The sequence below is a fragment of the Pipistrellus kuhlii genome, unplaced genomic scaffold, assembly GCF_014108245.1.
Source record: "Pipistrellus kuhlii isolate mPipKuh1 unplaced genomic scaffold, mPipKuh1.p scaffold_m20_p_10, whole genome shotgun sequence".
Classification (NCBI taxonomy): Eukaryota; Metazoa; Chordata; class Mammalia; order Chiroptera; family Vespertilionidae; genus Pipistrellus; species Pipistrellus kuhlii.
The window spans coordinates 41,592,473-41,826,958 of NW_023425405.1; the positions used below are offsets into that span (position 1 = coordinate 41,592,473).

At 37.5% G+C, this 234,486-nt stretch overlaps 3 protein-coding genes across 31 annotated transcripts; 1 reads left to right on the top strand and 2 right to left on the bottom strand.

The window, feature by feature from the left end:
• Positions 1–8,548: 8,548 nt before the first annotated feature.
• ADAM22 (ADAM metallopeptidase domain 22) lies at positions 8,549–174,366 on the bottom strand. Of its 19 annotated transcripts, none has more exons than XM_045578463.1 (33): positions 173,949–174,366; positions 173,315–173,472; positions 137,975–138,051; positions 99,988–100,054; positions 81,259–81,341; positions 74,530–74,593; positions 72,483–72,552; positions 70,704–70,774; positions 67,535–67,609; positions 65,762–65,833; positions 64,813–64,979; positions 63,311–63,395; positions 62,217–62,307; positions 60,759–60,810; positions 58,427–58,526; positions 56,025–56,096; positions 55,720–55,812; positions 51,502–51,582; positions 48,606–48,656; positions 48,304–48,367; positions 46,358–46,463; positions 43,955–44,074; positions 41,035–41,203; positions 37,785–37,899; positions 36,441–36,531; positions 32,600–32,617; positions 26,123–26,317; positions 23,355–23,455; positions 22,905–22,971; positions 20,543–20,653; positions 18,200–18,286; positions 12,561–12,684; positions 8,549–8,733 (listed from the first exon to the last, which is right to left on the bottom strand). In XM_045578463.1, exons 1-33 carry the CDS (start codon positions 174,031–174,033, stop codon positions 8,713–8,715), a joined length of 3,003 nt encoding a protein of 1,000 aa, XP_045434419.1. In that variant the 5' UTR covers positions 174,034–174,366; the 3' UTR covers positions 8,549–8,712. The 19 variants fall into 19 exon arrangements, with proteins under 19 accessions (XP_045434419.1, XP_036285404.1, XP_036285402.1 ...); XM_036429511.2 differs by lacking the exon at positions 18,200–18,286 and adding an exon at positions 16,869–16,898 and having other exon boundaries at positions 173,315–173,475; positions 173,949–174,365; XM_036429509.2 differs by having other exon boundaries at positions 173,315–173,475; positions 173,949–174,365.
• Positions 174,367–180,041: 5,675 nt separating this feature from the next.
• Positions 180,042–205,528, bottom strand: DBF4 (DBF4 zinc finger). 5 transcript variants are annotated; one of them, XM_036429526.2, is made up of 12 exons: positions 205,198–205,528; positions 203,635–203,839; positions 196,015–196,194; positions 194,661–194,711; positions 194,116–194,185; positions 193,898–193,974; positions 192,384–192,420; positions 190,090–190,135; positions 187,170–187,298; positions 186,392–186,506; positions 182,593–182,717; positions 180,042–181,167 (listed from the first exon to the last, which is right to left on the bottom strand). In XM_036429526.2, exons 8-12 carry the CDS (start codon positions 190,095–190,097, stop codon positions 180,195–180,197), a joined length of 1,350 nt encoding a protein of 449 aa, XP_036285419.1. In that variant the 5' UTR covers positions 190,098–190,135; positions 192,384–192,420; positions 193,898–193,974; positions 194,116–194,185; positions 194,661–194,711; positions 196,015–196,194; positions 203,635–203,839; positions 205,198–205,528; the 3' UTR covers positions 180,042–180,194. The 5 variants fall into 5 exon arrangements, with proteins under 5 accessions (XP_036285419.1, XP_036285417.1, XP_036285416.1 ...); XM_036429524.1 differs by having other exon boundaries at positions 190,090–190,132; positions 203,635–203,807; positions 205,198–205,525; XM_036429523.1 differs by having other exon boundaries at positions 203,635–203,807; positions 205,198–205,524.
• SLC25A40 (solute carrier family 25 member 40) lies at positions 196,815–232,259 on the top strand. Of its 7 annotated transcripts, none has more exons than XM_045578476.1 (13): positions 196,815–196,825; positions 210,541–210,606; positions 212,446–212,566; positions 214,616–214,675; positions 215,972–216,025; positions 216,152–216,258; positions 219,022–219,089; positions 220,828–220,952; positions 221,520–221,693; positions 224,468–224,577; positions 227,489–227,570; positions 230,534–230,614; positions 230,998–232,259. In XM_045578476.1, the coding sequence occupies exons 3-13, from the start codon at positions 212,470–212,472 to the stop codon at positions 231,108–231,110; spliced, it is 1,071 nt and encodes a 356-aa protein (XP_045434432.1). In that variant the 5' UTR covers positions 196,815–196,825; positions 210,541–210,606; positions 212,446–212,469; the 3' UTR covers positions 231,111–232,259. The 7 variants fall into 7 exon arrangements, with proteins under 7 accessions (XP_045434432.1, XP_045434430.1, XP_045434434.1 ...); XM_045578474.1 differs by lacking the exon at positions 196,815–196,825 and adding an exon at positions 205,847–205,870; XM_045578475.1 differs by lacking the exon at positions 196,815–196,825 and adding an exon at positions 205,918–205,981 and having other exon boundaries at positions 230,998–231,127.
• The last annotated feature ends 2,227 nt before the right edge of the window (positions 232,260–234,486 follow it).

Consider the following 234,486-nt stretch of genomic DNA (forward strand, 5'->3'; position numbering starts at 1 on the left):
TAATTTTGCAGATTTGTGCTTCAAGAGGTGCCATGTGTTAGGAAATACACCCTTTTCCAGTGCTTCCATGGGATGTGGCTCCCGGAGGCCTGGTGCCTCTCTGGGGACGGCTGGCACCGACAGCACACGGCAGGACAGCACACGGCAGTCTTACCGCACTGCTCACCGCGCTCACTCCCCTGGAGCCACAGTGGAGGTCCCCTCCCCTTGGGCATGAAGTTCCAGGTGGCACCTTCAGTCACAGGTGGCATGTGAGCTCCAACCTCTGCTCTTTCTGAACTAGACTGTTTTCACTCAGCTGACCGTGTCACTGTTTCAGTGCTCATCTGAATGAACTATTATATATGTCTAAACAAATACAAGAAATGGAGCTCAAAAAAAAAAAGAAAAAAGAAATGGAGCTCTATGTAATCACCGTTTTGTGTTGTGTGTGTGTGTGTGTTTGTTTTTTACTTATAATACATGTACAAGCCCTTAACCCATTTTTCTCACATACTTTTTTTTTAATATGTTTTATTGATTTCTTACAGAGAGGGATAGAGAGTCAGAAACATCGATGAGAGAATCATTGATCAGCTGCCTCCTGCACAACCCCCAATAGGGATGTGCCCGCAACCAAGGTACATGCCCTTGACCGGAATCGAACCCGAGACCTTTCAGTCTGCAGGCCAACGCTCTATCCCCTGAGCCAAACCAGCCTCAACACATATTACTTTTTTTCCTCAGCAGACTAAAAGCTAAAGGCAAGGGAAGTGTAAGTTCCAGAGTAAAGACTAGGGGGTGGGCCCAGCCAGTGTGACTCAGGGGATGAGCATTGACCTATATGAACCAGGAGGTTATGGTTTGATTCCCAGTCAGGGCACATGTCCGGGGTTGCAGGCTTGATCCCCAGTGGGGGGCATGCAGGAGGCAGCCAATCAATGATTCTCTCTCAATTGATGTTTCTCCCTTTCCCTCTGAAATCAATAATGTGTGGTGTGTGTATGTGTATAATGTATATATAAAAGATTTTATATATATATATATATATATATATATATATATATATATATATATATATATAGTGTGTATGTATAAGACTGGTGGGTGAAATGGCTGCTTGGGAGAAGAAGCGGCAGGTGGGTCTATGAACTCATGAACTTAAACAGCCTTCTGAGGCCCATGCTTAGAGCCTAACACAGGTGAGCTTGTTAAATAGCCCACTGCCTGGGCTCTGGGTCAGGATACAGGACCTGGATCCCTGTTAGGGTCAGGGAGAAAGTGCAAAAAGATGAGGCAAAGCAGGTGCGTAGATGGAGGGGGCTCTGCCTGCTGCCCAGCTAAGGAAATCATCCAACAGACAGCACACAGGCTCTCCTGAAGGACCACTGCGAATCTTAGCATGCTGACGGCCCTGTTAGGACAGCGCAGAACAGAAAAGAACACCCCTTGCCCATACCCCCACAAGGCTTCTGAAAGACAGACGGTGGCCAGGAGGAAAACAGGACTGAAGGGAGTTATGCATCAAAAGAACATTGATCTTTCATTGAAAGTCACTTTATTGATGTTACAAGGAGACTAACAGAGAAAACCGTGGTCTCTTATTAGCTTCAGAAGTGAAGACTAGTCAAATTGTGCAGGTGATTTGAACCTCAAGTTACAATGACCTTTAAAAACAGCAAGGTTTTGTTCACATACAATGTGAGAGCAACCTTAGCACTGGAACAGCCATAAATCAAATCACGCTTGCTCAGGAAAGCAGTTGCCATACACATTTCAGTCGGTGTTTGCCAAAACTCAATAGTTTTTAAATAGCCTAAGGACCTGAAGTGCAGAGAGGCAGAGAGGATAGAATGTTAAAACGAAGCCCATCTAAGTATATACACGATCACCTGCTTACCGAAAGTGAAACCGGCTATTAGCACAAAGTGGCGTCCACTGTGGAAGGGACATCATCCCTTGAAGACGACAGATGCGGAAAACACTAGCACAGACCTACCCCGGCTAACAGATAAACCGCTATGTTTCGGTAGAACAGTTTCTAAGAGAAGGTGAGCTGGGTGGAAGTCTCTTTCCGCAGGTTGAAAAAGCAGAGCATGCTCACTTATCGCGAACAAACCTACCATTAAGCACTTTTGAAGGTGGTGTAAAAAAAAAAAAAAAAAGTGTTCCATATAAAACAAAGTTTTTGGGTCCTTTTTACCCACTAAAAAGACTCTGGAATCACAGTTTGATTTCTGTACTGGATTGTGGGGTTTTTCCTCAGGCAGTGATACGTGTAATTTAGCAAAACCTCTTGGGTTATGACGGAGTACATGTATTCATACCAGCTCTGTCTGTGTCGTGTTACCTGGTATAGCTTAGCACCGCTGTGTTTAAAGATTTGGAGCTGTTTTCATTATTTTAGAGCTTGACCATCAAAACACAAACCCACACCTGAAACTATATATATATAGGCTAAGCCCAAAAGTATAAGTACATTAGTATTATAGGTGTGTCTTTTTAGCTTGAGAGAAAAATGCCCTTTTCTTCACAAACTGGAAATTTTGATGATTTTTAAGTGCATCATCTTAACAAGATTGTTAGTTTCATTGTATGCCTTTTTTTTTTTTTGTAAAAACAAAACAACACAACACACATTTTCCCTGGTTATAGCTTTAAGGAGACCTAAAAACACATGATGATGCCCTTGAGCAAAGCCTTGCCAGCCTTGACGCACCTCCAGGTGAAATAGGTTCTGTGAACGATGCAGCGGGCAGCAGTACCTGGCCCATGACGGGCTGGCCCATGAAGTATTCAAAGCCAACTGACAACGTAGAGCACGCAGCCCCTCTCCTACCTCACCCCAAGTGGCCATCCTGTGCCCACCTGCCGGGTTAGCTCCTGAGCGGACCTCCATTCTGCTCCTTCGCCAGCACCCCAAGACTGGCTGCTTATCTCCTCTCCATCCCGAAACACTGCACCCCATGCCCCGGTGCCCTGGGGAGAAGATGAAAGGTGCCTCTGCCCCCTATTCTACATCCCTCTGCTTCTCCCAAGTGCCAATGTGGGCCAAAAAAAAAAAAAGGGACTTACCTCCGTGACAGTGCAAGTTCCCAGTCAGGAGAAAAGGGCCGACAGCTACTGGGCAGGGAGCATCTCTCAGACCCTACAGCGAGGATGCTTACTGTCTGTAGGGCTCTGGATATAAAGGATATAAATACTAGGCAGGTTTTTGTTTTGTTCTAATGTGTTTTCTACTTATAAGCCAAATCAGAAGATGCTCCATTTTGGGGACTCTGACAAGGCAATGAGTAAGGGTGAACAGAAATAGTACGGCCTGCTGTCTGAGGTCCCGCTGTGTCGGTCCGCTCTGCCTCTGCAGGTGCTGGGAAAGCTCCTCTGGCTGTTAAAGGCACCTGGCCACAGAGCATATGCTGAGCATGCGTCTGCGCCTCCCAGCAGGTGTGGCTGCTTCCCCCTCCCCCCCCCCCAGAGAGAGAGAGAGAGAGAGAGAGAGAGAGAGAGAGAGAGAGAGAGCACGTGCAGGATGGGCAGCTGCCTTTCAGCCCATTTTCACAAGAGCAGGCTGGCCACCTCGCACTCCCATACACAGGGAAGCTATTTCTCAAAAGTCCTTCCCTCTCCCCCTGCATCCACGTCCAGAGCAGTCTTACCAAGTCAGAAAGTGTCTTGGGGGCGGGGGACCTGAGCTCCAAATTGAGCCAGATTCTCTAGGGATATTTGCTGCTTATATATTTTAAGTTCCTAGAATGAGAATGTGAGATTCAGCTTGATTCCATTTAGGGGGGAAAAAAGCGTGTGGGTGACGGATTTAGAGGAAAATAGAAGTGAAAGGAGAAAAGATCATGAGGAGCATAAAAAGCAGACATGTTGCCAGTGTGGCCGTCAGAGGGTGTCATGGAAAATCCATGCCAACTTACCAACCTGTAGGCTGGCACTGACATGTGCTGCCCACAGGCGTCCAGGCAGCAGGCGGCAGTGGGGTCCTATCAGGCTGTGGCAGCAGCTGTCCTCCCTCCCTGCACCCTGCACCCCCTCACTCACTGCCGCGCTGTGCGCCAAGTCCGCACACTCCTCCATGTGCTCCCAAGAGCTCCTCTTTCCTTTAAGAAAATTAAGTGAAATAAAAGCATCTTCTCTTTCAGTTAGAATTTATTATTATGGTTAATAACAAGGAACTATTTAAAGTGCTAAATATATGTTAAAACAGAACTACATGACAGCAAAGAAGAAGAAGAGGAGGAGGAGGAGGAGGAGGAGGAGGAGGAGGAGGAAGAAGAAGAAGAAGAAGAAGAAGAAGAAGAAGAAGAAGAAGAAGAAGAAGAAGAGGAGGAGGAAGAATGGATGACATAAATAAATGAACAGACTTGATTTTGAAACACTGAAATACTGTTATTTCCTTTGGCCCATAGATAACTATAGGTAACAAAGCAAAGGGCAACATCTAACAAGATAAGAAGTAAAGTAGTCCCAAGAGATCTGGGGACATGGACATAATTAAGTTATGCAAATCTACAAGGGAATCAATGAGAGAGAGAGGGAGAGGGAGAGGGAGAGAGAGAGAGAGAGAAGGAGAGAATGACTTCCTTCTCTGGAAGTGAGAAAATTATCTAATTATATCTTTTAGAAAGTTTATCAATCTTATGTTCAGAAATCTATGCTGGTCTGACCTTATATATAAACACAATGTTAAACACTTAAAAAAAATAAAAAATAAAAAAATAAAAAAAAAAAAGCACAGGGAAAGTTGAACTGTATTATCACTTAATAGCACTTTTTATCAAAATATGGTTTACATTTTAACCTTACATTTACTTTATTAGTCAACTTTCAATTTTTTTTAAGGACTAGCACTGATTTTTTTATATATACTGTATAAAAAAAATACAGCAGCTATAGCAAATGGGAAGCCTTCATTAGGCTGCTCTGTCTGAGCTAATTCCTTTCACAGACTAGGAACCTGGGGGCCCCGTTCTGGCTGGAGAAAGCCGGGGAGGATGCACTTCCTGTCGTAGGAGAGAGTGGCTGGACACAGAGACCAGTTATTCTGAGCCGGCGGCTCCTTCAGGGCTCCCTGTGACCCCACGCCTCCCTTGCTGACACTCTTAGTGGAGAGATTTAAACATGAAGTGTGATATGTTTCTTTAAACATACCACACTGTAATGACTATGGATTAAGTGGAATATCCCAGGCAGCAGGGCAGTCCATCTGAAGTCTTACCTATGCACAGAACTTTGGAAAGAGGAAAAAGGCATACAATGGAACACACAGGCCAGATAACTGCTCTTCTCTGCTTAGCATCACAGGCAGGCCCTATAACTGACTGGGGGAGGGAGATACAGATATTAGTTACAGGATACAAAGGGCTATGGTGGCCTCCAAATCCTTCAAAATATATATTTAAAAAAATAATGCTGTGTTTGTGTTTAGTGTCATGGGTCCATTCTCCCTGCCTCTGTGGATGAAAAGCCATAGGTATTTAGACTGAATACCTCTAGAACACCAACCATGAGTGCACATATAGGTACTTCTCGAAATTACCCACTGAGATTGCAAACTTGCCACAGAATCTTGCAAATGGCTGTAAGGATATTTAAACATTCTTAGATAGAGTACAATAGATACTGACAAGACAACATTAAAACCACTATAAAACCATAATCTCTCTGCAAATAAACAAAACACTTTCATTCAGTTCCATATGAAGGTTATGACCACAGATGACGATAATCTACATATATACTTCTGGAGCAGGGCTGGGGAATGTCCGGCCCGGGTCGTATAAAGCCCCAGAAATCATTTGGCCCGGCCCTGCCAAGGGAATAGGAGTGAGTTAATTAAATGTTTGACCAAATACAGCAGGCTAGTTTTTAACTTGATAATTTTGTGCGACCCTTCGAATAATGTTATAAATATCCAAATGGCCCTTGGCAGAAAAAGTTCCCCACCCCTGCTCTAGAGCAACCATGTTGCCCACAAGGCACATCATAACAATTTTCACTTAAAATAAAAATTTTCATGTAAAAACAAATTGAGAGGTCAGGAAAGAGGGGGGGGGGGAGATCTGTTGATTACATAGCTATCCATTCGCGATTCTTTCAAATTAGGGCCTATGTGACTGCAAGTAGGAAGCATATATACACAAGGTATCTTACATTCAAATCTATAAACTCTTTTATAGTCAAAATAAACCTTATACATTAGCATTTTATACACTCAATACCAGAAAACATCCAGTGCACATTAAAGTGATCTGGGTCAAAAGCCATTTCATTTGCTGTAACTTTCAATCTATCTGCCCTCCTGCCCTTGGCTTGCACTAGGTGGCAAGGTCACCCAACACTCACCCAACCCTCAGTCTGATGGAGCGCTGTTGTTATTGTTGTTGTTTGTAGTCTTGACAGTTATATCCCTTCCTGGCATGAAAAATGCTGTTTATGCTTTATCATTTTGGATAAATTGATTCTTCAAATATTTTCAAAGACTTGCAGAAAAGAGGTCCATTAGGAGACATAAAGACACAGTAAAACACACAGCCTTCTCACTCGGCCCTTCCATCTGGGGATCCCAGATGACCACCAAGGAAATGACAGGGATTTTGCCCATGAATCCCCCTGGGAGAGATCAGCCTCAGAAGATATTGCTGCAATCTCGCCTGCAGATTCCATTCCTCTCAAGAGAAAGAAGAGAACATGAAGGATTCAGGAGTACTCGTCACCGTCACCGCAGAGCCTGTGTTGGATCCCATCAACTTCTGAGCTTGAATGGGGAGTGTCCTTGGGGACGTTTTATTCAGAATGATGAGCCGCATGGTGGCCGAGTCAAGTTCTGCTTGTAAAGAAGGGGCTTCAATAGGTTTCTCCCTTTTACGTGAATTAAAAAAAATAACACAGAGTTCAAAACATCAGGTTCTTTCCCTGCCAGCTGTCTTCACAGTCACTACACACCTGTGGCTTTAGATTTTTTTAACCCTTTGTGGCCTGGTGAGTCTTCCCAGCCCACCTGGTAGAGATTTTCATATCCTCGCTTCCAAGTCAGTGCAGAGTGACCTGCTGGGACTCCCACTGATGATAAATGTCCTTAGTACGCAGTGAAAAAGTTTTTTTTGTTTGTTTGTTTGTTTGTTTTCAGCAAAACAAATCATTTATTTCACAGATAAAGGTGGCCGCAAAATTTTGATAAAGAACAAAACTTTAGGCCACCAGGGTTTAGAGTAGCAATTTTCAACTGGTGTGCCTCAAGAATTTTTAAAATATGCAATACCTGACTATTTAGTCAGGGGCACTGACCTCTTTTGTCTTAGAGTGTCAAATTGAAAAAAAAAAAAAAAATAGACAACAGCCAACACAACAATAGCCATCTAGTGTGAATGAATCAAAATTATATCTTTTTTTTTTTTTTTTTTTTTTTTTTTTTGTCAGATCGGCAAGAAATAGTTTTTGGTGTGCAGCATAATTTCCGTGATTAGTTTATGGGTGCCACGAGATTAAAAGGGTTGAAAATCACTGGGTTGGAGTATTCACAAATTGGGAACCACCAATGCAGCAGCAGCCTGTGGTCTCAGGCATCTCGGATGCACTGGCTAAGTCTCAGCAGGATGTACTTCTGTGGAGCTCACAGGCCTCTGGAGGGAGACTAGCACAATGTGCTCCTGTGCTGAAATATAGCCGCCAGGCAGCCACTGTAGCCCCTAGGAGAACAGTGAGCAGGCGGGGGGGTGGTGGGGGGGGACCCCCAGGGAGCAGCCACGGCATGGAGGGCCTGTAGGCCGGACAGTGGCACTACTGGATGGTGCCCCTGCAAGCGATGGAGGTCATGGGTTTGGCTGGGCGTGTGTCCTCCTGGTCAACTGAAGACCCAATAAACCTGCCTCTGGACTATGCACAGTTTAAAGGGATGTCACATGTCTTGGACAAATACCAATTATGGAGTCACATGTACAGCACTGACCACTACTATATTTACAGCATCACCTGCTTCTACTCTTTCAAGATCATCTGATAGATAACAATGATGTGACCATGACTGACGGTTTTGAGGCATTTGGCAAAATACACTGTGTGGAACAGCTGCTTTTTTAATTTTAAAAATGTTGACATATGTACAATTGTCCTCGTATGCTGATATAAATATGAAAAATAAAATAAAAATAAAAAAACACAAACAACCTAAAAATACATGTTTAAAGTTAGCATATGGGATATTGGCCTCTCAAAGCTTTAAAGTCCTGCAGAAAAATCCTATGTGCCTTAGCCCTGCATGCTAGTGTCTATTATGGGATGTTGTTTCCTTAAATGTGGAAAACAATAAACCGAAGCAACATGCACACAGCATCACTGTCTACATAACAAGGATGGGCCTCAGAACGCCAAGTTCTGAATCCACTATTGTCCCCTTGGAGAACTTGCTGCATTTGGGTTGTGTGAGCTAGTTTTAGCGATACTTCTACATATATCTGTCATGCGGAGTGTCCATTAGTATACCAGGACCTTTACTGTTCCATGTTATAGTGTAACATGTCAGTAGTTCTTTTCAAGGTTCAGTTAAATCCTAAACCCATGGCAAAACAAAAACGGTATCCAGATGTGACTCGGCTTCTCCGTTGTGGCCTCTCCAGGGGGTTTGTGTCGTCTGGAGAGCAGATAGATTTGCAGTGATTCCGTGAGGCTGGGTGTCTATAAAAGTTGAAGTAAACAGTTTCGATGTGTGTCACATGTAAACAGTTGATCTTAAATGGATGTCTCCCAGAGCTGCACAACAGAGAAAAGCAAATTGCACACCGTGAAGGCAGGAAGCAGACGTATTCTGAGCTACAAAGGTGAGAAGGATTTGGTGACTCCACCCATCCTCATGTGATGGTGGACACACACGCTAATGTGTAATTTAAGCAGTCTAATAGATGGATAAAATAAACATTGATTTTTAGCTCTCTTTTACCTCTAAACCTATATCTTATCCTTTTTAACAACCGTCATCTTTTAGTACAAAATGATTCCTCTCATCCTCATGTAACTCAAAGTTCTGAATGAATTTAAGATTGTCTCAAGTAAAATGCTTTAAAATATTGTTTCTTTAAACTACACCCTTCTTTCCTTGAGATTCTAAAACAGCCAGCTAGAGCAGTGGCTCTCAGTCCACCTGCACAGCTCAGTGGCCTGGGGACATTTTTGAAATCCCACTGCCTGGACAATGCTCCAAACCAGTCTCTCTGAGTGGCACTCAGGCCTCAGTGGACTTTCAAAGCCCTCAGACAATCCCATGTATAGCCAACACTGAGTACTGACCTCAGGGAAGTATGATTCCACCACCACCCACTTCAAAATCACTGCCATGGGCCTATGACCAAATTATAACCCTCCAATCCCATCTCTGCCTCCTAGAACAGTGTCTTCTCCTGGGAGCTGACATATCAGAGTACAATGATGCATCCAGGGCAAGACATCAAAGCCGTAATTCCCTCGCCTCTTTGCTCTCCTTGCCTCTGCCATCAGCTCTGTATATTGGCCCTGTTCATATCTAATTTATATGATGTTCAGTAATTGCCTTAATGGACTGGAAACAACTTTGGCATGATTAAATATGAATGCAACTCAGCTCAACAGAAAAGGAAAGCCAATTAAAAAAATATATCTAGCTGATAAATTATGTTTCCAGACAATATGATTTGGGTATAATTATTATAAATATGAACAAAGAAAGCCTAAGGATGACTTAGGTTGCATCCAATATCCACTTCTACTGGAAATCTGGGGCATATAACTAATGAGTTTCTGGGAGTGAAAACAAAGAAATAACTAAAGAACTAAATGGATATTTCTATATAGGTTCCCTTGATATGTTCTCTGGAACCTTCATGGGTTCTTATGCTGATGCCCAGGTTGGCTATCCCACAGAATTGTGGTACAGCCTCCAGTGTTATTGACCTCATGTCATCCTTAGGTGTCCTTCTTACTTAAAAAGACAGCCATCTCCTCACATTTTGTAAACCAAATCTCTCAACTGTGAGGATCATTGTGGGGGGCGGGGGAGGGGATATGTGTTGGAGGAGAGAAGTAACAATGAATGGCTTGCAGGAGTTTGAGGGAAGGAAGATCTGGATTGATGCTCACAGGCTGGCCTGGAGTAGTAAAGAGTTCAGGCTTCAGTGAGTCCAGTTTCCTCACAAATGGTTAGAAAGATTAAAAAATAATCGAACCGGCTCACTTGGCTCAGTGATTGAGTATAGACCTGTGAACCAGGAGGTCACGGTTCAATCCCCAGTCATGGCACATGCCAGGTTGCAAGCTCGATTCCCAGTGTGGGACATGTAGAAGGCTGCCAGTCAATGATTCTCTCTCATCATTGATGTTTCTACCTTCCTCTTCCCCTCCCTTCCTCTCTGAAGTCAATTAAAAATATATTTTAAAAAATAAATAAAAAATAAGTGACAGCTTGCCAAAAAAAGAGAAGAACAAAGAAATGACACTGGGAACACCTGAAGGCCACAATGACCCCTGTCAGGACAAAGAAGCTAAAAATTGCCAAGCCATCCCTTTTAGGACAATGCGTGACCGTGGCCATGTCCGTGTCACTGTAACAGAGGGGTTGCTGATAGAAAGATCTGCTGGTTTGATTCGCCACAGCCCACAAAAACAGCCCAGAGACAGAGGCTGCCTATTCTGCAGGACCCTGTCATATGCTCATGTGGATGGTCCACAGTGGACAGAACCAGCCAGGCCTTCCGCACAACTGTGCCAGAGGCTACAGTCTTTACTGTTTCCCCATGCTGCCAAGGAAGGGGCCATGGTCAGCCATGTCTTCTGGGGATTGGTCATTCTCAGGAATTCCCCTGCAGGAAAGTTTCCAAAACCCTACACCCTGGTATAACACCCCAACTAGAAAGAGCAAAAGCAGCAATGAAGATAATTTATCAGGGGAGAGATACTTCGGCAATTCCCCGGGGAGGGAAGGATTGATATTGCCTTAAATTTCATAACCACATACACATATCATGAAAAGCTGAATGCTTATCAAGTCCTTTTTTAAGGCCTGAAAGTTGAATACTGGGAATCTGAGTTATTTATATTTTTAATTATTTACATATATATTGATTTCAGAGAGGAAGGGAGAGGGAGAGAAGAGAGAGAGAGAGAGAGACAGCAACGAAGAGAAAGATTTTCTGATGCCCAGGCATGTGCCCTTACCAGGAATGGAACTGTGATGCTCAACTACTGATCCATGCCAGTCAGACATGTCTGAGTTCTCTTCTTCCTTTTCATCTTTTATCATCTCCCATATTAATATGTAAAGATAATTTTTATACAGTTAACAAAGCACCATTGGTTGTTTTAAAGTCTTTTTTTTATCATAGTAATCAGCTTATAATGTGTTTTCTTACTGACTTTGAGTTGAGGGAGTTAAAATTTGAATGATCAATATTTACCTTGAACTCCATAATCTCAATTCAGGATCAAAGAATTTCTGAAATGTCTTTTAAAACCACAGAGCCTAGGAACCCAGGACACACTAGCAGATAAATCTGCCAGGGTTTTAAAGATTTATCTTATTTTACTTTTTTTTGCTAAATTGTCTCTGAGAAGGTCAACATTACAATGTAACTGACCACAACAGAACCTGGGCATCAATTAAGGTAATTATTCTTCAATAATATTTGTCACTTAAGCCTTGAAGGGCTGGTCTGCTTCTCTAAACTTCACTGTAGCTTACTTTTCACATAATGGCTCTGTTTTGGGAACCATTGATCTAATCTGTAAGACTGATTAGAATCATGCTTAAAATGTAAAAGAGGATTTAGGATGTAAGTGAAATATCTGATGAACCATATATTTATAAAAATAATCAACTGTATATTTTTAAATCTGGCCTTTTGTTGTTAATCCTCATACAAGGATATTTCTCTATTGACTTTTAGAGAAAGTGAAAGGGAGAGGGAGAGACAAAGAGAGAGAAACATCAATGTGAGAGAGACACATTGATTGGTTGCCTCCCACACACACCCTGACCAAGGCACATGTCCTTGACTGGAATTGAGCCTACTACACTTCAGTCTATGGGCTGATGCTCTTTTCACTGAGCCAAACCAGGCAGGGCTAAATCTGGCTTTTTAAAACATAATAGGTTGCTAAATTTCACCATACCTATTGTCTATTCTAAATATTACAAATTTGGAAGTCTCCTTTCTTTGCTGCCAAATTCTACTCCCATGTCCAAGACATTGATCTGATTTACTGCTTCTAAAATCCTATTGGGTGTTATTAGCAAGAAAAAGGCCTGAGTAAGCAAACTGGGCTCTCTGGCAGGTTTAATATACTAGCTACACTGAATAATAAGATGCAAGTATATAGCAACAAATCGTTAATATATATATACTAAGCATTTGTAGAATTCATCAATACGGTAATTAACATAATTTGCAAATGTAGATCTGAGCCTCAATGCCCCAAGAATCCTCTATTTTTCAAACTTAGGTTTTTGCTTTTGCTTATGAACAAAGAATAAAGAGCTCTTTTAAAAGATGGACTCACGGATAAACAGTAATGACCGATGACATGAGTGAATGGAAGAAGTTCTCACATACCCTGGCACTTTGTCGGTTCACTTTCTTCTCCTCGTCAGGAAGTGGAGGCATTGGGTAGGGGTATTTTCTGCTGGAGGCAATAGACCCAGTTGATGAAGAAGGAGACTTGGCAGGAGACAAAGTCCTGAGACGTTGGAGAACACATGAAATAAATATTATGGGATGGCCTAACATCTTTCTCAACTATCTGAAAAGTGGGTTCAGAACAAACCCTCTGATTTCTACTTTCATAGGCCACTACTGCAGGGGTTAGCTACTGGGAGACATTGTCATTCACAACACTGGAATGCTGGCATTTGTATCTTCCTAATCTCATAACGGCAATGGACTGTTTTAATGTTAGTATATAGAATCATACTTTCAACTAGAAAGCCAGGAATGAAGTGTCCTATAGAATAAAAAGTTAAAATGGTGAAGGGATAAAATTATTCTAAGAGCTCATAATGGCAAATTACGTATATAACATCTCAATAGTCTGCCTTATTTTTACCACATAATGTAAAAAAACACACATATTTTTAGCAGTTATTCCAATTCTATTTTTAAGGCCCCCAAATACAATTGGCTACATTTATTAGTTGCTAAGTCACACACCAGTGAAACTCATGCATTCAGAGGCCAATGTTAGTTTTGAAAGAACAAAGGCAAATACAGTGATTTTAATAGTAAATTAGTAAACATGCAAGCAGTAAGGAGTGCAGAGTTCCAGCCAAACAAAGAGTCTGATGAGAACATACAAAAATGGTCTGATTAGTCTCTCCAATCAGCATGTCTGCAGGGGAGGATTCTAGGCCATAGATGTGGATCCTGATAACTCATGTAGGGGCACTTGGTGTGTCAATAAGGTGGCTCTGCTGTGACTGGGATTTTACTAAAACTAAAAAACAACACAGTGACAAGACCCTTTTCTATTTGAATAGCATGTGTTCTCTCCATCATGGAGAAGCTCCAAATGAAAGACATGTATAAGCTCTTGGCATTTTATGCTGTTGATTGTGCACGTGTGGTGGTAATATTTGTGACTAAACTGAGCACACTGGAAGAGCCCATAGTTGCCATCTTATCTTTAAAGTTAATAAAACAAAACAAAAAAACAGCTAAGAGTGGAAAGTGTCAACTCATATCAGTAGAAGATAGATGTGATGATTTAGCAGTAGCTATCTATTCATAAATGTCACCACTACACATCCATGCCTCCTCAGTTCCTGGTGCAAAGTGGTATTGACCTACACAACTGAATGGCTTCACTGCTGCATGAGAGCTCAGCACTGGTTTCTGAAGACTGCACCTCATCTGCATCCTGAGTGACTGGCTCCGCCAGGGAGCAGTGGGTGGGGTAATACTGGCTAGGGGAGGACCTGCAGCCTATACTGAATCCAACGGCATCAAGATGTCTTTCTTCCTCCCTTAAATTTTAGTTCCTTTCTATTCATTCTCATTTGCTCTGGTTCTGTCATGGTTTTCAAATCAGTTCCTATTTCATGGACACTGAATGAAAGCTACTATTTTAAAATAATTTTCCCCTGCAAACCCTGAATGTTCTCGCTCAATTTTAAGAATCAAGCGTGATTCAGATTGCTTTTAATCTGGAACTCCTAATGTTCCTTCTGTTTTTGAGAAATGTCCAGGATCACTCCTTAGTGTGGCTTAGACTATTTTGAATGATTTTTCTTGGGTCAATGCTCTCCACTGTGGAGCACGTGGGCAGAATGAAAAATGTTAGTACTTCAAATCCTCTAAAGTACTATTAAAGCAATGCACTACAATATATTTTTCTAATTTGGAAATTAATTATTTTTAAAACAAGACTATGTTCTTTAGTAAACAAATTCAATATATGTGGAATAAGGACAAGCTTTTGTATTTAAATACAACTTTCCAAAACAAGGGACATTAACCTCTGTGCAGATTTTTAGCCTAATCACCACTGAGAGGATATCCCAGTTCAAGAAAGCTAGTCAGATACACAAACAACTCAATCTCAGTGACTTTAGGGGATCATGCAGGACAAGTTTAACTTGCTGCAGCATATGTGTCCATAACATGAACCATGAGCATATAGCTTCAAAGCCATGCCAGCCATTCCCTGGGCCACAGGTGGAAAAGACCAGCTTTGTACAAATGCGTGGCCATTCCAATGAGGACTGCTGACAGCCAGTCTTCCCCTCAAATACCTTTCCATGACCAAAACCAATTATGACTTAAAACAAAAGAGCAGCATTCTCTAGAACACCAAAGAAACTGCACATAAACACCCAGAACCCCAAAGAAACTGCACATAAACATCCAGGCTAACCTGAGGGGAGAGAAGCAGGACAGTTCGGGTTGGGGGAGGGGCATGGGGTCCTGGAGGCTGGGTGGAATGTGAGAGCATAAAGGGGACAATCTCGGGAAGATGGAGAGCCCAGAGCAGGAGTAAGAGTAGAGAACAGGGCAGGGGGAATCAGTTTAGGGAAAACAAAAACGAACTTGACATTTCTTCCAAGCCACCTCTAGGCTCTGTTCTGACCCTGGCTACTTGCCCAGTGGTTTCAATCGCTTCCACTGGAACCCAGGCATGGGCCCAGCTTATTCGCTGACAAAGTAATCTTTGGACAAATGCTATCCATTAACATCGCTGCGTTTTTTAAAACCATCATAGCCATCGTGGGTGCCATTTAGAATTACACAGTGAAGTGTGTCTGTGTGCCAATGCATTGTGGTATGTCTTAGGGCTGCATCCGATCTCTTGGGCCTGCCTTTAGGAGATATGCCTGTAAGGCCAACCTCAGTTCAGCTCTGTCCCCCAGCACAGGTACACACAAGGGACACAGGGCCACCGCTTGGCTGCGCTCCACATGCAAATTTAATAGTAGCCTAATCCTAAAGGATTTATCAAGTATCCTAAGATAAGATGTCAATGCCCACCCTGTTACTTTTAAGTAGTTGCAGTGAAATGGAAAGGGAATAGGTTTAGGAGTCAGAGCCAGGCTCATAATTCTGGTTCTAAAACTGGCTGTTTTACCTTGAGTTACTCTTTGTGCCTCAGTTTCCTCCACCCATAGAAAGGGAATAAGAATACCTACATCTCATGATGTTGTGGGAAATAAAAGCATGCAATCTATAGCAGTTACTAAGTTCATTTTCAGAGTTACAGCATTTTCCATGAGATCATGGGAGTGGACTCAAAATCCGGTGATGAAGTGAGTCATCCATCCGCTAATACCCAAGAGTAAGGATACCTCCTAGGGGCTCGTAAAGCCCTGTCACCCATGGAACTACCTCCAGGATCTAGGTGTGAAGAGGTCATCCTCTTGCCGTGACCCACCCGCTCCTTCCTAAAGTCCCGGATGTATGCCAGGACAACCTGATCAGCCAGTCACTTGAGCACTAGGGAAGGGAGCACAGCTGAGGCACTCTGATCATTCAACGTCTTCTGGCATTTGCTTTGCTCTTTGTGTGGTCATGTGGATACTATACGTTAAAGAGCTGGCTGTAGTTAGACCAGTTCCCTGCATTCACTAAGTCCTCATTGCATTTTGGTAATGATGCCAGAAACCTCACACCACACAGGGGTAATTAATAAGGTGACCTTTGCCCTCATTGGTGGTTGTGACAGGAAAAGTGGTCCTGAGTGACCTGGCAGCCTAGGAAGCAAACCTGAGCTTAAGAGTAGGGTTGGCAAAGAGCATCAGCCAAGGCATGGATGCACTGGGGGCCTATGATGTGAGGCATGGCTTGGATGGAGAGTGGATGAAATTCTTTCTTTTGTGTTAAAATCCTTGTGTGTATCTCAATTATTCACCACTTCCACCGAAAGTCTGTACTGATTTTCAAGTCTGACCAGTATTACCCTTAACAAAGCAAACAAAAATTAATTCTTAATATGACTATCCGCTGTGAAAACTCCCATCTCATATTGTCAGAGGCGGTAAAGGAGCCCCTAAAATTGCCCTTGCAGCTTTGCACATGCAACCGGAAGTGCTACAGCCTCTCCCCATCCAACTTGCATCTAGTCATGCAGCTTCTGGGCAGACCTGGGTGTTGATTGGAAGAAATGTGAACTCTTCTCTGGGAGCCACATACACTGCTCAGTTCACCCAGGGCAGGGGAATCAACTCTTCCGGGGTACCATTTCATAAATTGCTGCTGCAAAATGCCAAGTTCACTTAGGCATATCAGCCCTAGCCCACATGGGACCAAAGGTGTTCTCTTTGGGTGCCGTGACTGATACAAATTACAATCTGCCCACAAGCCTGAGGAAGACAGAAAGGAGAGATGGGATTGCAGGGGAGCCAAGATTCCAAATAACATTCTGAACCATCTTACCTGTCTTCCTGACGCTGGCCATCTTGGGAGCTATGGGTGAGGGTGGGATGTTGGAATGTGAGTGTATGCGTACGAGATTCAGTGGGGAAGTGGGATAAGCAGAGGGGCGGGGCAAGAGGGAAAGGTGGGGTATAAAAGCAGGACATATTTCTGTGAGCAGGCAGGGATTATGCTTTCCAAGGGGCATATGCAAATGTATGGCTCAAATTCAAATGCAGGTAGGTCTAATCATTTTCTCAAACTATACGTGTCTAAACTAAATGGTACACAGGAAGAGAAAGTCCACCTTATATGGGTGCTGAGAGTTAGATACACATATATATTTTGATATCTGTTAAATGCTGACCCAAGTCACGGCAATAAATAATCAAAAGCTTATAGTTAAGTTGTATTCAGCAGAGGTAGTAGCAGTTCAGCCTATTTTCTTCTTTATATTAATTGCCACAAAGTAATCAGATTTAAAGTGGACATTTGTCTTTAGGGAATCACTCTGATATTATAAAGAATGAAAAAAATGCCATTGAGAGCTCTTGGAAATTCTTTGAGTTGCGGTGAATTTAGTAAATGTGCTAGTTTCTAAAATGTACAGATGCTGTGCCTGCTTGTTTGTGAAGCAAGAACATGTTGCAGATATGCTTCCTATTCTATTTGAAGTGTCAAACACAGTATTTTTATTGGAATAAAAAATCCCTTATCTTTGATGGGAATCTGTAAAGCACTTATCAGCACAGCCCTTCTCTGGTAGCAACTGGCTATACTGAACAAATACAACCTAAACTCATCCCACACACTCTCATATGGCCAATACTCTCTTAATAATTTTCAAGATGCAGCTGATCATTGCTTTTACTCGAAGTAAAATGTCACCAATTGTATTTAGTTCCTTTTTGTATCTTTCCTCAAGTTTTTTGTATGCACTATGCACTCTTAAGATGGTAAGTAGGAAAAATGCACTATGGGATAAGTGAATTCTAGAAATTAAATTGCTCAGGTTAATAATAGTGCTTCTTTATTAGTGGAAAGGATGTTTCATGCCCAGAGAACACTACATAGCATAAAATGAAAAGAAAGCTATTAGAAAGCTCGAGATGGTAATAGGGACATGCACTAGGTGGCAACCCTTTCAAATGGCTTCATTTGAAACATTCAGAAAAGAGCCAGACTTGCTCATGAATCCCAAAACAAGAGGTCAAGAGGCAGCAAAGAAACAAGGACCCTCTCCACCTCTGGGGACTTGTATTGGGAGATATAAGATGGAGAGCCAGTCACACTACAGTGTTTGTATGTGCTGGGAGAATTTGAAAAGGATATAAAATTAATTTATAAAATACCTAAAGTATGGTCCTTCAGTGTTTTTATTCACATCTTCTACCCACTTAGCTACATTATAGTCTCTTTTGAACCATGGGCTTAAATACCTGCAGAAAGCAATGGAAGGAACAAAGAAAGCAGAACAAGATAGAAAAATCTGAAAACACACAGCACAAGCTTAGCAAGGATGTTCTTCACCCTCCAAATGCAAGTGACCATGGCAAATCAACCAGGATGGATGTTGGGTGGTTATGAGGCAGTCTGTACAATCACATGAGCATAAGCTCGGCTACCACAGGGCTCATGGCATTCTAGAATGGATTCACATTTCAGGAGAGCCTTTCCAGTGGTTTTCCAAAGTGACTCAAAAGCTCTTTCGATCAGAGATCACAGCGCTGTGAGCAATCCCATTCACTCACCTCCAAAGTGGCAATTTCCAGGCCACCTCTCATGGAGCTCCTTGGTTTTCCAATGGTAATGGCCCTTTCTGAGGACCCTGAGGGCTGCCATTCCAGCCTGGTGTTTGGGCATATCATCCCAAGAACCATGAGAAGGAGCCAAGTTCTCTTTCCAAGATGAAAGGAAAGACTTTAAAGGGCCTCTGTCTTTCTCCTAACAGCAGATCCCAAGCTGGAATTAATTAACTAACAAGAAAGGCGCTCCAATCAGCTCTAGAAGGACCAGAAAAGGTCTCACTCTTCTGATTCTGGAGTCCCAACACACATTCATCGTGGTCCCCACAGGCCTCCATGACCTCGAGGCTGGGTTTGGTACTGGAGGTGCAGCTGTCACGGTCCTTCCTCGTCCGCTTGCACTCCAGACTAAAGTGTTCATTTTCCATTATGAAATGGCCCTCACAGGGTACCTTCTGAGTGTGTGAGCACCATGGGAGTGATTGACAGCGGATAATAACTGCCGAAGTTGTCATTTCCCAGGTGGATCTGGCAAAGTCTCCATCAGAATTAACCCCAAAGGAAAATCTTAAAGGTATCAAAATTGGGAGGGCAAGTTTTGTTTTCTTTTCAGTTTTATTTTTTACCCTGGGGAGGGGTTGGGAACAGGGAGGGGCAAGCAAAAGCATGTTACCTTAGAACTTGCCCTCTTAAAATAGATCTAAATTCAACAAATTCAGTCTTGGACAAATTTGGAGATTTTACTGAGTTTTCACATTTTAAAAAGTACCTTCTAGAAACACACTAGGCAATGAAAATCAAGCTCTGTAAAACTTTTAAGGTTATTTAGAAACAAACCAGGGGAAATGATAAAATATATATTTTTTGTGGTTCCAGTTTGCTTCTTTTCTCCATATTTAGTTTTAGTTCATAAATACATTTTAAGCATTTAAATGCAAATACATTTAAGTCAAGACTCTATTTCATAGTTACATAAATAAATTAGATTATTTTTTTCCATAGCCATTTCCCTTGTTTTTGGCTATTCCCAAAGTATGCTATAAAACAGTTCATGAAGTTCCCTCCTTAGAGAAGGGCTTTATATGCTTATACGATCATTTTTTTTTGCTAAGATTCTAAGCCAAACCCTTGATTCTGGAACAACTCACACTCATTTTGCCTTTAGCAACAATCATTGCCAACTTGTGCTTTTCACAGAGATAGCCATTGAAACTTGCATAGAGATTTCCACGGAGACTCCGAACAAAAAAGAAAAATAACCAAAAAGCAAGTGCAGCCACAGATGAGGACTGGTGAATGCGAGGGCCTGGGGAACACTGTGGGAAAGCCCATGCAGCGCTTGTTATCAGGTGACACGAAGCCACACAGCAAACTGGGTCGCCCACAGGCAGGTGGCCACATCCAAGAGACATGTGCTCCTTTCACTGACAATCTTAGACGCTCAGAGGACCGGTACCATGGCTACTCCATGAAACCTGCAGCCACGCGGCTTCACTTGCCCCTGATGGGCCTTTTCCTTCTTCTAAGGGAGCATCTCCGATGGGTGTGACCACTGGAGAGAGCTCTCCGTTGTTGCTCCTTCCGGGAAGCTGCTGTGAACCTGTCATCACAGCGGCCTTCCTAAGCCTTCCTAATACTCTAGGTCGTGATGGCTGGAGTGTTGGGGTTTTATCAAACTGCTCTAAACCTGCCTATGTGGCTTGACTTGGCTTGTAGCGCAACATGCAAAAAATAAAATAAAAATGCATTAGACAGGAGAGGAGAGCCGCCATGTGTGCTCTCCAGGAGAGAGAGGCAGAGGAAAACTAGCTGGTGCCGGCTGGACCAGGACCACTTCTGAGCAGATGCCAGGGGTCAGCCAGAGACTAAACGACCCTGTTCTCAGCCAAGGAATGAACTTGGAGGGGGATTAAGTGGCAGCCCAGAATGAAGGGGCAGGCGGAGACTGACCTGTGATCCAGACTCCCTGTCTGGGGGCTGTCAGAGCCCCCGGGGCTTATGCCTTGGGATGGGACTGTCTGGGCGAGGGAGTGCCCCGGCTCAGGTGCTTGGGGCTCCCTCCTGTAAAAACACAATATATAATACAAAGTCTAAGCCCAAAACTTGTTTAACATCACGTACAACAGTGAGGAAGATGCAAAAGCTATCAGGGGGGAAACAATACATTAAACGAGGATATCTTGTGTTGTTAATTAGCAGAGTATGCATTGGTAGTGCATGTTTTCATTCATGGCCCAATGTTCCATCATCCTTTGGGATGATGAGATACTAAAAGGAATGTTGAAATAATACTTCTTAGTTTAAAAAAAAATTAAAAAGATGTATTTTTTCCATGGTCATTCTGCTGCTCATATGGTCACACAAATGATGTTGTTATATCAGAGGCAAATGGGATTATTTAAAAAATATGGAAAGTATTAAAAAAAAACTACTCAACATAATTCTTGATATGCTACATATTAGTATTCCTTCTAAGAAAAAATATTTTTGCAGTATACTGGCTGTACAATAAGGTGTGTGGTCAGCTTCACAGACTTGGCTCCTTTTTAGGTAACATGAGACACGTAACCCAAATCTGAAAAGTCTAAAAAATCTGAGGGAATCCTTTATATTTCTTCTTCATAAAGATAATTCCATTATGATCTTTTATTAAATATTTTATAACTGAATTATCTCACAGGCAAGATTGCTCAAGGGCAAGCTAGCAGTACAGTATTTATCATATGATGCGAGTGGGAATTTTACAGAAAAAATTGTAAAAATAAGTGATCACTTTAAAAAACACTGTTATGAATCTTGCTCAATACCAAGTATTCTTTGGGTTTTAAACTCATAGTTTTAACATAATGTTGGATCTTTTTTTCTTAGTCACTTGAGTTTTCAAAGCATCGTTATATGAGATATTGTTAGAAAACTAAACAGTAGGAAGTTCTGAAGAACATTTTGCAATTTTATCTATACTTCTGTGAGCCACTGGGATCAGTTAAGGAGCTCTTTACCAGCTGACCTCATGCAAAATAAATCAAACAACATTCCAAGAAGAGTTTATCCACAATGAGTCCTAAAGCATCCAAGCACTTTGGGATGTAGAAGATAAACTCTAACAGATTAGTTATTTATGATGGAGTTCTATGATGCCATTCTGGACCATGCAATGGTATCACTTGAACCTATCTATTGTTTCTATGGTAAAATATCCTCTAGTAAACTTTGACAAGCCACTTACAAGACAATACTATCAGCAGGAAGGTCCGAATTTCAGGGCAATGTTATTGTCCTGGACTAAAAAAGGCAGGGTATACGATGGAAAAGCTAATATAAGTTTCTGAGAAGCAGTTAACCAATGCCTGCTATTCAGTTTTTTAAAAATATTGAAGTCATAAAGAAGCAACAGAGATCCTGGGAGGAATAACTAGCACTGAACTGAGATATTAGTAAAAAAAAAAAAAAAAAAAAAAAAAAGTTTTAAATGGATAAAAAACAGCAACATGGTTTATTAAAACCAGGTGGCAAGATCAAAAGCAGAGCCAGGATGTGTTTAATTCCATGGGGCTTAGGGAAGCTTAGTTTTGCTTGTGCTTTATTCAGTGGAAAAACAAGCAAACACACACACACAAAAAATCTGTTTAACTCATTATGAATGACTTAGATGTAACTTCAGATCCCATTCCCAGTTTGAAAAAAAAAAAAAATGTGGCTATTCTTCAAAATGGATAGTGTTGCCTTTGGTGGCAATGATTCCGTTAAAGAGCAAGTTTGGGTAAATGCCCTTATACATGTCCCGGGAAGAAAAAGTGTGAAAGGGAAAGGAATCCCATTCGTCTGAGAGAATGCTTAGAGAGCAGCCAGGAAGCCTGGGAGAGGCGGCATTCGTCACCCAGTGAGCAGTGTCATGCTCTAGGACGGTGGGGAGTTCCCCGATGCTTCTAGCCTGTGTGACTATTGGGGAGAGGAAGGGTGACCCGTCTGAAATGGTTAGACCCCCAGGGGATGAGAAGAAAGGAATGTTATCAAAATTCCCTTCAAATGCAACCAAGACACCGCAAAGGCAGGGAACGAAGAAAAAGCCTGCAGCGAGGGCCAGGCCCCACACTGTCTGTGAGTATTGCTTTGGGCACTGTTGCGGAGATGCCTACGTGAGAGAGAAAAGCCATGGTTAATTTTAAAGTGGCAAGAAAAAAGGGATTGAAGAGACAAAACCCAGACCAGAGGCCTGGTTTTCGGTTCTCTGCCGAGCTGGTGAATTAACGTTCCACACTAACTGCACGGGACCTTGGGTGACAGCCCTTTTCCAGGAGATGTGCAGACTTACTCAGTGGAGTTAGACCGAGGTCTAAATCTTTTGCCTCTGATTTTCTTTCTGTTGCCTCCCACATTACCTAAAAAAAAAAAAAAAAAAAAAAAAAAAGAAAAAAGAAAAAGATAGTTCACAGCTGGATTTGAATACAAATAATAAAAAAAACCACCAGATGTTTAACTATAATATATTGTATTTCAAGTGTCATTTACCATCAGCATCGCCCAGAGCACAGGGCTTTACAACTCTGGTCAACCGTCCCAAGGTGTCTAGTGCACCAGTGCTTTCAAATCCTCCCATTTCCAATCCAAGAAAAAAAAGGAACTGAACTTGTAATCAATGCCCTTTCTCTACCAGGAGAAGAGCTAAAGAGCTTACAAGAAAGAACAAGTCTTTACAACCAGGAGCCACAGAAGATAGAATGTGGGTGAGGTGGACAGATGGGTTCAGAATGCCACCCTGTACCTTGCCAAGAGTTACTTCGAGGTCGCCCATTCTCACAGATGTCTGAAATATGCTTTGTGTCTGGGATCCTTTCACTCCAAGAATGAGAGAGTCCATTTGACCTGAAATTGAAAGTGGGTATGTGTTGTGCAAAAATATAATCAAATGAATGTTTAGAAATCATTAAGCAAAACTTCTTGCTTTAAATCAAGAAAGAAAAAAAATCTAAAATGAAAGAATGAATAGAACATGAACATCTTCATGAAAAAGGCAAAAATTACACAACATTCAACTTAAGAAAAGTCAAATACAATGGAACCCCATTACAACAGTTTATCGCTGAAAAGCATCAGGATACAATGCAAGTCAATTACATTCCCCAGACCACAAGCACTACGTAGAGCAAATTCACTACATATTTCGGTTATACTACCCAAAGTAGCAGAGTTGTAATGGGGTCCCACCATAGATGTTTCTTAATTGTAAAGCAATGGTTTCCATTCAAATATTATGAGAACATGGACTTCCAAGAGATTTCATTAAGATTTGTTCTATTTAACCTGGCTAGACTTTATCAGAGTAATAATTAATTAAAAAAAAACACACAATAAAATTATTTTCTGAGAATTGGCATTTTCTCCACATATATGGCACCCTAACATGTAGTTAACTGTCCAATGAGTGTTAACTGCCCAATAAGTGAGCTGAGTCATATGTTTGTAGTGGGAGTAGCTCTCACAAAGCCCATGCACCATGAAGCCCTCTGCTATTTAAATGAATTGTCTACAAGAAGCAAAATGTCCACACCTACCTTGAACCACACAAGAAAAGTATTTTAACAAACTACACATACTTAGAAGTCACATCATCTGATACTATTTTTAACTGCTTAAAAGTCATAACCCCGTGAGATTTTGCTAAAATCTGGGAATGATTCAAGTCAATACTTCAAACCCTTCTTGGGCTACCGTAGAAAATACTTAAAATCTTCTCCACATGGTATTTCAGTAAATGCTAATAATGCCTATTTTATAAGGAACTTTCTTCCAATGAATAAAAATAAATCGATACAATTATTATATATGAATTTCCTAGACTAGAACTTTTTCAACATCATTTGCTGATTAAGAATGATGCCCCTTTTGTACAGGACAATAGAAATTCTACTGGGATCCATTGATTTCTCCACTTACTTACCATATTATTTACTTTAACATTAAATATTTGACTGAGGAAAAAAAGTTTACATGCTAAGAGAATTTAAGTAAATCTTATTCTCTTACTCAGAGAGCCCACAATAAATTAAAAGAATAAATATTTAACATCCTTCTGTAAAATTGTACTTGTGAAAAAAAACAACAGTATTTTTACTTCTGTTTTAAGCTGTGCTATCTTAGTAAAAAAAAAAAAACCCTTTGATGCTTAAGGTAGTTGCACACAAGGTGGAGTTCCCCGATCTCCCCAATGGCTTCGACTGTCCTTCCCGATTATTTATAAAGAGTGAAATCCACTGCAGACCTTTTACAGATGATTCACTCTCTTTAGAACTCCAGGAGAGATCATGCTTCTTTTCAATAAACTAGCAATTTACCTCTCAATCTACAAAGATACTACTATGCCCAAAGTAATAATCGGGGCTATCAATCTTTTTTTTTCTTTCTATATATTATACCCCTACAAACAATTTAAAAAAATCTCCACAGGAAGATTTTAACGTCTTTCATTGAACGTCTTCTTTCCTAAAACATCCCACCTACCGTATTTTTCGGACCATAAGACGCACTTTTTTCCCCCCCAGAAGTGGGGGGGGGGGAGGGGAAGTCCCTGCGTCTTATGGTCCAAATATAGCCTACACATATACTTTAAAAAAAAAAGTTTTTTTACTTGCCCAGCTCTGTGTGGTCTCTGTGTGCTTGCCCGGCTCTAAAATGGTTCTAAATGCTGCTGTTTACTTTACAGGGTTGATTACATGTGTTTATGACTGTGATGTTGGGTTTTAATGCACATAAAATATTTTAGGACACTTTGTTTCAGAATCTTTTTTTCTTCATTTCCCTTCTCTAAAAACTGGTGCGTTTTATGGTCCGGAGCGTCTTATGGTCCGAAAAATACGGTATTTACTTTTGCTATCAGTGTATTTTATTAAGCATTTATAAAGCATGCAGAATTCTAAATGATATCATACACCTTACATTCCTGAAGCAAAAATATAGCATCAAAGTTTAAGACATATAAAAAAATATTTTTACCCCATCCATAATATTAAAGGACTTAAAGCATTAAATATACTTAAATTTAACTGGCAACCAAGCTCTAAGTCATAAAGTCTAGAAATAATCATTCCAGACATAAAAGGCAAAATCATAATATTCAAATATATGATTCACAGAGAAGCGATCTTTTTTTTTTTTCACAGCAAGCTTAGCTTTTATATATTTACAATTAAAAATAATAGTCAACACAGCATTCATATTACCAACTTATTTTAACAGCTGCTTTATTGAAGCATGACAGTAACCTTTTTCTTTGACTACCAAACATGACATAATGCTCACCATTTAAAATACAGTAGAATACTAAGTATCATTTCTTAAGCCCTATAAAGAGCAAGGCTGAAAAGCTGTAGGGTTTTTATGTAGATTTAACATTATTTGTTTTGTTTGGATTTCTGGTCTGATTTGTTAAACAAGTGGTTCTGAGCATATGGCATTTTGAATCAGAGTAATCAAAGAACAAAGGATACTATATATTTCTTTAACATTCAAGAAAGAAGGAAGAAGTAATCAAACCTGCTGCAAAATAATGAAATGTTCTGACTAATGGAATAATGTGTGATGGAACAGGTAGAAATCTGAAAATGCGACAGAAAAGCAGACCTCTTCTTAGAACTAGATGCTGAGTTTGTGCTGACTCCGGGAGGAATGTCGCTATAAAAAGAGTCGCCATCTCCAGGCTTTTTTACATAATCTCCCTGGGGCAACTGTCTAAGGCATAATAAACATTTCAGAGTCAGAAAACAAGACACACACACATGAACACAGACATATACAAATATTATTTCAGGGGGGAAAAGAGGGAGGGATAATGATCTACATGAGTCAAATCCATAACAACACACGAGATTATTCATACATGTGAAAAGTTCAAGTCCTAGAGATCAGAAATGCAGTCGCTGAAGCCTTTACAGCCTGAATGAATAATGTATTGTATTAGGGGGAAAATATAGAAAGATGAAGTTTTTTATTCTCAATTCGCTATAGTTGGGGTGTTTGCTGCAGCTTTTGTCTTAAAAAAAAAAAAAAAAAATGGTGCCAAAGGAGCCCTGTTGGACAGACAGTCCTTGCCTGGATAAGGCATCCTTGTGTTTTTCACTGTGGTGAATAAACTACTCATGATTTCTAAACATTATATAAAGTACTCTTGATTGGTCTTAAAAAAAAAAACAGATGGATTTCTAAGCTATATTCTATAACATAATACAAATAAACTCTTATTCAAGGTCTCTGCTCGATTTGGAACTTCACTGTTGATTGCACAAAAATATGAAGAAGTTGAAAAAGATTCAAAGGTGAGTCAAACATATTTCTATAACTGCACAGTAGAATAGGTAAAGGCAGATAATTTAGCAAGAGGAAAAAAGGGTTGAAAAGTAACCGAATCTTGATGAAATGACGGAAGGATAATTGTAGGTGGTTGTGGGTGACCTCGGTTCTCTATCTCCACTGTAGGAGTGCAGCAGGGGGAAATCTGCCGATTCCTTTTACTTCCTCTGTCTGAAGGGTAGGGTAAAAAACTTTAGATCAGACTACCTAATCAGCTCCCTTCTTCAGCAGTTAATCTAATCATTTGCCAGTGCCTGGCCCACGAGCAGCCAACTGAATAAAACACTTGATTCAGTTCCATTCAGTACTATGGTTGGAGGGCATGAACTAGTGTTGGATGGAGAATTTCAAACAGAGCTGTTCTGAAAAAGGTCTCTAACAATGCTGCACATTTGCTAACTCCTTTTCTCATTTGGTTATTCCTTAGTTGCCATGCTAGTCATGATTACTTGCTGATGCTAAATTCTATCTAAAATATACCACTTTCAGATGTTTGCTTCCTTATGCAAACACTGTTTCAAATGTTTGAAGTACTTGGTCATTCACTCTTCTGAAGTACCAAATATCCTCACTCATATTATTTCAATCCTATATATGTATTCATACATCTCTACAAATCTAAAGATTTCCTGACATAAAATAGATAGGTTAATTTGTGAAATTAAATCTACTCCTCCCTTTGAAAGAAAGACTTCCTCATTAAATTTATAAGACTAATTTTATCTATAATTCTTTGATACATAATCCTGCAAAATATTTTTAACCCTTTAAGTGACTTCAGGTCATAACTGTAATCTTCCTGTTTCCTAGTACATTATAAAACATTAATTTTATTGAAAATATAATACAATTCTTCCACATTTATAGTGTTAATAACATAAGACAAATAATACATCTTCTTATGCAAGAGATCTTTAATTTCTGCAATTATGTTTTCTTTCTTGCTATGCATCAGTAAAATTGTCTATCAATATTTGAAAAATTCTCTCAATAAAATCAAAGTTCTCTATGTTGCCCTTTGAATCATATTAATATTTATAAAGGAATTCCAGAGACTATCCCCTCAACATCACATTTCCAATAATAATCTTTATCCTTAACAACTTATATTTGTCATTATTACCTTTAATGATAATCTTTATTCAAATTAAATAAAGACAAGTTCCAACTACACTTGACCTCTCCCATTAATTCCTCCCAATTACCTTCTTCTGGCATTTAGGCATTACAGGCCTCCTTAGCTGATAGCACAGGAGTAAATGGATTACCTCCAGCAATGGATGGGACCCTGGTTTTATTTTTTTAACTGAACATGTTTTACTACTCCTTCAATAATTTCTGTGCAGTACATACTCTTATTTTGCAGTGTACAAACATCTTACAGGCTAACCATATCGTAAACTGTGCTTTTCAGTCAAAGTGTTGGAAGGGAGTGTAAGTTCAATGAATTTCTGGGACAGCTTGTTTTTCCACCCCAGGCAGGTCACATTCTTAGCTATTTCAAAATACAGAAACTACTTTGCATTCTTAAAATTCCCTTAGTAATATATGTAACTTTCTTCACATAGTAAATACATAAACATATTAATGATTATTAATTTTGTTAAAGAACTCAAGCATAAAATTGAACACCTTTCACAGTCTAGAAATGGACCCTTTTTAAATATCCATTATATATTATAACAAATCTACATCTTCTTGTTTAGCCTTTAGTGAAGATAGAGAATATTAGGTCCCCGTGATCAAGAAAATAACATTCATCATTTGTTAAATGACCAACTTAATGATCTCTTTAAATTAAATTTATTTTTCTAGACTTTGTGCTTTATTCCTAAATTTTGGTGCTTTCATAGAATTTTTTAATCTATTGTAGCAATGACTTGAATATCACCTTAGGTGGCCTGACCAGTGCTAAGTTTCATAATAGGAAAAGTACATCATATTTACCATGTCATATGTAAATATATTAGACATGTGAATGAATTTTTAAAATAAATAATGACCAAAAGAAAACAAAAGCTTATTTAAGTAAGTTAGTTTTACTCAAAAAAGAATTGTGATGGAAGTCTGATCTTTCCTAAAAGTGTCCATTGAACCATAGTATTTAATTTAATAATTCTTGCACCTTTTCAAAATGAGGATACAATGAAAAAATGTTTTAATTAAATCTTAACCTTAATCCTGAAGAGGCATTTTTCTAGTGCTTTGTCAGTGTCTGGACTGATTGTCATTGAAATGATTACTTTACTATTTCTAAAAATATTGTGTAATGTGTCCCATGTCACACTGACAGATATGTGACTATCATTGAAATAATAATATAAAAACAAACCAAGAAAGACAAAAAAAAAAAGAAAAAAAAAAGAAGGGAGGTTTCCAAGCAAAAAACAGAGTGGCTAAAATAGGTGAAAATAGGTGAGAGAGAAAAGAAATGGGGAAGGGCACTTCTGCTGAAGGCATAGATCAGTAACACATAATCTAATTGTTCATTCTATTTCGCCTCAATCATAATGATGTGTGTTCATTTCAGACAAAGAAAGATAATATTTAAGCTGAATATAGATGTCTTATAAATCCAAGTTTAACTGATGTTTTTCTATTCTATTGTTATTTGCAAACCTGCTTGAAAACTGAAACTCAAACTTATAATTCTTGTTATAAAGTGTGCAGCTGCTAAGTCCTAAAGCCATTATGCTAAAATATATGCAATAGCATCAGCTGAAAAAATCATGGAGGCCTTCTTCCAAGAAGACTTTAAAGAAGAGGACCAACCAATAGACATCCTTCTAACTACAGGATGTATAAGAACTCTCCCTGGCTCCGAGGCTCCATGGTTCTACCCTTCACAAGATGACCTGGCAGGTTTCAAAGTGATGTCATTCGTGTATTCCACTCTGCCCCAGAATGGAGCTTTTATATTCCATTAAGCCATTTGTAGACAAAAAGGGGGGTGAAAAATAGGCTTGTTTCTTATCTTTTCGTCAGACCTGCAATTAAACCTATCATAAATTCCTTCCTATAACGAAAACCATGAGGGCATGTTCTCAGAGGAAAAACTTATTAGGTAACTTTACAGGATTATTTGTCTGGCTTCTCCAATATTTTGAAAGTTATGCCCAATTTGGCATTTCTGAGCCATTATGTAATTAATATAAATCTGATAACTGGCTACCTATTTAATATAGTCTTGCATTTAGTGTCAAACAAACTTTTATGTTCATCCATTCTTTCGCCAGCTTAACCAATATGTACAGGGCTTGCTTTTGTCGATGAGTGCCACCTTCCTCTCTAAGAACCACATCTGCTCGTTCATTTGGAGATCAGAGTAACACAAAGTCTTCAGAGACCACATACCAGTTACTTCCCTTACCACAATGCTTTACAGATGACAAAGAACTCTATCTGCTTTGAGAGTTGAGGAAAGTTTAAGTGATTTCCCAAACCACATACTAGCAAGTAGGTGTCTGATTCCTTGTCAATTGGTCCTCTTACCATGGAACCTCAAAGAAAAACTCGATTTAAAGGCAAGGACAACTCAAAATTCTTATTTTTACTTCCTGGTAACCTTTGTAACTGGGCACATCTTTATTTGAATATCTGAAGGTATTTTTACAAGACTGTAAATTTCTTAATGCATGCCTTTGTCCATTGGCCTTTCCACTTTCTCTATCATCACTTAACATGTATTCTCAAAAAGAGAAATCCTTCAGAAGGTATTTATACATTCACGGCTTCCTGATCTAAAATCCATTCTGCTAGTCCTACACTGTGAGAATTCTTGTACAAACCCGAGAATCATTAGCTAAGGACAAGGGTAAAAATAAGTAAAGGTTGTGTTAAAACAAATCAAAATGTAAAAAATAAATATCTACTTAAGATGTTATTTAAATCTAGTTTAAAACATAAACTAGATTCCAAAAGAGGAGCCAGATTGAGAAAATGATGATCATCAGAAAATAATGATCAGACTACTAACAGACATGAAATCATACCAAGTACACAGAGTCTTAGTGTAAACATCTCCTTAACTACACCTATGCATATATTGAGTGACAATAAGACTGGTGCAGCTTTACATATTCTTTTTTTTTCTTTTTTCTTTTTTGTATTGTGGACAACTCCCTTATTCTAAACAGTGCCCTGGTGAGAACACATCTCAGAGCACTTTACTTTCCCTTTTATATAGTCAGCAATATTAAATCACATTATAGCTTTAGCTCCTATGGCAATGAAGTTGAATCATCAATTTCATCAATTTTTTATCTAGTTAGCCTAATTCTGTTTTTCCCTGAAGAAAGCCACTAAACTTAGCTTTCTGATATAATGATCAACTTCTACTCAACAGAAAGTTTAAATGGCTCCAGCTCTCCTCTGGTGTTTCAACACACAAGAGGTTTAAAACATGGCACAGATAAATCTAATTGTTTTTAAATTTTAATGTAATTTATTAAATTAATACAATTTCATTTTTGCCTGTTTTACTTTTTACATTCACAAGGAGTTAGTCACTCCAGGGAAAGGTCAATTTTATTTTTTTTTCTAATACCGATGTTAACTGACCAGGATCTCAGCAGGTACCCTGTGGGCACCATTTGTTTATGGAGACTGTAGATACTTATGGCTAAATCTTACGGAAATTTTGAATTGCAACATGGAAGGAAAGAGAAGGTAAAGTTGACAATTTTCACTTGTGAAAAAATGGAAGCTGTGGTTGGGCCTGAAGAAGTCCTGCCATGTTTATTACATCTTATTCCTAATCAGCGACAAGCATTTAATAGAACACTAGGAAAAGCTAAGGAAGTAGTGATCTGCAAAGATACCTTGAGTACAAAACTAGTAACTCTGATGTAAAGACCTGCTGGGGCTTTTGATTTCCAGGATATTTCATTTTGTATCAATAGCTAACAGCATCAGTACTTTTTAAAATGAAAAAGGTGAACTCAATATGGGCTCATTTAGATTTATTTAAAAAATAAATTCTTACAGAACTATAGAAATGCTTTGTATCCCTTTTCATGGTGTACGTTAAACATAGATTTTAAGGTTATGGATGAATGGGGTGCCTGACTATGGGCTTTTTTATTTAAAAAAAAAAGTACACTAGACAATCAGATTTCTTTAACTACCTGTACAATTATCTATTCAGTAAAATATTATTTTCTTATGCAGGCTCATCACGTGATGAGGACATTCTCCAGATCACAACACTGTGCCCATAGGAATTGTATCACTTGTGAGCAGAAGTTACTGATATAACAACAGTAACAAATAAACAATAAATCCCCTCCAAAATATGAGGCAATAATAGTGTTATAAACATGAAGGAAAGCTAATTAATGTAAACGGTGACACCTTAACATAGAGGACACTTGTTTTAAAAGGAAAAAAAAATCAATTTCCCCATAGATTACTTTAAAAGTTACACAAATAATTGTAATATTGCTGGATGAAAAAAACATTAAAATTAAATAATATTTTAAAATTAATACATTTCACAGCACCATTATTAAAATTACCATTTTAAGGTCATGAAAAATCAAGATTAGTGTATGACTACTACAGCATAAAAAAAGTAAACCTGACTTATAATTGCATGTATGAATTCCAAAGATGTGAATAGGATTTAAAACTTTCAGTTGTATGTTGATTATTCTCATCACATACCTCTGTTCTCGATAGTTTCTTTTCATGGGCAAGTAGAGGGGGGGAAAAAAAGAATTAATTACCTACAAAAGTACATTAAGAGAGAGCATTAAACATAAAGGCTCTAGCATTCACTGAAAGGTCTCCACTATAGGAGGCTGACTAGCAGAGTTAAAACAGGGAATCCAAAGTCACAAAAACACACATTTCACTTATCTTTAGGAGAAGAGACACCAAAGGATTAATGACAACATTTCCAAGTAACTATTTTTAGGGCATAAAAACTACAGCTATTAAAGAGTAACTTTTCTCAATATCTATTGCATCATATTAAACACTATATTTAGTAAGTTCTAAAGTCAACCCTGTTTCAAATAGAGGTTGACTTTATATTGCTTTAAATAATAAAATTAAGTAATCAAGTTACTTATATATATTGTTTTAAAAATATAAAAATCATAATCCATCCCTTTTTAGATACAATATATACCCAAACTAAAACTATACCTAAGGATTTAAAGTAGGAGAAGATAAGTGGACATTAGGACATTTTATTTCATCATGTGTGATAAATTAGAGTGAGTTAATTTCCAGCTATTATGGGCCTCCTAAGTTATTACCACTTACTCACAAGCTTCACATTAGAAATACTGTGTTCAAAGTTTAGTCTCCGGTATTTTACATGGTCATTTACTACAATAAAATTATATGTTTTAAAATAAACCAATCTGGGGGGAGGGAGGGAGTGTTCTAGGGGATGTGGTATTGAGGCACCAGTGACTTTAAACTCAAAAGAGTTAATTTATAATTTTCTATCATTACCTAATTAGGTGTTAATATTTTGAGGACAAGTTAGAAAAGTCAGCCAATTGAATAGTGGGCTCTTTCCTCCACGGTCAAAATAATGTTTCCTCATGGATTTTGTCTGGAGCACCGTTAGCTCCAATCTATTCTGGGTGGCCAATAAGTATCTCGTTTAATAATGAGCTAATGAGGTTAAAAATGCCAATTAGTTACTTATTTTTCATTCCTGAAACCATTAGATGGGGGGAAATATAAGCCCTGAATCTTTTTTTTCAACATATTTTACTTTTTTCTCTCTCTCAATCTGATTACTTGAGTGGTCCCGCAGTTTCCAATGAGTATTCCTTATTTCCTAGTCTGCTATTTCCCAACTCACTCTAAGGCTTGACTAAGGGGTAGAAAGTTTAATTGGTAGGATTAATGAGAAAATAAATGAGCTCTCCGGACTTAAATCCATTTTTTGAATTTGAAATAGAATATGTGGAATATCATATTAATAAAATTAATTTCTGTATTGACATTTTCTACATTCTCATTCTATTTTTAAACATATTATTTATAAGTTTAACATTAAAATTTTCATCACTTAGGTTCAAATTATTTATGAAGACGATACTGCAGTACAGAAAAAATAATTGTCTTTTTCCTTAATGAATCTGCAAAGTACATATATTTAGAAATAAAAACTATGACACTTCAAAAATTTTCATAAAATAAGAAATGATATACAGAAAAAAGTACTTTTAATTCTAATCATTAAAATAAATAAGCACAGGTCATCTCATTAGCAATAGAAGATGTTTAGGATTTCATATTTTCTGAAAGGTTATTTTTTCCAAGATTCTACAAATGAAATATTGTCCTGGCTGGTGTGGCTCACTTGATTGGAATGCCATCCCTTATACCAAAAAGTGACAGGTTTGATTTCTGGTCAGGGCACATACCCAGGTTGTGGGTTTGATCTCTAGTTGGGGCATGAGTGGGAGGCAACTGATCAATGTTTGTCTTTCACATCAATAAAATGTTTCTCTCTCTCTCAGAATTTTAAGAATGCATTAAAAATGAAATAACAATTTGCATCAGTAGGTGGCAGAAAATCGCACAATACAGAACTAACAATTTTGCTTCCCCTTTCACATGGAAATGAAACCACTGAGCTACTTTAAAACAACATTTGTGATGGCAATTACTACATAAGTCTTGCATCAGGCAAGTCAAGGATATTGTGTAGCTCCAAGATGGAGTTAATTCACCTGAGGTGTGAGGGGAGATCAAACAATATGTAGAAAAGCTTTCCTTTTGGGCTATCACTTTATAACTCCAAATGGTATGCTAAAATCAGCCCATGCAAGTATAATAATACAATACACCTAAGGCCCTGCACATCAAAGAGGCCCAGAGAGAGGTGTTGAGCATCTATGAGCTGGTACAGAGTGAGACATTCATTTAATCAGGCAAACCATTACTACTACTATGCTGTGCTCTCCTTGCTTGTATGCTAAATGCTACTATGCTCTATGTGTGATGTTAATAATGCCTTTGTCAAATGGCTTTCTGTGTTTTAATGCTTGCAGCAAACAAACTGACCACTCCCTCGTTTCAGTCAAAGAACCCCCTTCAGGGTTCAGACCTCACCATAAGCAGCGGTCTCATACACTTTTAAAGGTATTCCCTTAGATTCAACTGGTTTAAGATCATGTCAGGTGCTAATAATAACAGCAAACAATTACACAGTGCCTAGTCTATTGAAAGCTTTGGAGGAATTTTAAAGTCTGAAACATTCTAATTCCCAACTCTTCATTGAACTAAGTTTGGTCTATGAGGGGGGAAGTGCTATAGAGTAAGGTAATGTGCAGAGAGCCTAGCAAAAGTCACAGGACTCACAAATGGAGAAACTCTAGGGCTGGGAGCTGATATAGCATCAGAATCAGCACAACTATGAGCTTTACGTTGAAATATTAAAGAGACCTTCAGGTTCACCTTTGTTTAAGTTTTAATTTATTAACATTAAATAAGTTATTTGAATATTAAGGACAGTTTTCACATCATAAGATTGAAGTATTTAAGTAAATGGAACATATTTAACATGTAAATGTTTGGAATATTTGAAGCCATTTACTTAGCTAAATGCTTAAGGGGATCTGAGTTTTCAAAAATTATATGGCATAACTTTTAAAAATTTATAAATTGAACCCCCCAAAAATTGCAAGGTGAACTTTGACGCATAGGAAGGAATTGGGCTTTTAAAAGCTACAACTTAAAAGTTGAATTTCAATTTTAACAAACACCTCTAAGCAGTCTTTTCTTCACACACAAACACCCACATATTTAACAAATGATGCTTCCTTTACACTGGCTGTGCAGATGAAGAGGTTTTGCCCTCCGCCCCAGGCACAGTCATCACATGCACCAGGTACCAGATCTGTGGCTACCGCTCTTGCTGCTGTCTATGACTGTTATTATTAAAGCACTGTGCTCTCTAATTGACAAGCTTGCCTAAATTTCTGGATATGGTTTAAATCAAGAGAGAGTCTGTGCCACTCAAAGAGTAAACCAATACAGCCTCTGTGTAAGATACAATTTAGACTGATTTTACTTCACATAATGGGTTTTTTTTTAAGATATATTTTTACTGATTTCAGAGAGGGAGAGATATAGAAACATCAATGATGAGAGAGAATCACTGGTGGTCTGCCTCCTCCTGCATGCCCCCCATCCCTGAGGATTGAGCCCAAAACTCAGGCATGTGTCCTGACTGGAAATTGAACAGGGACCTCCTGGTTCATAGGTCAATGCTCAACCACTGAACCACACCAGCCGGGCTCACATCATGGTTTTAAGACAATATTCAGTACTTTTAGAACAGATGGGAAATATCTCAAACTCTAAAAACAAACAACGATAAATTATTATCACCTCGAATCATGTGAGGTACAATAATTGATTGAATATTGAGCCCAATTTTCACTGACACAAAACTTTACAGGTGTTTAATTCCCTTGAACAAAATGTTTTAAAGTGTATTTTGATAGTTAAAATACTGAGATATTTCACTTACTTATAACCCCATGCAGTCATTCCTAATATGAGGGCCAACACTAAAATGGTGCCAGCAATTATGCCTATTATGATATTGGTACCAGCAACACCTGGAGAGAAAAAAGGAACAATAAAAATCAATCTCTGGGATTGAAATTTTGATATAAAATTCTTTCAGGAATTTATTCTCCACATTTGCAATCCTCACACCAACAACATTATTTTAAGATATTTTTAATAAGTAGATATTTTTTAACGGGAAGAAAAATCAACCATAACTTAGCAATATGCATCAATATTGTGTATGTTCTAATTCTTGCCCTGATTATTTCTACATAATGGTGTGACTTTTGACAAGTAACTTAAGTTTATGGCCCTGAATAGCAGCACCTCCGCATAAACTTCTGGAACAAGCTCCAGACCACCATTGCTAAGACTACAGATAGCAAAATCCTTTTTTTTTTTTCTTTTCTTTTTTTTTTTCCAATCCTCACTTGAGAATAATTTTACATTGATTTCTAGAGAGAGTGGAAGGGAGGGGGGAGAGACCCAAGAGAGAAAAAACATCAATGTGAGAGAGACAGGTCAATTGGTTGCCTCTGGAACTGCAGACCAGGGCGGGGGGATGGAGCCTGCAACCCAAGTACATGCCCTTGACCGGAATCAAACCCAAGACCTTTCAGTCCCTGGGCCAGTACTCTGTGCACTGAGTCAAACTGGCGAGGGTATATACCAAACTCCTAATTATTCTAAACTTTATGAGTAGAGTCATATTGGCTAAGATTTTTAACCTATCTGTGTGGTCAGAATGAACCTTTTTTTTTCCCCCTCATCCTTTGGAGATCAACTTGTTTCAGGATTTGAGCATTCTTTAATCCATTTGGGCCACTCTAGCTTTTAGAACTGCACCTGTTATTTCTGACCCATATCCATAAGCCCTTTCTAAACACTCGGGGCAACATTACTAGTTCTAGAATTACACACCGTTCAGGCTATAGAACTGATGTTGAAGACAAAAGAGAATTTATAAAAATATAAAATTATTCTTTTAAATTCAGAAATTAAGTATGACTACTTTCTTAATTTAAAAAAAAATGCTAAGGTTTGTTGTCATCCCCAAATAAGTACTGCACAAAACTTGTAAAAGAAATCTCAGTCTGAATACTAAATTCAATATTACATAACATTACAAGTTAATGGAAATGATCAGTTTCACAGTGTGGGCCTCACTGCATATTATAACTCATTATTGTCTGAATTTAATTGATATTTGAGTGATAACAATAATCCAAATGAAACTATCTGAAGCACAGTGTTCTTCCTTGTGTATAAAGGCTATGTAACGGTACCAAGTTCAACTTACCGTTGCCAGACAGAGTTATACCAGCCTTTTCATCATCGTTGAGAGGGAAGTACGTGCTGCAGTCAGCACCGGTCCAGTGCATGTTACACACACACTTCAACTCATTACTGCAAACCTGAAATCCAAAATCAATCCAGAGGGAAAGTCAGCTCTCTGGTGCAGAGGCACGAAAAATAAGCATTAATTTCTAATTATTATATGCCTAGAATTTGATGGGACTGAAAAATTATCAGTACTTCCTTCCTAATGCTAATTACTTATTCCTTACCCACGTACCTAAAAAATATTTTCAAGAGATCAATGGTTGACCCAAAGGGAATAATACATTTTAACAGAGAAATAAATGTCTATGTCTAAAAACATCAGTGAAGTTCTTGTTCTGAATTTCATCCACTTAATTTTATAAAAGGGAGATTTTAAAAACTAAGCAGAAATAAAATTATTGTCCAATTATCCAGTACAAAGGTCTCTTTCTTCCAAAGAATCTTTATAATTAAACTATTCATCTTTTAGGAAGCAGGTAAGATCAAGAGAAGCCTGACAAAGAAGCCTGAGGCTTTGCAGTGGTCTGGGAGGGAAGCTTTACAAAGCCATAACCTTGGCACCTCAACGCACACTGCAGAGACGAGCTCCCTCAAGGTCATGGAAAACAAGAGCTCCCTCAAACTACATTTTAAAAATTTATCAGATAATCTGTCTGCATTCACATATCCAGGAGACCAAACCTATACCTAGATCTTACAATTCAAAGCCACTTCTAATGGAGTGGGAGGCCGGGGAGAATTCGGTTGGGTTGGAGATCAGAGTTCTTCACTGGGTAGCTGTCTTTTGTCTGATCTAATTTGTCAGAGGATGACATTCATCCACATTGAAACGTAACTGTCAGATATGATTAACAGCCCTGGCCAGTTTAGCTCAGTGGTTAGAGTGTCAGTCTGCAGATTGAAGGGTTGTGTGTTCGATCTCCAGCCTTGGTCCAGGCTTGTGAGGGAGGCAACCAATCGATGTGTCTCTCTCATGTTGATGTTTCTCTCTCTATCCCTCCCCACTTTCTTTCTCCCTTCCACTCTGTCTGAAAATCAATGGGAAAAATATCCTCAGGGGAATATTAAAAAAATATATATGATTAACAAAATGCATATCTCAAATAAATGTCTGAAGATTAACAAATATGCAAGAAGAAAAAGCTTTAGGCTTAGAGTCAGAAAGCCCGAGTTTGATTCCTCATTTCATCACCATCTTTTATTTTTTCTGGTTTAAAAGAACTTTTTTACTGCCCAGATCGTTTCTCCTTGTGTCTTATTTCCCACTCCCTTCACCCCATTTCCTTTTTTTATTAGCTATAAATTTAAGCTTAGGGAAGCTTGCCTTTGTCTTATTAAAAAAACCAAACAAACAAACAAACAAAAAACAACAACAACAAAACAAAGCTTTTATATCATTTGCTAACCTGATCTTGTTTTAAGAGAGAGATGATAGTTATCTTGCAAGACTAAAATTTATATCATGAACGATGCAAATCTAAGTCTGGTGGTACTAAAAGTCTAGGTGAATAAAGTATGGTAATTCATTAGCATGAATGACCAAGAAAAATGTGGGGTTTTTTTTCTTTTCCACTGTCCATCCAAAATGTATTTCCCCTAGCATCCTCTTTTTAAGGAAAGGAGACTTAGCAGAGCCCTTAAAAGAAACAAAGCTATTTAATATACTAAGTAAGCCTTCTCTGTTCTCCTGTGCAATAAGAATTCCTATCCAATGGAAAAGAGCAAGTCCTTCCTAAGGAAATTCTTGGCATATCCCTGGGGACATGCATGGAATGACGAGGGCTGCAGGCTCACAATTCCAGGACAGAGATACTATCCATCAACCAGCTAATACACCAGTTCAAGCAGTGAATCTTGAATGAGGGTAAGAAGGAAATCACAGCATATGCCGAAAGAAAAAGAACCAGAAACGGTTTCGTTAGTATAGGGGTTCCTGACTAAAAAAATGACAAAATGTAACCAATAATAGAGCATGCTTCTTTAACCTATAAACATTTCTGTAGATACATGACCGAAAGAACAGAATTTAGTATTTTAAACAGGCCACTCTTTCTATGTGTCGGTGAAAAACGTTTTCCTAAATTCTGTTTTTATGTCTAGGCCAGTGGTCAGCAAACTCATTAGTCAAAAGAGCCAAATATCAACAGGACAATGATTGAAATTTCTTTTGAGAGCCAAATTTTTTTTTAAACTTAAACTTCTTCTAATGCCACTTCTTCAAAATAGACTCACCCAGGCCATGGCATTTTGTGGAAGAGCCACACTCAAGGGGCCAAAGAGCCACATGTGTGTGGCTACAGTTACTTATGGTCTGTCTTAATCAGCCAGTGCCTGGGCCTCAACAGTTGTTAAATATTGTGGCCACTGCCCTGCTTTTTACTCCTTTCTAATACCACTATAGTTTGTTGAAATTTGTCTCTTCGATCACTTGCAGAAAACTGGCATACTAATGGCCCACTACACGAAATTCATGCATGGGGGGTGGGGGTGTCCTTCAGCCCAGCCTGCACACTCTCTCGGGGGATGTCCCGGGATCAGACCTAAACCGGCAGTCGGACATCCCTCTTGCAATCCGGGACCACTGGCTCCTAATCGTTCACCTGCCTGCCTGCCTGACCACCCCTAACCACTCTACCTGCCAGCCTGCTTGCCCCCAACTGTCCCCTGACAGCCTGATCGCCCTCAACTGCCCCCCTTGCCAGCCTGCTTGCCCCTAACTGTCCTCCCCATGCTGGCCTGATCGCCCCCAATTTCCCCCACTGCTGGCCTGATAACCCACAACTTCCCTCCCCTCATGGCCTGATTGCCTCTAACTACCTCTGCCTAGGCCCCACCACCATGGCTTTGTCTGGAAGGATATTCGGAAGGTCTCCTGGAAGCTCTCCCAGTCTAATTAGCATATTACCATTTTATTAGTATAGATGAGATCACACTAACATAATGGGAAAGTATTTGGTTAGGAAGTTATACTGTTTCTTATTTCTAGGCTTTTGCAGAGGACACGACAGAAATATTCAAATGACTATGACAAAACAACTGTATACATATTTGCTTAGAAACATGGACAAAATAACTGTTTACATATCTGCTTATAAACATGGACAAGCATGGTTTGTATTATTACAGAAACAAGCAGTTTAGGGTCATATCTATTTCTGATACAAAAGAAATGAGTAATTCCCCATGGCAAGGCACTGAATACTCACTCCGTTTCCTGAACAAACAATGCCTTCTTTATTGCTTAAGCAAGTACTAAAGTTGAAGGAGGCCACAGGGAGACACCTGTGTTCTAAGCACATCATTTGGGGACCACACGGTGTCCCATCTTCCACATAGCCAAGATCTACATCTTCTTCAAGCTTAACGTGCCCACCACTGAAAATAAATAGAGAGAAAAAAATGGATTCCATTCATTCACATTCATTTTGGGAATATGCATAACACTAAAAAAGTAGGCAATGTCACTTCCTCTATTTTCTATTTATTATCTAATTAAAAAATGGTAACGTAAGTTTTCTGATAAACAGAGAAAGCAATTTAATCTTTTGATCTAACTCTTTTCAGAGATACTAATATATTTTAGAATTTCAATATAATTATTATTATAATAGTGCTTGGATTTAAATAGCTTTATCATTTGACCTGGGATATCATGTACAAGTCAAATAAGCTATTATTACTAGTAATTGATTTGATAAGTCTGTAGTTTTAAGATTTCAAACACATTTTGAACAAAATAAGAATTGACTTTAGTTTACATTTCCCAAAATGATTGCTATAATTACAAATTACATTTGAGAATGGCTTAACTATTTGTTGTACATTCACTATAGCAAGCCTGCATGTAATGTAGGAACTTAAAAAATAAATAATAGATATTGAAAATGTATGTTCATAATCAACTTATCCATATGGTACCATGTCAAGAGCTCCATTATTTTTATTCATTTTTATGAAAATTATACATGTATAGAATTTGAAGAGTCAAATAGATAACTTAGTTCTTTATTAGTAAATGTCAAAATCTCCATGAAAGATGCATCTAAACATCTAAACATCACTTCATCTTCCTGTGGACTCTCTTCTGGAGTTCCCATCTGGACTCCCTTCGCGCCTGTCTGATCTGGCTGTCCTCTGCACCTGGTGCACAGCTGTGCCTCTTGGATTTCCTGTCACCATTCACCTCAAGGTGTGGATCTTGATTCCTAAATTCCCTGCCTTTCTCTTTCTTAGCTAACTCCTTCATTTTGGTGCAGAACAATCTCCAGTAGCTTCCTGAGAAAAGATTTAAGGAAGTAAATTTGGGGGGAACTTGCATATCTAAAAGTGTCATTTTCTATCCTCATCTCTGACTGATATTTTGTCTGGGTACAAAACTCTAGTTTGGGAGACATTTTCTCCATTGTCTTCTGGCTCCCAGGGCTCCTGTTTATAGATCCCAATGCCTGATCATTTTTTCCCCCTCCTTTCTGGAAACACTGGGAAAAAATTCAATGTTCTGAAATTTCATGATCATTATGTTTAAATGTACCTCTAATTTCACTTATTGTACTGGGCACCTGGTGAGCCCATCAATAAAGAAATTCAAGTTCATCAGCTCTAGACAATACTCTTGAGTTACTCATTGACCCTGTTCTCTCTGCAGTTTTCTCTATTATTTCTTTATTATTTCAATCTTAATTTGATGAGCTCTTTTATATGTTAATGTCTTTCCCTCTTTTGCCCTATTTTCTGGATAAAAAAATTTCAACTACTGAGTTTAATCGTATTTTTAACTTTCAATACATTTTCCTTCTCTGAATGTTCTTCATTTTGGAAAATAACACTATTCTTGTTTTATGATATGTATACCTTATCACTCCTAAAAATTGATGGGTGGTTTTTCTAGTTGGTTGTTTTCATCTCTTTATTTTTCTTCACGTTAGATGCTTTCTTCCTGTAGCTGATAATCAGCTCATATTTGCGGTGTGGGAATAGACAGATGTTTGGAAATTTCAGGGCTTTCTGAGTGAACATCAGTGAGACTGGACCACTTCATACAACCTTGATATCAATATTGTCTGTTATTCTTCAATCTGGACACCTTCTATTTTACTTTCTCGGGATATAAAGCTCAAATCTTTCCTGGGAGGATGAGCAATACCCACTGTAGCTGAGTCAGGAAGTAATTTGTAGTGTTTCTTTAATAAATTATATTTTAGCCTCCCTTCCCTGTCCCTTAATCCTTTATTCCCTCTTCCACAGTAAATGACATTGCACTTTTTTTAGTTTAGTTTTTTGAGAACTGGCTGTATATATTGGCTTAGTTCTCAAATTAGCTTTCTTAATTTTGATACTCATTTGTCACATCCATTTGCTTTCCACATTCCAAGATGTTGTTGCTATCGTCACCTCTCCCTTTCTCTGCCTCCCTGTGAATATATGAATTTAAAAAAAACCACTGAAATGACTGAGTGTCATTTTAGTGGAATCTCAGGAGAGAAAAAAAAGAACATACATATGATTTCACCCCAAAATTCACATTCTTTTTCCTTCACAAGAATAAAATGCAAATTCTTTTATGTATGACTCTGACTCCCTATAACATGCCACTGGATATGCTAAAACACTTTTTTAATATTTAGTAAGTGAATGAATGACCTTTGGATGACTATTCTTTTGGAATACAGCTCTAATTCTTATCTTCTTTTTGCTCTTTTCTGTCCCAATCTACTCAATTATCTCTATGGGTGAGATTCTTTTTTTGGTTTAACATAAGCCAAAATGTGTGTGTGTGTGTGTGTGTGTGTGTGTGTGCAATGATTGCTATATTTACAAATTACATTTGAGAATGGCTTAACTATTGTACATTCACCATAGCAAGCCTGTAATGTAATGTAGGAACTTAAAAAATAAATAATGGATATTGAAAATGTATGTTCATAATCAATTTATCCATATGGTACCATGTCAATAGCTCCATTATTTTTATTCATTTTCATGAAAATTATACTTTCATAGAGTTTGAAGAGTCAAATAGATAACTTAGTTCTGTATTAATAAATGTCAAAATCTACTAATTTATTAATCCTGAACTTCATTCTCAGAAGATGACTAATGTTCTCATGGATGGTCAGTGATATTTACCTGCAGTTTAATGTTCTTCCCTGCTGCACAACTAAAGTAGATGTGATTTCACCATCAAGTTCTCCAAGCCGTGGGATATTGCCAATATTGGTACACAAGAGGTAGCCACAAAGCACATCCCTGTGTTAAAAGAGTACCAAGTATTTACTTTACAACCATGTGCAGTGAGAACAATAATCTTATCTCACTTTAGCATTTATTTTTTATCAACTATATATTTGTTCATGTCACAAGAAAAATAAAATAAGCCCAAACTAGTTTATTCCAGACTTAAAACATGTCCCCTCTGATTTAGAAAAATCTGAAACTCTTATTGGTGCACCAACATCTCAACTACTCTCTAGCTTTTTTTTTACTATCCACTAGTTCAAATGTTAATAGAAAGGAAATTACCCACCAAAAAGACTTCTTTTATGTATGACTCTGACTCCCTATAACATGCCACTGGATATGCTAAAACACTTTTTTAATATTTAGTAAGTGAATGAATGACCTTTGGATGATTATTCTTTTGGAATACAGCTCTTTCTTTAGCTTGTTGCCCCATAATTAAAAAAGGAATTACATATGTGTGCGTGCACATACACACACACACACACACAGACACACACACTCACACATACACTTTATAGTTCTGGACAACTTAGGCTCAATGTATTTCCCTACTTCTCCAATATCACATCAATTCTAATTTAACTTCTAAAATATTTTCTCTAGTGTTAAATACTATCTTACATGATCTCTGTACCTAGCACATTTTAATTATTAATGTAGATAATGATAAACCATATTCTAATCAGAATCTTGTAAAGACAAATTAGTAGGCCTTCAAGAGCACATATGAAAATATTAGGATTTATCAGATAGACAAAAGGGAAAAATTAGGACTTGTATCATTCACCAACATAAGAAAAAATGTATTGATTCATTTCTAAAAAATAATGTTTAAACATTATAGCATTTTTAAAATGCCTGTCATAAATAAAAATGCTTAACACAGGAAAAGATAGTCAACATTTTTTAGTGTCCTTTCTGTGTATGTAGCTTATGAAGTACTTTAGGATATATAAAGAAATTAGACATGATTTTTATCCTGAAGGAAATTAGATGCTGGATGAAAAAAGAAATCACATACATAAACAACTATGGACCAAAGAGTTGGGGACAAGGGCCATAAGAACAGTACAAAGGGCTGTGGGAATTCTGAGGAAAAGGGGGAAATTATTTATTTCTAAATGAAATCCAGAAATAATTTATAGAGAAAGTATTGCCCCAGCAGATCGCTGAAGAATGGATAAATTTCTGACTCGTCATGAAGGGGGTATAAAGAGTGCTTTCCAGGGGAATGACTAGTACAGGCACAGGCACAGAGTTCATACAACATAGTGCACATATTATATAGGTGAAAGGCATGCTAGGCTCTGGAAGAGTGGAGAAGGAAACACACACAAAATGGGGGCAAATTGTGGAGGAGGTACAATGCCAAGCTAAGGTTCCATTGTGTTTTTAAGCAAAATAGTATGACCTTCTCCAAAGTACTTACAATAGCGTTCTGAAATCAGACTGCCTGAATTCTGCTGCTATTACATCTTCATTATAAGATCATAGTCAAATTAGTAAACTATGCCTCAGTTTCCTCTTCCATAAAATGGGCAGAACTGACATAAAGACCAAATGGCATAGCTCATGTAAAGCATAATACAGTGTGTAGTACACAGTGCGCACTCAATCCACGTTGGATATTGTTCTTACTAGTAATTAGCTATGTGGAATCAGTGAAATTTGAACAAAGAGTTGACATGGTCAAAATGAGTCGGGAGAGTATCCTGAGGGCAGCCTGTTAGAGTCTGCTGGCATTAAAAAACCTGTTTAGAGGCCTTTATAATAGCTGAAGAGTTAGTGCAGGTCTTAGTGGGATATTTAATGCAATAGGAATAGAAATGAAAGGATGGATTAAAAACAAATGGTGGGGGAGCAAAAGGGAAGAATGGACATGACGTGCATTTGGACAATGTGCCAGAGGGAAGGTGCAGTCCAGGATCATTCTGAGGCTTCTAATTAGAGGACAGTGAGATATTAAGACCTTTGGGAAATCAGAGCCAGTTAAGTGAGTATGTATTCTGGTGGCTTTATTTTTATATTTTTCTTTTGAGATGCTGGCAGGTGTCTTCCAGGTGAGAAAGTCCTGAGGCAGCTGTAAGCATGACTGAGGCCTTTGGAGAGAGGTGAGCATACGTGTTAAGATGTGGGAGCCTTCTGCAGAGATGATGCTGGAACAGTCAGAGGAGATGAGAGGCAGCACACTGCTCCGTGGGATGCAGAAAACAGAAAAGTCCTGCTGGCTTAGAAAGTAATGTGTGTCATTAGCTGAGGGAGAAACCTGGGGTGACTTGTGCTCCTCACCGTTTGTTGCACTGTATCCATGTGTCTTTGTCTTTCCCACAGTTGCCCTTCTCAGTCCCTTCAATGTTCAGTTTCTCATAGCAGTATTTGTCTGATGCCATCACCTCTGAAGCAGAACAGAATTTTCTATCAGTGGTAGATACAACATGCGAGCTGCTCGAAGTGTTTGCAGGGAAATACCATTTAGGGACTCCTTCACTACCATGCTATCAGTTCTAAAAGTGTGCCCAGGGTTCACAAGAGTTTTTCCTTCCCTTAGACATCTACGGCTCACGTACTAGTACATTTTTCATGACAGCTCATTTGAAATTTGGAAAACAAATCTATTATCTCTTTGATAGGTTTCAGCTATAGGTTCCAAGAACAACACTCCTCAGAATTTGTCCAATAATTAGGGAAAGATGCTACCAAATGGTTCTTTGAATAAATAACCCAAACTTCAACCTCAGGGCCAAATATAAAGCATAAATTGCTCACTCAATAACTTTTATTAATCATAAAGACAATTTTATTAAAATAATTATGCACTAAAATTAAAAAGTCAAGAAACAGTGGTATAGTTTCTACCTTGTTTGCTAATTATCAACAGTTATCCAAAAAACACACTTCAAAAAACACACAACTTCTAGGTGGTTGAGCATCAATCCATGAACCAGGAGGTCATGGTTCAATTTCCAGTCAGGGCATATGCCCAGGTTGCAGGCTCAATCCCTGGTAGGGGATAGCCAATTAATGATTCTATCTCACAATTCATCTTTCTTTCTCTCTCTCTCTCTCTCTCTCTCTCTCTCTCTCTCTCTCTCTTTCTCTCTCTCTCTCTCTCTCTTCATTTCTTCTTTCTCTCTCAGAAATTATATATATATATATATATATACACTTCATTCTGCTTTTAGAAAAATTTGAATTCATGCCAAATCTCTGAGAGTTAAATCACAAAGTTTTCCAATAATTAGATCAAATGACTTTTGCAAACTGATCAAAAGATGAGTGTTGGTTTATATTATAAAAAAAGTAATAATAATTATGTTGATACTTTCTTTTCCTACGTTTTGCTGTCAGCTACTGGTTATTCTCAAGAGGAGGAAACAAAACTCTTCGTTCAGAGTACAAACCTGTATGATTAAAATTTCCCCCATCCCAATGTTTCTCTAATTATTCAGAAGAGAACATACACTTCCTCTTCCAAAGGGATTGTAGCCAGTTTGTGACAATTAAGGGTTATCATTTTCTTTAATGATCATTGTCTTTTGAAAGACTCTAAGTAAAACAACAATAAAAAAAACTACTTCCAAAGGGGCAGATAATAGTTCTGAAAAAAAATACATTTAAATATATTTTAAATATAAATATATAATTTCAGTAATATATTTTATATATAACTGTTGTATAATTCCCTATGAAAATTTGACAAACTTTACTAGAAAAGGGAATAACATTAAAATTTCTCTCTGATATAGCAGAGCTTCTTCAGCAGGTCACCAATAAGTAGAAAATCCAGCTGGAGTTCAAGAAAGAGAGTTGAGGGAGAAAAAAACAACTTGAGCAAAAATGCTCCAGTTCCAATGCCACAGTTCCCTAGCCAGGGTCCGTGTCCATCCCATATGGCTGCACAGGTTTTGCTTAAGGACACTCAGCTGTGGAGAGTGTACATAAAGCCAAAACCAACGTTTGTCCTGTTCTCTGAACTGCACACCTGGCACAGACCACCTGCCTGGCAGCGAAGGCACCATCTGTCTCATCTGAAGGCACTGCCAGTTACCCAAGATGTGTAGGGCTGGTCTTCTCAGAAGTGCCCTTCTCTAATTTCCACAAAAGTGCCCCTGCTGAGATGGGTGGTGGTTTGAAGGCTCCATCGCTCTGCAAGTGGTTGAAAATGTACTTCCTGCTCACATGACCCGTGGCCTGGTACCACACGTGGAAATGATAGGGCCACACTGTTTACTTACTTTGCCCCCAGATGTACTTGCATTGTCTATCCCTGGTTTTGCATCTTCCTCCAAAGCAAATCCCCTAAAATGGAAAAGCATACCTGTGAGCCATGCCATGTCTGCTAATGTCAGGTAACTGAAAAGCTAAGTCTGACCAGGAGAACTAGTCAAAGGGTATTATAAAGGCTTTTCATCTTCAGAATTTATTATGAAACATTTAAATTAAAGTTCCTATCTTGATAAGATTTCAGCACTTGTTTCATGCTGGTATACACACACAAAAAAATTTTTTTTAATTAGGTAACAATGAACTAACCTACCTGAACACCATCACATGAATATCCATCCATTTTATGAATATTTGGGGCACACTGGGAAAAGAAAACAGAACTATGAACCAAATGTGCAACAAAATATCGGGATGAGCTAATCCCTTTAATGCGTTCACTTTAAAAATAAAGTAGGAGAATACATTTGCTGATTTAAAATATTTGAGAGGGGGGAAAAAAAGAAGAAGAAGAAGAAGAAGAAGAAGAAGAAGCAAAAGGAAATACAACAACTGGTTCACCTTCCCCTAAAAACTCCGACCCATCAGCGGCAAACAATGGACAGCCTGGCAGCAAACAGAAAGAAATGACAGCAAGGCCTCAGCTAATGCTAATATGTAAGAGTATCTTACTCTATACAGATACCCTATTCCTCAAAAAGAGTAAGAGAAGAGCATGAAACAAAAGCAAGGAGGATGTCAGGATGGATGGAGCACTAACTCTGTTTCTTCATTCTGTGAGAAGCAGCATAGCCCTTCCACCCAAAATGACTCTCAGGCAGAACTCCGAGTTGCACATGTTAGAAAAACACATGCTTTATAGCGCCTCCTTATACCTTGTAGTAAGTACAGAAAACGCCAAAGCATTCTTATGGAATTTTTAAATTTATGATACATTTTTTTCTATCATTATAGTCATTATATACTCATTTGAGAAAAGTTAACATAATGTAAAAATGCAAAATTAGAGTGAAAGACAAAAGTTTCTCAAATCCCCACCCCTCAAAGGCAGCTATGTGTTACATTTTGTTACAGGTTTTCCTCTACCTTTTTCTACAAGTTTTGATATTTTTTAAAACATAGGTATAATGAAAGTATAGATGTTTTATATTCTGCTTCTTTCCTTTACCTACGAATTTCCTCCTCATCATAAACTTTTTGTATTTTTAATAACTATAATTCATTGCATGGAGCTAACATCCTGTAACCAATGTACTCATTGGCTTGATAGGCTCTGTGATTTGAAGAGAAATGTATAATGAAACCAATTTTAGCACAGGGTAACTTAAATAAACAAGAGTTTACATCCCTGTGGCATCTCATCAATGTTGTATAATAAAATAGCTTTGAACAAAACACCATTATCCCAGGACCTGCTCTGTCTCCAATTTAAGCTGTTACAATTAATGCAACAGGAATATCTTTGTACATCCACCATTTCATTGTACCCTCATCACCACTGTTAGCTTCGAAACCCAATGCTAATTAAATAAGAAAGGAAAATACTTTTACATGAAAAATCTTTAGTCTTTTAGGATGACTACCTTTAAAAATAAAGCATTTTTAATGGTTAAGGTAGATGTACCACATAAAAACAAAGAGGAAGAACCAGGAACAAGGGTCATGTGAGCGGGAATTAAATTTTCAACCACTGAATCCCTCTTTTCTAGAGGAAAAAATATAAAGGCAGTCCTAGCTTCACATAGCTCCAACAACACAATTTCGGGTATCACAGTATTGTTGAAGAAGACTAGTACCCCAACAACACAGTTCCAATATAGGTTCCCATAATATATTGATGGTGAGTAACTGCATAAAGCACAAGCTTTTACTGCTAGCTCTTCAGTTGAGTGGTCACTAGATAAACAGTGGTCACTAGTGGTCATTAGGTGAATGACCTAATTTGTCACTCTTTCAAAGCCTCTCAGTGGCTGGTCACTTGCCATCTGTATATTTAGTTCACAGACAGACAACAAGGTGTGTAGTTGCGCTGCCACTCTGTCTTTGGGAGATAGCATGTGGCATGCTATCAAAATTGGGTAATCCAAAGAGGAAACTAGCCAACAAAGACAAAAATGCAGACAAAGAAAGAAAGGAAGAAAGGAAGAAAGGAAGAAAAGTGAAGACATGAAGCAAAATTCTAAGCAAAAGTAAATGTTGTTATAGAAAAAAATCACTGACTATGGGAATGTTGATAGTGCTATTTGGCAAAAAAAACTTCACATTGACATCTTTACAGCTCTTGGAGATAGTTCACGACATTGAAAGTTCAAAGGATAAAATGCTGAAAGCTGATTCAAACTTTAAAAGGACTATGGAAAAGATATTCCTAAGGTTAACAAGAAGGTGGCATTACTCCTGATAAGTTTTTTACAAAGAAATAAAATACTGCCTGGCCAGTGTTGCACAGTGGTTGAGCATTGACCTATGAACCAGGAGGTCACGCTTCGATTCCCAGTCAGGGCATGTGCCCAATTACAGGCCCAATCCCCAGTAGTAGGTGTGCAGGAGGCAGCCGATCGATGTTTCTCGCTTATCATTGATGTTTCTACTTATCTCCCTCTCTCCCTGTGAAACCTGGGATCCTAGCCAAAGTTCAACTTCCCCATCTTCTCTATTTACAACTAAATAATATGAAATTTAAGAGCAGCTGTTAGTGACTGAGGTGATGCAAACTGTCTGGGGAAAACAAGAGTCAAGACAAAGCAACAGGCTCCTTCAGAACCCAGTGCTCTGTGGGTCTCTGGCCTTAGCTGGTTTTCTGCTTCATAGAGTTGAAGAGAGTCTGGTTGTTCCCTCCTTCACTAAAGACAAAAAGATAATGAATTTTATTCTCCACTTAAAACAAAAACAAAAAATAGTTATTTCCTCCTTCACTAAATAGATAAAACTCCAATGAATTTTACTCTCTACTTAAAACAAAAAAAAGGCATGCATGCAATCTTGGCTTTGTTCAATGTGAAGACAAAATTACGCTGAACATCTGCTCAAGCTTTGATGACTGAAATTTGAATTCCTGAAAAACAAATAAAAGTAGAGTAAGAACTTATATGAGAGAGAGAGAGAGAGAGACAAGCATCTTGTCCATTTCCATGTCATCTGGAGGTCAGTACACTGAAGACATGCCTACTTTTTCCCATCGGGCGTTGAGTGATTATTCTGTAAATTACCTGGCTTGAGTTTCCTGAGCATGATTCACGAATATCACAATCATTTACTGCTTCTCGGCACACAGTCCCCATAGGCTGAAACTAAAATGAACAAAAACCAATGTGTAAAACTGCTGAGGAAAAATTTCTGAGTATCCTCTTTAAAAAAGCAAAATGAAGATTTGGGGGATAGGGATATCTTAAACTACTATAACATGGTAGTCTGTGAAAAACTGAATAAAATGTTAATCTGGAACTTTCCTGAGAGTTTTTTTGTGTATGGAGTGACTTGCACAGTCATCACACATAATCCCTGAATATCGTGGTCAAACAGGGCCGTGCTTGATGATGCATCCTTTGAGACAAAGAAGTCAGTCAATTTCTAGGAATTCTTCCTTCCAAAAGGCTTTTGTATTTACACTCTACCCTTCATTCTTACTGGCGCATTGAGCACATTACTCTTTTTTACCTTTTCTGCCAAGAATTTGAAGGTTACATTTTTGGGCTCAATTGCAAAAATTTGATTTTCTGGCAAAGCTATTTCTTCCCGGTCTCTCCTTTCCCTTCTTTCCTGCCTAATTTTTAAATAAATTTATTGTATAACTTGGTCTTTTATTCTTTTCTAATGTTTCTATGATGTGTACCCATGGATGGGAGAGGTTTGTTTTTGTTATTTTGTTTTTTGGTCTGTTTTCAACCATCTCAAATATTTCTAGTACCAATAAATGTTTAAGCTCATCAGATTTATAAATTGCAAAAGACTATTCATTTTTAATAAAACAGAGATAGATAGCACTTTCATCTTTCCCCTTTGCTCTTCAATCCCACTTACTTTCCTTCTCCAAAATGTTCATATTTGGGGCTGGATCTTTCTCTGCTTTGATTTCTACTCATAGAAAGACACACTTTATTCTTCAAGCAAGTGTGCGCATACATACATATACACCACACACACACACACACACACACACACACACACACACCCCTTTCATCTTCCTCCCTTGCTCACAACCCTCCAGACAATTGAGTTTCCTGTTGTTTGTAGAACATGAACAGCACATTGTCAACTCTAATCAACATTTCAACAGATACTTTTTAGAAGATCCAAAACAAAAAAATTGTTCATTCATTCATTCATTCATTCATCCATTCAAGTATTTACTAGCTACTTAAAATGTGCCAGGCACTGGGCACCTAATGGAGAACAAAACACAAGAATCCTGCTTGCAAGAAACTGTTCTAATGGAGCAAAATAGGCTATACAGACAAGGAAATAAACAGAATAATTTCATCTCATATGCTCTGGCTCTCTTCCTCCTTAGAATTGGGGCACACCAGTTTTAGAACATCTGGGGTAGAAATAGAAGCAGATTTAAGGTAGAGTTTATATGAGAGTGGAACTGTTCAAGGACTGCCAGAGGTTTCTGAGAGAAAGCAAAGTGAAGGAGGGCCTGTGCTAAGTGCTGGGGTACAGCGGTAAATGTATCACCCCAAACCCCTGCCTCCTAGGAGTTACACTGAGAGAAGAAAAATAATACGTAAGCAGGATTTTACAGCAGAGGTCCACCAGCTATGGCTTGAGGGCAAAATGTGGTTGGACACTTGTGGGTGTTTTTTCTTTGGTTTGCTTTTATTTTTCATTGCTGACAGTATTACAGATGTCCCCCATTCCCCAGCCCTTGCCCCCATCACCAGATTCCCACTCACCCTAGGCTATGCATATATACATATAAAGTTTTTGGTTAGTCTCTTCCCCTCCTCTCCACCCTCCTTTCTTCTAAGATCTGTCAGTCTGTTCCATGTATCTATGCCTCTGGGCCTATTTTGCTCATCAATTTATTTTGTTCATTAGGTTCCAGATAAAGTGAGATGGCATTTGTTTTTCTTTGTCTGGCTTATTTAACTTAGCATCATAATTTCTAGGTCCATCCATGCTGTCTCAAAGGGTAAGAAATCCTTCTTTTTAGGGAGATCTGGGGTAGATAAGAGATCAACCGAAGGACTTGTATACATGTATATAAGTACAACCAATGGACACAAAACTCTGGGGAGGGAGGGCATGTCAGGGAGGGGGAGGGGGCAATGGTATATATACACAGATAATAATTTAATAAAAAAATAAAAGAAATCCTTCTTTTTACAGCTGTATAGTATCCCCTGGAGTAAATGTACCACAGCTTTTTAATTCACTCATCTACTAACAGGCACTTGGCCACTTGTTTTTCTAAATAAAGTTTTATTGGAACACAGCCATGCCCATGGGTTTTTGTATTTTTGATGGCTGCTTTCAAAGGCAGAAGTAATTGACATTGATAGCTATGACAGACAAAAGCCATCAGGCCCTTTACAGAAAGTGTTTGCCAACTCTGACTTATATGCACATTATTATAAACACATGTAGAAAAGAATAAAAATACACTCAGTTTCTCATCTTGTTCTTCTATTTCCCCTCCTCCATTCACTATCTTGCTTCAGCTCCTTCAGGAGCCCAGGGTAGGGATGAGAGTGGGGATGGGGGGGTGGGGTTTGAGAAATTAGCTAAAAGGACCTTACTTGACTGGTACTTCTCTGTGGGATAATTTACATACCACTTTATTGTATGCATTTTATCATTTTTCTCTTGTTCTTTGAACTGATTACATCACAAAAAGCCGAAGTCCATAAATCAAAGAAAAATAGCCTAATTAAAGGCACTTTATGGGTGGGCAGACTTAAAAATACTGAGAATAAAAATAAGGGATTGGGGATTCCCTGTTATGGCCGTTGGAAAAGCTGACAGAATCAACAGTTGAGGCAGCCAAAAATAAAAGAACGTCTGTTTCACACTTGGTTTCATTTCCTCTTTTAGAGCGTTCTCTCAGAGATCTCTGCCAGTGCCTCACTTGTCTCACAGACTGCCGGAGACACGGTGGAAATGGGAAAACAGCAGGAATCGCTGCCAGCAGATCTGGGAAGTAACTGCACACAGATTCACTGCCAGCTGAGTGAGCCTCCGCAGGTTATTTCTCTTCCTTGAGACTGGGATTGGGAAGTGGAAAAAAAGTCTGGATAGTAACCCCTATCAGAAAAGTGTGGTTGTGAGCATTTTCTAAGCATCTAGGCCAGGGGCGGATTTGCCCCGACGGGGACATTTGGCAGTCTCGGGGACATTTTGGTTGTCACCACTGGGAGGGATTGTGCCTACATCTGGTGAGCATAAGTCAGGGAAGCTGCTAAATATTCTACAATAAAGACTCCCCTTGCAACAAAAAATTATCCAGCCAAAAATGTCAATAGTGCCAGCGTTGAGAATCCAGATATAAGATGATATACATTAAAATCCTTAGAACTATCTTCGGCACTCAGTAGATAATTGATTCATATTCCACCCTCTCTTAACTCTAATTAGACTAATCAGCAAATAGTAAGTATCTGCTAAGCATATTTATTCATTCAACAAATATTTACTAAGAACCTGTACCAATTACTGTGTAAGTCCCTGGCTCTGCCTCCATAAGATGTACCGAATGAAAAACATATTCAACCTCAGAAATAATGTAGAGTATTGTACCAGACTTCCTATGTAAAGAGAAAAACAAAACAAAACACACAATAGATTTCTTTGGAAAAGGTCAGCCTCAAAAAACTGTTAGTCTTGATGGAAAGGCTTAAGTATTTGGAGACGCGTATGAAGATGCTGGTGGGAGGGTGAAAACAGACACGTGTTTCAAGGTGCATTTTAAAATCTCTTGCACAAAACATGTAAAATGTTATCATGTCTAAAGTCTTCCTTTTGCTCTTTCAACAGCAAATGCAAGAGCTATACCAAACTGAGCTGTGAGAAAAGAAAGGTCAACTGAACTGAACATCCACTTGGCTTTACAAGAAAGGGAAAACAGCATTCAAAGATTTAACACCTGTTTTTACTTAATGTGCATAGTCCTCAGGGAGGCGATCTAGTGAGAGGACAAATTCTGGGAACTATAAAGATTGAGGCCCGAGCTCCCTGACTTACTTGGTTTAAGATGGGCAAACTATTTAACCACACAAGCCTCAATGTTCTCATCTGTTAAATGGGAATAAAAAATAGTCACTACACCTCACTAGATTTTGTGAGGATCCTGTAAAGCATTTGACACTTAGTCACTTAATATGTGTTAGATACAACTGTTGTTATTAGATTATATTAACCTCACCTTAACAGTGTAATCAAATATGTCCTCTTTTTCATCAATTGGTTATGAAACAACATTTACTTACCTTGCACTTTTTACAACAAAGACCATCACTGCATTGAGAGTCTTGAGTCAAGGTGCATTTCTTACAACACTCTGCTCCTTCGAGGACACATTCCTAAGGAATATTATAATTTGCATAATGTCAGAAATGGGGTAACTTTCCTGAAAGGACCAACATATTTTCTAAAACACATGAACAACCTCATAATAATAATCTTCCTTCCATAAATCTTATAAAACTTCCAGGCATAACCCCTGCTCTGTATGTTTATCTCAGAATGACCCTGAATAACCTAACAAAGGTCATCAAAACACCCCGAGACTTACTGCCGGCGTCCCACAGTCACACTCCTCTCCAGTTTCAATGAAGCCATTACCACACTCAGGAGGATCGAGAAGCTGTGGGATGAAAACCAAAAAGAGAATTAAAATAGAGACAAATCAATGATTTCAAAGACTTTTTGAGACCGTAAGTGCCACACCCAAGCCTCTGGCATATCTGCCAGTTATTCCAAAATATATTTTTTATTTTCCTAAACAGAAAGCATGACTTCCTATAACTTTAGGTCTGGGAAACTTTGAAGAGAAGGGTCTAATATTGTTTCCATGTCAGATGTAATGATATTTACATGTAGAATATACATACCAAGTAGGGTCTGATAAATGCCATCAAAATAAAATATGATCTAGCCATTGACCAAAACCAAGCCAGAGTGACTCCTAAAATTTCATTTCCTTCAAATAGGAAGCAAGGGATTCAAATCTTGGCTCAGCTATGTATCTTGGGCAAACAGTTTGCCATCTCTGAGCCCAAGAGTTTTAGTATTTAAAACTGGAATGATATCAACTGTCCATCTATATCACAAATTGCTGTGAGGATCAAATTCAAGTACCTGTGAAAAGCTCTTTATTAACTATTTTTCTTGTGTAACAGAAAGTTATTTCATTGACAATAAGGAAAACATCACAAAATAACAAATCTACTAATTTTTAATACAAAATATCACTCCTCCTATTAATATAGTCTTGCAGAGAACAGCAATGATAATTTCCCCCAGAAACAGAAACAGTTTTTGGACTGTACAAGAGTATATTTTATGACTGTTTAATTTTTAACTCTCCATCAATATATCTTTTGACTATAATTTATCTTATGATTACAGGTAAAATTAGTAAATGTAGTAGCTATGTTTTAAATATATAATATCCATTCAAAAATTAATCAAAGTCTACATTTTCCAGAATGGCAGTGAATACACACCTATCAACACACACACAAACTTTCTTTCTTTTTTTAAAAAAATATATTTTATTGATTTTTTTTACAGAGAGGAAGGGAGAGAGAGAGAGAGAGCTAGAAACATCGATGAGAGAGAAACATCGACCAGCTGCCTCTTGCACACCCCCTACTGGGGATGTGCCTGCAACCAATGTACATGCCTTTGACCGGAATAGAACCTGGGACCTTTCAGTCCAAAAACCGAATACCACTAAGCCAAACCGGTTTAGGTCACACACACTTTCTTAAAACCAACTAGAGGGAAGAAGCAAAACCAAGTAAAGAAAGCAAGAACAACAAAAACAACAACAAACAAAAAAACAAAATCCCCACCTAATTTCAAATACTCTCTCCTCTCCAACAAAAGAATCAACTCATCTATCAATTTCACTTCCAGTTGAAAGAAATCATAATCAATGAGACAGTTTTGGAAGCCAAAACAAAAACTTATCTAGGTGAAAAGCACTCTTATTTTCTTCCTCTGGGTTCAGAATAACCAGTAATTTTGGTAAAAAGACTTGAACTATTTTTCCTTTCTAGCAGTAAGGATTTTGTTCAATTATCACTTCTGGAACTTTCGGTGCTCACATCATTTTGCTGCCATGTGATACATTTCCTAAATGTCACCAGAGTGGCAGAGAATGAAACCAGGTAAATGACTCTCAAGGCAGTGGTTCACAGCAGCATGTCACAGTAGACGTAACTAACAAGGACAGTGTTCTCCTTTAATGTGTGGCCTTCCAAGGGCAGGAGGAAGACCTGCTTTCAGGCAGTCAGTGATCAAAGGACATTCCACACCTTGCAAAAGCCTCTGACACAGTCTACACACAGAAAGATTTTTCTCCTTCTCTTCTTTAAGCAAACTTGGTTTTCATATTGAAAAGTTGCAATTTTAATCATACTGCTTATTCTTTTTTTTTTTTAAACAAGAGTGCGACCAAAGTACATGCCCTTGACCGGAATCGAACCCGGGACCTTTCAGTCCTCAGGCCAATGTTCTATCCACTGAGCTAAACCGGTTTCAGCCATACTGCTTATTCTGAAAGGCAATGGCAAGGAATGATGAAGGTAGCTATGCCCCCTCCCCTTTCTACCAGGATGCGTTGTAATTAGGTATCCAGAGAGGGGAAATCAAGAAAAACGAAATGAAAACATTTTTGTAAGTTATCCCTGAATCATCATGTGGCCGTATAAATAGAAAATGTAAAATTTTCAGGAAGCAAACATTCTTATTTCTACCTGCTTTCTATTCCTATCAGAAAAGCCCCAAATGCTCAAGATTAAAGCTGGCTTTGAAAATGCAAATACTTAGCAAATTTAGAATGCGGTACATATTCAATATGCACAAGCCAAGTTGAAAAGCTCTCCTTTATAACACCAAATGGCTCAAAAATGTGTGTTTATCATACTTCAGAAAGATTAATAACTAATAACCGATCACACTTATTACCTTAGAAGGTTTGTTGAAAAGGCAGGCTCCACCTCCACTGTTCAGGAAGTCATGGTACTCTTCAACATTACACTGGGTAAACTTCTTAGGAAGATAGTAACTATAGGACAGAAGAAAATTAACAGCTGGATACAATTCTTGCCTCCCTTGTCTGTATATTAGTGTTAAAACTGAACATAGTTAAAATTATACATTTTCTCAAAAGTGAAAAATAAATTCCACTTATGTACAATATTTGCACTCAAGTCCCTAAAGGTTTTATTCCATTGGTATAGTTCCAAATTCTTCATTTGGTGACCAATGGTGATGATGGGTTGTTCATTATTTGCATGCATATTCAAAGGAAACACACACACACACACACACACACACAAACACACACACACACACTTGTAATTTGCATTAAAAAGAGGAATGATTTATTTCATAATAAGTCATTCCTAAAAATTACTATTGGGCTGGAACCCAAACTGCAAAGCAGTCTATAAAACAACTGACCCATCATCTACAAATGTGTCAAGGTCATGAGAGTCAAAGAAAGGCAGGAACTGTTCCAGACTGAAGGAGGCTAAAGAGACACAAAAACCTGATGCCTGATTTTGAACCGTTCCTACAACGACATTCTGAAGCACAGAGCCAGTGCTGAATGAGGGCTGAGAAGGAGATGATTTATTTCTGTAATGTGTTTCTGTAGGAGGGTGTCCTTATTGGTAGAAATGCACACTAAGTTGTTGGCAGTGATGGGGCACCAAGTTAGCAATTTATGATTCAAGGACAAAAAGGTTTTGTTACTATTCTTCCAACTTTTCAAGTTTCAGATGATTTCAAAAGAATGTATACAAATAAAGTATCAGAGGGCCAATAGAAAAAGAAATAAATATAGAGCAATTTGGCAATGTGTGTTAAGAATCTTCAAAATGAGAAATATTCTCAAATCTAATAGTTCTAATTTTAAAAAAAAAATTTTTGAGGAGATAATTAGCTATGTGTTCAAATATGTCTGAACTCAGATATTTACGGTGGCACAGTTTACAGTAGCAAATAACATGAAAATAACCAAAATGTTCAACAGTTAAAAAACAATAACCTGTTAATAAAATAGAATACCATATAGTTATTAATAATCATGGTGTTCAAGAACAAAAACTCAGAAAAAAATGTTGATTATATAATGTTAAGTAAAAAAAAAATGAATAGTTATATATTCAACAGGACCCAAATTTTATAAAAGAACAATAAAAATAAATATTAAAAAATACTGGATTTAAACATTATTTTAAGCATTATTTTAATATTGTTTTTGTAACATTAACCATGGCATTTAATTATGTAGTCAGTATTTAATTTTTAAAATCTGGATAGTAGTTTATGAGTGTTCACTCTTTCATTCCTTTTATCTTATTTAATTATGATAGAAGTGTGGATTTTGGGCAGAGGGAGCCCTGAAGCTAAGTATCTGGAATGCTACTGAAGTAAGAGCACAAGATGATGAAAGTTTAAAAGTGTATCTGTAGGGGAGGCGGAAGAGATTAGACAAAGACCTTATATGCATGTATGCAATACCTGTGGACACAGACAATAGAGTGGCGAGGGCCTGGGGTGGGGTGGGATTCGGGTGGAGGGGAACTATGTGAGGAAAAAAGAGAGGCATCTGTAATAATCTCAACAATAAAGATTCATTTTTTTTTAAAGTATGGGGTAGTGATAAGCTTGGCACGAAAGAAATGATTGTAGAATTTAGAAAGAATAAAAGATTAATGCCTGACAGTGTTTGACAGGTGGGACACAGTAAAAATAAAAACTTTCCTAGGGAGAGCAATTGTGCACAACTCCTCCCACGCCTTGTTTAGTGAGGCACCTTTGGTAGCTTGAAATCAGCCATTGTAGCGTCTACACCACAGGTTCTACTTATGATGGGAGGCTGCTGGGAATCTGAGAAGCGACAAATCTGGGCTTTCTTTCTTGTTTTTGTTTTTGAGAGTCAGCTTACCAGCACAGTCCTGTTTATAACCCACTGAATTAGAACTGAAGAAGATAAGAGGAATGGGAATTAGCATGTAAGCCATGAAGAACAAAGTTGTTCCTCTTTTCCAGCCTAGATTCAAGGTCAAAAACATCTTTTCTGGATTAATTGACATCGATTGTTTTCATAAATAAGATACTCGTTTGTGAAAATATTTTACATAACAAAGCCACCAAGAAAATCTACTGATTCTCTCTGAAATGCCTGTGGTGAGGGTCCCTGTGCTGTTATTGGGTGTCATATTCCTAGGAAGACAGCAGCACAGCAGGGAAAGGAAAAGTGAGGTATTTCCAAGCAGAAGTGGCTCACCCAGTGTCTCCCATTATGCATCCAGACCAGGTGTCCTCACATGTACACTCACCTAAGAGAAGATGAATACACATGCCTTATTACAAAGTCAAAAAGGTGCATTTGAGTTGTTCCTATCTTAAAAAGTATATCTTCACTTTATTCCTAATATAATTTTTAAAAAGTAATACCTGCTTTCTAATTTTCCTTATACTTATAGTTTCTATGCAATGAATAATCACAAAAATCTACCCTGACCCTGTCAAGTTTACATAATTCTTACTAAAATTAAATCTTTTGATAGTTTATCAAGAGGCCATGTTTTTAAAGAATTCACTGAAAACAAAATACAATGAAATAGTGACACACCACTCCAGGATCTTAGTGTCACAGGCCTTTATAAGAATCCTTACAATTTCCTGTTTATTATTAAAAGCCTCTGTACCAAGGCCGCTGGTAGAAGGCAGTATGATACATTGGTTAAGCAGAAGGCTTCAGAACCAGAAATATTCAGGTTCTAAAGCTGGGCTTGCCATTTAACTTAATCTTGAGACATTAGCCTTTTATGATCTAGTCACATCTATAAAATGGGACTAATAATACATAGCTTGCATGAATATCTAGATTCTAGATTCTAGAGTAGGGGGCCAAAATCTAAAATCAATCAGAGAAGGGGCCAAAATCTAAAATCCAGCCTAAATCGAGGGCCGAATAGTTTACTGAACAGTCATAAACTGTCATTGTGATGGAAACGCAGCGGAGTGCAGTGATGACAGCGCGGTGCGGGCCACATTGCAAGGCCTGGCGGGACGGATTTGGCCCGCGGGCCTTGTGTTTGACACATGTGTTCTAGAGGATTAAATGAATATCTATATGTAGGTAATACTGGCATTCAATTACCTGTCATATAGTTGGAATTCCACAAATTATAATAGTTATTAATATAAGCAATTATATTTATACTGTGTTATTAAAAATAAAATAAGCATGGTTATAATCAATGTACTCATAATACAAAGTGAAGTACCTTGGTAAAATATACTAGTATTCCGAATAGATGCTAAACATAGCATATTTTACTAGATCCATATTTACTAAACCCTTTATCAGTCAGGCAAATTCTCTATAGCCATATTAAGATATGTTTTAAGTAAACCATAATAAAACAGTATGCCTTAAACCTATATGCCTAAGATGTTTTATTAAAACAATTAAAATTATTTTGTCCTTTTAATGTTAATTTCAAACACTATGACATAACTTTAAATGGTCATAACACATGGAGAAATTTTCATTGGTAATACACATATAATGGTGTATTACTTTAAAAAAAAACATTTTGTTTTGTGCCGTAACTGTTTATCTTATGTAATCATCCAAACTCTTTTGATCAAGCAACTGAATTAAAGAATCTCATTCTCCAAAATATTTCACAGTCTATTTTAAATATAATTAAACCACATGTGTACTTCAACTTACCACTTGCTAACTTTCTTTTGTCTGAGATAATGCCAATATTATTGGCTAATGACTGGGCAAGTGTAACTGCCATTAAGTCAGTTTTCCCAAACTGAAAAAAACAAAAGTAAAATACATGTAAATGCAAATTGTTTTTATTTAAGATGGGCCAGAGAACAGTCACAATGTAATTGAAAATAAGTAACCTCTAAGTGTTTTATTTGGCACAGGTTAAACACATATTAGCCAAGACTGAACTACTGGGCATTTGGGGAAAAGTAGTAAGAAATAAATCCATATTTGATTAAGCTTTATAGACTAGAAATCAGGGAATCACCAACTTATCAGTTTGGAAACTTAAATCTAATTCTGAATCCAAATTTCACCAGTGACATGTTGAAAATGTAATACTTACATATGATTAGTCATTTGGATAATAATAATAATAAATGAGTAAATTATCTATAACTTTTCATCTGTGTATGTCCACTTGTACTCCTGAAATTTCCACAAACTAAACAGAACATGGCTTCTGAAAACAAATGCTAAAAAACAGGATGTGGTGATGATCTTTGGCCAAAGAAAACTTAAGAAGATCTAGAGGTATTTTTTTCAATATACAGTCTCCCAAGGATTCAAGTATTTCCTTTCAGATCACTTCCATCAGGTTTAGTGCCTTAGGGGAAGAAGGAACCCTTTGAAAAGCCTGGTCTATTTTTTTCTCCAAAAATTTGCCAACTATCAAAGAAGGGAGAAAATTTCCAACTGGGTTTTTGTAGTAAGCTGAACAATTCAGAGAATTCCTCAATTCTTTGGAAAAATCAAAGTGATAAACAAGTCTTTATTGTTCATGAAGGTAAAAGTAAATATTTTCACTAAATAATCTGTAAATAGTTAAATCTGGAAATTATTCTAAGTACATCATGAACAGAATTATCAGATATTATTTTATTATTCCTTATTCTTCCTTCTGGTCATTTATAGTAATTACACAAGTATTAATAAAACAACCTAACATGTAGCGAATGTGAACTACTGGGAACTTATCTCTTAAATATTAGGAAGACATTTTCAGCCATCATACCACTTTGTACTGTACAGATGTTCACACCTACTTCATTCACGCCTCCTCCTTTCAGCAACGAGCAAATCCCACCAATATAAGCTGCCCCGCTCCGGCTACTCTCAAATTGACTTCCCCTTTCAGAAAAGGAAATGAAAAATACTTACTGCTCGCAGTTCAAATATCATAACACCTCACATTATTAATTTATCACTCTTATTTTCTCAATGCACATAAAATTTGTATACTACATGTTCCTGAAGCAAGGAAGGAATATGAAAATTATTTATACACATAACCAAAGAGAAAGTTTCTAGGGGATGTTTCCCCATATAATCACTATCTTCAAGAAAACTCTACTTATTAAAAAAGAATTAGTAATATGATGTACTACAAGAAGGATACGAAATCACTACTGTGCTATTTCTGCCAAAAATGCCCCACAAAGAGGGGAGTTCTATAAAATAATTGGCCTATACTCTTTAAAAGTATTAAGTTCAAAATAAACAAAGAAAGGCTGAGGAAATCTTACAGATTAAAGACTAAATAGACAGTTAACACAATGTGTGTTTTGTGTTAGATCCTGAATTTGAGACAGGAGAGAATTAGCTATAAAAGACATTATTGAGACGATAGGTAAAATTTGAATATAGTCCATAGGTTAAATAATATCTTACTGGTATACCAATGCTAAATTATCTGGTTTTAATAATTTACTATAGTGATATAAGAAAATGCCTTGAGGATTAAGTAGTAAATGTCCAGTAAGTAAAGGTCTCTAAGTTACTCTCAAATGGCTCAGGAAAAAAAAAAATTGATAGATGGATGAAACAAAGAAAAAGGGGTAAGAAGGATGAAAGGAAAGAAATAATAAATAGCAAAACGTAAACAATTAATGAATCTGGATGAAAGGCAAAAAGTTTTTCCTTACAACTTTCCTCTAAGTTTGAAATTATATATATAAAAAAAGTTAACCCCCAAATATAATCTTTTACTTCCATTTATAACTTTCTTCAACAAAAGCTCTGACTTCAAATGATAGGTTTTTAAAATGCTATTATATATGTGTGTGTGTGTGTGTGTGTGTGTGTGTGTGTATATATATATATATATATGTATATATATATATATATATATCTTGCTATTACATCAAATATAAATGTTACAAAAAAAACCTTTAAGAGTGAGATAAACTAAGATAAACTCTGGAAATACTAAGATCTCATCTTAAATCAAAAATAAAGTTAACAGAGTTGTTTTTAATAAGTTAAAATATACTCTATATAAACATTAACAGTACTTCTACTTAATAAATGCTTTTGTTAAATCTCTTGAAAATTTAAATGAAATATATATAAGAAAATAACTCAAAATTAAAGCTCTTACATTTTCATGCTAATTTTATACAATTTATACTTTAAAACTTCTTCCAAATGTATCTTCCCTATCAAATCCTAACTGCATTATGCAGTACAAAGGATACATCTGTCACAGGTCACAGGGCATTCAACATGAAACCAGAAAAAGTAATAAATCATCACAAAAGTTACGTACGAAAAAAGGTGAACTGCATCACTTTTCTCTTTGATAAAATCCCTCCTGTATTTCATAAACTCACGTAGGGTGATCAATGGATTTTCAGATATGGCAAACTTGTTGTCAGCTGCCCAGGTTTCCATGGCAACCAATACTATCCTTGTCTTAAGTTGGTCTTTGTATATCTAGTATATAACAAAATGAACACACCAGCTATACATATGGTAAAATCAAATGTTTTATGAACAGGACAATAATTCCTACTTAAGGAAATACCTTGAGTTTTAATTAATGTAGGAAATGTCATTATTTTTAAGGGAGAGAGTTATTTTTCTAATTGACATGCATTTCCCTTCAGTAACAGGGAATCAATTATTTAGCAAGTTACACTCAAAGAATAGCACTAGTTAGAAACAAAAGATCATATTTTGAAAAATACTTGTGCCCTTATTCAAGGCTCTCCCAGAGTCTACCTTCTGGCACCTAAACAAAGCATCCCTGCATTCCTGAGTTCCCCTAATAGAAATGGAACAATGAAGACTCTCCAAGGAAATCATCTCTACACATGCCAACTGTCCCTGACTACAGTCATAGAGAAGGTACAGGCACTGTCTTGTCAGGGGAAGATTTGGAAAGTAGATACAGGAGGATTATTTGATTGCATAATTCCCACAGTGTCAGGCACCCTTTGCAAAAAAGCAAATCTTATACTGCTTTTCCACTGGTGGAAGTACAGGATGAGTATCTTTGTTAGGGCCTATGACCCAACCTTTTCCTTTCCCAAGTGAAAAATATAGGAAGGAATATCAGGCATAAACCTGTGGGTAACTGTGGCCCCTTCCTTTTATCATCTTCCCAGCCATATAGCAAAGTTGATAAAGTCACTGCATGGTTCCCAGGGATTTGGGAGGCAGACACCTTAGCTAAAGTGTAACTTAGAGTGGTGAAAATGTAGATCGATACTTACTAAATCCGCCATGTTCACCACAGATTTTGCGTAAGTATTGGTATGTACAACGGAAAGCCGATGTTTTTTGAACTGGAAGCAAAAGGAAACAAGTGAACAGCTTTCAAAGTCATGAGCAAATAATCAAATCAACAAAGAAAACACAGTGTAATTGAAAGATCTCTATGATTTTCTGTAAAAATTATATATATATATATATATATATATATATATATATATATATATATATATATGGATTGAGACCTAGTCCTTTACAGGCTATCCTCTGAGAAAAGGCTTTTGAAAGTTGGAGGCCTCATCTGTGGTATGAAGGAGAAAAGTACTCATTCCATCTACTCCACAAATTTATTTATATCAAGAGATTATTATTCAAAATAATTAAAACATATGTTATCTATGAATTGCAAGACATGCTAAATAAGTAGCATCAAAGTCAGAAAAAGTGAATGTGAATACTGCTAAAAGTATAAAAATGTATGAATTCTGTAAGACTTATTCAGTCAGGAGAAGAAAGCCCTAAAGGTTACAAAGAGGTAGCTTATAAGCAAGATGTGAATCACATATATCTTTTGTTTGGCCCCAAGCCTGTTTTAAAAATCAGAAAATACCATGTGAAACCTGATTTCTGGCTTCACTTTAAATGAGCATCCCTACATGGTAAAAACTGGTACCTGCTGAAAAGCAGCTGCTCCCACTGGACCAGCCACATGACCTTCCTTTCTTCACCACAGGCCTCAGTTCTCCCTATTGTTTAAGACCGGACTCACTTTATCTGCGTTTTCTGCACAAAGATGTCTATAGACATGTGAATTTGTGATGTTCCAAAATACCTGAAATTAAGTTTTTGCAACTTATTCTTGTTTTCTAAAGATCTTAGGAAACAGTAAAATGCACTGAATTTGAAAACGCAGAAAGGTAAAACTTAGTTTTAACCTTAGCAAGAAAGAAGCACTCAATCTGGATGGTATAATTAGTAAAAAGAATTAAAATTGATATTATTTGTTTAATCATATGTAAATAAATTACATTTTCCCATCAAATCATTCAAAGTAAATCCAAATGTACTTTCACGTGAAATTAAGTAAAGTTAAGCAATGTGCACCATTGAACACTCTTAGTGCAATGCCCTAGTTATGCAGTATAAGACTAGACTATGACTATAACCATATGACTGCTACATGCCCATGAACTGAATCAATACAGGAACTGAATATAACAACATAACAGACTCCACAAAATTGAGTTTTGCTAGATTCTTATCCTAAAAATCTTTATTACTTCTCCATATAAGCTTTTCCGTAAGTTTTATTGCACAGCAAGACAGAAATAGAAATGTTGCTTCTATTTCACTAGGATAAACTTGAACTAAAAGTTTGAAAACTTAAGTTTCACATTATTGGTGTCTCACCAGTAGAACTTTTCTTTCTTTTCTTTCTTTTTTTTTTTTTTTTTTTTTTTAAATCTTCCCATTTTAGTAACAGGAAATATTTGCCCCTATATTAGTCAAGGTGGAATTGACATTAGTCAAGACAGAGTTGACATTATGAGCCCCAGAAATATTTTTGAAACTTCACAAAATACTGTTAGTTCCTTTCACCTAAGGGTGTTTCCTTCTTATAGGTTGTTGCTGGGTAACAAATATATCTGGTTACACAAAGACCTTGTCCAGGTTAATACTTTATGGACCTCTTTATTGTAAAAATATTCCTGCACTGACCAGTTTTATCCAAGGTACGGACAAGAGCAAACAACAAGAAATTCAGCAAATCCTACCATGAGATGATCGTTCACAATCATCAGCTCAATATATTTGGTTTCCTCCTCTACATTCCGAGGATGGCGATGGAGCTGCAACACAGTAAAGGAAATGGCACCTAAATAGGCCCTCTGAACTTGGCTGTGAAAAACTAAAAAATATGTTATACATTAGATACTCAGACCTTATTCATCTTACAGCTGAAAATGTGTACCTTTTCACCAACCTCTCCCTATTTTCCCACCTTAGACCCTGGCAACCACTTTTCTATTCTCTGTTTTTATGAGTTTGACTTTTTTGTTGTTGTTTTTTAGATTCCATTTATAAATGACACTGTGCATTTTTGTATTTTGTGTTTAAGGCTGAATAATGTTCTATTGTTCATATGCCACGTTTTCTTGATCCATTTATCCATTGAGGGGACACTCACATTAAAAATACTGCCTTGTATAACACATTTGCTAAGAAAGTAGAACTTCAGTGTTCTTATTCCCTAAAATAGGTAAATAAGTGAGGTGACAGATGTGTAAACTTCATGGGGAAAATGTTTTCACAACATACACTTAAATATCTTACAATGTTGTCAACTATACCTCAATAAAACTGAAAACTTTTAAATAAGAGAAACTAAAAAATATGGGAGAAGTAAACAAAGTAGTTTCCCCCTTTTATTCATTGAGCATTTATTTTTTTATTTTCTTCAATTAACTTACTTTTTGAGGAAGTAATACATTTACATGGTTCAACAATTAAAGAATTATAAACAAGTAGAGGGTGAAAGTCTTGCTCTGACCTCTGTCCCCCATTTACCCAATTTTTATCCTTCCCCAACAGTGGGTACAGCAGTTACTGGTTTCTTCCATAAATATGTATGCATATAAAATCAAAGGATATACAGCTCATTTTGTACTTCCATTCATTTCATTCTCAGACTATTTTCATTTAACAGTATACCTCAGAAATTGTAATAAAACGGTTTAGTTTGAGCTCCTGAGAATCTCTGAGAGGTCTACTGGGAGTGAGATGATTGACACTGGTATTCTTTAATCTCCAAATCTGGGCTTGAGACATGTTCCTTCCTCTGGCAGGGTGAGAAGATCCCCCAAATGACACAGGAACTTTGTTAGGATAGTTTTGAGAGTTCCCAGGTTTGGGCTATGCCCTGCCACTACATCTGTCTGTTCAACAACAAATTTTCTCCACCTTCAAAATCACGATCAGAGAATGCTACTAGCAAGAGCCACTAAGGCAGCCATATCCCTTTGTCCTCCACAGTTAGGCTATAACACAATCTTTAACAAGATATGCAAAATTAACTTTTTCCTTTGCACCATGCTTTGATAAACAGTTTTTTCAATACAATCTTTTTGCTCACTTGCCCAAGGGCCATTTGGGTGATGAGGGTATACAATCAAACCTAAGTTGATAATGAATGTGCTTTGAATACTGCCTTTAAAGAAAACTAAAACATTCCTGCCATATGGATTTTGTTTCATTGCTAACACACTCCCAAACTTTAACAATTCCTCCCCGCCCCCCCCAAAAAAATCCCTTGTAATATGTTCATAGAGAATAACAGACATAATTTGGGGTTTGGAAACCAAAAAGTAACATAAACTGCATCCAATCACAAGAGTCTCTTTAAAAATTGGTGTTTTTAGGATGCTAGTCTCTCCATTTTTAACTGTGGAGGAGACTGAGTCTTATAAATTAATACAGTAGATTCACAAGTTTTGACATTTCCTGAAGGTCAAAATGTTGCCAATATTGGCCACACAAGTTTTAAAACATTTCATCTCCCTAGGTCCACACAGTTCTCAGAAAGAGAAATCAAGAGTTTGTCTGCTTAGCATACGACTGGATGTTGCAAATGTTTATGAAAAACATAAAGAATTATGTCAACAGAAAATCATCCTATTCTCTCATTTATTAACTCAAGAAAACAATTCCTGTTTTCAATTAAATCCTGATGGCAATTACTTTTGTCTATGTAATTGGACCTCAATATATATTCATATTCACAAAATATATAAAGTTCAGAGTAGTAATTCATAGAACACAAAGACTTCTGAAAGGCAGTGTATTAAGCCTATGTGGCTATCAGAACTTCTCTGAGACCAGACTTTCTAGGTAAGAATCCCAGATCCACCACTGGGTAACCCAATATATCCTTGGGCAAGTTATTTTAGCCTCCTATGCTGAAATGTCCTTATCAGTAAAATGGAGATAATAAGAATACCTTCCTCATAAGATTGTTACTAGGATTACATGTGTTCATACAATTAAAATTCTTAGAACAGGGCCAGGCACATGGGAAGTACTCAATACAATTTAGCAATTACTATTCACTTTAGAAATCTGTCTGTAAACATGTTTTATTTCACAGAGATTAAACACATTTTAAAAAGAAAATACCTGTTTCCTTCAACTGTTTGATCTTACTTGAGATCTAGTTCTCTCACCCTGTCTTTTTATGCCACACACATACTATCACACCAACCACCACTGCAATGGTGAGGATTGCTTACTTCTGATGGCCTGAGTTCTTATTTTGTCTGAACCATTTATCAGCCCCATAATTCTGCACAAGTCATTTTTACATTAAAAAAACTATTATTTTTTTTTCCTGGATAAGAGTAATAATAGTACTTACTTCATGTGGTTAAAGCATTGTACAACAGTTGTTATTTTTATTACTAAGTCCAAGATCCATTGCACATCCATAAAGTAGACATCCTAATTTTATATTCCAGACTCCAAAGTAACTCAAGTGTGACAATAGCATTTGTGGCTTCAAAACCTGATGGACTCACTCAGGAGGGGTTATCTTTAAAAGGATAAATATGAGGATATGCACCAGACAGGCAGATTCCAGGATATGCATAGGAGGTGGCACATAGCAGGTAAGGAAAAAGGCCTGTGTTAGAAAGAAGCTGAGATGGGGCCCCATAATCCATCTACACGACAAATAATCACATTATCACCACTGTCCTGAGTCCTTTCTGAGTCTATGAAAACATATAGCCACACCTCTACTGCTGGTGACAGATCCATCATGCTTACTGCTTACCACACTCTGACAAATGTCTTAATAACATCCTCTCACAGAGACTTACTGTACAGTCAATTGACTGGCAGTTGCCAAGTGTTTGTAAAGCATAATGATATATACCTGTGAATACATACCTGCCTTTTGGTCCTTTTAGGTCTTGGCTTCAAAATAAATTTTGGTGGAGTGATATTTACTTGTTGGAACGCTAAAAGGAAATAAAAACAAATTAAGTTAAACTTATTGAAAATCTACCTTTATTTCATACAAGGCAAAGTTTTACTAGCCCTTCCTAGTAAAAATTATCTAATTATACTTTTTAATACTTGTAATTATTAATAAGTAGTTGTAAATTTTATAAGATAGAATGTTGCACTTAATGATAATATAGAACATTAATCAAAACAATTGTGTTCGTATCGATACTGAATAAATACATTATGAATGAATATAATTTTTAAAAATCTCAAATATTATTCCTGTTCTAATTTATCTCAAAGTTAATTACATTCTTTATTGGGAACCTTCTAAATAGCCAACTTAACCTATATACATATTTACTAATGACCTTCATTACAGATTGACACTCCAAGTGTTGGTGAAGAAGTGTTGATGAAGCAGTTAGGACTCTCGTATATGAAAGTATAAAATTGATCAAAAAGTAAAACAAAGAAAGAAAAGACACTAGTCCTAAGCAATGAGCCATGTAAAACAAAAGGTTCTATCATCAAACAAGTGTGGAGAACACCTGATCATAGTCTGTCTCTAGGAAATGCATAAAAAGACAAAGGTGCTGATAATTCATAGCCCAGTGAAACTATATTTAATTACAAATCAATAAGTTTACTTTTGAGTTTATTTCACAAAAATTGCAGTTTTGACATTTATTTCTAAATTTTCTCTAAGTTATCATAGTAAATCTAAGCGTCTTGAAGATAAATAACACTCTTAAAATGGATGGCGCCAACACTAAGAAGAAAAGAAAACCAGAAACTAATTAAGACAGACCTGAGTTTTCAAAGAATATGTTCAAAACTCATTTTTAATAACAGCAAAACTGCCAGGTTACTTCCAAAATTTCTTTTGGAAATAAGCCCTCAAAAAGTCTTTTTTTTTTTTTTTTTTAATTACAAGATTGTATCATGTCACGCCTACAATAAAGTCTTGGGAGGGAGGGGGTTTTATCACTTTAAATATTAATTAATGTTGGTTACTTCCAGTAATATCTATTAGATTGTGGCTTTATTCTCAGTCAGCTAGTCATGAATAATTTTCTTCCCATTAGAGGAATTATAAAAGTTACATAAGGTAGCTGTATGGAATAAAACAATTATATGCTCATTTGCAGATTTTTCAAAATAGTGAATTCTATAAAACAGGACCTTATATATCCTATTAAGATTTGGATGCAACTCTTAAATCAACATCTATAAATAAATGGACCTATAAACATACATGAGAAGGAAAGACTAATTTCACAAATAGCACATGAAACAAAAATGTTAATCTAAAATAGTTCTTCCTTAAAATGCTGGGGCATAGAGAGATGAGGATAACAACAAATGGGAAAACAATTAAGAGTTCATCCCTATGTTTACAACACAGTATTTTACCAAGAGTGAATGTTTATATATGTTACCTATGCAGACCGATTTCTGATCTAACATCTTATAGTACCTTACTTGGAATCTTATGATTTTAAAAAGTTTTCCTTCAATGTGTTTGAGTTACATCTTTCCAAATTCAGCCACTGTCAGCATGAGGTCAGTCTTCATTTTATTCTCCTTCTTGATGCACTTGACTTTCTCTCTAAAACTATGAGCAATTGTGTGCTAACAATATTCCAGCTATAGATGAACTCTACAGCATTACAATAAATTATTAAAGTTTTTTTTTAAGTCATAAAAATTTCATACCAGAGGGGAGATCATCCAAAGGAAATTCAAAGAGTCTGGATTTGTAAACTGAGTGAAAATGGAAATCCTCCTGAAATAACACAGAGAGTAGAGATTAAGCATGTACTTCCAGATTCCTCGGGCAATCAGAGCTGGAGGAGCTGGAACCCTTAAGACAACCGTAACTTGAGTACATAGATGCCTGGGTTTAGAGTGGTGATAAGCCATTGCACAAGAGCTCACACACTCCGTTTTCTCCTGCACCCGAGCGACATCCTTTTAGAAGCAAAATGCCTTCACAAACAGAGAAGCCATTTGGAAAATAAATGAATGGGCCTATCCCCCCAAGGAGAAGCAAGGCATTGGGGAAAGTGGGTTAACGTTTTTTATGACTGGTTTCTTTCCATGATTCCCTGCCTCCCTTTTAGAGTCACAGAGCTTTGCTAGGCAAAGAATGCTGAGCTAACACGCTTGCTTGTATTAGGGAGCATGTGACTGGTACAGCAGATGCCCAAACAGACCTTGCTCCAAAATTCAAGTGTCATGCAAAGTTCTGTGAAAAGCCAACCAATAAAAAGCCATATTTTGTCTAAGAAAAATTAATGAGCATTCAAATAACTTTATCTGACTTCATTCAATTACTAACATGATAAGAACTACCATAAATATAGTTTTATGATATTAAAAGAAGAATGTCACAATATAACCTTTTTATTTATTTATTTATTTATTTATTTATTTATTACTATATTTTATTGATTTTTAAACAGGGAGGAAGAGAGAGGGATAGAGAGTTAGAAACATCGATGAGAGAGAATCATCGATCAGCTGCCTCTTGCACACCCGCTACTAGGGATGTGCCCGCAACCAAGGTACATGCCCTTGACCGGAATGGAACCTGGGACCTTTCAGTCCGCAGGCTGATGCTCTATCCACTGAGCCAAACCGGTTTCGGCAACAATATAACCTTTTTTTAAAAAATCACACTGGTCAAGCAAAGTGACAGGAGACCAGGCAGTGGAGACAAGAAAATAACATACAATACAGATAGTTTCCCAAACAAGATTATGAAGAGCAAAACAATGTGTTTCTTAAAAGTATTTGCCTCTCTAAGTGCTTGACCAATGTTCCATGATACAAGGAAGAATATTTGTGTGTACAGAGCTAGAATGGAAGTGGATTATGTTTCTCTCTAGTCTATAACATTAACTCAATCATTTTCTAATTTGTGAGAAAACTTAGATTTCTTTAAACTTCATCATCACTGGGCTTTGAAGATAATGAGCAATAGAGAAAAATCTCAAATCTAGAAAAGAAAGGGAGGGTGGAAAATCACGAATCTGGCTTTGATCTGTTATAGAATAAATGTTTGTCTCCCTCTACCCCTCACCAATCCATATTTGAAGTCTTAACTCCAAATGTGATTGCATTGGGAGACAGGGCCTGTGAGGAAATGATAATGAAATGAAGTTGTAAGAGTGGGGCTCTTCTTCAATAGGCGGGCTCCTCTTCCATATATGAAGAGAAAGGAACACCAGAGCTCTCTCTTTTTCTCTGTGTCTTGAGGTCATAGCAAGCAGGCATCTGTCTGCAACCAGAAGACAGAGCCCTCAACCAAGACACTGACCCTGCTGACACCTTGATCTCGAACTTCCAGTCACCAAATCGGTGAGAAAATAAATGTCTGTGGTTTAAGCCACCCAGTATTTTGTGATGACATCCTGAGCAGAATAGGACAGATCATCATAGCACATTGTGGAGGAGAGAGAAATGGGAGCTTCAGAATACCGTTGAAGGAAAGGATTTTCAGTTTAAAGGAGAGACAGATTTTTTAAGAAGAAAAAGAAGAAGAAAAACCACTTGTGGTTTTGACATATTCAATATTTATTTTAAATATATAAATAAAATATAAAATTTAAATGAAACATAAAACTTAAATAGATAGATAGATAGATAGATAGATAGATAGACATTTATTTAAATAAAATAAAGCAGAGAGGAGAAAAAGAGGAAGAACAAAAGCTCCCAACATCAACTTTCACGTTTGCCATAACAGAGGAGCACTTACTGGGGAGGTGACATTTTCCTCTGGCTCAATGAGATAGGTGTGGTTCCCATCATAGAACATCCCACTGTCAAGAACAAGAAAATAATGAGTCATGGCTACCAACTCCTGTCTCGGAACAAAATCATTTTAAAATCGGCAGCAGCTAGAGGACCAATTTACTTCTCAACACCACTTCCCAGCCCTACTTATCACTACCATCACATCACATACCCCCCTCCACACACACACACACACACACACACACACACACACACACACTGCTGAGAGGGGAAGGCCCCTCTGTCTGATTCCCCACAAGCAGCAGTGTCTCCTCAACTAGACTCTTCCCCAGGCTCATAATGACCATTCTCTAATTGTGTTCCATTATTCTGCTCTCCAACATATAATTCTAAAACTTTAAAGTGCCAGTAAATATGCAAAACTTTCAGGACCTTCCTCATATTTCTGAATGGGGGCCCAGGAAGCTGTATTTTAGACAAGCCCATGTGAGGCTGATGCAGGTTACCAGGGACTCTATTCAGAACTACCTACCTACCACACACATGGAAGATGCTATAGTGACAAGAGGTGACACCTTTCAACAACTTACCACAAACCAAATATACTCACTTACTACTCTTTTCCAAAAAATGTATGAGGGAGGCACAGTGACTATCCTAATTTACAAGTAAGGAAGCCAAAGCCCAAAGAGACAAAGTAACTTGCACAAATGACTTAACCAATGAGAGTCTAGGCAGGAATAGAGCTCAGGCAGACTGGTTCCTGAGCTGCTTACCCACCTTCATTACCATTCACTCACTGAACAAACATTTAGAAAGTACATGCAATGCACTGCTCTAGGTGCTGAGGACACAGTAATGAACAAAACAGACCCCTCCCCTGCCCTCATGGTGCTCAGGTGCAGTCTAGGGAAGACAGAAAAGATACATAATCACAACTACATATATGTGACAAATTCTAAGGAGCAAAATAAAGCAGGTTAAGGGCAATAACACCCATAGGAATGAAAAATGCCAGATGATTGGAGATAGAAACCAGAGACAGAAGATGGGAATTTACGCAGAGAGTCAGAGCAAGGCTTCACAGAGAAGATGCATTTAAGCACTGGCCCAAAAGAAGTGACAGGGTGAGCCATAAGGATATCTGTGCTGATGGCACTTCAGAACCAAGCCCTAAGCTAAAAGGATCTTGGCATGTTCCGGAATACGGAGGATAGAGAGTGGCTGGCATAGACTAGGTGAGGTCTGTAAAATGAAGTCCGAGGGTTAGGTAGGCCCTTGGGGCCTCGGCTTTCACTCTGAGAGAGATGAGGAACCACTGCAGGGTTCTCAGCAAAGGGGAAACACAATCTCCCCTTCAATTTCCAAATAACTGCTCCCAAAGCTGTGCAACATTAATCTTCAGGACGGCAAGGAGAGAAAATGGGGAAAGCATCACAATGACCCAGGTGAAAGAAATGGTAGCTTACATCATGGTGGTAATAATGCAAATAGTAAGGATTAGACAGATTCTGGCTATTTTTCCAAATGGGATTTGTTCAGAATTTCAGATGAAGTATGGAGGAGAGAGTCATGTGAGTGAGGACAGAGAGAGTCATGTGAGTGAGGACACCAAGGTTTTGACTTGAGCAACTAGGAAAAGTGGAATTGACAATAAGGTGAAAAAAAGCGGTCGGAAGCACAGAGTGGGTTGGCAACAAGGAAGGAAGCAGGATGCAGGGAGCAAGGGGCAAATCTAGGGTTCAGTGTTGGACTTCTTAGACTGGAGATGGCTACAAGCCAATTGAGAAATCAGGAGGAGGGTATTTTAAGCTGCAGATGGCTGTAACTCCCACTCAGGCCCTGAGAATCACTCCCTTTAGTGGAACATGGTCCTTCCACTGAGATCAGGCCCCTTATGAGCTGAAGGAAGGCTCATGTTACTCAGGCATCTCACAGGGGTGAAGCTGTCATCGTGTGCAGTCATTTTTTCAGTGTAATGACTGCAAGACATCCACTCTGTGAAACAGGGAACGGTATTTGTCTCTCATTGATGGCTTAGGGAAACGGGCCCTGCCACTATCCAGCTTCTTTCATTCCTGCCTTAACGTCTTCCACATGTCCTCCGCTCGCACAGATCCTCAGAACTGCTGTTCTCACATCTGCAAGGTTTTCAAACAAGAGTGCCCTTTCTTAATTTCGATGACATTGTATTTGGAATTTAAAGTTAAACAGATGCCATTTGTAATAAATATACTACTGGCCATATAGGCCTAAGGAATCAGTGGGGGTGAGCCTTTTTGAAACAGTAGAACAAATATGGCCGGATCCATGGAGAAAGTTACATAAAGACATTCTCTTTACCGAAGTTCACATGGCCATACTGATTACGTTGTTTTGCTTAACTAGTACTGGTGTTATTTCCTCTTGCATTAGGTTAACATCAATGTGAAAGCCAATTATTTTTTACTGAGTTTAAACATCATGATGCACAGTGTAAGATATTGACACCATCAATATCTGCAAGATTCTGTTTCCCTATATTACAATATGCTATCATTAAAAGTTCTTTAACCATCAAAAGGCATATGTGTTTTTATTTGCTTTGAGGCTTGGTAACTTTCTATTATATTTATATACATGTCAACAATACAGTACATGTTTGATAAAAATCTGCAACTGAGTCATTATGAGACAACAGAACAAAAATTTTGAAAGGCTGCATCAATTTTTTTAAAGAAAACAGCCATTCTGACAAATTGCCACAAGAGGGCAATAAACTTATATCTCAGTCCACTCTTAAGCTACCCATATCGTGTTTCCCTGAAAATAAGACATCCTCCGAAAATAAGACCTACTTACAGGTTTCCTTCTGAGTGAAATATAAGGCATCCCCCGAAAATAAGGCCCCCCCAGGCTAAACATGAGAGATTTGGTCCACTGATTCTGAAAGAAATGAAGTCACAAGAAATTCACCAGGAAATTCAGGAATTGAATTGTTATGATGATGTTCCAGAAGATGCTGACATGATTGTCATTGAATAAATGAGTAAATTCTTGATACTGTAGGATTCACAGTTTGTCTGATTTGTGTTGACAACTACCATACTACCGTACCGTATACAGGTAATAAATTTTCTTTATTTTCATTTAACAATAAATGTATACTGTATTCTTCTTCATGGAAAAATAAGACATCCCCTGAAAATAAGACCTAGCGCATCTTTGGGAGCAAAAATTAATATAAGACACTGTCTTATTTTCGGGGAAACAGGGTAGTTACAGGATTTTTTTTTTTTCTTAATGCAAATCCCTTTAATAAAGTATACCAGTGGCAACTTTATTTTAAAATAAGTATACTGTTAAAAACATACAAAAGCATTGCTATAATTATTAAGAAAGATTTGAGACTGCTGTTCCCTCTGCAGAATTGCTATACACAGATGCAAAATGACCAAAGGCCGATGTAATGCTAAATCTTAAGTAAGTGGCATGGCCATCCTGTGCCACAATCTCTTCATTTTGAAGCTGCCCCTCTGTGTGTACTGGATCTCTTTCAATCCACTGCTCAAAACTGTCTGGCTCCTTAGATGTGCTCTTTTCAATTCGCAAAGTCAGTACTAACATTGTAAGTAAACAAAACATATAAAGTATTAATTCTCGAACTGATTCTTAGTCATTGTTCCTACATTCCTTTTATCCTCTGAGACTGTCAGGATTTGGTGGAAATGCATGAAGAACTGGGATTAGGAACACCATTTTCTGAAAATCATTGATTCTTTTTTCTATATGTCCCGATGGTGAAATGCAATTTTGTGTCACTATAATTTTACAAATGTTTGCAAACATACAACACAGGTTTGGAGCCTTTTTGAATTTGGTATCATCCAGATTTTTTTGTATATTGGTACTAATAATAGTAATAGTATTAGTAGTCTTGGTCATAAATCTTTTCTTTTTTTTAATGTATTACAAATAGTAGTAAATATGTTTCCTTTTATCCCCATTGACCGCCCTCCAGTCACCCCCACCCCCTGGCGCATGCCCTCATCCTCCTAGTGTCTGTGTCCATTGGTTATGCTTATATGCATGCATACAACATCTAACATATCAGGACCAAATTATTACCCATTAGTCCTTTGAATTTGGAAAAAAAAAAAGTGCTGTTGCAGGTTCTTTATGTAAAAAACATGAATCTGGCCAAAACCGTTTTGGCTCAGTGGATGGCACGAAGTAACTAAGTTTTACTTATAGGTAAAACAATGGAAGTAGACTCTGAGTCCTGCGCCTGATCTAGTCACAAAAAAAGTCCTTCAAGTTACTTTTTCATCCTCCTTCAAATGACTGTGTAGGCTTAGAGAAAGCTATTGGTCTTCGTTTGTCAGCTCTCTCAGAGCCCTCAGGAGGCGGTAATACCTACTTTCTGGTTTTTACAGTATTTGTGCCCATTTGGAAAACCGGAAGGCAAACTGGAATAAGAACGAGGCATGACGTTTACAAGGTGACTTTGGGTTGAGATTTTAAGAGAAACAGAAAGGGAAAAGACTTATTTTTTATATCTTGCTCCTACAACACCCATTTGCTGTCACAAGTGCCAAAAGGCCGGCGTACTAATCCAAGCTGACAGCTGTACTCATCTTGGGATCAGTCCAATTTTACTGCTAAAGGCAACTTCAATATATCTTCTTCCAGATAAGAAAACCCAAGCTCACGTTAGACATGCATTCATGTTTGTAAATGTCTTTTTAACTAAAGAATTTATTTAAAATAAGGGAAGCCAAAACTGGTTTGGCTCAGTGGATAAAGTGTCGGCCTGAGGACTGAAAGGTCCCAGGTTCGATTCCGGTCAAGGGCATGTACCTTGGTTGTGGGCACATCCCCAGTAGGGGGTGTGTAGGAGGCAGCTGATCGATGTTTCTCTCTCATCGATGTTTCTAACTCTATTCCTCTCTCTTCTTCTTTGTGAAAAATCAATAAAATATATGTTAAAATAAAATAAAATAAGGGAAATTGTCTTTTAGGAGAAAGAATAAGCAAAGAGAAGTCCACCATGCTGTAGGGCATGGGGCCCCTTTTCTCTGGCTGTGTAACTGATCCTCCCCGCTCCTTTCTGCCTCTCACATACCCACTGCAGAGCCGGACTGAGGCAGACTAACCACAGTTTCCGGACTTTCCCATTAGATCTCTTTCCTTACCTTTTTACGACCTGTCAATCCAACCCCTCTCTTGGAAGATTCTATCAAACCCTGTTAAGGGGCCTACTCCACCTTCCTCAGAGACATTTCTCAGGAGCCCTCATTCTTTTTTTCTTTTATGAAAGATTTACCTCAGGCAAGCAGCCCTCCCAGTCTGCCTGAGCCACTGCTTGGGAGCCACTTTTTTATCATCTTTTTTTTTTTTTTTAATATATTTTCATTGATTTCAGAGAGGGGGGGGAAAAGGAGAGTGAGAGAGAAAGACATCAATGATAAGAGAGAATCATCTATTGGCTGCCTCCTGCAGGCCCCCTACTGGGGACTAAATATAATACAGCCCACAACCTGGACATATACCCTGACCAGGAATCCAACCATGACCTCCTGGTTCATAGGTCCACACTCAACCACTGAGCCACACGGGCCAGGTAAGATCCCTCATTCTCTATTGCTCACTCTAAGCTTGCATCTTTCTCAGGTTTTTTTGTTTTGTTTTGTTTTGTTTTGTTTTTTTACTTTCTCTCAAAGAAACAAATCTACCTATCATATTCCATAGTAGGATGCTGAGCTACAATTAGCTTTCCCCTTAGACTGAGCTTTTGGGTGGCCAGCCTCATGTCCTAATAGCCTTATTATTCCTCAATAACTGCTAGTCAGGCGAAAAAGCTAAATCCCTAACTTGATAACAGACAGGAAGTATTTTAAAGTTATCAAACAAATATTTAACAAAACTGAATTAAAGTGCTGGCTTTTTCTGTGCTCCCCCTACCCCACCCCCACCCCCCAAAAAATAAACAAGTCAGAAGGAACTGAGATGATTTAGCTTAGATAAAATGCTGCTGAATGACACTGTGGCTTTGTAAAGAGTTACAAACAAATGACAGATGGCCACCTGTGCACCACCATCACCGACAGGACAGAGGAAGTAGATGTATTCCCATGCGAATCATTGGCAGACATTCTTTGATAATGAGCTTTATGAGAAATGAAGCAAGGCCCCGAGGAAGGATGAACTCCGATCCTTAGAGATTTCTAACAACAGGCAGAGCCTCCCACCGGTGTGCAGAGGGAGGTGGGATTTTAGCTGGAACAAAACAAAGCTGAAACACGTGCGCTCTTGAGGTCGCTTGCAGCCTTTCCTCTTTGCTCGAGGAGTCGAGAGTTCCCATCTACTGAAATGTCTATTATTCTACAAAAATATAAAAACTGACACCAAAGAGAAGCGAAAGCAGAGCCGGTACCCAGAGTCGAAACATCCACAGAAACAGAGACCAAAATTACCCAAACCGCTTGTGGCTCAACTTGGACGAAACTAGAAAAATGCTTCAAACATCTCTGTAAGGTATCATATTATAATTCCAAAGCCCCAGGTTTCTGCAACTCTAATTTTAAAATACGTTTAGCTTATAGACCACAGAAGAGAAAAGATCAGATCCGTCCCTGATTTCAAACGATTTCTTCACATGAAATAGGGATTTTTATTACAGTGCCTTAAATAATAAAGAAAACAAGTGATTGAACGCATGAGGAGCACGCACAGGAATTTGGACACTTACTGAAGTCCATGGCATGTTGACAATGCCACGAATGAGGTGGGGTTTCCTCGGATCTGGCCCTGGTAGTAGCAGTGCTCTCCTCCCTGGAAGACAGAAACAGGGGATGTGAGCCTGTGCCAGCACAAGGAGAGTCCGCCATCCCTGCACAGGTTTCTGCCATGCTGCGCTCCCATGGTTAAGGCTCTGCTCAAGATTTCATTATGCACATCAGTGTCGTCACACTATTTCTATCCAAATTAGTCACAAACGCTCCCAGTGAGCTGACTCCAAATGTGATGATCAAAGGAACAAGAAGCAGATACTGCCGAAACTGGTTTGGCTCAGTGGATAGAGTGTCAGCCTGCAGACTGAGGGGTCCCGGGTTTGATTCCGGACAAGGGCATGTGCCTTGGTTTCGGGCACATCCCCAGTGGGGGGTGTGCAGGAGGCAGCTGATCGATGTTTCTCTCTTAGATGCTTCTAACACTCTATCCCTCTCCCTTCCTCTCTGTAATAAATCAATAAAAATATTTTTAAAAAGCAGATACTAAAATACACTTGTGGCTCTTGCACCAGAATAAGTTAATCATCTATTTCCCCCATCCTGAGAAACTCAACCAGCAGCAGCAGCAGCAAGTGAACACTTTCACATAAAGCTCAGTAAAAAGGCATATAAATCATTTGAGAATCACTAAATTAAACTGACGGAGGAGGATGCCTAATTTTACATTGTTTCTATCAAGATTTGACAAGTTTATACTATTCTTTTCTCCAACCAGAAATAGCTCTGCTGGTAAGCAGTCTAGGGTAGGGTTTTAAAATGGAGCAGCTTCTTCTAGCAGCCAGTTACAGGAACTAACTGCCACGGAGAGACTCATTTCCTCGGATGAAATGTTCCTGGAAAACCTCACAGGGTAAATCCTCTGCCAGCTCTGGGTGGTGCCTCAGTTTGTAAATACTTGCTCATTGTGTGGTCGAGGGCCCATTGGGAATGCACATGGATGACCTTTAATTATCATCAGCTGAACTCAAGGCCTAGGACCTTGACTTACCCAGGTCTTGATATGCTAAATCCCAGGAATGAGGGAATGGATAGGACCTGGGCACACCCAAAACTTCTTTGACCTTAACCCGCGCCCCCCCCCCCCCTTTGGAAATAAATAAATGCTCTGTGTTGTCTGTTGAGTGTCTCTCCATCAGAGTGGCAGTCCCCCACCTGGGTCCCAGCTTAAATCTATTTCTGTGTCTTGGTCTCTCTTTTTTTTCCTTTAATTTCTTAATCCTCAGCTCCTCCACTCAGGAACCTGTCGTTTTCCGTGCGGGCCACGGAAAACAGAGAACCAGCCCCCCACAAATCGGTAGCATTGACATCCCTGGGAGCTTGTGAGAAATGCAGACTCTCAGGCCCACTCCTGCTCTACTGTATCACCATCGGCATGCTAACAAGGTCCCTATGTGGCTGATTCATATTTACATTCAAGTCTGAGAAGCGTTGCTTTAAATGACCATTCCTATCATCCCACTCATCTCCTGTTTCTCCCGAAGCTGTAAACTTTTAATTAAACTGACCCGTTGAGACATGAAAGACTGAAAAAGGGCAGATTAATAGAATGGGTGGTTTAAAGAAGCAAATGTTACCTATTTCCCAGTCTGGCTTAAGGGCTAACCCCACTTAAACTATTCCGTGCTGGACAAGTGGAGGGGAGAGGACAGGAAGACATGATATCACAAGGTTAAAGACATTTTCTTCTCTGGAATTCCAAAGCAGGGAGCCTGGCCTGCGACTCCTGCTCCTGCTGAGATAATACCACAGGACAGAGTGAATTTCAGTGATGATGAGAGGATAGAGAGCAAATAAAATGATTCACCCTGCAATCCCTGACCCTGGGACACCCCAATTCCCAAGGAAGCCATTGAGCATGATGGACCAGGATTGTGGTTGGATTTGATGGAGGATAAAATAGGGAGGTACTTAACATGTGGGTCTGACAGGGGTGGAACTCAGAAGGCCACAGATGTCAGGATAGAAACAAACCTGGGCACTGACTTCCTAGGTAGGGTTGGTTTGGCGTAGCTATTAACAGTGTGAGCTGTGTAATCTCAAACAAATGACAGGACCTGCCGGTGTCATCTGTCAAACAGTAATACCCATATAGGGTTGTTCAGATGTTTAAAGAGCTAATAATCATAAGATACTTACAATAATGGCTTGTTACTCGGTACACACTCAATAAAGGTTTGCTGCTATTGGTGTCAGCTATTGTCCTAGTCAATTTACATACACAATCACTTTGAATGCTCACATCAATCCTACAATATTGTTATCTCTAGTCTCTTGGGAAGTTGCTAAGTAGGGATGCAAACTTTGGGTAAACCTGTGAATTCAAGGCCAGAGTCATTGTCTCTACACTACTGATGAGTGGGACATAAAACCTGTGGGTTATGTAGTGTAAATCTAAGCTTTCCTTTATACTGATTCTTTTAAAATTTATTTTTTGAGTGAGGCTGGGGATAAATTTAATAGAATTATAAACATCTTCTGTTGGGGCTGCTGTACTAAGAATTGTCCATAGGATCAGATTCTAATGGAATGAGAGGTGTTTATGTTTCAAAAAAAAAACACCAAAAAAACCCTTCATTTTCAGGACACATCTGATTGGATCAGAAATTAACACTCTAGCTATCTATTAGCCAAACATAAAAGGCCTACCTACCATCAACAAGGTGAACTGAACAGAGACTCTTATCTAAAAGGGTAGGTCTAACACTAACAGTAAATATGAAGATGGCAGAAACAAAGAGAAGTAGAAAAAAAGAAGATAATCACAGAATTATGTATCAGATTAGGGAACAATGGAAGTTGACAAGTCACTGTATGTGGGGAGGCAAAGACATGTAAGAAATGTTTTATAAATCACAAAAGTTTTCCTTAAAATACCAACCCTGGAAACATGTTATAGTAAATCAGAAAAGGGATGAAAAATTCATGTTTTAAAACCATATTCCGTTATCTTAGGGTTACATAGATGATTAGATCATGGAAAACCATCTTTCACTAATTTCTGGTTATGAAAAACAGGAGTCAATCCAAAAACAGCATATGCTCAGGACCCATCTGCCCAAAAGCCTAACGCTGCACATGAAGTGAAGAGATCAATATGGTTGCTTCATTATCAAATGTTTCCATGACACTTGAAAAGAGGCATAAACATCAAGGGGGTGGGGGGAGGGACATCTCCTCAATTTGGGCCATTATATTACCACTTTTGAGGCTCTCTTATATAGGTAATTTGTAGTCTATGTAATTTTTTTAAACAACGGTGGAAATTAATTTTTGTGTTGTGATCTTTTTCAGGGATCATTCACCATAAGTCGATAATTATTTAAATTAAGAATGAAAGTAATGGAGCTGTTCCCCCACACACACTTTAACATGCCTAAGAATTTTTTAGTGCAAAATAAAGGCTTTAATGTTAAAAGGCTTCTTTAATTATATAAATATATTTAAAAGTTATTAAAATAAATTTAATATTCTTTTATTTTTTTTAAATTATCCATTATTCAGAAAACAGTAAATACTTATAGGGAAAAAAAATCTAAGGATTCAGGAGGTATGTGGTACAGAAGAATTAAAAATATCCCCTTCATACACACTGCCCAGGCTGCACTTGCTTCCTTAAAGGGAAACATTTATTTTTTTTAAATATATTTTATTGATTTTTTAAGGGAGTAAGAGAGAGGGATAGAGAGTTAGAAACATCGATGAGAGAGAATCATCAATCAGCTGCCTCTTGCACACCCCCTACTGGGGATGTGCCCACAACCAAGGTACATGTCCTTGACCGGAATCGAACCCAGGACCTTTCAGTCCTCAGGCTGACACTCTATCCACTGAGCCAAACCAGTTTTGGCTAAAGGTAAACATTTTAGACAGATTTTGTGCATGGTCAGGAATAGTCTGTGCACATTTAAGTAAATGTGTATTAAACATAAATACACAGATATCCTCTTCAGAGCACAGATAGATATACACTATGCACACTGTTCTGCCACTTCATTTTTTTTTTCCTCAAGGTAATCTTGACATCTTTCTATAGAGATACCTCATTTTTTTTTCAGTGATGACATAATATTTCATTACAGGAGTGAACAATAGTTCATTTAAACAATTCTGTCTAATGGAAATTTAGATTATCTTTTTTTTTGCTGTCATAAACAATACTGCAACAAACTTGTTTTTGTGCACTTCCATCAGCTTATAGTGGGTAGATTTCTAGATGTGGGCCTGGTAGGTCAAAGAATATGTGCATTGAACATTTTAATAGGTATTTTAAGGGGCAAGTATAATTATATTTCTTTGCACTTACCTCTGTTTTTAAAAAAATGTACAAATGAAAATAATAAGCTGTATTTTATTAAAAATCATATATTTCTTTTGAAAAAATAGAGAGGGAGGAGGAGAGAGAACTAGAAATATCAATGCTGAGAGAGAATCACTGATTAGCTGCTTCTTGCATCCCCCACACTGGGATTGATCCTACAACACAGGCGTGTGCCCTGACCAGAAATTGAACCATGACCTCCTGGTTCATAGGTTGACACTCAACCACTGAGCCACACCAGCTAGACAAAAGTTGACTATTTCTATAGATAATTATTTAAGCCAAGGCTTATTGATTATAACGGTTCTCCATATTTTCACATGACTTTCTTGAGGAACCAATGCTTTATGCTAGTAGGTATTACATATCATAATCTAAGATAGGTGCTATAGAAAAAGAGAAAGCCAGCACATCCTCATAGAATTCCGCTCTTTATCTCACTGCCAGTCACAGCTTTTTCCTTACTGTCTCTCTTGTTCCAGAAATAAATCTATTGTCCTTGAAACGTTCTTCATACTTCTTGATTTAATAACATCATTATAACAGTACCAATGTTTATTTTTAGCTAATTAGATAATTCCCCACCTCTATAAAAATGAACCATATGATAATTCATATGTCTATTGGTTTCTTTCCCCAGTGGACAAAAAGCATTTTTTAATTTGCCCAGATGATTCCAATATGCTGCCATGATTCAGAAGCTACACACCTTTGCAGGAACGTAAGCCCTGCTCCTGAATTCTATTGCACACTTGATTCCTCCCAAACGTGTGCACTGCTCAGACTTATGTTATGGCTGTGTGACTAGAGTCTGTTCTACCAGGTGCTTGCCTATAGTAACCTCTGCCCAGTTTCCTCTTAAGTGGCACTGACACGAGGGAATTTCCTCTTCTTACCCTTCCTTTTCCCTCCTAGCAACGAGAAAAGGCTTACTCAGGCATTACTGAGTCAGCAAACTCCGAGTCTCTGAAGGGCCAGTTGCATCAAGGAAATTCCTTGGAAAAGCTAACTCTTATGTTGGAGAGGATCCACAAACCCGCCTTGGTTAAAATCCATAACCTGGGATTATACAGAATCAGACTCGATTCATTAAAGGGACATAGGCCAAATATCTGCTCAGGTACAAAGTGTAAGGGTCTTTGACTCTAAGCAAAGTAAAAAAGGAAAACGATATCATTTCATTTTACAGTAAATTAAATAAATCTGTCCCAGGGTGGTTCCTAAATGCCAGTAATCTGTGTATCTATTGTAGAATAATGCATGTCAAAAGTCTTTACCAATTAATGCCAAAATGAGAAAAACAAGTATAATGGAGTCAACTTTTCATAAAGCTAAATGTATTTAATTTTGCATAACTTCCTTTGTTTTGAGATTAGTTCCTTCTTTTTGATTATTAAAATTATTAGATCTTTTAATAGATTTTCTATTTTGAAATAATTTTAGATTGACAGAAAAGTTGCAAAAATTAGGAGATTTGCTAACAGTGAGTCTCATTCCCACATTTCCATATTCCTGCAGGACAAAAATCAGCTGAAAGATGAATAAGGCACACACTGCCAGTTTTATCACCGCTAGCCTGTCTCTCATTTGTACTCCTGTTGATGCCTTTGTATATTCATGTTTGCCACCCATTTCAGGCTTTAAGTATTCAAGCAGCATCCAAATTATCAGCTCAGCAACTTCTAAAGCTATGTGGTCATTGAAATCTCTGCACTATGTTAATATTCACTGGTAAACATTAGGATCTTATGTTACAGCCATTGATCAAAAACATTTTAAAAATTAAAAGGAGACAAACCTAACTGACAAAAAGAATACTTCCATTTAAAAGGTATTGTATATAGTTCCTCCTGAGGAGAAAAAAAAAAAAAAAAGAATATTATTGTATTATTGTAGCAAAAGTTTCCACGGAAAGGAAAAAAGGGACACAGACCTAGAAAGGCACTGAATATAAATAAAAATGATTAAGAGTTGGTCTCATTAGGAGACGGGGAAGTCCACAGAAAATAAGGGCCATAATTTTCTTATGAACTCTGGGAAAAAAAAAAAAAAAAAAAAAAAAAAAAAAAAAAAAAAAAAAAGGAAGCCCAGCGAGCTTAGAGCTTAAAATCTATTTTTATTGTTGTGCAGGAGTCTTTTCTTACACTGATTTCCCCAGGGTAATGTCAGCTGTGCAAAACAGTCTAAAACCTGTGAGAGGTCCCAGGAGTTACACTCCCAGGTACCCTCACTGAACAGTTATTAAGGTCTTTGGAGACGCAATGCATTTCCAGAAAATTCGGACTTACTCCCTCTCCTCTTGTGTGTAGGCTCAAGCACCTCCAACACTCCATGTTTTTACGTTAGTTACAATAACCTCGAAATTCTTTCTGTATTCGTTTCCTAGGACTGACAGCAAATTACCAAGAACTGTGTGGCTTTAAACAACAGAAATTTGTTCTCACAGTTTTGGAAGCTAGAAATCTGAAATCAAGGTGTTGGCGGAGCCATGTTCCCTCTGAAGGCTCTGAGGAAGAAGGCTTCCTTCCTCTTCCTAACTTTCAGGGGTTGCCCACAATCCTGGTGCTCCTTGACTTGCACAGGCATCCTCCAAGCTCTGCTTCTATCTTCACCTGCTGCTCTCCCTGTGTGCCCGTCTCTGCGTCTCTAACTTTCTCTGTTATAAGGACACCAGTCATTGGATGAGAGCCCACCCAATCCTCTTATCTTGATTACATAAAAAAAAAAAAAAAAAAAGCATTATTTGCAAAAAAAATAAAAAGTCACATTCATGGGTACCAGGGGCCATGACTTTTGAGGGACACTATTCAACGTAGTACAACTTCTCATCTCTTTGAATGTGACCAAGTGAATTTCTAGATTCATAATCCAAGGATTTTGCCTCTTAAGAAGCTTAGCCCAGTGGAACAAACTAGAAGCATCTACCACAGCATATGCATCTAGTAAGATTAACCTACATCTTAATCATCCCGAGCAGGCCATTCTATTAATAGTCTCCCAAAGCTTCCTTTAAAATAAAAACTACTGTCTTTACACAAATAATATGGTAAATCTGACCTTCAATTCTATTAGTAAGTCAAACAGAGCTTCCCAATTGTTTGTTTTTAACCAGAGAACAGGCAAGAGAAATTGTTTTTCAGCTGTCAGATAATCATTACGGACCCACTAATACAACCATCTCTTATCACACTACTAAAAAATTTTAGGTTCCCACAAAATGCTCCTCAGCAACAAATTACTGTAATGCAGAGAGGGTACTTAGCAGGTTCTCCGAGATGCAGCTCTAATTTGGGAGAATGGAAAAATCAATGCGGACCACGTACAGAGGCGATATAATTACAAACTCATGAAATTATAACTCTTTCCAGGAAACCACTTCATAGTTGCATCTTTTGCAAATAATAGAAGTTTAAATGTATAGTTTTATATACATTTTTTAGCATAAGCGATGCATGTTACCTAAAACCTTATTCTGTCATTGATGCCTAACTACAGTTGACCAGAAGACAGTTACACAAAAAGAAAGCGTATTTGGCATCACTAATATAAAGAAAGAAAAAGATTTTTGTTCCATCTGAAAAGAAAATTTGGTTGTTTACTTTCCCTCTTTTTTTTTTTTTTTTTAAGAAAATGTAAACTATATGAGGATGTGAGGTAAGGGAAAAAAAGAACATGTTTTGTGTGTTGTGTTTTGTTTCCACTTTTTTCTTTTTTACTCCCATTGTATCATCCTCCCACCCACTCTTACTTATTCTCTGGTGTTGATTACTTATTCTTATTTTTTTAGTGGCCACTTTTTTATCAGAAAAATAAAAACTTCTTATAAATGAATAGTAAGATAATATTAGTTTGGGAAAACACCAAGGGAATAATTTGTTGGTGGGGGAGGGGAGAGGGTTGGTGATTTGGTTTTCATTTTTGTTCGTTTTGGGTGTGTGTTTTTTTCTTCAAACCAGTTTTGAACTTATTAAAAACAACACTTTTACAACTTTCAGTTCAGTCATAATACTCCAACAGTTCACTCTGAATTTCAAAAAAAAATTTGTAACGGTAGATTTGTATAAGACATTATATGATGAAAACATTCATTCTATAATTAGAATTAAAATAGGAACTCTAGTCTATTATAAAATAGTTAATTGATTCTATAGATAGAAACACCATTAGTGCTCCTTTGAATTAAAGAAAAAAAAATTATAGCTGAACATGTCTTTTTAAGTTTATAGATAACATCTTGAATATTAACAGATGAAATACTTTAGATACTGAAGTGGAAAAAAAAATCTTACACTATAAAGAAAATAAAGAGGACCTTCTTATTCAAATCGGTTACTATCAGAGCTCAGAAACAGAACTCATGCTGACACCAGCTGTCACTTTTCATGTTTCCTTACTCCCAGCACTGAGACACCTGACCTGCATAATCCAGTAATGGGCCAAGCTACAGAGTTAAGACCGCTTGTAATCAACAATGCCATTAAGGCTGCTGATGCATTTTACATGATGATGGACCTAGAGCAACCTTGCTTCAGTCCCAAGGGGAAGCGAGATTTACTTAATCCCCAAAGAATGCCCCCCCCCCTCCAATAATGCAAAGAGAATTAAATCATGAAATCTGAGCCATGGCTGAAACCACACTGATTGCAAGATGGGAGAAGAGCATATGTCTGCACAAGCCTGCCAGAGGGAAATGCACACACTGCCCAGCTCATCAAAAAGATAAATAGAGGACTAGTCGTGGATAAAAAGTAAAGAAGTTATGAGACAGACTTGGGATAGCCGTTACATGTGAGGGGAAAAAACAAACATCTTATCAGTTCATTAGATGTGTGTAGCTCTTTTATTATTGGTGAGGATGGAGTGTGTTGGGGAAGGGCGGGGGATGGGTATGCTTTGGCAGGGATTCAAGTATCTCCTAGTCTTTTGGCAGGATGGTGATATGTTTCAGCATAAGTTACTCTTGTCCATAAAACTTCACATTTCCTCCAGATGCAGATACATTTACACACAGGCATACGATAGGCATAAGAGCTGGGCCATGTGTTCGCCATGTGCAAGACCGCAACGCATTCCCAATGGTTACAGCCCAGAAGTCATGGCCATCCCTATACTGAGCAATACTCAGTTTAACTTCTATGGAGAACAAAGAAGGACTAAAAATAACCCCCAAGAAAAAAAGAGGGATGGGGGGAAAGTGGGCTTCCTTAGAAAATATTTTGTTTTCTTCAGAGTAATGGAAATATTATATTTAGAATAACCGAAACAATTGCATCTTCAACTGAACCAAACAATTGCATCTTCAACTCGTGGCTTACTAAAACAACTGCTAACAAAGATGCAACTGCAAATGGTAGACTGAAGTGCTGTAACTTAAATATTTATGTTTTAACTCCTTTGGTATTATGATATTTGTTTCTGAAAGAGAGTAGTCTATCATGGACAATAACATGAACTCTGGCACCAGACTGCCTGGCCTCAAATTCTTGGGCAAGTTAGTTAAACTTTATGTGTTCAGTTCCCTCATCTGCAAAATAAGAGCAACAGTGGTATTGCTGAAGAACTAAGACTTCACATATGTGAAGCATTAAACTAGTGCTCAGCACACAGTAAGCACCATATATGTGTTTGCTATTTCTCCAACTGCTGCTAGTGTCTCTTAACTCTTATTCTTCAGTGCAGTCACCAGTATTAACCCCATCAGGATATCAATATGATTCGATATAACCCATAATGGCAAAATCATCTCCTTTGGGGGCAAAGTAATCATTTATTGGTAAAAAGACAAAATTTTGAGAATATAAATCAAAAGTACAGCAAGTCATTATAGTTTTTAATTCTGTTAAGCTGGAGACTGCATTATCTGAAGAGAATGTGCCACTACCAGCTTTAAGGAAGGAAAATTAGTAAGAAGCTAAGTCTTCTAAGTGACTGGCATTGAGCCACTGGCAGCAGTTACCGGCCCCTAAGGTAAGAGTTAGTCCCAGTGCCTGAGTTGACAGATAGCAAATGGAAGTGTAGTCTTTCTACAACACGGTAACATATGGTAATTAATTGTCAATCAAGGAAAGCAGCTCACTGTGACTCACATACGCCAACCATCAAAATATGTGGGTTTTCCAGCTATGAATATAAACTTAACCCTCACCAGAGGATGTTTATTGATTTTTAGAGAGAAAAGGAGGGAGGGAAAGAAAGAGAGAAATGGCAGTCAGTTGCCTCCTGTATGTTCTCCAACCAGGGATAGAACCTGCGATGCTCCAACCAACCGGCCACCCAGCTGGGGTCTTTCCAGCTATACTTTTGTTTGGGATTTAAAATAAAGTGTGTATGTGAAAATATCATGTTTCTTGCACTAGTAACAGAGAAAATTAATGAGTCCTCCTCCTGATATAATTCACTATTTATAAATAAAAGTATTTACAAATGGGCATCAGCTCAAACCCACAAGCCCCAGAGGACAGGTTTCCCGCGCTGGCTCAATCTGCAGTTACGGAATCATCTCTAGCTCAGAAGATCCTGGAACCCAATCCCTTCAGCACCCCTGAAATTCAATTCAATGACTTCTTATTAAATTATTAGAAGAGTAACCTCACTTAACTTTTTAGAAAGTCTAGGTCTTATTCCTGAAGAATCCTGAGGCTTAAAAACTAATTTATGTTGGCACTTAGGAACTAAGGAAGTAATTAAATATAGTGAAACTGAAAACCAGGTTAGCTATCCCTAATAACTAAATAATTGCATATATGGGGAAGATACTAATCAATAGTTTTAAATCCTTCTAATTTACTATTTGTCAGACTGACGTCAAGTCGTGGCTAAACTGTTTTTCTGAAAACAAACTTAAAAAGACCTCTCTTCAGGCTATCTAACTTTATTAGGTTTTTTAATTAGTGTGAAAAAGGCGCCGCGTCCACAGCTAAGACGTCTGAACCATTCCCCTCTGGCAAGGAGAACCTGGTGAGGCACCTGCACCCCGACCTGACCCGCCGAGGCCCCTGTGCCTGAAGGTCTCCTCCTTGTGCCCCAGAGGTGCTGCTCCCAGTGTAGGTTCGGTGGTGAGAGTCCTTAACCCGAATCTCCCAGACAGGGCAGTGAAAAGAGTATAGATACAGATCTAAAAATAAGGAAAAGTGCTGCCCTGACTGGTTTGGCTCAGTGGATAGAGCTTCAGCCTGCAGACTGAAGGGTCCCAAATTCAATTCCTGGCAAGGACATGTACCTTGGTTGCAGACACATCCCCAGCGCGGGGTGTGCAGGAGGCAGCTGATTGATGTTTCTCTCTCATCGATGTTTCTAACTCTATCCCTCTCCCTTCCTCTCTGTAAAAAAAAATAAAATAAAATAAAATAAAAATCAATAAGCTATATTTAAAAAAATAATATAAGGGAAAGTTGCATCTGCCAAACAAACATTCCTAGCATCACTTCATGAACTGTTTGTGATCATTTTAATCAATTCTATTTATACATACTCCGTTAAAGAATCTGTGCAAAATAGAGAGCAAATCCCACTTCAGGTTATAGTAAATGAAGTGTACTTAATTAAAGCTGTTTGGTTGTTTTTTTTTTTAAAGTCTCAGTTACCATGGCAGCAGGAGACCCTGAAGGGTCTTTATTGGCAATCTTCCCATCTGCAGGCCTCCCGATGCAGATCACTGAGTTTCTTTACTGGATAGAGGCCTCCCTCTCTCCACAGAGCCAAAAAAAAAAAAAAAAAAAAGGCCTGGAACTTCTATTTCAAATTAAGAGTGATAAAACTAAGAGCTTAGGTAACAAGGTCTATAAATAGATCCTTTTAAAAAAAATCGTTTCTAAAAACATCTTTCCAGGCCATGTGACTTAATTACTGTCTAGGTGACAAAGTATTATTCCCTTATCCAAGAGCCTGTGGAAGAACTGCTGTAGTGAGAATTCATGATAGAAAGCATGTTTCTCAGATGTGAAGGAAAGTGGTAAATAAGAAAGGCATTTTGGAAGAGAAATGCTGCTGCTAAGTTGTTCTAAAAAGGAAAGTAAGACTTTTAAAAGCCTTTGGATAGACTACTTGGCTACGGTGTCTGTTGCTTAACATTTCTTCTCAAAGATAGCCTTAAAATATAACCTAAAAGCTATTTGAAAAACACATGCAAGTCGTCGCTTCTGAAGATTCATCACTGATGCAGTGGTATAGATGGCTCGGTACTAACTCATGCAGCAAAATTTACTGCACACCAAGGCCTGGTTTTTCTTTTCTTCTTAATCACTTACCTTTCCTGCTTCTATAGAAAGCACCAAGATTCTATTCTGGATGGTAATGCACTTTTGAGAATCAATAAGGAAACTTGATATCCAGGATAAGCAAACTCAGATTAACCCCTTTGTTCATCGTTTCTACTGCAATAAACACATATAATGACGCTCTGGCAGCTTAATGGCTATGTTTGTGCTCTCTGTGGCAAAAAAGGAAACAGTTGAAGCATTTATATACTGTTCAGTCATATGCAATGAACTCAAGAAAAATTTATGTCTCCTAAAAGGATATTTTCACTAACCAACAAAGAAGAGATGGAAGAAAGAGAATGCAGACACTAAACTACAGGGTGAGGAGAAAGTAATTTATAGTTGTATGTGAAACAGGGTTGATTCTTGTATGATTATTTATTAATTATTGTATTATTTTCTATATGAAAACTGTAGTCCTACTTTTGCCACACCCTGGATAGCCTACATTTTAAATAAACTAAATTCTGTGACTAATGACAAAGAACATTTTTTACTTATGAAAGAAAAACACATTTTATAGTACCAGACAATTATCTGTGGGTGTTTTCTTTTTCCAAACAAAACATCTTAAAAGATACTGTATCTTAAGCAACATTATTTCTTTAACACATTGTGCATCTTTTAAAGCCTTCAACTGTTGAGAATTGTGCCCTTCCTGGAGAAACCTAGAAAAGGGGGCATGAGAAAGCTTGAACACAATTCAAGATTGCAGGCAATTTTCTATGAATGCTATTCAGGCTTAAAGGAGCCTCCAAGTACGCATGCGGCAGGGAGGTAGGTTTATGCTGTCCTAGCAGTCCACATACTCAACATCCTCTAAGTGATTTCTTACAGCTGTCCTCTGCCAGTATGTTTTTCCTGTCAGTTACACATTCATTGGGTAAGCCAAAAAAGGCTGAGGCAGGATAAAGAAGGAAGCTCTTTTTTTTTTTTTTTTTTTTTTTTTTTTAAGAAAGAAGAGATGAGTTGGAAACAAAAGTGAGAGCAAACGAAACATGGAGACTCTGCTTGTGTCACAGACACCTCCTGGGAGATGGGACTATGTTAAGCTAGAAATCGTGCAGGGAGCTCCACCCCTGGGGAAGGGCGATGGATGCGAACAGCAGGAGAAAAACTCAGGCTTTTTCCTTGCTTCTATAGCAACTTCCTGACACACTGTCTCCAGAGGGACAGTGGCCATTTCGGTTTGCCTATAAAATATTTTAATGAAAATTACCCCACCATGCCATCAGAGTAAAAGGCTCCCGAGAGTCACAGCCACCTCTTCCACCCCTCAGCAGACACTGTGCTCCTGACACCTGCTCTCCAGCACAGCCTCTCTGCAATGCCGTTATCTGATTCCAGGCTTCACCCTTGACCCACGGCCCTTCGCTCTCTTATCCATATTCTTAATGCCACTGTGGGCAGAATTAAGACTTTGAGACAATGATAGTTGAGTACACTCAATTCAATTATGTGATGGGCAGTAACCAGTTAATTGCCAGTAAAAAGTCGATAATGTATAACGGGTGTCTCTGTACACACCCATCCTTACAATTAGGATCCTGATCCGAGGACCAGTAAAGAGTGCTCACTTACAGTAGTTTAGAAATCATTTGAGCTAATAAAAAAGACACTCGGCAGCTATTACTTTAGATTATTATAACAAGACATCATATAATTTAATCAAAAGAAATGGTTAGGGTGGGTGCGGGCCAGAAGGAACCAATTGGGGAAAAGAGGATGGGGTTCCCTGTAATACTTTCAACAATAAATAATTGAAAAATTGAAGAGAAGAAAAAAGATATGGTTAATGATATTGGTAACTGGACATGATCTTTCAGTGGTAATGAATATGATAAATCATATCTCTACCAGGATGTTTATTTTTACTTTGATCTCCAGGAAATCTTCCCCTTCTACCATCTATACATACAGAATTTCAAATTCCTCTCATAGTGTTCTAAAACTCCTACCATGTTTATTTTCCTGAGATGTGAAAAATAAAACAGGGTTTGTACTGAAATATGTCTGCACCATTTTTTCCCAAAGTAACATTACAGAAAACTTACCCAAGTGCATAACTAAATTTGTAAGAAATAACTAGAGGGTCTTTAAGTAGATCACCATTTCAGTGTAAGGATTAAACTCTAACGGAGTAATTGTTAGGTACCTCCAGAATAAATATGTATGTAATAGGTCTAAACAAAATTTATTTCAATTTTTATGCCCACCCGCTTTTGTATAGCATAGAATATATGGTAGATAACATGGTATAAGAGTCAGTGTGGGAGTTACATAACCTAGATTCAAATTGAAGCTTGACCATTCATTATATTTATTTTCAACAAGTAACCTTTCTATGCTTCAGTTTCCTGTAAAGTTGGGTAATACATAGTCTGTTTTCAGGGTTGAATATATATAAATGTGTATGCCTATCACATCATGAGCAATATATTTAGCAATTACTGTTAGTATTATAATATTAATTAAATAGAGCTGTAGAAACTTAACCAGAATACTGGCAGCTTTCAGCTTCAACACACAAAAAAGCTGGCAAACAACATGGTTTAGAGTAGTTAGTTGCTAGTTATCAATTCCAGTTTCTTTTATCTTAAGAATTCCGAGCCACAGTTTCCACAATTGAAATAAAAATATTTTATTCCTAATAAAATATTTTATTCTGATTAGTTGAGGCTTTATGTTTAAGTAAAAGTTCATCAAACACACAAAATTTCTCCCTAAACGGTCAAATTTCGAATTTAATTTTTAAATAAATTGGAAATAAATGTATGTGAAAGATGAGATTAATATTTCATGTATATGTGGAATTAATGAACACAATAAACAAAATAAAAACAGATAAACAGACTCAGATATAGAGAACAGACTGACAGCTGTCAGAAGGGAGGGGGTTGGGGGCTGGGTGATAAAGGTGAAGGATTTAAGAAAACAAAACAAAATTCATAGACACAGCCCAGCTGGTGTGGCTCATGAATTGGGCATCAGCTCATGCATCAAAAGATCACTGGTTCCATTCCCAGTCAGGGCACATGCCTGGAGTTATGGACTGGATCCCCAGTAGGGGTCATGTAGAAGGCAGCCAATGGATGTTTCTCTCTTTCTCTCATATTCTCGTTTCTATCTCTCTCTTCTTCTCCTTTCCTCTTTACCTGAAAATCTATAAAAATATACTTTAAAAAAAAAAAAACCTCAGTGACACAGACAACAGTATGGTGATTTTCAGAGGGAAAGGGGGTTGGGGGCAGATAGAAGAGGGTAAAGGGGTGGAAGAAAAACTACCATCAACAATGTACAGAATGGCTTGGAGATCATACAAGTCATTATATTAAGGGGGGAAAATCACTAAAATGTATTTCATTTTACTGTAAATAGAAAATAGCCACCGACAGCAAAATCCAGATTGTGAGAAACTAACTGCATCAGATAAACAATCTGGTTTCTTCAACAAATAAATTTTAAGGGAAGATTTAAAAATAAAGATAAGGGAAAATCAAAGATTCAAAGAGACTTTTTAAAACTTATTTTTTTAAATAAAACTAAAAAGGGAAAACTAAACTACAGGATACATGGTTGAGTGATAAAACTATGACAAAAATAAGGAAATGGTAACCATAAAAGTCAGGGAGGTGTTTACAGTCTTACAAGAAGAGGAGGGAGGGGCCTGGGTTCGGGAAGCAGCACATGGAATTACTGACCAAGCTCTAATTCTTGAACTGGATAGAAGTTATAGGGTGTTCCCCTTTAGTAATTTCTGTGTCAGCATTGTATTTCACAATAAAAAGACGATTTAAAAAATAAAATTGCAGTCTAAAAGAGTCACCAATGCAGCTATTATGTACTTCTATACAGATATACTTTTGTTCTCACACTCATACTCACATCCTTGAAACAAATACATTGCACCTGAATTTTCACAAATAAAGATTCCATGACACCTGAGCAGGGATATTTACTAGACTGGTTTTTAGCCATTGTTTAAATCTGACCTGACAATGATGTTGATTTCAATTTGCATCCTCAAGATAAATATGACTTTGTGCCTATTGACAAAAAAAGATATCCCATAGAGTTTTTCTTTGATCTCTTACATCCTTTCATTTACTTCAGCTCCAAGAGAAAAGCCAGTTAAAAAAATAATAAATCCGCCGAGACCGGTTTGGCTCAATGGATAGAGCGTCGGCTTGGGGACTGAAGGGTCCCGGGTTCGATTCCGGTCAAGGGCATGTACCTTGGTTGCGGGCATATCCCCAGCAGGGGGTGTGCAAGAGGCAGCTGATCGATGACTCTCTCATCGATGTTTCTAGCTCTCTATCTCTCTCCCTTCCTCTCTGTACAAAATCAATAAAATATTCACACAAAAAAAAGAGGCAAATATTTTAAAAAAATAAATGATAAATCCAAAGGTGTTAAGGGCTGAATTGCATTCCCCTAGAAGTCATGTATTGACATCCTAACCTCCAGTACATCAGATTGTAACCATATCTGAAGATAGTCTTTAAAGGATTAATTAAGTTAAAATGAGGTCTTTGGGTGGGCCCTAATCCCTCCCATAGGACTGGTATCCTTTGAAGAAGAAGAAATTGGGGCACAGGTACACACAGAGGGAAGACCATGTGAAGACACAGGGAGAAGACAGCAAAGGAGAGAAGAAACCAACCCTGTTGACACTTTGATCTTGGACTTCTAGCCTTCAGAACTGTGAGGAAATAAAATTCTGTTGTTTAAGCCACCCTGTCTATGGCATTTGGTTATGGCAGCCTTCTAAACTAATATAGAGGGTAAAAGAGTAGCTGAAACAAAACAATAAAACAACCTACAATTTTACAAATTTTTGATTCATAGTGTCTAGTGAAAAGAAAAGCTTAATTGTGTCATTAGTAAAGAAAGGAAAATTAAGCAATTCCATGTAAAAAGCTAAGTACAAAGGGCAAGACACCAGGGAACCAACAGGAGAGTAACTGGCTACTGACTGAATTGATGCACAATATTTAGCACTTTCAATGTAGTTCGTGGAGCTTTGGTCAGTGTGGCTCAGTGGTCAGATCACCAGCCTGCCCACTAAAGGGTCCTGGGTTACAGGTTTCAAGCATATGCAGGAGACAGCCAATCAATATCTCACTTCAAAATCTGTTTCTCCTCCCCTCCCCTCCTCCCTTCCACTATCTCTAAAAATTATATTTTCTGATTTCAAATATAATCAGAAAAAGAAAGCAAATATATATAAATAGCAATATTATTATGACAAGGCAGAATAGGTAGTCTGAACACTGTTCAAAAGAAAATAGACAATTAGCTAAAACTTTCTATACTAAACATTGAGCCTAAAGCAACCCTTTGGTGGAATTTAGTCTCATATGCCCTAGATTTATCAGTACCCTGGAAAAAAACAACATACATTTTTATGCCTATAATTGGAGAAGGCTTTTTTATTTGTGTGGAATCTTTTCAGAACATACATGACAAAAAGTAGGATCTTGAGATTACTGTTTCCCTGGGACTTCCCCATAGATCTAACAAGTTTATCATTTTACCAGGGGAAGTCATTCCCAACGAAATAAAAAGCCACGTATACCCTGACCCAAGATTTCACCTCTTGGTTCTCAGTGCTAACCTTAAAAGCAAATTTCAGAAATTATTTTCTGTAACATCATAAAAAAGAACCTCTTGCAGCAATATTAATTCTATAAAACATACCTCCAATGATTCCCACAGTGTACTTATAATTCTTTTTCTAATAACTAAAGGTTTTATTTTATTTTCAGAAGTAATTGGTAATACACTTTCTTGATAAAAAAAATTTTTTTTAAAGATTTTTAACTTATTTTCAGAGAGAGAAGATGAAAGAGAGAGAAACATCCACCAGCTTCCTCCTGCAGGTAACCAACTAGAATTGAGCCCAAAACCCGGACAAGCACCCTGACCAACAATCAACCAGCAACTTTTCTGTGCATGGAACAACACCCATGCTAGGGCTTGATAAAGTTCTTTGTTATAAAACCCCCAAAGCGATACATTAGAAGTATCACTGAAAGTATTAAAATGGTAATCAGTACTCAAGAGATTCTGAACAAATTTTCCCAAGAGGGAGATAAAATTTTACTTACTTTAACTTCCACCGTCTTTCCTCCATGTTCAATGTGTCTCTCTATGTATTCAGAGGACAGCAAATCACTGCAACAAAAAAAGGAAGGATGGTTAAAGAGGACTAGAAAAGGTAAAGCATTTGAAAATCAAGTATACCCATACCAGCTTTAATAATTCATTAACTCCTATTTTAAAACAAAAATAACACTCTCTCTCTCTCTCTCTCTCTCTCTCTCTCTCTCTCTCTCTCTCTCTCTCTCTCTCTCACACACACACACACACACACACACACACACACACCAGCTTAGTATTTCTAAAGAGTTATGAAGATGAACTGACTATACCACCTGTCACCTCCTTGCTTAGCTGAGTTGATTCCATTGATCTTTTTTATTTTTTTAATATATTTTATTGAATTTATACAGAGAGGAAGAGAGAGGGATAGCGTTAGAAACACCGATGAGAGATAGTCATCGATCAGCTGCCTCTTGCACACCCCCTACTGGGGATGTGCCCGCAACCAAGGTATGTGCCCTTGACTGGAATCAAACCTGGGACCTTTCAGTCAGCAGGCTGACGCTTTATCCACTGAGCCAAACCGGTTTTGGCTGATTCCACTGATCTTATTGAGAAGTTCTGGGAAACTACCAAAAGCACACCATTATTATAACCACACCTTATTTTTACCTTTTGCTTTAGCTTTTTATCAAACATTTTTAACTTGCTACCATCCCTCACCATCTCTTTATGTGTTATGTGTTATATTTTACCTGACAAAACATTAGTTTCCAACACAAAAAAGGGGGGGAGGGGCAAAAAATGCTAAAAGAACTGAATAGAAACATACCATTAGCAATAAAATAATTCTATTTTGAAATCTACTAAACAACAGCCTTTTCATAGAATATTAAGCTATTTGCATAATCTTAAATACACTTCTCCTTACTTCCATGTATGTGGGAAAATGTCCCACATACACATACTTTAATGGAAGTATCTCAAGACACAATTTACACACAAAAAAAGTATTAAAGTCTATTATTTTTAAAGCACTAAAATAGAAATAAAATTAACATTAATAGAAATAATACAAGAAGCTATACATTTCTGAGAACCCTGGGCCTGGGGATACCTACTAAGAAAGGCTCCTGGTGGCAAACTGAGCTCAAATTTAAAAGCAGAGCCTTGCAGGCAAGTCTAAAAACAGGGCTCTCTCGTTCAAACCGCACTGAACAGCCTGCCTGCACTATGTTCCTGCCATCTGAGCCAGGCCTTATAAAGCAGTTCCTGGAATCCTATTTCAACCAATGAAATTGAGACTGCCCTGGTCCAAACAGAACTATAAGGCTATATCCTCATTAGCATCTTCAGCAACCTATCAGAGTGGCTCCATTCTGATCAATCCAGACAGCACCTTTTGGACCAGGGGTCCTCAAACTTTTTAAAGTGGGGGCCAGATCACGGTCCCTCAGAGAGCTGGAGGGCCGGACTATATGAACTACTAATTCCTACTGTAACACCTCGGCTGCGGTCACTGCCCAAAAAACCTGGCGGGCAGGATCAGACTCCTCTGCGGGCCGCATGTGGCCCGCGGGCCGTAGTTTGAAGACGCCTGTTTTGGACCAATCAAAGTGTGAGGATTTGGAGTCCTCATTTGCATGAGGACAGACTAATCAGAAACCGGGGCAGGGACTTCTCTCTGTATAAGTCAGCACCCCTCTGACTCAGGCAGAGCACTTTCCCTTTTCACCAAAGACTGAAAACTGGATTGAAGCACCTAAGACAAAACACCAAAGACTTTTCACCAGACCAGAAAGGAACAGAGCAACTGGAGCAGAGCAGGCAGAGCGGAAGTGCCTAGACCAAGAGGGTCCTTGCTGAGGACCGCCTCACCCCAGGGCTGCCTCACCTTGTCTCACAGCCCTGCTGTTGCACAGCTGTGCTATTTCATAATTGAGCTGTGTGCACTGAATAAAGTTTCCTTTCTCACCACATCTAAACTGGGGATTCCTGCTGGTGTTGAATTGATGCCAACCATCAGTTGATATTCTAAATCTACTCTATGAATAAACATTCAGCCAACTAGGAACATTTTTTTCACAGTGTTCTGAAGGTCACCCAGCCAAAATTGTCCCAATTATAAAATAAAGTAACAAGTGCATTTATGAGCACACAGTCTTTCCATGATAAGCACCACTCTTACAGTTGTTTGAAATGTAAATAACAAAATGATCAAATGAGAGTCATATCAACACAGGCACCATAATTAGTTTCTACAGTATATGATTCTCGCATAACCATTTGGGGAAACTATAATTATTGTCTAAGTCCTTGTTTCATTTGTCTTTGGAATACATTTTCCTATTGACTTTTTAAGGAGGAACCAGCGAGGATGCTCTAAGCTGCAAGTTGCAGAAAACAGAACTAAATATGGCTCAGACCATCAGGACATTAAATCTTATTTCTTATTAGAAATTTCAGGACAGGTGTACGGTGAGTTTGCTTTTATAAATCTTCAAGTCTGTTAAATGAATAAATTTGAAGGTTATAATAATGTAGGCAAACACTCTTAAGATATTTATATATAGAGAAGTAGCTAGTAAGCAAAATTTCGTTAGATTGAGTAAGTTGCATTGGCTGTATAAAATATAAGTAAATCATGTATGTTTTACACACTGATAGAAAGGTATTTAATATTCATGATGCACCCAGTTAATAAATGTTTATGATATAATAAGTATACAAAAGACACTAAATAGCCAGGATACAAATTCAATCACCTATCGATATTAGTGACATCCAGGGTTCAGGATTCCTCACCGTCTGCACCAATGACATTTAGGTCAGATCATTCTTTGTCTTGGGAGCACCTTGGGCACTGCACAGTGTGCATTCCCACCAACAGCACACAAAGGCTGCCTTTTCTCCTTACCCTTTCCAACATTTATTGTCAATTTATTGATGATAGCCATTCTGACAGGTGTGAAGTGACATATCATTGTGGTTTTAAGCTGCATCTCTCTGATGATTAGTGATGTTGAGCATTTTTTCATATGTCTATTGGCTATCAGTAGGTCCTCTTTGAAGAAGTATCTATTCAGATCTTTTGTCCAATTTTAACTGGATTATTTTTCTTCCTGATGTTGAGCTGTATAAGATCTTTATATATTTTGGAAAGTAACACCTTTTCAGATGTATCATTAAAAAATATGTTCTTCCAATCCATGGGTTCCCTGTGCATTTTTTTTATGGTTTAATTTTGCTGTGCAGAAGCTTTTTAGTTTGATGTAGTTCCATGTGTTTATGTTTTTAGAAGTATAGGTGTTATTTCTTCTTTGAATGTTTGGTAAAATTTGCCTATGAACAAGGGCCTATGAAGCCTTGGGGTTTAGAACTGTTTGTTTTCTGGGAGGTTTTTTTGTTTTGTTTTGTTTTGTGTGTGGTTTTTTTGTTTTGTTTTGTTTTTGTTTTTGTTTGTTTCGTTTCTGTCTCAATTTCATTAGTTGTTATCAATCTATTCAGTGTTTCTGATTCTTCCTGATTCAGTTTTGGAAAATTGAATATTTCTAGGAATTTGTCCATTTCTCCCACATTGTCTAATTTGTTGGCATATAGCTATTCATAGTAATTTATAATCCTTTGTATTTCTGTGATATCCATTGTTACTTCTCTTTCATTTCTGATTTTATTTATTTGGGTTCTCTCTTTTTCTTGATGAGGCTGTTTAAATGTCTGTCAATCTTATTTATATTTTCAAAGAACCAGCTCTTGGTTTTATTGATCTTTTGTATTGCTTTTTTAGTGTCTATGTCATTTATTCTCTGAAACAAAATCATTTAAAAAAAAGACAAAATACCTCTCAACAACATGCTCATATTTTCCATTCCTAGGAATAGGTGAGCATAGAAAGGGCACTTGATACAATTGAACTTCAAGTCTTATTATGAAAACAAGAAAATATAAGGAACAGATCAGAAGGCAAAGTATTATTGAGAGTCTCAGTAAGCGGAACTGACAGTAGGCACATAGAATGCACAAAAGGAAAAGAGCTCTAAGAAGTAGAACAGTCAAGTCAGGGTTCTCAAAGGCTATCAGACTTCATTCTTAGACAGCAGGTAGAATGGAAAGGCAGAGGAGGACATTTCAACTGAGAAGAATTACAAAAGCAGACTTGTAGCAGAGGAAAACCTACAAGTGGCTCCAGAGGTAGTGAAAAGATAAGCCTATTTAGAGTTGAGGGTTCAAGTTGAAGAAATAGTACTAACAGCTAGTATTTATGGAGGCCTGAGTGCCAGGCACTGTGCTAGGTGCTTTAAATGCATTAGTAGCTCACTAAAGTATACAGACAACTGATGAGGTAGGTATACATAGGATTCCTCTTGGTAGGCAAGGAAAGGGAAGTGTGGCAAGGTCAAGTGGAAAGCCCAAAGTTCCCCAGCTGGTTAATGAGAGCACCAGATTCATTCCCAGGTAGGTCTCATTCCCGAGTCCATGATTTGAACAACCACATCCCTCTTTTAATAGAAAAGCATAAAAAGCGACTGCTGGGGATTTTATCATAGCCAAAGTACATGAAAGGACTATTCAAGATGAAAGTCCTATTAAAAATAACCTAACTGCAGTAGGTAGAGATGATTAGCAGAGAAGATTCATGATAAAAAATGTATCTATTACATGAGTTAGAATGAATTTTGCCAACCCAGGATAGATTTGTGAAAAGTGCCACATATTCATTTATCTGTGTGTGATCATTATGAGAAATTTAATAGAGTAGAGAACATAGAAACTCATGAGCATTCTAAAAAAGCCATCATCATCATAATCACAGATGACATGTAAACCTATTACCCCTAATCCAAAAAGGAATTGCTTCTACGTTTATTTTAAATTACTTTCTTCAAATAATGGAATTAGCACTAGCATAACTAAGAATGAAACTGCAGTTTAAAATCTGAGAGTTATAAAAGGCAACAATATGACTACAATTTTGCAAAGCATTTAAAATATTTATTTTTTAATAGACTGCATATTGTTTAGCTTCCCTATTTAATTTCAAAAAGAAATACTTCTCTTTGGATTTAATGCAGGCCATATTGTAGCAACGAGAACAGTCTATTTGATTTCTGTAATACACATGCATAAAAATAGATGAAGAGAAGTATCTCTGATGCTGACGATGGAAATTATTTTCCCTGGGCTCTCTTGTACTTCTAAATGGTATGCATGCAGATGAAAAACTCTCCAAAATTTCCACCCACATATGGACATGTGTGGCTATGCATGGATGGAGCTGAAATGCTCTTTTTAAAAGTATTTTGCTGGTACCTTTATTCAACTTTTTCATTGATTCAAATAGGAAACAAATGTATATTTATAAGTGCATGTTTTTAATAATACGGAATGCTATAAACTCTACCATGAAAAGTAGCTAATATCCATCTTTCAGATAAGAAATGGCACTCTTGTTTGAAACTGAAGATTTGAAATACACAGTATTCAGCTACCATCAAGCATTCAGAGGAGAAAAAACAGGTAAGCTACTTGAAAAGTGACCTTTGTGCAGAGAATTGAATGTCATCCACCTTCTTACTACTGGTAGCAACAAATTTCTCCTTCCATGGCTGTGGTATAGGCTATTAATATCCTCAAAACTATATCTGGTTCACCCAGGAAATGGGGGAGGGGGGGAAATTGATGAATGAACAAGATAATTAGGTCCTAAAGCACATCAAACACTTTGAGATTGAGTTAGAAACACATTTCAGAGGCACTCAAGAATAAGACATTATGTTGTGGATTTATGTCTATTACCAAGGCTCTCTTAATGGAGGCAAAATGTCAGCCTGACTGAAACAAGTTCAAGACAGACTTGAATTAGAAGATGAATGCAATTACTGACTGAGCCATGAATGTTTTTTTTTTTTCCTCCTAAGAGAAATGCTAGGTCAATCAAGAGAAAGGAAGACTGAGTGTATATGTGGATAGAGATAAGCACATTAATTTCCAATTCCATTTTAAACTCCCTGGAATCAAGTACAAAGCTAGAGGGTCTAAAGCATAGTAATCTATAAATATGTGTATAAAGAATGTTTCCATATAGTGAATGTCTTGGTTCCAAATTAAACACACAAAACAGTTGTCTTCAAGAGTCAGTATTTAATTTCAAATCAGCTAAATATCATATCAACATAAAACACTGATTTAAAAATAAAACCAAAATTTACTTCTTCCTTTTTTCCCCTACAAAATGTTCCAGCTAATATATTTGTAAAAATCATGTAAATCTTTAAATCTCAGCCTCTGTAAAATAGAATAAGATCAAATATCTACCTTTCTTATATCTTATGGAATAAATAGCCTAAAATTAGTAATGAACTCTGCTTTATGCCAAATGTATGAAAAACAGTGATTCCCTAAAGAGATACTTTTTATAAGAGATACCTTCTTTTGAGATTGGAAAAAAAATGGTTTAGACAATAGAGCAAAGAATACAAAATAGATATGACTTAAAGAAAAAGCTCAATTTAGTCACACTAGCAGAATGCAATTAACAAACCTCTATATTTATATAGAAACAGGTGCTATTTATAAGTACATTGTAGGAAACCAGAGCAGAAACACTGTTTTCTTTTATTCAAATAAGAAATCTACCTTTTTTCTTTTCTCAACAGATTTCTTCCTAAGAAAAATAATATTTCAACTGTGGTTTTGCTCATACACATACACACAAAGCAACTTAGAAGAAATGCTGTTCCTCCAAAGGACAGAGGGTGAAATAGGATGAAAGCCATAATGTGATTATTCACCAGAAGCAATTATCCTTATCTGGGATGACAGCTGAAGCAAGTCACCTCACATTGCCCCTTACCTGGACTAGCTTAGTGCGGGGCGGGGCGGGGGGGGGGGGGGGGGGGGGGGGAAGGCACCACCATATATAATTGTATAGAACTTTATAACAAAGAATAAAGGCAAAGAGTACTATTAATACTTGTATCTCTCAATAAAAATATAGTAGTTCTCAAAAGAATCTTAAATTTCGCATTGAAATATAGTTGCATTGTGGGAACTGTTTACCAAAAAGCATCAAAGACAGATTTAAGATGCAACTAGTGGAGTGGAAGGTAGATAAGTATATAACAAAACATTTTCTAGGTATGTTGTAAAATATATATCGATAAATAGAATTAGTAAACTTCTCATAAAGACACTCTATTGACATTTTTAAACTTGTCATTGATACCACTTATGCTAGTAGAACCACCTTTGACTAATTAATGCTGGCACTCATTACCATACTTGCTCTCATCTACCTGTGATTAAGCAGCATTCAAAGATTCAAAGATGGTCCCCTTGATTCCCACTGGATGGTATATGCACCCTGCATAAGTACTTTCCCAAGTGTGGGTTGGTCTGTGAATATGATGGGGTAGCATTCCCACGATTTTGTTAAGGTATATGGAAAAAGGGATTTTGCAGATATAATTGAGGTCCCCTATCAGCTGACTTAGAGTTAATGAAAAGGGAGAGAATATGGAGTAGGCCTGACTTAAGCAGGTGAGCCCGAAAGCAGGTCAGGAAGCAGGAGCAGAATTTCATCTGTGGGCCTGGAAAAGCGACAGCCATGCAGTGCCTACAAAAGGGACCCTATGTGTCAATGACTTGAGGATGACCCTGAGTTGCTTAGAGAGATCAATGTAGAGAGCAGCCAGAGAAGACACATGGAATGAGGGCACTGGCAGAATCCTGTTTTCAGTACTGATTTCTTAATCCATGTGCTTGGAATGAGGAACAAATAGGACCTTGACTCACCCAGGCCTTGATATGCTAAATCTTGTACCAAAAAATAAGGAGCTTAACCCAGATTTTGATGAATAGGATCTGGACACACCCGAAACTCCTTTTGACCTTAAACTCCCCTTTGGAAGCCAATAAATATGCTGTGTTGTCTGTGGTGAATGTGACTGTCTCTCCATCAGAGAGATGGCACCCACCTAGTCCCAGCTTCATGAATCTATTTCTGCCTCTTGTCTCTTTCTTTCTCTAATTTCTTAATCCCCAGCTCCACCCCTGAGGAACCTGTCGTTTTTCCATGTGGGACATGGAAAAAGGAGAAACACCACAGATCTATAGACAACAGCTAGCAAGAACACAGGCACCTCAGTCATATAGCCAATTCTGAATTCTGCCATTGACCTGAATGACCTTGAAAGACAAGCTTGAGCCTCAAATGCAATCCCCTCCCCAGCCAGCACCTCTATTTCCCCCTGAGCAGAGGACCCACTCAGCTAGTCTGAAAATGACCTCCTGATACATAGAAACAATGAGAAAACCAATGTATGTTGTTTCAAGCCACTAAGTTTGTGGCAATTCATTACACAGCAATAGAAAACTAGTCCTAACCAAAATTCTCATTTTCTCTTTACCCTATCATCTGCAACAGATTATTTAATAGGCCTGACTGTCTGAGGAAGCAGATATGTGAAAATCTGGAAAAAGACCTGTACAAGGGAAAAGATGGTGAGCTTAGTAATGAACATAGTGATCCTGAACTGATTATAGAAAGCCTGGTCACTCCACAAATACACACTCATAACATTTTAAACTTGTACTCGATTGATGCCACTTAAGTTAGTAGTATCTGTCCTCTCTCATGAGGTGTAGGGAGAAACCTCATGAGAGAGGACAGGGTTAGAAAATATACACAGAAATAGATTTGAGCTATGACAGTAACAGGGAGAACAAAAAAAGACACTGACTCAAAATCCTATCCTTTTATCAGATAGGATTATCACAAGTATAATCCTATCTTATAAAAGAGTAATATGCAGATTGACAATTAATCCAATTAAGCCAATTTAGAGAAGGATGTGATATTAAAAAGATAAGAGGAAAGGAAAGATAAATAGTATTTCTAAATGAGTTTTAAAGATGAGAGTATTAACCTTTTTCAACCTTTCCAAATACTTAAAGAGAAGCCAAGGATAAAAAATAAAAAATAAAAGTTTTTTAAATTTGAAGACAAGTATGTTGCTGGTAATGTGCCTGACAGCAGATTCAGTAAAATAACACTGGCAGAAACCAGACAGTGAGAAAATGAGAAAGTGGTTCATTATTTGTCCTTTTTTAAAGATAGGTAACAAGTACCAAATAATAATCATCACTGCCCACTCTAAAAATGAAAATACACATACACAAAAAGAATTAAAAAAAAAACAACTTTCAATTATAATGCTATTATATATTCTAGTCCTGAATTTGTCAATATTTTGAAAGATGTGGGAACAAAATCAGATTCAGATTACAACTATCTTATGGGAATTATTTGTTCTCTAATTTAGAATTCCTCCTCACAAACTTGACTATGACTACCATCATCTGCAGATCCATGGCTTTAGGGAAAAAATTGAAACTGTCCAGGGGGATTAAGAAACGAAGGTTTGCAATTACTGTGTAGAATAACAAATATGTATTTTTCTGCTTATGTGACGTTTTAGGAGCTTGCTTATAAATAAAAGCTGCAGTATAAGTTTTCATCCAGGGATTTTATAGTTTTTAAGGCAATGACTATGTCTGACAACCATAAGCCAACATGTTCTGAAATTAATACTATATGTTAAATTTTTTGACAGAAGGAACTAATTTTTTAATCCTACATCAAAATAACCTAATTGATCATGGAACTTTCCCCTTCATAGTCTGTATTCTCGCCCACAAAAAGATGAAAGATACTTCTTTCTCCATGGACATAGAGAATGCTAAAAGTCATACTTGCCAGGGATTGAGTTAGATCCTTGGGAAACAAAAAGAAATACAAAATGTTATGTGATTTCCCAAGAGATACAATTAGGGGGCTCACAACTCCTAAACATTTTCAAATTAGCTGAGATTAATCACTATGTCCAAGTTCATGGGATGTATAAAACTGCTAGTGAAGTACAAGGCGCAGAATTAACCCATTGCCTTTTGTTTTCTGAACTGTTCAATAGACATTTAAGACTACTATAAATATTGGCACAAGGTTTCTCACGGAAAGTCTTAAGGCGATAGCCTGTACACTGAGTGGCCAGATTATTATGATCTCTGAACGCATAATAATCCGGCCACTCAATATGTGTGTGTGTGTGTGTGTGAATATATATATAAATGTTATTTCCTTTGCAAATTATGGAATATTGGCAAATTAGATCTTTTGTAGCAAAACTGGATGTGCAATATATGGAAATGTTTATGGCAAATGTTAAATGCAATGGGCAAAATATATATTCTAACTATGACCATGATATAAAATATGAGCATTCCCAATCGGAAAAATAAAACAAGAAGGAAATGAAGAAGGAAAAGCCAGTTGTTTTCTTTGGATGCTAAGATTTTATTAGGGAGATTTGTTTTTTCTTTTTACTTGTTATTGTTGCCATAAATTCTAGACAATCTTTTACAAAATAATCCTTTTAAAATGAGTGACTAAATAAGGAAAAAATTTCACTTTATCCCTATTTACTTTTCATTGCTTAGGTTGGGAAAAGGGATGAGATAAAATAGTTATGAAAATCAAAAGAAACTATGAATGGGCTCAATTTATCCAGAGATTTATACATCAAGAGAAACAGATACAGTATTGGCTATTCTAAGGACCTGCTAAAGTAAGGAACCTTTCTCACAGCCTTAGTCTGTGGCTGGCTGATTGTACTGTTAGTGTATTGTTAATATATCACAAGTATAATCCTATCTAATAAAAGAGTAATATGCAGATTGACAATTAATCCAATACACAAGATGGCTGCCCCCAGGTGGTCAAAGATCTTGCCCCCATGTGAACACAAGATGGCCACCACAAGATGGCCAGCAGGGGATGGGAGGGCTGTTGGGAGGAACAAGGCCTGCAAGGGACAGCAGTTGGGGGCAATCAAGCCTGCAGGGAAGGGCAGTTGGGGAGGGCAGTTAGTCTGGCAGAAGAGGGAAGTTGGGAGTGACTGGGCCTGCAGGAAAGGGCAGTTGTGGGGGGGGGGGGGGGGAGACCCAGGCCTGCAGGGGAGGGCAGTTAGGCATTAATCAGGCTGGCAGGGGAGTGGTTAGGGGGTGATCAGGCTGGTAGGCAGAAGCCATTAGGGGCAATCAGGAAGGCAGGCAGGCAAGCAGTTGGGAGCCAGCAGTCCTAGATTGTGAGAGGAATGTCCAACTGCCCGTTTTAGGCCTGATCCCACTGGACATCCCTCGAGGTCTGAGGGACAACCCCCGCCCGTGTGCATGAATTTCATGCACTTGGCCACTAATTCTTAATACATTATAATAGGTATGGTGTAACATGAATTGCTACATTGAAAGTGTGATTACTAAAAATATTTTGTATCTTTATTCCTTTTAGTTTCTGTACCTAGTCCCAATTAGAATGCTGCACAGAAAAAGAAGTATAATTTTTCCCACCAAAGAATCAAAAAAATAAAGACATTTACCCTAAAAGATTTCTGAACATTGGGAGGGGCAAAAAACCTAGTAGAATTATAACACTTGATTCCATTCATTATCAATTCCCAAAAGAAAAAAGGGTAAATACCCATGCAAGTAATTATTTCCAAATTTGCCAGAAGCATAAAAATACTGTGCTACTTATTTTTCATTTGCATGCATATTTAATTTTACCAGCTAGTAGGCAACTTACAAGCCTTCTACAACAATAAAGATAATGTGATTATATTTAAGTATTATCTACTTGGCAGTCTTGTATAGAAAGACCAAGAATATGTGGAGATCAAACAGATCTATCAATATATTTTTCCAGACATTCTGTCTGTGCTTTTATAGTCAAAATAGAACAAGCAGGTTAACTCTTAGCTTATAAAACTCAGAGTATGGCATTCTAGTTATGCGTTTCAAAGCAGTATTTTCTGACACAGGTATATACTAACTCATTGTTCTGGACATGTACTGGTTACATCAGCCCAGCAAACTTATCCCCTTACTCCGGTAATAGTACCATTCCATTCATTTGGGAAATTGCTTCACTATTCAATGAATGGACTGTTAATCATGGGATAAGCTGCTAGTAGTATGATTTGATTCAATAATTGAACATGTGACCAAGCAAGACCAATCAAATTCTTTCCCTTGGATTTTTATATATTCTTAAGTGAAGAAAGAAAAAGTTTCTTCCTATGTGGTTTTCTGGCTAGAATATTATAAGTCTGGATCTTTCTATAACTATTAGAGGCCCGTTACATGAAAATTCATGCACTGGAGAGGGGGTCCCACAGCCTGGCCTGCCCCCTCTCACAGTCTGGAAACCCTCAGGGGAAGGAGGTGACCCGGCAATCAGGGGAAGGTGATGCCCCCATCACACCTCTGCTGCTGCCACTGCCGGCAGCGCAAGCCTCAGCCAGCCCTGGTTACCTCAGCCTCGGGTGGCCCTAGGCAGCTGAGAAGCTGCCATCTGAGGTTTGTCTGTTCCTTGGGCTGTCCCTGAGTGGCTGGGGCACTGAGGGGGCTAGGGGACTATAGAGGCAAGCGTGCGGAGCAACTGGGCCTGCCTGAGACCTTGACACATGCCTGCCATCCCAGTGGGGCTGAGAGGACTGGGCGCTGCCATTTTGTGGCTGTGGGCGCCACCAACTTTGAGGACGGGACAGTCAATTAGCACATTCCCTCCTTATTGGCTGTGGGCACCACCATCTTTGCGATGGTGTGAGGATCAATTAGCATATTCCCTCTTCATTAGATAGGACAGTGCTGTTCTCAGCATGAAGAACACACATATTAAGAGAGAATGACACTGACACAGACAGAGAAGAACCAATAAATTAAAAGGTGAATGTAGCCATGCCTGAGCCAGTTTAACCCACAAATATAATTCTTATAAATAAATATAAATTCCTTGCTTTGTTTAAGATATTTAGGTTTTGGACTCTTGTAACCAGAGTCCTAAGAAAAAGAAAGTAAAATGAATGGAAGAGTTGACTCATTTATTTCAGTCTAACAATATTTTTTACCGAGCAACTATGCTCCACTAATAGTTTCAGTCATTTCCTTGCCCCTGTGCCTTATGGAAGGGAAAAGATCCTTTTTTGAGAAAAAGTAAATGCTACTAGGAAATCATACCATGAACTCATTCAGTGATTTTTTAAAAATATTAAACTAGATTTTTTTTTCTCTCAGGAGAGTCTTTGGCCAAAGGAGAGAGTACATAAAGTTGAAATCCAAAATATGACAACCATTCACATAAAAGAACAATAATTTTATGACAAAAATATTTCATCATAAATGTACTTAGTTTTATTTATAAACTCTACCTACGAGTATACAGAAAATCAATGACAATTTTCACACAATAGAATATGCTATAAAATTTCTGAACAATTTTGCACAGAAAAAAAATGCTAAGCAACTTTTTCATTGATCCAAATCCTTTTTATCACTTAAGCAAAACATTTTTCTCTTAATTATATCCAAGTGAAACATTCTCATTGAACATAAATCATCTGACTAGCTGGCCATAGTGGGATTTCTTGACCACGTTCCCACTATTTTCTATTTCAAGGGTCATTTAGGACATATTAACCCATAACACTAGAGAATTTTAGTTTGCAAGTTACTGAGAGCATTTGAATTTCACTTGGTCCAGGCTGCTGAACCCTAAGAATGCAGAGGTCACATTAAAATCATGTAATGAGGAGAAATTCCAAATGCATCAAACTTCCTGTAGATAAGTGTGTTTAGTCTTTTATGACACAAAGACCTCTATGAGGATTTGATGGAAGCCACGGCCTTCTTCTCCTAAAAAATTTCAAAGGTTAAATGCCATTTCCGGGGTTCCTCAAATTCGGCATCCATCCATGGAGAGCAAGTTGGGAAACCATGTTTTAGAGCTATTGAAAAGTCCACTTCAGAAAAAAAAAAGTCTATAATCACTTGTCGGAAAAGAAGCAATATATTTTTACATGGTTTCTTTCTGAGCCAGATCACTAACAGGAAACATAAGGCAATAATGCAAAAACCTAACCCATTAGCAGTTTTAAGGCCAAAATGAATGAAACAAAGCACCCAGAATTCAGGAACAGGATATGCGTCATAGTATCTTAAGTGACCCTCAGCAAAACTTTGGCACATATTGGCAAATCCTTCTAAGCAACAAGTGTTGCTTCAGGCAAATTTTAAAATCTGTGAAAATAATTCCTACCCTCAGTTTACTCTGACAGGATTTAAGATGTCAGGAAGGTCCTGGTAAACGGTTGCTTTCACATTGAGGAACTGGGTGCCAGGGCAGGAGAGAGACTTCTCCTGTGTTACTTTTTGTGCTAGGCATCTTCCATTGGCTTCTTGAGATCCATTTGCCACCCTGCTTGTGCCCCAGGAGGTTGGCCTGTCTGGTTAGCATCAACGGGTTTCCTGATCTCTGGCTTCTGGCTGGGTTGGACATTGGAAAGCAGAATAGATCCGTGGGACAGGAATGAGGATGGAGTGCTTATTCCTGGCTTTCTCACTCTCGCTCCCTGGAATTGGCTGTCTCTGTACAGGCGATGAGGGCTTCTCTCAAGGGCTGACAGCTGTACAATGGGACCAGCTCCCTTAGTTCTAGTACCCACTCTCTTCTCTCCTTCCCAACTGGGCTGACACTCACAGTGTGGCTCCTCCATCCTAGTTCCCTTACTTCCATGCTTTCATAAATAGTTTCATTTACAAATAAATAGGAATAATCCTATTTGGATTGCCATCTCTTCTCCACTGGGTCCCTGACTGATTCACTATTTTTCACATTTTAAATGATATACCATGTGAATACAAAATAAATAAATTTAAAAAATTTTTTAAATATAAGTTCTCTTGAGTGAATACATCTGCAGGGCTTGGTAACTACCTGGGCCTATTGCATTGGGAAGCAGTGGAAAGAGTCAAAGACTTAACATAAACTTACCTGGTAAGATTTCAACAGTCCTGCCAAGGTAGACGGGGATAGTGAAGGAGGCCGTGAGACCAAGGGCAACACAACTTGGAGGAAACAAACAAGGACAACAGTTTGCTCTGCCCTTCCAACGACAGCCTGAAAGTGCAATCACAAACCCATGCACGGGGCAGACATGAACCCTCCTTTAAGAGTGGAGATGCATTGTGGGGGATAGCAGCCTCCTATGAAATGTTACATGTGGTTATGGCACCAGCTTCCCTCTTCCTAGCACACCATGGGCAGAGCAGAGGCATTTAAAAACCTACTGTGTCAGGCTTTAGCCAGCCAATCCCAACTTTTCACATTGACAATTAGAGCGCACATCATGGGTAATACTTAATGCCTGCTCATTAACACCACACCAATGAGCATGAGAATGCAGAAAGTCCTGAGGGTAACAGACAAACAGTTTCTGATTAATCATTAGTATTCCCCAGAAAAAATTTACTATCCATGTAAGAAATGGCTTTTACTTTTCTTCACGAACTCTTATAAATGCTCAGGAACTTAACATTTAGTCCATTTTCACCAGTAATATGGAGGATGGCACAATACTAAAGTTTTTAATCTTTTTTAAGAACAAAATACATTGAAAAGTAAATTCTGTCTTAAGAATTTCAAAACCAGTATGCTAACATTTAAAAAAGGGCTAACTCAATGATACATTGCTTGAAAGCATTTTTTACCATATAAATATGGAATGCAAGCTAATTAGTTTTTATAGTTTAGTAGTTTACACATTTTGTATTGATTTCAGAAAAGAAAATTATTAGGCATGATATAATACAATATTATATCATTATATATATTTTGATATTAGAACTAAGCACAATCTTTTATTTTTTATTATTTATTTTAAAATATATATTTTTTATTTATTTTTACAGAGAGGAAGGGAGAGGGATAGAGAGTTAGAAACATTAATGAGAGAGAAACATTGATCAGCTGCCTCTTGCACACCCCCTACTGGAGATATGTCTACAGCCAAGGTACATGACCTTGACCGAAATCAAACCTGAGACTCTTCAGTCTGGAGGCCTACGCTCTATCCACTGAGCCAAACAGATTAGGGTCTAAGCACAATCTTTTAGAATCAACAACCTCAAGGGCTTATAAGCTACCTACCAAAAGAAATGTGCACTGATACTACTTTTATCCATAACTTTATGTAAATATTATTATGTCCAATCATTTCTTGCAAAAGTAATTATGCAATTTGCTTTCTAAGATTACTATGTAAGAATCAGAGATATTTGTTGCTAAGAAGCCATTGTTCACGACTAAGAAACCATTTAAATAGGATTTGACCTTCAGGGATTTTCATGTTCCAAGTTTGTGTGCCTGCAACAGGGAAACAGGAAGTGAACATGCCACTGGGAGTCTTAAAGGGTGAATTCAATTGGAAAAATCTTTCTTTGGAAAGAGTGCTTTCTTCCTTTACAATGTGCCTTATTGTCAATGCATGCTGCAAAAAGACAATGCTTTCTATTTCTACCCAATTATATAACTTATTTTATTATATTTGAGTTCTCTATTTTTTATGCAACAGTACTGTTTTTCTTCTCTACTTAGTGTGAACATGCTAATTGGGTAGAATAGACTAGTGATGGGGGGAAAAATCTAAATTACTTAATATAATATAATGTAATGTCCCTATTACAGAATAAAAGGTCCCTCACAGAAGAGTTCTAATAATGACACTGCCCTATAATGGATCTCAACAATGCTTTAAGGAAGAACAGCCATAGAAAAAGAGACTGTGGCATGCAGGACAAACTGAAACAACAGGAAAAATGGTGGTTTCTGGGAGATACTGTGTGGATATTTTACTCTCAGAGGATGTAAGGGAGGCATAACCAGTTCTTTCATGGCCACCTGACATAGGTAGTCTACATATGAATTAGCACACAAATAAACATGTGTTATTTCTCAGGTCATTTTCAATAACATGGGATATTATATCCACCCTGGGCAACAGGTCTTTATTAAATAAAGGGTCAAGTTTGGAGATTTGAATCAGGAGAGAACCTAATAAAAATATAATTGGTTTACTCGCCGAAACCTGTTTGGCTGAGTGGATAGAGCAAAGGCCTGCAGACTGAAGGGTTCCAGGTTAGATTCCGGTCAAGAGCATGTACCTTGGTTGCGGGCACATCCCCAGTAGGGGGTGTGCAAGAGGCAGCTGATCGAGGATTCTCTCTCATCGATGTTTCTAACTCTCTGTCCCTCTCTCTTCCTCTTTGTAAAAAAATCAATAATATATATATATATATTTTTTTTTTTTAAATGGTTACCTCTAAGAAGGGAGGAGTTGGAAACTAGGTGGAGGAAACAGAGATGGAAGTGAAACTTCTTTGAGTATATACTTTACATATTTTATATAGTTTTTAACATGATATACCTTATATATTTCATAGAATAAATTATTTTTTAATTACACCCAGTTGGTAGTGTAATTAAACAGAGAAAATAAATATTTAAAGTGAATTCTGAAAAATAGTAATTTGACTGTATTTCCTTAATGAAAAATATTCTAAGACCCAATGCAAAGTAGTCTTCAACTATCACTCAGCAATTTTTATGGTTAGCAGGAAGTAATTATGTTACTGTCAAGAACTATGAATTTTGTTAAAAGAAAAAAATGCATATTATAATGTAATTTAATATGTAAGGTCATATGTACCTATTGATAATTCTAAATTTAAAATAATTCACGATTTTTAAATCTGTCCCCTAAAAGAGCCTAGAACAATACCCCAATAGTAATAAAATACATCTAGGTCCTAGATTTCAGTCTCTAGAGCCATTTCCCATTTCTCAAGGAGGAGTTAACTTACTGTTTTGTCTTGTTTGTATTAATATCATTCATGAAAGCTGTAACCTTTGTTAGGTACAACCCAATCCCATGACAATAGATAGAAAGACAGAAATACAACTAAGAAATATTACATACCTCAACAAAAATCAAGAAGCTTTAGGAAAATGACTATAAGTTGCATAAGGATCACTTAGAAGCTGTTTAAAATACAGATGTCTAAGTCCCTTCCCCCAGCAAGTCTGTGGGACTTGTGGAATGGGACTCCGGTAGCATTTTTAACAATCATCCCAGCTAATTCTGATGAAAACAATCTGAGAACATACTTTGAAAAAGAAACAGCTTTAGACAAAAGGATAATAGAACATTTTCCAGTTCTATCATTCCTTCTACATTTATTACATATGAGGAAAAAGCAAGAAAGAGCTGAAAATCGCCGCCTCATGGGAAAGGAAAAATATACAACTATTAAATTTATCTCAATATGTACATATATGAGTATATAACCTTGATCAAAAATAAAAACTCAAGGAGGAAACATAATAAATGACTGCTCCACCTCACAAATTTCACTAGCATGAAATGAAGCACAGATTTTTAGATTAGTAATAAAGGAAAACACATGAGACTATTAAGCTTCATCATTTGCTGAAGAAAAATCCAAGCTGCAAGGCTTCAGAAATCAAACTTTCAGTATTTCCTGGCTTTGCTTAGCTTTGGTAAGAAGGTATTTAAGATGAAACGTGATGGTTAGAGGTCTGGTTCCATTTCCTCCTCCAGTTTCATTGGTGCGGCGTTTTTATTTGATCCAGCATATTCCTTTTACCACTTAGCTTCTCTTAACCTCTTTTCTGAAACCAAATGCTTGCAGCTAGGCATGCCTATGATGATTGATTCCAAATGTACAAGGAAGAGCATCAGGAATGGTGGAGACAGCCTAGTTCCATGGACAGAGCCAGAATCCACAGTTCCTTTGCTATTATATGGCATAATATGAGGGAATTACGTAGGCATTTTACTACTCTCTTTCAAACTCTTTAAAAGCACAAGATTTGTTTACTTCAGAGTTAATGAATGTTCATTAAATGCTTCCCGATGTCTCTGTCTGCTCAGGCTGCTATAACAAAATAGACTGGGGTGGCTTAGACAAACATCTATTCCTCACAGTTTGGGAGGCTGGCAATTCCGAGATCAAGGCGCCTGCAGATTTAGTGTCTGGTGAGTATCACTCTTCTTAGCTTGCAGGTGGTGGCCTTCTTGATGCATCTTTACATGGCAGACAGAGAAAGAGCTCTGGACTAGTCTCTTCTTGTGAGGGCACCGATCCCTTCACAAGAGCTCATTATTTCATATCAACCTAATTACCCACCAAATGCCACATCTCTTAATATCATTACATTGGGGGTTACAGCTTCAACCTATGCATTATAAGGGGACACATTCCATTCATAACACCAATCCACAGATAACATCTACGGGGGCTCAAATCAACCAACATTAACCTCTAACTGCTTCTGGGATGGTTCTTAAAGTTCTTTTGATCTCCAGATGAAAGATACATTCAGTACCCATAATCCATTTCTTTTTAATCAAATCTTTGTACTGTATATAGAATGAGAAAAAGAAAGGGTCAGAGTGCATGCTGAACTATTAGATAAGGTTTCTACCCTATACCAATGATCACTGCATAGACCAGAGCATATTTAGTCACAGCTCTCTATGGAAATCACCTGGGAAGGTCTACAAACCTGACGATTCCCAGATCCTCCCACCAGGTCTACTGAATCTGAATCTCTGTGGGTGGAACTTGGCTTGGAAATCATTTCTCCACCGCCCCCCAAGTGATTCTGCTATAGTCACTCTGAGAACTGGCATTTGGAGATCACTAGACACCAGATATCTCAATAGAAGAATGACTTGGAAAACCTAAATAACTTAAAGCAGGGAATGTATTTTTACTTATAGGAATTATATTTGTGGGATTGAACTGACTTCAGGCATGGCTACATCCATTGTCTTTATATGTGTGTGTAATCATTTGATAAAACAGTCATAGTTAAAGCACTTTAACACCCCATTCATATCAATGGATAGATCTTCTAGTCAGAAAATAACAAGGAAACAGCAGCCTTATAACACAGTAGACTGATGGATTTAATTGATATTTTTAGAGCATTTCACCCCAGTCTTTCCAAGTGTGTATGAAACATTTTCCAGGAGAGACCACATGTTAGTCACACACATGTCAGGACACAAAACAAGTCTCAATAAATTTAAAAAGCATCTTTTCCAAGTACAACAGTATCAAACTAGAAATCAATTACCAAAAAAATAAAAACCCCTGGAAAATACACAAACTCATGTAGGCTACATAAAATGCTACTTAAACAATGAATGGGTTAACAATGAGATGAAGGGAGAAATCAAAAGATTTGAAACAAAAATTAAAACGCAACAACCCAAAATCTATGGGACACAGCAAGAGGAATAGTGAATACTAAGAGTGAAATCCATAGCAATTATGGCCTACCTCACTCAAGAAACAAGAAAAATCTCCAATATTCAATCTAACCTTACACCTAAAGGAACTAGAAAAAGAATAACAAAGCCCAAAGTGAGTAGAAGGAAGGAAATAATAAAAAATCAGAACAGAAATAAACAAAATAAGAGTCTAAAAATCAATACAAAAGATCAATGAGCTGAAACCGGTTTGGCTCAATGGATAGAGCATCGGCTTGGGGACTGAAGGGTCCCGGGTTCAATTCCGGTCAAGGGCATGTACCTTGGTTGCGGGCATATCCCCACTAGGGGGTGTGCAAGAGGCAGCTGATTGATGACTCTCTCTCATCGATGTTTCTAACTCTCTATCTCTCTCTCTTCCTCTCTGTACAAAAACAATAAAATATATTTTTTTTAAAAATAAATGAAACAAGAACTAGTTCTTTGAAAAGATAAACATAATTGTCAAACCTTTAAAAAGACTCATCAAGAAAATGAGAGGACCCTAATAAATAAACTCAGAAATGAAAGAGAACAACTGACACTATAGAAATGCAAAAGATTGTAAGAAAATATCAACAACTACATGCCAACAAATTAGAAAATCTGTATGAAATGGATTAATTCTTAGAATCATCAAATCTTTTTTAAAACTGAATCAGGAAAAATCAGAAAATCTGGATAGACAGATTACAATTAATGAAATTGAAGCCATATCCTGACTGGGTAGCTCAGTTGGTTGGAGTATTGTCCTTAATAGGCCAAGGTTTTAGGTTAGATTCTGGGTAAGAGCACATAAAGAATGAACCAATGCACACATGAATGAGTGAAACAACAAATCCAGGATATTAAACTAAGTTAAACAAGTCAACTAAAGAAAGAAAAATACCATATGATTTCACTTATATGGATAATCTAAAGGACAAAATAAATTAACACACAAAACAGAAATAGACTCATAGATACAGATAACAGACTGATGGTTTTCAGATGGGAGGGAGTTGGGGGCCTGTATAAAAAAAAGTGAAACGATTAAGAAGTACAAATTGTCACAGAGATGTAAATTATAACATAGGAAATATAGTCAATAATATTGTAATAACTATGTATGGTACCAGGTGATACTGTAAATTATACAAATGTTTAACCACTATGCTGTATACCTGAAACTAACATAAAATAACATTGAATGTCAATTGTAATCTATATATATATATAAACCTAAGTGACCATTCAACCATTTGACCAGTAGCTATGACATGCACTGACTACTGGGGAGCTGACACTCTGACCAGTAGGTTAGCTTGCTGATGGGGTCTGGCCAATCAGGACTGGGATAGACTGGTCAGACATGCCCTGGAGCCTTCCCATGGTCCCTCCGCAGTCAGCCAACCTCCCATGGTCCCTCCCGAGCCCCAATCAGCCCCAATCTGGACTGGGGAGAGGGGCCAGACATGCCCTGGAGCCCTCCCGCAGTACCTTTCTAGCCACTAATTGTGCACTAATGGAGTCCTGGATTGTAAGAGGGCACAGGCCAGACTGAGGGACCCCACTGGTGCACAAATCCTTGCACTGGGCCTCTAAATAAATAAAAATAAAGTAGGCGCATCACCCAAAATTGACCAGAGTCATTCCCAAACATGTTTTCAAATAGAAGCTACAAAAGAAGTTCTGCCTCTTACCACAGAACCCCACACTGCCTGCAATTAATTTTTAAGGGGGGAAAAAAGGCAATTTTCAAGAGTAGAGAATGAAATTAAAATAAAGAAACAGAAATGGAAAAAGAAGGAAACAGATAACTATATATATAATGGGCCTGGTTGGTGCAGTTCAGTGGTTGAGTGCCCACCTATGTACCAGGAGATCATGTGGTTCAATTCCCTATTGGGACACATGTCTAGATTGCTGGCTTGATCCCACTAGAGCACATGTGTCAAACACAAGGCCCGCGGGCCAAATCCGTCCCGCCAGGCCTTGCAATGTGGCCCGCACGGCGCTGTCATCACTGCACTCCGCTGCGTTTCCATCACAATGACAGTTTATGACTGTTCAGTAAACCATTCGGCCCGCGATTTAGGCTGGATTTTAGATTTTGGCCCCTTCTCTGATTGAGTTCGACACCCCTACGACTAGAGGGTATTTAGAAGGCAGCTGATAGAGGAGTCTCTCTCATCATTGATATTTCTATCTTTCTCTCCCTCTCCCTTCCTCTCTGAAATCAATAAAAAAATATTTTTAAAAACTAGCCTGCAACATTTGGTGAAACAGTTAATAAACTCACTCCTAATGCTTTGGTAGGTCCAGACCAAATTATTTCACAGGTTGTTCCCCATCCCTGCAAATGATTTGTTCCCCGTGAAGTATGGCCAGAGAGAGGTCTACCCTGAACCTAAGAACATAAGCAAAGTCCTCTCACATAGGGATGTGCCCTATGATGCCGGACAGTGACAAATATGAGTCGTAAAGGTGAACGTTTTGAAATAAAAGCTAGTCTGTGGGGAAACTTTCTAGTCACCAATTAAAATTGTAAGCAGAGGATTCTTTCCACTGATGCCTAGTCGAAATTTAAAGTGCTCACATGTAAAAAATGTATTAAATATAATTGCACTATGCACTATATAATTTTTTTCTCATAAAAATTTGAATGTACCATTTTTAAGTGAATTTGAAAAGACAATTCAATAAAACTGGAGAAAATTATGATGCCTGATTTGGATACATCAAAAGGGCACATTCTGTTGTCATTTTTACATTTATTAAACAGCTAAAAGAAAATTCAGATAAAAACTAATGGAATCTGAAACAAATGTAACAAGAAACAGTCATATAACCAATTGACAGTATTTTGACATTGAAAAGCAAATGTTATAAATTTTTTCCAGATTGTACCAAAAGCAGCAATTCATCAAAAAGAAATAAAAATAATGAACAGGCAGTTGAGTTGTTTTTAAAAAAAATCTGATTATGAAGAAGAGTTAATCATAAAAATCATACTAAAAACGATTCAAATTTCTTACTGATTTGACATGAAATACTGACATCAGTGAAGATAATGCAAAACTCATAGTATGTCACTAAATGAGGACACTGATGACAAGCCATTTAGCGAAGCTCAGTCATTCAGTGTATTTCAGATTTGTCAATGTCCCCCAAAAACTTGAAATGCCATAAAATAATATAACTTATTATGATACCCTGTTTCCCTGAAAATAAGACAGTGTCTTATATTAATTTTTTCTCCCAAAGTTGCGCTAGGTCTTATTTTCAGGGAATGTCTTATCTTTCCATGCGCTAGGTCTTATTTTCGGAGGTGTCTTATTTTCGGAGAAACACGGGTAGGTTGTCCCAAATTTGATTTAAAAATCCCCCAAATTTATCAGGCATTATTAACAGCAAAATAAAAAACTGGAAAAAAAATTTTCTATCAATAGCTGAAAATAAATTTCAATCAAATTTCATACTGCTGGTAAGACTGAATTATCTCCCTATTCTCTCTATAGAAAATAATATTTCACATTAAGAGGGGTAATTAGAAAGTATGCAACCACAACATGTTGGTAAAAATAAAGTATTAAAGCAGTGACTCCCAAACTTTATTTGACACAAACATCTCTAAAATCCTGATGCGTCCCTCCTTCCCCCACAACATATAATTCTTATTATTCAAAAAGTGAGCTCCTATTCACATGGAGGAAGCCTAAAAGGCCATTAACTTGGTTTAAACAAGCTTCTAAAGAAAATGGCAAGAGGAAGAAGAAAAAATATAAAAATTATGATCAACAAATACATATATATCAACAAGTAAATCTAAATATCAAGTGAATTAAAAATCTGAGGAACAGAATAAACTGGTGAATATAATAGAATCAGGGGCAAAGAAAGGGAGTGGATTGATAATTATCAGGGGGAAAAGGGTGTGGGGGGTGCAGGAAGAAACTATTAAAACCGTACACCTATGGATGAGGACAATGGCAGGGGGGTGGGGGTAAGGGCAGAGAGTGGGGTGGGAACTGGGTGAAAGGGAGTTATGGGGGGTGGGGAGAAAGGAGAAACAACTGTAATAATCTGAGCAATAAAGATTTATTTAAAAAAAGAAAGAAAGAAAATGGCACCCATGAAAGAGAAAAATAAAAAGGACAGTTGAAGTACTGAGAAAGAAATCACTAAGAAATTATAAAAAAATAATAATAATAATATTAAGTGATATGAAAAAATAGCAAATAAAGTTTCAAAACATATAATAGAGAACTGAAATGCATAAATATATCACAATATAAACTTATGTGCAGTATATGAGGCCCTTAGAAATGCAAAAAAAATTCACTGTTAGTAACTCATTCTTGAATTGCCCCCCTTAAAAATCAAATTGCTTCCCACCCCCTTACCCCCCGCCCAAGCATGAGGCATGTGCCCCATGTTAGGAACCACTGTATTAGAGAGATGTGTCAGGGAATTCGTTAACATTTTTGTATTACTTTTCTGGATTTTGTGATGTTTCTTATATTTGTTAGCTTCTTTAAATGTATAGTATAATATCTTTTTTATTCTATATGAATATCAATATTCATAACTAAACTTTGTATTTATAATTTTGAATGTTATTCTTAAAAAGGACTATCAAAATTGTATAACTTTCACGTCTTACAGAATCTGTGTCCAATGATGGACTCTTACTAATAAGCTCACATTAGTCAAATATAGTTAATGTGCCTGATTGATCCCTTTTCCCATATCCCTCAGCACCTGTGTATAATAGGCACTCACTGGATTCTATGAGCTCACATCCAGCCAACCCTAAACCAAGATCTGAGCCTCTCACTCAATAACCTGATACAAACCTCCAAAAATAAGTTGGGTCTGGAAATAGTAATTATCTAGAGTTTCTACCACCCCTGTCATGCCCAGAGAGCTCCCTGCCTTCCCAGGTCCTGACATCCAGAAGGTGGCAGCCTTGTATCCAATAAGTGAAGGAGCTCCTCCTTACAGTAAATCTCCTACAAATCCTTATGGTCAGTCATCAGCAACTTGCAGCTAACATCAAATCGTCATTCAATCCGAGCCCACCTTTCACAATCCCTACAGCCTTGAATCGTACACTCGTGGTTAACGGTTTTTAATTGGAGATGGGAATGATCCACCCAAATCTGGATTTGCCACCAGAGTGGTCTCTTCCACTCTGACATTTCCCCAGAACATGCTGATTTGTTTCCTTTAGTTCAGAACCAGATGCACAAAACCTGGCAACCAACTCTGGCAACCTCCTATCCTTTTAGCATATAAATTTAATGGGAAGTGAATGGGTGCAATAATCATTTTATAGTAGAGTAGCATAAAATCCCCATGTTCAGTGTTGGATTATCCAAAAGTCCAACTATGCAGATGCATAGGGCTCCAGTAAACAAGACAAAAAAGAGAAAATAATTTTGACTAATGGTTCAACATACTTTTCAAAAGCATCAAACCTGTTCATCTGAGAGGCAGAATATGCATTAGTACCAGGCACAAAGTAAACGGTAAGTGCTTTCATTACTAAGAAAATTAGAACTTTGGGGGATTTCCTTACATTATATTATGACTTAGCGTTATTTTATTTTGAATTATACTTGACAAGGCCAACATCCTTTCTTCAGTGCCTCGGGCCTCAAAATTCAATAATTTGACCTCGGTCTTACCTTGTGCCTTTAATCCCCTAACTGTGGTCCAGAAGATGTTAATAGGCATTTCCACACACACACACATAAAAAAAATTAATACACGATGGAGAGAGTTTGAAAAATGCTTTTTACCGCAGGGCTTCTCAGTGCCTTTAACATGTGTGTATTTGTCACCAAAGTGACAGACCAGCAGGTACCAAGTTGAAAAAGCAATCCAGGTCTCCGGGGCATGAGAAGGCCCCTCAGAGCAGATGACACAGCAGCCTTCCAGAAAGAGAAGTCTGCTTCTCTGGCCTTCATATCCCCAACACAGACCAGCTGCCAAACTTTCTTCTTAAATGGTCAATCCCAGGCCTTGTGTGTGCCTGTCCACCAAGTGCAAGCAACACTAAAGACCCCACACTTCCCAAGTGCTTCCTGGAGACAGGAACAAGGGCAGTTTCTCGGGTGCCACACACTCACCCACGTAGGATCCGAGGAGGCGGACGGGTGCAGAGCATTGCCCGAGTGTCTCTGACCGCAGGAACTTTTCTTTAGGAACACTGGGAACCATCTCCAGAAACACCAGTGCCCTTAAACAGTGACAGGTTTGTCCAAGGTTTTTGAAAATGCTTGTCTATTGACTCGGTTTCCTTTTCTTAAAGATCAAGGTTTCGCTACTTTAAACAAGAGTTCTCTACTTTTGATGACTATAATGTCTTCTACTCACCCCCCAAACTTGAAATAGCCCAATACTTTACAACATCTTATTTAATTCTGGCAAGCAACTTTTTTGGAAACATTCAAAAGTGGCTTAGTGGTTGAAGGTCGACATATGAACCAGGAAGTTACAGTTCAATTCCCAGTCAGGGCACATACCGGGATTGTGGGCTCCATCCCCAGTAGGGAGCATGCAGGAGGCAGCTGATCGATGATTCCCTCTCATCACTGATGTTTCTATCTCTCTTTCCCTCTTCCTTCCTCTCTAAAACCAATAAAAACATTTTTTTTCAAAGTGATCTCAGGATATGCCTAATCTGAGGAAAGAACACAAATGAAGTCCCATCAACTAGGTATTTCCTAAGAAGTCACACCATCACCAGCCCACTTGATTCCCAGATAAAGCCTCATCTTTAATATTGAGTTGTTGTTTAAATAATTGTAATAAGTTGCAGTTGTGATAACTGAGCAAGTTACTTAACTTCTCTAAGCTTGAGTTTCCCCATCTGTAAAAGAGAATTATCATGAGGCTTAAATGAGAAGTTGAAAATAAAATTTCTGGAACAAAGAAGGCCATTTTTAATTCTCAATTTCTTTCCTGGGTTATAGCCACTTAACTTTCTGTCTTTCTAAGTCTCTTTTAAGTTTGTTTATCCCAAGATTCCCTGTTTTCCATAGGGACAACCTTTTGCAGCTGTCTGCTTTTCCCAAACAATATTTTATTAGTTTTCGTAATTTTCCCTACTTCAATTCTTTTCATTCTGACCCCACTTAGTCACTGAAAATTAGACTCATTTCATAATTTGTGCGCTACTTTTTTGGCAATAACATGTACATTTCTAACTGAAGATTCCAGTGCTTCACAAATTACATCCTTTTCTTATTCCAACCAGGAACAAAGTTTTCCTAATCCTATTATTCCTTTGGACTGAATTCAGCCTCTTTAAATATGAAACAGTCTCAGAACATGGTCCACTAGTACTGCAGTCAGCATCACTAGGTATGATGATTCTCTTTCAAGTTGCATATAGAAGAGAATTCCACCTCACCCAGATTGAGGCATTTATCTGTCCTCAATGCATTTCTGCTCCTTTTCCTGTCTGGTTTATTAAAGAAAATTTCCCTTTAAAATGTGGATTTCTTGGTTTTTATGAGTGCCCATTTAACTATTTTTTAACGTTTGAGCCATTAAATGTTCTCTTGTTCAGTGGGCAACTGTCCTTGTGGCAAGGAATTTCGACTTTGGTAAAAGTGTGCCCTGAAACCCTTTGGGAAACCCCCTCCCCACAGTCAGCTCCTGTGGTTCAGGAGGGATCAATTCCACACCCAGCAACAGGGGAAGGTCCGGATCAGTCTCAGCCAATGGCCATGTCACAGTCCCTGATTATGGTACTTGGTTCAGGGATGGGCATGGGATCCAATCTAAGTTGGTGGAAGACAATGAGACTCACTGACGCAAAGGGAGGCAGTCTTCCCCCCCCCCCCCCTAAACTGAACTTGAGGCACACCACCTGTTGTGGCCAGAGATGCACAATGAGTTAGAAAACAAAGATGAAGAGCTAAGAGTGAGCAACAGTCCCGAGTCTGAAAACTAGGATTGCCTCCTGATTTAGCCATGAGCCAATAAATCCCTTTTCCCTTGCTGATTTACAAATGAAAGACTGCAACTGATACACATCATATTTGATCACACTGCAAAGTTTATAATATTAGCTTTTCACAACAACTTCTTACCAGGTCAAGCAGAGCACGAACATTCATCGTTTCTTTTTAAAGTAAAAGAAACTGACCTCCAGAGAGATTATACAGCAAGGCCAGGGTCACATAATTAGGAAGTTACACACCTCCAGCTCAAACCTGAGATTTCTGAGTGCCTGCTCTGCCATCATTTTTACTTTTCTACAAGCACAGAAACTTCCAATGTGCTGTTTCTACTTATCTCACATTGTTAGTGCTTCACCCAAGTGCTCAACTGTTGATAATTAAGAGAATTACAGACATTGTAAGGCTCCATGGCACATGTGTCAAACACAAGGCTCCATGGCACATGTGTCAAACACAAGGCCTTGCAATGTGGCCCGCACCGTGCTGTCATCACTGCACTCCGCTGCGTTTCCATCACAATGACAGTTTATGACTGTTCAGTAAACCATTCGGCCCGCGATTTAGGCTGGATTTTAGATTTTGGCCCCTTCTCTGATTGAGTTTGACACCCCTACTCCATGGGGAGCAATAAGGAAATGATCACTGTTAGTTTGGCCTTGAAAATGCAGTTATTGTCAGCACATATTATGCCACACACCAATTGTAGCATTAAAGATCAAAATCTTATCTCCTTCTACCCTCTTTCCTCAGGTTTTGGAGTGAGCGGCAGACTCCAGATACAAACACAAGCCTATAAAATCAGGAAATCAGAGGGCCTTGATGGCACCTTCTCTAAAGAGACAGTAAGCCCTACCTGGTTTTGCTCAGTGGATAGAACGTCATCGATATGAGGACTGTAGGGTCCCAGGTTTGTAAAGGCAGCCAATCAATGATTCTCACTCATCATTGATGTTTCTATCTCTCCCTTCCTCTCTAAAAATTAATGAAAATATTTTTTAAATAAAAAGACAATAATACACTAGCTTTCTAATCAAAAAGAGATTATTTATTCCTAAATATCTTGTCCTTTGAATTTCCAGTGTCTTTGAATTTTCAGTGTCTATCTTCGACTACAGCTTATATATTATTTTCTTGCATGTTTCTGTATCTTCTGGCTGAAAGATCAGCAGATACCAGAGCAAGTGCCTTCTTTGGATGATATCACATACACTCTAACCAATCTCAATTCTTCTGAGCCACAATTATAGAAGCAATTCTAAGATAATATCAACTTAATGCCTGACTTGGAATTTTGTCTATAAAACAAAAACAAATAATAAACAACCAAAAGAGATAGACAGCAACCTTCCTTGAGACCAGGGTAAAAATAAAATCTAGTTTTTGTTTTCTCAACTTCCTAACTTCCCAACATATCACTTAATTAAATTGTGTTTATTCCTATTGAGAGAAATATGAATTTTCCTATGCTTCTGTATAAATGGCCAAACATTCAAATAATCATATTCAGTGTCGTCATCTCTCTCAAACCTTCATTTATAAAGTTATTTTTGTTAAGGAATCCATGTTATATAAAATGAAACTTTGTTGAATCATAAAGTTGTTCCCTCAAAGCCAAGGTTTTTAAAATTATATCATACTAAATCATGAATAACTAGAATGTTTTCTTTGTGAATATAAAAATAGGGACACAATAAAGATATTAAAAAAATCTTTAGTCTTCATTTCACATTTACTTTCCAAAACTATGCGCAATCCTGAATATCAACGTCTGTTTAGTTGGGGATTTTTTTAATCCCCTGTGACAATCATAAAACGGAAAACAATAAGATCACCTTAGTAGCAATTTGGAAGCAATTCCTACTCAGACACTGACTATAGCTGTGTTTCTCAAGTCTTAGTTAAAATACTTCTCTGAAGACTACACTGTGATTTGCCGTTCTAATTGATGCATATTTTTATATCTCTGTACAGTTGCTTTCTGTCAACACTTTACTACGTAGAGAAAATAGACACCAAAACAGTGGGGAGGAACTTAAGCAGATATCAGCAGGATAGCTGTGTAAAGCAACGTTTCAATACCAGGAAAATGCATTATTATTGTCAGCATTTAAGAATGTCTGGCTAAGTTGATAAACTGTATCAATTTTGAGAGATGGTAATTTAAGGAAATTAGTTTTTATAAAGATATCCAAGAATGAAATGTTCAATTGAGACTTTGTTTTTATGATTTAACCAATAGAGAAAAAAAAAAAGATCGTAAAATAATGAATATTTTGAATACCATATAACTGATAGTCTAAATACAAATTAATTCTGGTAACAAGTCAAGCATCGTAAATTGTCCCTGTAAAATGTCTTAATTCATTCCAAAAGCACTTGTAAATCTATAATTATCTATAATAATAAAAGTGTAATATGCTAATTAGACCAGGTGTCCTTCCAGACAACCTTGTGGAGGAAGCCAGGGCTGCGAGGGAAGCCTGGGTCCCAGGTGCCAGAGGGAAGCGGGGCGAGCAGCTGGGGGTTGGAAGGCCTACTCTTTCACAAATTTCATCCATCGGGCCTCTAGTTTATTATAAACAACTCTCTTAACAGGGTGGGACAGGATACTAGAACTTCAATCCCAGATCTACTTCCAAATAGATGTTCCTTTGATGAATAGGGAAACAGACTTTGAAGTCAGAACCAAGGTCAAATTTCACTTCCACATTGACTAGCTATGTGATTCTGAGCAAGTTACTCAGTCTCCCTAATCTTTGTATTCTAGCAACTATAAAATGGAAAAATTATCTACACAGGTTGTAAGATTAAACTACAGGCATACATGTGCCATGTGACCATGTGTAAAATGAAATAGCATAGTGTTTGATGTTATCTTTCAGACTTTCCCTTCTTATCTGTAACACTGATGCCTCTTTCTGCATCTTTAACATAATAAATCTATCTTGAAAGTCCCTTGAAGTTCTCTAAGTGTGAATCTAGATAACATATAATATCCCTTTTCTCAAGTAGTGAGTGTTACACATGTACCATTTCACAGTATTTATAAATATAAATATTTTTAAAAAATATTTTACCAGTAACATTTTATAACACATTTAAAAATCTCTTTAACAACACTGAGGCCAGCTGTGTTTTGTACTTAAGACACTTTTAATTTTTAATTTTAGAAAGGTAAAAAGTACATATTTCATACTAGCAGCTCAGTGCACAAATTCATGCACCTTAAAAGGAACTGTGGACTGTGAGGTTGTGGTGGGCACAGAGGCGGGTCTCAGCCCATCCTCCGAGCCCCCACCCAGCCCTTTCCACCAAAGTCCCCGGTCCTCAGTCTGCCACCACTCCCACACGCTGATGGCACTGGCTCCACTCACACCTACTGACAGCATGGAGTGATTGGGAACAGCACTAGCAGTGGATGAGAGCAGCAGCTGCTGCCCTGATTACCCCTCAGGAGAAGGGGGATATAGAGAAGCCCTCAGGGGTGATCGGGGCCAGTAGCTGCCCCTTGCACCTACTGATAGTGCTGAGTGGGTGCCAGCAGCAGGTGGGAGCAGCCTTTCTCTCCTATTATGTTGGAAAGTCATGGCAACTATTAATTCTAAAATCCCAAATAACATGGTGTCATGGGCATACCCCTATATTGCAAAATAAACTCACAGGGACTAAGAGGATCATTCACAATTTCCCAGCTCTAAAATACACCACCTTAGATCAGAGCAAGCCATACCGGGCCCAGTAGGAAGACTTCTTCAACCTAATTTGTAATAGCCAGGCATGTTTAGAAAAAATAAACAACAAAGCAAGCCATATTTATCAATAGGACTTATCCAGAAGACATTATCTTTATTACAAGTAAGAACAGTTATTAATTACTGACCATTAAACAAAACGAGTTCCTATGTAAGAGGATGTATGGCTTATAGGTACAAGGTTGGGCACCGAGTATATCATGATCATATGAAGATATTGGCAGGAGGTGAATGCCAGAGGGGGGGGGGGAAAACATTCGATCAATGGTTCTCAAACAGAGAACAGAGATCAGAATCACCCAGAGGGCTTGTTAAAACACACTTTCCTGGGCTCCTCCCCATCGGAAGTTCTTATTCCGCAGGTCTGGGTAAGAACCTTGAATGTTTGTTTCTAAGTTCTTAGATGAGATCAAGTCTGTTGGTCCAGGTACCATGCTGGAAACGACACACTAACCCAGGTAGGTTATAGAACTTCCCAGTTTATTGTACTATACAGTCAGAGTTGAGATCACTGGGCTAGGAAAACCGTTAATGAGGAAGAGATTAGTATAGATACCAACTTTATGGGACTAACCTACCACAAAAGGTAAGATGCGCTTGGGAGGGTGGGCTTGCAGGCTAGTTTATGGACATCAAAGAAGAGCCCTTCTGGGCACTACCCAGTAGCAATCAATGGTGTACATGCAGGAAAACCCTAAGCCTCTCCACTCAGGCACTGTGATTCCCACGACCATTTTTGCAGAGGGAGGAATGAATCCACATCTGTTGTTTCTCTAAATGCCTCTGGAATTCATATCCATAACCATGTGTTACTAGTTAACTAAGTGGCCTTTTAAAAACCACTGCCAGAGGTCTGTTTCAAAGCCACTTCACTACTTCAGCTTTGAAGAATATCTATTCACATAAAATTTTAATTAGGGAGTTTGTGCAATTGTGCACTTTAAATGCAAGGTGCATAGCAAAGTGAGAAGTGGGATTTTCTGTGATCTCTATTCAGCTTTGTTGCTGGTTACAATCTGAGCCACAAGCTTTATAAGATGAATCAAGGTGGAACCAAAATGGAAAAAAAAAAAAGTAAAGATATGAATTAGATCCACATCAAATCAGATTCAGAGAGATAGAAAGTAACGGGGGAAGGGGATTACTCAAGTGACAACAGGATACCTGATCTACACAGATGAAGTTTGGCTGAAGAATGACAATCAACCATTTTCACCATGGAATTGACTTCAATGAATATAAAACTATTCAAATAATTTAAAAAAGATTTTTAGTATGTTGTTTATTTCAGAAAACTCAGAAACATTCATTACTAAAACTGTTTGATTTTGTTCTTTTCCTAAGTGCTCGATTGTTTTGAATTCTCGGTGGGGTCTGGTATAAATCTGGGTTCACAGGCTCCAAGCATGCTTTCAGTAGAGCTGGTTCTGTGCATATCACGCATTTGGTGCCGTGAAATGTAAGAGACATCACAGCGCTCAAAAGCCTTTCTGTCTTCCTAGCTGGCCTGCAATACCCACCTTTTAGAGTCAGTCCATTGTGTCACCCCAAAGAGGCAGGAATACCTCTGAAAATGACATGCATGGACTAAGAAGGGGACGAGACCCAGCCAACACTTCATCCTGGAATAGGTTTATTAGAAAACAGATGACAAACAGGACCAAGGATGCTGTGACATTCTATTTACCTCACTTCAAACAGAGCATTAAGTAAATGAGACCCTTCCAGACCTAACCTCCAATCCCAGTTGAATTCACACCACCTTTTACCCACTGTGATTCTTACTTTTCTTGCAAATACAAGAGTTACAGTGCAAAGCAAGCAAGAGGTAACGAAAAGGCAAATGGTTCTAAATGAGAGAAGACAAGACTGAACTTGCCCATTTGAACTGATTTGGGGGTTTCCTTGTCTGACCTTGCTCCTACCCCTCTACGTGCCCTGCCCCCTGCCATCACTACACCCCCTCCCATTCTGCACGGGCAACCCCACCTGCTGACAGCTTCGTGTTTAAGTCCCTAGCAGTCTTCCCCACCTACCACTGTGAAATAGGGGGAAAAGGAGGATCATAACTGAAAGAAATTATTTTTGTTGTTATTGGAGTAAGAAGATAAGAGGGAGAGGGTCTGTAAAATACAGTCAAAATCTAGGCATAGAATCAGCTCAGATCTGAAACTATATCACAGAATCAATTCCAAAAAAAAACAAACAAAAAAAACAGGTTATAAAAGATAGGTTCTTTCTTCTTATTATGTTTCTTATCCTGTCACAACCAACTGCAGTCCATGTGGAGCACTTGCTTCTTTGTGGAGTGTGTGTGTGTGTGTGTGTGTGTGTGTGTATGTGTGTCCCCATATGTGTGGTTTGTTTTTCTCAAGCCACTTGTTGTAAAAGAATCAAGAGTGCCCTGGTTAGTTTTCTCAGTGGTTAGAGCATCAGCCTGAGGGTCATGACTTTGATTCCCAGTCAAGAGCATGTACCTCAGTTGGGAGTTTGATCCGTTTCCTTCACATCAGTATTTCTCTCCCCATTCCTCCCTTCCTTCCAGTTTGTTTGAAAATCAATGTAAAAAATATCTTCCAGTGAAGATTTAGGAAGAAAAAAAAAAGAATCAAGAAGTAATGAATGAATTTTTTCAATATTTATGAATTCTTTCAGGCTGTTTAATTACCCACTTCGTAACGAAAATAAGAAAGATTGCAGGGTAAGACTTGGTTTACATTGCTCAAATAATATAGCTAAGAGTTTTTATTGAGCCTTTTCATTCTGAGAAATGCTTCACAATAAAATAGAATACCAGATGCTGACCTCTGGAAAGGTCCAGTGTGGCCTCAGGACCAGTGTGACCAGGCCAGGCCATATGTTTGGTTTTATTAATATATCTGTCCTAAAGGGTGAAATTTTATGACTGTGTGACCCCGTGAAGGAACTAAAAATTATTTTCTACCCTTCGTAATCTTGACAAAATAGGAACTGGCTGTGCTTTTCATTTTTAGCCATTCCATATTGTTTATCTGCCTCCTGTAGAAGTTGCAATCCAAACGTTGAACTCTTGAGCAATTTGGTTAAAATCTTGTTTACTGAACATTCAAAAGGAATATTATGTAATGACACCTTCCTTTGTACTCCAATCTAAAAATGCATATTATTGGATCTATTCTGCAAATGGACTCCAGCTAGATAAACTTAATTTGTCTCCAGTTTAAAACTTAACAAATAAACAAACAAAACCTCTACCTGTTCCACAGCCCTAAAATTGCTTTATGAGAAAAAAATCTTTAAAGAGCATATTCAATTTTTCATCTTTCTATTCCTTAATCAACACAACCACAAGATAATATATAAACTGAAACCATGAAATAGACATTCCCAAAATAAAGAGAAAAAAATAAACTTTGTATTAAATCATTTGGGCTCTCATAGCATAAAAAAAATTAGCTAACTGCCATCTGTGTTAAATATAGATGCCCAAAATCACTTTGTATATTTCTCATTCCTTTTATGCTATTATTTTATCCTTTGTACCTCTTGTCATTTTAAATTCTCATTGCCATAAGAAAATGCCCAACAGAGGTTTTTGCAAATATCTCAAAAGAAATTCAGGTGCACCCCTAGTATTCTATTTCATGCTCTGATACATATGGGTCATATGTATTTCTCCTTCAGAACAGAACAGAACATTTTGGGGCTCAGATTTCTCCAAAGGAAGTAAGGCAGGTTGGGCAGAATGAACATGAATACTGAAAGTCAAGGTGTTACAAATGTCAGAAACCATGGTGGGGGCTAGCCACAGAACAGTGATTTAAAGGAGGGGTGGGAAAGAACCATTGAAATAGAAGCCTCGAAACCTGACTTTTAAGTTTTTAAAGGCTAGGCCCAAACATTTATTACTTTCTTTTTGTTGTTGTTGTTGCTTCACTCTTTTCTGACAGCCGCCATAAAAAAAACAACCACCAATAAACAAGGGGGATAATTAAATACAGGATATTAATGGGTCATATGAAGATGCTAGTAGTCAATTTTTTTGCCCTGCAAAAATGACAACATCATACTGTTGCCAGAAAAGGGATGTGGCCCTGAGTGGGTCTGCCTAAGGCCGGCCTATAGTGAGTAGGGAAGATTTCACAACATGAGTCCCGGAGATTTTGAGAAGATGTTTATTAAAGCTGGGGACAGTGGAACAAGGAAAGGCCTAGGACAGAAGAAACTACAGGAGACAGCCAAGGCAGGGATGCTTTGGCTCCCTAAAAGTGTTTAGGAAAGAAATGAGCCCAGCACGGTTGCTTTGGCTCACTGAGACGTCAGAGAAAAGGGGCCTTGAGCGCAGGTCCAGGAAGTGAGCCCAGGATGATGTTTTAATGAGCATAGGAGAAATACAATTTATGTTACTTTTTTTCTGACTACTAAAATATATTACAAATATATTTTCCACTGATCTGAACAACAAAAAAAAAGGTATATTTGTAATTCATTCACACCAATGGCTATTGTTGTGTTAGCTGTTGTCAATATTTATGTTACATTTTAAATATATACATTATTAAAGAAGAAATAACTCCCATTATTGGATCATCCAAATAGTCCATTTCCATCTATCACCATACTTTTTCATATTCAAATTGTTGGTGAACTACCAAAATGTGGGGAGAGAGGAGAATTACTCACAAAATGTACCTTTTGAGACAGCTTAATGCCTAAGTAAATTAATGCATGGCATAAACATCAACACAGCAAAAATGGTATTACCACAAACTTGTACATAAATTCCATAACAAATAGGACACTAGTAAGATTAATTATTAATTGAACATTGAACATGGACTGAAATGACTGACCTAGCTCAGTAATCTAACAGTTCCTATGTGCCTGTTCTCCAAAAGGACTCTCAACCAACACTTTCCAACAGAACTTGCTGCAACGAAGGAAATGTCCCAACTTGTCCAGTAAGATAACCAGCAACCACACATGGCTAATGAGCATTGGGAATGTGGCGAATGCAACAAAAAAACAGAATCTCAAATTTTATTTAAAGAATTAATTTATATTTAATAGCCACCAGAGGCTAGTGGCTACTTATCCAGATATCACAGCTCTAAGTCCTGCCTCTTATGTCATTTTTATAGTCTTTCATTCACCTGGTTTCCCAATGTAGGCAATTTAGGCTTTAGTTCTCACCCTAGATCTACATTTCTGTCCTTCTGGCCTCAGATTTTCTTCCTGAGCTGTTGTATAGGTAGCTGATTTCAGCAAAGCCACTGGCCACTGCTGCTCAGCTCACCAACACTGGCTGGCAGAGCACTGGTTTCTTTCCACTTGCCCATGATGAGAAGTGGGATACAAATGCTTTTTCTAAAAAAGTGAACAGACAATCAAAAGTCCTGTAAGACTTATTAGACTTACCCAAAGGGAAGAGATTAAATCCAGTGATTTAACAAAAGCCACTTTTGAACCTAAAATTCTGTTATTCCAAACCATAAATTCCAGGCAGACAGACAAATGACAATTTCCAAAATTATATGATACTTATCAAATAATCCCAGTACCCTAAACTTCACAGAAATCAACTCCCAAATCAAAGTATCCCAAAGGCATAATTAAGAATAACAGACACATCCAATCCTATGAGTCGCTGAGCAGAAGGGTAGCTTTCTCTTAAGAAGAAAATTTCATGCTAAAAGTATTATTTTCACAAATTTTTGTAATTCATAGAAACTTAGGTCACACGTATTTTTATGCAAAATAGTGGAGTACATCTTGCCCTCCATATTTCATTCTCAAACTTATTCTGACTTCAATTTCAAAATGTATATCCATTTCCTGTGACTTGCCAGACTTTATACTTATAATAGGTATCATATTAATAGATATAATAGATAACATATTAATAGATATAACAGATATTATATTAATAGATATACTAGTTTTAAATGTAGAATTTAACTGATATAGGAAGATGAAGTAAAATACAATAAGAAAGCAAAACTTTACAGAAGGATAAGAAGGTAGATACAATGGGTATCGGACAAAAGTGAGTGCAGCGTAACGAAGACTTACTGGTTTAGCACGACATCAAGAATAAATGATGTTCCAAAGGCATCGACCTGGAAGCTTGCCTGGTCAACATGAGCCAACTGCAATGTTGAAAAGATAAAAGGTGTTTATTACTCAGCCTAGCAAACAGACGATGAGCATTTCTTATGTTCACTTAAAAACAGTATATGGTATCATTAATTTAGAAAAATAATTCAACATGGACATTAAATAAAAACAAGGTAAAATGTGCACCTTCTTAGAAGCCAAGCATCACCAGTCCCGAGTAAAGTACCACCTAACCAAGGAGGGCCAGTGCCCTCCCTTTCCGCCTTATCTCAAGTAGCTATGCATTTCATGTCCAAGAAGACAGAACTTTCTTCAGTTTATTCTATATTAAATGACTGGCTCCTTGCACATTAAAAAAAAAAATAAAGCAAAATATGTTCAAGAGTAAGACAATATGGTGAGTATGATCTAAAAATACTTTTCAGCCGAAACCGGTTTGGCTCAGTGGGTACAGCATCGGCCTGCAGACTGAACGGTCCCAGGTTCGATTCCGGTCAGGGGCATATACATTGGTTGTGGGCACATCCCCAGTAGGGGGTGTGCAAGAGGCAGCTGATTGATGATTCTCTTTCATCGATGTTTCTAACTCTCTATCCCTCTCTCTTCCTCTCTGTAAAAAAATCAATAAAATATATATTTTTTAAAATAAAAATACTTTTCATCCTGTCACAAATACAAACTTTAAAAATATCTCAGTTCTAATTATCGGGGGGTTGTGGGGGTGCATTATCCAGAGAAATAAATAAATAAATAAATAAATAAATAAATAAATAAAATTCTTTCCATTCTAATTAACCAAACAATTTCATAGAGGTTTCCATATCTTCCTAAGAGCAGAACTACTGCAAAGACTGCCTATCAAAATTTTCTTGGAAAAATGAAATCATTAGAAATAGTGAAACCACAGCATTCTTAGAATTCCCAGAGAAAATCACAAGGGATTCTAAACATTATAGAGTTACCAAGAACATAATATCAACATGTGCATTACCTGAAAAAAGGGAGGGAGCAAAACTGCTCCTTCTGTTTGACTCTCCAAATACTAAGAACACCTATATCTTAGTAGGACTGTGAATTTTTGAATTTTTTATTTGCATGCTTCTATAGTATCCAAAATTCCTAAAATAAACATGTATAATTCCTGCAGTGAGAAAAAGCAAACACTGTTTTAGAGATAAAAACCATCTGAGCAACTGCACTCATGTGGCGCATGAAACAGATGGTGAGCCAGTGCATCTCAGGGAGGAACGTCCCAGGATTCTGTGGGGCATACAGGGCACCTGACCCACCTCTGGGACTGTCACACACAGTAAGCTAAGGCATTAGGTACAAGGAGAGCACTTTATGATAATAAAGTCTTTTGGACCTTGAGAGCTTGTTTGGAGGTTCTAGCAGGGGAGCGCAGCTACTCGTATACCCTTGACCGAAGACTGGTCCTCTCCTCTTGGGGGAAAGTCGTCCTCTTCGACCAAGTGCACAGCTTCGGGAGGGACGCACATGGATCGGTGAGGGAGGAGGAGGACACCCGCCTAGCCAGCCAGATCAGCCGAATCAACCCTGGCAATCAATGGGGTGACAGATGTCACAGCCAGATCGCCCTCACATCCAATAAAGTCTTTTGGAAAGAAATGATAACTCTTCTGTTTCAAATTATTTAAAAGTAGTGGGGGTGGATCAATGCAATAGCTCCATTTCAAACATATTCCAATCCTCATGAAACCCCAAGGAGGAAGAACTATCTGGTTACCTTTTAGCCTCATTAACTTCATTAACCCTTTATTCTTCCTAATAACACTGAGCTATCATCGAACTCTCACCTCTTTTTTATTTTTATGGCCATTCTTGGAGCCACACCGTATTCTTTATTTCCACATCTGCCACAGATCATACCTTCCTCTCTCTTTTTAAAATTAACTTCTTACCAAAATCCCAAATGTAAGCCCCAGATTTTCTACTATATAAAATACAAATCTCTCCCTGGATATCCAGATCTTCCACAATCACCTCCCCCACCCCAGATATAATGGCATCCAAGTTCCCAAGAATCCACCTACACCTCCTTCACTCTGTTCTTTTTTCTGCTCTTTGATTCCACAAGCAAGGTATGTTCCAACTTTTTATGTGACTTTCACTCATCACGTCCGCTGAGTGCTTTTCTGAACCAGACCCTGAGGTAGTGATCTCTGCCAATGTCATTTCCCGAAAGGCCCTCTCCATCCTTCAAGACTTAGATCAAGTTCCTTCTTGTATTAGTCTGCCAAGGGCTACCATAACAGAGGACCATAGACTAGGAGGCTTACACATCACAGACTAGAAAGGCTTACTTACTCAGAGTTCTGGAGGCTGTGATACCTGGTTATTATTCAACGGAAAAGGAGGAGAGGAAATACTAGGTATAGGCATTTGTACAGCTTTGTCAAAAAGCTGCGTTTAACACTCTCCAAATCTGTTCCCCACTGATGGATGGGGGTAGGGAATGGACAAAGGCAGTTTAGACGCATGCCCAGTGAGGTCTGAGTGATGTGAGAAGCTGCCTGTCTGTTCATCAAAACACCTGAAAGCCAGTCAGTGGCCAAGATGGGTATGATCATGGCTAGAGTGCAAAACCTGAGTATTTAAACTTCCAAATAAGGGAATTTTCTCCCTCCCTCCCTCCCTCCCTCCCTCCCTCTCTCTCTCTCTCCTCTCTCTCTCTCTCTCTCTCTCTCTCTCTCTCTCTCTCTCTCTCTCTCTCTCTCTCTCTCTCTCTCTCTCTCTCACTGGGTTCCTGACTCCCCGGTGGCAGGAGGGTGGGCTCCCTTATGTCCACATGGCACAGGGCCATGCTGGACTCCACACATGGACTAATAGACTTAGCTTGGATGCTGAGCCACATCCGCTGCAACATGGAACAGGAGCTCTGGATCCTGGCCTTGTTTCTGGCTCTGCTGGAACCCCAGCTGCACCTTTCCCAAGACTGGCTTAAGGGGCAGGAGACTTTAAGGGAACCTGAGAAATGTCTCCAGGCAAATAAAGTCCATCTCACTAAAACCTCACTCCCACAAGTGACCGGGAAGTTTAATTCTCTGGTCACAGCTAGAAGTCCAAGGTCAAAGTGTTGTCCTGAGGGACCTCTCCTTGGCTTGCAGACAGCTACCTTCCAACTGTGTCCTCACGTGACCTTTTCTCTATGTGTGTACACTCCTGGCATATCTATCTATTATTCTCTCTCTCTCTCCTCTCAGAGTGTGTGTGTGTGTGTGCGTGTGTGTGTGTGTGTGTGTGTGTGTGTGTGTGTGTGTGTAAGGGCACCAGTTGCATTGGATTAGGGCCCACACTTGTGACCCGAGGAAAAGGCTGCATGCCAAAGAATGCTGTAAGCCTCTAGAAACTGGATAAAGCAGAGAACCCTTCTCTCCTAGAGCTTCTGGAAGGAGCACAGCCCTGCCAAGACTTTCATCTTAGCCCTTAAGATCCATTTGGGACTTTTGATCTCCAGACCTTTAAGACAATTATTTTTTTGTTGGTTTATTGACAGCATGTTTAACTACTACTTGCCCTTAAGTACCTCTTTAAAAGCTCCATCTCCATATGCAGTCACCTTAGAGGTCAGGGCTTTGACATAGACATTTTGGAAGGGATACAGTTCAGCCCAACCACAAAATCATCCCAATGTCTTCCCGCCTCCTTCTCCCCTCCTCCTCAGTACCGCTCAGTTTGATAACAGGGCCTCGGTGCTGGCCAGCATCAGGTATTCAATAGGTATTTCCTGACTAATTGATTTGAGTGTTTCCTTTATCAATCGCCTGGATAGACAAATGAACAACACTTGAACAGCTATAAATTACTTGCATATAAAATGCAGTCCTTCCATCAGGGTTGGTCTTAATGCCACGTCAATGGATAATGCCTTCCCTTTTGTACGAAAGCTCTTTGAGTTTCCTGGAGTGATAACTATCTTGTTTTGGGAATAGACCGAGCAAAGCGCTGCTTACCAGAATTGATGTCTCAATTAAAATGAACCTCTAGCTCTCTCCTCCATTTTTTATCTGAATTTATTATAGTGAACAGGGTAGAGGCCACATGTTATTCATCAGGGTATCATGATTACAACTTGAATCAGGGTACCATTACCAATTTTTTCCCAGGAAGATTTCTACTGTTTGCATTCATTCTGTCTAATTCTTATATTTTCTTATGTTACATCTGGCATTTTATTTTATTGATTTCACCCATGCATATCCTAAGGAGAAATCCATTACTAAACTCAAAAGAAAATCTATTGACAGCAAGTTTAACTGCTGTTTAGTAAAAAAAATTTTACATTATTGATAGGAATAGGAAAAGGAATATAGTTTTCATGTAAAAAAAAAAAAAAAAAAGGCTTCCTTAGACAGTATTCAGATTGATTCAGCCAACAAACATATTTACTACTTTAGGTTATCTGAAATAATAAATTAAATAGAATTACCCGGAATTCATGCGGTACTAACAATCTAGCTTATTATTCAACACTACTGAAGTGAGCCAGATGGCCATCAGAAAGTCCATCTTAGACCATGTCTTTTTAATGTAAGGGGGAAAAAATGAAGGTTTGAGAAGATAGAACTAGTATAATATCAGGATTTTCCTTTGGGGATGGGTGCCTAACATATACAAAGAAAAATTCTAGTATTTATTAGCTTTAACTTGAAGATTAAAAGCTAAATGTCTCTCAAAAATATTGGAAAAATATAAATTGAAATGCAGTCTTTCAAATTACTACATAGGCATGATTTGTTATTTTAAAACTATTCATCAAACACTTTAGTATCATATAATCATATTGAGAGAACCCCTAGAACTCATATGATACAACATCCTTATCTTACAAATAAGGAACCCGAGGGAGTGTGGGCCAATGTCCTCCCAAGGTCACACTCCTTGGGAGCAGAGCAGGCATTTTGCCTCCTGGCAGGCCTTTTCTCACGCTTCATCCTTGCTTCTATTCTGCAGCTCAAAGATGCTTGCAGATTTCATGAAAATGCATTTTTAAAGCACATAAAAAATTAAACAATGAAAAACAATCTTTAGAACTCTTTTCATTAAGAAAAAAAATCAATAATGTCTCCACAACTGACACATGTTCTAAGGCCAATTTAATTACCACCTTAGAATGACAAATTATGGTTTTAAAAAAATAAATGCAAATCCATTTTTAAAGGGGAAAAAATGCATATTTATGGTAAAATGTTTATGTATTTATATGTTTTAAGGATTTAGACAGGCAGTGAGACTGATATTTATAAAAGCCGTAAAACAAAAGATTGAGGGGGAGGGGGGAAGATGCAAAAGTACAAAATAACCAGATGGCAAACAAACTTAATAACTCAATATAATTGCATAAGGATAAATTTTAATTTCAAATTTCAAAAATGAATCATAGAACTTTAGGACCAGAAGAATCTGATATGATCTCCAGATTGAGGCCTGTTTATTATTCATGGCAATAGCTGGAATCTAACTGTGAAGTTAATATAAGCCCCCTGCTCCTTATGTATTTTGCTTCTTGGCAGCTGGTCTTTTTCTCCCATGTCTTCTAGAACTAATCAGCTGGGGCCAACCTACCTACCACACAGAGCAAATACAAGTGAACTTTTCAAAACTACCCTATTCACAACCACTTTTTAAAGCAAAATTAACACTAAAAGTTTCATGGTAGAGTCAGAACTTTGACACAAAGGTAAGGTAATTTGGTTTTTAATTAAGCCCAATTTAAATAATGAACCAATGTATACCAGTGGGTGGGAGTATTGCCAGTCAAATGGTATTGTGCAGCATAGTAACTGGGAAAATAATGAACATTATTAAAAAGAAGTCTGTAATGGGAAAGTTACAGAATCTTTAGCTATTCTGCATTTTAAATGCTTTTTTACCATGTGATTACTTCAACTCAGATTTTTATTTTATTTTGTTTTTTAATCCTCACCAAGGATATTTTTTCATTGATTTTTAGAGAGAGTGGAAGGGAAAGGGAGAGAGAGAAAGAAAGATCAATGCAAGAAAGACACATTGATTGGTTGTCTCCCACACTCCTCCAAACAGGGCCAAGGATCAAGCCTGCAAATAACGTATGTGCCCTTGACCTGAATCCTTCAGTCTGAGGGCCACTGCTCTATCCACTGAGCCAATCTGGTCAAGGCTACTTCAACTTCCTTGTTTAAAAAAAAAAAAAAATACAGGTATAATTCCTGATGTCCAATTAAAAAATAATATACCAATAAAGACTAATATATATTATCCCTCTTTTTCTACATCAGAAAAGGCAAGGCCAATTGAGAAATCAACATAACCTCACTATAATTACTCCACGGCCTTTTATAAACTTCTGACCAAAAAGCTCACAGAGAACAATACCACAGATTAAGATTTCCTCATTCTAGAATCACCACATCAGCAAGATAGATTTCCCTGGTCAGTTAGTGAAGATATGGAACTAATTTAATGAATGGAACTATATTAATTACAATGGCATTTGTTAACAGAAGAATCAATCCAATAGTTCTACCTAACATATAAATTAGCGTGATAAATGTAAGAAAATTAGTGTTTCTCTAGTTCTATGTCTATATCTATGACTTTCTGTTAAATATCTCTTCCCTTTCCACCTGGTCAATTCAATCATGCCTATAGTTTTCATAAGATGTATCATATATTGCATTAATTTATACATTATCTTTAACCAAACTATTCATAAAATCCAACCTTCTGCACTTAGTACCATAAGAATGAAACTGTCTGGCAGCAGGACATTTTAAAATGAAATGAAATAAAACAGAACAAAAAGTCCAGTATTGCCGAAACCAGTTTGGCTCAGTGGTAGAGCATCGGTCTGTGGACTGAAAGGTCCCAGATTCGATTCCGGTCAAGAGCATGTACATTGGTTGTGGGCACATCTCCAGTAGGGGTTGTGCAAGAGGCAGCTGGTCGATGTTTCTCTCTCATCAACGTTTCTAGCTCTTTATCTCTCTCCCTTCCTCACTGTAAAAAATCAATAAAATATATTTTTAAAAACATAAGCACAATCTTTAAAAGTCGGGCAAAGCTGTGTTTGAATTCTGGGTCTGCCATTTATTAATGGAACAAATTAGGGCAAATTGTTTAATATCTCTACACCAAAAGTCCTCATCTGTAAAGGAACAAACATAATAATGCACAGTTTGTAGATTCATTGGCATAACTAAAGTCCAAGTTACAATCTATTCAACTTTTGTGGAGTGCAGTCCATACCTCAGAGGAAATATACCAGGCCCTAGGGATATAAAGAAGTCAAACATGGTCCCTGTACTCAGGAAATTCACCATCAAAAAGGGAAGCTGCTGAACAAAAATGAAGAAAAAGGCACTCCAGGCAAAAGGCCCAACAAAGGCACACAGATGGGAAATGCCCAGCACATCCAGGGAACTGTAAGAAATGCTATATTCCTGAGGCAGAAAGTGTGAGGCATCCACTGTTGGAAAACAGGCTGGAACTACAGATGCCAAATAATTTCTAAGCCAGTGGTTCTCCATCCTGGCTGCACGTTGGACTTGCTCAGGAAGCTTGTTAAGAAATAACAATGCAGCCGAAACAGTGGATAGAGCGTAGGCCTGAGGACTGGAAAGTCCTAGGTTCGATTCTGGTCAAGGGCATGCACCTTGGTTGCGGGCACATTCCCAGTAGGGGGCGTGCAAGAGGCAGCTGATCGATGTATCTCTCTCATTAATGTTTCTAACTCTCTATCCCTCTCTCTTCCTCTCTGTAAAAAATCAATAAAATATATTTAAAAATATATATAGAAGAAGAAGAAAAAAAGAAAAAAAGAAATACCAATGCTTGGGCCCCAAATTCAAAGATTCTGATCCTTTTAGTCTGGGGTTGATCCTGGATATCAATATTTTTTTTAAGAGTTACCCATGTGATTCTGAGAGTGGCCAAGGGTTGAGAACCACTATTATAAAGCAATGTAAGAGATGTCCTCTTTAGCCTGAAAATAACAGGAAATTGGTGGATGAAAAGGCCTTGGAGATCATAGATGTCCAATAACCCAAAACTCCCTTCCTTTAATTTCACAATTTATGACAAAACATGATTAACTATGGAAACCAATATCTACTTACTACGTTCCCACATAGTTCTTGCAAGAAGAGTCTACTATGTTCTTTTGACAATTTTACTGCCTGAGTTTGGATGCTGAGTTCAATCAAATGAATAAAAGTTTTACAAGTTTAAAAAAAAATGTAAAGGAAGGGAAGGGTAAGAGAAAGCCAAAAAGGAGGAAAAGGAATTCCATCTGGTGGCCTCAGATAAATTAAATGAGGCCTCCAGGTTTCCAGAAACATCTCTATAAGCACAATAGACTCTCAACACACTTTTTTTCAAAATAAGGGGAGGAAAGGAGCAATAGATTGAAATTCCCAGGATATTTTTTTTAAAGGGCAACCCATATGAGTCTAACATATAACCAATTCCTATGGAATTCTCCTGTAGTTGAACTAGCTCTCTAATTCAAATTCCAGTGCTTGATATTGACTTTATTTGATGTAAAAAAAAAAAAATTACAATTGATGTAAATATGTTCAGTTGCTGTGGGCATGCCCTTGTTTGGGGATGTATTACTCCAGCACAGAGATTATGTCATGTAACTCTCAGAGCCTAGGAACCCTTGGGTAAAGCCATATGTTACACACACACACACACACACACACACACACACACACACACACGAAGGGCTTTCCTTAAATAAGACGAGCCCTTGAGAGGCATTCCCTGAATTCGCTTCACTGAGTTTCCAGTTCTGATGGTGATGAAAGCCCTTGATTCTGATCCCCTGGTGGTTGAGGGCCCTTCTTCCCAGTGGCCTCCCGCTCCCAAAGCTGAACGCTGATGTTGGCACCAGCTCCGATTTTCTCCCCTCCATTCAGGAAGTCAGGCAGCCTCATTACCTATTTATGCTCCAGCTATCTTCTGATAAATCAGTCTCTCCATCATCTTGGCCATTAACCTTCCATTACTAGGCCTTCCGTTTAAGGACTGAACAAGAAAGCGCTTACTCACAGAATCCTAAATGTCAAAGCCTTTAAGATCTTTAGTAGCCTGAGAACAATACAATATGTAGTCATATTGAGCTGTAATTAAATCTGAATGCAAGGAATCCCAATATTTGGATGCAACAACATCAGCAGACACCATCCCTCAGATGAATCGGCTCTGGGAAATGGCTCCTCTTCCTGAATGCAGGAAAGACTTAGGAGAAAGAGGAGACCTTTTCCTGGCCCCGCAATCGATTTGATACATGATTTAGAGTGAAGTCACTAAAGCTTACTATGGGCTTCCACTTGTTATCCCCTATAGATCCCCTTAAGCTGGAAATAGCATTAAGTAGAGGATGCTATGAGAAAAAGACTTTAAAATTGTCTGTGGTCAAAGGAATATGTAAAATTTTGTTGCAAAGAATAATGTAACTATTGAAAGCTAAATATAGGACAGGTAAAAAAAAAAAGTCGGGTGGGGGGGAGAGTATGCAGTTTAGCTATTACATTCTCAAATGAATAACTACTCATTTCAGCTCTAAATCAAATCATTTTAAAAGCAGGCCTGGAAATCAGGATTGTCTCTGCCAGTCGGGTCAGCTGGGTAATAGTCTCTCCTGGAGGCAACATCAAAAATAGGTCAAGTCCAAAGAATAAAAATAAGAATGGCGTGTTCTTTACATTAAGATTCACTTCACCCAGTTCTGTTATGTCAGTGGATTTTTATTTGATTGCTTAATTTCATCTTCCTTATGTAAGAATTAGAGGCATCTGACAGTTAAGGCTCACTGCCACTGAAGGGCCAACTCCAAGTGTTTGAAGAAAAAAATTTCAAAAATATCACTGAGTAAAACCCCATAATGAACAGTTGGTACATAAGAATTCCATGGAATTTTCTTTGGGAAATAAATTTGCATGGGTAAAAAGGCTTTTTCTCTCCTGGACTAACGACTAAAACTACATAATTCTAAAAGACTTTCTGCTCACACATATACAATACATACACATATGCACATAGATATACAGACACATACATAATAAACTTTAAAAAAGAACCAGATTTGGTATCAGGCTAAGTGAAATAAGCCAGTCAGAGAAAGACAAGTATCACATGATCTCACTCATATATAAAATTTAAGGTACAAAATAAACTGATGAACAAAACAAATCCCAAGACATAAATCCAGAGACATAAGCATGTAACAGACTGTTGAATCTCAGAGGGAAGTTGGGGATGAATGAGTGGGGAGGTGGGAAGAGATCAACCAAAGAACTTGTTTGCACATATACATGCATAACCCATGGACACAGAAAGTAGTGTGGTAAAGGCCTGGGGTTAGGGTGTGTGGTGGAGGGGGTCAATGGGAGGAAAAAAAGAAGATATATGTAATATTTTCAACAATAAAGATTTTTTTAAAAAATAAAAAAGAGCCAGATTCATTCTAACGCAACTTTCTAAAAGTTTTCCAAGAACATAGTCAAACAAAAATCCAAGTAAAATATTGCAAGAGCAAAGCTCCTGATTGAAAGAAAGCAAGGAAGCAAGAAAGAAAGACAGAAAGAAAGACAGAAAGCAGTAAGTCTCTAACATCAAGGATTTTCAAAAAATGTTTTTTCATCTCTAACTTAATAGTCACCTACCAAAGACATTCATAATTGGGACACAAAATGAGAACATTTCGGACACACGAACCCTAGCAAAAATATTTTTTTGTTGTTGTTGTTTTGTTTCCCAAATAGCTAAAATTATAGAAAGAACACACACAAACACCACCACCACCACTATCCTGGAAATCAAAGAGCTGAGATTTGACTAGGTTCAATCATCACGGGAATTCTTTCAGAAATGGTCTCTGTCCATGAAGATCTGGTAATGATGCCCCGTATCGTATCTCACCATAAGTGGTCAAATTCCAAAGCCCTCTGATTGAAACATGCCCACCAGCACTTCCATACACCTGCCCATCCTTAACCCCTTAAGTTCCACTTGAGCCCTCGATTAGGAGCTAGATCTGAGGCTTGCCTCCTTTCTCTGCTGGCGAAAGCCTTTTCTTTTCTCCAAAGCTGATGTAATAGTATTGGTTTCTATGTGTCGGACAACAAGTCCTTGCTTGGTAAGAAACTCTAAAAATTACTCTTACTTACACCTCTATTATTTATTGGTGCTAGTCGTGACTAGCTCCTGCTATAAATAGAACAGTCTTGTCAAACACTTTCCTTAGTAAAGGGAAGTGCTTTTTAAATATATATATATATATATATATATATATATATATATATATATATATAATTATTGATTTTTTACAGAGAGGAAGGGAGAGGAATAGTGAGTTAGAAACATCAATGAGAGAGAGACATCGATCAGCTGCCTCCTGCACACTCCGTACTGGGTATGTGCCCGCAACCAAGGTACATGCTCTTGACTGGAATCGAACGTGGGACCCTTCAGTCCACAGGGCCAACGCTCTATCTACTGAGCAAACTGATTAGAAACAGCTAATGCTTTTTAAAAATGCACTGACTATAAATAAAAGCAGGAACTTCTAAGAGCTATTATTATTAGCTCTTAGAAAAATTCAACAAATCAAGTCACATTATCTATTGTACATCCAATAGCGCTTGCATGTAAATGTGTGTTTGCAGAAGTATGTATACATTTTAGTGGAGAAAGCTTGCTGTAACCTGGAAAGTAACTGCTTCTTTAAACAAGCTAACTCAGTAGGGCTGGTGATTCCAACTTGAAAAAGCCTGAATAGAAGGAATAACTGCAGCCCTAAAACAGGGAGATAGGACACAAGTCATCACTAAAGTGTCTTCTAGACCTGCGACAAGCTAACAGGATCTGGTGATGTAAAGTCAGAATCAAATGTAGACTGTCTCTGAGCCCTGAAATACATCTCCATCCAAGAAAAAACACGCACACAAAAAAACACATAATCATTTCTAATTATTTTTGTGACTTTGTGTCTGAATGTAAAAAGAAAAGAAAATCCTTGGTCCCATCGCTTTTTACTTCACTGGCGTGAACTCAGCTCTTGACAGAAACAACTGCATGTAAAAGGCTGATGGGAAGGATAAGCAAATAGAATCTGTGGCCTCCTCAGGGCAGGGTGGTGGGGCTGGGAGCCACTAGCTAACTTAGAGCCATTCACTCCTCCCTCTGCTTAAACTCTTGGCTTTCACAAAAGAGCATGCATGTGGGGGCACTCAACTGTTCTCAATGTTCCAGACATGACCCAGGTTGCTGTGTTGTTGATGTGTTTTGATATAAAACTGAATAAACTGAACTCTCTTGGTGTTGCCTCAGTATTGCCCACACGTATCTACTGTCCAGAAACACCAGTTACCACTCTGCGAGGCAATGATATAATCCAGTGCGCCACTTCTTTGTCCTAAAGGAACGTTACTCCTTTTTTATGGGGAGCAGTTAAGACTATGAGCAGCCGAAACCGGTTTGGCTCAGTGGATAGAGCGTCTGTCTGTGGACTGAAGGGTCCCGGGTTCGATTCCTGTCAAGGGCATGTACCTTGGTTGTGAGCACATCCCCAGTAGGAGGTGTGCAAGAGGCGGCTGATCGATGATTCTCTCTCATCGGTTTCTAACTCTCTATCCCTTTCTCTTCCTCTCTGTGAAAAATCAATAAAATATATTTTTTAAAAAAAGCTGCAGAGGGTAGTAAGACTCCAGATTCTAGAGCCAAATTTCCTGTTTCAAGTTCTACTCCCATCCCTTCTCAAACAGAATGATCTTGGGCAAGTGGTTAATCTCTCTGTGCCTCAGTTTTCCCATTTAGTAAATGGAACAATCGTACCAACCTCTGAGGATTGCTGGGAAGGCTGAATGCATGTTAAGCAGGCTATTTATTATTGAGCAGCAAAAGTCCGAACATGTGTGAACAGAATTTGGTATTACATCCGGGAGTCAGAATTGTTCTTGCTTACCACTTTCACCTCCGGATGACAATTCCTTTCACTCTCTCTTTGAGGTCTGTACCTCACAGCTACATCACCCTCCAGTCTCAATTCTGCACCAAGGGCCTCTATATTCCCAACACTTAGTACCTTGGTTGGTATAAAGAATGTGCTCATTTACAAATGTGAAACAAACCTGGCAACTCTTATCTCACAATAATATGAACAAATTGTAATTATCCAAAAATTGGAAATAGTTCTCAAGAATATAGCCATAATAAAGGTTGCCTTCTTTGTGAATTCTCTAGTAGTTATAGGCACTATCTTTGTTAGACAGAGAGTATAATCATTACCAGCATATGCATTTCAATTTTTTTCTCCCCCAAAAATTCTAACCTACCACAAATGTGTGGCTCAATATTGAGCATCTACATATGAACCAGGAGGTCACTGTTTGATTCCAGGCCTGGGCACATGCTGGGTTATGGGCTCAATCCCCAGAAAGGGGGCAGCCAATTAATGATTCTTTCTCATAAGTGATGTTTCTCTCCCTCTCTCTCTCTCTCTCTCTCTCTCTCTCTCTCTCTCTCCTGTCCTCTCTGAAATCAATATTTTTTTTAAAAAAGAAAAAATTCTATCCTATGTTCCAGTGCTCACTGTATTCAACCAACATTTGTTAGTGAATTTGATAGTCATTTGACTAAATGACTTAAAATATGCAATATCTATAGGTCAGATGGAAAAGGTTAGAACTTTGACTTTTAGGAACCTCAATGATTCATTTCCCACCAGTGAGGAAATAAACATATACTCAAAACCATTTTGGAAAAAATGATCATTGAGCCTATTTTATAAGCTCTTGAGACAGTTTGTCAACCCCTATTTGAAGTCTGTCCTAATCATCTTATTTTCCGTCTTAAATAGCTAACAGAACTTTCTTAATGCAATGTAGGCCTATTTGCTCCATTTGTGAAACAGGATATGTTCAAAGATGACTTAGAAGTACTCCTTTCATCTGTAAGGCACAGTAACAATGACTTGCTTCTTTGTAAACTTTGTGGCAGGTCAGCACTAAAATTATCCACCAACCACCTAGGATAATGCATCCTGCAGAGTGATCCATAGCCGGGTATGTACTCAACATAAAAGAGAAACACATTTAAGTGCCCAGGAGTAATTCTGTCTTGTCAAGAAGAATCCAGATGCATTACATTGTGCGGAGTTGGTGGGGATGGATAACATTCAGCCATCACAGTGAAAATTTGCACGGTATTCCTTAATGAGATAACACAATCCTTTGAGAACACAGAAGGAAACTGAAAATACTGACAGAGATATGGATAATTCCAAATATCCACCCTTCCCCACTCTCCTGTATAATTTTCAATGATACCTTCTGTCACACATCTTCTTTGGAGTAGTAGCTTTGTTATTCATTCTTCATAAACAAGCTCTACCTTGGGTCAGGCAATTTTGCTGGCTATTCTCCCATCCTGCCATGCTCTTCCTCAGATACCTGCCTGGTTCACTCCCCACTTCTTTCAAGGCTTTTCCCAACGTCACTTTCTCTGTGAAACTTAATGAACCACCCTATTAAACACAACCTATGTGCCCATCCCCTTGTATTCCCAATGACCATTACCAAGCTATATATTTTTTTTCTTTCTTTCCATAGTATTTACAACCTTCTAATATGCTATGCAATTTATCATATATTTTGTTTTTGTCTACCTACTAGAACATAAGCCATGAAGAATTAAATGTGGGGATTTTTTATTCACTCATATATCCTAATGACCCAGGGTAGTGCATTACAAATAGTAGTAAGCCATTAAGAAATATTTTTTGAATGAATTTTTAAAACGTCAATTCACAGCCCAGCCATAGGTCAAGGTTCGATTCCTGGCAGGCACATGCCCAGATTGCAGGCTCCAACCTCAAGAGAGGGAATGCAGGAGCCAGCCAATCTATGATTCCCTCTCATCATTGTTTCTCTCTCTCTCTCTCTCTCTCTCTCTCTCTCTCTCTCTCTCTCTCTCTCTCTCTCTCTCTCCCCCCTCCCTCCCTCCCTCCCTCCCTCCCTCCTTCCCTCCCTCCCTTTCTGAAGTCAATAAAAATATATTAGGTGTACCGGTTAATAATAGTGAATTTTGTAATCAAAGAAAACACAATAATTTCATGAGAAACATCAAAAGTGCTTTATTGCTGAAACCGGTTTGGCTCAGTGGATAGAGCTTCGGCCTACAGACTGAAAGATTCCAGGTTTGATTCTGGTCAAGGGCATGTACCTTGGTTGCGGGCACATCCCCAGTAGGGGGTGTGCAAGAGACAGCTGATCGATGATTCTCTCTCATTGCTGTTTCTAACTCTCTTTCCCTCTCTCTTCCTCTCTGTAAAAAATCAATAAAATGTATTTTTTTAAAGTGCTTTATTCAAAGTAATGTCCATCGCTAGCTACACATTTCCCCATCTTTCAGGTAATTTGTGGATACCGTCCCAATAGAACTTTTCTTGTTTTGAGGCAAACCATTCAGAGACCCAATTTTCCACTTCGTCATATGTTTTGAAGTGCTGCTCAGAAAGTGCATGTGCTATTGGTTGGAATAAGTGGTAATCTGAAGGTGAATATGGCAGGTGGGTTAATGCGTGTATAACTCATTTTGAAGTGTGTGATGGTGCGTTATCATGAAGCAAACTTACTTTGGCCCATTCTGATCGTTTTATAATCAAAGCGTGGTTCAAATGTATTATTTGTTGTTGGTAGAGATCAGTATTAATAGTTTCACCTGGTTTTAGAAGCTCATATTGCACCACACCCTCCTGATCTCACCAAATGCAGAGCAATGTCTTCTTTCCGAAGGTATTTGGCTTGCAGTCGATGTTGAGGGTTGACCTGAATCAACCATGATTTTGTGCATTTTAGATTCTCAAAATAAACCCACTTTTCATCGCCAGTCACAATTCAATGCACAAAAGACTTTATTTCGTGCCATTGAAGCAACATTTTACTGATGACTTTTCGGTTTTCCAGTTGTCTTTTGTTCAGTTGATGTGGCACCCCATTTTCTTTCCTTTAAAATCTTTCCCATTGCTTGTAAACAATTGGAAATAGTTTGCTGAGCAACGTTTAATCTTTCTGCAAGTTGTTTTTGAGTTTGACATGCATCTTCATCCAATAATGCTTGTAACTGTTGGTCTTCAAAGTTTTTTGGTTGACCGGGGTGTTCTCTGTCTTTCACATCAAAATCATCACTTTTAAAGCAGTTAAACCAGCATTCAAAAGTATCTTGATATGGAGCATGTTCGCCATAAGCTTCCTGAATATCCAGCAGCACTTTTCTTCAAAATAATGAATTAAAACTTCCCGCAAATGCTCTTTTTTTTGTATGAAATTCGACATTTTTAAGTGTAAAAATATCTATGATGTTAACACCTTCAGCAAATTTGACATATGAAGTTTGTTGTCAATACAACAAAATAGCATATGTCAAATTGCAGCTATATATCAACATATGCGTTACTCCATCTATTAAAAAAGTGTGCATTGTTAACTTGTACACCTAATATATTTTTTAAAAACTTTAAATGTCAATTCACAACTCAAAGCACAGGAAATAATTCCAACATACACACACACACACACACACACACACACACACACACACACAATGTTAATATCACCAAAAACAGTTATTAAAGCTTCATCTGAAAAATAAAAGAACTAAAGAGAAAATCTTAATTGCAAAACTGGCAAGCTTGAACTTCTTAAGAAAAGGAATAAGCATCAAAGTCCATTAAAATTTTGCAATCTTCTCGGTTCCCTCATTACTCAAAGATAGGATGACAAAACGAGAAATCAAGAACCTTTAGTTCTAGTGAAAACACGCTGCAGAGTACAGGAGCTATAAAAAGGCATGATTAATAGCTCTAGCATAACTAAAATACCCAACTGCACAAGGGCCAGAAGGTGCAGAGACAAGTACAGCTTTTTCAAGTGAATGTGACGATGACACTGACCCAGTGGCTCTACGGAGATGGGCTGTTCTGCAAAGACTGTCCACACAGACACACAGACACCCCACTGACGCCCCAGCAACAATAATATCTGCACTGGGAGCTCCTCTCCTCCTCACACTTTCTGCACTGAGCATCTGATACTAAAATAAAAGCAGACGGATGTCTTCTAACCTAATTATTTCTTGAGGAAGAGAAATAACACAAACAATTAATTTTGGAATAACAGATTTTGGAAAGACTGTTGAAAACTGTTGGAGATTCAGGAACACATGCTTGATTGATTAAGTGTTGAAATATTTATTAAATATGGGAATTCGCTGCAAGAAAAAATGGAAGTTCTTCCGTGGAGCCAAAGGCTAAATCGGAACGCTGGGCCCAGAGCTTTGTCAGGAAGACAGTGAGGAAAGGAACTCATGATCACAGCTAGTTTACAATAGGATCAAAAACAGCAGAATGATAAAAAGTGAAGATCAAAACAGAAAGGGAAAGACAATTAAGCATGATTAAATGTTTTATTAAAAGTTATGCTAAAAACCATGGAATTATACACTTTAAAAGCATGAACTTTATGGCACATAAACCATATCTCAATAAAGCTGTTATAAAAACTGCATTTAAAATCAATATTGTTATACTAAATATATTTAAAATGTAAGGCAACCTTAATTTTCACAGAAGAGGAATGGGCTTGGTTATAATAACTGCTTCCTTCTATAAAATTTGGGGAACCCTTTCTTCCTCAAATGTCTGTTCCTTTAGAATTCTGCATTTTGAAGTTCTTCAGATAAAACATGTTTTGTGTTTTGTTTTTTTTAAAGGAACTAAAATAAGATGTTAAAATAGAACATTTTATCCTCTGATCCAGTTAAAAATATAGATTCTAAACTCAGCCTAGTTTGGGAACTATGAGTCCAACCTTTTACCGAGCTGCCTCTTACCCTCTTGGAAACCCGCTCTCCTTCCTTTCCTCCCTCCACTGCTGGGAGCGGCCCTATTCAGACGACAGACTATGAGGTTTCAGCACATCCAGAGATGTCCCCCATCCCACAGTAAGGGAGCTGCATGGTTACTCATTCCATTTTTTAAAAGTAAATACCACCTGATACCTGAACTAATATGATGAGGTGGGGAGAAGGGGACAAGAATAAGTTTTGATTTGTTAAATTCCTGGAAAGAATACAATGAGAACAAAATTGAAACTCAGAATTAACACCAGAGTCCAAATTGCTCTGCTTCCTGGAACATTTGATGTGAATCATGGCTCTTGTAAAATCAGAGAACTCCAGTGATTTATGTATAGAAAAAATTATACACCAGTTTTATACCAAAAAGTTATAATCATGAAAGCTAAAAAACAAAAAACAAAAGAGCTAACATTCATTGAGCTCTTACTATGCTCAGCTATAAGCTTTGTGTATATTATCTCCTTCAATCCTCACAATAATATCTGAACTGGGTACTAGTCTCTTTTTTTCTCCTCTTTTTTTTTTTTTTACTTTATTTGTATTGTTGACCCTATTACAAATGTCTCTATTTCCCCTCTGGGTACTATTCTTATTGCTATTTAATTGGTATAAAAACTCAGGATTCGAGAAGTTAATTGTGAATCAAGTTCACACAGTTAGCTAGGGGCAAAAGGTGGGCTTTGAATCCATGAAGTCTCATTCCAGGTCTTTTAACTCTTAATCATTATCCTATGATACTTTTTAAAGAAGAATACTGCATCAGGGATTTGATTTACTAAAAATTAAGACATTATAAAACTATAGTAGATTCTAGAATACTAATATAACACACAAACACTCAAAGAATCATGAAGGAAAGGGTTGGAATGAATAACATTATAATCTGTCACAACAAATGATACCAGGGGAATGAATAGGTAAGCCACAACATTTTAAAAAAGCATTTGTAACAGAGATAACTAATAATAGAAAAGGACCTATAACATATTTAAAACTCTTATAAATCAATAAGAAAAAGACAAATATCCCACCAGAAAAATGGGGAAAGTATGTGATGAGGTTATTCCGAGAAGAAATATGGTCCCCAAAGACGCTTTATCTTATTAGTCATCATAAAAATGGAGAGTAAAATAACAAAACACCATTCCACACACGCATTATTGTTAGACATTTAACAGTGTTTAGATTCTAAATGCTGATGAAGGTGACAATGCACAGAAATCCTCATGCATTGCTGGTGGTTATTTTGCTGTACTGTGTGGCAATATATAAAAAAACTGAAAAGATACAAACCCTAAGAGCCAACAATTTCACTTCCAAATACATACCCCACAGAAATACATGTATATATCAATGGCATACACTACTTAGAAGAGAAAAAAAAATTGAAAACAGTCTATAAATATCAATTAAAGAGAAAATAAATAAATGGTAGGTTTATGAAACAGAAATCCAGGTAACAATAAAAAAAGGATGAAGTCAATTATTTTACCTGTATCAACATAAATTTTGATAAGAGATTGAAAAATCAAAGTTGAGAAGTGGCAAAAGGATCTATATGATACCAAATATGTATATTTAAAAAACACACAAACAGTTAAATTGTTTATGGACATATTTATGCAGTAAAAGTATGAAAAGAAAGCCAGGCGAAATGACACCAATTGCAAGGTAATTGCCTCTGGGAAAAGAGGGGAAATGAAAGGAAGAAAAGTATCAACTCAATCTATAAACTAAAAAAAAAAAACTACTAAATTTTGTTGACCTGGATAGTGAGTACAAAAGTGTCTGTCACATTATTCTCTCTACTTTTTTTGTAAACTTAAACTATTTCCAAACATAAACTTTTTACAATTATAAAAAAAAAAAAAAAAAAATTTGTTCACAAGCATCTTTGCATGGTTGATTTTACTGATGCCACATAACAACGAAGGCATGAGTAATACTGCCCTGGCCGGGTGGCTCAGTTGGTTGGAGCATTGTCCTGTACACCAAAAGATTGTGGGCTGACTCCTGGTCAGGACACATACCTAGGGTGAGGGTTCAATCCCAAGTCAGGGTGCATATGGGAGGCAACTGATAGATCCTTCTCTCTCACATCAATGTTCCTTTCTCTGTCTCTCTCTCTCTCCCTTTCTCCCTTCCCCTCTCTCTCTCTCAAATCAATAAAAATATCCTTGGGTGAGTATAAAAAAGGGGAAAGGCCCAGCCTGTGTGGCCCCATGGTTGAGCATCAACCTATGAACCAGAAGGTCACAGGCTGACTTCCAGTCAGAGCACACTTTCAGGTTGCAGGCTCCATCCCCAGTTTGGGGGGAGAGGGGGAGGAGAGAGGGCGTGCAGGAGACAACCAATCAACAATTCCCTCTCATCATTGATGTTTTTATCTCCTTCTCCCTTCCTCTCTGAAATCAATAAAAATATATTGTAAAAAAAAAAAAAAAGGTGGGGTGAGGGGGGATGAGTAATACAAGCAGAAAGATATCTCTAATATTATTGCCAGTAAAAACACAAGAAACAAAAATTAATGGCTGGAAGCTCCAGCAAGCACACATTGACTCAACCTTCTAAAACCTTTTCCCAGAGCTGCTCAAAGGTATTAGGCTCATCTGTCTAGAATCCTATAGGACAGTTTTTAAATATGTAGGTCAGATCATGAACTATTACAAGGCTCTGAAATCACTTGTGTACCCTGGATAGAATTTTTTTAAATATATTTTATTGATTTTTTACAGAGTGGAAGAGAGATGGATAGTCAGAAACATTGATGAGAAACATTGACCAGCTGCTTCCTGCTCACCTCCTACTGGGGATGTGCCCGCAACCAAGGTACATGCCCTTGACCAGAATCAAACCTGGGACCTTTCAGTTCCCAGGATGATGCTCTATCTACTGAGCCAAACCTGTTAGGGCTGGCCAGAACATGACAAAAAGCAGAGTAGAGTGAAAAGCATACTGCTGCATGTATTAAGGATAAAAGTATTGTTTTATGATGACTTGCTTTGATCTTTGGTGTGCATGTTTTCATATGTTCACACAGAAACTTTTGTACAAATATTCATAAGAGTATTATGCATAATTCCCCAAAAGGGGAGAAAATGTTCATAAAAATGAATAGAAAATGGAATATCATTTAGAAATAAAAAGGAATGAAGTAGTAACACATAGTACAACATGAATGAACCATGAGCGCATTATGCTAAATGGAAAAAGCCAGTCACAAAAGAGCAATAGTATAGGACTACTTGTGTATGAAATGTCTAGAAGAGGTAAGTCTATAGGGACAGGAAGTGGATTTGTGGCTGCCTAGGGCTAGGTTTGGGAGTAGGCAGTACGGGAGAGAGTTTGGGGAATGCAAATGAGGTTTCTTTTTTGAGGTGATGGAAATGTTGAAACTTGATTGTGGTGGTGATGATTGTACAGCTGTTTGAATATACTACTCATAAACTGAACTATAGACTCTTGTTAAATAGGTAAATTCTATGATATGCAAATTATATTTCAATAAAGCTCTTTTAAAAACTATATTATGTATAATTAAAATATGGCCCAGCCGACTTGGCTCAGTGGTTGAGCATTGACCTATAAAAAGGAGATCACAGCTCAATTCCTGGTCAAGGGCCTATGCGTGGGTTGTGGGCTCAATCCCAGTAGGCGTATGCAGGAGGCAGCAGATTGAGGATTCTCTCTCATCATTGATGTTTCTATCTCTCTTTCTCCCTCTCCCTTCCCCTCTGAAATGAATAAAAATATTTTTTAAAAATGAATAATTTTATTCCTGAGATTATACTAGGTCAGCTGGAGTCGTGAAAACGTTCATTTATGTGAGCCAGTTACTAGATCTTAACTAGTAAGATGGAATTGCCTTCCACCCCAAGCCCTTAGTTTCTTTTCTGATCTTAAAGCTACTTTCAGATCCTTCATTCACACTAACAGGTATACGCTTCAAAACAGCCCAGAGAGCCATCCTTCCCTGTGGTCTCTACTTATTCTAAAGGGATTGTTCTCTAGGGCTGTTCTTTCTGGTTTCAATTGGATGTGCAGAGCTTTTAGAGGCATAGAGATTTCGTGGAGTTGCAGTTCTGTATGGGTGACATTTACCACCTAAGAAATAAAGACAGCAAAATATTTTATATTAACTTGTTAGCCCCTAAAAGAGTGGTAAACTGGAAAAAAATAAAACATTATTAGACAAGATGTACCTGAACTTGTCTACCAAAAGAGAGAGAGAGAGAGAGAGAGAGAGAGAGAGAGAGAGAGAGAGAGAGAGAGAGAATATCCTTAGTTTAAAACTACAGTTAAAAAAAAAAAAATCAAAACTCCAAGAACAAATAGCAAGGGGACTCCTTGGCTGAACTCCATGTCATATGAGTTCAGATCCATCAAAAATACTGTCGCTCTCCGAGAAGACACACATCATTGTCTTAAAGAAAATACAGCTCTAGGCAACAAATGGCAAAATCTGGTGAATAAAGTCACACACAAAGGTTGAATAGCTTGGATTTATTTTTGTTGGGAGAGACAGGGCTATAAACTGACACGAATGATTTTGTCACTGTGATCAAGGCAGGCAAGAGACAGCAAGGTGGCTTTATGCAGTAGAACGACAGTGTACCAATCACTGTCTGAGTTCCCACCACTTTCTCCAGTGCTCCCTCTCCTTGTCATCATGGCCCTGCCTCTCCTAATAAGCCCTGCCTCAAACCTGAAGCAAGAGAACAGCTATTTCCGTTCAGATGCTCAAGGTGATGGGATTCTCCCAGAGCCTGGGACTACGACAGCCAGGGTAGCTCTGCTAGGCTGGCAAGAATACATGTGGGGAAAGAGGAAGAAAGCGGTCAGAGATAAGGTGCAAATGTGGAAGGAGGCCCATCCTCCTCTCAAGCTCATCTCAACAAAAGATGAGTGATCCAGAGGAAAGAAATACTGTAAGTGTTGAAAATACATCAATAGTATATAAAATCAGTAACATAAATGGTCACAGAACATTTTTTCTGCATCTTTGAGGCAGAAAACTCAAGCAGAGGCAGACCATAAATATTTGCTGAGCATCCACTATGCTTCAGGCACAGTGCTAAGCAGTAAACAGACAATGGTGGCTAGGAATAATAAATGGTCTATCTCCTGGGGAAACCTTCTGTTGACACACCCAAGTTATCAGTGCTTTAATCCCCACCTCCCAACCCACACTAACACACACATAAGTGGGGATGATTTTATGACCGGCCTATGAGGCAAGTTTTACTTTCAATATACCTGTAAAAGTGCCTCATCATTCCTTCATACTGTGTCTGAATCCTGTAGCAACTGGCAATGCATCAGCCTGGAAGACTGTGAGAGGAAGTGACATGCTCAGCAAGGGTGGAGGATGGAGTGAGCACATAATTCAGTGTTTAAATCTAGGGGGTTATGAGCAATGAAACAGGAGAATGATTTTAGAAAGGTGATTAGTCCGGCAGTGAAAAAGAGAAAGAATAGAGACAATTTAAGGGGAACAAAAGAAATAAACAAGAAAAAGAAACACACACACACACATACACACACTCACACACACACACACACACACACACACACACACACACACATGCACACAGGCTTAATGGTAAGTAGTTAAATGCAAAGCTTGTTGAACTATAACACATTTTTCAAATCCCAAAATAAGTTAGGTCCAGCACCATGCAGCAGAGATGGTTCCCAATACTGAATGTAAATAACCTTTCAGGGACTTGTTTTATACTGTAGTTGCTAAGAGAAAAAGAGGCTCTGGACAGAAATAGAGTAGGGTCATAGGGGAAGTGGACAGAACGAGGCTGAATTCCCAGGGAAATGACAAATGGAAAAAAGCAACAGGAAAGTAACATACCTGTACTGAGAGAGGAGGAAAAAGAGAGAGAGAGAGAGAGAGAGAGAGAGAGAGAGAGAGAGAGAGAGAGAGAGAGAGAGAGAGAAAGAAATAATTGACCAGAAAAAAAAAACAAAAAAAAAAAAACCTGATATGACAACAGGGATCTGGGATTATAAGAATGGAACAAGGCTCTATAAGTCATGGCATCAGTGATTCCATTCAGTCAACATAGGTTTGTTGAGCACTTGCTATGTACAGGCTCTGTGTTCAATGCTGGGAATAAAGATGAAGATGCGGATGCATACCTTAACTCAATGTTTTTCTGTCCAATAAATAAACATAAAATAATGTTTACATCCCATCATCCTATAACTGCATACTTCATGATTTCACAATCAGAACATTTAAGAAATGTCCTAACCAGACAAAACAGACTTTAAAACAAAGGTTATAACAAGAGATAAAGAAGGACCCATGATTCCACTTCTAGGTATTTATCTAAAGAAACCTAAAACACTAAATTGAAAAAAATATATGCACCATATGTTGATTGCAGCATCCTATATAATAAAAGCCTAAAATGCTAAATATCTGACCATTCATTCAACCAGTTGCTGTGACGTGCACTAACCACTGGGGAGGCTGGGGGCTGGCCAATCAGCACTGGGTGAGACGGGCCAGTCACGTCCTGAAGCTTTCCCAGGATCCCTCCCCAGCCCTGATTGTGCATCAAGGGGTCCCTCGGCCTGGCCTGTGTCCTCTCGAAATCTGGGACTCTCAGGGGATGTCCACAGGCCAAGGCTGAGGGATCTCGCCAGTGCATGAATCTGTGTTTCGGGCCTCTAGTTATTTATAATAGCCAAGATATGAAAGCAACCTAAGTGATCAATAGATAAATGAGCCTAGCTGGTTTGTTCAGTGGTTAAAACATCAGTCCAAGCGAGTTCAATTCCCTCTCAAAGGCATGTACACGGGTTGCAGGTTCCATCCCAGCCCTGGCTGGGGTACATATGGGAGGCAACCATTCAATGCTCTTACATCAATGTTTCTCTCTAAATATTATATTAGCTTCGAGTGTACAATCCAGTTTACACTGTCTCTCTCACCCCTTCCTCTCTCCCTCCCACTCTCTCTAAAAATCAATGGAAAAAATATTCTCCAATGAGGATTAATAAAAAAAAAACTTTAAACAGATAAATGAATAAAGAAGAAGCAGTATATATATTATACAATGGAACATGACTCAACTATAAAAAGGAATGAAATATTGCCATATGCAACAATGTGGATGGATCTAGAGCAGTGGTTCTCAACCTTTCTAATGCTGTGACCCTTTAACACAGTTCCTCATGTTGTGGTGACCCCCAACCATAAAATTGTTTTTATTCCTACTCATAACTGTAATTTTGCTACTGTTAATGAATCATAATGTAAATATCTGTGTTTTCTGATGGTCACGACCCACAGGTTGAGAACTGCTGCTGTAGAGCCTAAGACCATCGGGAAAAAACAGATATTTACATTATGATTCATAACAGTAGCAAAATTACAGTTATGAAGTAACAACGAAAATAATTTTATGGTTGGGGATCACCACAACATGAGGAACTGTATTAAAGGGTCGTGGCATTAGAAAGGTTGAGAACCACTGATCTAGAGGGTATTGTGCTCAGTGAAATAAGTCAAACAGAGAAAGACAAATACCATATGATTTCACTTATATGTGGAATATAAATAAACAAATAAATAAATAAATAAATAAGCAAGCAGAACAGGAACAGACTTATAGATACTGAGAACATTTTGACAGTTGCCATATGAGAGAGGGGTTAGGGAGATGGGTGAAAAAGGTGAAGGGATGAAGTACAAATTGATAGGGTTTTTTTAGAATAGTAAAGGGGATATAGGGCGTACAGTCAATAATATTGTAAAAACTATGTAAGGTATCAGATAGGCACTAGATTTATCAAGGTAATCACTTTGTAAGTAATATAAATACCCAATCACTGGGTTACATACTCGAAGCTAATATAATATAGTACGTCACTGTAATTGGAAGATTAAAAAATTTTTTTAAAGAAATATTCTAAACAACTCATTAATCGATGACCTCAAGTAGATTTCATATTAAATTGGTTAAGTTATGAATTAATAGTATTTTTTTTCATTAAATATGAGAGAACATTGTCTATACAAGATCATTAAGAACTCTAAGAACATCATGCTAAACTTACCTCAGAAATTAAATTAAATGAGAATTCTCAGTATCTCAGCATCAATATTCTTCTCCATTTTTATTCTAAGTCTGCCTTGGATAGGAAAGTCTAAAACTACTGGCAAAATGTGAGCCCTTGAGGCCTGTCTGGGAAAGCATCATTGATTTCCCATCTTCAAAGAGTTATCTATTGTTCTTTATTTGGGCCAAAAAATACAAAAGGGCAACCACTGCTAAATCCTAAAAATCCCCTGGTACAAAATTAATTTTTAAAAAGAAGAAGAAAAATATTTATTTACCCTTGCTGATAAACATGATTCTGAAAACTTTCTTCAATACAAACAACAAATAGATTGCTGAGCAGGGGAGGGGAGTGGGACAGGTAAAGGATTAAATTTTTTATTCTTTCTCTTTTTAGTTAGAATTGCTGATATTCCTGGATTATGATACTGCATTTTTAAAAATTTTATTTTCAAGATGAAATTACATATAATAGTCTGTGCTGGAGAAAAACAGATTTATATCTTAAAAGCAACTCAAATGATGAAATCAGAAGAAACATCTAGAAGTATAAAATTTGTTTATATATATAAATTTTTATTTTAATGTTTTTGTAATTTTAATTGCAGTTTATATTCAGCTTTACTTTATATTAGTTTCAGGTGGGCAGCACAGTGGTTAGACATTCATTTACTTTATGGTGTTGCCCCCAATACTTCAAATACTCACCTGGCACCATACACAGTTATTAAAATATTATTGACTCTCTATTCCCTATGCTATAATTTACAAGCCTGTGACTATTCTGTAATTACTAACTTATACTTGTTAATCCCTTCAACTTTTTCACCCAGTCCCCAACCTCCCTCCCCTGTGGCAACAAGAAGTATATATATATTTTAAAATACAGCACACTGAACTCTATTTAATTGTGCATAAAATAATTATAATTATCAAATGGGTATATAAAGTCAATATTTTAAAAGATTAAAATTATCCATGCACTTATCTATTTGGAACCCTACCATGTTCCAAAAGGAATGTTGGGTTGTTTATATGAATAATTACAAGATAAAATAAAAATTTTAGGTAAATGAGGGAACTGGAGGGGAGAGAAATTCATTAATTCAATAAGTATTTACCGAACACTGACTCAGTGTTCTAGGCAATGGAGATGTGTTGTGAATAGAGAGACAAGATCACTATTCTCAGAGTTTATACATTCTAGGGATGGCATACTGGAAGAAAGGCAATAAACAAACCAAGTATTAAAAAGAATGTCAAACATTAACAAGTGTTAGAAGACAAGTGGATATACTAAGGAGGGGGTGAGGCGAGACTACTTAGAAAAATGAATAGAGGCAACCTCTCGGAGATTACTTTTCTTTTATCCTGAATGTCTATTTTAATCAAAGTATAATGTGCATATCATAATGTGCACAGATCAGAGACTTCCACAATGGATAAACCTCATGAGTCGGGATATCCCAGATGACTTCTGAGCTGAAGTGAGGAGGATGAGAAGGGCCACGCTAATGAGAGGGACGGGAAGCTGCTCTGAGAACTCACGCTGTGCCTTTCACTTCGCAGGAGGGCACAATCTGCCTCTAAATGTCTGGCATCCAACTCAAAGGGGAAACACAGTTATAGGACAAATCTCTCCCCTCGGTCCTGATGAGGCATCATGTGTGATGTTTTTTAAGAACTTCAGTTAATACTATAACTGGTTACTTGGGAATATTTTGTACAATGTCCTTCAAAATGTCCTTTAGAAAAAGTCTGGTAGATGACCGAAGAGGTCAAGGAAGTGATTGAGAAGATTGATACCAATTCGGATAGCAAACTCTCTTGTACCTACCTCAAATCCAAAGAGACTTAAGAAAAAATAAATAAAAATCTCTTAAATCTGAAGAACACCCAGAGCTCCTCAACCCTGGATACAAATTGGAATCCACTGGGGAGATTTTTAAAAACACCCCCACCCAGGATCTCTGGAGGTGAGGTCAGGACACAATGGAGGAAAAGAAGACAATCCTCCATAACTGGTTTCTTTGAAGTGAATTTCTGGCACATTGAACTCCAACAAACATTCAGAGTGGCGTTACCATCTAGATATGAACACAGATCTCTCCACGTGCTTAAAACGAACACGTGAGATAGCAGCAGACATCAGATCCATTTCCAGACATGAGCAGAACATGTGCTAAACATGGCGCCAACCTGCCTCTGGGGCCCTGGAGCTGCTTGTTTTGTGAAGAGGAGAAAGGTACTTTGTACCTTTTCCTTTGAAGATCATATGATATGGATCCTTCCTTCTTTTAGCATTTGAGGTTTCTATTTATATAAAGTATTTAACTAAAAAGAACATGTGCCGAGACTGGTTTGACTCAATGGATAGAGTGTCGGCTTGGGGACTGAAAGGTCCCGGGTTTGATTCTGGTCAAGAGCATGTACCTTGGTTGCGGGCATATCCCCAGTAGGGGGTGTGCAAGAGGCAGCTGATCGATGACTCTCTCTCATCGATGTTTCTAACTCTCTATCTCTCTCCCTTCCCCTCTGTACAAAATCAATAAAATATATATATAAAAAAATAAAAATAAAAAATATAAAAAGAACATGTGACATTTTGGTGTTGACTGGTGAATACTGAAACCTTTGATTTACAACAGTTCTAATACTCAGTGTACACATCCACTTCCAAACAAACAAAATACACGTCCTCTGAGAGAAGTTCCTCACCTGTTCAATGGTAAGTCTCATTCTACCTTCCATCCTCCTTCCTTAGGGAGCAGCAAGGGAGCTTCCCTGCTGTGTCCCTCAAGCTTCTTCTCTACTACATACGCTTAACAAACATTTTCAAGTACTGAATGAAATAAATAGTTCCAATGGGGCAGATGGAAGAAATCTTTGACCCCAGGGCCACTGAAGGACGGCTAAGAAAATGTCGGTGGTCTCCTACCATCGGCCAGTTTAGCGGGGAGCTGAAGTGCCCGGGTTCAAGTGGCCTCTCAGCCACCTACCAGCTCTGTGATTGTGCAACTGACAAGCATTACCTGTCACATGATTCCTGTGAGGATGCCATGAGTTTATGTACAGCAAGTACTCAGAAAATCATTTGGCACATAAGAAGTAACCGCATAAATTACTGCAGATTAAATATTTTAGTACACACTAGAACATATGATAACACCACTGCATTTATTTCTTTTCCTGAATTCTCTTTCCTTTCTCCTACTCACTCTTCTCCCCTCAAGGTTTCTTCCTCTTCTTCAGCTCTTCCTCCTCCTTGTATTAACATTCTTTTTTCTCTGTGGGGCTTATCCATGGACTTAATGATAAATGTGGACCTATCTGAGCCCCATGGAAGACCTTGTAGGTTCATTCTCCGTGTCATGACAAAAAAGCCAGCCCCAGGCTATGGGCTTTTACGAGGGGATTTAATCATGAAAAACACTTGGCATTCTTTGAAATATAAGAAAGCAAATAAAACTAAAAAAAAAAAAAAAAATTGTATCAACCCCTAAAGTAATTCAGAATTTTCCACGTGTAGCTCTAAAGAACCTATGTAAGACAGGCTCTTTTTGTGCACAGTAAGATCATCAGGCAGAATTTAAAAGATGCCCAAAAGAAATATATACAAATTGGGAACCTCATAAAGTAAAAAACAAGATTTAAGGAAAACGCCTACAATTCTGAATTCCATTTTCTCTAACCTATTTAATTGGTAGGGGAATAGGAATGAACTAAGAAACGTCTCCTTCCTTTTATCAATATCGAGCTACTTAGGTTTAACAAATGCACATTAAGAAAAAACAAGGTTTGTGCTCTCCTGGCAAAATGCTTCTAAGACTGTAATCCTAGGAGCCCTTTTCTGCCAGGGAAGCAGTACTGCAGACAATTTACCATCAAGCTGACTCAGAGCTCCCAAGTGAAACAGCACAATTTAAAGTACAGCTCATCCGTGCTTAGGCATATGTATAAGGCAAATCATAAACAGGGAGCACTCCTACTGCTTGCCATCTTGCTGCCATCTTGCACTTTCCCCACTCATAACTGATTACCCAAACTATGACAAATGGTAGGTCTATGTTCTTGGCACCTGACTGACTACTTGAGAAGCTGCAACACTTTTCAGGGAAAGAGAGAAATAAGTAGCCCATCTATTCGCCAACAACAAAGTCTTCTGACAAAAAGAAATCCTGCTATTTGTGGAGTCAGGCAATTACTGGGTGAAAAACAAATTATTGAACATTTATAGGGTGACCACACAACAAAATAAATCAGCAAGTAACCTTTCTTTGGTGCTACAGAAATCTATCACACGTGGCTAGCAAACAAGGGGTAACCATTAAGGTGTTTAATATTAAAAACAGCAATTTTGTGCCAAAGCTGGTTTGGCTCAGTGGATAAAGCGTTGGCCTGTGGACTGAAAAGTCCCAGGTTCGATTCCAGTCAAGGGCATGTACCTTGGTTGTGGGCACATGCCCAGTAGGGGGTGTGCAGGAGGCAGCTGATAAATGTTTCTCTCTCTCATCAATGTTTTCTAACTCTCTATCCCTCTCCCTTCCTCTCTTAAAAAATTCAATAAAATATACTTTTTTAAAAATAGCAATTTTGTGATTATCAGTATCAAATCATCAGTAAGACTCAGTAGGTGATATCTTGCTCATATGGGTGTCCCATTAAAAATGTGTTCTGTTCTTTTATCTGCAAACATACAATTCATTCAGCACAAATAAACTTCAAGTGAGAAGAAAGACTCTGAGTATTTTGAGTATAATATTATAGTTGAGTGCTACTTTACAAGACTAAAATTACTTCAGACTAGGTAGACAACCTGGAGGAAAGCAAGATTACCCACACCAAATATTGTGTCATTAACTATCATTTCCAGGATTTTATGGCATAATAACGTTTTGGTGTTATCCGAGTTGGGATAAAAATAAAGCATCCATTCAAGTAACTGCCCATGTAATAAAGAAATATTTTGTAATATGGACTCATATCAACAGGATTATTATTTCACACAAAATTGCCAGTATTTCCACAAAACGAAAAATGTAAATTTCTCTCCAAAATATGCGTTCTGCTCCATTTAGTGATAAAAACTGGGGGGGAAAAGGACACATTAAGAGTAAAACTTGAGGTGTGTTACACTATCACAGTTCTGTGAGCTTTCTGGAATTTAAGTACTACATGGCGGTTTCCTTACTCTGGGTCAATGGCTTGATCTTATCTGGTGAGAGATAATTCCTGTCTTAGTGGAGATGACCTTTGAGGTCTCTTCCTTCCATCTCTAGCACTCTTAAATTCCACTTAGTTATGTAAATTACTTCAGTACTCTGTAAATTACTTCTTCAGTACTCTGTAAATTACTCCTGGAAATGTGCTAAACTTGGGTGATTCTGGCATCATTTTTTTGCATTAAACTGATGTCACAAAACTAAATACTACTCAAGAAGCCTGAAGGAGTTTGTTATTTAACAAAAACTCATAGTATTTACAACATGCCCAACATTGCGCTTTGTAAGTATTAATTCATTTCTACAGTATTTTCACTCTACTTGGAAATTTAAGTTTCTGTGAAGCTTAATGAGTATGTGAATTGGCATTTATCTATTAATTAAAATAAATAAACCCATTCACTGACTCTTTGAAATTAAAACTGTTCATTTCTACCAATTAAGATTATCCCATGATAACACAAATCTGGTCAATTAACTCTCCTTAGATTGCCTTTAGGACCAAGTCCAAATTCTTTAGCAAATCATAAAGGTGCATATCTCTGCTTTCCTGTTTTGTTTTGTATCATCTGTCCCTTAAATCTTAACTATTAGTGGTTAACAAAAATGTGTCCTGACAATTCTCGGGGATAAGAGTAGGGGATGTGGGAAGAGACTGAACATAAACTGTGCACCTATGGATGAGGACAATGGGGGATGGGGAAAGGGCAGAGGGTGGGGTGGGAACCTGGTGGAGGGGGAAAAAATGAGGAACATTTGTAATAAAATGAATAAAGATTTATTTAAAAAAATATATGTCCTGACTCCATGTGCCGATGTACTTGCTGCCCCTTGGGTTTCATGTTCCTGTCCCTTCCCTTTATTATGGCCAATTCCTATTCTCAAACAGAGCTCACACTGCACCTCCCCCCAAAAAATCCATCCTGACTGCTCCCTGGGCTAAATAATAGGTCTCCTCAGCTTCCAGTTTTCTGGGAAAACCAGAAAATCACACAGAAGGGCAGAATGTGACTGCTATTCACTCATCCATTTTTTTAAGTGTTTCTAAATCCCTTGAAGGCAAAAAATGTGTCTTTTCTCTTTAATGTTTTTATTGATGTTTCTTAGAGAGAGGGGAAGAGAGAAGGAAAGAGAGATAGAAACATGGATGAGAGAAACATTGATGTGCTGCCTCCTGCACGCCTCCTGCATGACTGGGCAGTGGGGATGAAGCCCACAGCCCAGGCATGTGCCCTAACAAGGAATCCAACCAGTGACTTCTTGGTTCATGGGGTCAGTACTCAACCACTGAACCACACTGGCTGGGCTCTTTTCTCTTTAAATTCCCAGGGCCTTGCACAAAAGTTGGTACACAGAAGAGGCTCAAGTAAATAAATACCTTTAAATAAACAAATCAACAAATGAATATGTGTTTTGTGAGCTAACAGAAAACCATCCTAATTTTATTTATAAGGTAGAAAGGAAGTTGCTAAAAAAAAATATCTAAGGGTGGCTAAGATGCCATAAATTCTATCTATTTAATTACCAAAGAAATACCAAGGCCAAATACAACCACCTTATGTTTTCAGGTCAAATTACAGCTCTTAGGAAACTAGAAATGCCACAATGCAAGAAAACTCCCTGGTTTCCTAATTGTCAGAAAAGTTGGCATATGGCAAGTAGGTCTTCAAAACTCCTCCCAATTCAGTCCTCGATTCAGTGATTTCTAACTAGAGTTTCAGGAGCACGGAAAGCTGCACCGGCTCCCCAGGTGATGCAAACATCCAGCCAGATGTGCTGTGGGTAGTTCACTACGTGCCAGGCACTGAGATGATTTCCTGTGAAAACTACTCTGATGACAAGACAGTATCTTCACTTTCATTTCTGACTTGGACTAGCAATCTATGCGTGTGTTTAACCTAAGTCCTACCAATTCATTCACCCCTCACCCCAGGCAGAGTCTTTCTTTTTAATTGTGAGGTTTAGTGCTGTAGAAAGCAGAAACTGCAGGGGCCCAGGGTATCTTCTGCCCCAAGTGGAGAGGCCTAGGAACAAAACAAAAAAACCCTGCAGAAGTGGAGCTCCATAAATGGGGAGAAAAGGAGGAGGACTGGCCTGTTTTCCAAAATGCTGGTCTTTCACCCACACGGAGAAGGGCAGGGGTTTCTGCCTGCCCACAGTCCCAGCCAGAGGCAGAGACAGCTTCCAGGCTCAGTCCTGCATGTCTCTCTATCTGCATCTCTGCTTCCTTCCGTCTCCCTGGCTCTCTGAGAAAGGCTTTGTGATTTGTATTAAAGCACTGGCTCTATCAGCAGAAACTCACTGTAGGAAACTCTACAGGATGAAAGACCCCAGGTCTTCTATGAATACATTGCAAGGAAAAACAAACAAACAAACAAAACAAAAAAAAATAGAGGGGAAACCATGTAGTAAAGAGACTTCAAAAAACAAAAAAAAAACACTAATTGCAGTTGAAAGACATTGTTTGGGTTCTGGATCAAACAAACATAAATATGTATATATATATGAAAATATATATATATATATATATTCACACACATATAAAATTTACTTTATCTATTGATATACATTTTAACATATTTACACATTTAATATATTTCTATGTTAGATAGTATATGGTTACATTTTTTAAAGAATCCTTATCATTTAGAAATGCATAGTAAACTTTTAATAAATGAAATGCTATGATTTGCTTCAAATAATCCAAGGAGGGAAAGAAAATAGGTATGATATAGGTAAAAGAAGATGGATAATTAAATTAATTGATAGTTAATATATTGCTAATTGTCAAAGTGGGGTTCATTATGATATTCTACTTTTGTGTGTGTTTAAAATTTATTCCTCCACAGCAGTTATTCTAACTTATTGAAAAATAAGACAATGCCTCCTGCTTCTTCAGTTTTACTATGGAAACAAGTTAAAATGAAAAAGAAAAATGGGCACTTACCAAGCATTAATTCAAATCATGGAATGTTTCACTAAAGGCTTGGCATATTTGATTTTTTTTATTACAGTAATCTAACTTTGATAACTATTACTGTAGTCCTTTAAGTTAATTCTTCACTTATACTAAAATTTTAACATTTGGCTATAAATACAAATTTAAATGGTATTTTCCTATTTTTACATATTTTACACAATACAAATTGTAAGTTGGCTTCAGTTAAGTTTACAAAATTTCAACTACATGAACAAGTTCTGTTTTAATATGCACTTACAGGTAGGTGAATTGGTTGCCAAAATGATGCATATGAATTTTAAAAAAGTGTTTACAGAGCCCCAGATATTTACTGAAATTCACCAGAAAGTGCAAAATCATTTTCAGGCATACCTGTGGATGTATAATATTAATCCAAACACAGGTCACTGGTAAACTTCGGTTTTTTTAAATCATAATTTACAAATGCCCAATAAATACCATGGCCCTAATGACCTAATGACATCAAGAAGGCTGCTACCAACGAAGAAAGCAGGGAGTGGGGCGCCTTTTCTAGAAAGTGGAGATGCCTGGACACATCTCCGGGGTCCACAATGGAGCAAGAGGAGAAGCCTTTAGTTTAGGTTATTTTTCTGGTTTGAGTTTAGGTGGGGATGTCTAGGTTTGTTTTGTTTTGGGGTTTTTTCCCCCAAATTTCTACAGCACCATTTATGGTTTAAGTCACTTAGAAGTCTTCTCTTAGCATTAAAAACACCACCACAATACTAATGATGCGGATCCTGCTCAAAGAACATATCCCTTCTTGCCCAAACACGGCTTTTTGCTTTTCCTGGAGAGGAGAGAGGGTCTCCCGCCCTTTCAGCTCAGCAGCCACACTGCCGGAGGCATACTGCACACAGTCCTCCTAGGCACAGTCCCTGGCCTGGAGTTGTCCAGGGGTTTTGTCCCCTGTTCTTGTTCTCTTTATTTATTTTACTATTATTTTTTTTTTTAATAGGGAGCGCCCTGCCGGACTAGTAGGCTTGAGCTCATTTCACCTATGACACTGCATCTCCAGGGCAACCAGAGCAGCAGCGGAGCCGGGTGGGCTGGGCAGCGCGGGGACCACCGCCCCCGGGGCCGCGCCTCTCACCTGAGCGCCGCCGGGGTGGCCCCGCACCCGCGTGGTGAGCCTTTCGTGCCCGGTTTCGTCTTCGCCGCCGGAGCGATAGAGGAGCCGGAGCGGCACGATGCTCTGGCGCCCCAGGAAGCGGTTTTCATTCCTCCTCTCCAGCTCAGCCAGCGAGGCGTCTCCTCCGGGCAGGAAGGGGATTAGGAGGGAATGGGAAGAAAATGCGAAAATGATGACCCTGACTCACCATCATCGGTCCAGAGGTCCGACCTCTCCCTCCCTCCCTCCCCCTCTGAAAATCCCACCTCCCCGTCCCTCCCGGACCCCGTCTGGGAAGGACGCGGACACCCATCGGAGAGCCTTGGACCGGCTCCTCCGAGCGCATCCAGGATAGGGGCCCAGGAGCAGGGTCCCCCTCTCCCATCCTTCCTCCGCCTGCCTCTTCTCCCAAAGAAAAAGACATTGGACCAAAGGCTTCTAAATGCATCCGCGCGCCCCCACACGTAATTTTTGCTCCACTTTCCAAATAGGAAAAAAAAAAAAAAATCTCCCCGCACACTCGGGAGATGGGGATGCCCCTTTGCAGGGCGCCGGAGGGCTGCAGAGATGCCCGGCAGATGGCCCGTCCTTGAGCCGCAGCGGGTGGCGAACTTACCTGCCCGGCCGCAGCGCGCCCAGGGGCAGGTCCCCAGGGCGCAGAGCAGCAAGATGGGCACGGACGCGGCGGCCGCCGCCTGCATGGTGCTGCTGTCAGCGCCCTCGCCGGACACGCTCAGCTCCGCATGCCCGACCCGCCGGCCCGACCCCCCTTGCCCAGCGCCCCCAGGCTCGCCCGGCCGCCCCCTCCCAGCCCCTGCCGGTGCAGTGGCGGCCGCGGCGCTGCAGCCTCCGCCGCGGTGCTGCCTCAGTGCTGCATTGTGCGCCCTGGGAGCTTCCGCCGGCGGGGGGAGCCTGCGAGTGCTGCTGCATTGGGCGGTTGGCTGTAGCTAAGTGGCTCCTAGCGCCTCCCACCCCATCGCCTGGCACAGGCTCCGGCAGGCGGGGAGCGCTCTGCGGGGAGCGGGCGCCCGGTGCACTCGCCCCGCTGCGCGTGGGCAGGGACGCGCGCATGTCACTGGGAAATGTAGTTCTCGCCCGCGTCCCGCTCCTCCTCGCCACCACCCACCAAGGAGCAGGTGGCTGCGACCTCGTGACCCTGAGGTCTCCTGCAGCATGAAGGCAGGAGGGAGGAAAGGGGCAAGAGCAAGAGAGGTCATCCTTGGCAGGGCTCTTGGCACCGAGGTTATCCAACCGCGCTGCCGCGGAAGCCAGTATCCATCCACATCATCCACAAAGAACCATATTCATGTTTCCCACAATGTTAACAGTTATCAGGGAATTATACCTTCAATTATTCATGGCAAGTTAATTACCCAATAAGTATTAAGGACTTACTAGTATATGCCCGGCAGTTGACTAAGCTCAGGGAACACAGCGGGGAAACAACACTGGTATAGGAGGCACCTGTTCTCAGACACAGTAAACACTGTCTTCCAGGTAACAGGTGAGAAGTATCCAGATGCTGCTGGAGGGGAGTCATTAACTTAGCCAGGGGGAGGCAGGGAGGCACTTGAAGGGTATGTTGGATTTAGTCAAACTCTCCAGGACGTTTTTGCCCTCTCTCTCTTTATCTGTCTGCCTCAAACCTGTATCTGAAAACCAGACTTGGAATACACCACTTTTTCGTCTGCTTATTCCATTTTTAAAAATTTCAAATGTTAATAACTCTTGAAGATGAGACAGTAATAACATAATGGTCCACACAATTACCATGCCTGCCTCAGGCAACATGGTTTCAGGTTCCTTCGTCATCATGATAATTTGAAAATGAACTACAGTGTGTCAATGTCCCAGCTAAAGTGTGGTATCCAGAATTAAGTAGATTAGGCATGGTTTCACAAGCAAACAGTAGAGAGGGACGCCTTTCCCTAGACCTAAATTCTTGCCCACGAGAACATTCTATCATATTTTGGTAGCCACATCTCACTTCCTGTCATTTCAAATAATGAGACACTAAGAATTCTATACACTGAGTGGCCAGATTATGACCAGCCAGATTACTATGACCACCCCATCAGTACAATGAAGTGAATTAGTTATGCAAATAATAATAATAAAACCTTGGGAGTATTTGCTTAGGAAGTTTTCAATATTCAGTATTTTGAGAAATGTCAATGAATTACTGATGGGGTGGTCATCATAACCTGGTCACTCAGGATATGACATGTAATTATAGACTGAATAAGGGCTACAAGTTTTCAACAGTACACTTTAAACCTCCTGCAGAAGATCCCATAATAGTCACCGTAAAAGAGAATTAGAACTAAGGCCTGGAATAGCCCTTTTGCTTCATCCCCTACATAACGGACCCATGCTGAGCTTGTCATATATGCTCTTTATCATATTGAGGCCCATTAGTCTCCTTTGAATCTCTTTGAAGTAGTGTTCTTCTGGCCAGATATACAGTTTTCATTGGCAAGGTTGAAGAGGCAGCCTAAGAAATCCTGATTCTCAGTGAATTGTGGAATTGGTTAAGAACACAGTTCCTTTAGGAGCAAGATAGATAACACAACCAACAAGGGGATTACTGATTATGTGCCATTAAAGTAAATCATCCTCTGGGCGCTGAGAGCAGTTGCTCCAATAAGAAGTCGTGATCTCGTTTAGTTTTCAGACTTTAGTCAGGTTTGCAACCAGAAATCACTGACTAGAGAAAAGTCCATGTCCCCAGGAGAAGGACCCTGCAATACATGTCAAGTACATGTGGTAATGATTCCCCCAATCCTTCCGCAAAGCAACCTACCTCCATTCACTTCAGTAACTGTGCCCCGGGGAAAGGGAAATGCCCAAATATTTGTTGGATGCAGAGTCTGAAATGACACTGGTACCTGGGACCCAAAGCACCTATTATAGTGGGGGCATCTGAGAGCTAGGTAATAAATGAAGTCCTGACCAAGCGGGGGGTGGGGGAAAGGAAGGAAAGAAAAAGACACCAGGTGGGAACCTCTAAAACTGCCTCTATCCCTTAACCAAACAATAAATCAAAAACAATACCTTAACCTGGGGTCATGGTGGTGGTAGTGGCAATGTTTTGTGGTGGAGATGGAGGAATTACTACCCCTGTTAAATATCCAGAAGATGGTTAATTCCCATCATAATCGCATATGGTCATAAAGAATGACAGTAGACAACCACAAACGGCACTAAGTAGTAGCCTCAACTGCAGTTGCAATGCCAGATATGGTCTTTTCTATTAAAAATGAACATGGGGGGGGGGGGGGGACGACGACACATATCCTTGGGTGAGGATTTTTTTTTAAATATATTTTCTTTATTTCTTTCTTTCATTATTTATTTATTTTGAGAGGGAGAGGGATAGAGAGTTAGAAACATCAATGAGAGAAACATCTATCAGCTTCCTCCTGCACACCTCCTACTGGGAATGTGCCTGCAACCAAGGTACATGCCTTTGACTGGAATTAAACCCGGGACCTTTCAGTCCACAGACCGAAGCTCTATCCATTGAGTCAAACCAGCTAGGGCATGGTGAGAATTTTTTTTTAAGTTAGAAATGAACAGGGCCTCGGGTATATGATATACAGGCCATTTATTTGGCAGATGCATAATTTTTCATCCCTGTCAGAAAAAAAAAAAAGAAAAAGAAAAAAAAAGAGAAACCATTTGCACTCATAGGGAAAAGATTATAGTATACATTCTTTCTTTTCCTTTGTTATAATTTGAAGAAGATGCCATGGAGAATATCACTTTAATCCATTATACTGATGACATCATATTCATCAGACCATACATATGAGCAGGAAGCTCCTATCACATTGGAAGCTTTTATAAGACATGTTCTCTAAAGGGTGAAAGATATACCCTAAGATTCAGGTCCTGGCCGGTGTGGGTTAGTTGGCTGGGCATCATCTGTGCAATGAACAGTTGCTGGATCAATTCCAGGTCAGGGCACATGCCAAGATTTTGGGCTCAAACTTCAGTAGGGGGCATGCAGAAGGCAGCTGATCCATGTTTTGTTCTCACATTGATGTTTTTCTCTCTCTAAAAATCAATTTTTAAAAAATCTTTTAAAAAAAAGATTCAGGGACCTGCCCCATCAGTATCAGTTTTAGATTCAGTGGTCAGGAGCATGACAGGAAATCCCACCAAAAGACAAATGATTGCATCCTGAGCTTCCCAAACATGAAGGAAGCATAATTCCTGGCAGGCCTTTTCATATTGTAGCAGCAGTGTTTCAACTGGGGATACTGCTTTGCTGAATGCTGCCAGCCATCTGCAGCCACACCAGGCAGGTTCAAAGGTTCTAAAGGTATCAGAGGTAGGAAAACTGGAGCTCATAGCAATCACACAGCTAAGACTTTGGGGTTTTAGAGTAAAGCCATGACATCTTTAGTGGCAAATTATGTGGCAGATCGAGCACCTGACTATGGAGCAAAAACCATCATATGGTCACAACTGCCAATCATGAGCTGGGGTTATGTCAGATCTTCTAATTCATAACATTGGACAGGTGCAACAAGAAGCCATTGTAAGATAGGATTGGTAGGTATATCCAAGCTTGGCCAAGAGCAGGACCTGAAGGTTCAAGGGAATTGCATGATCAGGCAATTCCATGTCATCCATCGCTGTTGTGTCACCAGACCTGTTCAGAGCTGGGAGCTGACTCTGTCCCAACACAATCCAGGAACTTTCTCGTATCAGACCTACAGGAATTATTTCAAGAATGATTTGGAGAACAAAAGCAAGTTTTATTCAAGTAGAGAAAGCAGGGGCTCCTATTCACCAAAGCCTATCTAGTGTTTCTGCCACTGCCTCTGTGAAAGAGGCAGAAGTACGCATCTGAGAGGATGTGTGGCCAACTTGCAAGTGAGTTGCGCACATGGGCAGTCAGTTCCAGGTTTTTGAACTTTGTGGCACCAAATTTTGTCTCCACCTTCAGGTCAGGAGCAGAGTTCCTAATATGGTCCATTCAGGAAGTGTCAATGATGTTCACCACCCTCTTGGCCCCCACTTCTACTTGCGATGTCAATTCTCATTATGATGATGGTACAATGAGCTTTGGGGTCAGGTTTTTGGTATTTCCACCATTTTGGAATTTTAGCCAGTCATTGACCTCTTCAACCAAGGCAGAGGTTTTCCTGGCATTAAGGCAGGGGCTCTAGTGAGGGGACCTAGCATCTGCCTGTGACATCAGATTCTGCTTCCTCATTTCAGTTGGGATTTTTCCCTAGGTTTTTCTCTCTTAGGTCACACCTCCAGGTATAAGGGCCGTGAAGAGTAAAAACCCAGATTTGGTTCATGAATTAGTTGCTTCTGTGGGTGCAAGCTGAAAACAGGTGACAACTGCCCCCTAGCTGCACCAAGGGGTGGTTTTGGTAACTGTCACAAGGGGAAATCTTCCCAGTGGCAGAGCTTCAAGTGGAGTACCTAGTCATCCCCTTTGTGAGCAAAGAGAAGTGGCCTAGGTTTAGAGTATTTGTGGACACATGGGCACGGAGACATTACTTGACTGGCTGTTAAGGCATATGGGAAGAGAACAATTGAAAGGTTGAATACAAGGGGTAGAGGCACGTGGCATATGGGAATAAAACCATGACATCTTTAGTGGATAATTGTGTACTTAAATATATATATATATTTGAAGTGTATCTTCATATCACATGAAACGTATCTTCATATCACACATTATCACCACCCAAAAGTTGGCACAATGGGCACATGAGCAAAAGGATGATGTTGGCAGGGATGAAAATTATGTATGGGCTTAATAGCATGGGCTCCTATTCACTAAAGCTGATCTAGTGTTTCTACTATTGCCAATTGTCCAACCTGCCAAAAAGAGAGACCAACACTGAGTTCTTGATATGGTACAATCCTTTACTATACCTAGAAAACCAACCAGGCAAGTTGATTATACTAGGTATAGTAACAGGCGTATTCCAGATATGAGTTTGTCTTTCTCCCTCACATCACTTTTTGAGGATTTACAGATAGATGGTTTGATTCACTGGCATGGCATCATACATAATTTCGTTTAACTTGGGGATTGAAATCACAAAAAAGGTTGGGAATGGGTTCATGATCAGGTGACTCTTACGACATACTCAGTAACCTAGAAGCTGCCTTGAAGGTGATATTTTTGAGCATGGAATGTAATCTAGAATGTTTAAAACATTTATATGGTGCTATGTCTCTGCTAAGAAAATACATAAGTCTGGGAACCAGTAGATAGAAGCAGGAGTGGCCCTACTGGTCATTACTCTTGTGATTTTCTAGAAATTTCTGCTTCCCATCTGAGCAACTCCTGATTTACAGCCATGTTATCATGGGACTCTATTTTTCGTTTTTAATAATTTTAATTGATTTCAGAAAGGGAGAGAAACATTAATGATGAGAGAATACTTGATTGGCTGCCTCCTACACATCCCCTTCTGGGGATCAAGCCACAACCTGGGCATGTTCCCTGACAGGGAATCAAATTGTGACCTTCTTGTTCATAGGTAGACATTCTACCACTGAGCCATTCCAACTAGGCAATAATGCTAAATTTTTATAATATCAATATTTCACTTGACACGTTTTTAACTTCATAAAGCACTTACCATATTCTTATGAAACAATTATGAACACAATATATAAAGATGAGTCGCAAATTTACAATTTTCTATATAATAGATATTCAATTCTGTAGAAAAATGTAAATATCACTTTTATTGTTAACATTTACATTTGGTTCTGTAAACAAAGTTGGAAAAAAAACACACAAAAAAACTAAGAATTTTTATACATATTTATAAAATTTCAGTATGATCTTTATCCTTTTTCAATTTATATTTTTTTTAATCTAAAAGCCAGTAAACGTAGAATTTGAAGGGAAAGAGGAAAACATTGATGACAGATTTGAATCATCCTCCCTCCAAATATCGAAACCATCACAGATTCCACCATTTTCGGTGTAGTTTGTGAAACCCAAAAATTCTGATGTCTCTTCACTAGTCTGAAATAAGTCTAGTAGAGATTGTGAACTACAAATTCTGTTTTCCTCTTGTGTACTAAGACATTCAGTTCTTTTCTCATCTAAATCCACATTTGGTTCCAGATTTTCTTTTTTATTTCTTCGTAATAATATTTTCACTTTCCGACAGATTTTACCAGAAGGTGAGTTATCCATATTCTTGACGTCACATTCATTGGGTTCCCCGAGACAACTTTGGGATAAAGTGTTTGCCTGAATAGTTCGGTGCTCCTGTGAACTGTTCATTGCTGACAGACTATAATCATGACATATTAAATGAAGGTCCTTTTCCTTCAGATCCTTTGTTGGAAAAAGCACAGCATCTGATTTTTGTTTTGGTTGAGATGAATTATTATCTATATTGAAATTAGAAACTTGTATAGATGTCTGCAGCCTACACAGACAATGATCTGTTCTTACTTCTTCCAAGTTGTTTTCATTTATAATTAATTTACATTTAGAAATATCAAGAATGCATCCTTGTCTGTTTTTACCTGGAGATAGATGTGTAAAATTTTGTCTTATGTCATTTTCAGCTGGATTTAACGTGGAGCATTGATTTGTTTTCTCATCAAGTCCTCTCAATTCATTTGAAAGGTTAGGGATGTGCTCTGAAATAAACACAAGCTTCTCTTCAGGTTGCTGGGTTTCTTTATATAGACAACTCCGCTTGATTACCTGTGCATTATTTTCCCTGAAGTTTCTCTGAAAAACTGGTTGCAATTCTAGCTTTTCTTTTGGTTCAGACTTTTTCAGGATATTTGTAGTAATAGGAGAAAGGGACCCAACGCTGTATTTTAATCTTTTTAGAAAGAAAAAAAAAAGAAAAAGAAAAAAAATTGCAAAAAAGAATGCCTTAATAGTTAAACATTAAATTAGAAAAAATCTTTTAAAACTATTTATGAAACTTATTTAACTTAGGTAATATTACAAATACACAGAAATCTTAGCATTCAGACAAATTTAGATGTTTTTAAAGTAATAAAACTACAGATACAGCTGAAAACTCTAAAGTACCCTTCTTCCAATCCATTCTTCCCTTCCAGCATCTTGAATTTGGTGTTTAAAACTCAACTATATAAAGCAAACAAAAATGATAGTAGAGAGATTTGGGGTCACTTTCATTATCCTGAAAAATTTCATAACTTCTATGTTGTGATGTACATTTTCAATTTAGTTAGCAATGTGGAATAAGCAATTATTGGGAAACCTAAGGCAGAAACACACACAGTAGGTCCTTGGGTTACATGGGAGATCCATTCCTATGGTGCAACGTAATGCGATTTTCGAAGTAAGTCAGAACCCATCTACACAAGCACCTACGTCACTCACATGGAGCACATACACAACAGTAATGAAGTGAAACAGTAAAAAAAAATTTAAAAGGTAATAATTCCTGACCTTTAGTTGTGATAAATAAAAAATAAAAATTAAAAAAAAAGCACATGTATACATATGTTGAAATGATGGAATTTTTTTTTTATAAATGGGAGATGGCGACATAACCATGAAACGACTTATGACAAATCTGACGTAACCCGGGGACTGTCTGTATCTATCGTTCTATATATATAAAAGCCTAAGCAACTGATCGACCACAAAGGGGCAGATGCTCAACGCAGGATCTGCCTCCTGGTGGTCAGTGTGCTCCAAAGTCAACCTCCTGTGGCCAGCCAAGCCCCCACAGTACCTACCCCTGGCCGGTCGGCCCCAATCGGATCGCTGGCCAGGCTAAATGAAAAGCTTCTTAAAACTTCCTAATAGTAACTACAAATTCTAGCATATTTCAAGTGGATGGTAAACTTCATGATTTACCAGGGGTTGACAAACTAGTACAATAGCTAAATCTATCCTGTCATCTATTTTCCTAAAAAAGTTTCATTGGAACATAGCCACACCCATTCATTTACATAATGTCCATGGCTGCTTTCATTGTATAGTGACAAAGCTGAGTCTTACGGTTCACAAAGCCTAAAATATTTACTATTTTTAAAAAACCCTCCTCTGGACTATAATGTTAAAACAAGGACCTTAAAAATAATTTAAAATAAACACTTTTGGTAGTAAAGAGGAGAGAAGAAAGAAGTAATCAATCCTTAACTGTATTTACATTCTCAAAATATATATTTCAAGTGGATGGTAAACTTCATCTAAGAATAGGAAACTTTGGATTTCTTTTTAGTTTAATAAAATAGTTTAAGATTTAAAACATAAGTGAATAAATTACCTTTTCTTTTTAGGCATGTCCCTTTCATATTCCACAAATTCAAAAATTAACTTAGATACGATGTTATCAACAACTTGATAGCGATTACTCTGTGCAAAGTTTCTGTGTTGCTCAGTTAGGAGATGCTAAAACAAAACAAAAGAGCATATATTTATATTTTTATATCAACAGATACCTTTTTCTGTTCAGGTTTGCTAACATATATATGTCCCTAAAATTAGGTTTGTAATAACTACCCCAAATACCTTTTACTAGAACTTCAAAGGATGATATAAGTAAAAGTAATTTTTGAGAAACCACCAAAACTACAGTTGACCCCTGAAAACACAGGTTAAGGGTTACCAACTCCCTCGCAGTAAAAAAATCCATGTATAACTATACCACTTGTCTCTCTGCATCTCCCTCACTCCAGATACCAAAATCTGAGATGCTCAAGTTTCCTATGTAAATCAATGCATACAGTCAGTCCTCAGTATCCACCAACTCCCAATTTCAGATCAAAAACAAGTACAGGTATTTCTTAAAAAAAAAAAAAATAATCCATATTTCAGTGGGCCAATACAGTTCAAACCCGTTTGTTCAAGGGTCAACTTTGCTTTTCAGTCTTGCATTTTTCAATGAAAAAAGTCAAATACTAATTTGTGGTTTCAATATAACTGAAAACAAATGAACTATATCAGAAATCTGAAGATAAAGATGGAGAAAAAATAACATTTACAGTGCTCTGATATTTTTGAGAACACTTTTCCCTTTACTATAATATTTCATTTTAGCCTTATACAATTACCACTAAATAAAGTAGGACTTATAAAATATCCAGTGAACAAAATGTTATAATTAATATACAAGAATCCAAAACAAGAAGCTATAAGGTAGATAAAGCACATAAGTAAAGTACAATGAATGCTGTGAGGTATAAAAATAATTTATAAATAAGGAACACATTTGAGAATAAGCAAATGATTTTATTTCTCAGGGCTTATAATGGAGAATAGAGAGAAGTTATTATTAATTTTAAAATTGGTCAAGAACAAACATAAGTAAGTTCAATGTATTGGAATAAAACTCACAGGAAATAAAATTCCTTTTGAATAGGTAGAATTACCAGGTTAATTCTATTATTTGTTTGTTAGCTAATCAGAGAGTTATATCCTAGCCTACACCAAGATGATCATAGAAGAACCTCTATCTGCTTCCCTAGTTTCAAAAAACTTTAATTTTTGGTGATTTAATTCTATTTCCAAAAACTAAATCGTCCAGCTTTCACAAAAACCAAAAAGGACACAACACAGTACAGTTGACCCTGGAATAACTTAGGGGTTAGGAGGTGCCAAACCTGGCACAAATATCGGAGTATACCTTTTGACTCCCTATAATACTAACAGCATATTGTTGACCAAAAAGCCTTAGCAATATAAACACAATTAACACATATTTAGTTTCTATCATCTCCGCGTCTGTTAGATCCTATATCAATAGTCTGATATGATACACAATACAGTAGATGTTATATGTTTTACTAACAATAGATATCAAAGATGAAAAGATAATATAAAAAAAATCCCTACTTATATTGCATTGATAATGAAGTAGCAATATGATTACTTCCAATAGTTAAGAAAATCTCCCAAGTTTTTCAATATTATTTATTGAAAAAATCTGCAAATAAGTGTATGTGCACAATTCAAAGGCCAACTGTACTCTGACATATATTCCTTCCTTCCTTTTGAAATTTACCAAATAAAAACTATGTATGTCCAGTAATGTTAAATGAATAAAAAATGAATTAAAACTTAAATAGTAACATTAATTCTCTTCTAAGTTCTGATTCAGTTTATTCATGTTCTTGGAAGGAAAAATAACTAATAGAAAATAAGAAAAACTATTATGTAGTTCCCCTCTATTTCCACCTAGCTCTTCTTACTTATCCTGTAAGTACTGATATGAAAAACACCTTCATTATTACCACTATCCTTCATTCTTCATTATTTTGACTCATCCCACTTGCAGATGTAAGTTTTTATATCTTCTATGCCAAACCATAAGATGTATTAGAGTATATGTCTACTTATTATTGCTAAATCTCCACTAATCGATTTTTTTCCATGAATGCCTTGATGCAGACTAAAAGCATATATAAAAAACTTTAAAATTTTTTTTAAAAAAATCAATCCCAACATCCACTTTCAGTAATTATCCTTTGTCATGGCCAAGTGACCAAGGTTTTTGTTTTCTGGCCTCAATAGTTTCTGAGTATCAAATTAGGATAGCAAACTGATATTAAGGAAAGCATCCATTTCAGATTATTCTGTTGTAATAACATCAAAATAAAATTTAAGGACCAAGCTATAATTTAAATTTTCAAAATGATTTAGCTTCTCATTAAAACTAATTTAAAATTAATTGTATTTTTCTCCTTTACTATATAAGTAAAACACAAAGCACAAATACATTTTGGGTTACAAAACAATCATACTTCAACTAAGAGTCAGTAGAGAGCCTAGATGGGTGGCTCAGTGGTTGAGCGTCAACCTATGAACCAGGAGGTCCTGATTAATTCCTAGTCAGGGCACCTGCCTGTTTGCAGGCACAATTCCCAGTAGGGACTGTGCAAGAGGCAGCCAACCTATGATTCCCTCTCTTCATTGATGCTTCTCTCTCTTCCTCTCTGAAATCAATAAAAATATATATTTTTAAAAAAGAGAAAGTAGACAAAGACAGTTTATGGATCAGATGTTTTTAAATATTATTCTCCTTAACTTGTCTACCATTTTCTACCAAAACCAAACACCAAAATAAATCTATTTACTGTTTTTAACATTAGCAATTCAAATTATAACAGCTAACATTTAGTGAGCACAGTGCCAGGCACTTTCTAAGTTCACACAAACAGGAAGCCAATTTTCAAACCTGGGCAGTCTAGATACAAAGCTCTTGCTTTTTTTTTTTTTTTTTTTTAATCAGTTTACAAGTTATAATAGTTCCCATTTTTAAATTTCTCTTCATCCCACATATCCTTCCAACTATTCCATTTCTTTATCTTCTACTTGAAAGAATTGTCTTCATTTTCTTCCCATTAGTAAATCACATGCCCATTTTTTAATTGTTTAAGCCTGCAATATTACAGTCACCTATGACTCATCCTCTCTTACTCCCAACATCCAATCCACTGACAAATCCCCTTGGCCCCACTTTTGAATTACATCAACAATCTGACCACGTCTCCTGCCTTCTACTTAGTCTAGGTTTCCATCATCTGTTCTTTGGTCCCAACAATCAGTTTACTTTAGCGCTTCTGCATTGTTTATTTCAATATCTACAAGTCTTACTGTTCCCTCACTTCTCTCAGGCCTCTACTGAAATATTACCTTATCAGTTAGGTATTCTTTATCTAGTCTATTTAAATAGCAAAGTCACCATTCCTGCTTTATATTTTCCCATAGTACTGACCTAAATGTTCTCTATATATCTTTATTATTCTTTTATCCTATAGTTTCCTGACTCTCCTCCAGCCCAACCCCCATAGAATGTAATATTTATAAGGGCACAGAATTGGTCTTTGTTCAATACTACTTGCTCAGAGCAGTGATTCTTACATAGCAGATGCACAATAAATATTGGTTGAATAAATGAATAAAAATGATTTTTCAATATATTTTCTTACTCTGGGTTCTTAAAATTTCAGGTAATTGTATCAAACAGAAATATATACTACTTAACAATTTAATGTTATATCCACAATCAGATATCTATTCATAGTTTTAAAAATATCAAACCCCAAACATAAAATCAGGCTTACAGTTTCGAGATCCTCATATTTTTGCAAGCAACATTCACAATATCCTTTTTTTTTCTTCTCTTTCAATTGGAGTTGAGTTGGGATTTCATCACATTTATCGCCATCCATTTCGATTCTGGTAGAAATATATGATAAAAGGATTAACTGCTGAACATAAGGAAGAATACAAGTCTATAGTCCCTGCCTATCAAACAAAATCTGCCATAATCTGCATAGAGATTTGTACCAACAAATAGTTTTAACCATTTTTCTTTTTAAACAATTGAGAAGCAAACTAAGAACGTTATGATGATTCTGGGGCATATTTCAGATCAACAACACATTTTAATTATGTGCAATTTTCTTTTTTTTTTAAATATATTTTATTGATTTTGAACAGAAAGGAAGGGAGAGAGATAGAAAGCTAGAAACATCGATGAAAGAGAGTCATCGATCAGCTGCCTCTTGCACACCCCCTACTGGGGATATGCCCGCAACCAAGGTACATGCCCTTGACCGGAATCGAACCTGGGTCCCTTCAGTCCCCAAGCCGACGCTCTATCCATTGAGCCAAACCGGTCTCGGCAAATTATGTGCAATTTTCAATCCCTTTCCCTCCCCCCGACCCCCACCTACCTAAAGTTTCTAAATGTGACACACTTAAAAGAGATTCAGACTTCAAATCTAGCCAAGAGGCAATAAAAATATATAGGGGGAAACATAAGAGTGAACACACACACACACACACACACCATAAATGTATTATTTTCATAAAAAGTTACTTAAAGGTTAAACCAACCTTAGTTTAACCTGAGTTTGCTTTTGGATGTTGGATGGCTTATCTATATCAAATGGACTGGAAGGCTTCTGAATAGAGTAATTTATATGAGGCATATTGGTCAGTTGAAGATAAAATGGTCTATAAAGTCTAAAAGAATAAGAAGAAAAACACATGAACATTTTTATGGCTAAAGAAAACACATTTGATGTTTTATATTTTAAAATCATAATTCTTCTGGAATCTGAAACAACAGAAATCAGTTAAGACTTCCCTTCCCAATTTTAGACCCATTTTTTTTTTTAACGCATCAAAAATAACTTAGTTGTGGTAAAATATACATAACAAAAATTTTTTTAAAATATATTTTATTGATTTTTTACAGACAGGAAGGGAGAAAGAGATAGAGAGCTAGAAACATCGATGAGAGAGAAACATCGACCAGCTGCCTCTTGCACACCCCCTACCGGGGATGTGCCCGCAACCAATGTACATGCCCTTGACCGGAATCGAACCTGGGACCCTTCAGTCCCCAGACCGATGCTCTACCACTGAGCCAAACCGGCTTTGGCAAAATATACATAACAAAATTTACTACCCTACCCATTTTTTATGTTTATAGTTCAGTCATAAGTACATTCACAATGTTTTTTTTTTAACATAAACACCATCTATCTCCAGACCCTTTGAATCTTGCAAAACTGATTCTATACCCATGAAACAATAACTCCCCATTCTTTTTCCCACCAGCACCTGACAACTAGTATTCTACTTACTGTCTATATGAATTTAATGACTTGAGGTACCTCATTAGATGGAATCACGCAGTTTTTTTTCTTTCTTATTTCACTTTACATATTGTCCTCACAGCTCCTCCATGTTGTAGCATGTGTCAGAGTTTCATTCCTTTTAAAGGCTGAATAATATTCCATTGTCTATATATACATTATCCATTCATCTTGGCTATAGTGAATAATGCTATGAACATATATGCATGTGCACGTATCTCTTCTAAAATCTCGATTTCTATTATTTTGGATATATACCCAGAAATGGAATTGCTGGATATGGTATTTCTAATTTTTTGAAGAACTTCCATATTGGTTTTTCCATAGCGGATGCAAAATTTTCCAATCCTGCCAACAATGCTCAACACTTATCTTCTGTTTTGTTTGTTTATAATGGCTACCTTAAAGGATATGAGGTATATTGTAATGATTTGCATTTCTCTGATTAACAGCAATGTTGAACATATTTTCATATGCCTATCGGTAACTTGTATATCTTTGGGAAAATGTCAAGTCCTTTGTCCATTTTTAGTCAGGTCATTTGATTATCTGTTGTTGATTTTTTTATTTTAATCCTCACCTGAGGAGATTTTTCCATTGGAAGCATGTGTCTTTGAGCGGAATTGAACCTGAGACCCTTCAGTTCTCAGGCCTACACTCAATGCATTGAGCCAAACCACCAAGTGCTTGACTTCTTTATACCAATGCCTTATTAAACACATGATTTGCAAATATTTTCTCCCAGTCCACAGGTTCCTGTTTTTACTCTGTTGTGCCCTTTGGTGCACACAAATTTATAATTTTGATGTAGTCCAATTTTATTTTTTTAAATCTTTTATTGCTTGTGTTTTTGGTGTCATATCCAAGAAATCACTGCCAAATCCAATGTCATAAAGCTTTTCCCCAGCATTTTCTTTCCAGGAGTTTATAGTTTTAGGTTTTTAAGCCATTTTGAGTTTTGAAAACAAACAAACAAATGTCCTTTCCCCAATGAATGATCTTGACATCCTTGCCAACATGTGAAGATTTATTTCTAGGCTCTTTATTCTATCCCACTGGTCAATATATCTGCCTTTTTGTCAGCACCAAACTGTTTTGATAACTCTAGTATTGTACTGTTTTGAAATCCAACTTTGTTCTTTTCAAGACTGCTTTGGGTATTCAGGGTCCTGTGAGATTCCATATGAATTTTAGGATGGAGTTTTCCCTTTCTGTAAAAAACATCATTGCGATTCTGACAGGGAATGCACTGGATCTGTAGATCACTTTGGGTATTACTGACATCTTAACAATATGAAGTCTTCAGATCCATGAATATAGAATATCATTTATTATGTCTTCTCTAGACCTAATTTTGAATTGCAGCCCTACCAACCATATACATTTCATAAAGAAACGTATTCAACACACATTAATCACCTAAGTGAGTACCCAAGAGAATTAATTATACATCTACAGGAGTAATTAACCACACATGTCTGAGAAACTGTAAAGTCAAGGTAAAGAAATATGATTCCCTAATGCCAACTAATTCATTTATACCTTAATTTTCATAAATATTATCCTTTAATATATCAGAGTGAGTTTAGAAAAACTACCACATAAAATGTAAAGACTCAGTTATGGCCACGTAAGCTTAGTTGGTTAGAGCATTGTCTTGATACACCAAGGTTGTGGGCCTGAACCTCAGTCAGAGCACATATCAGAAATCAACCAATGAATGCATAAGTAGAACAACAAATATGTTTCTCTCATACGCTCTCTCTCTAAAATAAAAAAATTAGACTCAGATTTGTATTTCCAAATAGCAACTAGTAATTTCTTTTTCACAAATGTAGAAGCAATTAAGTAGTTGTTACAAATCATATGGTACTGAATTTACCCAGATAATGGTTATTTGAAATATTAAAGAAATAAGTTGGTCTCGTGATTGTTATAAATTAGATATTTCTAGGAATTATCTATAACATACTGAAACTAAATTCAGCTCTAAAGCACAAATTAATTAATGTTACTTTCTGTTATTTCTGCTATTGTACATGTACATTAGTTATAATATAAATCTAACATAAAAGTACTGATAGAGGTACATTGATTAGATTTTCTGTTTTGTTATTATATTTAAATGATAGAGATTGAACTTAGATACTTACTGATTCATATCTTCCACCTTTAGAAAAGGCTTTTTGAGTCTACCTGCTTGAAAATATATTAAAACATGGCATTAGATATTACAAACCCAGGATTTAAAACAAACAAACAAAAAAAACTACTCTGGCTAAAGCAAAACAAAATACAACACACACACAAATATCACCAACTATGTACCCATTATCCATTTCATTTCAATTAGTTTTTTAAGTCTCAGGTGAATTATTTTACAATGTCAATCCATTTTATAACAACAGACTCTGCCTATATTCTGAGATCTTGAAACTAAATGGACACCCCCTACCCCCAATAGACCTATGAGTAGAATTCAGGAGGCTCAAGAGGTTCAACAGGTAAAAAACAAATTCAACTTTTATTTTTACTAACTTCTAACTGAAATTTGACATTTCCTCAAATTATGCATATAAGTATTACCAGTGCCAATAATTTTGATACAATTTTGATACGGGTATTTTTCTATCCTATTAATTACTACAGATATCTCAAAGCATCATTTATGTTCATCATTTTGAAATTACAGTAGTCAAAATCAGTTCTAGAGCTTGACTTTAATGTGTAATTAAAGCATATACATTATTATTATTTCATTAAAAATTTTGTTAACTCAATTCCAATATTATTTCCATAGAAACTAATAATTAAAAAATATTTTTTAAACAGATTGCTACAGGGGTACAGGTTCTTAAAAAGGCTAGGAACTACACATGAAGTTATTTACATGACTTTTGACCCTCACCCCCCCAACTTTTCCTGAACCCTCACCCTTTCTGAGGAAGGCCTACTGCCCCAATGGCTGCTTCGCTTCCTATGCCCAGCTAAAACCAGGACCCAGGTAACAGACAGAGACTTGGCCAACAGCCGCTGCCTTCTCACTGCAACAAGACTTGAGTTGTCTTGTACCCATGGTTTGGGGAAGTGGGTTTTTGATATCTAAATCCAGCCTAGCACCAGGAACTTCCAGGGACTACTCAAGAAGGCAAATAATCCTTTCCACTAATATTTATAGGGGAAAATATTATTGTTAGAGTATTATATTTGACAGAAAAATAGTAGTCAAGTTTTCAGACTAATTTAAATTGGCTAATTAAAATAAGCGAATATTCTAGAAAAATTAATTGTACTGGACAAAAGTTGTTCCTAAAGTGTTAACTAAAATTTTTATTGGTAGTTCATCTCATGGTAAAATTGCATAACTTAAAGCAGTCATATTTTAGTACAAAAAATTAAAATTTAAAGCTATCAAGACTACATTATAAAATTTCCAAAAGTCTCCTAATATTTAAATAAAAAAAGGGAGAATAGTAGAAGAATATCATGTAAGGAAAAATATCCTGTAAGTAAATTACATCTAGAAAATTTTTATTTTAGAAAATTAACTTTCATTTGTAATGCTAACAGGAAGATACCCATGAAAAACACAAATGGTGTCAAAACAAGCCAAAGGGAAATCATTTGGGCAAAAATTGAAAAAGGATCTTAAGTCAAGTTTATAGAAAAGATTCTTTTATTAACTTTTGGTCGAGAATATATTTACATATTTTCAGAAAATAACTCCAAGACCATGTGGATTCCTGCAACAGAGAGGAATGACAGAACTCTTCCAGCCATGAAGAAAGAAGAGAAACAGTCCAGAGATAGAACATGCTGATGATCCCTTGCCATTCTAACAGCTGTGTGTCGCTCCAGGTTGCCCAGGACCAAACCAGAAAGGGTTGGACCTGCATTAACACCATTTGTCCACCATCTAGAACTGACATATCACTGTTGACGTGTACACATAAGGAAATGTTTAACATTGAAATTGGGACTCAAAAGAACTGATGACCCAGAAAGAAATTGACTACAGACTGATTCATTTGCCTTTCAGCATAACAATTATTGCTTGTCCCATTTTCGATTCTTATAAGTGTATTTCTAGTATCACATGATCTCACTCATCTAAGGGAAATAATGAACAACATAAACTGATGAACAAAAACAGACCTGGAGACAGGAAAGTATCAATCAGACTGTCAAACCTCAGAGGGAAGGTAGGGGAGGTTGGGAGTAAAGGGGGAGAGATCAACTAAAGGACTTGTGTGCATGCATATAAGCCTAACCAATGGTCAAGGACAACAGGGAGGTGGAGGCAGACATGGGGAAGGGTTTGGGATGGAAATGGGGAGATGAGGACAAATATGTGATACCTTAATCAATAAAGAAATTTTTAAAAAAGAAAATTATGTTCTGTTTTCTAAAGCAAACCAAACACATTTAAGGATATAAAAATACTTACTTTTTGTTTTCTGTGTGCCAGCCCCTACTCTTTTCCCCTGAAAATAAATTTGATAGTGAAAATACTGGGTTTGAAAGTAAGTGAAAATCACAATTATCCTTAAATTATTTTTTAAATTCATATAGGCAAAGAATAATATTTTAAAAAAATCATTATAGTCTATCAATTCTAGTCAAACTGGAATACATCCAATATGGTCAACCAATCCCATTGATTATAACTGAAAACTGAACAAAATACAATAAGCAACTACCTGAAGATTGAAGAGTAAACAAAAGCAAGAATATTGTTGAAGGAAATAAAAACTTAAAGAGAAGCTACGTTTAAGGGGTAAGTTTTCCATTCCCCCAGTCTTTCTCTTGCAATTTTGCCTTAAAGATGAACCAACCTATAGTCACGGAGTTGATAGGAATAGTGAGCCAGTTATCTCTTCTATGCCAATCCCATCCTTCTATCTAGAAAGAACCTAGAAAGAGGCTCTGGCAATCCAAAGATTACAAAGAGAATCACTGTATATGTCTCCTTTGATTTCTCTCACCTTTTTGCCCTTTGGAGGGGGGGGGAGGAGGGCAATTATGAAACGGCAATTGTAGAAGTACCACAAGCAAATGAAATTGAGAATCCTTTACTTTCGACCAGAGAAACTATGAAAAGGATCACTGCATACTGGAGAGTGAAGGGGAAACCACAGACAATAGCAAACTGGAGAAGGGGATCCCAAATTCCCTATATAAAAACCATGCTTAACTCTAAACTGCATATTCTAAGGTCAGATACAAAACAAGAGGTTTGAAAATTAGAACTATAAGATTCAAACCACACTGCCCAAGTCTTGGGCTAATCTATAAGTGATGCATATGCAGAACAAACAAAGAGCTCCGTATAAGTCTTTGTATATATCATGCATATATGAGGTATTCATAATATAAAATATTTAATGAAAACTGTGTTCAAAGAGTTCAAAGGCCAATATCCAATTGCTAGTCTTGCCAGCAAATATTCTTTACTGGCAATCAGATCTTTCCAAAATGCCTATCCAATCAATTCCTCTGTTAATAATCTTGCAATAAATTTCCAAACCCTCCAAGAAAAAAATCTAACTGCTTTATATAATGTAGAAACTCCTTTATACTTTTATGTGAACCGGCTGATGTTTCCAGCTTCATTATTTGTCATTCTCTTGCTCTAAGGATAAATATGTATTATAATAAAGAAAATTTGCAAATACAAGCCATCCTACTTAGGATTTCATGTCTTTGTATACACTCTTCTATAAAATTTATTTTCCTTTTAGATCCTAGTAATATAAGGATTGAGTGAAGAAGAAGCAGACTACAAAAGAATTGTCTGACAGATAGACCATCTAACAGAACTATGACTACAGTATGCAAGTTTACCTTAGGATATTATGGCAATATTATATTCTTCTTGGCAAAAAAAATCCAGATATATAAACAAAAACGAAACTTTATCACTTTCTTTAATTAACCTAAAAAGGAATGAAAATAACATACCAAATCTCTTATAGAAGTGCTTGATTTCTTGAGTAAACACAATTCCTTTTTCTTTTGTTCAATGTAGTATCTTATGTCTTTATTAAAAGAAAGAAGGGTTTAAGATTAGCATTTTATCTTTAGAGTTAACACATATTTCTTCAATCAGAATTTTCACTATTTAAAGTTTGGAACCAAAGGAAAGAAATATATAAGAAATAAAAGGATAAAATCCTTACCATCAATATGAAGAATTTTTACTCCCCACGATAAGGCATTTGATAATATACTATTTGAAGGAATGAAATCCTGTAAAAAAAACAGTTTGATAGTTTTTTAAGAAATTACTCTTTTAAATAAGCTGAATTCAAAAATTATTTGAAACAATGTCACTTGAGCAGACTACAACAGCAATAATATCAGTTTTTTCTTCTGAAATTTCTAAAATCAATCCATCTTAATATATTCCTATATTCTTGACAATTAATACACAATATAGCTTTACAGTTATTAGTTCCAAGAAATTATTCCATTTAAAATTAAAAAAAAAAAAGCTAAGAGCTTCAGAAATCTAATTTAGTAATACTTTAAAAGACCACCAGATGGAGATGTTTCTTCATGAAAAGTAGATTCTATTCTTTGTAAAAAAAAGATATAAGCTGATATTTAGGTTTTTCCTATGAAAACAAGGAAAGATTTCAAGAACATCTATTTCTTTTTTCTGCTTGAGTTTCTAATAACAGAATATACACTGTGACTTTTTAAAGTTACTGCTTATACTTACGTGATCCTTGATAGCTTTTTCAGCTAATAATTTTCCTCTGCTCAAACACACCTATAAAAAAGACCAGAGAACAATTAAACATAAAAAGTTCTAACAGAGTGCCTCATTGAAAAAGGTAAAAAGCTAAACTGAATTGAATGTTGTCGAGATCCAAGGTCAGTTCTATAGTAAATTCTATTTTAACATGAAAAATAAAATAGATTCCTCTGAAACCATCTAAAATTCAATAAGTTTACATTTCAGTTTTCCATTAAACTAAAGATGTAACTGTATATATTGTTTTCATATGGTATTTCACTTTTTAAATAAAGCACCTGAAAAGCAGTTGAAATGCTATGAGTAACAATTAAGGTGGAACTAGTCACTGGTGTATAATCTCATTCCTCCAAAAAGCATTAGATAAAACAATATATTCTGTCTTTGACTTTTTTTTTCTATGCATTTATCTTTTTTGGTCTAGTAATATCTCTTATATAACTCATTTCTTTTATTCCCTGCCCCGATTTTTCCTTCTTCACAAATGGCTACAGTAGATAAGTTGAGATTTTAAAATCATAATTACATTTCAATCTAAAAATAAGATAAACATTTTAGTTTTAAATCTCTACCCTTTTCCACATCAAATTAAATCAATTTAATTTATTCTTCACTGTATCTTCCAACTTATTGACAAAGGAGTATGATATCAACAAATCTGGAGTAAGGGGTGGCAAACTTCTATATATTTTAGGTTCTTCTGGCTTTGTAGTCTCTATCCCAGCTATCCAGTTCTGCCTTTATTCATTTACGATTAACTGGTTACAGGAAAGCAGTAAACAATCAGTCAATAAGTAAACACATGGGTATTACGGCTATGTTCCAAATCTACTTTATTTGTGAACAACAAAATTTAAATTTCATTTCACTTCCACTTGTCACAAAATATTCTGATTTTTCTCCCTATTTGAAAATGTAAAAAAACCATTCTTGGTTCGAAAGCTATAAAAAACAAACAAACAGGTGATGGGCTGGATTTGGCCTGTGGCTCCAAAACAAACAAAAATATTTCCATTTCTTCTTTAAACAATGACACATTGTTAGTTCTAAGTTATAAATTATCTAAAAAATAGTAATACCGTCATACTTAAATGCAAGAGTCTATCTTAGGAAGCAGAGTATAACTATACAAGCACTAATAGGGGGGAAAAAAATCACCTTTCTGTCAGATAGCAGCCCTATTTATGACTGGAAAGGTACACATAATGTAGACATTGTTCTACATAAGCAAACTCTGATGCCAGCATGCTCTTAAAAACCATGAGATCCTCAGGCTATAGCCTTTCTGAGCGTCTCAAAGCACTTCTAAGAGACTTACTGAATCTGGAGACTTAAATGAACTTCCATCATGGCTGGGATGAGGTGAAGTGGTTTCTGCAGTATATGCAGATTCTGGACTTGGTACAGGAGAGATTTGTCCAAAGGTTTGTGCAAATTTAGCTTCCTTTTTATTTGAAATAAGATAACTGATATCTTTGCTGAGAAATTCTTCAACTCGCTAAAAGGAAAACAGAGTATTTTTAAGTGAAGTCATATAAATCAGTCTGGTTTATATGCTAAACCATAAGATTGTAAAATGGTTTGTTTAAAGAGAATTTCCCTATTAAATTGTTTGAAAACCATTACTTAAATGTCTGAATTTAAAAACACATGTACTAAGGTCAGTATTATTGACAATCATTCTCATCCAAAGCTAGGAGAATTGAAATAAGTGAAAACAAATACCAAAGACTTCTAAAATATTTTAAAAGCTATACCTAAATTCTACAGGATCTTACAATGTAGAGAATTTAAAAAAATGAAACAAAGTATGTAATAGATGAATTAATTTCATGTAAGCATTAAGCAGAATGTATGACTCTTGGTTAAATGCAAATCATTACTTCCTTTTTTCCCTGAGCAATTTTCATTAACCAGTATATAAAGTAAATATTCACATTTATCAATTCCAGGGGTTATAAACTCAAATACCTACAAGGACCAGCAGAAATATAAAGGAATATTTTTATTTTCATTAACACGTGGCCCTCACAACTGCCATTTTCCAATTTTTCAAGAGAAGCCCAATCTCCTACATGCTTCTAAAAATTGTGATAAAAACAGGACATAAAAAATTTAACCATTTTCAGGTGTATGATACAGTAGCATTAAGTACATTCATGTTATACAATCACCATTACCCACTTGCAGAACTTTTTCATCATTCCCTGATACTGTATACATTAAACCAAACTTTCCATTCTCCTTAGCTCTTTTTAATCACTATTCTACTTTGTTTCTATGGATTTGACTACTCTATATACCTCATATAAGTGAAATACTGTATTTGTCCTTTTTGTCTGGCTTATTTTGCTTAGCATAATGTTTCCAAGGTTCATCCATATTGTAGCATGGGTAGGAATTTCATTCCTTTTCAATGATATTACATTGTGTGTGAACATCACATATTGTTTTCTATCCATCTGTTGACATTTGGGTTGTTCCCACCTTTTGGCTATTACGAATAATGCCACTATGATCAGGGTCTTCAAGACCCATCTTTCAATCCTTTTAGATATATTCACAGAAGTAGAATTGCTTGATTATATAGCAATTTTATTTTTAACTGAGGAACTCTATTGCTGTTTAGCATAGCAGCTGCATTATTTACAATCCCATCAACAGTGCAGTTTCTCCACATCCTTATTCACTTATTTTTTTATAGTGACCATCCTAATGAATGTGAGATGGTATCACAAGTAGTTTTGATTTGTATTTCCCTAATGATCAGTGATGTCGAGCATCTTTTCATGTGTTTATTCACCATTTGAAGATTTTTGGAGAAGAGTCAAATATCCAAATTCTTTGCTCATTTTAAAATCAGGTTGTTGATTTATAATTTTTTATACATTCTGGATACTAATCTCTTATTAGATACTAGCGGCCAGTTGCAGGAAGATTCCTGCAAGAATAGGGCTTCCTTGGGCCTATTCCTGTAAGAACAAGGCTTCCTGCAGCCTAAGAAAGCAGAGAAAGGAGCAAAGCCTGTCAACATGGGCTTCCTTCCAACTGCCGCTGCCCCGCTTTCTGCTTTACCTCCCTCTTCCTTGTACACTGTCTTCAGTCTTCGCTCTGCGCCTATGTATGCAAATTACCGTATTTTTCGGACCATAAGACGCACCGGACCATAAGACGCACCAGTTTTTAGAGAAGGGAAATGAAGAAAAAAAGATTCTGAAACAAATAGTGTCCTAAAATATTTTATGTGCATTAAAACCCAACATCACAGTCATAAACACATGTAATCAACCCTGTAAAGTAAACAGCAGCATTTAGAACCATTTTAGAGCCGGGCAAGCACACAGAGACCACACAGAGCCGGGCAAGTAAAAAAACTTTTTTTTTAAAGTATATGTGTAGGCTATATTTGGACCATAAGACGCAGGGACTTTCCCCCCCCACTTCTGGGGGGAAAAAAGTGCGTCTTATGGTCCGAAAAATACGGTATATTCACCAGTTAATATCGTTCATCAGATTTTTTAATTCCCTTGGTTTTTATTCACTTGATAGTTACAAATTTGTTGTTCAAATTTTTATCTTTATTTTCTTCCTCTTCCTAAAGAACTCCCTTCAGCAATTCATATTATTCTGGTTTGGCAATGATGAACTCCTTTAGTTTTTTTTTTTTTTTAATTTGTGAAGCCCTTTATCTGGCCTTCGATTCTGAGTGATAGCTTTGCTGGGTAGAGTATTTTTGGTTGTAGGTTCTTGCTATTCATCACCTTGAATATTTCTTGCCATTCCCGTCTGGCCTGCATGGTTTCTGTTGAAAAATCAGCTAACAATCATATGATTACTCCTTTATAGGTAACTACCTGTTTTTCTCTTGCTGCTTTTAATATTCTCTGTCTTTTGCTCTTGGAATTTTAATTATGTGTCTTGGTGTGATCCTCTTTGGATTCCTTTTGTTTGGGGTTCTGTGCACTTTCTGGACTTGTAAGTCTAATTCTTTCACCAAGTGAGGGAAGTTTTCTGTCACTATTTCTTCCAATGTTTTCAGTATCTTGCTCTCTCTCTTAATTCTGATGTTGGCTCGCTTGAAGTTGTCCCAGAGGTTTCTTACATTATCTTCAACTTTCTGGATTCTCTTGTCTTCTTGCTTCTGCGGAGGAGTGTCTTCTGGCTCTTTATATTCCAAATCTTTGACTTGATTCTTGCCATCTTCCATTCTGTTTTTAGTACTCTGTTTATTTTTTATTTCAGACAATGTATTCTTTATTTCCAGTTGATCCCTTTTCATATCCTCATAGGTCTCATTTATTTTATAGGCCTTTTCTAGGAAATTCTTGAAAAACCTTATAAGCATGGTTTTGAACTCTATATCCAGTCACTTTTTGTCCTCCATTTCTTTTGTTTGTGATCTATTTCCTTGTCTCGGCATTTTCACTGCTTCCCTGAGTTGGTAGGGAGGCTTTGTGTGTTAGTGTCCTATATGGTTCAGTGGGTCAGCCTCCCAGTTACCTGAGGTAGACTCTCTTGGTGCACCCCTTTGTGGACTGTGTGTACAGCCTTTTGTAGTTAAGTCTTGATTGTTGGTATCACTGGGAGGAACTGACCTCCAGGCCAATTGGTTGTGAAGATAAGCTGTGTCTATGCAGGGAGATAGCCTTATTCTACTAGACTTGCAATTTTTTCTCTCTCATTCGGTGGGTTGTCTTTTCACCTTGACAGTGCTCTTTGATGAACAAAATCTTTTCATTTTTATAAAGTCTAATGTAACTATTTTTTTATTTTAATTTGCCTGTGCTTTCAGTGTCATATCCAAGGAATCAACACCAAATCCAATGATATAAAGATTTTTCCATATACATTCTTCTAAGAGTTTTAGGTCTTATGTTTAGATCTTGATCTATTTTTAACTAATTTGAGCATATGATGCACAGTAATGATATAACTTCATTATTTTGCATGTATATATCCAGTTATCCTAGCATCAGTTGTTGAAAAGATTGCCCTTTCCCTATTGAATGGTCTTGGCAACGTATATATGATGGTTGAATTTCTGGTCTATTATTATGGTCTATATGTCTGTCTTTATGCTAATACTGTTTTAATTGTGGCAAATAAAGTAACTGTTACCAAACCATCTACAACTACGGCCTGCCCTATCGCAGCTTAACCTAACAAATTACAGCTCTGGTCAGACAGTTCCAAAACCTCCAAACCCCGAGCAAAGAGGAGAAAACTAGTTCTCACTGTAACTCTTTCTGGGTGGCCTCAGACAGTAGCTCACCTGCACCCCATTGGAGATCCAGAAGCCAGTGTACCTAGTGGTCAGTGTGGGACAACACTAGATTTCAACTCCTCACATCCATAAGTGACACATTCAAGAGGCAGACTCAATAAGCACCAAAGCCCCACTGAAACAAGTACAGCCCCGTTAAGTGTTCTCTCCAGCACAGCAGTTATTCCATTATAGACACAGCGGGTCCTCACAGCCAATTGGCCTGGAGGTCAATTCCTCCCAGTGATACCAACAACAATCAAAACTTAACTATTTAACAAGGCTGTACACACAGTCCACAAAGGGGTACACCAAGAGTGTCCACCTCAGGCGACAGGGGAAGCTGGGAAGCAGCAAAATGCAGAGACAAAGAAACATGTCACGAATGAAAATGGAGGAAAGCAAACAACTGAACATAAGAGTTCAAAACCACATTTATAAGGTTACTCAAGAATTTTCTAAAAACCACCGAGAAACTTGAGACTTCCGAGGAGCTTACTGAGACCTTCAAGGACCTTAATGAGAATGCAAAAAAAAAAAAAAAAAAAAAAAAGGAAAAGGAAAGGAATCAGTCAGAAATTAAGCATACACTATCTGAAATAAAGAATATACAGAAATTCAACTGTAGATTAAAGAACCCAAAGAATCAAACCAAAGATCTGAAATAGGAGGAAACAAAAACACCCAAAGAGAAAAACAAAAAGAAAAAAGAATCCAAAAATATAGTGTAAGGAGCCTCTGGGACAATTTTAAGCATACCAACATCCGAATTGTTGGGGTGCCAGAAGAAGAGAGAGAGCAAAATATTGAAAACCTATTAGAAGAAATAATGACTGAAAACTTTCTCTACCTTATGAGAGAAATAGACTTACAAGTCCAGGAAGCGCACAGAACCCCAAACAAGAGGAATCCAAAGAGGACTACATCATAATTAAAATGCCAGAGCAAAAGAAAGAGAATCTTGAAAGCAGCAAGAAAAAAAGTTAATTACCTACAAGGGACTATTAGCTGATTTCTCAACATAAACTATGCAAGCAAGAAGGGAGTGGCAAGAAATATTCAAAGCGATAAATAGCAAGAATCTACAACCAAGATTACTCTACCCAGCAAAGTTATCATTCAGAATTGAAGGTCAGGTAAAGAACTTCACAGACAAGAAAAAACTAAAAGAGTTCATCACCACCAAACCAGGATTATATGAAATGCTGAAGGGTATTCTTTAAGAAAAGGAAGAAGAAAAAGGTAAAGATAAAAATTATGAACAAAATTAGAACAAATACATACCTACTAACAAGTGTATCTAAAAATCAAGTGAGTGCCAAAACTGGTTTGGCTCAGTGGATAGAGCATTGGCCTATGGACTGAAAGGTCCCAGGTTCGATTCCGGCAAAGGGCATGTACCTTGGTTGCGGGCACATCCCCAGTAGGGGGTGTGCAAGAGGCAGCTGATCGATGATTCTCTCTCATCGATATTTCTAACTCTCTATCCCTCTCTCTTCCTCTCTGTAAAAAATCAATAAAATATATATTTTTTAAATCTGATGAACAGAATGGACTGATGAATGTAATAGAATCAGGGACACAGAAAGAGTGTACTGACAATTCTCAGGGGGTAGGGGGTGTGTGGGATGCGGGAAGAGATTGGACAAAAATCTTGAAGACAGTGGTGGGGGTAAGGGCATGGGGTGGGGCTAGGTAAGGGAGCTATGGGGGTCTGGGAAGAGGAACACCTGTAATAATCTGAACAATAAATATTTATTAAAAAAAAAAAAAAGAAATGGTAATGTGCTAGGGACAGAAATAAGGACATCACTAAATTATTGGAAAGATAGTGTATGGAGAGATCAGAATTTTATAAAAACGTTTTGTTTTGTTTTCCCTGAAAAAAATTAAGGAATCAAGTCAGTAAGTCTTATTATCAAATGCATAAATTAATTCAAAATTTATTTCAAATGCCTCAGGAACTGATGGGGAGAGGTGAGAAAAAGAAGGACAGGGCCAGCAGTCCCAGCATTAGCTTCTATACTCTATTTTAGCTAGAGCAGTTCCCTTTTTACTGGCTTTACACTTTGGACATCTAAATGATTTCATCTGAAGTGTCCACTGCTAAAAACACAAATCTAAAGTCACAGATTTAGATCAAAAGGGCTAATGGTTATTCATCACATATGAGAAAGCTGCAAAACTATATAGGATTGTTTTTTTTTTAAACCATTAATTGCTAGAGGAACAGAATGGTGCAACAGCATGTTAGTCTGGGAATCAGACTAGTCATTTACCTCTCCTAGGCCAGTTACCCTCTCCTGATCCTCAAATATTTAATTTTAAAATAAAGGGGTCTTTACTCAATGTCTAAGGTCCTTAAAAATTTAAGACACTCTTGACAGGTGGTCCAGTCAACTTGGTAGCAGGCCTATACGAAACATGACTTTTAGGAATATAATCATATGGTTATGATTATGATATAGGGGTACTATGACAAAATGTGTTCAAGGTTTTAAGAAAATGAATAGCAAAAAAAGTAAAATAGCTTTTCAAAGATAGGTAAGTTAAAAATCACAATAATTCCAGTCAACTTGTTACTTGTGCTTCCGCAAATATCTACTCTTGGAAAGACAAGATCTTGTTCAAGATGTTAACCTAAACAAAGTGCAGCAGAGACCGTTTAATCAAGAAGAATTAGGAAATAAATTAATAAAACTGTAGCCTTACTTGCTAAAATTACCTAATATTAATTAACCTTAAGCCCAAGAAAATCTTAGAATTTTACCCAAATTTTCTAATTTCCTAATCATTTACCGTATTTTTCGGACCATAAGACGCACTTTTTCCCCCCCCAGAAGTGGGGGGGGGGGGGGGGGGGGGGAGTCCCTGTGTCTTATGGTCCAAATATAGCCTACACATATACTTTAAAAAAAAAGTTTTTTTACTTGCCCAGCTCTGTGTGGTCTCTGTGTGCTTGCCCGGCTCTAAAATGGTTCTAAATGCTGCTGTTTACTTTACAGGGTTGATTACATGTGTTTATGACTGTGATGTTGGGTTTTAATGCACATAAAATATTTTAGGACACTATTTGTTTCAGAATCTTTTTTTCTTCATTTCCCTTCTCTAAAAACTGGTGCGTCTTATGGTCCGGTGCGTCTTATGGTCCGAAAAATACGGTACTCAATCTATAGAGTAGAAAAGAAGCATGTTTTCCAAATTCTTAATCCAAAATTCTGTTGTTCCCTTAATGACATTCATTGTGTTGAGACTATTTATCACTCAAGAGCAATTTTATGTCTCAGGTTTCCCTGGCTCTGTAAATAACATTCTTTGTGTTATGCTAATCCGGACAAATTTATGCAGCTCTCCAATAATCATAAGCAAGGAGTTCCTGCTATCTGGAAGACATCCCAGCATTACAAAGAAAAGACAATTAACAGTTCCACCAGGACAAGGGATTCTCACCTCACTTCTCACACTTTGTGAACTTTACACTACTTATTTAAACTAATAATCACAGAAACCTGAAAGTTTTACCAGGCTACAAAGGTTAAAACAGATAATTATCCATTAATGATATAAAAAATTTGTACTAGGTACTTGTTTTCCAAAATGGCATTTAAATGATTATATATTAAAAAGTACTAGTTACAATTTTTCCCTTTTTTTCAGTGTATGATTTTGACTTACCCCTCCTAGATCCTTAATGTCCTTTTGCAGTTTTTCAGAAACGGTGACAGAAGGTAAGTCGATGTAAAATATCTTTCCCCAAAGTGGCTTATATTTGGATTCTTCTGGTTTGTTAACAGTTTTCAGAGATTTCAAAGATGGTCTGTTTTTTTCATTTTTGAGTTGGATTTCACCTATTGTTTAAAAATTTAGAATTAGATGTTTTCTGCAGAAAAAAACAAACTTATATTGTTTTAAATAAAGGTTTGGTTTGTTTTTTTAATACACTAATCATATCACAGAAGGGGGAAAATCTTTTATCCCCCCAATTTAAGCCATATTTCTTTGTGGTCCCACTTAGGATGATGGAAAAATGCCCAATATAGTTTAACGGATACTGTATTGTAAAGCAATTATTGTTTACATCCAAGAGTAAAGTCTGAAGAAAAGATCCATGCGTTTTATGTTTTATGCATGAAGGTAAGGAACGAGTACATAAAACCTTATGGAAAGATTTTCCTCCTAAAGTGCAAATTTCATGGGGTATTTGCTCAACAGATATTGCTGGAGCACTGGCGTTCTGCTGGGCACTCAAAACTGGTACTTCAAATGGTCAACAGTGGGCCCAGCTTGGGGGGCGGCTCCGCGGCATGGAGGCTGAGTGTGGACCCGGGGGGCACTGGGTCGCCAGGGGGATCCCCGGGGGCGGGGCACGGCCAGGGCTGGGGGCCTGAGCCCCTGTGGGGGCCCTGCCTGAGGCAGGGATCCGTGTTTCCATCTCTCACCCCCTCTCCTTTCCGCTGTCTCCTCTCCTCTCTGTCTAACGTCAATAAAAACATACAGTTACAAAAAAAATAGTAAACATGTAGCAATGCAAGAACCCTGTTTCCGAGAATGGCCCAGTCCTCGGAGATGCCTCGCTGCCCGAGGTGTAGGTTCATGGAGAGTCTGTCTGTCTGTCTGTGAAGAACTACAGGGTCTCCATGTGAGGCCCCAGGTCCCCATTCACTTCACTCCTTCCAAGCTGCTCTGAACATTACCTTTCAGAACATCGTCTGCTCCTAAAGGGAGAGTACTGTGGCACACAGCACATTACCCGGAGAGTAAGAGAGACTGTGAACTTCACAGGTTTTTTTTGTTTTGTTTTGTTTATCTATTGAGATACATGAAAACAGCCCGCGGTGGGTGTGAAACACAAATCCTTTCAGCCTCAGGAGGGAAGAACACAAAAGAATGAGGAGACCAAGATTCCACCCACAACCCCCCGCCCGCTTCCATCACGAAGCCAAAAGCCGGGAACATCTGCTTTTAAGCCGAGGATGAAGCCGCGAGGCCCCGGGGCGCACACTGCTCTCAGGTTTTACAAGGGCCCCCCACGCCTTGGAACTGGGGGGCCGCAGTTAGGGCTGCGCCAAGAGCCGTTCCCTTTTTGCGGCAAAACCCTGAACCGAGGGGAACCTTCCTCTCAGTTCACACGCCAGAGAGGCAGCGGGGGCGCCAAGGGCGAACTCCACAAAGCATCCCCGGAGGACCCGGGAGGAGGGAACCGTTAAAGGGCCTGCAGGCGGAGGAGGGGCTTCCTACCCTGGGCATTTCCTTTGCTGTGGATCCTCATGGCTCCGGGGTTCATCGCAGCCGCCCGGCACCTACATGCTGGATCCGGAGAGGGAGTCGGGCCGGGAGGGCGAGAAAGCACGGCTCCCCGAGGCCCGGAGGCCCGCCGGCCGCCTCCGCTCCGCAGACCCGCACGGCCGCGCTGTGGAGACAACAGGCCCCGCTCGCCGGACTTCCGGGCCCGGGCCGGGTTCAAGGCTCGGAGGAAGAACCGGAGAGGCACACACTCCACGGGCTGCGGCGGTTGAAGATTTGAAAACGCGTCACGAGGCCGCGGCGCCCAGACGCGCGCCCCGCCTCCTCACGCCGCACGTCCCGGCCCTCAAGCCACGCCTGCTCGCGCCGCACGTCCCGCCCCAAGCCCCGCCTCCTCACAACACAAGCCCCGCCCAAAGCCACGCCTCCTCTAGCCGCACATCCCGCCCGAGCCACGCCTCCTCGCGCCACAAGCCACGCCTCCCCGAGGCGCACGTCCCGCCACAAGCCACGCCTCCCCAAGCCGCGGGCCCCGCCCCCGCCGGCCCGTCTCCGCCCCGCCCCTCCCCACCGCGATGCCCTCTGCCTCAGATCGGCGCTCGCAGCCCGGCTGCCGGGCGTCCCTGCCCTGTCCGGAGGAGGCTCCGCGGCCCCGAGTCTGCCGCACGTAGGTGGATGCAGTTAGCGCCGGAGGCCGGCCCAGCCCTCCCGCGGCGTCCTTCCCGCCTCCTGGGGCTGCCGGGGTCGCCGGCCGCCGTGCTGCCGCCTTCTCCACCAGGTTCGCTTGTTTCTGACGCGTCGGCCGTCCGGTCGTCCGGTCGTCCGGAGGCGCGGCGGCGGCGGCGGCTGAGCCCGGACTCGGTGTCGGGCCGGGCGGCGGGGAGGCGGCGGCTGCCCCCGATCGGCGCGCCTCGGGTCGCGGAGCGTGGTTTCCCGCGATCCCCGCAGACCCCGCGGGCAGACACAGGCCGCGGGGGACCTGCAGGGCTGCGGGCGGCCGGGGGGGCGTTGCAGGGAGGGGCGGGCCCGGAGGGAGGGTCGAGCCCCCCTCTGGTACTTGACCCGTGTGCCCCTCTGCTTTGCACAAACCCGCTTTATGGTGGCGAAGTTTATTTCACAGACTGGAATTGAAGTCTCAAATCTTGGGATTTTGGGGTCTGGACTAGACCCGCTTATAAGGTTTTGGTTAAATCACCTTAATCCCTTTGAGCCTCAGCTTTTTCATCTATAAAATGGGGATAATTATGGGATTATAATACGGATTAAGTGAAAATATTTTGTAAAGTACTTCAATTTTGTTTTGTATAATAGATGAGAATAGGCTTCACACACACACACACACACACACACACACACACAAAATATGGGCTTGGGTATGTTTCTGCTTGTAAACTCAAGGAAGAAGGGCAATACTGTGCATTTCTTACCCCCAGGCACCCATTGTTTAATGTTGATTTTTGACCTAAGAGTTCAGAGAAGTTAGTGCTCATAAAACCGTTTTGCCAATAGGGACCTGAAAGCATAGACAAGGTTGGGTTGGGATACCTTTAGCCAAAAATGGAAAACAAAAAGCGATGGTTCAGGTTTGATCAGAGAGGTTTTGTTGTTGTTTTTAGGATGGCTTTAAATCGAAGGGCCTGGGGAGACAGTCATGGAGCTATGTTTATCAGACAGTTGGTAAATTTTGTCTGTAACTCAGGGAAGATGTCTGGGAGTGGGGTGCGATAAAGGGAAGATTGATTGGCTTGAGGGACATCACACAGACCAATCGCTACTTCTCAGTCGTGGGAGAATGAAACCAATCACTCATCTGTAGAGGTTAGCAGATCTTGAGAGGCAGGAGGCGGTGTAGTTTGGCCCTATAATTCACATATCCAAGTCGTAGAATTCCTATTTGGGAAAAACCTGTTTTCAAAATGCAAACTACAGAAAGAGCAAGGTTTTACTGTTTATAGAGAACGTTAAAAGGTTGAGAAACACTAACATAGTGTAGTTACAGTCCTGGGAGGAAATGGAATGTGAAGTAAGAGAAGCAGTGATGAGCAGAGAGTGAGGAAATAGTGAAAGAGACCACAGAGAAAAGGCCACAGAGTTAGGAAGAGAACTGGGAACAGAACTGCTGTCAAAAATCACAGAAGCCCAGCCCGTGTGGTTCAGTGGTGGAGTGCCAACCTATGGTTCCATGCTGGGTCAGGGCACATGCCCACGTAGCAGGCTTGATCCCCTGTGGAGGGTAGGTGGGAGGCAGCCAATTAATGATTCTCATCACAGATCTTCCTATTGTATTTCTCCCTCTCCCTTCCTCTCTGAGGTCAATATATATATATACATTTAAAAGTCACAGAATTGAAAACGTTGGAATTATGTAGGCTTCACCATATGGATTTGGGTAATTTTGAGCCTCAATTTTAATTTATGAAAAGGGGTGATAAATACTTCTCAGATATGATGATTAAGTGAAACATTCTTATTAACACAGTCCTGGCACAGAGTGAGAGCACAGCAAGTGCTTTAATTGTGGTAAACTACACCGGCCCCTCCAACCTCAAGAATTCAAAAACTCTTGGACTTGATTTGTTCTGGTTGTTTAAGATGTCATTGGTTTCCATAGTGAGAATTTTAATATATCAATATATCAAGATATCAATATATACTAATATATTGATATATATTAATACCTTATCAATATATAAGGTTAGTACTGTACTAGGTGATGGTAGGCTTGAAGTGAAACATATTGAGTGTATTTTAGCAAAAAATCTTGTCAGTGTAGGGAATTACAATAATAGGAAGGGAAGATTGGGTCTTTGGAGGATATGGGAAGGATTTAAACATGTTTCTATTGAAGAAAATAAAAAATAAAAAAATGAAGCCCGTGTTATGTTCTATTGGAAGATGAATTACCTCCCTATTTACTGTAATGAGGAAGGACAGTAATCTCGTTATCCCTCTGCTTTTAGGCACACCCTTGCTTGCATTTTATGTGATAAAGCCAATCTCTGAAAGGCAGAGTCTGTTTTACTAGATAGTGTTAGTAACTTTCTAATCTGTAACCCAAGGTTAATTTAAAAGAAATTATTATTGGGACTCAAATCTTTTCATAGCCATTGGATGAAGGACTTGGTCCTATATCTGTGTCCTGCAAGTATAGAAACCTGCTCATATATTGGTAAGAGAATAAGGTATATGTTCAAGAATGTTTCATTTAATCATCATATCTGAGAAGTATTTATCATCCATTTTCATTGCCAACTATTGATATACTATCTCCTGTTGCTACTTCTAATCTTTAATTTTCACATTTTAGAGTCTCATTACTCTGGTGAATTGGAAGGCCTAAGGTTTTTCAGAGGTTAAGTTCTTAGGTTTGCAGGCCAAGCATAGGAGAGGATAGAGTTGGTTAGTGGCTGTGGCACTGAAGCCCATGTCTCAGGTGAGCACGGCTGGGAAAGCAGGAAAAATTCAGCATGTCAGGTCATTGAACACAACCTAGGGGAAGGGTAAAAATGGAGAAGAAGCCATACAGGAAGATTCAGAAATTGAGAGTGGAGCCTCCTGAGGCAGCATAGTTCAAAAGCTGCCGTGGCACCCGAAGTAGCTGTTAAAGATCATGAACTGGGCTCGGCTGGCTGTGGCTCAGTGGTTACGCATCGACCTAAGAACCAGGAGGTCAAGGTTCAATTCTTAGTCGGGACAAATGCCCAAGTTGGTGAGCTCTATCTCCAGTAAGGGGTGTGACTGGTTCAAAGCTAATATATCATATTCTGGCCTTGATTGTAAATTCTTTTAGGGTAAATAGTACAGAATACCTATTTGGCCATAACTGTAAAACTGTTTGCTTACCTATCCCACTTCCTTCTTTCCTTCTGTATTGATTGAGTACCTACAGTGTGCTATGCCAGTGAGAACTCATCATGTACCTTTAAAAAATGTTTAACACTCTTCATAATTTACATACAATAAAGTGCACCCATTTTAAACATACAGATTGATGAGTTCTAACAAATACGTATGTACATGTAACCACCACCCCATAGAACTTTCATGTCCTCTCAGAAGGTTATCAGCCCTTGATCTAATCTCCCTTTCCCCACCAGAGATAACCATTCTTCTGATTTCTATTATCATAAGTAGTTTTGCTGGATTTCAACTTCATATAAGTATAAACATATAATTTATCTGTTTTAGGTCTGAATTATTTTGCATAACACATTATTTTATGACCCATCCATGTTACATGTGTTGGTAGCTTGTCCATCTTATTGCTGAGTAGTATTTCCATTGGGTGATTATACCACAAGTTATCCATTCAGCTGGTGGTGGATATTTGGGTTGTTTTAGTGTTTGGGCTGTTATGCATAATGTAGCTATCAACATTGGTCTTTTGTGGAAATATTTTTAATTTTTATTTATTTCACTAGTTTTTATTTTTCTTGGAATTCCTGGATCATGTGGTTACTTGATGTTTAACATTATGAGAAAGTAGTGATGTTTTTAACCTTTCTCTCCAGCAATATACGAGAGTCTCACATCCTAGGCACTCGTCTCACACAGGGCTTCTTGTTTGTTTACTTTAGAACAGCACATCTTTGTTTTTCATAACATATTGCTAAATTTTTCTCTAATGGGGTGATACCATGAAGTGATCATTTTAGTTTTATTATAAATCATACATATTAAGTATAAATGTTGCCTTTTTAAAAGTTTAATGCCATAGGATTTTGGGGAAAGTTATTGGGGAGAGATGAAACATCTTGCTAAGCTCCTAGCAGGTAGATTAAATAAAGGCTAAAGTGTTATTTTTACTATTGGGTTATTCATCATTATATTGTGTAAAATGTTTATTCTGCTGTCCATTACAATTCATGTGAATTCTCCCACGATCTACCTAAGGTAGCTTCTTTCAGTCTGAAATTTCTTTCTTTACTACAGTTCTATTTTGCCCCACTTAACAGTCTTTGCATATATTTTGATTCTTATTTTATTATCCAGGGTTATTTTATGCTGAGGTACTTTGGGAAATTTATATAATTGATAATAGACTTATACATTTGTGACATTTTTATTAAAGATTTGATCCTAAGCAAAATTTGGTTCTAACTCACAATTTTGATCAAACTTTAATTACTGGGATAATAGAATGTTTTGGGGCTAATACTTCCATAACTCTATGGCCAGCATTTCTGGAGTGTTCTTCATATTTCTCAAAGCACTCAGAAAGCAGCCAATAAATATTAATTTGTATTTTAAAGTGTTGTACATGCTCCTTTCCTTTGGGCTTGTTATCCTTTTCCTGTGTGAAAAGATAAAAAGTTTTTTGTTTGGTTTTTATTACAGATTTTCAGCTACTGATGTTACAAACAAAACATTGGACCATAGAGTTGAGGAAAAGACTTAAACCAGGTAGGTACCACAGCGATCATGAGAAAGAAGAACACAGTTGGAGGGATCATGCTATCTGATATCAAACTACTACAAGGCCATAGTAATCAAAACAGCATGGTATGAGACATAAAAACAGACATATAGGTCAATGGAACAAAATAGAGAGCCCAGAAATAAACCACATCTTTATAGTCAGTTAATATCAGCAAAGGAAGCAAGAACGTACAACGGGGTAAAGACAGTCTATTCAAAAAATGGTGTTGGAAAAATTGGACAGATATGTGCAAAAAAAAAGGAAGTCAGATCACCTTTTTACATATTACATAAGAATAAACTCAAAATGGATTAAAGAATTAAATGTAAGACTTGAAACTATAAAAATCCCAGAAAAAAATACAGGGAGTAAAGTTTCAGACATTTTTCATAACAATATTTTTTTCTGATATGCCTCCTGGGGCAAGGGAAATAAAAGGAAAAATAAGCAAATAGAACTGCATCAAACTTAAAGGCTTTTTTTTTTTTTTAATATATTTTACTGATTTTGTACAGAGAGGAAGGGAGAGGGAGAGCTAGAAACATCGATGAGAGAGTCATCGATCAGCTGCCTCTTGCACACCCCTTACCGGGGATATGCCCGCAACCAAGGCACATGCCCTTGATCAGATTCGAACCCGGGACCCTTCAGTCCCCAAGCCGATGCTCTATCCATTGAGCCAAACCGGTTTCGGCAAACTTAAAAGCTTTTGTACAGCAAAGGAAAACATCAACAAAATGAAAAGCAGCCCATTGAATGGGAGAACATATTCACTATTGAAAAATTAGCAGTAACCTTAATATCTAACATTATGAGACTGATTAATAAAATTAAAAACTTCAAGCATTAAAAATAATAATGCAGATCTATATTTACTGACACTGTCTATATTTTAAAATGTCAAAGCGGTCTACTAAACAATATGAATAGTACCTTTTTCTTTTTCAATTACAATTTACATACAATGGTAGTAACCTATTTTTGTTTCAAAAAAAGTATGTACAAAAAAAAGTATGTACACAGATACACAAACATTTAATCATGTTTAATTAATATCTACATATACATATAGGGTGGGGCAACAGTGGGTTTGCAGTTGTTTGTATGGAAAATCATAAAACAATAATAATACAAGAATAAACTGCTTCATGTAAACACAATAGTAAATCTACTTTCGCCCCACCCTGTATATAATCTATACACATAACATTTGTATATTTACGTATGTGTTTGTGTGTATGACATTTGGAGAGATGACACCTATATTTTGCCAGTGGTTATTTTGAGTAGCAAGTTTATAAGTGATTTTTATGTTTTTGTTAACTGAATTTTTAGAAAGTATAATTTGCTTTTCTCATCAAATTTTTCTAACATGCTTCTTATGGAGGTTATGTGTTTTTATTTTATACCTTTTGGTATGCAGTAAAAATAGTGTTGTATTTGCTGATAACTGCCATATTAGAGTATCTGAGTAGTTCTTAAGAGGCTAAACTCACAGATTCTGAGTCTTGTTGTTCGGTGCTTTCATTCTGTTACATAGAGTCTGTTTTCTTAATGCTTTATTAGCTGTCCTGCAAGGGCAATGCTGCTCATGGGGTTAGCTGAAGTACCCTTTGTGAAAAATTCAAGAACATGTTCTATTAATGACAGTTATGTAATGCCTTTGTGTATAGAACTTACACATTTACTTTTGATAGTTGTCACAACATGTGCTTTAACATTAATACTAATTATTGTTTTTATAGTTTTTAAAATTTATAGTAGTGAATTTTGAGGGCATTTTCCATTAAACTTTTATTTTACATCTTGCTTTTCTTTAACAGATTTTTCTTCAATTAGTTAAAAATATGGATCCTGACTCAGAGAGACCACAGATTTGCAATGTAACACCTTTTCAACAGATTGTTGCCTCTTGTACTGGGGCCATACTGACATCACTAATGGGTAAAATAATGTTACTGATACAGATTATGTAACTGGATGAATCAATTCATTTGAGTTTTACTATCTGTGAAATAATGCTAATGTTATTATTCATCCTTTATAAATAACAGTATCCCTCCATCAGCATAACAAGAAAAGAACACAGGACAGAATATTGAGAGACTTGAATTTTAGACCTTGCTTTGTCATTCTCAGGGTGAATGTACTTTAGGATTGTCTCTACTTCTCTTGAACTTCATTTTTCATCTGTAAACTAGGAGCTTATCTTAGGAGTTTATTATAGTCCCTATTAGTATTAAAATTTTCTGACTTTTATCCTTTTTAAAATAGAAAGCAAGAAGATAAAATAAAATTTCAGCATTATACAGGATTTGGGCAATTTATAATAGCAATAAATAACAAATCGTTTAACCTTTCTTATGTTAATGGTGAATTTCTTAAATTTCTGTGGACCACATTTTTCTGTAGGGTTTTATTGTTTTTTTAATTTATAGTCAATTTCTTATAAACACAACCAAATGACATAGTTAGGTGACAGTTTAACATATTAATGATTCTAACTTGGCTGGTTTATTTAAATAACTTAGCAGATGACTAGGACAAACATTAACTAGAGGCCCAGTGCACGAATTTGTGCACATTGAAAAGAAATTAATTAGAAGGTGGGCAGTGGGGTGGGACTGGGAGAAACAGTGGCCAGACACGCCCTGCAGCCAACCTCCCTTGGTCCCTTCCTGGCCTGCCACACCTGCTAGCACCTTGGCTTAAAAGGCGTCTGTGGAGTGAGTGAGGTCCCTTCGGCAGGTGGGGAGGTCCCTCCGGCAGATGGGATACCCTGGCCTGGCCTGTGGGGATTGGGCTAAAACCGGCTCTCTGACATCCCTCAAGAGGGCCTAAAGTGTGAGAGGAGTTGCTGTCGTACAGGGTATGGAACGCAAATGCAAATGTTCAGTGCCCCAGCAACAACATAACCCATGGACAAAAGTGGAATTGTGTGGCCCCATGAGGATTTGAGCTTCCTCTTTGGTTTCAGGGTGCACCACCCAAGAACCACCACTGCCAAGGCAGCTCCTGCTTTGAGCGTCTGCCCCCTGGTGGACAGCGCATGTCATAGCGACTAGTCACACAATATAGGAGGTACACTTAGCCTTTCATATATATATATATATATATATATATATATATATATACATATATATATATATACATATATATATATACACATATATATATATATATATATATATATATATATATATATATATATATATATATACACACACACACACACATACACATATATAGCTTTAGGATGGAAATATGTTACTTCAGGTCAGAATGTTAGAGTTGTAAAGGCCTTAGAGATCATTGTCATATGAGGGAAAGTTTTCTTTGGTACCATTACTAGGCATTTTTCTGTTTGGGCCAGATAGAGCATGCAAGTTAAAACTATTCTCCTTTGCTGTTTTGTTCCAAAAAGGAATAACACAGATTGTTGGTAAAGATGTTGTATGATTAGTTTACTCAAATTTATATTAACTATAGTTTTCATTTGATAAAGGTAAATTTAATAGATTAGGAAGACTAGTATTGTTGATTATTAATTACATATAATACAGTTATTCTCCATATTTAAAGAGACTATTGGACTAGTATTTTAGTTTTAATGTTAATAGAATTGTAGATGTAGAAAATTTTAAGTGACATTTTAGTATTTGTAGCAGAAGTAATTACATTGTCTTCTCATTGATCCTCTTCAAACAAAATTCAAGGGTAAAAATTAGAATGTTACATTCAAAAATCACTTTAAGATAAATAATCTTACCCATTATATAGTCATGAGAAATAGTATGGTTCAATACACAAGTTGGGGCAAAACTAGGCTTATAGTTGTTTATATGGAAAAAATATAATAATTAATAAAATAAATAATACATATTCACAACTGTAAACCTACTTTTGCCCCACCAAGTATTTTGTGTTCCTTGGACAAACATTTCTCAATTTACATGTATCTCTTGTTAATTGAAATTTAATGTATCTTTGTAGTGACACCCCTGGATGTTGTTAAAATTCGACTGCAAGCTCAAAACAACCAATTTTCCAAAGGTATGTACTAGTTATGTACTGGGAGTTTATGTAAGATTTTTAGTGCATTCATTTTTGCTTGAATGTTAATCTTTTTTTTTTTTTTGTCAATCAAAAAAATTTTCCATAATGCAGAAGCATGTTTTCATCACCTAATTGTACATGATGAGATCGAAGCAGAAAACAAATGCATATATATAATACTTTTATAAACCTAGACTAATTAGGTAAGAGCATGATTTTTAATTTGGGGTATAATGCCTCACAAGTACGAACAGAATTAACTTGTCAGGGAACTTACAATTTAGCTTGCTCTTTTGTCCAAGAGCTAAGCCAATTCTACAACATCAATAGTCATCCTACAGTGATAAGAAACTCATTATCAGTCAGCTTGGTTAATTGTCAGGCAATATAGTGGTGTGCAACCTGAGAAGAGCAATTATATATTTTTATTAGATGGGCAAAAATGGCAATTTCTTCACCCATTTTTATAGTTTTATAAAGTTAATGGCACTTTAAAACATGTTTAAAAAGGAGAAAACTGACTGGACTGTGAGGAACTTGGCTCAGACATAAATGCCACTCTGTTGAATGTGTAGCAGTGAGATGGAATGAACAGCAGGCATATTTCAGATGAATAACAGGATATATGGATTATAAGAAGAGACTAAAAGGTAAGGTCGTTTCCTGCACATTAAAGAAAACCTTAAAAGCAGGAGGCACTGAGTTATATATTATGAAACTTACAGAATTATGTACGTGGTCAAACAGAGAAGATAGTTTTGACAGCAAGAGTTAGTCCAATAATGGGAAGGAGTTGGTATTAGAAGAAGTGGTAAATTAGGTGGGAGGTGATGAAAGTCTAAACTAGCATTATTTACATTGGTCAAGAAGACCAATTTTTTCTATTTTTATTTGTGATATATTTGACAAATAACACTATTAGCTTTAGGTATGCAACATAATGATTTAATATATATTATATGTATACATGGCAAAATGATCACCACAAGTTGTTTAGCATCCATTACTTCACAAATTTATTTTTCTTGTCATGAGAACTTTAAAGATCTCTTTTAGCATCATTCAGATATACATGAGGTTTCATAATATATTTCTGTCTGCATTTCCCTTTCATACCACAGAGTTTTCTTGTCCAATAGAGAAGACACTCATATTCTCATATCAAAACAGGTTTTCCTCCTTTATCTTTTCTCTCCATTCCCCCAGATAACAAAAAAAAAAGTTTCTGTTTGTATTGCTTACTACAGTTCTGAAAACATAAAAATGGCTCACTTTTAACCACTGTGAATTTAGATACCAACGCTGTGTCATTAAGCAAATCACATTATTTATATTTCTTCCTAAAAGGTGAGGACAAGATTATATATTTTCTTATAATTTTCTAGTCCCCTCCTTGTAATTTCAATTTATTCATTAATAAAAATAATATAGTTGTGTGACATAATTGTTGACTGTTGTAATCTTCTTTGTTAGGAGAATGTTTTGTATATAATAATGGACTTATGGATCATGTCTGTATCTGTGAAGAAGAAGGCAGCAAAGCATGGTATAAGAAGCCAGGATATTTCCGGGGAACATTAGTAAGATTATATTATGTATAATCACAGTATATTTTCTATTTTTATATCTAATCTTGTGTGAAAGATCTTTCAAATTATGAGACAGTAAAATTTAATCATATAGTTAGCACTTCAATAGCCACAGATAAAATGTGGATATTGAAGCAGGGAAAAGAAAGTACTTCTTTGCTTTTAATTCTTTAACTTTCTTTTCCTGCTTTAAAAAAACAAACTTTTCATTAATCCTCACTGGAGGATATTTTTCCCATTGATTCTTTTTTTTTTTTTTAAAATATATTTTATTGATTTTGTACAGAGAGGAAGGGAGAGAGATAGAAAGCTAGAAACATCGATGAGAGAGAGAGTCATCGATCAGCTGCCTCCTGCACACCCCCTACCGGGGATATGCCCGCAACCAAGGTACATGCCCTTGACCAGAATCGAACCCGGGTCCCTTCAGTCCCCAATCAGACGCTCTATCCATTGAGCCAAACCGGTCTCGGCCCATTGATTCTTTTAAGAGAGAGTGGAAGGAGGGGGAGAGACAGAGAGAGAAAGAGAAACATCAGTGTGAGAGAGACACATCAGTTGGTTGCCTCCTGCAAAGGAGGGACTGGGAATCAAGCCTGCAACCTGAGGTATGTGCCCTTGACTGGAATTGAACCCATGACCCTTCAGCCCACACGCCGTTGCTCTAACACTGAGCCTAACTAGCCAGGGCTGTTCATGCTTTTTTATGTAGAACAAAAGGGGGGTTGTATATTATTTAAAATTTTTAAATATTTTTTTTATTTTTAGATCATTATAGATTGTACACAATTTTAAGAAAAATATATAGATGAATTCCAAGTACCCTTTTTCCAGTTTCCTCTAATAGTAACATCTTACAAAACAAGTATAACACCACAACCAGGATATTGGCATTGATACAGTTAAGATACAGAACAATTCCATCCCCACCGGGATCCTTCTTTTTCCCTTTTATAGTCACACCCATTTGTGCTTTCACCTGCTCTGAACTCCTGGCAACCACTAATCTGTTCACATTTATACAATTTTGTAATTTCAAGAATATTATTATATTTAAATAGGCTCATAACATATATAATATTTTGGATTGGCACTTTTTACTTATGTAGAGATTCATCTACATTGTTGCATGTTTCAAAAGTTTGTTTCTTGTACTATTCCTTGATATAGATATTGAGTTGTTTCCAATTTTTAGCTATTTTGAATAAAGCTGCTACATACATTCATTCACATATTTTGGCGTGAAAGTAAGTATAAAAAACTACTCATTGTTTTTCTCTGTGAACACTTCATTCTGAAGAACTTCTTTCAGCATTCTTTATTAAAAGTATTTTGTCAGAGTATTCTTTCAGTTTTAGTTCATCTAAAATGCACTTATTGAGCATTTTTTCAAGCGTATTTTTGCTGCATATAGAATTCTGGCTTTACTTTTTTCCTGTATCATTCTCTCTCCTTTCATCTATGACTTATTGAAATAAGGTTGTTATACTATTTTATACATGGTGGGGCAAAAATAGGTTTGCAGTTCATGTGGAAAATGAATAAATAGCAATACAAGAATAAATTCTGTGTTTTGCATACTCCCCACTGTAAACATACTTTGCCCTTCAGGTTTAAATCCATTGATTTGCTCTTTGCTGTTTCTATTCTGCTGTGAAGCCCACTTAGTAAATTTTTCACTTTAGATGTAGAGTTTTCATTTGGTTGGCTTTTTTATAGTAACTTTTTTTTGAAATTCCAAGTTTGTTCATTCATTCTGCATATATCATGTTTTAAATCCTTAAACATGTTTAGAATAGCTGCTAATAGTTTCATCTGAATCATATTTGTTGGTTTCTACTCACTACTTTTTTTTTTTTTTTTAGTATGAGCACATTTTCTTGTTTCTTTTGTTTAATGAATTTTGATTGGATAGTGGATTTGTGAATGATTATGATAAAGACTCTGGATTCTTTCTGAAGAGTCAATTTTGTTCTAAAAGGCAGTTAACTTTGGCTGGACTCAAACTTAAACAGGTGCTTCCCTCTGGTGGCCTGCAGGGCCCTGTGGAATTCTGCTGGGATTGCATAATTTAGTAGAGAGCCAAGTTTTGTGGCTGCTACTGCAAGCAAATTGGGGGCTTATGCCTTGGTGTAGTGCCTTCCTTTCCAGGATTTGCCCCCCAGCCGTCTGATTATTCTTCCTGCCTGGACTCTGGACTTGCCATTTCAACCAGCTGACTGTGCTGTGGGTTTTTTGCCACTTCCATAGGCAAAAGGCTGCAGATTTGCAAATCTCACTCATTGCACTTTGTCCTCTAACAGCAGATTTCCCTTTAGTTTTTGCCTGGTTTTGGTTCCTCTCCAGAGATTTCAAATATTAGGTTTAAATAATATTTTCCTCAGATCTTATAAATGGTGAGCAGAATTAATCTGACAAATTCCCTGCCATTATTCCACTTCCTTTTTATATTTTTTTTAAAACTTGCTTTCTTAGAGCTAATTAGAATAATCCAAAGCTGAGGAATACAGACTTTATTCTGTAAGCCAAAAGTATTATCCAGAATCCTTTACTTGTGTTGAAAGTTAATGACAATTCCTTAGAGGAAGAAAAAAAAGAAGAAGAAAAAAAAAAGATTGGCCATACATACATCTGAAAAACTTGTATTTTAGACATAAACACTTGAGAGAATCAAATTACCAGTTATTAGTATAAGCTTTTTGTATATCAGGTTTAGGAATATATTTTGACTACTATTCTCTATTATAATTTTAGGATGCATTTATAAAAATCATTCGAAATGAGGGCATTAAATCCCTGTGGAGTGGCCTTCCCCCCACCTTGTAAGTTGAAATTTAGTATTTTCTTTTACTAAATGATAGTGTTGTTTTGTTTTGCATTACACAATGATTAAACAAAACTGTGTATTTTTAATATTAGAACTTTTTCATATTTTAAAACATTGTTTTGTGAGTCCCACAACGACCAACACATTTATGATTTGCTAGGAGGACTCATGGGACCTAAAGAAGGTTATACTCTCGCCTATGGTTTAGTAAAGGAAAAAGACAAAAGAAGTTGGCCAGGCAATGGGCTCAGAGTCCTCCCTCACGGCATTGCACAGGATGTGCTTTTTTTTTTCTTTTTCTTTTCTTTCTTTTTTTTTTTTTGGGGGGGGGGGGGAGGGTGTGATTTCTGTGCTTATTCTTTCAGCATTGAACTACAGCAGCCTGTGTAAAGTGTTTCCTAGGGCTTTTATTGAGGATTGATCACTCAGGCGTATTCTGTGTTTGTGAACATGTGAACAACTCTGATTACTAAAACTCCAGATCCCTAAAAGGAAAGCAGATGTTTACCAAAAATCCTATCATTTGTATAAATAAATCCAGATAAGTTGAAATAATGCTCCAGGTATACCCGAAAACCTTATAATGGGGAATATTCCAAGGGCTACATTTTTTGAAGTCGGCCAAAGGTCAAGCATGCACATAATGCCGTCCTGAACGTATAGAAGATTTGAGCAACTAGGCTTGTTGTGTTGTCTGTGGTGCACAAGCATAACTTCCATGTTCAGAAATTAAGAACTTGGTGTTTGTTTTTTACTAAAATAAGGAGATACTGTGATAAATATACTTTTCTTTTTCCAGATAATTTAAATTTTCTAACAAGCTGTTATATGAATTAATGTGATAAACTAGTAAGGCCAAATTAAAAATTCCAAATAATAATTTGCCCTTTTATACCTCATTTCTTTCTAATTTATCTTTTGGTAGTCAACTTAGAGGCATATATTTTAACTGAATAAGGTTATAAAGTTAGTGGTTAGATCATTTCTAAATTCTCATCATCAAACTTCATTTTAGAACATTGGGCATTCCAAAATATGGTTTGTGAATGTACTTTAACTACATCTAAAGTACATAGAAAGGTTTTTTACGTTAACATAGAAAGGTTTTTTGTTGCATTAACATTTATGACATAACAGTGTCTGCAACTGTATTTAATTTAATAATTCCCTGTTGAAAAAGCTGCAGATTTGCGAACCTCATTCATTGCACTTTGTCCTTTTATAGATTTCCCTTTATATATAATTATATGTAATTATATATAATTCCCATATATAAGGATGGCATCATTAGTGGTAATTTATTTCCAGTTTTCTAAGGCGGTATGAAATATGGTCCGTATGTCAAAAATAGTTCCAATTACTCTTGTACTTTTTACATCAGTGATTTTTATGTAATGGTAAATATAATTGGGAGGGAAGATTTGGGAGGTCAGAAACAGATAGAACAAGACTAGGAGATAGAGAAGTGTTCTCATTTATCTTTTACTATTTATGGTCTGACTGGTACTCTAACTTATTTTCACAACTTATTTTACATTAGAATGTAAACTTCTGGAGGGCAGATACCTATTTTAAAAACCTAATAAGTTAATAATATTTAAAATAAAAGAAAAATTGATTTCATGGGCTGATTCATTATGGTTTTTATCTTATATAAAATATAAGGAATTTAGCTTTATTTTTAAACATTTTGTAATTTTGTATAAATTTTTTCGTTTGTGCGTTTTTAACAGAGTAATGGCAGTTCCTGCTACAGTTATCTATTTTACTTGCTACGATCAATTAACTGCTTTCCTGAAATCTAAATTAGGAGAAAATGAACGCCATATACCAATTTTTGCTGGAATTGTGGCCAGATGTAAGTAATACCTTTATTATATTTTCATTTTAATTTCTGCTTAAAGAATCTTTTATAATTTTGACATTCACAGAGAATTTATATGAAATTTCAGAGTATTAGTAATACATATTTTGCATTTGTAGTTTTTATTGATTTGTTAATATTTATACTCTAGAAGTCATATGGCATGGTAATTGCTATCAGAATGAAATGGGATCAACCCATTCCTGTTGAATCTCAAACAGAGATTTTAGAATGAATTTGTTTTAGATTCTAGATTTTAAGTTTAGTTGTGTGCCTCTAACCGGAATCAAACCCGAAACCGTTCAGTTCAAGGGCCCATGCTCTAACCAGTGAGCAAACTACCTAGTGCTAAAAACAGACTTTTAAGAAATACCTTTATCAAGGAAAATAAATCTGCCCCAGTATGTTGGCATTAAATATTTGATGTTAAGGTTGCAGACTTTTCAAAATAGAAGTTTAAATATAAAATGTATGAACTATCGATATTAATTTTGGATGTGTATTTGCATAGTACATGGCTCTGGTTTTGTTTTTTAATATTTGCTTGTTTGTATTAATTAGTTGGTGCAGTAACTGTAATAAGTCCATTAGAATTGATAAGAACCAAGATGCAATCTAAAAGGTTTTCTTATAACGAGCTGCATCAATTTATAAGCAAGAAAGTATCAGAAGATGGTTGGATTTCCCTTTGGAGAGGCTGGACTCCTACTCTTCTTAGAGATGTACCATTCTCAGGTAGGATATATCATACTATTATCTGCTAAATTTTAATTAACTTTGTCTTTTTATATAGAACTATAAAATCAACTATATTTTAAATCCCTTAAGGCTAAGTGTGAGCTCTCTTCTTTAGTAACCAAAACTTCTAGATCATTGCTGGGATCTCAAAGCTTTATGAGTCTTTATTGAATAGTTTCTAATTTAAGCCTGGTTTTATTTTCTTCTTGTGTTTAATTTCTTTTCCAACATTAATTGGTGTTTATTTGCATTTAGATAATGCAAGCTATCTTTATTTTAAATTATAATTATAATTTACTTAGAATAAGGTAAGTAAAGTATTATAATTTACTTAGAATTTACAGAGATTATAATTTACTTAGAATAAGGTAAGTAAAGTACTAAGTAAGTAAACTACTATAAATAAAAATATCACAAAAGTACATTTAAGAATGCCTGTGAATAATATTGGTTCCTACTCTTTTTAATTATCAAGATAAAAACCTTCCCTATTAAATGAGTGTCTTATAAATAAGACTGTTATAAATCTGATAGAAGATTGTGCTAATTGTTGAATTATGAAAAAGATGAAAATCATGAAAAAGACATTTAAGGTTAACGTGGAGTGTGCATAGTTCAGTACCATTTCTCTTGTGTATCGTAGTTTTCCTTTAAGACTTGAAAGAAATAATTATTAAAAACCTTTGTATTAATGTTCTGTTTTCTTTTTTTTCTTGAGTTAATCCTTTTTGGGGGGGGGTTCTTTTATTCATATCTCTGTCCATCTTTCCCTTTTCATTAGTATTTTTCTCCAACGTTGTGATCAGTTGATATGCTATTTAGAAAAATATAGTGTGTAATTAATCATAGATTCTTATGCCAAATGTATTTTTAATTTTTGTATTATATATTTGATACAATAAAGGTAACAGATATAAAATATACGTATATTAATAAAATGAATACTTATGAAATCACCACTTCAATATATGAATTAGAACATTGCAATTTTTAAAAGAATTGGCTATTACCAAATGAAATTTTAAATAAATAGGTTTATGTGAACCAGCACATCTAATACTGGAGAAATTCTTGTACACTAGGAGACTATTCACAGCAGCACTGTTTACTTGCTTACTCACACTTAAACAAAAGTAAAATTAAAAGGACAAATTACCCTCCCTAGTACTTTCATTGTTGCAGTTCTTAATTTTTGTTTATCTACTAATTTAAAGTAGTAATCTCACTTTAACTTACATTTTTCTGATTATTGCTGAGGTTGGACACTATTTCATTGGTCATTCATGTATCCATAATTGATTTGGGTTATGAAGTGAATAAGTATTTGTTTCCCCCTGTACGTGAATGGACAGTTACCCCAGCATCATTTACTGAATAACCATAGTTTCTGCAGTGATTTGCAGTATCACCTCTGACATACCAAACTTTCACTAGCCAGTTTGCCTAAGCCTGTGCTGATACTATAGTACTGTCTAAATTACTAGTGCATTATAAAAGAAAACTTGATATTACCTTACACCCCAGGAATGTCATATCTATTATATAACTCTTCTTTAAAGTGTTTTAGCAGAGATTTAAAATTTCTTTATAAAGGTTATATGCCACTTAAAAAAAAAAGATTTATTTCTAGATATACCCACCCATCCCCAATTTCTGGTAGCTATTTTAAAATCTGTTATTTTTCCCTAGCTGCTTTGGCTAGGGCGTCAGCCTGAGACTGAAGGGTCCCAGGTTCGGTTCCAGTCAAGGGCACATGCCTGGGTTGCAGGCTCATTCCCCAGTAGGTGGCCTGCAGGAGGCAGCGGATCAATGATTCTCTCATAATTGATGTCTCTCTCTCTTTCTCCTTATCCTTTCCTCTTGAAATCAGTAAAATAGATAGATATAGATATATAGATAGATTATTTTAAAATCTAATGGTTTTTTTTTTAATTCCTAAATCCCTTTGTGCCTGAGTCAGTGTTACCGTAGATTTTTCTCTACTAGCTTATTGTTAGCTATTTTTAAAACTGCTATAATTCTAATTTGTTTTCATATCTTCTGGTTTGCCTATGTAGACATTAATATGTAAATTATAGCTACTTTGTTTCTTCACTTTTAACCATTATAGCTTTTATTTTTTTTCTATAAAACTGCCTAGTAAAGTTTTGAATAGTAATAATGATAATGTTGCATCCTTATCATTTTCCTTGTTCTAAAGGAAATAGTTCTGTTGTTTCACCATTAATTATTTTTGGGATGAGTTCTTGATGCATACCCTTTATCAAGTTAAAGAACTCTTCTAACCCTAGTTTTCTAAGAAATTTCTTGGTTTGCTTTAAATAGAAGTGGTCCCATGGTTCTGTCAAAATGGTTTGTGGCATCTGAAAGGTTTATTATAGATAAATCAATTTAGTCATAGCAAATGAATCTTTTATGAAATACATCTGGCTTCAGTTGATTTTTATTATTTAATTTCTGTAAGATTGTATACCTACGTATGTTCATGAATGAGATTGGCTTGTACTTTTCCTTTCAGCTACTGTCTTTATTGGATTTTGGAATTAAAGTTCTATTTCACTGATGCATAGAGTTTTTGTTTATAAGACTGCTATAATATTATTGATAATTTTGTTCCTTTTTAAAAACTCTTATCTAGTATACATTTAAACAGAAAACAAGATATGTAAAGGTTAGAATGTCTTTTCCTTTAATCGATAACCTCACAGATATTTTCTCTAAGGTCCGCATTTCATTTCTAAATATGCACTCATTTCATTCTTTTTTTATAGCAATGTACTGGTATAACTATGAACTTATAAGGAAATGGTTGTGTGTGAAATATGGCTTATATGAACCCACATTTACGGTCAACTTTACTTCAGGAGCATTGTCTGGTTCTGTAAGTTTACTCTTTTGTTGTTAGTATGTCAGAATGATAATTGTCTTATTAAAACAGAACAGAATATTACATAGCATTTCATATCTATTGAGATAGCACTTTTGAGCTGCATTGCTTTAAAATTTTTCTGAGTATTATCCTATTTTGAGGGAATAAGTTACTAGCCATTCAAATATTCTAAAATACACTTTGTATCTATGTTTTTATTACATATTCATTATTATTATATATTTTGAAGTTTTGGACTTTTTTGATAGCTACAGTTATAATTATAGTAGTTTAAATAGTGCTTTGTTATTACAAGGTATTTTGCAATTTGTTCATTAAATGCCTGGTTAGGTAATATTTAATAGAGTGTCATCTCATATGTATAATTGAATAAATATAATTTCATTCTCTTCTGCTAATTTGTTTCTTTGGAAACATTTTAACTAAGTACTTTAGAACAAATTTTTTAATTGATTTGAGATAGAAACATTGATTTGTTCTCTTACTTATGCATTCATTGGTTGATTCTTATATATGCGCTGACTGGGAATTGAACCTGCAGCCTTGGTGTATCGGGACAACACTCCAACCAACAGAGCTCCCTGGCCTAGGCTGGCTGAGCACTTCTTAAATGAATTTTAACAAATTTAACAAAAGAATTTTACAATCGGAAGGGAGGAATGAGAATGACCTTTATTTTGTGTAGTAGAGTTCACCTTTTCCCACCCATTTACTTAATAAAAAGTCATGTAGTAGACTTTATGCAGATTCATATCATCATTATCTTGGCCACAAAGAGTTTTCTTGTATCCACATTCTTACAAAATGAATTTGTGATGACTTAGAGTGAGGTGCTGACATATTGGAACCAAATGAAAACAAGAGTGAAGAAACTTATTGATGAAGACCTGCAAGAAAATATTGGAATAATTGTATCAAAAACCTAGGCTAAGAAAGCTACTGTGACTGAGTTCAAAATTCAACTCTGAATATACCCAGGTCTGAGATTTATTAAACTAAGCCTAGTGGGTTATAAACATATTGAAGCAAAAGAGCAATTACTTTTTTTTTTAAACAATTTAATAGTTCCAATGCCAGCAAACTCTTCTCATTATCCCTCTTATTTGTGAGGTGATTAAATGTAATTTAATTGTATTTAATTTATATCTTAATCCATTATAAAGAAAAAAAGTCAATTATTTTTAGAAATTCCTAACAGTTGGAATGACATCAGTTAACTTACAAATAAATGCTTACTATCTAAAAAAAAAAAAAAAAGTGTAATAATGGCTTGTTTAGCATGTTTTTTCCAGTTTTCCAGTAAAATGAAGGAAAGTTTTTTTATTTACTAATTCTGTTTAACATAAAAAGATGTATAAAAAAATTTTAATGCTCTGGGGAGGGAGGGGATGTGTGGAAGGGAGGGAAGGGGGCAAAAAAATCAATAAAATATGTAAAAATAAATAAATAAATAAATAAATAAATAAATAAATGGTTTAAAAATAAATAAATAAAAATTTTTAATGATCTAGAAAATATTGCTGCCTTTTGACTGTTTTCAAATAAAATTTTGTCTCTGCAACAGAAAAATTATGTCAGTGGCCCTGGGTAGCTCAGTTGGTTGGAGCGTTGTTCGGTACTCCAAAAGGTTGTGGGTTCAGTTTCTGGTCCAGGCACTTACCTAGGTGTGGTTTTGATCCCCAATTGGGGTATATGTTAGAGGCAACTGATCAGTGTTTCTCTCTCACATCAATGTTTCTTCCTTTCTCTCTACAATCAGTAAAAAATATTTTTCATGTGAGGATTTAAGGGGGAAAAAAAAAAAGTATGTCAGTGAACAATGTCTGGGCTTCCTGTCAGAAAACAGAAAACCACATCATTTTAGAAAATATCAAAAATCCATTTAACAAATATAACATCATTGCTATTTTTTTCTACATGCTAAATTGTGTAAGTGGAGACACAATAATGGAGAGATCTTTGAATTCGATTTCATTTCAAGAACTTAAGTCAACATTTTTCAGTTGAAATAAAATATAAATGATTTTTATGGGTCATTTTATGAGTATATTGATCAAATGTGAGTCCATATGCCAAATAAAATATCAGGTTTATTTACTGTACATGGCTTTTATATCAAACTAGAGGCCTGATGCAAGAAATTCATGCAAGAGTAGGCCTTCCTTCCCCGGCTGCTGGCGCTGGCTTCCCTCTGGGGACCCGGGTTTCCCTCCGGCCGCTGGCAGGCACCCAGACCTGCGTTTCCCTCACAGCCCCCGTTTTGTCCGGAAGGACATCCAGTCTAATTAGCATATTATGCTTTTATTAATATATGTATTATGAGACATTCTTAAGGGCATTTAATTATCTTTAAAAAAAACCACTTTCCTTAATTAGGTCATTGTGAAAATAATTAAGTTGGTTCATTTTGAGATGAACTAGATATATAGGTATATAAAACTAAAAGTTCACTGTCCATTTTCTTTTATTTTTATTATGTTTTTTAAACATTTGTTAGAAAATTTTAAATGCTTGCTAAATATTTGAGAATTTCTGCTTTAAAATAGGTATTATACCTTCATGTATAATAAAGGAATAATGCAACATAGGCATGTTGGGATTGCAAACACTGGTTTCAAGTCAGAGATGTCTGGTTGGAATTATGTCTGCCACTAGTTGTGTGGCCTCATGGGAGTAGGGGAACTTGTCTGAGACTTTTTACTTATTCTTAAATTTTCAGAGAAATACTTAAGACATATATCTATTTTCTTTAATAAAAGCTTATATATCTGGTTTTATTTTATGTGTTAGTTTAGTTATGATTTTCAGTGTTATCCTTATTAAATAGCCTGCTAATTAAGAGAATGTAACTTTAGGAAAAATTTAATGCAGATTTAAATCAATCAATTTTACTTTTTGATAGTTCGCAGCTGTTGTAACTTTGCCATTTGATGTGGTAAAAACACAAAAGCAGACACATCTTTGGATGTATGAAAGTCATAAAAGTAAGTTTAATTCATTTAAAACATTTTAAGATACTACTATGAAAATTTTGTTTTTCTTTCCAGATATTAAGTTAGGAATATCTAGAATAGAGATAAGATTTTCCCCCCGTCTGTTTTACTCTTTAACTGAAACTAATATACTCTTAGATAGGAATAGCCAGGAAAAAATACTGTAAACCCAAACAACAACAAAAAATTAAGAAATCAAAGTCTGTTTATTTTGCCTGCTATCAGTTAAGTCTTATACCTGTTCTATGTAGAAGATTAAATTACATAAGGTTTTTGTTTTTGTGAGTTTTCCCCCCCTCCAAATAAATCTGGACAATTCAGAGTGAAGGATAGAAAAGTACTGGGAAACCTTTTTCTATTGTGTGTTCTGTTTCATTAGTTTGCCTATACATTTTATTATTTTCCTGTTTACTTTAGCTTTCCTTTTTAAATGTTTTTTTCTACCTATTATCCCATCTATTTTTACTTTATATCCTGTAATCTCTTCTAGAACAAAAGTGTACCTTTGGTTGCATACATTTTAGATCTAGTCTGTTAGTATCATCTGTAGAAAGTGTCATAAACCCACTGGAAATTTTCTATTACAAAGCTGTGTCATAGAGGCCTTGTGATAAGCCTATTATAATGTAAATAAATTGTTCCCCACCAGAATAATATTTTTACATGCACAGTAAAATCAGTATTCTAATGTTAAAAGAAACATTAATTATAGACCTCTGAAAATAAATCTGATGAGTATTAGTGACAGCTTTATCCTTAATTTACCAAAATATAGTCCCTTCTCCACTTCCCTGTTTAGGTGCAAGCCTTCTAGCTGCCTAAGCCCTACCATCCTTCATTCATTCATTCATTCATGCATTCATTCATAGAGAGGAAGACAGAGACATGTCTGTTATTGCATATTTGTTGGTTGCTGCTTATATGTGCCCTGACTAGGGATCGAACCTGCAAGCTTCGCATATCAGGATGACATTCTAACCGACTGACCTACCTGGCAAGGGCTTCATTCATAAGCTTTATGTTTGAACCTCAATGACATCTATTTTTTGCTGATTTTTTAAAATATACAAATTAATTTTTTTCTATATTTCTGTTATTTGAGTGGTTGCAAATAAGTGAAGTGTTACTGTTAGTTACAGGATAGATCTGCCCTTTGGAGGAGATAGGACTGACCTAATTTATTTCATCTGGCATATCTATTCAGAAGGGTTTTAATAAAGCAGAATCTTACTACGGAGAATGAGTTATTATCCTCAGAAACTCTTTTTAGAAAATAAATGTTTTTTTAATGTGTGCTATAAAAACTTAATGAAAATGATTATCAAGACTTCTCTTTGGCTTTGGAAACCACATGAATATTTCTATATATCTTTAAATCTTTTCATTATGAAACTTTTTAACATAAAGTATAAAAGACACCTACTACCAAGCTTAAGAAACAAACATTATCAGTCCAGAAGTCTTCTATATATTTCCCCTTTATTGCATTTAGTTCTATACCTTTAAACTTATAGCCTTTTAATAATTTTTCTTTTTAATGAATCCAACTATTACAAATAATCCTATCTAATAAAAGCATAATATGCAAATTAACCATCACTCCACTATACCCACAGGCCATGCCCACCAGCCAGTCAGGAGCAAATATGCAAATAAAACCAACCAACATGGCTACCAGCCACAGAGAGCAGAAGGGAGGCTTGGGTTTCCCCAGCAATGGAGGAAGCCAATCTTTCCCCCTGCTCTTGCCAGCCTACCCCTCCACTCAAGGCTAAAAAGTTTCAGTGATAGATCCAAACAGAAATGCCAACAGCCATGGAGCTGGAAAGAGCTGATGTTCGGTTTAGGCTAGGGTTGCCCCAGCGATGGAGGAAGCAAAGCTTTCCACACACCCTGGCCTGCCCAGGCCTCTGCTTAAGGCTACAAAGTTTCAACTATAGAAGATACACAAATTCCAATAGAAATGGCTGCCACCAAGGAGCTAGCAGAAGGTTTGGCTCCGCTCCAGGCCACAAAGTTTCAATTGTAGAAGATAAATAAACTCCAAATAACAGGGCCTCTGCTTGTGTCGCCAGGGGGCATGGCCAGCCTGCAAACCACAAGGCCCCTCACTCAGGCCGCCCCATGCCCCAAGGAACCCCCACATTGATCCTCGACATCTTTCAGGGCAAACCAGCCGGCCCCCACCCATGCACCAGGCCTCTATCCTAGCTAATAAAAGAGTAATATGCAAATTGACCACCACTCCAACACACAAGATAGCTGCCTCCATGTGGTCAAAGATCCTGCCCCCACGTAGATACAAGATGGCCAGCAGGGGAGGGCAGTTGGGAGGGACCAAGCCTGCAAGGGAGGCAGTTGGGGGTAATCAAGCCTGCAAAGGAGGGCAGTTAGGTTTGACCAAACCAGCAGAGGAGGGAAGTTGAGGGCGACCAGGCCTTCAGGAAAGGGCAGTTGGGAGGGACCCAGGCCTGTAGGGGAGAGCAGTTGGGGGGGACCAGGCCTGCAAAAGAGGGCAATTAGGGGCAAACAGGCTGACAGGGGAGCAGTTAGGCATCAATCAGGCTGGCAGGGGAGTGGTTAGGGGGTGATCAGGCTAGCAGCTAGAAACAGTCAGAGGCAATCAGGAAGGCAGGCAGGCGAGCAGTTTGGGAGCCAGCAGTCCTGGACTGTGAGAGGGATGTCCGACTGCCTGTTTAGGCTCAATCTTGGTGGGACATCCCTCGAGGGGTCCCAGATTGGAGAGGGTCCAGGCTGGGCTGGGGGACACTCCCCCGCCCCCCATACACGAATTCCATGCACTGGGCCTCTAGAATTTAAAATAACTTTTTAGACAAACTTGTTATTATATTGAAATGATATATTCCCAAAGGCCATACACTATTTTATGCATTTATCTGTATTAGAAATTAAGGAGTAATTCATAATGCTATCATTTTTTTTTTAACATTTAGTTTCTAAGCCTTTGCATATGTCAACCTGGGCTATAATGAAGAACATTGTTGCTAAAAATGGGTTATCTGGATTATTTACAGGTAAAAATATTTGCTTTACCAAATTGTTAAATAAAATTATTAATTTTACTTTTAAATCTATTCTTCCTAAATTAACTATTCAGCAGTAAATTATTGAAAATAATTTACATTTATGATTTCATCCTAAACATCTTTTATAGGTTTAATAATGTTAAATGACAATTGATTTACTCTTAATAAGATAAAATTTCTATGTAAAGTAACGGAGTTAAATTGAGGAGGTTGGAAGTAAGTTTATCTTATTCTTGAATACCAGTATATGGCACAATATTTGATGTATCACTTCATTTAATTTGATCATCATCAGAATAATTCCAAACAATAAATTTAAAATTTTATTTTAAAATAAAATTTGTTCTGATATTTTTCTGTTCTCTTTGCAGGCCTAACTCCCCGTTTAATTAAAATTGCTCCTGCTTGTGCCATCATGATCAGTACATATGAATTTGGAAAGGCTTTTTTCCACAAACAAAACACTCAAAAACAGCAATTATAGTGATGCTGCTTCAACTTGAAATAGCCATGGCCAAATCAGATGGAGACTCTTAGGCAAGAGCCTTTCTTTTGTCTTACAAGTGTTTTTTTCTCTTTCTTGCCAATGATTTAAATGAATAGAAATTTCTACCTTGACTCTAAATCATAATCCTCATTTTAAAATGAATTGTGTATTCCTAATTTTTGAGATAGTGAAAAAAGATATTTCAGAAATCACAACCACTGAACATATTATAAAGAAAAGAAAAATTATTCTTTAACACTTGGAAGCAATAATCTCTTGAGAGTTTGATATTAAAGATCCTGTATTATATACTGATACTATACAAGGGGTGTGATTTACTGATTGTATTAACTGTTCACTAGAGTCAAGCTTGTGTGTAGAGTGGAAAACTATATTGAATTTAGACAAGTAAAAATTATGTTTTGGCACAGGAAGGTCATCTGGTTTCACCATGTGATAATTCAGGTGTCACTGTGGATTCCCTAGGTCACTCTGTTGGCTTGTTTTATTATATTTATATAATACAATGTCAGTTACAAAATATTTCCAAAATATGCATCTCACATTAGTATGCTAGAACAAGAGACTATACATACAATTTCCTTGAAGAAATAGCTTTTGGTCACTGTATGTTAATGCCTAATTAATTTAGCTTATGACTATAGGAATGAAATAAAAAAATTATGGCAGGACAAGAAATGATATTTTAAAATATATTTGTTGATTTTCTTAGGATATACATAAAAAAGCACTTAATTGAATCTATGTGTGTTTTATGTGTGTTTTATGAAAATGTGAAACATTTCTCCCCTAAAATAGGTAATATGTTTAGGTGTTAAAATTCTGATGTTCACAGAGGAATTAATGTATTTGTATTATAGTAGAAAAAAGGTTCATGTGTCTTACCAGAAATAAACTATATGGTATTTATATATAACTTTTTGTTTTTATCCTGTTTTGATTTACCTTAAATTTGCAACATAAATATCCATAAAAATATAATTATTTTAACTTATACTTTCATTAAAATATTTTGGTTAAGTTAAAATTATCACTGTACCTTTAGCTAATATTTTCATAAAATGTGTATAAAAATGTTTATCTGGAACACTGGAACAGTATTAAATTTACCTTGGTTTTTCTATGCTTCTTTTTGATAACTTATTGGTGGAAAAAGGCAGAAATATTGAGATTTAGAACAATGCTTCAAAAAACAATCACATATTTTAATTTACTTATCACTTATAAATACCAGAAGGGAAATTTCCACCCACCCCTAACACTGATTGTACTTGTGGGAAATTCTTATGATTTATGACTAAAATAACTTATATATAACTCCCTAGTAGTTTTTCTAATACATATTGCATGCAGTGTATTTGGATGAAAACCGAAAGCTTCAACTTTCTCTGAACTTAAGTATCATAGTAAATAAGCATAAATACTTAAAAAAAAAAAAAAAAAAAAAAAGTGGCTACCAAAAAGAGTTTGGCTAGAAATTGTATTCTTGGTAATGTTGCTGAAAGGAAACTTTCATTTTATTAATGATAAATTTTCTAACATACATACTTAATTTATGTGTACATTTTTAAAAAGAAATGTCTTATTCAAGTATTGTTTGCTACTTTTCATATAATACACATTTGTTTAAGAGTATAGAAGTCGAATAAATTTTCCTTTTATTTCTAGGAAAATTATTCACTATGCTAAATTACATATGACTCCCTTAAAATCTTCCTTCCTTTTTCCCAGGGCACAGATTCCAGGGATGTGGGAAAACAAAGTCTATCACTTTTGAACTTTTTCCAAAAATGTAATCTGTCATTCAACACTTATTGAGACCTTTATTGTGATAGGCACTGTGAAAAACACTGGAGAGAAGATGTTTCCGTGTGGGTGGAGGTGAGGAGGGTGTAGGAGGATAAATGGTAATGGAAAAAGATAATAGCAACAAAACTCTCAGAAACTGTCACTGGCCTCAAGTAGGTTAGAGAACTATGATTCATGGATTCTCCATTCAAACTGGGGGGAAAGGGGAGGAGGCAGGAAATGCTTCTAGGATTAGGGCAGATTAAATATACCTGGAAGCTGGCAATGGGATGTCCCAGTTGTTTGAGCAGTGAGTATACATGGCGATGTGGTAGGAGATCAGATTGGGGATGTATTGAGAGGGTTTGTGTGCCAAAGGAGAAACAAGAAGACGACAACAAAGAAAGTATATTTAGTACAGCTCTAATACTTAAAGAGTTGAGATATTGGACACCTCCCCCAAGGCCAGCATTTATTTTTATTTTATTTTTTTAAATATTTTATTGATTTTTTTTTTTACAGAGAGGAAGGGAGATGGATATAGAGTTAGAAACATTGTTAAGAGAGAAGCATCAATCAGCTGCCTCCTGCACACTCCCTACTGGGTATGTGCCTGCAACCAAGGTACATGCCCTTGACTGGAATCTAACCTAGGACTCTTGAATCCACAGGCCAACGCTCTATCCACTGAGCCAAACTGGTGAGGTCGACCAGCATTTATTTTTAATGAAAGAAAATAGAACAGGAAATACCAGAATGTGTCATGTAGTAAGACCAAGAGTTGTGAAATTTTTATTTTAGTTGTGTTTTAGAAAAATAACTGACAGCATAGGAAATGTGACATATAAATAAGGTAACCTATTTTACAACAATCTGAAGTTTGTTTTGGACTAAAATATGATTTTAAAAGGTACTATTCATGATACTGATATAATTTCATCTCCCCCTTCCTATCCATTAAAAAGAACAAATGCTGAACCTACATAGAAGCTGCTTTGCTTAGATGAAGAGCAAAGTGAACTAACTTAAAAAAAAAAATTAAGAGCCCTGATTTTCAAAGCAGTTATGTGACATTTCAGAGGTGGAGATTTCACCTAGTAGGAACTTTGGAAATAATTTCCATAAGTTGTAACTGTGAGACATTTTTAACCACTTGAAAACTTGTATGTAAGTCTAATAAAGATGACCTGCAAACTGACTTAAAGTTTTGTCAATCATAATTAGTAGCTTGACTTTGGCACTTACCTATTACAAACATGCACGTATGATTTCATTTAGTGCTGAAGTCATCCTGATGCCTTCAGACAGGTACTGAGAAGATGGTGATGTTTCCATTTGACGGGCAAGAATGCAAACGTTGGCAATTATGTGATCCCATCAGTAACACTGCCAGGACCATTGCTGTACTGTGCCACTCCAATAGCTGTTTGTACCCTAAAGGGTGTCATGTTCTTTAAAAAACAAAATGTATTCAATTTTATATAAGATGAAATAAGGATTCTTCCAAAACCATTTTGATACTAATATTTTAGATTACCTATATATATAAAAGTCTAATTGATCA

Bases quoted from the DNA above. Each gene is read 5' to 3' on its own strand.
- SLC25A40 (XM_045578476.1), top strand. From the start codon at position 212,470: ATGGATCCTGACTCAGAGAGACCACAGATTTGCAATGTAACACCTTTT. The intron at 212,567-214,615 runs GTAAAATAATGT...GTATCTTTGTAG, and splicing joins CATACTGACATCACTAATGG to TGACACCCCTGGATGTTGTT. The intron at 219,090-220,827 runs GTAAGTTGAAAT...CGTTTTTAACAG, and splicing joins AGTGGCCTTCCCCCCACCTT to AGTAATGGCAGTTCCTGCTA.
- ADAM22 (XM_036429509.2), bottom strand. From the start codon at position 174,033: ATGCAGGCGGCGGCCGCCGCGTCCGTGCCCATCTTGCTGCTCTGCGCC. The intron at 70,775-72,482 runs GTATGAAATTTT...ATTTCCTTTTAG, and splicing joins TTTGGATGATCTCCCCTCTG to CGTTCCAACAAGTAAATATC. The intron at 58,527-60,758 runs GTGAGCCACTTC...TCTGTCCTATAG, and splicing joins TGCATAATGGGAGACACTGG to TTACTATCTTCCTAAGAAGT.
- DBF4 (XM_036429523.1), bottom strand. From the start codon at position 205,243: ATGAACCCCGGAGCCATGAGGATCCACAGCAAAGGAAATGCCCAGG. The intron at 192,421-193,897 runs GTATGTTATTTT...ATTTATTTTCAG, and splicing joins GCACTTCTATAAGAGATTTG to GGGAAAAGAGTAGGGGCTGG. The intron at 187,299-190,089 runs GTAAGTATCTAA...TTATTCTTTTAG, and splicing joins AAGGTGGAAGATATGAATCA to ACTTTATAGACCATTTTATC.